This window comes from Rhamphochromis sp. 'chilingali', assembly GCF_963969265.1.
Source record: "Rhamphochromis sp. 'chilingali' genome assembly, chromosome: 5".
In the NCBI taxonomy this organism is placed as follows: domain Eukaryota; kingdom Metazoa; phylum Chordata; class Actinopteri; order Cichliformes; family Cichlidae; genus Rhamphochromis; species Rhamphochromis sp. 'chilingali'.
Genome location: NC_137932.1, coordinates 23924408 through 24181710, shown reverse-complemented (window position 1 = coordinate 24181710; position 257303 = coordinate 23924408). Strand labels below are relative to the sequence as shown.

General features: G+C 41.0%; 5 protein-coding genes across 9 annotated transcripts; 2 read left to right on the top strand and 3 right to left on the bottom strand.

Annotated features, from left to right (window-relative positions):
* Nucleotides 1–32854: 32854 nt before the first annotated feature.
* Nucleotides 32855–157037, bottom strand: hivep2a (HIVEP zinc finger 2a). Of its 4 annotated transcripts, XM_080883887.1 has the most exons (19): nt 156566–157037; nt 145300–145350; nt 127759–127878; nt 126398–126552; nt 98779–98848; nt 56137–56209; nt 54720–56026; nt 52535–54414; nt 52158–52418; nt 51565–51730; nt 51268–51361; nt 49106–50816; nt 48810–48967; nt 42709–42884; nt 41725–41826; nt 38682–39567; nt 38327–38435; nt 36795–36902; nt 32855–35953 (listed from the first exon to the last, which is right to left on the bottom strand). In XM_080883887.1, the coding sequence occupies exons 7-19, from the start codon at nt 55675–55677 to the stop codon at nt 35243–35245; spliced, it is 7320 nt and encodes a 2439-aa protein (XP_080740013.1). In that variant the 5' UTR covers nt 55678–56026; nt 56137–56209; nt 98779–98848; nt 126398–126552; nt 127759–127878; nt 145300–145350; nt 156566–157037; the 3' UTR covers nt 32855–35242. The 4 variants fall into 4 exon arrangements, with proteins under 4 accessions (XP_080740013.1, XP_080740012.1, XP_080740014.1 ...); XM_080883886.1 differs by lacking the exon at nt 126398–126552; XM_080883888.1 differs by lacking the exons at nt 126398–126552; nt 127759–127878.
* LOC308397117 (uncharacterized protein) lies at nt 81961–84572 on the bottom strand. The gene is made up of 2 exons (XM_080882846.1): nt 84493–84572; nt 81961–84430 (listed from the first exon to the last, which is right to left on the bottom strand). The coding sequence occupies exon 2, from the start codon at nt 83947–83949 to the stop codon at nt 82585–82587; it is 1365 nt and encodes a 454-aa protein (XP_080738972.1). The 5' UTR covers nt 83950–84430; nt 84493–84572; the 3' UTR covers nt 81961–82584.
* Nucleotides 157038–177633: 20596 nt separating the features above from the next.
* Nucleotides 177634–206532, top strand: aig1 (androgen-induced 1 (H. sapiens)). The gene is made up of 6 exons (XM_080882281.1): nt 177634–177944; nt 186596–186751; nt 190555–190656; nt 202636–202751; nt 203053–203219; nt 205927–206532. Exons 1-6 carry the CDS (start codon nt 177804–177806, stop codon nt 205944–205946), a joined length of 702 nt encoding a protein of 233 aa, XP_080738407.1. The 5' UTR covers nt 177634–177803; the 3' UTR covers nt 205947–206532.
* A 5778-nt stretch (nt 206533–212310) lies between these two features.
* Nucleotides 212311–215819, bottom strand: adat2 (adenosine deaminase tRNA specific 2). Of its 2 annotated transcripts, none has more exons than XM_080882541.1 (6): nt 215560–215819; nt 214197–214301; nt 213013–213163; nt 212826–212932; nt 212561–212633; nt 212311–212407 (listed from the first exon to the last, which is right to left on the bottom strand). In XM_080882541.1, the coding sequence occupies exons 1-6, from the start codon at nt 215653–215655 to the stop codon at nt 212379–212381; spliced, it is 561 nt and encodes a 186-aa protein (XP_080738667.1). In that variant the 5' UTR covers nt 215656–215819; the 3' UTR covers nt 212311–212378. The 2 variants fall into 2 exon arrangements, with proteins under 2 accessions (XP_080738667.1, XP_080738668.1); XM_080882542.1 differs by having other exon boundaries at nt 212561–212623.
* A 500-nt stretch (nt 215820–216319) lies between these two features.
* Nucleotides 216320–224993, top strand: pex3 (peroxisomal biogenesis factor 3). The gene is made up of 12 exons (XM_080882178.1): nt 216320–216527; nt 217905–218036; nt 218129–218210; nt 218433–218476; nt 218635–218756; nt 219670–219736; nt 219838–219892; nt 220085–220223; nt 220311–220381; nt 220475–220597; nt 221553–221649; nt 222279–224993. The coding sequence occupies exons 1-12, from the start codon at nt 216455–216457 to the stop codon at nt 222360–222362; spliced, it is 1089 nt and encodes a 362-aa protein (XP_080738304.1). The 5' UTR covers nt 216320–216454; the 3' UTR covers nt 222363–224993.
* Nucleotides 224994–257303: the final 32310 nt, after the last annotated feature.

The window sequence follows — 257303 nt, the reverse complement described above, 5'->3', positions numbered from 1 at the left end:
TATCTTCTTTAGGTCTTTAGACATTAGCGCCTTACAAGTTTCTAGTTGATTTAACAGACATCCAGTTCACCTTGTAGTCCTGTTTTGATTATGGATCAGTTCTGGGTCTGGTTGAATTGGGTTTTAGTCCCTGTGTCTTGATACAGCCTGATTTTGTTCTGCCTTGCTGCTTAATAAAAAAAAAAAAAGTTTACAATGTCCTGCATATGTGATATATATTTTTTATTATATTAAGTTATTCTTTTTCAAACAAAACTCAAAACACAGGCTAATAAATCTTCAACTTCACAGCATGTTTTTCACTCATTTCTAACGATACTGCTCAAGGGAAGCATGTATAATGTAAACAGTACATAATTAACCTCAGTGTATGAAGAATACTCTCAATTTCCATGAACAAATTGGAGTCTATTAAATAGATAGGATACCAACCACTGCACCGCAGTACCTGTAATACCTACAGCATGTTCTAATCGCTCTAATAGAATATTATGGTCAACAGTTTCGACGCTGCACTGAGGTCAAGCAGGACAAGCACAGAGATGAGTCCACTGTCAGAGGTCATAATAAGATCATTTGTAACCTTCATTAAAGCTGTTTCTGTGCTGTGATGAGCTCTGAAACCTGACTGAAACTCTTCAAATAAACCATTCCTCTGTTTACGTCCTATGTCTAATACTTAAAGTTATTTATTATAAAATCTTCCATCCAAACCCTGACAAAGACGAGCTGTAAGGGGCCAGCACAGAGCAGCAACCTGAAGATGAGGTGGGATTACGTATGTTTGCAGCTGCAGAAAACATGGCAGACCACTGTCCATCTGCCCCATCAGCACACTGCAATAAAAGAATGAGGAAGCTGGCCGAGAACTTCTACTCCTGATGCGCACTTTACATCCAGAGGACGACTAGAAGGAGGCCGAGTCATGTAGAATGTTTTAATCTAGATCACGTGGCTGTGTTTTGTAGCACTCCGAACTTTTGTCTGATTAGCCACAGCTATAATGTCTGAAGGCATTACTCATCTTAATGTGGAGATTCATTTGAATATGCACTTTCTGATGTGCATTAAATCATTTCACTGTTTGGCATTTCACTATTCAAAATGAAAATAATTCATTGTTATCTGAAAATAATATTGTTATGAAGGCTAGATGCATTTCCAGGAGTGGGAGCTTTTTTTTTTCTTTGTCAAGGTCTTTAATCTTGAAAACTGCATGGCACACAGACAGGCAGAAAAGACCATTCAATGAAAATATCAATTCTGGGGATCTGGAACACGGAAAGTAGAATATCTAAGCAAATGTAACCAGCTAACTTCAAACACCAGTCATACTTTGAGTGTCTCCGGTGTTTTTTCAGCACCGGTTTATACACACATACAGAAAGACATTACTATGACATCCACTTCAAATTGAACTACAGGGTGATGCTATGATACATGATATTGAGACACACAATTCTAATCTTATATGACATTCTTAGCAAATTTACAGCAAATAAAACAAAGCACAAATTCAAAGTTTTTTTATTTTAAATTTTTTATTTTATTTTGTTTTTCTTGGTTTGGCGCTGTTTCTGAACTCCAAATGTCCTGTTGTAATTGGACATTTTGATGTAAGAAACAGCAGCAAACCCCAACAACACTTCCCTCATGGTGCTTTATATTGTAAGGTCAAGACCCTACAATAATGCAGAAAAGCTCCAACCCCCTAGAGCACGCACTTTGGCGACAGTGGGAAGGAAAAACTCACTTTTAAAAGAGAGAAACCTCCGGCAGACCAAGGCTCTGGGATGGGGTGGCCATCTGCCTTGGCCAGTTGGTGATGAGGGAAGGAAGTTGGGAGAAGAGTTTCTTTTTAACCACTCTGGTTTGAAAAGTTCATTTAGATGCCCAATCTACATGAATATTTTAAGCCAATTTAAGAGTTCTGTCACATAATTACATGCACGTGTCAGTTCAATTTTAGCGTGCACACGAGAAAACCCTAAAGATGATGTTTGGTCTCCTCAGTTTGGCATGTTTTTTGAAGGTTGCCATGATTAGTTTGTCAACCAATGAGTTGCTTGACCTCAGTATTGAAGGAGGCCACGTTTCTTGGAGTTCAGTGTATATTGTCAGGCTGAGTTGTTCAATGTTCTCCAAGGACATTTTATAGTTTTTGGACACAATTTTGTTCCACATCTTACCGTTAAGCCTCTGTATAGTAAACTCAACTATATCTGGATCTGCTGACTTTTTTCTTTGGTTCATAGTGTGCATTACCACATCTTCAATGACAGTTTTCACCACTTCCTTGTACTCTTGCCTGTTTTTAGAGACACTGAGTACTCTTCTTGGTAATGCAAAGAGGTGTTTTGTGAAGGCTGGGACAGTAAAGTTATCGAGCTGTTCCCTCAAATTAAAAATCAAATACTTGTCCTTGCAGTTGTGTGCTATGCAAAGATCCTTGAGAATGGCCCTGTCAAGATTTTTCAGCCGTTTTGGGGACAGATCCAAATGTTTCATTGTTTCAATTTCAGGCCAGATTTTCTGAATGAGGCGATCGCTGATGCAGTTAGGAGTGAGGCGCTCTGTGAAGAGCTTGTAATTAGAGGAGACTTTTTCTATGGCCTGTGAAACCACCAACTGGATCAGTCTGTTCACACACAACTTATCCTCCATTTTCAGTGCTTTCTCCCATGGTGATATTTCAGCCTTTGTCTCCTGTATTTGGTTGAGCTCATCTGCGCTCAGATACGTCTGGAGGATGTATCTCTCTGGGGTTACCGTTTCTACTGTCTCTGTCTTTGCCTCCGCTAATTCTTTTGTCTGCTCATCCGTTTTTTTCTGCATTTCATTTGTGTCCGTCACCATTTTCTGCTCTTCCAGGACTTTCTTATTTTCTTCCTCCAGGACTTTCTTCTCCTGCTCCAGATTCTCTCTGTGTGTTTTCTCATTAGACAGAGTTTCTTCCAGAGAGGCCTCATATTTCTGAAGTTGTGCGAGCTCAGCAGACAGACTTTCCTTCTCCTGTTTGAGGATCAGGATTTTGCTGTCACTCTGCTGAAGCTGCTGTTTCAGATGGTTCATCTCAAGGTCAAAGGTGATGGTATTTTCCTGACCTGAGATGAAAACGCAACAAGTCTGATCCCCTTTTTCGTTGGTGGTGCTGCTCATTTTCACTTTGCATGACACTGATTCATCAGTGAGTTGTCCAGCTTGGATCTCATACTGGTCCTGAATAAGGTTGTCCAGTGCACCTTTTGGCACAGTGCACACAAATTCTGCTTTTGCTTTTTGGTTGCTCATTTCTGACATTTGAAACAAAGCTAACAAAGCTAAAAACAGATATTGAGATAAGACTGAGGGAAGCAGAACAAAAGTTCATCCAATGAGTCGCTCGTGACTGTAAGTAAGAAACGTGCTTGTCCAGTGTGCGGTTTCACCTGCTTTTAAGGAGTTGAGTTGACTGTGACGTCACAGCCGGATTCTCTTGCCTTTCATCTTTGAAACTAACCCCGCCCACAGAAACGCTCCCTATTGGCTGATTGAAAATAGGTAACGCCCACAAAGAACAGGCTGTCAGAATTTCTGACGTCATGGCCCGATTCTCTTGCCTTTCATGTTTCAAAACGGGCTTTAATTTGCTTAAGCATTTGGGTCACTTCATCGAAAACAAACAAAAAAACAGTGTGATAAATTTTACTTAGGTACTAGAAACTTAGTGTTCCCTTTTGAGAGTATCTTCTTTAGGTCTTTAGACATTAGCGCCTTACAAGTTTCTAGTTGATTTAACAGACATCCAGTTCACCTTGTAGTCCTGTTTTGATTATGGATCAGTTCTGGGTCTGGTTGAATTGGGTTTTAGTCCCTGTGTCTTGATACAGCCTGATTTTGTTCTGCCTTGCTGCTTAATAAAAAAAAAAAAGTTTACAATGTCCTGCATATGTGATATATATTTTTTCTTATATTAAGTTATTCTTTTTCAAACAAAACTCAAAACACAGGCTAATAAATCTTCAACTTCACAGCATGTTTTTCACTCATTTCTAACGATACTGCTCAAGGGAAGCATGTATAATGTAAACAGTACATAATTAACCTCAGTGTATGAAGAATACTCTCAATTTCCATGAACAAATTGGAGTCTATTAAATAGCTAGGATACCAACCACTGCACCGCAGTACCTGTAATACCTACAGCATGTTCTAATCGCTCTAATAGAATATTATGGTCAACAGTTTCGACGCTGCACTGAGGTCAAGCAGGACAAGCACAGAGATGAGTCCAGTGTCAGAGGTCATAATAAGATCATTTGTAACCTTCACTAAAGCTGTTTCTGTGCTGTGATGAGCTCTGAAACCTGACTGAAACTCTTCAAATAAACCATTCCTCTGTTTACGTCCTATGTCTAATACTTAAAGTTATTTATTATAAAATCTTCCATCCAAACCCTGACAAAGACGAGCTGTAAGGGGCCAGCACAGAGCAGCAACCTGAAGATGAGGTGGGATTACGTATGTTTGCAGCTGCAGAAAACATGGCAGACCACTGTCCATCTGCCCCATCAGCACACTGCAATAAAAGAATGAGGAAGCTGGCCGAGAACTTCTACTCCTGATGCGCACTTTACATCCAGAGGACGACTAGAAGGAGGCCGAGTCATGTAGAATGTTTTAATCTAGACCACGTGGCTGTGTTTTGTAGCACTCCGAACTTTTGTCTGATTAGCCACAGATATAATGTCTGAAGGCATTACTCATCTTAATGTGGAGATTCATTTGAATATGCACTTTCTGATGTGCATTAAATCATTTCACTGTTTGGCATTTCACTATTCAAAATGAAAATAATTCATTGTTATCTGAAAATAATATTGTTATGAAGGCTAGATGCATTTCCAGGAGTGGGAGCTTTTTTTTTTCTTTGTCAAGGTCTTTAATCTTGAAAACTGCATGGCACACAGACAGGCAGAAAAGACCATTCAATGAAAATATCAATTCTGGGGATCTGGAACACGGAAAGTAGAATATCTAAGCAAATGTAACCAGCTAACTTCAAACACCGGTCATACTTTGAGTGTCTCCGGTGTTTTTTCAGCACCGGTTTATACACGCATACAGAAAGACATTACTATGACATCCACTTCAAATTGAACTACAGGGTGATGCTATGATACATGATATTGAGACACACTCTCACTGATGAGAAAGTATTCTCATTATCTTCAGGCTAGGTGATTGTAACCTGTCAGAGAAAGGTTGTGAGCTCCCAGTCTTCTTTCCTCAGAGAGCTGGACCTGAATGATAATGATTTATAGGGGTCAGGAGTGCAGTAACAGTTGCAGTGTATGTGGACCTAAAGCTGGCATTAAATCCTTCTATATAGTCTCTCATACTAAATAGGTTTTACTCTTTACCTTCTTCTCATTGGCATCCCTGGAGCCCTCATTCCCTTATCACTTTATATATGTATATAACTCACCTGGTGTTGTAACTAAATTTCTGTTTGATTGCACAGCTCCAAGTCCTGCCTTATACAACGGGACACCCACATTTATTCATCCGATCTTCTTTCGTATGGTAAACCAATCTAGAGGAGAATGCACTGACTACTTATTGCAAAGAAATAAATTACAATACACAAAGTTGATCTGAATCCAAGCTCACATTTCTTTCATCCAGCAAATCTGTTTTTCACATCTGTTTAGATGTGAAATATCAGATATTAAGTGATGAATAAGTGGAAAAAAAGCTATGAATGCATATGATTCCAGTATTATAATATTGTTATTTTAAGCTATTCAAAAGGACTGAAAGAACGTCCACCACCAGGAAAGGAAAACTTGGCTTCCTTCTGGACCTACTGTGTTCAGAGTGTGCCATGTTTATGGAGAATTTGGTCCTAAAATGGAGACTCCAAGGCAGGTTTATATGAACAAAAATTAACCTTTATGTCCAGGTGGCTGAAGAAAACAGGGTTCAAAAGTTATCCAAAACAGAAAACACATGAGCCAAAAACCTGAACACAATGCACACAGGAGCAGAGGCTATCACAATAAGACAGGACACAAACACTGAGACGAAGACACAGACAAAAGGTAAACAACCACCAACTATACATGGGACACCTAACAGAAACGCAGAGTAGACACAGGGAGCATAGGACAGGAAAACCTTGAATGACTAAAAATGATAACTATGAATACAGAATATGAACAAACACATAATCTAAGCAAAACTCAAAACAGGTTCAAATCAAACACAGAATTTTGAAGAGAAATTTAAAGTCAAAAACTGGAAACACGGAAACACTGGCTCCGAAACCCAGAATGTGTTACGATTCTGTACAAGTGGCAGATAACGACACAGACTGATGCCAAAATAAAAGCTTCTGAGAAATGTATGTGCAGCATAAGATAATGCTTACACACAGCCAGTAATAAGGAATTTATTTATAGACTATTACATTTTACAGTAGAATTAGCTTTATTATTTATTATTATTTATACATTTTATGATGGAAAGCACAGACTAAAATCTGCTGTGAGAAAATGTGTTAAAATAAGCAGAGTATGTGGCTTGGCCTGATGGACCAATCTCCTAGCAGGCTTTACTCTGTACATTCAAGTCCATGTTCACCATGTCTCTGTGTAAGCTGTGAGCAAATCTAGTTTTTGATAAAATATGCAGCAGTTGTAAGATGATTGTTTGCCCTGAACACCGTCTGACTCAGTTATGATTTTGAATACCCTGAAAACTCGGCTTCAAATATGGACAGTTGCTCTGGAGTTAATGATACCAGCTCGTTTCTTTTTTTACAACCATCTGATCCCTTTACAACACCACCACCCAGTGGACAGACGTCATCACTGCATCATGATCAACAAAACCGTTCCGAGGTCAAATGTAAGCATGTAATAGCTTTTTATTTCATTTATTTTACCTGTATAAGATAAGATCCAGCATAAACTATTCGTTACGTAGGTATCATGTACATTGTATTATTTGCTTGTAATTATTAATAAACATGTAAATATTAATTAATGAAGACCAGAGTTCAGCAAAACTGTTGCAGCTGGAGATGGTTTGAATCACTTATAGACTGTCGGGTAGCTTCATCTATACAAATATAGAAGAAACACGTCTATTTTCTCAGTTTAGAATCACGAATTAACCCCACACGTCTTTGGACTGGACTGTGGGAGGAATGTGGAGGACAGGGAGAACATACAGGCACAGAACACAGGACCTTTTTACTGTAAGGCTGTGTGCTAACCACTGCACCACCATGCCACTGTGCTAACAAAGCCTAGCCTCTGTGACCCTGAATTGTTATGATCAGTGGTCCCCAAAAAAAAGTTAAGTTAAATTAGGATACAGCATTTTAGGAGCTTAGTGTAGACTAAAGATCCTACAGTTTTACAAGTTGCTGAAAGACCTTATTATATGACTAATGGGCTGAAGCCCTAAAACATCAGAGTATCAAGACTATTTTGTTTTTGGACTTTCAGCACTGACAGACTTTGTTCTGGGATCTTTCCAGTAAATCTTCTTTACTAACCAAACAGAAAGCACTCAGTGAATGGGTTAAAATAACACTATCAAGCATTGGACAATAACCAACAAAAATATTTTTCTCCCAATTATTATTATTTTTAGTCATTAAATATCCCCAGACTATATAAAAATGTACTTGTAGCAGTTACAGTGTCTTCTTTCTGTATTTGTGTTGGTGACACTGGGAGTTCCTGCAGCCATGCTTCCAAGCATCAGAGGACGCACTGAAAACATGTTGAGACACACTTGGCTCTGGGATTTCTGGCACTCAGTTCAGGGAAAATAGCCAATCTGCATGTAACATGGAGAGAGGTGGTTTCCTATTGGTTTTGGCATGACCAGTTTAACCTTTATGAGAGTTTGTTCTAGGACAAGGGAGGAGAGATGATATAACCAATGTTTTTTTTACACTAGTAACTTTTAAATGACTTTTTTCCTACTGTGCTGTTTTCCCCCTTTTTGAATGTAGTGTTATTATGTTATGTTGTGAATGTGTGAATAAGACTTTAGACTTGGCACAGAAGTTTGCTTGTTTAGTGCAAAAAAACCCAACAACAGCAAAATTATGACAAGCAAATGATAATAATGATGAGGAATAATGATAAATGAAAAGGGAATTCATTGGTTTCTATTCATTTGAAGTATTCAAATTCTCGTAAAAGATGCAAACAAATAGGAGTTTACATGAATACTGAAAATAATTTTGTGCCACTAAAAACTCTGAAAAGAGGTTATGACAGAAAACAATAAAAGGAATGCCAATCAAACTTAAATTGGTTAAAATATAATGTCTATGTATAAGATAGTGCAGCAGTCTCTGAGTATTGGATTCTATATAAAAATAAAAAAATTCTCTTTGGATTATCGTGTGTTAAATTGTAAAATAACTGGGTTTGTAGATAAAATAGGACCTGATGCTGCTGTTATCCCCCGTCAACCAAAACACTTCACTTGTACTTAACCCTTTAAGTATTTTTATTCATCTTTAGGCATTAAAATAATAAAAATACTAAATAAAAATTCTGATTGAGGTTGTCATAATTCATGCATGACAGGGTTAAATAACAATGATTACAATGAAGCACGTCATACAACTATAATAACATTAAATGACCAGTGGGTGGCAGGGTATGGAGTGACACATTAGTGTCCAATGTAGTGGTTTATGTGCAAGTATAGCATCAACACTGACACGTATACAAGAAAACAGCCTTTGAATAGCTGCCCATTGTAGTGACCACTATGTCTGAAAGGGTTAAACAAACAAAAACCATTAAACTCAATTTAACAGTTCAACATCTTAACATATGGTTTGAACAATCCTGGACGAGCCCCCAAACATAGCAAACAGGCTCAAGGTAAATAATATGTTGATATGTAAGAGTCCACACATGAGATCTACTAAGTAAACACAAAAGCAACAATGTTGTGTGCAAGTCAGTATAGAAATCATAAAGAAGGGGAGGTAAAACAGTTAACTGGGCTATATTTGTGTCACTGTATAGGTCTTTGACTATGCAGAGTGAAACATTAAGTGTATGCAACCAGTGTACATGTGCTTACATGCAAAAAACAATGGTGTTTAACAGGAATGCTTGGAAGCCATGCATGAATAGAAATTAATGGAAGTGACACTACAAAAGACAAATGAGACAAAAACATCATAACAATTGTATGAAAATGATAAAATTGCACGATTGTCCAAGTACTCACTGCAACTCTGTGGTGAGTTAGATCTCAGAGGATAGATGGGACAAGGGACTACAGCAAGCAAAACCCATTTGAGTGTTTCCCTGGGCACCTAGCTAAGGTTTCAAAGTCAGAGATTTGAAAGTCGGTAAGTTTGATGTTAAACAGAATAAAGCTAAGAGTGTCACGGCTGTGGCAGCAGCTGTGTGGTGTAGAGAAGAAGGACCCAAAATGCAGGCACCTGCTGTGATGCAAGGGAGCTTTATTGTAGAAGGTGAAAATAACAAAAGCAAGGACAGAACGAAACATATAACCCAAACTGGGGAAACTAATAACAAACAAAACCCGAAACCATAACTCACGGAATAACACTCAGGGAAAAACATATGGAGGTGACACAGGGGATGAAGAGCGGAGAATGGAGAGCAGAGAGACGCGGATATTCACCAAGTTACATAGCAGAGGCAGACACACAATATAAATACACACCAGGTAATCAGGAAATGATACACAGGGAAGGACACAGCTGAAACTAATGGGCATGACGAGACACAGACCTTCAAAGTAAAACAGGAAATTCACAGACTGTTTAACAACACAAACTCAGGGACATGAACAGAGCACAAGGGGAGAGCACAGGGAGGAATAGTAAAACACTAAACACAAGAACCAAAACCCTAGGAACTAAGAAAACAAAAATTAACCCGAAACATAAGATGCCACCAATATTAAACACAAAACGCTGCGTCTAACAACCCAGAACCATGACAAAGAGGTGATGGGAATATGAGAAACATATTTAAATATCTCAGGAGACTGCATGTTAAAAAAGTCATATCTAACCATATGGTTTTAGATTGTTATCTTAATTACCCCAACAGATTTGTATTGGTGGAAATATCAGGTTTGCAGAACAACACTTTTATTCACAAATTCAATTAGTTGTCTTCCACACACATATGGACAAACAAACAGTTTTCTATCTTTATAAGGAACCTCAGTGACACACGGACCTCACAAAGATAGGCTGACACATACACACTGGCTCAGCTCGGTGTGTATTTGGGTGAGAGCCATGACGCTTGCTGCTGGTTGACATGTTGCATCGCAGCGTGACTTTCTGAAGCAGCAGTGGGTTGTTCAGAGCTGATGACGCCAATCAGGACTATGAATAACACACACATGCACACACAGACACACACAAAGACAGAGGGAAAGGAGTACACCTTGTGCGTCACTCGGATTATAAATGCCACCAGCTTTCCTCCCAAACATTTGTCTTTCCTTTTTTCCAGTTCGGTTAGTGCTGCAAAATCATCATATTTTCCCATTTTGTAAAAAGATAATTATAAAAAAAACACACAAAATAAAACTACCAACCGGTTTCATTTTTAACTTTTGAAATGCCATCATCTTTAAGCTTAGATAACGTCCCAATCATCCCTCAAATTACTGTATGTGGAATAAAACATTTTATATTCATGTTTTTTTATGCTCAAGCCACAGTTTATTAAGTTCATGGTTTATTTTTTGTTCTCGAAACCCAACTCTGTGCGTGTGTTTGCTATGTTTTCCATTTTCCAAACACTACAAGCAGACAGCAAATAATTTGCCTGCTTCAAACGTCACTCTGTTTTCTCAATCCTTTTATTGGCGTAAGCTCTGAAACCAATTTCAGTAAAATGACAAATATATACCAGAGTGAAGAAGATCATGTAAAAACAACAGCATAAAATTCCCCAAAACAAACCCAAAAAATGTCACATATTATTAAATAACAGCGATGAACATTATTTTGCATAAAGATCTCATGGTGCAAACGATTGTTGGAATTTTAGAGAAGTTTATTTTCAATAAAACCATTTCTTAGCTACAATAACGCCTTCAGATTTTCTCAGTTACGGAACCGGCAAATATGTGAGCCAAATGTGGTCTTACAGTAAGAATGGTCTCTGCACACCTGACATCTGGGCCGTCTAAGTCATCAATGTAGTCAAGGCCAAATATGGCTCACAGAAAACTGCAGGGGTGGGCCACATATGGCCCAAATATTCATTCCAGTGTCAGTGCAATCATTAAAGCAAAACAATTCATTCTTTGATATCCGTGGGCTTCATCTCAAACGGACATATTTTCATTCAACATTGTTGTATTTTGTAGTAATAAACTTTTTGACTTCGCTGTCTGTTGACAATAAATCCAAAATGTAAATCACATGATCCAATTTTTCTGTCCTCGCTAAGGAAACACACCGGAAAAACTCACGGGACTCGTAGGAGACTCAAATGTACAACAAGAGGAAGAAAAAAATGACTGAAAAACAATTCACACACAAACAAGGAGCCAGGAAGAAAATGAAGGAAAAACAGGGCTGCACAACAAAGGAGCACAATTAAAGACCAAGGGGAACACAGGAGTACAAACACTGTGGACTGATTGGGGATAAGACACCAGTGCACACAGGAGAAGATAATCAGACAGGGAGGAAGCAAAAAGTAAAAGAAGAAGCATGAGAGAACCAACAATCAGAAAAGACACCAGAAAACTGAACATGATGCAGAGAAAAGGGAAAACTTAGAAATGAAAAAAAAACATCCCAAAAATCCAACACACACACACACACACACACACACACACACACACACACACACACACACACACACACACACACACACACACACAGAATCGGGTCTTGGCAGAGTTATCACTCCTGTCACAGTCTCTCTGGGAGCCTTGGCTCTCGGTATAACAGCGGACAGTTTCAAGGTAAAAACGTGCAGGTAAGTGTGTAGATGCAGGATGTTCCCGTACGTGTGTTGTTTTGTGCTCCATACTTGTGTGCGTGTGAATTTATTGGCTTTGTTCCTTCGTAATATTGATGAGTGCAATAACTCTTCTGCAGGGCACGCACACACAAACACACAAACACACAGAGGAGAACTATCAATTCAGCTGATGTCTCTAAGAAGGAAAAGGGTTTGTTGAATCATAAACAGGCTATTTTTATCACTTATGCGTACATGTGTAATTGAAATTGATGCCATCTTTCCCCTGAATCTCCGATAATAAATTTTTCAGATCTACCGCCCCACACACACAGACACACATACATGCACACACACACACAAACAGCTGTATTACAGCAGTTGAGGCTCTACCCACAAGTCAGCTGGAGCTGACACAGCCTGCAGTGTGGGTAATGTCACCTGAAGGTGCAGTCTGCACATGCTCTGCCTGTCTGGAACAGAGGAGGATCAGAGGGCTGTAGTTATAGTCGGGATAATAAATCACAGACATACATCCACTCTGGAAAACACATTCGGCTGAATTAAATATTCAGTTTTTGCTTTAAATTCCCTTTTCCTTATTGCACAATGCGTGACAGCAACTTATTTAAAGCCTAAAATGTAATCACAATTGATGATGCTGTTCTTACAGTAGCCATGACTGTAAGTTGTAAATAACTCTAACTTTATCAAGAATTGATAGATTAGTCCTACCTAAGGTTGATCAGCGGCGAACACATTTGTGCTACAGATGCAATTAGACATTTAATAAAGTTTGTCTATTAGGGCCAGGGGCTCTGTTAAAACGAAAAAGAAGAGCTGGGAGACAGTTGGGAGACCAAAACAATCCAACTTTGCAGGGGCTAATTTTACATCAGAAAGAGGAAGTTGACTGACAAGCAGAATGTTTCACTTGTAATTTGTTTGAGGAACTTGTTTGATCACGATATGCTCGGTAAACGTCTGAAAATCCCTTTGCCTGAAAGTCTGAATCAGAGTGGTGCTCCTGGTGTTTTCTTAATCTCTCAAGCTGAAAACAGGACAGCGTGCAAGATCTAAGACCCCCTTTCAAGAATCTGTTCTTATTTTTTTCACTCAACTTTTCCATCATCTTTTCTGTCCAAATATGTGGTGGACCTGAGAGGTCAAACTCAATGCAACTTAAGCAAACAAAAAAATGATGCAAAAGTAGAACCCGCCCTCAAATCTGTCCTGAGATGTCTCAGGGTCAACGCACAATAAAGTGGAGTGAAGCCTGTGTGAAAGTAAGCCCAGCCTCTCCTCATTCCCAGAGTGCTAATCACTGCCACTTTATGAAAGCCGGGGTGTTTGTGAGATCCTGCACATGCAAGGTGTACTAACTGTTGGTGTCTTATTTAAACTGGCTAACCATGAATGTAGTTTTTTACATGCAGAGTTATGAAAAAGTGCATCTTTAAACCCCAAATCATTTTTTTTACTAAGTATATCCAAGTAGTTTTCATATGTAAATGTAACAAATCAGCAAGTGACACAATAACACTGTAACCTTATATGTTATGTATACATAAATACAAGCTATTTTATGAAAAGAGACATTTATAAGACTATGCAGTAACAAAATGGAGTGATATGTCTGTATTTTCACTGCCGATGAAGAAAGAAAAAGCACAGGCAAAAATAGGAACGTCTGTTATATGATGATTAGATCAGAAGCCATATGCTACTTACAGCTTTAAATAAAGTAGGACCTTTGAGAGGATGAAGGGTGCATTTGGAAGAGACTTGGGACTGGAACCATCTACATCGGCTGTGAAGAACAGCCTGGATGTCTGAAAGCTGCCAACATGGGCACTTGGAGGACACCCAGATGGAGAGGATCCCAAGAGACTCACTGGATCAGAAAACAGACTTCGTCATTTGTCCCGTAAACAAAAAACTCAGATCCAGGTAATGTGTGTGACTGCTGTGCAGAGATATTTTGGTTCAATCACTTCAATGACTTCGAAGAGGTTTAAACCATTTCACGTGAAATCAACAAAACAATTTAAACTCACAAAGAATAAAAAAAAAACAAGGTTAAAAAAAATCTGAACATAAAGGGTGGAAAAACTCTAGAAAAGGAAGTCAATAGAAAATCATAATCACAATGAAACTGTTAATATATTTGTGAAAGTTCAAAATTCAGTGGCTGTAAAGAAAGCCGTTTATTTTAAATCCTATAAATAAACTGTTATCCTTATATTTTATTCCTGAGTGCTGAAACCTTTTTAGTGGCACCAAAAAAAGCTGAATTTCAACATCTGACATTTACAGTTTGGCTGCAAAGTAGTGCTAAATTTACAAGCTGCACTTTCAGCCAGTTTTACTCTGACTTTCTTTCTTCTTTCTTTTTCTTTTTCTATTTTAAAATGTTCATTTCTACAGGTCGTCACATTCAGTGCACCGGTGAGCCAAGTTGTCAAAATGATTTCACAGTATTAATTAACTTGATTATTTTATTCATTTTTTCACTTTGCCTGCTAAATATGAATTGAGGAGCTGAAGACATACTACTTTTTACCTAATCATGTTGTAGTATCGTTTCAACAATCAAATTATTACATTGCTTAAGTTTTTAGATTCCACTTACTGAAACTCACAACACAGACAGCTGGACCTTTATCTGGAATTTCACTTTGACTTTTTTGTGGTAACTACAAAAATCCCTAAAAGCAAACATTCAAGCGTTCCTGCACCATCTGCACAAACCTACACAAACCCCCGAGGTCTACATGATGAAGACTAATGAGACGTGCAGGTCTGCTGGTACCGTCTGTCAACCCTCCATCTTCAGGTCTCCTTCTCTGCCTTGGTTGACTTCAGCTCCTGATCCGTCCTGTTGCTGATGGAGATAAGATTTGTTTTTAAAATCTGTTTTGTGTATTTTCATTAATGTTGCAGATTAGACTAGAACACCTCACAGGTGAGATATTTCAGGTACATCTTACTGGGAGGAGGCCCAGGAGCAGACTCAGGGCATGCTGAGAGATTATGCCTCTCAGCTGGCCTGAGAAAACCTCGGTGTCCCTCCCTCGGGTTGAGCTGCAGGAGTTGATCTAGGTGCAGGAGGTCCGGGCATCTCTCCTTAGACTGTGATCTAAACCCAGATAAGCAACAATAAATGGATGGATGCTACTCAAGCTTAATGCTCTAAATTCTGGTATATATTTGTGGTTTTATGGTGGTCAAAATTGAAATAAAATTTAAAAAAAACAACAACAAAAAAAACAACCCAGACAAACAAGAAAAGTAAAGTTAAGGTAGTTTTTGTTTGACTAGATTTCCACTTTGATTAGCGATCTCGTCTTCCACGAAGATCACCAAATGTAGAGTGTAGGTTAACTGTTAAGACTATGTAAGCTGGACCCTGAGGTTTATTATAAACTGAGTTGCAGAGTTGCTTTCTACAAGGGGAATTTGTACAGTAGCTGGTGAGGAATGGAGGCTGGAGCTGGCACATGGCTCTGATGGTTGGGCTTTGGAGGGTTTAACAAGGTTGTGGGCACACTGATGAGGAGATGACTGCATGGTGGAGAATGGAGAGAAGAGTTGTGGTTTAAACGCTCCAAGCTTAGTGTGAAGATGAGCTTCAAGTGTGCCAGGTGATTTAGCATGATCTGCTATGCCCAGTGTAAACACCTACACCAGAGAGAGGGCTAAACAAACAGGAGACACGAGGAAGGAGAAAACCGAGGGAAACGAAGAGAAGAGGAAAAAAGGAAAGCGTTTTATTTCAAAGGCAATAATATGTCCGCATTTTTGTTCTTATTTATTTTCCTGGCAAAATTCTGAATTTCCTTTGCATTTATTTCGATTTTTTTTTACACCGTTTTACTTTCCAAGTGCAGCACTGAGCGTCAGTTTGTCATCGACTGCAACCTTATTTTGAGAATGGCCTGCAGTAATGTGGTATTGCCCTTCACGCTCCAGTGTGCAGTAACTATATCTTGCAGAATAGTTCAAAGCTGACAAGGTCCTTCGGTCAGAAAATTAAACCACATGCATAACTGCTGTTTAACCAAAGCGCTTTGGTCTCGTAAAAAGCAGTTTTTAATCAAAGAGACGCAGATAAGTAACAGGCATAATGTCCACAGAGGGGGTCGCTCTGCGGCTCTGCTCCGGCCTCTAACTTGCACCACAAACGAGAAGATGGTTCCAGTAAACAGCCAACAAACAACTTATCTGCATCCATATCTGGCACTGGTTAGATACTCACCCACAAATGGAACAGATTCACCGATTACAGATACGCTGATTCACTAACGGCACCTGTTTTTTATGTAATTCAACTCAGAGCTGGGAGGGAAAAACAAGACAGTCAGCAGTTTTTCAGGCAGGCAGATGCCAGCTGCTACCTGGAAGTCCTTGGCTCGGTTTGAAAGTGAGCAAGATTTGGTCCTTTTGATGGAATAATGTTACTCTCTCTCTCCCCCTTTTTTTTCATTAAATAAATCCCAGTATCCCTGTGACTCAGGGTGTTTTATGAGGTCTAGGTTTCTTGATTGACTTCCAGGAAACAGAAGAAAAACAACATTTGTCATTTCTTCCAAATGGCTAAATCTGTGCATGCAGTACCTCAGTGAGCCAAAAGGGGTCAGTGTGTAACTGTGGTTCTGCAAGCAACTCTTAATTTCCCTCCTTTCTTTCTCTTCTTGTCGCTTGTTTTTCTGTCCTGTTTTTGTTTTGTTTTATCTTTTTTCTTTTCTCTGCTTGCCTTCTCAGATATGAAGATGTTCCATCCTTCCTATCTCATATCGTCTTTCCTCTTTTCCGCCTCTTCTCCTCTTTATAGGAAATTTACTCCTCTGTCCCCTCATCTAAATCTTCCTTTGGCCCCCTCATGCATTTCTCTCTCTTCTTCTTTTGTTTTTTTTTTTCATCCATCTCAAACTCTCCCATCTGTTTAAATGTCTAGTTTTTCCCATCATCTTCTGGCATAGTTATCATTTCCTTCCCTCCCTTTTACTGCTTGTTCAGAATAACACTCTCCTCTCCCCTCTCGATCATTAGTGTCGACTCTCCTCCCTTTTATAACTTCAGTTATTAAAGTTTCAGTTGTATCATTTCTGCACATTTTATCTCTCACGTTTGTTTTCTTGTTGAAAGAGGGAGGATTTTCCACACCTTTCCTATCCTTCTTCTTCTCTCTGTGCCATTCTCCTCTTTCGTGTCTCCTTATGTATGTCTCCTCTACATTTTTGTCCTCTCTCCCGTCTCTGTTTCTCTCACCACATTAAAATCTTCCATTAACCTTTGTCTCGCTTCCCTTCTTCTTGCTATTTCTCCTTCTACTTCAGCTCGTCTAATCTTCTCATCTCTATATATTTTATCTTTTTTTAATTGCTTTTGGAGATCATGGGAGAAAGCTTTTTGTTGGGTTGCCCATTTTATCTCATCATTTTTCTCCTCTCATCTGACCATGTTTGCTATTTTCTTCTTCTTCTATTTTTTTTAAACAAATGTTTGTTTATAAGAGCAGTTGCCCTAATAAGTAAATTTGCATCTGTTTTTGTCCTCCTATCCACTCTCTCGTCTCCTTTGTCCAGTTTATTCAGGAAGCACAGCGAGGCTCCTCTCCCGTATTTCTCTGGGTTAATTTCACCTCCTCTTCTCTCCACTTAAAAGACAAAGGAATTAATTTTAGAATTCTTCATGCTGGCATCTCCCTTAGAGAAAAAAAGAGCTATCACTTCTTTCCATTTGGACACACACACACACACACACACACACACACACACACACACACACACACACACACACACACACACACACACACACACACACACACACACACACACACATAGTTGGGAAGGATTTTTTGCTAATTCCCTCTCTTTTTCCTGGCAGCTAAATATGGAAAGTTGTTTATTCCAATGAACAGATGCCTCTATGACACACAAACACACACACAGACCATCAAAGACACACATACACATATGCACACAGACCTGTAAAGTAGACATATCACATTCAAACACAGAGACCACCCGTGGCTCCGGGTGTGTGTGTGTGTGTGTGCGCGCGCGTGTGAGACACACACTGAGTTGTGTGTTTCCCACTAAACGAGGCAGTGATCAGCTGAAACATCACACTTTGCCGTTTGATGTGATGCTTCCTCCTCCCGCAGGGAATAAAACTCCAAATATTCTCATTCCTTCTTCTCCTGCGCAGAAGGAAAAATGTGATCTGAGCAGATTTTTTAGGCGGGTATGTTGGATCGCTCAGGCGAGGACAGGCTAAAACCACACTCGGGCCAGATTTACCCTTTGTCAAGTCTCGCCTCTCCTCCGCGCTCCTTGGTTACGGTTGCTCGGTAGAACAAACAATAACCAAAGAGAGTCTGTTTCCATTGAAAACACCTGTTGATTTAATTGACCCGTATTTCTATTCAGCCTCATTCAGCCAGTGTGGTTTCTATCAGAGTAGCAGACGATGAAATGACTGTTCATTATGAATAGCTATAAAACCCAATAAAATTCATTATCAGCGCCATCTAGGGTGCTGATAATGTTCAGAATTAGTTCACAAACATACAACCATAAGTAACCAAATTTCACTGTCATAGGTGGAGTTGTCCTGCAGGACATGATATTTTAGAGCAGTTTAGAACAGCAGGGTCAGCACTGCAAGTCTCCAAGTCTTTGCATAGTCCAAAAACATGCGCATTGGATGAACTGGTGATTGTAAATTGGGTGAGGTGTCAATGTATGTTCGTCTCCATGTGTTTGACCTGCAGCTTGGTGACCTTTTGCCCTATGACAGTTGATGGAGGAAGATGAATGGATAACATATGTCTATATTAAAATATCCAATTTAATGACATTAAAAAGCATGTCTGCAGTTTGTGACTCTATGGATAATTTCCATCAATTTGACTCCGATGCTTGATGGCAGCTGTTGTCAATCACTGTCCACCAATTAGAGTCACTGAACTTTACTTTTTTCAACTGTGTTTGTGTGGTTGGTGCCTCTCAGAGGATTTTTAATGAATTACCTGACCAGTAATACCTACTAGTATGTCTTGATGTGTGTTACAGACAATCCAAGAAGTTTGTGCTTTTGTTTAGGTGAGCGAAATTATTTTATTAATCTTTTACTCAGCAGTAATTTGCAGGTACATTACAGCCACATCTGTATCTGAAGCCACAAAACATCGTAATATAAACTTGTTTAGAAATTATTACCTCAGGATGGACTTGGTTGCAAAATAACCACTTTTTACACATATTTATATTGTATTTATAATTATGATAATAACTCTTTGGGTCAAACATAACACATGTTCATCCAAATGCCACACAGCAATCACAACAGTTGTCGGCACCTTCACACTCTTTATTCACTGTCAGCTTGGCCTTGTGTGGCTGCAGCTTCAGTGCCACTTCTCAGTCACTTGTCAATAAAGACAAATTAAACTTCCAATTCCATTTCCTCTCAGCACAAACACATTACAAAAAGAAAATGCCCGTCCTTCAGAGACTCTTGTCATATTACATCAGCGATGGCGAAGGCCAACCCGAGGATAAAGTCTGCTTAAAAGCTCAAACACCCAGAAGTACGACCTGTTAAAACTCAGAGATGAATTCATAAATCATTCACGTTGTGATTGGTATTATGCAGGAATAAACAGTGTAAATGTGAGTAATAGCAGATGTACGAGTCAGTAATCTGCTGACTTTATACTCAACAAAATCAAAATCGACCCTCACATGATGAAGTGTCAGTGTGATTTATTTAAATTGGAATTACTTGATAATCTCTCAGAGTCTGACGGTGAAAAAGCCAGGGGATTAAAAGGGGTATTATCACTCTTTAAAACTTTATAAGGGCAGGTTTTCACATGTGAAGTTGACCTGTAAGACCATATCAAGGTCTAAAACTATTTCCACCACCTTGGGAGCTGGATCATGTGGAGTTGTTTGTACTTAACAGGGACCATGAATGGTCCATAGTGATTTTTTTTAATGGTGATAAATAAGAGGGAGGATATGCGACGGTCAAAGCTAAGTTTTAACTCTGGGAAAAAATCTGTGTCCACTTCTTTGTGCATATACAAATAGGAATGTATTTACAATGCAGGAGCAGACACTAAAGGTTCATTCCAGGACACGTCACTCTGTTAACCCGAATTATTGTTACTAGTGTGACCTTATGGGTCATGCTAACTTTGTACATCTTGATGCATTCTCAATCATTCAGGAAAGTTAGTCTCCAAAAGTTGATTCTGTTCATCTGGACGTAGCATTTTTGTGGGAGAAACGTTTCGTCACTCATCCAAGTGACTTCTTCAGTCTCAGCTGACTGTTTCTCCAATCTTATAAACAGTACATTTGCATAATGACTGAAACCAGCCCACTGAAGGAACAATGGGCTGGGAGGTCAGTTCCTTAATCATAATTATGCAAATTCTCATGACCATTGATCAGCAACCACTGACCAAAACCCACTGATCAAAGACCACTGATCAATGGCCATGAGTACCATTCACAGAGAATTGGGGAATGGCTGCAATCACAGCATTGTAAGATGGCGAAAGATGTACCCTTTGGCCCGCTGGTGGGCAGCTCTGAACACCACATCCAGAACACCCTGGATTTTGTTGAGAAGGTGAGAGATGTCATTATGGAGGCAGATGAAACCATGGTCTTGTACGACGTTACATCTCTCTTCACTTGCATCCCGGTCACGGTAGCGTTGGAGGTAGTCCGTAAGAGATTACAGGATGACACCAACCTCAGCAACAGGACCACTCTCAGCATCGACCAAGTGTGTTTGCTTTTGGAACTGTGTCTTCATTCCACCTACTTCACATACAAGGGTCAGTTCTACAGGCAGAAACACGGGTGTGCCGTGGGCTCCGCAGTTTCACCCATCGTGGCCAATTTATACATGGAAGAAGTGGAAAAGAGGGCTTTGCTATCCTACCCTGGAACACCACCAAGCCATTGGTTCAGATATGTCGATGACACCTGGGTGAAAATCAAATCTGAGGATGTACTACACTTCATGGATCATATTAACTCGGTGGACCGACACATCAAATTCACCAGGGAGGTTATGAAAAGGAGCAGGTTAGCCTTCTTAGACTGTGAGATTTCCATCAGTAATGGGGGACATCTAAAAGCTGACGTGTACCATAAACCTACACATACGGATCAGTATCTAAGGTTTGACTCTCATCATCCACTGGAGCACAAACTGGGTGTCATCAGGACGCTACAACACAGAGCGAACACCATCCCCACAGACACAGCGGCCAGGAAAGCTGAAGAACAGCACATCAAGAAGGCCCTGAGTAAATGTGGTTATCCCAGCTGGACTTCTGTCAAAGCAGGAAAGGCACCTAAAGAAAGCTCCAGCCGATCCAGGAGAGAAGGATGACCGGTGCCCAGGCGAAAACCTATAATGATCCCATATGTGTCAGGAGTGTCAGAGCAGTTGAGACGGATTTTTTCTAAACACCAGGTCTCTGTGGCTTTTTAACCCCAGAACACGGTGCGCCAAAAATTGGTCCATCCCAAGGATCGGGTCCCCCGACACAAACACAGTAACATAGTGTACGCTGTTAAGTGCCAGGAGGATTGCCAGGATTTATACATCGGGGAAACCAAACAACCTCTGGCGAAGCGGACGGCACAACACAGAAGAGCTACCTCGTCAGGCCAGGACTCTGCGGTCTATTTACACCTACAGACCAGTGGACACTCTTTGAAGGATGAGGATGTACACATCCTGGACAGGGAGGAACGCTGGTTTGAGCGCGGAGTCAAGGAGGCCATTTACGTGAAAAGGGAAAGACCATCTCTGAATCAAGGAGGGGGCCTAAGGGTACATCTTTCGCCATCTTACAATGCAGTGATTGCAGCCATTCCCCAACTCTCTGTGAATGGTACTCATGGCCATTAATCAGTGGTCTTTGATCAGTGGGTTTTGGTCAGTGGTTATTGATCAACGGTCATGAGAATTTGTATAATTATGATTAAGGAACTGACCTCCCAGCCCATTGTTCCTTCAGTGGGCTGGTTTCAGTCATTATGCAAATGTACTGTTTATAAGATTGGGGAAACAGTCAGCTGAGACTGAAGAAGTCACTTCGATGAGTGACGAAACGTTTCTCCCACAAAAACGCTACGTCCAGATGAACAGAATCAACTTTTGGAGACTAACTTTGTACACTTTAACGGTTTTGTTGAGCTTCGGGGGAAAGTCACACAAAGTCACTGGTTTATCTGCACGATAGCACAAGATCTCTACACTCAGGTAGGTGATACAAAGATTATACACAGCTGTGGCACAAAAATGGGTGGGAAACAGAATAGAGGCAGGAAGTAGAATAACTTGGTTATGTCAAAAGTGTTTTCCAAATTAAACATGAAGTGACAAAACTGAAACCAAGCATACCTTACATAATAAAAGATACTTTATATCATTTTGTGTTAGTTTAAACTTCTTAGCTTTTTTCAGCTTAGGTACAAAAAAGATCTTTTGCTTACTAGAGTTACAGGTTCATGATTCCCTATAAACAAACACTTGGTGATGGTGGGGAGGAACAACTTTTTTTCTCAGGTCTCAGATGAGGGCACTCATTTCCTGCATCTGGTTTAGGGGGTGAGAAGAAAGTCAAGGTGGAAAACAAGAGTACTGAGTGACCATTAAAAACAAACAGGACAAAATGTGACTACGGGAAAGGGAAAGGTAATGGTGAGGGGAGAAGAAATTCTTAGTGCATCATGGAAAGTCCCCCAGCAGCCTGAGCCTACAGAGGCATAAGTAAATGATGGTTCAGGGTCACCTGATTCAGTCTTATCTATGAGATTTATGAAAAACGAAAGTTTGAAGGCTAACTGGGTTTGGGTTTTGAAATGTTTGCTCTCTGTTGGGGTAATATGATGCTACAAGGTCTTTAAGGTACGATTAGGCCTGATTGACTCGTTGAAATCTAACTGTATGGGGGAAGACGGATTTAAATTCAGTTCTGAATTCAACAAGCAGCTAATTAATAGAAGTCAGGTATGATCTCGCTCTTTGTTTAATGTCACTGGGGAATTCTGGTCACGGTCAATTGTTTTGTTTGTTTGTTTGTTTGCTTGTTAGCATTGACAGCAGAAATCAGGAGCATGGTTATCTGGGCCACAAATTCATGCTTCAAGCACTGGTCATTGTTTACAGTCAGATTATAAGTATATTTTTAAAAGATACAAAAAGACAAATAACTGATAATAGGTGATGGGCTGCAAACAGAAACCAGAAGGCTTCCGGCAACCTAATTACTCACGTAGTTTTGTTAGATGCTGAACAATTACAATAATCACCGCCCGGTGATTGACTGTAAGACTGGGACTGTAAGATGCCCAACTCAAACAACAGTTAAATATGGCTGGGCTGTGAAAACGGTGTTGATAAAAATAGCCACATATTCAGTTTTAAATACTATATGTGTTGCTTTATCCGTAAGCTGACATTTTCAGCATGAGCCAGAGAAATCTCCTAAAATTTGGCAGCGGGAGAAAACCCTACTTTATCTTTAGAGTTAATTACAGCTAGGAAAAATGCTGCAGCTAAACGTGGTATTCCCTTTCACAGACACACACACACACGCGGGCGTCCCACCACAGGCTGTCTGCTGCTAACCATTAAGGCATGTAAACAAGGCGATTTGGGTGACATACAACCAGAAATGAGAGCTTTCCCAGGGTGCGCTCACAGATCTATCCTGTGTTCGTTGGCTTGCGGCTCTGACAGAGCGGCGTCGATAGCGTGACTTTGCAAAATAACTCCCAGTTGGGAAATGACATGCTCAGCAACTTGTTTGGTGTAATTGGCTCTTAAGTACTTTCTGACAAATCATAATAGTCAGTGTTTGTGACAAGAAATGTGACTGCAGAGCCAGCAGAGGAGATATTTTTAAGATCGGGTGATCCCCTGAGCAGGAAAATGTTGGTTTTTCATTTTTATTTTTATTTTCTTCCTTGCTGCCAACAACAAGGAAGAAAAAAAATGTGAAACTGCAGCTTTGCTTTCATTATTTTAGATACACTGAATTATGACTGCACTTTGTTTAATGTTAATATGTTTGTCCACAAACATGACTGCAACTTTGGAGATGGGCGACCACCGTTTGGCCAGCCTTCAGGCCTGTCACAAGTGACTCTCTGAACTGGTGCCGGTTATCAGAGACAACCAAACATCCACAGGAATATGGTATCATTACTTCTAGGCAGGATTCGGACTTAGAGGTATTCAGAAATAATCCCATAGATGGTAGCTTAGCACCAATGGCTCCTCATGGAGTTCTGCGTACTGAGCAGAATTCCTATTGCAACAACAGATCATCAGCAGGGTAAAACTAACCTCTCTTATGGAGGTCTAAATCCAGCTCACTTCCTGTGAGAGGAAGAGCGACAGAGAAGCAACGCTGCTATGACTGCTTGTTCGCCACAAGTCAGTTATTCCTCTGGTAACTTTTCTGATATCTCCTGCCTAAAACACCGAAAGCCAGAAAAGTCATGAGACCTCACTTTTGGGTGTTGGTTAGCACTTTTGTTGTATTTAGTCCTCTTCTAGACAAAATAATGACAGCTTCGTGTCAGGGTTGAGCCAACTAATTGGAGTGATGTTGCATGTTGCATGCGGCACCACAGTCAGTCTGGAATTTTATAATATTGTTGTCCATGAGCATGCTTGCAAAGAGCTAAGAATCATTCACTCTTTTAGTGTCCACTTCATTTACATTCTCTGTCACTACTTTGATACACAGAGATGTTTTTTCTCATTCTGCCTCCTTGTGTACAAGTTTCTTTTTCCTATGTTCTGAGCATGCTTTACATTTAGCTGTGAAGCGATTGTTTCTGCCACATTTTTTGCATTTCTCACCATACACTGGACATCTGAGTTTGGTTTTTTCATGTGATTTCCCACAGTACCTGCAGTCCACTGTGCTGCTTTGTCTCTGGCTAGCTGTTCCTTGGATAGCAATGAACCTGTCCTGAGATGGCTTTGTTGATCTCCTGGGAGAACTCTGCTGCCCTGCAAAGCTGTATGCATGTGTCAAGTATCAAGCTTTTCTCCCGCAGTAGTCTCTCCGTCATGTTGGCATTATGAATCCCACATGTTGAGTGAGTCTCTCAATGTCCAGAAATTGCAAAATTTGTCAGCAACAGCTCAGTGACATAGGTGTTGGTAGGTGTCAATCATTAAAACAGATTATTATTGATTTTTAAAATCTTTTTTGAGTTTCAATAGTGGGAAATTAACAAGGCATATAATCCTCTCTTTTTGCCATGTTTTTCAAATAACCTGTATTTGACAACAGCATAATGAAACTAGTTTTGGTGTTGCGTCTTGACCGTCTCCAGTTAGTCCAGAATGCTGCTGCAAGGCTTTTAACTAAGACATGGAAAAGAGCGCACATTACACCAGTGTTACGTTCTGTCACTGGCTTCCAGTACATTTTAGAATTCATTTTAAAATCTTGGTACTGACTTTTAAAGCTTTTAATTGTGATGCCCCTGCCTACATTTCTGATCTTTTAGAACGCAGCCTGAGATCATCTAATCAAAGGCTGTTGGTAGTCCCACGAACTCGTTTTAAGACCAGAGGAGATAGATCTTTTAGAGCGGTGGAATGCTCACCCTCCATCATTACGTTGCCTTGATTGTATTTATTCTTTCAAAAAGCAGCTTAAGACTCATTTATTTAGATTGGCTTTTAATTAGATTTGTGCTGTGTTTGATTATTGATGTATTTTATGTATTTCTGTTTCTATATTACTGTGAAGAACTTTGTGGTTTTTATCCTGTAAAATGTGCTATATAAATAAATTGATTTGGTTTGATCCCTCTACATAGATTTTAACAAAGTCCACAACCGCTGCCACCATCTTGTTGACATTTTTTCACATAGAGGTGACAGATTCAAGTGCAGCACGATTCAAATATCAGTCTCCAAGCAAGACAATTATTGTCCCATTTTCAGATTCTGTGCGATCTTATATGACTCTGAACTCATACTGTACAAGCAACAAAGCCTACTGTCTGTCTGTGGTTTGTTAATTTACAGTTTCCATCTTAAGTTTGTTTATTTTGTGCCTTCATCCCTTCGTTGAGTCTTGGCCTGTCTCTTCCATCGTCAAACGCGAACACCAACACAACATATTCGTCTATATATATTTCCACAGAAGCAGAAGTGGACTGACACTTATAATGCACTGGTATTACTGACCACTTAAAGCACTTTAGACTACAAGCCACATTCACCCATGCATTCATGTCTTTGGACTGTGGGAGGAAACCCACACAGAAAGGCGCCGGCCTCCAAAGCCAAAGGCTTCATGCTGTGAGGCAACACCAGGGGGGCACGGAGCAAATGGCGTGGGGTGGATTTAAACTCGGGCCACCGCAGTAAGGATTTAATCGCACAGTACATGTGGAGCATGCTCAACCAGGAGAGCTGCTCCAGTGCTGCACCTTTGAAAGTCAAATGGTTCATTTTGGAGACCAATAACAAGAAATGCATTGTATCACGTGCCCACTCAGCAATTCACTGAAAGGTAACCACATCGGGTCAACAGTATCCACCCCCATTACATCACTTAAATGTAAGTGACTGCATATTCATCCTCCAGTGGGCAGAAACAGATTTTAGGATTTAATCAGAAAGCAGTGGAAACCAGTGAGATAAAAGTGTTTATCCAAAAGCAGTCTTGTTAAACATAAGGCCCAGGGGCCAGAATCGGCCTGGCAAAGACGCCACTCTGGCCCACTGGACGGCTTTGGAAAATGTAATGCAGAGTGTAAATTTTAGTGCAGGTTTTACAGCTTTATTGTCCCCCTGATCCATTCATACTTTGCCAAAGTAATTAAGCAGTGGCTAAATACTTAAATGACAGGAAGGTTCCTGCTTTTTCACTGTCTACAATAGAAATTTCAATTTTTAATAAGAGGATCAACAGTGGAAAAAAATTCTGCAATTAAAAAAAACTTTTTGTAATTTTGTTTTGCAATTACAAGTGAGTCTGGGCATTGAGCTACCAGAATGTATGTTTTCTGTAATTTTACACTTTGATTTCTTATAATTTAGGCCCAAAGAGTCTGACAGATTTCTTTCATTTACTATGACAGCATTTCTTTATCTTGTAGAAAAACTGAGATGTAGTGTAGAAACTATGCTTCTTTTTTTCTTCTATTAAGATATCCAAGGGATTAAGTATGTAGTTAAACTTCTTTACAATGGCAGAGAGGTGAGTTTAACTACTCCAGCCACTTCAAAGATCAAAGTGGGCTGTGATATGAAACGAGTTTGACATCCTTGTCCTAAAGCCTCAACTACAGCTGGGTAACTGCTGACTCAGTCATTGGCTAATTGGACTTAGCTTGCTCAAAATGTAAAGAAGTCTTCATGCTTTAACATTGTTATTCACACGCATGCAAACAACAAAACACATTCTTACAAACAGAGAAACAAAAGCAGTCACACACACACACACACAGATGCTATAAAGCAACGACGCGCTGAAGTCTCAGGGGAGATTTCCATATGCTCGCAGCGCTGAACCATGAAAACTACACTCGCGCTCACACCCTACAAACTAGTGATGAAAGTGATTCCTCCAAACGCTAATCATGACTAAAATAACTCGCTTGATCATCCTCTATCAAAGGCCACGGGACTCACCGACATGTGGACAGACTGACAGAATAAATGTAAATTGACACCAACCCAGTTGTGTCAACAAAAAAGAAAAAATACAAAAAAAGAGATGTAGACAGGTAGACATATGTGGGACATGGCTAACAACAGGGACTGTATTAAAATTAGAAAAATGAGTGAGACAGAAAAGAGGGTGAAGGCAGAATAAAGACATTAATACTGTTGGAGTCGCATGTGCCAAAGACTTATTAGCTGACCTTGTTCAAAGACTGTTTTCCAATAGTGTTCATGTTAGACAGTTTGAATTAGTGCTCCTGCTTCTGGTGACATTAAAATCGGACCTATTATTATTATTTATTCTTTGTCAGTACTGCTTTTGGCATTACTACAAGTATAATCTATTAATAAGCACTGGCGGAATGAATCCCTTCCACAGTGCTTAATAATCACCATCTTGTGTTCTTTTGTTTGCAACACATGGACAAGACGTTGAACGGGGTACTTCCTAGAAAGTGTCCCTTATTTATTTATTTTTTTGCATTCTTCAAATGTAATGGAAATGAGATGGAAATAAAGCACCGCTGGCTAAAACCGTCTTCAACAATAGTTTGTTTTCGAGGCTGAAAGACATCATCCTGACAACAGCTGGGCATGCTCTTTTGGTCTCTTATTTTTTTGCAGCACCAACACAACACAAGCATCCATCAAAAATTTAAACATTCATTGTTCTTGCATTCAAGTTTTTATTTGCTGCTGTTGGGCTCAAAAACAATTGAAACATGTCAGAAATAAATTTTCAGCTTCTAAGCTTTTGAGGGAAAAAGGCATTGGACGTGTTTGATTGACGGCTGAGTCAGAGGAGGCACAAAACTGAATGTGAACAAATTTTCAAAGACATGCCAAGCAGCCAAGCGTCAGCTCCGAAGTGTGAAAATGCACAAGACACTGTGGACAATGTGTGTCTTTTACTGTGTATTTTGCTGTGGGTTGTTTTTTGTTGTTTTTTAAATGTTTCTAGTTTTAGGATGACCACACGAGCACAGTGCAGTTCAATTTTATTTTTAAATCTTCATATTGTAAGGTAGGTGTTAGGTATTTTAGTACCATGGTAGCATTTACTGGATATTGTTTTATAGTGACATTATGCAGGAAAACTCTGTCATTCAATAAGGCCCCTTTGTTTTAGTTATTTTTCTCTTTGACCCAAGAATTGATGTGTGAGAATCACAGGCTGGTACAAGGTTGAAATACCACAGAGATCACTCCCTCAGCTACATTAGTTTCTTAATCTTTTAGACGCCTGTTGAAGGCCAAATGGTTTGTTTCAGATTTCACTAATGTAAGAACTCTTTTTGTGCCTTGAAAATATGTCGCTGAGATAATCACAATTGTAGCTGAACTGATACACTACACAAAGGATGCTTCTTCACCCAAGGGCAGGAAGACGCTCCCTTATCTTGGTCTGTACTGGTTTAAACTGATAAATCTGCTGTCTCATGAATTTTACCCTCTATATAAACTGTTGTACTTGTGAATAAAGTTGAGTCACTTTGGGAGGACAATCTAAAGCAGTCTCTGTTTTCTTGTTCTCCCAAGCTGCTCCCGAGCTGCTCGTACTAACACGCTGAATGGCATGCTTGAATATTACTTGAGAATATATTTGACTGTGTTACAGACTAAGGGACATTCTCTGCTGATAGGTGAAGGTACATTCTCTGCTGATAGACGTCCACGCCTCGGAGGAAGCCGATCCACGGAGTAGGCCCTGGAAACAGTTTCCTTCAGTAGGGACTCTAAAATAGCAGAGAGAAAACCCCAACAATCAGACAAGCCCCAATGATCAAGCACTTTGTGACAGTAGGAAAGAAAAACTTCCTTTCAACAGGAAGAAACATCCAGCCGAACCAGGCTCAGGGAGGGCCGGCCATCTGCCGCGACTGGTTGGGCGTGAAGAGAGGGAAACAAGACAAAAGACACACTGTGAGGATGATCGTTACTCCTCACCACGAGGCAACAGGAAAGAGGACCATACAGTTAGAAGTCCAACATATATGTGATGATGAAGGTTTAGGTAGAGGTTACAGGATAGCAAGAATATTCTAAATATGAATGATGAACCACATTTGTTGAATGAACGGGGAGAAAAAAAGGCCTGGTACATATATTGAGGAATACTGAGAGAATGGGAAGTAGGTTTGGTAAATCCAGACATCACTGCAGGGAAGGAAAGTGGGAAACTGGATGGGAAAGAAAGTCAGCAGGCATGTGGTAGATGGATGGAAAATGGCAGGGAGGAGTTAATGCGACTGACAGCTGACTCCCAGTCGGCATTGATGTGGGGAGGCTCTGACACATGTGGATTTACAAGCTGCTTCTCCCCACCTGCCGCTGAGGGGATTGTCAGCATGTTCATGCATTTCCCACACATCCACCCTTCGTGCTCTGCTGTCAGCCATTAGGAATCACCAGGGCAGCGACAAGGACATGATCCCTCACAGGCTCCCCACCTGCCAACACTGCCAACTGTGTTCGAGAGAGCGCAGAGCCAAGACAGAAGCACCACTGTTGGGAATTACATATGGGTCTCAGCAGTTGTGGGTAAGTGGTTTTCTCAAACAGTATGGCGCCCCTTGCTGGGTGCCTGAAAAGAACATGATGATTTTTCCATATGGCAGCTTGGTGAGCTTAGTGACAGATGTCCATATTTGTGTTTCATAATACTTCACCAAAGACATAAATATGTCAACAACTAAATGATAAGGAATCCTAATACAATCATAAACCAAAACTAGCTCAAATACAAAGTCAACAATCTCTTAAATGGTTGACAACAGATTATGTGATGTTATTATGTTGTAGGTTAAAAGCACGATGACACATGCCTGCGAGAAGGTCATTTTTCACATGTGCAGGTATTCACTGTTACACCAAATGACAACACTCTGGGCCTAAATTCAACTACTTCCCTCGTCAATCTACCTAGCACACAAAGCAGCAACCAGGCAGCTCACGCTCGTGCTGGAGGGGATTTACATTCTTGCAGGAAAATCTACTCAAGAGGCTGGATTCTCCTATCCGGTCGTTAAGTGATGACGTGATGAATCCTACTTCCGGGCCTAAAGTAGTCTGCGTTTAATATGGCTTTTGTGTTGTTAACATGTTTAATGTTATGTATTTTCTTCTATTTAATCTCAAAAAGCTCCTAAAATAGTCAGTGATCACTGTTGACCTCCCTCGGCTTTTATTACCGCTAATCATTTATTTAAGATCAGTTTTTAAAACCTTAGGATGTAACTACAGCCCAGCCCATGCAGCAGTATATGAATGACTAACCTCGTATTGTGGATGGATTATCTCAGTTGTTCTCCTGGCTGAAGTTTGGTTCTTTTACAGCATCCTGCCATGCGATTACATTTGTTCCTGACCACCGAGAACACTCACGTTAACTTTTATCGCTAGCGGTCACGTAGCAAATCATTATATACCAGCTAGCCAAACTTCAGTAACCCTACAAACGTCACTGCTGTTTAGTTTTCTGTCTTCATTTATGTTGGAAGTGATAACAGAGCTGTGCGTTTTAATTTGTTTCCAAAACCCCGCAGTCAGGACATGCTATCCGGTTGTTCAGTCTGACGTCACTAGCCGTGTCTGGGTCTAAACTCCGCTGCAGGTCCATATATCAAACGATCACTATGGCATTACTGAGAGTTGAAAAACTGTCTAAAGTCTTTCATCTTTAATAAAATGATCAGCGTTCTGCTCTACCAGGTGTAACAATTGAGTTTAACATCCAGGCATCCATGAAAACGGAATTTATGACATTTAACGGAGTTAGAAGTTAGCAGGGAGTTAGCTCGCTAGCTTCTATCTAAATACAATATAGCATGTCCTGACTGCAGGGTTTTGGAAACAAATTAAAACGTACAGCTCTGCTATCACTTCCAGCATAAATGAAGACAGAAAACTAAACAGCAGTGACGTTTGTAGGGTTACTGAAGTTGGGCTAGCTGGTATATAATGATTTGCTACGTGACCGCTAGCGACACAGCTATGTTAGCATAATCTAAACAAGCTAACTTTTTTTCCACTCGATAAAAGTTAACGTGAGTGTTCTCGGTGGTCAGGAACAAATGTAATCGCTATGGCAGGATGCTGTAAAAGGACCAAACTTCAGCCAGGAGAACAACGGAGATAATCCAGCCACAATACGAGGTTAGTCATTCATATACTGCTGCATGGGCTGGGCTGTAGTTACATCCTAAGGTTTTAAAAACTGAGCTTAAATAAATGATTAGCGGTAATAAAAGCCGAGGGAGGTCAACAGTGATCACTGACTGTTTTAGGAGCTTTTTGAGATCAAATAGAAGAAAATACATAACATTAAACATGTTAACAACACAAAAGCCATATTAAACGCAGACTACTTTAGACCCGGAAGTAGGATTCGTCGCGTCATCACTGAACAACCGGATATTGTGTTTCGATAGAAACTAGCGAGCTAACCTCCTGCTAACTTCTAACTCCGTTAAATGTCATAAATTCCGTTTTCATGGATGCCTGGATGTTAAACTTAATTGTTACACCTGGTAGAGCAAAACGCTGATCATTTTATTAAAGATGAAAGACTTTAGACAGTTTTTCAACTCTCAGTAATGCCATAGTGATCGTTTGATATATGGACCTGCAGCGGAGTTTAGACCCAGACACGGCTAGTGACGTCAGACTGAACAACATTTACAGTCGTTATCAGATAGCAACTTGGGGTGAAGGATCCAACTACCACCCTTCCGATTAGTGGGTGACCTGCTCTACCTCTTGAAATGACAGTTTCAAGACAACATGTTGTAAACTATTGTGGGTTGCAGCTTTACAACCCACTCTCATTAGCTTGTGTGCATATCTGATATCTGCTTTCTTTGGAGTTTTAGCTGCTCCTCTGCCTGCCCTTGGTTTTTCCATGTGTGCATATGGAAAGGCAAGTGGGTCCCAAACGAGCAAGTGAAAAAAACAGGCAAGAGAGGCAAAAGATGCCAAGAGGTCCAGCAATAATTACCTCCTATATTTTTCTATAAGCAACACTTCGCAAAGTAGACACATTTATAAATATTTTATTAAAATTTCTTGTTAAAGACAAACTGAACGCACACAAAAAAAATTATACTATTCATATTTATTTGAAAACAACAATCCATTTCTTCCACTTCTACTGCGATTCCTTGTTGCAACTGGGGTCATACATGATATTTGTATTAATTCCACAGAACACCATCACAAAAGTTACCCTTTTATATGTATGTTTACCTCTTTTTTTTGTCCTTTTTATGTATTGTTGTCATTTCTATACAATGACTTGTGCTTTGATATCTTCGAAAGAGAGAAAGAGTTTTTAAAGACATCATTGTCATCAGGATAAGTGTACATAACAGAGGATCGAAATAGAAAAAACATTGTAAGAAGAGGATATACTGGTCGAATACACACTGGTACAGAATACAGAGATACACACTCACATTGCAGCCTGCCCGACTCGGCCCGAAACTGTCAACAAGAGTAAAGAGTTGTTGTCCCAACCGCTCCCTTCTTCTCCTGATTTTAGGATTTTTAAGTATGCTGTTGTTGCCTTGCAACAAATACAATCCCTGCTGGTGAGCAGAGTTTTGGCTAAATATTGCTTAGCTACAAAAGGGATATCCAGGAGATGAAGAGGGACCACAGGCGGGCCAAAAAAGCAGTGCAGAAAGCCTTAAAATCACAACTGTTGTATGTATTCTTAATATTCTCAGACAGTTTAGGGTTAAGAGCGCAGAGCAGTTCTCCCCCTAACCACTTCTTTCAAAGTTCGCTGCAAAAGAAAAGGAAAGAAAAACCGATGAATCCCGGGACGTCCACAGAAGAAATATAAGGTGCATTTGTCAGAAAGTTTGATGCATGTGTTTGCATGTGTGTCCCCCTCGAAATAAATCCATTCAGTAAGAATTTCAGTGGGTTGATTGCCATTGCCCAAAAAATGTGCATCCATAACAAAAAATGTGTGTATGTGTGAGTTTAGGGGGAGATGACTGGGTATTTACATGGACTGGAATGTTTTTCCCGTTTACATATCTGGTATTCATTCAAGAATGTGGAGCTACCTTTGCCTCTGCCTGATGTTAATCTTGGTTGCAGATGGATGCATCGGTTGGGCGGGAGGAGTGCGGTGGTGTTTGGAGAGAGGCGGGGCAGAGTTAAAACCAACATTTAAGCACAAAAAAAGAAGAAGAAAAAAAAAGCCAAGGTGCAAGAAGGCATTCACTTAATGCTGAGCGCAAATCTGTGCCTTCTAAAAATCAAAAGAAAAACAAGACATAATACCACAAAAGTTAAGATAAAAAAGAGGAAACATCACAAGCAGGGGGCAGGCAAAGAGCAGCAGAGAAAATGTACAAGCAAACTACCATAACCTTAATGTGAATGTCATTCTACATGTTAAGTGCAGATAGATAGATAGATAGATAGATGATAGATAGATGATAGATAGATAGATAGATAGACAGACAGGTTGATAGATTCTATACACTGTATGTATTAATATGCTGGGTAAATATTCTGGTAAATCTTCTATGTGTATATACCTCCAAGTAGAGGGGGCTCACTTAGACGTATATAAATAGGTCTAACATAAAAAGCCATATTACAGTGTGCATATCCTCGCCCTAATGTAAGCGATAGCAAAAAACCCATGCTTTACATAGAAAAAGGCATCCACGACATTTAAGAAAAAATGTACAATTTATGAAACATGGTAACAATAATAATAAATAGTATTATAGGATTGCTGCTGTACACAAAAAAGCAATTTTTTTAAATTTCACTCATATAAAAATATGTTTTAGTGCAACCGTACGTAATAGTCATATCCATAACTTCACATCGTTTGTCGAGACTTTTAAGTTTAAGGTGTCCAAAAAAAAGAGAGAGAGAGAAAGAAAAAACAGGGATGAAAGGGGGAGGAGGATGAGGGAGGGGGCTGCATTTATTACAAAGCTGATACGTGATAGTATTGTACTTTATTTACATTTACTTTCCTGCTTTGTTTGCTTATAAGAACATAAGCAAAACAAAAAGAGAGAGAGATAGAAAGATTAAAGAAAAGGCACACACGTAGCTGTCCGATGGTTTTTTGTTTTTCTTCGTCGTACCGTTTAACTAGAGTCCTTTGTTTTGTTTTGTTTTTAGCAGATTTTGGTCGGGCTCACGTTGGTGGGAGTTACCGTACATGTGTATGCTCTTTAAAGTCTTTAAATAAGAAAGTCTCTGAGAGCAGGCCCCGTTTAAAACAGGCATGCTGTACACGAACATTAAGAGGTCCGTTTGAGTCTTTCATTTTTCTTTGTATGCATTGTTTTTATGTGTGTAAGAGAGAGAAAATGGGAGAAGAAATTGTGTGTAAAGTGTGCAAAAGTCAGTTTTTCTCTCTCCTGTTGCACTTCATCCCTTCCTATTATCCGAAAACAAACAAACAAAAAAAAGGAGACATCCATCGTTTCTCCTCCTCCCCTTGGTCCTCCTCTGCAGCACTACGACACGTCTTTGCTTCTCTTTGTGCTTTCTGCCTCTCTGTCTCTCTCCAGCTTGAGAAGTTTGGATGCCATTGGAGGCTGCAGGCTGTCAGATCCGGGGCTTGGAGGGTAAGGGGATGAGGAGGAAGAGGGCGAGTGAGGAGAGGCTGGGACTGATGAGTGGGGAGGCCTGAGTTCCAGGCTGCTAAAGTGCTGAATACCAGGACCTTGAGGAGGAGATGGTGATGGGTGGGGAGATGGCGAATGGTGTTGATGGGAGTCTGGGGACAAAGCTGAAGGAGAGGAAGAGGAGGAAGGCGCTCTGCTTCCGTCTTTCCCGTCATCCACTCTGCCTCCACCTCCTCCTCTCTCAGCAAACTCCTTGGAGTCAATGTAGAGGGAGGCGATGGCCTTTGTGCACGTCTGGATTCCCTCTTCCTGCTCCTGCTCCTGCCTCACGCCTCCTTCTCCTTCCTTCTCCTGTGAGGAGCGGAGAGGTGATACTGAATCCCTCACTGTTTCTCCCACTACTGCTCCATGCCCGCCCCTCTCTGAAAAGGAGGTGAAATGTGCCTCGCTGGTGATGGAGTCCTCCGATATGCTCTTCTGCAATGACATCCGAGCAGCTTGCAAAGCCCCCTGCTGGGCCAGAGGGGTGTTAACGGACGCAGGAACAGAGTGTACAATCTGGATTCCACCGATGGGGATCATTGGGTAAGGTGAGCGCACCTGAAAGAGAAACGTTTAATTCACTCACGTGTTAAATGTCTGATCCCATTTATACTGAACTAAATACTCCACTGGAGCACTTATGCCACTGAAAACAGTCCTTGTTTACTCTGAAGTGAGTAACATTTATGCTCTTTTGCAGTTTTGGAGAAAAAAATCTTTAAAAGAAGAAGAAAAGTTGTTTGTAAATGACAAAAACCTGTTTTCTTAGATAAGATCGATTGTTATCATCTTCTTTAACCTTTATTTATCACATAACAAAACTCTACTTAATTAGCAGAAGTAGCATTATTACATACACACTTTTTGTATAAAATGGCTTTATAATTATGGGAATAATAATTTAACAATAGAGCACTTTTACAACATATGCTTTTTTTTCTCAAATTAAGTCAAGTAATAAATGAAATATATAAAATATTACTTAACTAAGGACATGCAAAACATGAAAATGTCTTAAACTTTCATTCTTTCAAATCTCCAGCAGGGGGCGATTATTCTGGTTGCAAACAAGAAAAAATTACCATACATCTCACCGCAGGAAATACTTTCCTGGTGAGTTTATAGCCTCAGTAGCTAGTTTCATGTCTTTAATAGAACATGATGTTCATTTTGTAAGCGATCAAATGAACAATAAAGCATAGTACGATTAATGCGTGGCTACTTTGCTATCCACCTCTTGCTCGTGACAGCTGGCTTTGGAAAACCAAAAAATGCTAAAGGTTCAAGCTGAAGCTTTAAAACAGGACGGTGACATCATGGTGGTTAGGTCCATCTTTTACATACAGTTTTTGTGAAACAATCAAAATCTGTATTATAAGAAAAAAAATAGAAAAGATACCTGTAGTTGAGAATGTAGGGGAAGGTGACTGAAGAGGACTTGGTGGGGTGGACTAGACTGGTTACCACGGCTACCCTGATCCACTGATGACGGTGAACCTGGATGCTCCTGGAAGAGAAGATGAAGATGAAAACATGCTGCTGGATATAATCACAAACTGCTGAGTTTACTTGAAAATTTCTTCTACATTTTGACAGGCAGCAAATGCCCTCAACATAAACACACATGATTATTGGACAATTCTTCTTACAATAAACACACACAGGAGGTTTTTCAATGGAAATCCAAATCTTATGTAACAAAATAAACAAATGAACCCTGATGAAATGTGCGACGGTGCTGGACAACAGGTGTTGGTACGAGAACAAAGAAATCCAAAGAATGAAGGCTCGCTCAGATTTCTTGTGTATGAAAAATGGTTGTTAAAGCATTAATCAGTTATTTGAAGAGCAGTCAGTTATCCAAGCAGAGTCGCTCTCTGCTTCACGCTTTGTTTAAGTGGGACCAGCAGCAGGAGCTGGAGTTTGAAGTAGAGCTCTTAAGAAGAAAAACAGCCGCGCTATTAACCACACCAGCCAGCCAAGATCCCATTACCACCAAAACCCAGCAGCCCTATCTTCAATCATCCGTCTCTCCAACCCTCTCAGTCTATCTGACTCGCTCTTTATTCCCTCATCCTCTCTGAATGTTTCCTCTGTCTGCCAGACGGCTTCGTCTCTGTCAGGTTCTTTCTTTCTTGGCTCCCTCTTTCTGTCCTTTTCTTCTATATTCCTAAGTTGCGCTTCGGGTTTTTCACATCGAAACCACAGTCCGCATACTCAAAAGCTCTACCTCAACGGTAGACTTTAGAGAGGCAAATGTTTTTAACAAAACCACAAGCATGCATTTACTGAAAGTGAGGAGAAGTCCATTTCTGTGAACAAAACTGATCAAAATTTTCCTCCCAGACTAATAATTTTCATAAGCAAACTTACAGAGAAATCTGAGCCAAAGAACCTGTGAAACAAGCTAACCTTCTAGTTATGAACATTTATTGTTAAAAAGAGAGAGAAGATATCTTCTGACATGAGCAGCAACAAGAACAGTAGAGAACTACTGTTGACAACTGAGAGGAAAAGGAGGTGGATTTGGGTTGCAAATTGGCTTGCAGCAACATTTCAGAATTTCACATTCACATCAATGTTCATAACCTAGAGGTAATTTTTCATCAAAACTTACAGTATTACTCTCGAGATCTCGTTTGTTGTAATATAAATAAGTTAAATAAAGGATCCAGAATTTCAAAATATGTGCTAGAGATGCTCGTTCATGAATTCATCTGATATAATTGTTAACCCTGCTTCCAAAATATGCATTAGGTTCAAGCTCACAGTCTAACTATCAGACTGCTTATGTCCCTTTCCTGGCCAATTTCCCTCATGTGTCCATGTTATTCTTTAAAGTTAAACCATTGTCTGTCCCATGCACCAATCAGCGTCAGTGTGGAACTAAAATATTTAAACATTGAAGCATAATCATGAACAAAATCTTACCGTCTCCATTTCTGTGCTGGCTGTGTGACGTCCCAGAGCGCTGAACTCTCCCTGACCCAGCGCACCAGTCTGATGACTCAGCCTCAGGCCCCGCGCCCCGCTCTGCTGGCTGGTGGTCACAAATACGGACAAATATCACATTATACCTTAATCAAGTGTAAAATGTGCATCTGTTTATCTGTTAATGATACTGAGTAGTTTTAAGTTGAACTGAGGTTTGCTGTTAAGCTATTTAAGTGAATCAGTTAGGGGTACTGGATTAAATGGAAAAGGTTCTTCTTCGGACCTGGAACTTGCTAAAACCATTAACCATTAAGTAACAAAGTGGCTGAAATCATTCAGAATTTGAGCTTACCTTTGGTGGTGAAGGTGTTGGTGAAGTCCTCTGCGAGGAGACACAGGCCGGATCATCCCCCTGTGGCGGCCTCGTGGTGAAAGGTCTCGCTTGTAATCTCTTCCCGATGGTGACGTGGGCCGAGACAAGGGAGAAAGCAGTGACAGGTGTCCCCTTCTTGGTGAAAGGTCTCGCCTGTATCCCCCTGCTGCTCCCAGGTCTCTCTTAGGGGAGATGTGACGCAGAGGAGAAATGTCCCGCCGGGGTGACAGGTGTCCTGCGCGGGGTGAGAGGTCACGACGTGGGGAGAGGTAACGGCGGGCTGAGGGTGAGGAGGATGGGGAAATGGGGGATGGGCAGCCAGAGTTGTCCAAACCGGGTGAGGAAAGTCGTGATGAGGGGGAGGAGAGATCTGGGGAGGGGACGGGAAGGTCTTCATCCATGGAGGAGGAGGAGGAGGGTGGAACCAGCAACCTGCTACCCTGCGACCGCTGCTGGCCTCTCTGGTACTCTGACTGACTGTGCTCCCGCCTGGCCAGGTCGGTATGCGGAGCCTGCGGTGTGATCTGGATACTCGGCACGGTGGTGAAATAGCCAAACAGAGGCGGCCTGCTGGTGTTTCCCAGGAGGTCGGACGCTGAATGGTAAGAGAAGTGAGGAACAGGTTGGGAGGCGGCCACAGCTGTGACAGAAAGGGAGGGCAGGCCATAAGGCTGCGGGCTGGTCGAGCGAGAGCGAGTCTTTGGGGTGGAGTCACCATCATAGTCTTCTTCGTCGTCGTCTTCATCATCCACCTCATCACCATCTTCTTCACCACCCTCTGAGTCATCAGCATCTGAAAACTGGTGATCTGCCATCTCGCCTCTGGAATTCTTCTCTGAAGACCTCTGGCCTTCATCTCCGACATCTTGAAGAAGAGGAGAAAGCAGCAAGAGAGAGAAGGAAAAAGAGGAAGTGGAAGAAGATGTGAAAAAATATTATAAGCAGGAGATGAAGAGTGAAAAACAGGTATGAAAAAGAGATAAGGAAAAATAATTGAAGGTGAAGTAGTAAGGCAAGAAGAAGAAGAATGGAAGGAAAGATAAGAGACAGAATACAGACACAGGGATAAGGACGAAAGGACAGGAAGAGGAAGAAAAAAGGGGAAAATGGACGAGAAACAACAACGATAATGTATAAAGGAGATGAGGGAGAAAAAGCAGAAACAAAAAGAGTGGGAAGAAACATACAGAGGAGGCAGAGGAAGAAGAAAAGAAAGCAGAAGGAGTAGAAAGAAGGAAGGAGAGAAACAGGAAGAAGACAAAGAAAGGATAAAGTAAAAGGAACAGGAGGGGGAAACAATAAGGTAGAAGGAGACGAAAAGGACAATGAAGAACAGAAGAATGAGTGGAGAGAGAAATGGTTTGTATTAATAGGTGACAGAGTTTAGGTGTAAAACAAAACACCAAATAAAATCTCATTCCCACCAGCTCAAAACAATAAAACACAATAAAAAGAAAGTTATTTAAACCCTCAACACTTTGGTTTTTCCCACAGGATGGACTACAGCCAAATGTTGGCAGGGTCTTATTGTATAGTAGCAGCAAAGTTACTGCTGGCAGGTAACCAACGCTTTAAAATGCAGCCAGACGATTGGCTGAAAAACGTTAATTCTGGGAATTAAAAAGTTTGTTTGCTTTTTGTGACTTTCAAAAGAGTCCAAGTTGAAACAGAGGCATGTTTTTGTTGTTCAGAGCTTCTTATCTGTCCAGAGAGAGATCGAAAAATATGAAATTGATCTAAAAAAAAAAAAGAAAAAGAAAAAGAAAGAAATTCCATCAGCATTTTATTTTCCCCCCATATGCAGCACAAGGAAGAAGTAGTTAATAAATCGTATTTAAGCAACTATTTCAGCGGAAATCAGTTGCACTAACATTGGACTACTTTTCCAGTTAGTCTTATATACAACAGTTTCTCACAAACCACCAGTGTTTATGTCTCAGTGACTCACTCACTGGATTTCTGTAGTGCTCCCTTTCCCCAAAAACCCCCTGTGTATATGTGGGATCATATCCCAATTAAATGGCATGCCAAAACATAGTTACATTTAATTTGGTGGTCTACATGGTGGGGCGTTACCACCAGCTACCAGTCCCATTCTGGTTAAATATGATGGTAAGGGCTCAGTTCATCCGCTTTTACAAAAATTATGCAAAGAAAACCTACACTTTTTATTCGTAAAACATTTTTTCATAGAAATCTGAAGTGATTGGTTGAGAGATGCTCTCGCTGGTATGTCAGTCAGATATGACAATAAATGCTTTATACTTGATTTTTTATTTGTTGTTTATTTGGTTGCTTAAATAATTAGTTAACGGCTATAGAGAGGTATAGAGAATCAGTGGATCCATTACAAGAGCAAACTAGATACCAAGATGCTGTCCATTCAGATGTTTAAAGAACAAAGTGTAGCAAAGATCAGCTGAAAGTAATAACTGCGAATGGTGAAAACTCCATAGATTATAAAAATAATCCCACTAATTTCCAGCTTCATTATCAAGTCATCAGGAGATTAACGGGAAATCGAGACCACAGCCCCGAGAGACAGCTGATGAATATTTCATGGAAAATCATATTCATTCGTCAATATCAGCCCACGACAAGTTCGCCAGTAATAATTTTCAGATTATTTCCACATCAGCAGATTAATAGCACGGCGTATTCCTTGGCATATCCTCATGAACCTCGTCACCGAGGTTGACTGGCTAATATTTGTTTCTTTTTCTAAGCTGTAGCTTTAAATTGTTCCTGGAGTATTTTAAGGCCATAAGAGGTGTTTTTAAAATATTTTTTTTAGTCAGCTTGTGTGTCAGGTGTGGTTGTTTGACATGGATGCTGGCTGTCAGGATAAGCTCTGCTTTCCATTACACTAATTGTCTCTGCACAGCTACACCGAGCCAAGAGCTCTGCAGGCTGCACTCAATAAGACAGCAGGATGTAGTCCAGCTCAAGAAGTGTGTGTGTGTGTATGTGTGTGTGTGTTTGTGTGTGTATGTGTAAATGCATGAGTGTGTTTGTCTCCTACCTCCTTCGTCTGCCTCAGTGTCCTCAACGGAAGACATGGAGACTCCCAACTCCAGACACTTTTTCATATGAGCCTTAGACTTCATGTGCTTCGTCAGGTTTCCTGCAAAATGCGCACACACAAGCACAAACACCATTTAATGACCCTTCGACTAGTCTTACTGGAAACCACAGCTTGTTGGGCTGCATCAACACAAGACTGTAAAAGAAAGGATGAAATGGAAATAGAAGCGGATGAAAGAGTGAGACCGCAAGATTGCAATTTATAAATAATATATAATTTATAACAAATTTAATTTAATAACAAAATTACTCAACCTGTCTGGACTCTGCTTCAGTTGGCAGAATGTATAGAATCCAAAGATACGCATACTTTACATATGAATTTGAAAATCTATCCCGTGGATAATGGCTTTTTATTAAAGATCACATATCGGGTAGTCAGCATCTTTAACCTCTGATATGATGGAGGTTCCTGCTGACCACAGCTACAGAAAAACAGCCTTTCTGCATGTTTTATTCATTCATTTAACCACTTAGTGCTGCCCCTTAAGAGTTTTCCTACTAAAAGTCTGCCGTAAAAAGCTGCTAACACCTGGAAAAATGTTTACAAGGTTTACTGTGATGGTCAAGGAGAAAGTTTAGAAGATATTTATGGAGGTCTACAATATCCAGTGGTTACTGCAGTTATAAAATAAATCAAACCCCGGCCTTAATAAGTCACTGCATTACTTGCATACAGAGATAAACATAGTTCAGTCAGTAGCGCTGTAGTCAAAATAAGATTCATTTCCTCTCCACTAACTTATATTCGACACTATAAATGCAAAAGAAGCAAAACCCGATCAGAGCAGACATCAGCGACAACAGATACGAAAAAGCACCTAGGGCGGAGGCGGGTTGCAAGGACGGTTGCAGTTGCACAGTGACTGTAGCCAGGCTTGCTCATAGCATGCTGCAAAACACAATATAAAAGAAGCCCTACCTTTCGTCTTGAATGCAAAGTTGCAGAACTTGCAGACGTAGGGTCGGATGTCGGTGTGCGTTCGGATGTGTTTCTTCAGCATGCTGGGCTTCTTGCAGCGGATGCCACACTCTTCGCAGATGTATTTCCCTCGTCCACGACCACGGACGTAGACGTAGTCCTCATTGGATTTATAGCTGGAGGAAAGAAACAGTGCAGCGATTAGGTTTTTTACATTTTTGCAAAACAGGCACTTTGTTAACACAATAGCAGAAACAATTGTTAACAATGAAGCCATGAAAGTGAGTTTTACTTGTAATATCATAATTTTGTCCTGCCACAGTTGTTATTTATGCTTATGTATACAGTATAAAGATAAATAATGTACTGCTATAATATAACTGCCAGACAGCCCTCTACGGTTGGCTGTGATTCAGTTCACTTCATCACAATTTATTTTTCCCAGCGGGACAATTAAAGGCTGGTGAAACAGTAAACGGATACACACATACAGCACAATGCTAACACACACACAGAGGAAGACACCAATCCAGTTTTATATTAAAAAATATATGAAACATGTATTCCAATCTTCATTGGACACTCTATTCATGGTTATTGAAGATCTTTGTCCTTCACCACAAAGAGGTCAGAGGTCAAAGTCAGAGACACAGATGCTTGCTGACACAGAGGTTCTGGTTAAATAAGACTGAAATGAGGTTTCCTCTGCTCAGATGCATCATAGGGATCAGAGGCTGCAGTAACCATTCATTCATGTTTAAATCCCATCACCCCTGCTGGGATGGTTCATATAGTGCTATATTTTACACCTTGTCATATGTCACTCCGCGGAATTTTTAATTTCCATTTGCAGTCATTTCCAATTGCTTGCCTCAAAGCTGAGGTTAGTCCCATTCATTACCCAACCACTGCATGCCACCAATAACCCCTGGTGACACGATGGACACCAGAAGGACAATACACCCACACCCCTCAAAAAAATGCTCAGGAATGACTCAAGGCACTGATTTGGCCTGTACACTACCACAATCCCACAAGCTGAGCATTCGCTCGAATGATTCCAGTGAAAAATGCTCCTCCTTTAAACAGCTCCCCGGCTGCTCTGCTGGCTCTCGCACCATTCGCGCTGTCTTCTCTGCATCTTTCCCCTTTTCCTCTGGTAGAGTCGGACTCATCCAGAGGAAACATTCCTGTTTACCCTCAACTTTCTCAAGATGTTTGTCCACTGGAGTGAAAAACACAATCCAGTGACGTCTAACAGATCTGATGGGTCAGAGGTGTTCTGGCAGCTTAGGGGCACCAACATATTGTCAGGCATTATCAGTTTTACTCTGAGGAATACACCTGTACACATGTTCATCTGTCTTTTGCACAATCCCAAATCACACATTTGGCATAAACAAAGTCTTTTATTTTGAAAATAAATATCATTGCCACGCCTGTCTCTGCTCATCAGCTCTGCACATCTTGACGCAGCTTCTGTCAAAAATGGAGAGCGGAGAGCCGCTTCTGGGATGCTTTCGAAGCACGCTGTGAAGCAGCTGGTGGCGTATTCCACGGGGGTTATTGCCACAGCTGATCATCGTGTGTTTGTAGTAAGCTGCAACAGATTACTTTGTGTCTCACAATGATTACCATGATTAATGTAAGCAGAAAACAAGCCTGCTGTCTTTTATTATCCCTGTGAATTCTGTTGACCTGGTCGTAACCTCCATACAGATGCAACCTTTCTTTGTTTTAAGCTAAAACGGGAACCACTGGAGCGTTCCACTTCTGGCTTTGTTGTTCATCATCTTTTCTAAAAAAAAGATAACCACATTCCTTCAGCCAGTCCCACTTATTCTTTTACAAGATTTATTTTTTTTAAGCATCGCTGTCAGTCGTGATTTTCTATCCCACATGAGTGAAAGAGTGGACACTTGGCAGTGGGATCAGTGCATGTCTGCCTGAGTCTGTCAGTCATGGAGGGAAGTTACCACCAACCACCAGTCAAATTCTGGTAAATTCTGTCTGTTTTTGCTCTGCCGCAGAAGCATCGCATTTAGTTCAGTTTTTTTGTACTAAAGAAAAAAACGAATAAATCCTTGTGGAGGAGTAGCAAAAGCTGCTGGAGGATTGTATAGTTTCCTGTTGTGTCTGCAGTGGCTGGAGAAGTGGATAATGTGTAGTTCAGGGCCTCATGTGTTAAAGGAGGTCAAATATCAGGTACATCAAACAATCCATCTGCAGCAGCGAGGGGAAATTTGTCTTTCAACTGCACCGCGGACTGGGAAATACCTCTGAGTGCTCGTCTGAGCCGAGACGTTTGCACAGCTGTGTCCAGTTACCAAAAATGAATTATGATGATTATTTCGTTTTATTCTATTTTATTCAGGGCACACGGTAAGATCATAAAAGCAGATTCACTTTCAAAACTTCTGAAACGTTCGACTGACGGCGAAACGTAAAGCCAGTAAAAGATCTGGTTCTTCGGCCAAAATTTGCACTTAATGGATTTCTGTCATAGAGAAAGATTTCACCTCAGGTTTCTTTCTTTTTTTTAAGGTATAGTCTGTTTGTGTGCCTGTTTGTGTGAGTGTATGTGTGCATATGTTTGTCTTTCCTGTGCACTCTGTTTGTGTGCTTTCATCCACTTATTCCTCTTAAGTGTCCTTTGGGGACACCAGAGAATTACTTCACTGTCTGCTGCATTTAATAACTCCCCTCCCTGTATATATGTGTGTGTGTGTGTGTGTGTGTGTGTGTGTGTGTGTGTGTGTGTGTGTGTGTGTGTGTGTGTGTGTGTGTGTGTGTGTGTGTGAAAGCGAGAGAGAGAAGGGGTATATTTGAATGTTGTGTGTGTCTGCACCGTCTGTTCCATTCGGTAACCTTGGTCTTACTGGCTCTACTGTAGGCTATAAAACATTATGACACTGTGGGAATGTCTCTCTCTACAGGGGTTAGCTTTAACTCCCTCATACAGGCTTTATTTGACCATTGAATGTACACTTGAAAAAAAATCCCTTAGTTTTCTATGTGGAAAATAAGCCAGATGTGAGTTTAATGACAACACAATAATAAACAAAACATTTTCTCTGCTTCGTCGCTAGATTTGAGTAACTTTCAGGAATATAAATAGAACATATAAACTTTGACTGCTCAGCAAAAGATGCCAGCCTTCTCAAATAGACGCAGACATGCAAGCCAATTTATGATATAAAGCCAGAGTAGATTAAAGATTTCATGTTTCTTTGCATACTTTGTGCTATAGATACATTTTCTTTAACCAAAAAAGTTTCATGTGGCCATATTAACCTATTTAGGAGCCTCAAGGTGCTGTGGGCCCCTTTTCATCCTCTGTAAATATATTCTACCTCCATACCAGGTTCCTGTAAATAGTGAGAATATATCTGCTGTACTGAAACATTCTTAATATGTCTCTTTACTCAGCTTTATCGTGAATCTATCTGAAAATATTCCGCCAACATGAGAACAATATAAAATAAAACAATTAAAAACTTTATGCACCCGACAAGATGCAGTCCTCTCACAGTATCAGATGCTGGAGGTGTCTCACATACATGCACACACGCAAGCTAAGAATCCTTAATTGTTGGTGCAGCCATGGTGGTACTGGATGCTAAATGTCCATTTTTTATTCTTTTCCCCTTGGACGCCTGCTCAGGTTAACTCGTTCTTCCTTTCTGAACTGAGCGTTTACTCTTGTATTTCACGTCTGCTTCCTGCACCAAATGACAAGGTGTGCATCAGAAGTTAGTGAGGGTTAGCTTACCAGGGCTACCCTTGGAAAACCCCAGAGCCTATTATAATTCTTGTCAAATCGTGTGTTTATTGATATGTAGTGAGGTGTCAAAACATGTCATTAAGAGCACAGGGAGGGTCATCAGATGTCTTTCTGGGGGAAACAGCCCAAAGTTCTTACTAGAATAAAAGGAGCGTGACAGTCTTGAGCCAGAACACACACTCCCTTAAATGCGGTTCATCACGGCACAATTGCCAACGAGTATGTGTATCTTTGAGCCGCCACTTTGACTGAACAACAGTATCTGACACTCTGAGACTAAGAAGGAGACATATTTTATTCAATTTTTTAAAACACATTAGTTTGACATGGTTAGATTACCCCAGGCATAAACTTTAGTTAGTTTAGCTGGTGATAAATTTTGCACCTGCAACATCTGTTGTGCTGAAACAATACCTCATACGCTCATTTTTTGGGGAACTGATACATTTATTTGGGAAAATACTGAACACAAGGATGAAAAAGCTAAAGTACGGTTTTAACAACAGTTAAATATTTATGTTAAAAGGAGGGGCAACGTTTGCTGTAACAATGTGATTAAGCAGTTCATCTGCTTTGAGTCAAAACCAGAAGATAATTCTTAATGTTATGACTTCTGCCAAAGATTTTCTGCTTCTTTCTTTTTTGGCTTCTGCTTTTATTCATCAGCTGACTCGTGTTCACAAAGATGGATGCAAAGTCGCTTAAAAGAGCTTTCTTATCTCATGCAGAAAAAAAAAAACTTTCTAAAGCTCTGGTCAATCTGAACTTTCATTTCCAACGTGTCCTGCGTTTTGTCATCGCTGTATGGTGGAAATCTTTTCAGTTGTGTGGGAGTAAACGAACTTTATGCAGTTCTAAAATGCTGGAAATGTTCTCTAAAAACAGAAATTGGCAAAAAAAAATGCACCGCTTTCAAAAAGGTGCTGCACATTGCAGTAATTTATTAGAACTGCAATCGCACATGAAGTCACAGACAAACAATAAACTTTGAAAAAAAATCTATAAATAATTTGGAATAAAGGCAAAAAACTCGTAAAAATTTTAAAACTAAAATAAAACATTGCGCCGAATACATGAAGTAATCTAATAGGATTTTTAAAAAAGCATTTCTCCTCTCAGCAACTAACAAAAGAAATAAATACTGAAGTTGTTGGTGTCAGAAAAACTGCGTGAAAAAGGCTTTAAAACACAACTAACGAGGGACAAATCCCACTTCACACCAGTCTATAAAACTCAGAGCAAGAATTATGAAAGTTGATGTCCAATTACAGCAATGCAGCCTGAGTCATTAGCCCGTGATGGGTTTACCAGGCTCAGGCTCTTGGCCCGACTCTCGCAGGCACAAATTAAGCCCAAAGAATAGGCTGTAAAGGGATAAGTCTTCTTTTTTTAATACCTAAGAAGATTTTTCTGACTAATCATGATGAGGCAGATGTCTTTACAGTCCATACAGAGGTCACCAGTGCTCATTTTTATTGAATACTCAGCTGTTAGGATTAAGAAAAAGACAAAAGGCAGCTCAGTATTTTGAATCACGTACTTGTAACAAATCACTTTTCTGTATGCAAGTTTTATACCTTATTCCTGAGTTTCTAAGGGAAAAGCATTAATACAAATAATATCATAAAAGTGGTTATTAGTTAGTATATGCTTACATTTTAAGTAAAGCCTGACCTTTTCCTTTGACGATTTAATTTTGCATATCTTTAGGGTTTTATCTTTATCTGCTCTTTTCATTCACAGAAAAATAAACTGATTTTGACCATACAAGTTTTATCCCTGTAGTCTCTGAGGAAGTGCGAAACACGCTACAGAATGATCTCTTTATGTGATCTATGATGCCACAGCAGAAACAGCATTTAAATGCTTTTAAAGGAGCAGCTGATCCCAACATCAAATATTTAAATGTTTGCTACCCTGTACATGATTTCTGTTCATGTTGAAGTGAGAAGGTTCACCAAGGAATTATTTTATTTCTGTACCTCTAGCAACTACCACCAGACAAACATATTGCTGTGATAATGAGAGGCTCCTCCTAGTGTGACAGGATGTAAACATTCGAGCATCTTCCTGAGCTGAGCTCTAAACGTTAGTTAGCCGCATGCTTTTATCTGTTAGAAAGAGGACACTTCCTACATGAAGATTTGTCCTTTTCTAGTCCACAATTTCTCCCAACAAGCTGATGCTGCGTGAATGACATCAACTGGCATGGCTTCAAGTACACAAAAGAAAGAGAGAGTAGTTTTCTGGAGGTTTGACAAGTCATGTTTAGAGGCTGTCCCTGTCCCTTTTAATTGTGTATTTTTATTAGACATACCCGCCTTCGAAGATCTTGATGCGTGTCGGTTCAGCAGCAGGCTGTTTGACTGAGACCTCCTTCTCCACCTGCTCCTCCTTTGAACGATCCCATGAAACCACTCCTTTCATCTTCCTCCCAAAATGACTGACATCTACTGGCATCAGCTCTGGCTTCAGCTAAAGAAAAAAAAAAAGGTAACATAAAGGGCAGATTAAGATTCTTGCGGTTGTGTTTCTCTGTAGTTGTGTCCATGCGTGCATAATTCAATATTTCTCTTGGCAATCTTTTATCCTTCTGATGACTGCAGCACATACCTGATCAAACCGCAGCTTCCAGGCTACAGAAGAGACCAGTTTTCCGGAGCTGGGTGGAGACATGGCTGCCGTTGTGTACATCAAATCAGTGTTCCTCTTCTGTTTGGACCGCAGCAGAGCCAGTGAAGCCTTGGTACTCAGGTTCAGAGGATTGGGATTGTATGAGCTGACACACCATGAACTGTAGACGGAGCTACGCAAAGCTGCCTGGGTGCTGTTGGGTTTGGTGTAGTTCAGGAAACACCAGCTGACTCTGCTCATCGTGCGTAAGCTAGGGAACTGGAAAAGCTGCTGGACATCCGCCACATCTGTGAGCAGCAGAGTCTGACCCGCTGCTCCAGGTAATCCTGGGCTTTGGTTGGCATCGAGCTGAACCAGCATGCTGACAGGCATTTTATTTGAAGTAGGTTGCTTCGTGCTGTCAGCGTCTTCTGCGTCGTTAGAGGAAACCATGGACTCTGGGCTGGAGCTCGGCTCTTGGGCTGAATCGTCCACGTCAAGCTCCTCTGGGGAGTCGCAGCCACCTGAAGCTGGAGAACGGTCTGTGACAATCTGGAGCGGAGGGGTGAAGCTCTGAGGCCGAGGGACGTCAGAGAGATGGGGGGCAGAGGAACGGACAGGAATGGCAATCTTGGTAGCAACTGGGAAGTCACTTAATGGAGGAGAAGAGGACATCCTTTCAGAATCATCCATGGAGCCTTCGCTCTTCAGACCTCTTCCTTGTCCCTTGTCAGGCTTGCTGCCACCTTCAGTTCCACTTAGCTCCACAGCACTCATCTCCTTGACAATCTGTCCATACATCCTCTCCTCCTTTACTCTTTTCTGTTGCTTAGTCTCGATGAAGAGCTCAAGTGAGCTGGTAGGAGAGAGCATGCGCTTGCCCCCTCCGATAGCAGACCCTGATGCATCTGTGGTGGATATGGTGCCTGATGTTAGTGATAGGGGGATCCCTGTGTTTAGACGTTGCTCTGGTAGTGAATCTGGACCCTTCCAGAGTGGGTGCCGCAGCACTGCACCATCCGTCTGCCCTAGGAAATGTGCTAAGTTGAAACCTCCTCCAACTCCTCCATGTGGCTTTGTGACACTCACAACACCAACCGGGGGAGACATGTTGCTGTTGTCAGTACTGCCTGGCCTGGCTGAACCCAAACCTTGTGCTCCACTACCATGAGAAGCTATCAGCTGGCTAACACTGGTGTACATAACACTACCAAACGATGGCACATGGGTTTGGATCCGTACAGGAACCAGCAAACCAGGCAAAGAGGCCTGTGAGCCCAGGTTCTGGGTAGCAAATATGGGTTGGATCTGTTGCAGAAGCATGGAGGAGGTGGTGGACAGCGAGGCTGACAGAGGAGAGCTGCGATTTGAAAAAGAAGCAGAGTAAATCTGAGAGGTTGGATTTTCTGATTTTCCATCATATGGCTGTTGATCGTGGACTTGTTGCAGGGAGTGGAGTGGCTGCTGTTTGTGAAGTGGGAGACCGGGTGACCTGATGTGGAGTTTTTGGAGTTGCAGTTGGGCCTGCTGGGTCTGCTGCTGTCTTGGTGTCTGTTCAGGCTCCTGATTCCAGAAGAGGCCTGGTTGTGGGAAAGAAAGGAAAGGAGGGCCACTCTGGTACTGCTGCATCATATCTTTACTCATGACCTCATGACCTGGATGCTCTCCCTCTGATGACGAGCTTTGGGCCTGCAAGCGATGCTGCTGGGACCTATAGAGGACAAAAACATTATCAATTTTGTTGAAGGCTACAGCAATTTCTGACATAGTACTTGCAGTAATAAATGTGACCCTAAATACAACCATAAAAATGTAATGCAATGATTTTCAAATAATGTAAAGCCTCTTAAGAGAAGTTACAACCAAAATAATAACATTTCAAATATTTATTTTACAGAAATGTGAGAAAAAACATTTTGTGGTCTAAACAATCAAAATCTTAAATCTCTTTTAAGAATTCTTTGGTGTTCTGTATTCAGGCTTTCTTATCACCACAAATTTAAAGGCCAGCATCCATGATACTACTTTCAACTTTAAATTCTATGCAATTCACTACATTCTGTTCTCATTGCGTTATTTTACACAGTTTCCCAGATGTTTTTGAAGCAGGGCTGTACTATTATTATTTTAGGTTATTTCTCTGTAAGTATATTTTGTCTGACCTGCTATAGAGAGGTTCCTCTGGAAGGCTGTCTTCGCTGACACTCTGTTGGAGAATATGCTGGTGGTGCTGTTGATGTTGGTGAGGTCCTATATCTGTGCATAAAATGCATACATTTGAAAAGAATACTCATTTTACAAAAGTAAGCTATAATAGCAGAATGCAATCCATGCACGGAAGGATGTGGGTAGTTTATTGAGTCGAGAAATTTTTCAATAAAAGTTTGGGAAAGTATGATGGATAAAGTATAAGACAAAAAAATGTATAGATAACATACTAAGATGAATGTAAAGCTTACCAGCACCAGTCCCAGTTCTCTTGGTTCTGCTGACTGCTTCGCTGCTGCTGTGAGGGGATCCTGCTGGACCAGGCCATCCACCATGCTCCAAACTCTCCTGTTTGATTGACGTTTCTGCGCCCCCTGGCTCCTGGGTAACTGCCTCTGGATAAACACTCAGTGAAGCCTGCCAAATGCAGAGAAGTGTGGAGGGAAAGTGGTTTAGCTTTAATAAAATTATATTTGGTTAGCTTGACTAAGGATACCATATAAACCTTAATATAGTGCATGATAACATTGTGATTGCATTGTATTGAGATGATAATGTCGGTATAGCATGGCATCATTAGGATGTCTTTGAATGAAGCTGATGGGGGTGCTAAAATACTAAATTATTTTGTAGTGCCTTCATCCTTAATAAGCTCCTAGTCCTCTTCTTCCATCTAGCTCAGAGTTTTTAAATGTTCAGTTGAAGAAGTTGCAAGGTTGTTTACTTTACTCCAGCTCTTTTATTCCATGCATTGTCACTGACAACTTCTGTGTTCTCTTTCTGAGGAATACAAATGGCACACGGCCAAATTAATCTAAATATAAGTTAATCGTTTATACACTACCTGTCTAACAAGATATCCACGCCGACGTTCCTTCATTGCAGAAGCACTGGAGTACAGTTCTCCCTGTCTTGAGGTTGACAAGCTTCCATAGTCAAAGGATTTACTGCGCATTTCAGGCAACTCCATTGGCAGCGTGCATGGTGCCTGTTCTGATGAAGACCTCCTCATTTCCCTCTGCTGGTGGTGGCTAGAATAACCACTACCTGGCACAGTCAGGAACTCTGATTGCTTTGGCCCACCACCAGATACTGAAGAATCATCCTTTACAGAAACAAAGAGACAAAGTTTCCACTTTGTTCAGGATGCAAACCCCTCAGTGAAGACCTTACTATAAAAGAGACGTAAATGCACTTGAAATTACTAAAAAAATGGGGTACCTGTTTTGTTGGTGAGACAGACTTGAGACCTTCATCTCTGTCAAATGACATGGAAAGGGAAGAGGAGTGGGACAAGTTACTCTCTTGACTGGGGCTACGAGAAAGGCTGGTGCAGGTCGATTCAAAGCTTGATTCTCCAGATGAGTGTTCCATGTCTGCTAGGCGGAGCCTCTTCTTCTTGGGTGGGAGCTTTTCTGATGGCATTTGGGATAGTGTGTCGCTTCTCTGTGGCAATTGAAACTCCTCGACATGCTGCTGCTTCTCCAGCTCCTTGGTCATTGGAGCTTCTGTGTCCTTATCAGGCTTGTCTGGCTCCTCTGTCACCCTGATTTCAGGAACCTGGATGTTTGGTTGTCTGACTAGTTTGGGTGGGATATGATAAGGCTGTCCAGGTGAGGCTGCAGCTGATGATGATGAAAGGGAGGCCAAGTCACTGTCACTTTGTGGCTGCTGCTCCATGCTCTCTGTCCTCAGAAGGGTGGATTCAGGACCTAGAGCATCTTCAAAGATCTCTGTGTCAGACTGCTCAGAGTACTGAGTACATGGAGCTTTATCTGAAGGCTGATATGCTGGCTGTTCAAAAGACTCTGACTTGTCGAAGGAATTTGGACGGCTGAGAGAGTTGGTGTGCTGGATAACTGATATGACATTCCCAGCTGTTTTTCTGCCCTCAGAGTCAGTAAATAGTGCAATGTCCTCGGAGCACATGCTGGCACAGGTGTCAAAGCTGTCAGACTGACTGTGTGCACTATGAAGGGAACCTTTACCTGTTGGGGTGGCTCTGGACCCATCAAAACTACCTTGTTTAAAGTCATAGTCCCCTATCATTTCCACTGAACCACTACAGCTACTGTCGCAGTGTCCAGGGCTGTCCTCATCATCCCCAACACTCTTTTCTTTCCTCCTTTTTCTTGTGGCTATTTCTGACATACTAACTTTAGTACCATAACTAAAGGCAACATGTTCTGGAACTCCTGGGCCGCGTTCACCAATCTTCATACCCAGAGACGAAGTTAAATTCTTAGGTAAGTGTCCAAAGCCCTCGGCCTCTCCTACGTGGGCTTCATTGGTTGAATTTTCAAATGCACTCTGTCTTGTGAGCCTACGATGGCCTGGCGGGTAAAACACATCATCTGTCACAACATTGTCAAAGGATTGGCTACCCCGTATCCCTTGGGGAACACTGAGGTTAGGAGGGGTGGAAGTTGGCATGGAGTTACTCCTAATAAGATGCCCAGAATCTGATGGAGGCTCTAGAAGTCCTGTACTGCTTTGACATGGCCCAGTTGGATACTGCTTTGGATCTTCTGAGATTCCTACATCTTCTCTAAAAGAGATGTGATCCTCAGCTATCTTCCCTATTTCCAGAATTGCACCAGGTTGCTTCAAGGTAGTCAAGCTAGTGGGGTCTGCCCCTGCCATGCCTACTGTTATAGAGTGTCTTGACCTGGAGCTTGGTCGGTAGTACCAAGTTCGACCGAACATAATCTCCTCGTACGTCTTGACGTTGGTATTTGGAGGGCTGATCTGCTGCTCTGCGCTCTCAGAGCGTGAAAAGTAGCCAGAGTCTGTGCTGCCTTTGCTGTGAGGACTGAGGAGGTTAAGTGACTGGGACATGGCAAGGTCAGTGTCCTGTCCTTTTTTGTCACTTAGCCTCAGGGCCAAACGTTGCTTGATTGTTGGGGAGTCATCCAGGGAACGTGCTCTTCCACCAGCCTTTGATGCTAACATGTGGTGTGACACTTTTATGTCATGAAAGGGGGGGCACTCCATCCCTGTGGAGGGGACTCCCCCAGGCTTGGGAACGATAAGAATAGGCACTTTCATAGATCCAATGGGTAGCTCTTCAGGTGAATCTGCATATGCTGGTTCGGCACCACCTTTATAGTGGGAAAAATGAAGATGATACAGATTACAACCATTCACAGTAAACAAAATACATGCAGAGTTTATATCACTGTAGCTGAACTGTGTAACAGCATTAATGTAAACCAATACGTTTTTATTTTGGATCATTGTAAACATACCCATAACAAATAGTATTTTAAGCATCAAAAGATGTTCATAGATATAAAGAACTAGCTATGTGTTAAGAAGGGGTTTCTATGAACCAAAACTGTTTTGACTCTTTGGGAAAATTCTACTTAAAATTTTTTTTTTAAAGTGTCTTATAGAAGAAAATAACCTGTATTCTTGTCAGCTTCAAAGGAGATCTGCAGGGTTGGACTGTCTTTGTCTGTTAGCATGGTGGTGGGCTCCACGCCTTCCTCATCCGTATCGGTACTCTGCTCTCCATCTGAATGGACCTCAGCCTCACCCACTGGTGATGCCTGGTCCATGTCCCCACTACGGGCCACAGCTAGCTCTGAAAATGGTACGAGTCCAGCTTTGATGGCATGAGCATGGGACTTGCGATGCTTGTAAAGGTTGCTCTTGGTTTTGAAAGAAAAGCCACAGGGTACACAAGGGTATGGCCTCTCTCCAGTATGTGAGCGGATGTGCTTCTTCAAGACGCTGGGCTTGGCGCATGCTCGACCACAGTAGTGGCAGATGTACTTGCCAGGCTTTTTTGGCTTTTGCTCTTTTTTGCCATAGGCCTCCTCTCCGGGCTCCGGGCCTGACTGAGAATACTGTCCAAAGGAGCTGGGTAAACTAGGAGATTTGTGCCGAGGGAACCTTCCTGCACCAGCCCCATGTGGGTGAGTGTGTCCTGGGTGTCCTGGGAATAGGTCATCCGAGGGCAACTGGCCAGCAAATGGCCAGGCATGAGGCTCTAGGCCTGGCTGTGGTTTGGCTCCTGAGAGAAACCGTTCAGATTGAGGATGTTGAGGGTATGGCTGGCCAAGTTGGTAAGGATATCCCCTGTGGAACCCCTGAGCAAAGTGGCCTTGTGGGTCTTGAGATGGCGGGCCTCCTATGGCCCCAACTGCAGATGGTCCAGATAGCAGCTTTCCAGAATTCCCTGTGATTGGGTACTTCTGCTGGGGTGCTGATCCTCCAGGAGCCTCCAGGTCAGCAAAAGTGCTTCGTTTGGTGTTTGCAGAAGGCTCTGACGCCCATTTTCTTTGTAGAGGTACCTTCTCCCTTGCTAGTTCCTTGTTTGGACATTTCTGCCCTGTCGCAGGTGATTCACGAGCCTCCATTTTCTTGAAGCTCTCCGTGGTTTAGAAGAGGGAGAGAAGAGGGGATGCAGGGAATTTGGGAGGGTAGGTCTTTGAGGGTTACAAGGTCCCAAAACTACCAGGCATGATAGCGGAACCTTTGCTGGCTGCCAACAAGTTCACAGAAACATAAAATATCCATCCATTTCTCAGAAAGACTGATTATAGAGTCAAGCTGGAAACAGGAATTATCAAGTGGAGCAGAAAGGGGAGCTTCAGTGGATAACATCAGAGAGGTTTCTCTCCTTCTGCCATTTTGTAAAAACACGAACGCTGCTCTCTGTTGTTCTTCTGTCCAGTTCATCTAAGAGCAGAAGAAACCTTGAGTGACCTGCAGAGGGACAGAAAAAGAAAAGAAGAAGCACATGGAGAACATTTTAGGCAAATACTGTAGTCAACAATTGTAATAAACTGTGTTTAACAACATACTCAATTACTAACTTTTCTTGAGGGAAGGGTGCTTGTAGATCCTTTTTCTGTAGCTTCAAGTCCTTCAGTTTTCTCACCAAAAGACCTAAAGCAAAGCAAACGAGAGAAAAGGCTAATTAGTGTTGTGTACAAAAATCATCCAACAATACAGTAATCAGATACACAGATGGTAAATAACCTTTAGTCTGACATCACCCTTATAACATAAGTCGGACTGGTGTTGATGTGACATTTTTTACTGCTAAATTCAGCACGCTACCACATACTTTGTTGTGCAGAGACGACTCACTAAGTTGTCAAGTACATGCCTGATGTGCGAATATAAATGTCATTGATTGCTCAGTTAGTTTCTTCACACTGGATTCCATCTGTGCTTGTTGCCTTTTTTCACTCCTTTCTCCTCCCTCCCGCCCTCCCTCCTCCTTCCACTCAGTGAGTCACCGATGAAAAGCAAACCCACACTGTTCCTAAAGAGACACAAAGGCTTATAAATAGCGCTGTGGAAGTGACGTCGGAGTGTCATAATATGTGTAGGCGTCCAAAAAGGCCAAGTCGAAGAGCAGCAATCAGCACTAGCACTTTTTCTTCCTCTCTGGGTTACATCTAACTTGGTATGCAAAAGCGATCATGAGAATGCTCACAGATACGCAGAAACAAAAGAAGACACACACAGATGTAGACAGAGTGCTTGCAGGCACTGTAACTGCACTGCAAAACTGCAGTAGACAGTGTATATGTGTGTGTTTCCGTTGTTTAACGTTTCTTAACCACACCAACACCTGACAGCAGAAGGGGCACAGAGCCACAGAGCACATATAAACATGCATGCTGAAGTTGCATTTTTGCTTTGTATTTCCTCATCTCAGAGTTTAAACAACCTCCCTCACACTCTGATTGCGACAGAAACACACACACACACCCACACTGTGGCCTCAGTGCTGGTAAGCAGGGCTCAGTGACGTTTGTGTCTGGGGGCCCAACGTGAGACCTATAAATAGCACCGGAGGAAAACATGTTTTATTCTTAGCAGCAAGAAAGTTAAATTTAAGCTAACTTGTGTTTTTCACATGTACTCCCCAAACCCCTACGCCCACTCAGAAAGACAGACAAACAAATACCAGAAACATTATCTCAACCTTGGGTCATATCTTTGTGTTTTCCATGGTGTTAAGAGTGAAAGAATGTGGAAGAAAACTCCAGTTGGGCAACAATGGGGATTCAATTGAGTTTAGCTAGCATTATAATCCGGTGATGCTGATTGGTTAGCATTATGGTCAGCTGACACAAATGCAGCCAAAGGCAGACAATCTTGGTGATTACTACAGGGGAAGTATGGTACTAATAATAGTCAAGGCAAGGCACAGCTTTTTTTAAGACCTTTCACAGTGTGAATCCAGTAATGTGAATGGCATAATTCCCTTATGTTGAAACACTCCAGTATCAATGAGTCATGGCTCATGTGTCCTTTGACGCCTGTAGCACACATCGGATGTGCCAGTGTGCACAGCAGCAGAGGATGTGCCAAAGAGGAAAGTGGATTAACGTCAGTTCTGGGTTAAACACGAGTCCAGAGTGAGTGGAGATTAAAAGTTTGATTTAGCTGTCAAAACAGCTTGGTCACTGAACATACAGAATATAACTCTACACATGAGGATAATGGTCCGAGATCCTGTTCAAAGTAACCAGAAAACCTTTGATTACTTAAACATTCATAAAAGCTGACATGACAAGAAATTCCCGGACCAGCTTTTATTATTATATAGTTTGTAGGAGCTGGATTGGCTTGAGACTTCCTGTTCCATCCTGCGGTCATGTTTTATAAATGCACATACATTTTCAAGAGCAATACGAGGTAATTTCACCCTCAGACCATATCTGGTGATTTTGAGACAGCTTTTCAACAACTGTGATCTCTCTGTTTCTGGACCCATCCACACGTCTTTCCTTTTTGGTTAATCAATAGGACTTTAACTGAAAGCAGAACACTTTGCTTAACAAAAAAGTTGCCCTTGTCTACAGATTGTTTAATATTTATATGCAAATATGTGGTTTGTAATTATCAGAGGTGTTTCCTGCCTTAGGCTTTCCACGTATGAGCAAGGAAGGGCACGGAGGTCACAGAACAGAGCTGCACCATCATTAAATATTGGAGATAGACCATTTTTGACTGACGGGATTCTGTGTTCCCTCTTAAGCCCATTGGGAACCATATGTCCTTTATTATTCTTTTGACCTAGCAATATACCTTTGCACAATTTCTACTACTTGGTGTGGCTTTTTGAAGAGATCTTTTAAAAGCACCCAAGATGACTTCGACTCAGTAAATGTTTCACAATCCTATCCTAAAAAGCCGCATATGGCTTCCTTAAAAATCATCTCTAATAAAAAAAAGACAAAAAAAATCACTTGACTTCTACTGTACCTCTTGTTGCCATTTGGAGGTCTCATATGGATGAACCTGCCAGTTGCAGCTGTAGTAGCTGCTATCACGCACACGTCAACATCCATCAGAATTCAACTCACACCCCACAAATAAACCAGCGGTGAAACTGACCTTTCAGCTTACATGGTTAACTTGGCTTAACTTCCCTTCAACCTTATGCAAGGTGACTGGTTTTGTAATGAAAGTTTTGAATGGTCACAATCTGCTGTGTGAGTGGGAGCCTGTAGTGAATGGCTTACATAAAGCTTTATTCATACATTCACCGACACAACCTGCCCCAGTTCCTGTGCGTAGGAGAGACATAGCTACTGGCGCTGTTTGTGTGTGTATGAGCGTGGGAAGTATACGTGCCAGTTGTGCGTGCGTGTGTGTGTGTGTGTGTGTGTGTGTGTGTGTGTGTGGGCTGGCAAAGGGCATGACGAGACACCCAAGTTGTAGGTAGGTCAAAACTAAGTACATTCAGAGGCTACACTCAGAGGTAAAAATAGTAGAAGTGATACACACTCAAACACTTGTAAAAAGTGATCTATCAAAATGCCCCAAATAAACACAGTTACTTAACATAAAGGAGCAGAGATCAGCTCTGCTTTCATAGACATGGAAATAGATCTAGGCAGTGTTTTATACCCACGGCATGCTTTACTTGGAACAACACACTCGATCTAAGTTTTTACGTTTGTGTGTAGGCAAACTGAATGGTCCTCTTTTCAGTAAGCATGATAATGTGCCCTCAATCCTCCAACCAAAACACATGTCACACAACATTAAACACAACATTTAAAGACAGTTTTAAGCACACTACATGTGCTGTTTGTATGAATGCAGAAACCTCCACGAATTTACTGAAAACGTGTTCAGGTGTTTTCTCAATAATAAAGAATTTGGAGCTTTAAAATATCTATATGAAGGTTAACACATGTATTGATGAAACCTGTTATATTTTACTTGTGTTATATAAGATCTATACAACCCACCTGCTGTTCAAATCTTTTGTTTGTGAAATGCAGCCAATCAGAAGCTATAGTAAAAGGAGAGGAGCTAACATGATAGTGGATGAGCTGAAGGGCTGCACCCGAGGCCGGTCGGTATAAGGAATAAACAAGGATTAAGTGAACTGCGTCAAATGGCATAACGCTGTACAATGCCATGAATAAGTGCATCCAGCTAAAACAACATAGTCAGATCCTCAGAGACATTTTCAAAGAGCAACATGGAAACATGAAGGGGGAAGGTCATTATTAGGAGGTATGAGGGGGTGTTGTTGGCTAGAGTCAATTTCAGATCATGGTCCGTGTTCAGTTTGTCCTTGTCTCACTTTGCTTCTTACTTTTGCTCTTCTTGATTTAAGGTACCTGGTTAGCTTGTGGTTCTGGAATTAGATTAGTCTCCTTTCTCAGTGTCAGCTATACGTCCTGAAGAATTAGACTTAAAGGTACTCAGTGTGTTTAAAAGTGATGACAAGCAGTCTATAGAGTGTATGAGGAGCTGAAAGTGAAACTCCTCTCACCGTTGCCTTCACCCAGACCTTGTTTGAACTGGCAGTTTTACCTTGGACATGAAACTTGGCACCTTTTCAGCAGTTTGTTGAATCCATCCTCTAGCTTTGTCCTGCTGGGATCTTTCCAACACACCTGTCCTTTAAAACTGAGGAATTCAAAAGGATATTGCAACTACTTCTCAATATCCCAGTTTCCTTGTACGGGAATGCCCTCAGACCTCTTGACAGACTGCTTTACAAAATAGAAGTTCGATGGAAACTAATTAAATAAACATGTTGATATAAATTAAGCAACAAGAGATTCAAGAGAATTCATGTGCTTGCAGGTATGTACAAGTAGACTCATACGCACATATGCCCAAACCCTGGAGGTATGAACACTGTGTGGGCATTAACCATGCAGTAAGAACAAAAGGCTGTGTGTGTGTGTGTGTGTGCTGCTCTGTGAAGTGTGTGGGAGGCTGTTCAATCCTGAGGGCTGAAGGCACTCTCTCTCTCTCCCTTTCTCTTTCACTCGATTTCATCCGACTTATTGGGAAGACAGTTGGGAATAATGTTGCCAAAACGACAAGATAATAGATCAACATTTGTACAAATCCCTTCCCTCCTTGAATCATTATGAGAGTATGCATGCATCACTAACACACCCACATGCACGCTCACCAGTAATCCCTCTCCTACAGTGTCTTGTTCAGATATGCAGTAGATAAGCCTCTCATTTACTTTCAGTGAAAGAAACAGTTGAGGACAGAGCTCTGTGCGTGTGTGTCTGTGTGTTTGCGCGCGTGTACGTGTGGCTAGTTATTCTTAAATTGGCCCGCTAGGGTGCTGCATACCAACTCAAATGGTTGGAATTCCTGTGACAAAAAAACAGAGAGAAAGCATATTTGCAAGTGTTTGTCTTGCCCTGTCTGTCACTCATTGCATAATATATTTGTAAAAAAGACACAAGCAGAATACAAATTAGATCCCCGTTCCATATTTGATACTCTATGATTAAGACTAAAAGGATAAAGAGGGAGAACACATGACAAAGATGCAGGGAGGGTGCAAGGAAACAGAAAGGGAACAATCATACAGGACACAAATGAGGAAACAGGTATGGATTATAGGATAAAGAAGGAACAAAGCCACTGATGAGGACTCAGATAAGGGAACAATAATACATAAGGAAATAAGAAAGTAGGGATCCAGTTGGAGAAAGGATACTTATGGGTATTAACTTACAGGAGAGAGAACAGGAACACAAAAGATGGAACAATTAATGCTCGTTAAGAAAAGAAAGGGGAATTTATAAAGAAAAAAAAAGATAAAGACGTGAACAATCATAAGGGATCCAAGGTAGAGGTAGAGAGAGAAGGAACAAGGATGTAAAAGGCAGGTGGAGGATTTTGGGAAGAATACACAATGAACAGAAAGAGGACAAAGAAAAGGGAACACGCACCCAAGAATACAGATGGACGGAAAAAGCACATAATGTAGAGAGTAAACGAGGGAGAAAAACTGTTTGAGAAGAGGAAAAAAGACCAAAAGAGCAGGAGAAAGGGCACAAATTACAGGAAGGTTACACAAAGAGCGAGGACAAAGCTCAAGGACATCAAGGAGGGGGGAAAGCACTTGTCAAGAAAACCGAGACCTTGCTGAGATGTGGAAACCAAGAAAGGAGAAAAAGAACAAGGATGCAATGGGAACGGGACAAAGTGGAAAGACTAAGGACTCGCTTGCGGGAATAAAGATGAAGGAGAGGTGAGGAAACAAAAACGACAAGCACTCAGGTGAAGTTAAATACTAAGAGTGAAGAAGACTAAATGAGGAGTCTAAAGTAGAACAAAGGTGAGGAAACAAATCTAAAGAAAGGAGACAAGGCAAAACATCAGTAAAAGAGCACACAATGACAAGCCAAAAAAGGAGGATAGAGAAGGTATTTAAGGTTAAGGTTTAAATTGAAAGATTTAGGAGTTTGAGAATAAGTACTCACAAGAGTAATCAAGGAGAGTGCAACAGGACAGAGGTGAGGAAATAAACACTACAGAAAGGTAACAAGCATAGAAACTGGGGAACTAGGCCACAGCAGAGACAATTCAGGTGAGGTAATGGTATGTTTACAAATGGAACGTAGCTGGTGAGGAAGAGGGTCATGCAAGCTGGTGTCAGATGCCTTTACTCTACTAACACACACACACACACACACACACACACACACACACACACACACACACACACACACACACACACACACACACACACACACACACACACAGTTATATGTATACCAAATAGATGCATGCATGGACTGATCACACACAAAGCCTGGGTTCGAGTTTCTGAGCAGCAGCCGAAGTGTTCTGGTGCTTTGGGTGGTCAGAGGCTAAGTAAATTATTTAAACATGTTACTAATGGTTTCCATTCAGTGATTAACAACTTTATACAGCCAAAGAGAGAGAGAGGGGGGTGGGGTGGGGGTGGAGGGAGAAGGGCCGGTTGAGGGCAGCTGGCAGTGTGTTTGTTTTTTGGCTCTGCTCTGTTTGGCCCCAACTGGACTGAAACCACACACACCTCCAGTAAAACTCTACCTTTGTTTTACCTGGAGGGACACAGAAGTTACTGGAACAATAAGTTGGACTGCTGAGAGAGTGTGTGTACACCCATGCCTGTGTGTGTGTGTGTGCTGTTAGAGTGCACCAGGAGCTGGTTCATTTACTGGCATAATAACTAGGTGTTTCATCTGCCCTTCAACCATCTGTAGATGTAAATTGTGCCAATAAGGGCTGAAATATCCACAACATCTACTACTACTTAAATCCATTCTAAAGTAAGCTGAATGAATATGATTTGTGCAGTGTGCCTATCTAATCCTGGCCCAGTATCCTAAGACTGTCATTCTCATTGGAAGAAGAAAAAAGACACACTTCAAGCATGAATGACAACACAGGGCTCTACCCTCTCCAAGCCCAGTGAGCTGTAATATACCTCTCTTGGAATTAGATTCAGAGATAATGTGGTTGGATTCAGTCATCACTGTCATTGTGTTATAGTCATCAAGTAATAATTGAACCAGGCAGGAACAGGAAACGAACGCCTGCTGACCCATCCATCCACCCCAGTGACCACAGTGCCCAGGTCAGATTGGTGTAATCACCCACAACTCTCACCTGTCACCCGATTCCAATTCTCTCTTTTGGACTTTTAGGGTTTTTAGTTCCCTAAATGTATATCACCCTAAAAAAATGCCCCCCCAATATTTCCTTTTGCAAAGACATTTCCAAGAAAGCACAGTTTGATGCTAATTATGAGTCAAAAAAATGTGAAATTAAATTTGAAATCAATTTTTTATCAATTGAAGACAGCAGTGCAGTCCATAAAGATTAGTATAATCTGGACAAAATGTGAAGAAAGGGAGTTATGTCTGAGAGAAAACATCCTTTTATATTTCTGGGTGAAAACAAAAGTGGCGTATGTGTGAACCACAGCAGCACGCTGACTGCAGGTTGCTGCAAAGTTAAATTTAAAGCACTTTAAGACTTCTCTGTGCCAGGCCAAATAAAATCTGTGGCCAATTTCACCCCCTGCCAAAAGTTTTCTAAATAAAAAATTCACTTTCTCAGCAGTTATATTACAATACCTGCTTTCTTAAATTAGGCCAGGTAAAAGTTTTACACAACTCCGTGTCGAAAATTAAAAAGCCATGTGTGAATTATGATGGTTGCACAAGGCTTACGTCTTAATGGAAATTAGAAACATCACCTTCCTTCTACACACTTACTGTGCCCTTGAGCAGGGCTTTTGAGCTCAAGCTGGTCCAGTGAAGGCCAACAGCAGGAGTCTGTGGTTTCACCAGGATGTTCCCAGCATGAAATAAGTGAAATGAAGTTTAGCAGAACAGGAACACATGCAGCTCTACCTACTGACAGAAAAATCCAGGTCTTAGGAAGGGAACTGTAACACTTTCTCCATCCCAACTACCCTTCAAAATGTCTCCTTGACTTCTATTTCTGTTTTTCACTTTCTACATTTCCCAAAGAGCTTTGACAGCCTCAAAAGAGAGTGCCTGAGCTGGTGCTGTCACCTCTGGGTTATACGTGTAGGTGGTCAGAGAGCTTTTCCAGGTAAAATACACTCAGACTTTTTCATAACCCGTCCTGTCTTTTACTGCAGCTGCACCGAATTCTGGTCTATTTTCTGCTCTTGAGGGTGCAAAATTCAACCTTCCTGCCTCTTTAACAAAAATTTCTTCTTTTGAGAACGTTGAGTGGCACCACAAGAAGGTAACTCGAAAAAGAAGCCCTCGCTGTTCGATTCAGAGGGACTGACGCCAAAATGTGGGCAATAAGCTGCCAAAAGCAGGTCCTCATTCTCTAAAAGAAGGCAGATGGAATAATAAAAGAAGCAATAAAAAACAAGCATTTACATCGTCGCAAATAAAAATGTACAAGCGCATTGAGCGCGAAAAAAGTTATAAACAGCAATGAGATTCAGTTTATAAGATCAACCGCAGATATATAAACTGTATACGAAAGATATACACCACATAAACCTGCAATTCTTCTAATGGACAGCATTTGTTTGAAAAGTCAGACACTATAAAGGCCTATGAGAAAATGCCCATGACCCCAGTCCCTGGTTTCATGATGTTCATTTAAATTATAGTTACATTTTGAGTGAAATAAATTAGGTTGTGGCTATATTGTGATTTACAGATCACTATGGTAGTGACAATCACAAGGAAGCCGTACTCGAGAGAGCTGAAAGGTCATTTTCCAAAAGACTTCTGCATAGTAAGTCTTTGTGGCGCGGGTGTGGTCTCTGGCCCACTGCAGAGGAGGGGTGGCACGGTGAGCTCCTGGGGCGGCGCAGAGGCGTGGCTGAACAGGTGTTTGTTGTGACTCTTCTTATGTTTCAGTGACAGTCGAGGAAGGGAGGGGAGTGACTACTGAGCGGGAGTGTCTGTGTCCCGTGCGCTGAAGCCGAAACCACGGCTATAATAAAATAAGTGAGTGTCACTGTACCCACGGTGTGTGTGCGTGTGTTGGGGTCCGACGTCACAGTCTTCTTTTTGAAACCTTAGCCGTCACCCCCTGCTGGTCATTGAAGATTTAAGAGCATGTCTTTTGTCCTGTCTTCCTTCTCTACCCCCAACCAGTCAAGGGAGATGGCCGCCCCTCCCTGAGCTTGGTTTTGCCGGAAGTTTCTTCCTGTTAAAAGGGTTTTTTTACTTCCCACTGTTGCCAAAGTGCTTGCTCATAAGGGGTCATATGATTGTTGGGTTTTTCTCTGTATGCATTATTGTAGGGTCTACAATAATATAAAGTGCCTTGAGGCGACTGTTGTAGTAATTTGGCGCTGCATAAATAAATTGAATTAAGGCGCTTCTGCACTGACCTTACTTTTCAGTATGGACTGGCTGTGTTTAAATACCAAAAACTTGGCAGATACTTAATTTTTCGTAAAATCATTCAAGTTGCTTCATCCATACAGCAAATTACAACAGATACAACACATTTGGGAGCTTTGACAGGTGAAAAAATGCTGCAATTTTATCTAAATAAAGAATTGGCATGATAAACTCTTGTTCATGTTCACTGTTGTCCTATCATGTCACCTCATCAACGAACACAGTCACTGTACCAACAAGGTTTCTGTGTAATTTCATGTAAAGTGATACAAAACATAATTTCCTTTGTCATTTCCTGGTCTGAATTCGCACTTCCACCGAGATTTAGCATTACAAAGTAGATTTTTAGGGTTAAGACTGACTTGAAATGACTAAGAATGGGGTATTATGATTGGCCGCAGAGGCAAATGAAGACATAGATTCATTTTGGACACAAAAATAATAGCACCGAAAACTGATTATTTTATCTCCAGAGTGCAAAACTATCATCATTGTTTTGTCAGTCAAGCACTCATGTTGCCCACCGTTCATGTTGAGGCAGCCGTGTTTGGTTTTAATTTAGTGCTGTCAATCATCAGGTCGGCAGATGCACTGCTGGATTTGAAAGAGAAAAACAAAGAGAAGAGGCTCTCCAGAAATGACTGAAATTAAATCTAAAAGAGTGTGAGAGAGATGAATCAAATGAACTCAATTTGAACTGTGATGCACAACAAACACGCACGCATGCACATGCACACACACACACTTGAGCAGGCGGCTTGTAGACACTGATTTACAGCAGGTAGGAAGTCATTATGCTACTGAATATTTCTCTCAGAAAAAAAAATCTGAAAATATGTGTGTGTCTGTGTGTACAAGTGTGTGTGTGGGCCCAGAATAGAGTAAATGTGTGGGAGGTGGCAGCACAGGCAGGTTTGCAGAGACAGGATGAGGGTGTATGTGTGTGTGTGTGCGTGTGCGTGTGTGCGTGTGTGTGTGTGTGGGAGGAGGAAGTTTTTGGTGTGCCAAGGTTATAGTTTTGCTGCTGCTGAATTACAGTTATAAAAGCTTCAGTTACACAACGGAAAATACTCCAAACTTATCACTACTCTGTGACGGAGAAGAAATCTAACTTTATCTTTTAATGCTAGATATAGATATAGATATAGATATAGATATAGATATATAAGGACTGGAATGAACAAAATGATGCATAATTCTTTCTGTACCCACATGATCTCTAAGAACATTACAGAAAGTACAAAGGATTTTTCTCATCATTATTATTATTTATGTCAGAAATTAGGACAAATCCTCTGACAACTTGAATTCTCATTAAGTGAGAAAAACATCAACCTGTAACATCGGTAAAACGCTGCTGACATAATTGATGCATCATTACAGCCTTGATGCACATAATGATGCATCAAGGCTGAATCTGCGTGCTTTACTCTTTAGTCTTGATACCAGTAAGACTGAAGAATGCAAGACATTTACTCATAATGCAGTATTTTCTTACTTTGCTTTATGCTTCTTTAAGTAACAAGTCTACAGTACCAGCAGTGTAGAAATGCTGAATGACTCATGAATCTAAACTCAACCAACAAATGAGTTTAAAAAACAGACACGAGAAACACAAAATTTGGGCGACATGATAGGCGGAGCGGTTGGGGTCCCCTGAGCATCTGATCCCTGCTTCCAGGTGGCCGGACAGTATGCTGAATGTCATCGTCCTTTTCTCTAGCCTGCTTAACTGTCTTCATCGAATTGTTAAGGAACAGCTAAAAAGCCAGTGCAGTATAGAAATGCTGTTTAATTTACAAATTTAAGAAAATACAGAAAAATTAAATGATGAAGAAGGAAATATGTTTTTTTAAAGAAAATATTTCTGGCGCTCAAATGAAAAGAAAGCACCGCAAGCTCATAAAGTCCAAGGGGAAAACAATATGAGGGTATTTGTATGTTTTCCTACACACGGATTCTTCTTCCAGGCTTGCTGGTGGAGTAAATACATGTGAAAACTGTGTGTGAGCCTGCCAGTGTGAAACATGTGAATCAATGATTGCTTTATGGTGTTGTATATGTACACACGAAATTATATGTTTTCAGTCTGAAAGTCCTGAGCGGTGAGGTCACTCTCTGGTCTGCTGCAGCGCTGTCCAATGTCCACATGTGTGTATGTGGTTTCAGCTTTGAAAGACCACGACCATATTAGTCCTGGAAAAGAACCTTCAGTGTCAAATCAAATGACATCAAGTTTGGCTTTTCTCTCACAAATTACATTTTTTTACTACTGTATAACCAAAGGCCGATCTACTTGACTTCTCAAATTGTTTTCTAATTTAGTCCCATTTGTTTACCTCTGTTTGCTCTTAACATCAACCATCTGTTTCAAATTAAAATGTTTCTGGCTGCTTACTGGGGATACTCCCCACCCTTTGCTGGGAAGCTTTAATTGTGAAACCCTTAAGGAAGTGTTGGGTTTTATTAAGAAAGCATGCTCAAAAGCATGGCGAACACTAACAGAAAGACAGGAGGTGGAGCTGGAGGTGGCAGAGCTGAAGATGTTAAGATTTTAATTGGGAGTGACGAGGACCGACAAAATTAGAAATGAGTACATCAGAGGGACAGCTCAGATTGAGCAGTGTGTGACAAAGGTAGCGAGGCGAGGCTGAAATGATTTGGACATGTGGATAGGAGGAATTGTGGACAAAAGGTGTTGAATACAGAGCTACAACGCAGAAGGAAAAGAGGAAGACCACAGAGAAGATTAGTGGATGCGGTGAAGAAGAACATAAAGGGAATAATGCAAGGAATAGAGTGAGATGGAGGCAGATGATTTGCTTTGGTGACCACTAAAGGGAGAAGAAGCCTGAAAGCATCACCGATCAGACTTTATTAAAGTGCATTAATAAAGATGTGAGGACAGGCTTCTTGTTTAGAATTAAACACTGATTTGCAAGATGACTGTTTACACAGTGGGAGCTATGAAAATGTGTGTCATTGCGAAAACTGGGGTTTGGTAATTGGCAATTTTGGTTTTCCATATTTTTCCCCCAAAAGCTGAACCCATCTGTTAAAATCATAAATTTTAGTCGAAACAGACTGTATATAAAAGATGTTCCAAAAAATACCAGCACCACCACAAATACTGACTGATCCAGTTCTGTGACTTGAACTAGCAGAGTTGACCGATATGAGCTTGTGTCAGTCAAATCAGTTAATTCTGCCAAACTTTGAGCCCTAATGAAATTTAAAAAGGGGCCTTACATGCAGTTTAGCATGTTCAGTTATAACTGAAGGGGGAAATTAGCTATTGGGACCAAAACTGCATATCTGGATGCCAGGGTGTAAACTGTTAATTGCTGCCGTAAAGCAGAACATTTTAACATCGGGGTCTATGGGGACTGACTTGCTTTTGGAGCCAACCTCAAGAAACTTCTTTCTTGAATTGGCTTCATTTTTCAGGCCTGGAGGCTTTTTCTTGGGCGGAACTTTCTCTGTTAAATAATGTTCATTTCGAATTTGGAAACAGTGGGAGCCAAAACCACATGGCCCATTTAGTAACTGTCCTGGAGGTATCAGATGTATTAAGTTCGTTAGCGGATCAAGAATCTGCAGAGCTACATGAGAAGTACTCATGACAACTTGGCAAACTTCGTCTGTTAGGCTAGATTGTGTGATAAAATCAAAAGATCCCGAACAGCTACTAAGCAATGATTAAATTTTGTCAGCTCTTCAGTTTAGTATTTTTCTTTATTTATTCTGTTCTCATGCTGCTCAATATATTGCAGTGTACAATTACTGAGCCACAGTGATTCTGAAGAGGTAACAAGAGTTTACACACACACACACACACACACACACACACACACACACACACACACACACACACACACACACACACACACACACACACACACACACACACACACACCCTGGGAAAGATAATGTGACACAGCACCAATTCAGGCTGTTAAAGAATTCCGTGTTCCATGTTCAGGCTCCTGGCTCACGCTCAAACATACAGTATATGCACTGTACCTACAGAGTTTTCTTTTCCGACACAGCGGTTCTTCCACAGCTGTGGCTGTTTGACCAACATGTTTCCATTTAACAGAGAAAGCAAAAAAGAGAGATGGTGAAAAAGATGGAGGAGAGAGAGGAGGGGGGGGGGGGGGGCAAAAGAGACAGAGGGGAGGGGGGTGAAGAGGTGAGGAGGGGAAAAACAGGCGTCCTGTTGGTGTAAATTGCCAGTGGAAAAGAGAAGGCAGTCATATTTTCCACAGGGCTGCTGGGCCAGCCTTGAAACTATTACTGAGTTAGCCGCATGCATGTGTGTATGTGCGTGCACGTGTGCATGCATGTGTGTAGCTTCATTACATTTTCCACAACAGTTTGCAAAACGCACTAGGAAGCGAGATGGACAGAGGAAGAGGTAGTTAAGATTTTTTTCAGGGATGGACATCTTCTCATGGTCTGTTAAAGGTTCTTCTGTAACCCGGCAACAGCCAATAAGGAGCGTAAAGTTACACAGAGAAATTATACCGTGTTGGAGGTTGGTGGAAGCACTGCCATATTTCTTGAACATGACGGAAATCCAGGGTTGTCATCTGGCCCCTGAGTTACCGTCAGATGGGCAATGCTACCCGGTTTGTCTGAACCACTTTAAATCTCCTCCTGGAGAAATGCTTTAAGTGCACAGTCCACAGTCAAAAAGTTGTTGAGGATGACGGCACGTCTCTTCTTGCTCAACCACAAGTCCAGAAAGTGAGATTTTGGTGAGTCCAAGCTTGGCCAAAGCAGCATTAAAAATAGGTATGTCACATTAGCTTGATACTTGATTCTATTGTTTTGATGTTTAAATACAGCAAATCCTGTTTTCTCCTTTTGAACCAACGCCTCTGCTTGAAAGACAAAATTGCATGGTCATCAAGTGACAAAAGTCTGACTCAGTCAGGAGGCTCCATCTGGGGCTGAAAAATGAACCCAATGTGGAAGTGCCCCAAACTGCAGTTCCTCAAGTAGCTGACACTGGCCACAGAAACACTCCTGTGTTAAAATGCGTATCAAACATGTTAAGAAAAAAAAGTTCTGTTCTTGTTACAGCTTAAGGCTAGAGATGTGGCCACTTTGACTGACTAGCTGTGGCCGCTCGCTGTCTGCTATGCTAAAACCCTGTGAACTGGAGCTCTTGACAGTGACTGTGGTGTTGGTGCCATTTGGGGCAATGGAGGAAATTATTTGATGAATATCATTATTATAATAAGTAATACATCTATGCAGTTATTTATACTAACAGCCCATTCAGCGGGACGTTGCTCCACTTTTGGGGAATTTGGTTTAATTTAATACTTTATACTTATTCTATACTTTACTTTCTATATAAAAGGACACCATACCCAATTAAATGGGAGCACTGAGGCAATGCTTAACCCTGCTGTTGCAGCAGTACAAAAAAAACAAAAAACATAAGACTTCTGCACAGTCGCTATCGGTCTGAATCATGTGTGAGTTTGTGGCATGTTTCGAGGTTTAAGAGTCGCAGAATGCACAAAGAAGACACAAACTACAAACCACCAAAGCTACTGCAGGAGATGCAGGAAATGAAAATGTAACCCAAGTAACCAAAGAGCAAGAGCACTAGTGTATCTGAAGAAATGCAACCAGAGTTGAAATTAATGACTAATTGTTTAAAGTCTAAACAGTTCAAATGTTTAATGAGATGGATCATTCAAACAATTAGCTATGCTAAAGCCTGTTTTAACCAAAAGCTTGGCCTAAGTTCTTCTCCATGAGATGTAGTTTAATAGGATTTTTAAAACTATTTTCCAGTTTAACCAAATTTACTTTTGGCTCACTTCGGTAACGTAGGTACAAGTAGGGATGGGTTCAATTCACGGTTTTGAGTTCAAATTCCAGTTTCAGATTTGGGTCAGTGTTTTTGTTTACAGGTTTCAGTTTCACACCCTTGTAGACCTCTATTGGAGACCAGGGCAGCGTGTCAGAGTAGCTAACACTCTGATCTCCTTGATCTGGAATTTCATTTATACTTGAATCATCTCCGAGCTGACCTGAAGCCATACCAAAACAATCGCTCCTCTTTCCTGGTTGATGTATATTTAGCCGTGATGCCTGCAGCTGCGGCCGCAGAGACGTTGGTGACGCAAACTGCAGAACCTCCGCACACTAGCAGCTATTGTAGGAGCCCTTCTTCATGCATTCATGTTGAATTAGCAGCGTGCACAGTGGCAGCCGTTGTAGAAGTCGGTGTGTTTTATGTAACTTGCCTTTAGAGATCCGTGAGTCTTTGAATGAAAAGATGCATCGATGCTCTGCTGCTTCCAGAGTGGGAGCTTCCAGCCCACAACAACTCTGTAAATGTTTGACTCAAGACTATTCCTGGTGTGTGTTTGCGCATATGGGCATGATGCTCACACTTATGTAAGTGTCTTTCATCTGCATCCCTCTTCCCCACTCCACTCTCCTCCCCTTGTTGTTTTCAGTCCCCTCTTCTCTCCCAACTCAACGCTTCCTTCGATTTTCTGCTGCCTTGTTTACGCATCTCTCTCCTCTTTCAGCCTTCTTTTCCTTTCCATTCACCCCCCTCCTCTGCTCTCCTCTCGTTAAAAAAAGCCTGCAGGCAGGTTTTAGCAGCACCTATAATGCTGAGTTAGTTTTACTCTCAGGAACCAAGTGTCATCCTGGAGGCCATTTTTCACTGTGTTACATCAGAATCTGCAATCCAAAGCTTGCAACATCACCAATAATAGAACTCCTACTATGTAGGGCAGATAATTACCAAAACTTTCAGTCACACACTTCAGAAACCAAGCGAGATGCACTCGGGGCTTTTGTTACCCTCATTTATGTCAGGAAGGCAGACAAAGAGTATTCCAGCGCAACTACTTTTCTGGCTCCAGGCATTGGGAGTTGCCCATTGTGGTGGGCAATAAAATATGTATATTATGGAAACAACACCTTGTACTTGAATGAAGGAACATGCAGTCCTGTAAGAACTGTTGTACTCTACAAAAAGAAGACTAGTATTACTCAGAATTGCAGCCTAGACTTAGAGTAAGTGCTTTTTGATAATCACAGTCTTTTTCTCGGGCATTCACTGTAAATCTTAACCTTTTATGCATTCATCTCAGTGCCTCTGCGGCATCAAAAGCATCTTTGGACTATCTACTGGAGAATGTAATTTTTAAAAGAATGGGGTTAATTTCCTAAACTTGCGAGTTGCCAGTGATTTAGCAACAGATTATTTTAACAACCTCCAATTACAGGAGGTTCATCTTGTAGCTACAAAACAAGCACATTTTAACCTTTTACCACCCATCAGGGTCAACAGTGAACCACTTTGGGCTAAGGTTTGAGTTAGGCTGAATTTTTGATGAATGCTATAACAGACATACTTTCAGAAAGTTGAGGATGTCACCTTTCAAATTTGGACACAAAAGATCTTCTGTAGCTACTAAGATTCCTTTATGGGTATCCCAAAAACATGAAAATTCCATATGCTCCAGGCACAGATTTGAAGGTAACACTAACCTACCCGCTCTAATTGCAATACAGTAATGATAATAATATATATCAATATTAGCTTGGGGACACATCTCTAGGCTTGAGCAACACATTGGATGAGAGTGTCCAATGATAATGGCTGAAACTCAGAAAACTGATCTAATCTGCTAAACATCAAAGATACCAGTTGTTTCAACATTTCAGTATAAGCACATTTACACCATTTAACTTGCAATACAAACTTAAATACACTCCCTTGTTCTTCAAATGGCTTTTCCACTTTGCTTTGTGGTGATCTGAATGGTTAATCCTCAATCCTAACCACTTGGTTTTCTAACCCTAACTTCCTCTGCCATGCACTGCTTTTTGCATTTACACTTCAGCCTTCTGTCTACCATAACCCTAACCTCTCATCACCTCTGTGCCTAAGCATAATCTTGTGGATGTAGCTCATCTGCCTGATGTAGATCTTTAATCGAGTTATAGGTTTTGCTAAACACGACAAATACTCATCCACCTCAGAGGCCTTTGCTTGTGCAGCTACGGCACATTACTTCTGTCAAAAAAATGTTGGGTATGGAGCAAAACCCGCATCTTCAGTCCAACATTATATATTTACACGGTTCAGGTGTTTGTCACAAGGATCTCTGTATCCTCCAAAAACACTCAGGCGAAGTGAACCGTGAACACATCGAGCTGTGTTTGTTTGACTGCCAGAGCTGCTCAGCATCATCTGAATCATAGCTGGTGTTTCTGATACGAGCTTCCAGCACTTTCAGTAATGTGTCACAATGACATCATGGCATAAAATAAATCTTTTACACAGCTGCAGTATCAACATGAGAAATTCTCTCCGCTCCCAACGCTTTCTTTTCACCTTAAAGGTGAGAGAATCATCATGGCTTCGGGGCTCGATGTGAGTTTTTCGTTTCTTGTTGTGTTTCCATATGAAACTACTTTTAAACTACTGTTAAAAGGAAACCTATTAAAAGGCAGAGTTGGGGTACAAATCTGCAGCTTAAATCTGTAATTCCACTGTATGAACATGTCGGGATGGATCTGTGAAGACGTAAGTGCGACGAAAAGGGAGTAAAAGCTGCTTCTAACATGATAGGTATTCCAAGAAAGCAGCAGCCATCACTGTCGCTCAAGTGGCCAATTCCCCCCTCTGCCAGTAACTTGATGTTTACAGAAGAATACAACTCCAGAAGGACCAAATGATGGTTGGTTAGCTGCAAAATTGGCCGACAGAGTAGAAAAACCCAGACTCTGCCAGAATGTATCCCAACATTTGGATAGCTGCCGGCAATTTCTGAGTCTGTTTGTAGCATCTTATCCTGTCCTGGCTGGTTATTTATAAGCAGCAAAATGTATGTGCTGTGCATGCTGTAGGTGTGTGTGAGTGCACTGCAGTTTATTCTTGACACAATGGGGGCGGGTGGTTGAATGACTACTGTCCCCAACACCCGTTACTTGCACGCACGCACGCACGTACACACACACACACACACACACACACACACACACACACACACACACACACACACACACACACACACACACACACACACACTCTCTAGTGCTGACTGTCCACCCACGCACTAATCTCTGTCCCTTCACATCCGCAGAGCAGCAGGTAGGTAGGAGGTGTGTGGTCTGAGTGTGTGTGTGTGTGTGTGTGTGTCTGTTCACCAGTATGACTAACATCTTACAGAATTAAAAACCCTCAGTAGCACAGATGGCTCGGTGAGCAAACTAGACGGACAAGAGTTGGCTAATTTCAACTGATTAATGCATGAAATTCTTCCTAGATGTTACCGCATTTTCAGGCCAGAAGCAGACACATCCGTTTGTTTGCGTGCACGCCACACCTGCATGTAAAACTCTTCCTGTTACATTTGCTGCTGCAGTTTTTGCTGCTGATTTGCATCTCTCTTCCTTCTTGCCCTCACACTTTTCAGCATGTAAGACAGAGAATGGCCAGAACTATGCGGACACCTAAACATGACATTGTAATTCCCAAGAAGGTCAACACTGACATTACAGCATGACCTTTTCTGTATTCTCGCTCTTCTCTTTTTAAGTCTGCCTGATATTTTTCACATGGTGGTTGTTTAAGGGTTCCCTACATGTGATGAATTATCTTATTCTCTACATTGTGGACACAAAATGGTAATAAATTGTACTCCTATTGTGTTCATTCACCTCAACAATGGTCAAAAATTGAAATAATAAAATTGTTCAGAGTTTTAACATTTGCAGACTGAATGCTCTTGTAAGTAGGAAGTAGGTGATGCTGTGCCAGAACCCTATACATGTTGCTCTCTGACGCACCAGAAGGAAAATGTGTTGTAAGAGAACTTCCAGTTTAGAGTCAACATTGTTTTTGCACAATAGGATGAAAACATGTCTCTCACTTTAGGTGTCACTTTGTTCCATAAAAGACACCTTAACTTGTCGCTATAGTATGATAGTATGATGTCTTGAGCCAACCCCATTTCTTTATATTTTTCTGAAAAATGTTAAATAGGTGCAGTGATGTATTGAGACATCTGACAATATAAAATATACACATAAAAGGCAAAAAAAAGATTCTGTAAAAGTATGTGTGAGTGTTTGCATTTGGTATGACCACTCTTTGAAGGACATTTAAAACTTTTCTTTGGCTGCCTTTTCTCACACTGCCACAGTGATATTGAGGTCCAAGTTCTGGGGAGGCCAATCCATGATTAATAGTTAATAATACTATAATAATAGTAGTCTATTCAGGCATGCTATTACTGCACTGGCAGTGTGTCTGGCATCAGTGTCAGGCTAAAAAATGGTGTTGCCAATCAAATACTTTCCATATCCCAACACCACTGCCAGAAATGCAACCATGTTTTCCAGACAACTGTAGAAACCCACTGTTGAACCTCTCTCTTGACCCCCTCCATACATATTGACAAATATTTTAACCAAAAATATCTAAATTGCATTCATCACATCATCAGACCTGTTACCACTGATTGTCAGTCCAGTTCTTCTGTAGTTTGGCGTACCTCACCCTTTTCATCCTGCTTCCTTTCCTTATGAATGGCTTCCTGACAACCATCTACTGAGACTTCCTGATGAAGCTTCAGTGAACAGTAGGTGGATCAACAGGAGAGCCAAATGCATGGCTCAGGTCCTGTGTCCGGATACTGTTAAAAAATATTGTTTTATGCCTGTCAAACTGTGTTATCATTAAGATTTTTCATTGATTTTTCTTTTAACATTCAGTTCAGTGTTTTTGCAACAGACGGCTAGTAACAAAGTGTGAACATACAATTTAAAGTTGTCTGCTATGTGTAAACACAACACTGGATCAACCCTCGAGGTAGGTGTCTTTTCTATGGTTGAATGATTCATAGGTCAGTGGCTTAACAAACAAACAAAAAAACATTCCTTTGAAATGGTAAGGTACAAGGACTGGACTGAAAACGAGTGAAAAAGCAGGACTGGAGAACTGTTGCTCAACAAAACAAAGTCTGGCTCCTTGGAAGCAAAATACAAAGAAATAAGGAGCAGCTCAACAAATATGCAGGAGAAATATTGAGATGTTGGCATTTGGATTAATATTTTAATCCAATCATAAATTTTACCATTGTGACCCTATCACATGACTCCTACCATATGATTGATGATGGTGTTTTTTAATACGTGATTGTCTGCTGAGGAAGAGTAGTGCTCTAAACATCACTCTGTTTGAGATATTTCAGTACTGGCTTTTTAGGGTGTAGCAGCTGCCTGCTTTAGCGTGGATGTGCCTCTCTTCCTTTTAGTGTTGTATATACTTAATCATTACTTTCTACCTGAGCTTGAAACTCCATTGCTGGGATTTTCCTTTCATCGAGACACAACAAGACAGAACTTTGACATGCAGTCTGCTATGCTGACCGGGTCGTCTACATACCTTTGGTCACATCATATAAATCGACATCAAAGCATCAGTGAGAAACTTATCAGATTTTCTAGATCTACACGGCTGCATTAAACATGCCTGGGTGAGTATACTGTATGTGTACAGTGCTGGACTGTAGACAAATCCCCAAGTGTTGTAAAAATATCCCGCATGAAGGGCGCTGACATCCCGTCTCTGTGGAAACCAGATGGATGTTTACAGTCCAAACAGCACACCTGATAGAAGCACACTGGACCTTTCAGCTGTGGCTTTTTTGTTTTTTTTCCAGCAAGTGAATGAGAAAAAGAGACATCCAGAGGGACAGAAAGAGAAGCAGAGGGTTAAGTTAATTGGATGGAGGACAAGAAGCAGGGAGAGGAAATGTAGGAGAGAGATCGCATAAAGCCGGAACAAAAGGCTTTACAGCAGATGAAAAAGACACAGAGAGAGAATCATGTGCAGAGGTCAGGTGAATTTCAGCTTCCAGGAAACAGAAACTTCAGACTGATTAAAGATTCCTGCTTCCTGCTACTGTTCCTGCCTGCAAAGATAGAGGTTTCCATTCACTCAGAGTCCTTAGAGGCAGAGCTCAACACAGAGTAGCCATCTTGGTCACACCTCCACTCCAGTATGTCAGTGCAGGCTAACTAAACTAGTCCTGACCATCATGAAAAGTGCTGGTAAATTTTCTAAAGTGTTCCCAAAATATCCTTTTAAATCAGTTTCCTTCCCCACAGGACGATACAACCACCATGGTGGCGGTGCATTATTTTTCTGTAAATTTCTATTCAGATTTGTCTTTAATTTAACACCTCCAACTCATATAGTACACAGTATAAATATACTCTGATTTACAATTCACATTAAAAAATATTTTCTAAAAAATGAAATACAAAATGTGAAGAAGAAAATGTGTGCTACTGGAACAAACAGAAGTAGTAGTTCACTTTTAAATTAGCACAAACCTGCAGCGACTGATCGGTAAACATGGCTTCGTTTAACTAGGACTTAAACCCTTCCCTAAATTTAACCAAGTAGCTTCTGTGCCTAGACTCTACCACATCTTAACCACAGTGCTGAAGGATCATGAGACACGCATATGCTCATTTTTGGAACAATCACATGGATGAGTTTTGAGATGCTGATAAACAAGTAAGTGTGGGGAATTTAAAACAGATGCAGAGACAGACTCTGTCTCTTTACATGGTATTGATTATTAGTATTTGTGCTTAACTCTTAGCGAAATGTGCAATTCTTAGCTTTTTCCTGGGCTTTATCAGCAAAAAATATTACAAAAGTATCTGGTGAAGGCTCACTCACCTCAATAAAAACCAAATTAAGAATTAATTAAGGAGAAAAATGTAACAAATAAATCAGATGACTGTCACTAAGAAAGACTAGTGTAAGCACTTTATGTCCAAGGAAGTTCTACCTAATCAAATATTTCCAGAAGTCCATCCATCCATTTTCAGCAGCCCAAGCAGAGAAGCCCAGACCACCCTCTCCCCAGCCACCTCCTCCAGCTTATCCAGGGGAACATCAAGGCGTTCCCAGGCCAGCCGAGAGATATAATCTCTCCAGCATGTCCTGGGTCTGCTCCGGGGCCTCCTTCCAGTGGGACATGCCTGGAAAACCTCACCCAGGAGGCGCCCAGGAGGCATCCTTGTCAGATGCCTGAACCACCTCAACTGGCTCCTTTCGATGTGGAGGAGCAGCGGCTCTACTCTGAGCCCCTCCCGAATGGCCGAACTTCTCACTCTAAGGGAGAGGCCAGCCACCCTTCGGAGGAAGCACATTTCCGCCGCTTGTATTCATGATCTCGTTCTTTCGGTCACTACCCACAGCTCGTGACCATAGGTGAGGGTAGGGGCGTAGATCGACCGGTAAATTAGGAGCTTCGTTTTTAAGCTCAGCTCTCTCTTCACCACAACAGACCGGTACAGCGTCCGCATCACTGCAGCCGCTGCACCAATCCGTCCCTTCTCCCATCACTCGTGAACAAGACCCCGAGATACTTAAACTCCTCCACTTGGCACTCCACCCTTTTCTGGCTGAAAAGGGTGGAGTGCCTCATGGTGGAGTGCCTCTCATTTCCAGAAGTGAGAAACTATTTGGATTTTCTTTTGGCTTTTACCCTCACACTGAGGAGCTTATAAGGTCATTGTAGGCCACGCTGTGGGATATGGATCTCATAAACATTGACTGCACACTGAATTGGCAGCAACTTTTTATTTTGCATGTTTTACTTCTGTCTTTTCCTTTTTTTCTTTAAACAGTGACTGTGTCAACGATCCACTTTTTTTTTCCCATGTAAGACCATTACCCCATCTGACATCACGACTCACATTATCACTACGACTCTTTTATTTGAGTCTCCTGGGATTTTGGTTACCTCGAATAGCGTCATTGGTAAATGCCCATTTTATGCTACGTAAACACATGAAGGCAAAACCACATGCGTGATCAATACCAGCCACACATGGGCTTGACACAGTTCTTGTTTTCTCCTGCAGTCTTTACTACTGTCTTGTTTCACACATGCACACACAGAAGGTGAGGAAACCAAAGGAACAGATGAAGCTGCTGTCAGCAGCACCTGCTCCTCCTCCACAGCTCACAGTCCTCCCCTGATCCCTCTTGTTTCTCCCCCCTTTTTTCCTTCATATCTTTATCGCTGTTCTCCCTTCTCTGTTTTCGTTTGTAGTCTCCACTCAACTCTCTTTCCAACTTCCTCCTCACTTCACCCAACCACCTCCCTCAACAGTCTTATTTCTTTACCGCCGCAGCCTCTTTAACCTCAACGCGGGGTTACAAAACATTAACAAAATCACACGAGGTGAACCATATAATTTGCTGGAAAAAAAGATTGGGAAAAAAAGCTGTTTTCATTCTACAACTACTTTTGCTTTTCCTTGCAATAACTTTTATGTTCTCTTACAATACTTTTGGTTTACCTCGCAATAAACTTTGCACTGCCTTGCATAAAACTTTGCATTTCTTCCCTAAGCCATATGAACAGCTGATATGTCACTTTAGTCCAGTTCAACACACCACCAGTTCAGGGAATGGCATGACCGATGATGTGACGCGCTACATAAAGCATTTGCTGCTCATTACTCTGTTAAACATGTGGATCCCTGACGCTACGCAGCCACTGGCTGTGAGGACAGCTGCGCTGCTCAGCCTTATTTGCACTGCAGCCACAGCTTTGCATGGGGATGGATGGTTATACTGCTCACACTGCAAATGCGCTTGAATTATTATATTAATTAGACCATGGCAGCAAAGGATTTGAATCAGCAGTGCTTCAATTCACCAAAAACACTACAGTACTACAACCACACATACAACTCCTTTATGTAACTGGTGCCGATTCCATAAATTAATGTTTCGCAACCCTGCCATTACTTTATAACGCAGTATAGGAAACACATTAACATTTGACCTGTACACTTAGAGAGAGGGGTCAAGAGGCAACTGAAAATTATGTGAATTAACTACTAGAACATTTGCAGCCACCACACATCAGACTACTTGAACACCTCAGAAGATTTTAAATGCATTAGTACACTATTAGTGTACGTGTTGCAGCTTTAAGGCAGGGATGACTCCTGGAGTTGCTTTCTCACTGTATCTGCTTTATTTCACAATCCGATCATCACAAAAACATACAGCAGCTCCTCTCCGACTCCTAGCCCTTTGCTGCGGTGGAAAAAGAACCACTCCAAAAACCCCTTCAAGGAACATATGTACAAAAGAGTTTTCCTAACACACCAATGGGGCGTTCAATGCCATCTGGTTAATATGAGTACTCTGGCAGAATAACAGTTCAAATGAAAAATATACCAGAACAAACAAGCAACCAAAAAAGAAGTGTGGGGTACCTTTGAACCAATGAACAAAGTATAACCATTTATACTTTTTAACATAACCCGGCCCCGTCGACCTTTGAACCAATGAACAAAGTATAACCATTTATACTTTTTAACATAACCCGGCCCCGTCGATATGTGTATCTCTCACACTCTCCCCCACTCGAGAAATGTCGTCCCGACATAAATGTACCTTATAATCGACAATCCATAGAGAACAATAGAATGGCATGGACTATGTACCAGGTTACATTACACCCTTTTTTTTTTTTTTAAGTTACCCAAACTACCGTGCACTGTAGTTGTGTATACTCCTGATATAATCAGTTCAGCTTTTTTTTTTTTTTTTTTTTTTTTGTCCACAATTCAATCTATCAAATTACCATGCTATTTGTACTCTCCTGTAAAGGCATTAACTTTGTCCACATCTCATCTGAACACTAAGCATCTTCCCTTTACTCATACACATGTTCGGCCTGCAATCCATGTGTCACAATATTTCAATCAACATAGGTACATTTGTTACAATCTGAAATAGTGGTACCAAGTGTAAACATTATATCTTCCCCTTTTACCAAGGTCGCCAGTAACCTTGAATATTCACACATTTGGTGGCCACTATTCTTTCTTCAAGACTTGGTTGTCCAAGTTTACTATAGGTCAAAGTCTGTGGTCTCCTCCTTTCTCTCTTTGGGTATGGACTTGGCTGGTCTGTTTCCAAAGCCTTTTCGACATCAGAGCTGCTGTCCACCTCCCCTGCCCCCACAATAGCCACATCCTCTGGTTCCCTATTGTCCATTTTCTCCTCATCAGCTTGGCTGGGGTCCCCCTGGCCATCTCCTGACATGTGAGGAAGCTCATCTGGCTCACCCCCGTCCCTTAGTGGCATAAACTCTGCCGCTGTGGGGTCCAATGTAGGTGAACACTGAGGCTCAGGATAAGGCCAGGTGAAAACCGCATCAGAAAACTCATCTGTGTCCTCCTCCTCCTCACTCCCCACTTGTGTCGGAGTCATGCATGTTTGTTTCCGTTTGTTATAATGTCTTTTCCTTGTTTTAGTACTAGTTACAGTTGCCTCCTTATCTGCTGGGAGCGGAAGAAAATCGCAAGGCAACAACATATTCCTGTGCAAAATCCTTGTCCTGCCTTTACCATTCTCTGGCTCTAACTCAAACACAGGACTGTCCTCTCCCTTTTGTTTAAGTTGCTCGTTGATGATTTCTTCTATAACATTGTATCCAATAATGGGATCCTGAGCTACATTTGGGTCACTAGAGACCAATACGGGCACTAGGAGACTCGAGCTGGTCGTCTCCACCCCCGTCAGTCTAAACTCTACAGGGACCCACCCCATAAATGGTATCTCTGTCTGATTAGCTGCGAGCCCATTTAATGGTTCTGAACCTAAGAGTTCATCTATCCCCCTGATAGTGGTGTGAGGTAAGTGCTCGACTCTCCAGTTCTCATTTATTACGGTAGCCTGTGCACCCGTGTCCCACAATGCGGTGACTGGTACATTGTCAAAGGTGCATCTCACCATTTTTCGTCTACCAATCAGCTTCACTAATTTTTGTCCTTGCTTATCTGATAGAAGGTCAGAATATCCCATGTATGACAACCACCCCTTTTTCTCTCTTTCCCTCAAATGTTGTTCAACTAGCCTCACCGCTTTACATACATGTTTGTGATGGTGCCAGTGTTGTCCCTGACAGGCTTTAGAACAGTAACTGACAGATGAGCAGCCTGCACACCTCTGGAGTGGGGTGCTGACCGACTCTCTCTGGTGGCAGCAACCACAGTGGCGGGACTCCTGATGTGGCGGTGGGGTCACTGCTGGTCCCGTGGCAGTGGCCCTCTGGCGTTTCCCTGCAGCTGAAGTGGAGCTCGGCATCCTCTGGAGATGTGGCCAGGCTGGCCACACTTAAAGCAGTGGGTGCAGTTGTCTCCCTCTCCGTTGCTCTGGCAGGTCCTGCAGCCTTTCTTCCTCCAGGTACCCGCGGCAGCATCTGATGTCCTCTTTGTAGTCTGCAACTTGCCAGCGTTCAGGGAAGCAAGAACCATCTGCCTCACCTCTGCAACCTCGTTCCTCAGCTCTTTCACCAGGTCGTGCATTTCGGGTGGAGGATGATTTTTCTTGTCTTCCTTGGTGGCGGGGATCTGTGAGCTGCTGCGTGGTTCATCCCTAGTATGTAGCTCATTGATTCTTGGTGGTTTTGTATTGTTCCTCTTTAACTTGTTCAGTCTTTCTGTCTCGAGATTGGCAGCTTCATTTAGTTTCTCAATCAGCATTTCATCAGTCACATCTGGGTTGTCAAGAAGGGCTTTAATCTGGAACTTTATGTTGTCATTTTGCAGCCCAGTACCCACTGATCTCAAAAACTTCCTTTTTACCAGGTCCCGACTGTAGTGTTCTGCTTCTTTGTCCTTGGATGCGTACAGGAGGCGATCTTTAAGCTCAATGGCTCTGAATAAAAAGTCTTGAGCTGACTCTTTTGGATCTTGGGAAATATTTATCAGTTTTTGGTACAAATCAGATGTGTCATCTTCTCGGTAATGTCCTTTTAATATTGTCTTTAACTGTGTGAGTGTCAAATCAGTCTTTATTTCAAGCATATCACGCAGTTTGAGACCTGGATTGATGGCTCTTATCACTGCTTCAATAACTTCTGACTCACTGTGGCCTTTGCGGAGTCCATTTTCCATCTGATGCAGCAGGTTGGTATAGGACAGCCGATCGCGCTGCCCTCCCTCACCTATTTGGCCACAGATGCGAAACTCCCTGCGAATTGTCACCTCTGGTACTTTAGAAGACAGCAGGTTCGGGGCAGCGTCCGCCATCTTGAGTTTCTGCCCTATCGCTCTAATTTCTTCCTGCAGCTCGTCATACTTGTCTCTTGCGTCTGAAGGGCGGGAAAAATCACTCTCGGCCGTATTGTCTTTAGCTTTATATTCGCCCAAAAACGATAAAAGTTCTTTCACAAACTGTACAGCATCGTCTGGTGTATAACTGTTTTCCACCTCGTCCAGTTTATGTTCTATAACTTTCATCAGTTGGCGTCTGGAAGTGTCTTTTGTAGGCTCATTTAGCGGTGTAGCAAAGCCTTTCACCTTATAACCCACTTCTATGAGCTGATCACGACTTAGCTGGCAGAGTGTGGCGGTGATCTTATCTCGTCGGGCTTCTATCTCCATTGTGGGTACTCACAAGCTTGTCTTTAGTCCGTCAGATTTCAGGTCCGGTGCTTGGAGAAAGGTTTTTCTTCAGCCGTGCGGTAGCGCTAACGTTAGCCGCTAATGGCGCTAACCAGGCTTCTGCTTCACTCTCGTGCGGGAAGTTCTTCAAACCTTCCTCCTGGCTGGCTCGCCATGATATGTTGCAGCTTTAAGGCAGGGATGACTCCTGGAGTTGCTTTCTCACTGTATCTGCTTTATTTCACAATCCGATCATCACAAAAACATACAGCAGCTCCTCTCCGACTCCTAGCCCTTTGCTGCGGTGGAAAAAGAACCACTCCAAAAACCCCTTCAAGGAACATATGTACAAAAGAGTTTTCCTAACACACCAATGGGGCGTTCAATGCCATCTGGTTAATATGAGTACTCTGGCAGAATAACAGTTCAAATGAAAAATATACCAGAACAAACAAGCAACCAAAAAAGAAGTGTGGGGTACCTTTGAACCAATGAACAAAGTATAACCATTTATACTTTTTAACATAACCCGGCCCCGTCGACCTTTGAACCAATGAACAAAGTATAACCATTTATACTTTTTAACATAACCCGGCCCCGTCGATATGTGTATCTCTCACATACGCAACTCAGACTATGATTGGATGGGCTACTCAGGTGTATAAATAACAACTGAAATATTTTTTGATATACATTTCAAGATTTTCATCCACGTTATTTTGTGGTTCTTGATATGAACACCTGTCTCAATAAACACTGTGGAACAAACTCCAGCTCTACTATCTTGGATGGCAGATATTGAAAGAATTGCTCAGGTTGAGTCTTTTGGAGGCAAAGTTAGGGAGGCAAGAGTGAGATGGTTTGGACATGTGCAGAGGAAGGACAGTGGATATGTTGGATAAAGGAAGCTGAATATGGAGCAGCCAAGCAGGAGGAAAATAAGACGAAGGTGACAGAGGTATAGCGTGAGATGGAAGCACGCGATTTACTGTAAGCGGTGTAGCCCGAAGAATAAGGAGACTTGGAGAAGCAATGCCAAGAAGTACTGAAGCTGTTTAGTGTCCCATCACATTTCCCATGACAGGTGCTTCATGTTCTTTTGGCTCATTGGATTTGGCACTGATCTGAAGCTCTGTTCTTTATACATCTATTTGCACTGGCACAGACTTTCTGCTAAAGAGTGACACAGAAGAATGTTAAAAAAATAATACAATAATACAGTTTAGAGGAAGGATGGTGGAGATGGCTTGAATCAACTGGCCAACTGAGGTCTTTCTGTGTGGAGCGTGCATGTTCTTCCAATGCTAGGATGAAAAAAATCGATAGATATGATACGGTTTATTTTTCCTCCATGTGTGGAACTTAACTTAAAAAGAATTAAAACCACAAACAAATTAAGTTGAGTTGTTAGTCAATTTCTTGGTCATGAGGAATAAGAACAGGAAAACACAAAATAATCAGAGCGTTATTTTGAAAGGAGAAAGAAGTATTTCTTTCTTCTCTTCCAGCGTGCTAAACATTTTGATCCCTTAGCTCTCGAGGTCAAATTGTTCGACCTCAGATGTCCAGCGAGGGGAGCCGTCACACGACTCGTACTCGACTCGGCCAAACACAAAGAGGAGAGATTCAGGAATCTGCATTTGTGCGATTGTGTGTATTTATGAAAGAGAGAGAGAGGGAGTGAGAGCGTGAGAGGCTGTTGTATTAAGCCTTTGTTTTTCTCTCCACAGTCTTTCTTTGTTTTAATGTCTTGATGTCTTTTGACCTCCGCCACCCTCCCTCTTTCTCTCTTTTTCAACGACTTTCAGTCATTTCTGGTTGACAAAAGCAGGAACAGTTTCCATCTTTCCCTTTTGCGTCTCTCTCTCTATCTTTAAGTTGGAGAGAACCATGGGGAGAGACTTTCTCTCAGCTTTTCATCCTTCTCAATCCTTCACTTTCTCACTCCTCTGCTCTCTTTTAATCTTTCTTCATTTTTCCATTTTCACATCTTTCCTTTTCCCACTCTTTCAATTTCTTCCTCATACTCTATATCACTGTTTCATACTTCACTCCCTCCCTCTCCTCCATCATCTATCTCCTGTTTCTATTCATTCCTCTTCTTTTCCCCCTCCTTCCGTTGGTAGTAATCATCCCTCACCTTTTTCCCCATTTAAAGTTACACTTTCTGTCGTCTGTAGTTTTAATTAATCACACGACTCGTTAGCAAACTCTCCCCCTCGACTGTTAATTAATCAGGTTTCTGGCTTAATGAACAGTCTAAACTCGTTAAACCTGTTTCGCTCTTAATTAGACCGTTAGCTCGGGGGTCTAACACTCCGACAAGACTATTATCCACTACTACGCCTTAATGGCAGCCGCCGTGAGTGTGTGCGTGAGCGTGTGTGTTAAGATTACCTCACTCTCTAATGGGGCTACTCAAATATTTATAGGGCAGGAAGCTGAATGGGAAGAATGATAGCGCTCAGGGAGACAGCAGACACTGAGGGAGTACATGAGAAGACTGATGCTGCCTTCAAGTGCTCCACGTAAGTTCCAACTTCCGGCCTCGGAAGTTGTAAAGATATGAAAAGCCTGAAGGGTCACAACACACCTCTCCTCCTTCAAATGTAATGTGGACATCAGGTTGGATTGGTGAATGTTTCTAAATTAACGATGGCGGTTATTAGGACCAACATCACCCCACTGTTGGCTCACAGAAATATATTTGCATGGCCGTTATTTGCCCACATATATCAATAAAACATAGCAAACATGCGTGGCACAATTCTGCTACAGCAATAAAAAAAATCAACAAGGGTAATGCTTTACTCTGTTGGACTGATACTCGTGTTTACGAAGTTATCTGCTGACCACAAAGGTGTTAACATAGCTGTGTACTGTGTGAACAGAGTGTCCAGTTAGTTGTCCCATGATGTCTAATAGAAACTTATAAAGGCCTTTTGTATGTTATACCAAAGGGTAATCTGATAAATTAAGGTAGCAGGCAGTACTTACCTGCAAGGGAGATTACAATTAAGGAATTATCTTAATTATCTGAGGTTGCTGGAGCAGTTTATATGAGAAAGTGTATGGAAAAGATGGATAATGCGACACCACTCAGTAGTTTGTGAAGTCCCATCTTGAAGCCTCAAGCACACTCCCTTTAATTTTACACACACAAACTAAAATAAAGTATCAAAAAACATAAAACCCCATTTTGAAACCTCACGCGATGACAGAGCTGGAAGTTACCCCAAAGTCCATGAGAGAGTGGTGCGCTAGGTTAGCAGCTAATGCCAAATGTTAAACGCTGGCCTAGTTAGTAAGCTTCACTGACCAAAACTGGAACGCCGACTTATTTAATGGGCTTTTAGTCCAATTAAACATGCAGCAAGCCATATTATTGGTCAGATAATTGCATTGAAAATGCTCCAAAAGGTAGAAATAACCACAAGCAGTCACACTCCTAATAATACACAACTTTAAGTCTTAGTAATTGAGAACATGGTTTAAACTATAAGCCATAAAAAATACACCCCAGTAAACTCCCGAAGAGACTGAAAAACGTTTTTCATGCAAGCCTGTTAACATGTTTATCTCTGCTATAAATTTCAGCACTTTAACATCAGAGTCTGCGAGGGCTGACTCACTTTTGAAGCCAGCATCACATGCAATTAATAAGAACGCCCTAACACCCTCCGTCTATTTTAATAAAACCATTACCTGAAAACGCTTTAAATATAATAGTTTTCACCAGACTAGCATGCTTTAACTAGCAAGCTTGCCAAGGAGAGGATGTCATCCATGAGTTTTCTACTGGCGATGTTTGGATAGCAGATTCAGTCTCAGTCTGAGAACTAGTCTTAATTCTAAAAGTCTTTGTTTCAAGTTTACAATGGGAAAAATTGTTTTCAGGAGTCTGAGTGTAACAGAAGCATTTTGCTAACACACCTATCAGGACATTGTGTGCATGTAGCCTTAAGGTCTGAGCTGCTGAAAGGTCTCACATTCCCTCTGTAATTTTAGACAAACACAGTAATATAAAGTGTCAAAACTTGTAAAAGACAACAGAGTATGCTAAAGTATCACAGCAATAAGCACTGGAACAATCTGCTGAGGACCATTGGATGTTTTTCCGCTTGTTTGGCAGGGGAAAGGTTGGGAAATTTACAAAAACACAAATCTCAGTGATTTAGAGCTGCAATTTAGATCAGATCTGAGTCCTGAATGGTTGCTTCGTCCTTCGGGCGAATCAAAACAGCTCTGCCAAGGGAATGAGGTAATTCCACTTGTTTCCAATTCAGTTCACTTGTTTCAAGAATTTTCTGGCAGCAAGTGTAAGGATCTTAATAGAAGAGGAAAACAAAGGCAGATTGCTACATGTAATTAAAGAGCCGAAATGTGTGTAAACTGGCACGTGATTGAAAGTAGGTCATGACACAAGTGGCACAACATTGGAGTGACCTCACCCTCATTCAGAGATTTCCCCCTTCGTGTAGAACAAATGGGACTTTAAGACCCTTAATTATGTTAAATGACTGGTTGACGGTTATCTTTAGCGACACAGGAGGCAGAATGACAGGCAGCAAATGAGAGAGATGGGAGATGACGGCATCTCTGTGGTATCTGGCTGGGGAAAGTTGGAGCGATGACATCACACTGTCAAACACACACACACACAACACAAATCCACAACGGAGAAAAAGCATGAGGTCAAGGTGTTGTGTTACACTGATGAAGAGCAAGGGAAGACGAGGATAGGAAATGAGAGTTAGGGGAGAGAGAGAAATAACGTGAGGGATAGCCGGCGAGAGAGAGAGAGAGAGGAGGGAGAGAGAGAGAGAGAGAGAGAGAGGAGGGAGAGAGGAGGGAGAGATGTGCTCTGGCTGCTAAAGAAAGAACAAAACAATAAAACATGAGAAAGAAGAAAGATGAGGGAAAATAGGTCAGCATTAAGTCAGTGTTGAGGGACTGGGTGGAACCAGATGGGAAACACATGCTGTGAAGCACACACAGAATGAGTGTGGGTGGAGCCTAATGATGATGACCTATTGACACCAGATACATGAATGACACCCTTCCTCTTTACTTCCTCTCCTCCTGTCATTCGCTCTTGAAAAAATATCTATCTGAACTTTATCACTATCAAGCCTGTGGAATTCTGGGTATCTGAGTCCCTCAAGAATTTTGCAGCAAGCCCCTTTAATCAGTGCTGTAACTTCACAAGAATGCTGCATTCAAGTCACATGGGAGAGGGGGTAAATAAGAGCTACCTGTAAGAAAACAGTGATTGCCTAACTTTCAACCTGAGAATAAGATAAGGAAAGACTTCCCAGCCTATTTTCAAATTCTAAATTGCAATACTATTAAAATAATACCATAAAAACACATATTCCAACCAGAAATACTACTCAAATACATCTATATAACTGCTCTGAACTATAAATTGTAAAGAAAACACATAGTTTTAAGTCACGTGACTGGAGCTGAGGCCTGTCTGGAAGAAGTCACTGTTCAGAGCTGCTGGACACTTGTTACAAAGTGACAGTGTCAAAGTGCTTAGGTATTGAAAACAAAGCACTTGTATGAATGTGTGTGTGACTGAGTTGTAGTGAATAACAGTTACGTTCAATTTTTGTTTTTGTTTCAAGCTACGAATGTTTAAAACATAAACCAAAGGTAAAAATAAAATCAAACTGCACGTTGTGGTCACTGAATGGCACATGCTGCAGCAATTTCAATTACTAACATCAGCAAAATTCCTGCCAAAGCTTAATTTTAGCAATGTTGGAAAACCCTTTCCTTTGTTACTGCTGTCTAGATGATCACATACGAAAATAAAGAGCGTAATATATTTCAATCTGGAGTTGTAGATTGTTTTACTGTTTGGGGTTTGCAGGGTAAAAGGGCCAGGGGCTGCTGTGAAGAAGGACAAATCGGTATGATTTAGTGCTGATGTTTGCACTGCAGGTTAAAAGAAACGTTTTCACGTGCAGGGCTCTCTTTGTAACAGGTGTGAACTAAGTAAATGGCTACTTACTGCACCTGGTTGAAAAATTATTCAGCACTAGAAAAATAAACCCATGAGTAGAGGAAAGCTCATCCTTTCCTGAGCTTTCCTGTAATGATGTGATGTCACCTAAAACTCTACCTATCATGTCATTCCATGTTATGTTACTGGATAACAGAAACATTACATGACTTAGGACTCAGATCTTAATTTATTTCTATTATTAATTTAGACTGTTTATGTCAGTGTTGAATACCCAAAGGTAAAGAGATAACACTTCTATTTCCCCAGTTTATTACCGTCATATCAATAAACTACACAGTTAAAATTTTCAGCCTACTGGCTACAATAACTAGTATTAATTGTCAGTAATAGTTCATATGGCTGAAACCTGCTTATTTTTCAGTTCATTAAACATTGAAATGACACGATTTGGTTTACCATTATTAAAAATGTTTTATGAATTGAAACTTGAGAAACTCGGAGCTGCTGTTCTGGTCTCAGAGGTGAACTAACAAAGAAGAGGCCACAATAATAAACACTCTATTACAGTTAGAGAAATCTAAATGGCTATGTAGGCTGGTGTGGTCTAGCTTAAAGCCACATTAAAAATAAATTAAAAATGTCAATGCATTTACCAAATATCTGGAAAACTGTTTACATGACCTTAACATATAACCCTATTTCGTAAAGAGGGTACTCTGTGGAGATCGGATCAGTTCATTTCTGGATGTGCCAAAGACAAAACATCTGTAGAAAAGTTTTGCACGTCACAGTCAAAAGAAATTAACTCACACCTGCTATTGAATGAACACCTTGTGGAATTCAGGTGTCCTGTCAGTGTTGTTGCTCACACATGGGAATGTGTGCGTGGTTTGTCTTTGTGGAGCGCTACTGGGCGTATACATCTTTGCATGTTTGTTTTCTTAATCTTTGCATGTTGTTACCAGTGTGTGTAAGTGTTTCTGGGTGAGGATGAAACAGCATGACACCTACGTTTTATTGTCTTTCAGAGCCGCTGAAGCGTGAATACCTGATTGTCTCCATCGTGCAGAGAAGCCAGCCCTCGACAACTGTGGCCGTCACACTGCGGTGACGGTGCCAACGTGTGTGTACGCGCATTAAACAATACACACTCTCACACACCCACATAGGTAGTATGTAAAGATGGGCACACATCGCAATTAAGGTACAGTTCATTCACAGCCTGTGCAGTTAGTACTTTTTATAATAATATAATGTATTAGCATAAAATACCCAACCTTTGCAAGGGACTGCTGGGTTTACATGTCAAAGCCCGCAGCTTTTCACATTGATGACATATTGGTGCAAGATCCAAGAAATGAAACATATTACAGTACAAACTCCTGACCAACACTGAAACCAGTCTCACTAACAGTATGCACCAACTGTTCTTCATCCAGGTGGTGTTAACAGTAAAATAGGCAAAGAGTAAATTTATCGCTGCTCCTTGATTATTTTAAACTGCCTGCATCTTTTCTAGCCTAGCTGACCATTCAAAGTATTACCACAAGCAGATTAACAGAAGCATTAGTTTCAGTTAGTTTTCATTTTAGCTTACGTTAAGGTTCACATGGACATTAATTACAACTTAACCTGAAATATACACTTTACCCTGCATGACTTGGCAGGGTGACGTTTTGTCGTAGCTCACATAGCAGTGAAGAAAACAACAATAGCCCTACTGATTTATGCTCACATGGCAATGACAGGGCTGACACTACTAATGTATAAATACATTTACTCCTTTTTAGCAAGAAAGCAAAGTAAATCGATCTTACTGACAGCTCAGTTTGTACAGAGACACCTGATTTCCGTCAAAGACAGAAAGAGCACCGTTCTACTTGAAAAACCCTTCTCCTCACATATAAAGGCTTGAACAACCAGCCTTATCTTAAAGACCTCACATTACTGCATCACTCCATTAGAGCTCTTTGCTTTCAGACTGCAGGATTACTTGTGGTTTCTAGAGTATTTGTTGGAGGCAGAGCCTTCAGCTTTCAGGCCCCTCTTCTGTGGAACCAGCTTCGAGTTTGGATTTTCTACTTTTAATTAGGCATAAAACTTTCTTTTTGATGAAGCTTATAGTCAGGGATGGATCCTGAACCGTCTTTTAGTTACACTGTAAAAGACCTAGGTTTTGTTTATACACCACTCTACATTTAATCATTTGTTGTTATTAATCTCTCGCTTGCCTTTTGTCTTGACCTGGTGCTCTGACCTGAGCCTGGATCTCCCGGATGTTTTTTTGTACTTTATATACAAAAAATTGAATTGAAATAGAAGAAAGTACCAAATGAAGCAAAAATTAAAAATTAAACAAGCTTAAGTGTCCTCAGGTGATAGACAGTGATTTTTAAACTGCATTTTGAGCCTGCTCGAATACAAATCATATAAATATCACATCCTAATTTCGTAGTTTATCATATTTTCTTTCATGTGTAATGAAGTAGATTAGGATTCAGAAGTGGAAAACTGTACTTGTGTAAAACTTGAGTAATTGTGATTTTTGTGATGCAAACATCAGATTTCCAACCAGCTTTCCCATTTTTTCCTGTCACCACACATCACAGCGAGCTATCGCCTGCTACATCACAAATCTGGATCCTTGTAGACATGTTTCCTACAGCTTAAACGTGTTATCAGGTACCATAAAATAACACATTAATTCAAGTTCCGTCTGATTCTGCCGAATCACAAACTCATTAAAGTGCTTCAAGCGCTCTCTGCCACTGCTGTGATCCCTGCATCATCACATGTGAAGCTTTCCGTGTGGTATTTGCATGGGAATAATTTGGGATTTTCCACACGTGCCACTGATGTGGTCCCTCTGTAAACACACTGAAAGAACTAAGCAACAACCACTAATCATATCTGGTCGGAGAGACGTTGCCAGCTGCTTCCCTTGTCAGGTGTCGTCAAGGCCATTTGTACGTCATCACATGTATGCTCACCCCAGAGAACCTCTTTTAAATCTTCCACAAACATTTTGCATGTGGCAGGATTTTTTATTAAAATGAACTGCACAAAACAAAAAAAAAACTGCTAAAAAAACCAGCCGGTCCAGTTCTGCAGGATCCAAATACCTCCACAGGTGTGACCAGTCGTGATCATACCAAACATCATGCACATTTAGACAGAATAACAGACGTCTCCTCTGTAAGCTTTAAGTCAAACAGCTGACTCGAGGTTTACTTCAAATGAGTCAGTGGTGGATTCTGGGAAAGGGTTTGGTAAGGATGACCATGACTGATGGGAAATACATGTACACACACCCAACACACATACACACACACAGTCCCAGATTGTTATGTATTTTATTGCTTTGGCAACATAGTAGTGACAGCCGTGCCAATGATGGATGTTTGAATTTAACTGAACAGAGGGGGAGGAGAGGGGGAGAGACACACACACAGAAAGATTAAACAAAAAGTGAAACACAAACAGAATTATATTCAAAAAAATAACCAAAGGTACTGAATACTCAGAGACCTGTTTTTTTTTTTTATAGTTTCCCATTTCAAAATACAACCACACGAACTGGGCAACAGTGGAGAAGAGGAAACAGATGCAGCTTTCTTTTCAGACCCTGTCACATGTGTTCTTCTATACCCACGAGGACTCTCAGTGACATGCCCAAGCTTCACCGTCTGACCTCTAACCCTTAACCTTAAAACCAAATCAGGGTTTTAAATGAAGATGAAAGAAGTGCAAGAGCACATGCTCACATTGTTGCATGCAAACGAGAATAAATATCTTCTAGATTTACAAAATTATCCATTACCTCATGGAAAAAATGAAACACTTAAAAACTTAATTTTCTGCTGATGTGCAAACCCAAAGCTTAAGTGATTTTAGTGGCACTAAGCTATTATCATTACACGTTAACACAGAAACCAAACCAGCCTCTAGGCCCGCACCCAGTGCTGTGTTTCTGGGTCAGCTGCAAAATTATCAATTCCCTCTAAACCCTGGACCAGTCCCCAGTTGGTCAAAAGAAAACTCAAAGATGTATTTCTAACACATGTAGTTATTAGCAGCTTTTTCTGATCTTGAAGTTCTGATCGTTTTTAGAAAGTTCTGACCTGCAATGATAATCGCTCCTCGTGGAAACCACTTCAGTGTCGCCAGCATCCAGTTACATATCCAGCAACTTCTTCTTATCACAAATTTCTGGATTTCAGAAAACTCCCTCATCACCGCAGAATAAGGAAGTGGCTCAATGACATCATTTCTGATTGACCAATAACTGAAATGGTGCGATGTCATGTCTACTTTGCTGTAAACCAGCTGATTTTCATGAAATGTGGCTGTGCTGCTTGACTAGTTACACATTTTTATTCACCACATATGTGCCACCACCATTACTGTACCTTTCTGTTGTATGCTGATACAGTTTAATAGCGTACAACAAGGCTGCTGTACAGTACTGACCCTCGCCCATTATTCATCCTGTGCTACTGCGCGCTCAGCAAAATGCTGAAGGTTACAGCTGACTCAAGAAGGTGCTATAGTGGGAAATAGTCAAATTAAAGCATCCCACAGTTGTCTGCAGTGCACTCCGAGACTCAGTCTCTTGAGTCTCACTCAAAAAGGCACAAATATTTTATTTTTATTTTGTGCAATATAACAAATACGTGTGAAACAAAAGATTACCAAGTAATTACCCTGTTCAAATTCAAATTTTATCTGTGTACGTGACAAATAAAATTTGAATTTGAATTTACTGGTAACTGTAGCAGTGTACAATATTACAAGTACAATATTTTTCTTTGTATTAGAAGATGGTAGATATTAAAGTACATGGATTTTGTAAGCTAGCATGCCTGGAAAGTCTTGCATGGAAACAGAAAAATGGGCTGGAGCTTTAAAAATAATTCTCAGATAAGACTGGACTGTCCTTTAAAGCCCACAACAGGCTAACCAGTCAAATCAAGGAACAACGAGCCATAGCCAGCCGAAAAGGGTGAGAAAGGTGCAGTCTGAAAAGCTTTAAAACAGACAATTAGTGGCATCTTTGAAAGGAAAACGTTCCCTTCTTCCCAGAGACACATATGTAGATGGAAATATAGACACAATGTTATACAACCACAGCCAATCAGAGCAAAGTGAAATAAAACAACGTGTTTAGGACAGATAAAAATTGATTAATCAGATCTCGAGATAATGCAAAACTACTTTTGTAAATTTGTCCAACAATAAAAATATTCATCCCAGGACCACTTTAAATACTTTCCACCGCTGGTATCTGTGATAGGTGTTTGGAGATGTGCCGACAGTGATCATGACAAAGAGGATGACTCAGGTCTCCGAGGCCTAGGTCCTCATCAATAGTAGGAAGTAACTCGAACCCTATGGCCTCAAAAATCTTTCCAAGTAACACATGAGACACTATTTATATTTTTCCAAAGAAGTCGTTTTAATTTTTCTCACAAATATATGGACAGGAGTTTGGTTTAGAATTACTCTTCATGAGACCTCAAAGGAATAATCAGTCAATCAATCATCATTTTAATATACTGCCCTGCACGTTTTTTCCCCCTCGTCATTCTGGCTTGGCCAGAGTACATTTATAACCCTGCAGGGTTCCCAAGCAGGATCTAATTATCTAATTACGTCCGTTTTGACCTCGAGAGTGGCACGCATCTCCTCTGTCCTTGAAGTCACCGTGCCCGGTCTCTCAATTTGGCATTTAACCAGCTGATATTTACATCCCTTAAAAAGGCCTGGACCTTTCAAGGAAACAGGACGCATTGCTTGTTTTCCTTGCTCTCTGTAAACTCCTCTTCAGCATGTTCGGCTGAGTAGCCTTAAACATTGTTGTCATCACTGTCAAGTTTGCTCAGATCTTAATTGACAGCAGATGCTCGCTTGTTCTAAATCTACAACAATCTGCTGCTTTTTACGAGTTAATATTTTCAATACTCACAGCTAGTTTAAAGTCACTATCCCAGATGTCTGCCACCTGTTTGCTTCGCGTGCATTTCCCCTCTCTGTCCGCATGCAAACATATATTTCCATTTAGGTCGTTGCTGTGCATGGGGGCTGCGAAAACAAACTGGATTTATTCTGAAGTTGATATCAGCGCAGCGGGATGCCTGACTTGCCGTCTCTGGAGGTTGTCGGGGCAACTGCATCCTCACTCCCTGTCAATAAACCGAGCGTGGGTGAATTTACCCCTGAATTATTCTGCTGTTTAGTTCTATCTAAATACTGCGGTGACCCGTAATTTGAGCCAGTTCAAATTGTTTGTCATTGCCGTTTATTTTGCACTCTGGACCTCAAATTTGCAACAAAACTGCACCAAACAAACTCTCGCCTCACATTTTGCTGGTGAATCACTGTCTGTTGCGTCATTTGATCTCTTGTTTCTGTATGTTTGGATTATTGTGAGCGAGTACTGTGTTGATGAAAGCCATATTTCCCACTGGGGAGAGTAAAAAAAAAAATCCTCGAAGCCTCGACCCCGAACACCTCTTTTTGCTTTTGTTACAGTGCAAGCATTACCCAACTGGGGCAAAACAGCTGCAACAATATCAGAGCAGAGACAGAAAAGCGGGGAGGGAGTAAGGAGATAGAGGGACGGAGAGGGAGAGAAAGAGGAGGTCAGCGAGGTTCTATTTTTATCTTTCCAGAGTTGGGTCTCAGCTTGAATGGACGTAAAGAAGAATTGTGTTGAAAGGCGCGTGCATGCAAATTGTTTCATAACCTTGGCACGCAGCAGGCTGCTGAAAGCCTCTGAGTTTGTGTGTGTTTGTGTTTGAATTATCAGAAAACACTTCATCACATCTTCGCTGTGACATAACTATGGCACATCTTCTCATTGCAACATTTTCTGTGGTGCAACCAGGTCAGGAGGGTACAAAACCTGAGAAAGCTAACGCTACATTATGATCCATAAAGACATTCAAAGGTTATCAATAAGATAAGAGAAATAATGTGTAATCAGAAAGAAAATAAAGTGTAACAATCAGAAATAAAGTTTGAAAAGAAGACAAAAAATACTATAAATACCATAGAAACCAGTGTAACCAGAGCAACAAGAGCACAGAAACTCGAATAACTCGTTTTGCAATATTAACTGTAAAAACATGTTAATATTTTCACAGAGATCCATCAACAAGTTCAGCACCACCCTGCATTGCTGTTTAACTGAAGAATCACGGATCCCAAACTAATCGGCGCATCGGCATCGTGTCCACACAAGACGCAGGACGCTGGATCGTGAAGCAGTCAGACAGGATGTAACCACCTCCGCTGCACTCTGAAACACAGTATTTCCAGTGGCTTGCAATGAGCGGTGGTAGTCTGCTGCTGCGTCAAACACAGCCTGCAGCTTCAGAGATCTCATGTAAATTCTATTGAAAGTTGAAAGTTGATCGCTCTGTGACGAATGTTCGCTTGGCCAATAGAAACAAGGCAACTAGCCATCAACAGGCAGAGAAGGCAAACAGGAAGCTGATCTGAACTGACTGAATACAATTCTGCATTTTCACTGAGACCACAGGAAAGCAGAACTGTATCTATTAGTGTGTCGCAGCTTGGAAACCCAGGGTTGTAATCACAACATTTTAAGGCTTGCGGTTAGTTCTCACTGGCTAACTTATAGATTTGCATGTACTCCATGCTCAAGCCAGAGATGAGCCAGTCAGTATGAGATTCACAACAGTGTTGAGCTTCTACACTTGTGGTTGGATTTTTCAACACAGCAGTAAAACAATGATATTAACTCTTCCCCCCCTAAAGATGACATTTAACGACCTCACCAGTACCCTCAGTGACGAGATCTGACACCTCAGCATATATAGGTTGTGCAATTTTCCAAGAGTAGCGTTAGTAAAATGTATAGGCAGAGATCAACCTCTCTAACAATTCTGAAATATGAAAGAAACTGCTGAGTTCAGAAAAGAGAAACAAGGGTTAGCCCAAGTAGGCCTCCAAAGGGAAAGGGTTACATTTACAGATGAGGCATCCAAAGAGGAGGCTGATTGCCCACACAGCTTCTACTTAAGTTAGCTCCACGTGAAGGTCAAACCTCTGCATAAGCTGTAACAACAACTCAAAGCTCCAATATTCAGTCCCTTTCAGTCTTCTGGAGAATGACATGTGATTGGAAATGTTCTCAAAATAAGATCCTAAGTTTGAATTGTATGTATTTCTCTTCTAATTCGGGGAGATTTGAGGCTGAATGCAAACCTGAAAGTTCATCAGTTGTTCAGAAACTATTAATATTTTTTTTTCCCTGTACAATTCAGTGTCACGTTGCTCCAAAACATATGGTCATGGTTGGGTGAGGAATAGTTATCACCAACAATTACCTAGACCTCAGAGGGTTAAGCAGTCATCGTCACTTCAAATGCCAAAATAACAAAATAATGTTTTACAATGGAAAGTCTTTGCAATGTCCCTCCAGTCTGACTGTATACAGGTGTTTACAGTGAAACTGAAAATTCTTTCCTCAAAGAAATTTCCTTTAAAGCGGATTTATGTTCTTTCTAAATGCAGCATTAAATGTTAAACATGCTGCGTGGAAAATCCAAAGGTTAGAGACACAAACCTGAATTACCCTGACTATTCAAATGTGTTTGCGTACGAACGGTTTGATAAGTGGATGGAAACAAAGCCTTTAAGGAACATTTTTGGCCCAAACACACTGCTCTGATTCACACCGGTGTTTATTAAAAGAAAAACTCATCATCGCATCTACAAAGCCCACATTATGCAACACAAACCGCACAGTCCACTGTCCAGAAAAAAAACCTTGGAACGTCTAAAAGGCCGTCATGAAATCAGGATGAGATGCCGGCACGGCTTACCTTTCGGTCTGCGCTCTGTCAGACTGGTTTCAATGGGAGTCCCGACAGAAAGTGTCCTTATGTGGCCATCCTGTGAGAAAACACACATGACAGCGATCATTAGTGTGAGATCATTCATAAAACAAACAAACAAAAATAGCTGTGACAAGATAACAATATTTTTCCATGATGCATAGAACATGTTAGCCATGAAAATGTGTAATAAGTTTCAGTTATCAAATGCTGTACAAACATCCTGTAGCATCAGCAAAGGGCCCAAAAGGTCTGTCTGCCTTTTTTGCATTTCCAGGTGTGAAATCAAGGCTCTTTATACTGCTCATGGCTGCTGTGCCGTTTTTAAGTTTGTCTTTTTATAGAGTTTATTCTTGTAGATTCAATTAGAGGCTGCTGTGTGTGTGTGTGTGTGTGTGTGTGTGGGGGGGGGGGGGTCCTGTGTATTTTTCTGAGAGAGTCCAGTCACAGGAGTAACAGGAAATAAACAGGATGCGGTCGAGGAAGTGGTCACAGGAGGTGCGAAGAAAAGAAATCCTAACCCTTTTTAGTGTTGTAAACCCAGACAACAGGAAGACACACTAGAAAATAGAAGAGAGGAAGAAAAAATAGTGTTGGATGGACAGAGAGAGAAAGAGAGCCATGAAAGTCGGGGTGAGAGAGAGATTAAAAGTAAGAAGGTGACAAGATAAGATGGGGAGAGAGGAAGAAAAAAATGGAGAAAGGCAGAGGAGCTGGAGAACAAAGGAGGAGGAGAGGAGACAGGCGGGGAGAAACCTTAGAAAAAGAGGAAGAGTAGAGAGAAAGACAATAGTGAAAAAAAGAAATGTGGAGTGGGATAAGAAGGTGAAACAAAAGGAAAGACGTCGAGGTTGAGAAGATGAGGGGGAGAACAAGATTGAAAGAAAAGTACCAAAAATAATAAGAAGAGTAAGTACAACAACGACAGAGATGGATGGGCGGGGTTAGGCAAACAGAGTGAAAGAAAGCTGCACAGAGAGAGAGCACGAGAAAGGAGGAGAGGAAGAGCTGAAGAAGGAGAACGGGAGGAGGTGAAAGAGGTTGCTGCACAAACATGGAGGAGACAGGTGGCAAAGGGAGGGCCAGACAGAGGAAGCAAGAGAGAATACTGAGGGGAGACGGGAGGATGGTGTAAAGACAGAGGCGGCAGTGGGGGAGAAAGAAAAAGAGGGAGAAAGAGAAGAAAGAGGAGGGGACAGGCAGAGGAAAATAGAGATGTGTAAACAAGAAAGAAACAAGGGTGTAGAGGAAAGAAAAGAAGGGAGACGAGAGAAAGAATGAGACATGGTAAGAGGGGTAGTGGGGAGCAGGAAGTAGCGAACAGAAAGAGGAGGAAGGAGTGAGTAATAAGGGGGAAGAGAGGAGAGAAAGAAACCTCTCAGACAGGAAAGTTCCTTCTATTCATCTGATTTGTCGTCTCGGTGCCACATGGTTTCAAATATGGCTGAGAACGGAAACACACGCGCGCGCACGCAAACACACACCACATATACTATTTACACACAAACAAGAGCGGAAAAGACCAAAAGAAATCCAAACACATACCAACAACGTAATAGATGGAAAACAACAAAACACATACACTGAGAGAAAAGTGTACAGTCATATGTGTCACTCACACACACACACACACACACACACACACACACACACACACACACACACACACACACACACACACACACACACACACACACACTGTGTTTGGAGATCAGATTTTTCCAAGTCGTCCTCTTGCTCCAGTCTGCCAGGAGCGAGGCAGGGAAAAAATTACGACGACGTTTTTTCTGTTTCATGTCTGTCAAAACACACGTGCAAACACACACCGCACACACATGGCGAGGCTGACTCGTGTGTTTCCATCCGTGTGCATGCATCGAGGAAAACAAAGTCAACCAGCTGCGCCGGATCGAGTCTCTTTTATTGGACAATTCCTAACAAGATGATCACACTTAATCTACAACGCAGCCTCTCTGCATGTTTTAGCCATAATCCTGTTAGGCTGAGTCCAGTGAACGACTCCATGAGAGCCTAACATGAAACCGATCAGCTCCACTTATTGATTGTAAAACCATGCCTACTGCTACACCTGATGAGGAAATTCATTATGCTTCCAGACTCACAAAAATGCCAGAAAATAATATTTAAACCAGCTGCATCACTTCTAGAAATAATCATTTTGTGCCATTTTGCCCCCCAAAAATATTATTACAACTGGTTAATCTGCATTTAATGATCTTGCCTGATCAGTCGTATTCTGTTTAATTTCTCAAATCATAGCAATTGATAACTTAGATTTTATCCTCAATAAATGACAAACTAACATTCAAATAAGTGTCAATTAGTTTATCATTAATCAGCTATAAATGGGTTAAAAATAGATAAAGTTAAGCAGATTTTAAGCACCTTATCACATAAACACAGATGTATAAACAGGGTGAAGGAGGGGTGATATAAATTCCGTAGTCTTAATCAGGTTAACCTCATTAGTATGACTATAAACACACTTACGGGAGGCAAATGAAGCTGATGCAAGTTGTGTGACACTATAGGCTTTAAAGGGAAAGCCCATGAATTATTTCTCTAGAGTCAGCAAGAAAAATATAGTTCAAGTAGCATGCAAGATTTAATTTTTAAGTGATACAAAAACACAATGAAGCAAGCAAGGATTTGAAATGCGTTTGCCATATTTCTCAAATTTTTACAAAGATATGTATTTCTGAGACCTTACAAACCCAACAAATGTTCTTCAACAAACAAAGAGCCTCTTTTCTTAAGTGTGAAAGGTGGTCAGTGGGCATAGCGTTTAACACACATTAGCCATACAAAGGAGAACATTGGATTTGTTGAGGGGTTGCGTTTAGTTGTGGACTGACACCCAACTGGTTTCATGAACTTGATTGGAATGGCCATTGGATCAAAACAGTGACGCCAGTGCAGAAATGCCTTGCACACTCCATGTTCTCTAACAGCCAGCAGGGGGCGAGTTATTAGAAAAGCAAGTCAAAATAGTTTCACTCTACTTCTCACTCAATATACGAACTCGGTAAACACCTTCCTGGGGTGTTTATGGCCTTGGTTGCTAGCTTTAAGTGTTGTTTTCTACAACCCGATGGTCATTTTGTACATTTTGGTCCCATTCAGCTTAAAACTGATGATAAACTGGGTATGCTTACCACTCTGTCATCTGTGGTGTAATCTGTCTCTCAGTCAGAACCTCTTGTCTTGTTTCAAAACTAAGAGGTCAATGGTTGAATTGCTCGACTAAGGGATCAAAAAAGTACTTCACATACCAGCGAGTGATGTTAACTATCTTTTTTGGATAGAGTCCATGGATGCGCTGGTTCACATTTGAGGCAGTGGGATGTGGAAATCATAATACAAACATTGTGTGTGTGTGTGTTTACATTGTAATTAAGGATTATGTCACCCCGCACAACACTGTGACTCATTTCCTATTCATCAACTAACTTACAACGTGAAATTCTTCAAAAAAACAATCATATTTTTAAAGGGACGGTCCAAAATGATTATTGTTCTAAGGAAAGCCCGAAATACATGTTTCTTTAAAAATGTAATTAGTCATAGCCTTTAATAAGAACTCACGGAGAGAAATGCCAACACCAAAGCTGCTTTGGGACAGGTGTCTATTTCAAGGTCATCTCAATAAGAGTTACCTGGAAAGAAGCTCTTCCCTCACTACTGGTAGGTTTTTCCAGGAATACAAGGAGTGTGAACTAAAAACAATGCAGTTTAAGGTGAACAAACTTCTCTTTTTCGGTCATCCAAATACATTTTTTGTATTCCACAAACGAGATCATACTCAAATTGTTTCAATATTTTACTTACAGTACTGCTCGTTGAGTGTGGAAAGAATGAGGAAAGACTGGGAAAGGAAAAAATTCAGGAGAGAGCGCGAGAGAGGGGATGACATGAAACAAGGTCACAAGTTGGATTTAAATCCACAACATCTGGAATACATGACTGGAGGGTGGGAAACTACCACCAGCCACCAGCCAAACTCTGGCAACTTGTGCCTGTGTCTGGTAGGCTTGGCTTCTGAACCAGCCAGTTTTGGCAGGTAACCAACTCTCATCTGGAGTTTGATTCTGCTCTAAGTAGCACATTCAGCTGCCAAAATGAGGAAAGAAGCAAGTGAATTTTGGAATCTTTTAACCGCCCTAGGCTGGCAGATAAAGATCTTCAGCTTTCTTCCCATCATTCCCGATAGTCTGCTCAGTATGCTGCCCAATAAAACCAAGTTGATGTAAAAAACAATCCTTAAAGCCATGTGACTTTGTGAAAGCAAGAGATTAAATCCAGCTAATCACATCCTTCTCATTCAGCTTCTTTTCCTACCTTCCTTCCAAACTGGAAGATGGAAAGATCAAGGTGGAGAGGGCAAGGAGAAAAAAAGAGATGTGGAATATTCCTTTGTTGATTTTCCACTGAGTGCAGAATGGGAAGTTATAGGCCTGTGGGCTAGGAACAGTTTGGATTCTATTCTCATCTCTTCCCCATTCTCTTTATTCCTCTTCTCTGATATTATTCTAGTCTTTCCAGACGTGTCCTACTTTTATTATATTAATGTGACAAAACACCCATAAAAAACACCCACTAATCAATCCATCTCCCACAAATAAGGAATCTGAAACAGCCTGGCAGCAATAAGAAATTCATTAAGTTTGCTTCAAAACAAGTGTCCAGTCAGCTGGCTAAATGCCTTCTACATATCATTCAGTTTTTCGTATAATAATTAGAAGCTGTTAGAAACAACAACGAAAAGTTTGAATTTTTGTTTTTCCAGCCTATCAACCAATTAGCTCTTGGCCTCTCGTGTCTGCTTAAGCTGTCCCGTCTGACTATTTCACCAGATATTTTTATTTTCTGTTTTGTTTTTTTAAATTGTGCAAGTCGGCCACAGCTTCTCTCACTCGGTCAGAGTATTAATTAGCAGTAACATAAGATTATCTTAAAGTTGCTACATTGTTGGTAGTTGTATCCACTTTTCATATCAATGACACCACAAGTGATTTTGAAGTTAGATTTTTGGCACCAAGTAAACCAAACCACTGAACAGGTAACCAGGCCTCTGGTTTGATTTTCCCCATTAGTGACGTTATGGGACTTGAAGCACTCATTTTGCTGACTTTAGAATTCCAGGTGGATAAATGTGGAAACAATCATGTTATGCATACACGTGATGCTAATAGTGGTAGATACGCATTGGTATTCTACTTAGACTGATCCAATAACATTGATGATATTTTTTTACATTAAATTGGAAATAATATTTTATTTTATAGAGATTTTTTCCACACTCAGTTTTTTTCTATTCTGCTCCTATAGGGGCAGCACAGTGTTTTGGTAGTTAGCCTTACTGCAACTAGTCCTTGGTTTGAATTTGAGCCAGAGCCCTTCTGTGTTGAGTTTGCATGTGTCTCCTGGCAACTACTGTCACTGTGCCCTTGACCCGGGCATGAGCTTACAGGTGCAGACGCTGCATGATAGCTGCCCACTGCTCCCAACCTTTAGGATAGGTTAAATGCAATAAATCTCCTTACAGTGATCCCTTAAGCGATCACTGTAAGGAGATTTATTCCATAAACTTAAATATTCACATTCAATTTGATCTTTTAGAAGGTGTTACGTGTCTATCATAGCTTGTATTAACCTAGAGAACACATGTATTTTATGTACACTCAGACAAAGAGCCACTAATAAGATAAATACCTACTTGCCCAGCCAAAAACAGTCTAATCCTTCCAATTTAAACCGACTGAGCAGAAAATCAAAGTTTCCGAAAAATGTCTAAACATCTTAGCAAAGCAACAATTTTTTGGTTTCTAATTCCCACCAGATTAAGAACATGAAGTTTTGACCATCAAATTTTCCAATCAAGTATCCACAAATTCTGTACGAGCCCCTTTGAACCTGAATACTGATGTACTGTATGGCGCTGTATTTTAGGATTTTATGGTGGTCCTGCAGTACACAGAGAAGTATAGAGAGAAGCAAAATAACACTCTTTATTCCACTCTTAAGCTGCTCATTATAAAGGCAGACACTGCACACACACACACACACACACACACACTGATACACACATACAGTAACCTCCAATCTGACAAAAACACATAAACACACATATGCAACATGCAGCTCTGCTCCTTGAGATTTAACGCACACACACACACACACACACACACACACACACACACACACACACACACACACACACACACACACACACACACACACACACACACACACACACAGACCACAGAGGAATTTCCTAGTTTCATATAAAACTGATAATGGGATGTGTCCCAGCGGGAGTGGAAAATCAGAGGTGACTTACGAGCCTCCACATTCCAGCCGCACACACATACACAGCTCTTTTCCTTCATCACACACTCACACACAAACACACTTACTTTAACACCTTGGAAGAAAAGCAGAAAGAAAGAGGGAGAGGTAGAGAGGGGAAGTTTGGCAGGGAGAAAACAGTTAAGTTTCCACGTCCTCGCTGGGCCTCTTTATCGTTTTTCTTTCGTTTTGACGGAGAAGGAAGGGGAGGCAGAAACATAAGGCCATTCCTTGGAAGTCAGGAGGGCCTTTTCGAACATGTTGCTGCAATGTGCAGCACAGTTAGTGTAAAGAGGTGACAATGCAGAGTCCTGAAGAGATGCAATCTAGGCATGGGAAAGAAAAGGAACCGACAAAGGAAAGAGGGGGACAAAGCAAAAAATAAATGGAATGTAGATGAGGGAGAAACAAGAGAAGGAAGATCCAAAAGGAGAGAAAGATAAAGGAAAGAACATGAGTTCAAAGGAGAGATTAAGTAAGAAGAAAAGAGCAGGGGGAGGTGACAAGAACAGAGAGAAAACAAAAGGAGTATGGAGGAGTTGAGAATCAGAATCAGAATCAGAATCAGAATACTTTATTGATCCCTGGGGGAAATTATTTTTGAACATTGAAACGATAAGTTAGGCAACAGAAAACATTTGATGACAAAGCATCTCCATCATCAACCATTAGCTTTCGTTCTTTCAGTTATCATTTCTTCACTTAAGTGGACTTTTAACCCCCATCCTTCATTTCTCTGCCCTCTGCTCCACATCACTCTTTTCATCATGTTTCCTTTTCACTCCATCAACACCTTCTCCCACCTGCGTCTTATCCTCTGTCAGTTCTTCTTTAATACTACTTCATCTTCTCTTTCATCTCTCCTTTCCCCCATTAATCAATCACTCTTTCCATCATCTGCTAACTCTTCATCACCTTTTTTTTACCTCTGTTACACACTCCTCCACCTCATTCATTCCTCCATTCTGCTTCTATTCTTCCCTCATCTCTCTTTCAATGTTTCCATCTCTCCCTCCATCAAGCTGGAATCCCTCAGTAGTTATTTTCCTTCTTTTGTCACTCCACCAACATCCCTCCACCCCTCCCAGCCTCCATGTATTATTTCTGTTTCATCTGTCCTTCGCTCTAACCCTTTTTCCTCCCTCCATCTGTGCAACCATCTTTCCTGTCATCCCTCCATCATGACGCTCTGTTCGCCAGGCAACCAGAGGCTATGATATGCTGCCACTACCTGCTGCGGGTGCGTGTGTGTGTGTGTGTGTGTGTGTGTGTGTGTGTGTGTGTGTGTGTGTGTGTGTGTGTGTGTGTGTGTGTGTGTGGTCCTGGCAGTGTTTGGAGCACAGAAGGTATAAGGGGCTTATACCTGCAGAGAGAGAGCAAGAGAGAGAGAGATGACTGTAGAGTGAGGTGTAAAACTGGACGTCAAGGTGATACAGCCACCTGTCCTGCTATGTGTGTGTGTGTGAGAGAGTGAGTGTTAAGGATAATAGAAGGAAACATGAGTTTTGCAGTTGATTTGGGGTTGAAGGGGAAAGCACAGTTACAGGTCTGAGCAATGTGCTAACCTATTAAAAGTAGGGCCCCAATATTTATTAAAAGGCAGAATAATAAATGTAGTAACTCTTAATTAATCATGTGAAGCATTAACCATCAGATTTAGTAGCAAAGTTCATTATTATTTACCTCTGAAAGGCTTAATGCTTTTTGTCTTTATAGTCATTTAACTTATTTTGATAGCAAGTTTTCCTGAAATATAAATTATATATTTAACTTCACTGTACATATGAAGCTGAGATTATTCAAGCAAACCAATGACTGGCAAAGTAGGTCAGACCTCACGGGGTTAATTTGGTCTTATTGGCTGGAAATGCAGTTCCTTTAAACAAAACATTTAGTTACTCTGTTACATTTAGTTACTCTCAATGTTACTCTGAAAGAAAAATAAGATGTCAACTTTTCTTTTCTTGGGTTTTGAAATAAAACTATAATAAAAAATGAATGAATTTAAAAAATGCCACAAAGAGATGCTTTTTAACCACCTGAGCTCTCGTTTGGGATAAATTTTTAATTTCTCCAAGCTTAGTTGGACCTGATAATAATATATAAAAATGAAGGTACCTCTTCTAACATTTCATTGCATATGTTACATAAAAAAAAGTATGTCCTCGTGACGACAGTGGGTTTATTTCACGACATAACGCCACAAAGTTAATGCAGCTTAACAAAGTATAAAACACTGTTGAGCAGAATGGATTACAAAGTGCTATATGAAGACTCAAGGTCTCAGGACGATAAAACCAGGCACTGAGGGCCGACTATGAAACTTAACACAATGACATAGTGACTTAGCAGTCATGCCCTACATCAGGATGTCAAACTTGTCTTATATCTTGAGCCACATAAATGATATATTTTTGTTAATTCATAGAAAATGTTCTTTTTCTTCTGTGGACTCACAAAAAAACCCCAAAACAGACAGAAAATTTGTGAATTTTCTGTCATTTAATTTTTTTTATGTATTACTTAATTACTTTGGTTTAGTATGAATGGCAAATGAAGAGCATGTTAGATTTACTTGATTCAATAGTGGACATTGATTGCACACAGATGTTTTGCTTTGGCAGAAACTTAACTATGTTAAATCAACACAACTTATTCATATTAAATAAACTGGTGCATTTTGTGTTGATAAAACATGATTGAAACATGTTTAGATGAAGTAAGTTGAGCCCTTGGAATATTTTAATCCTTCACAATTTTGTCATTTTATTCCAACACTATTCAATAACCTTTAGCTCAATACTACTTGGTGACTTAAATACTACATGTTGTCTTTATATTAACATATTGTTCAACAAAGGAATGGATTTACAACAACTTCCTCCCTTTATCTGGGTTGCAGGGGCATAACCCCAAAGTGATAGGTTAAGAGGCAGGGTACACCCCAGACAGCTCACCAGTGTATCACATAGAGACAAACAACCATTTCCACCAATTAACCTTACTCTAATAACTGCATGGCTTTTCACTGTGGGAGAGAACACAGTGCAAACTAACCAGCTTGTGGCTTTGAACCCAGGAGCTTCTTGCTGTGGGGCAACAGCACTAACGACCACGCCACCAATCCAGGGTTAACATGGCTTATCAAGGCTTGATGCACAATTTTTACGTTTTTGTCCTTGACAGGTTCAACCACAAAAAATGGCGACAGCATACGCGTGGTGTGTGTAGTTGTCTGCCTCTTATAACTCCAGTGATTTCCCTACAGTTTGAAATCTCGTGTGATCTTGTGAATTTCAACTAACCACTCTTACTAGATTGTATCATGTCATCTCAATGAGATCAAATTAAGTTGTTGAATTTCATACATATACTACATGATTTAATTACGTTCACCATAGAAACATGAAATTATTTTGTTCAAATTACAAGTTAGACTTTTGTAAATGTAACAACCACCCATTTTCCTTTTTTTCGGTATTCTGAAAAAAAGTAGAGGCGGCTGCTCAACTTGAATGAGATGGATGCCTTCCTCAAACCATGATCCAAAGTGCGCGAGCCAAAATCACAAGCAGTGTCGCAGGATTTAACATTGCTATATTATTGACTTACTTCACTGAACATGACATGAACAGTTTAATATACCCTCTCTGCATATCATGTAGTTTCTACACTATATAGTTACACTTAACTTTAAAGCATGAGGCAATTGTGTTAAATACACACAAGATGCTTACATAACTCCAAGAAATGGGCAATCCCTTTTTTTCAGTGTGCAGGGCCTGGGAGTGCTCTATCAATAGGAAAGGCTGTAAATCTTATGAAAATATAGTATAAATAAAATTGAAATTTGAAATCTATTAACTTTGTCGCATTTTCCAAAGCCGTCCAGTAGGCTGGACTGCCTATGTTTAACACCACTGCCTTATATCATCCACATCAACTGCCTGACCTTCTGTATTACTGCAACTAGAAGTATTAGTTACCCAAAAAAAAGTGCTGTATGAAAAAAGACTCGAAATTAGGTATTCATCAGGAAAGTATTTACTGCGGTCACAGATCCAGTGAGTAGTACTGTAATCATCTCATAGACATCAGTATGAGTCGCCCCCGCTGGTCATTGGAAGATTGCAGCTTTACCCCCCCCCCCCCCTTTACACACACACACTTGCCTATACGTAAAGATCTGCTACCCCAATATTTAATCAAAAGTGTTTCAGAGTTGCTCACTAGCAGTTACTCTTCAGCTTTGTGCCACAATCAACAGCTGTAATGGTCAACAGTAGGAAGAGTGAACTCAAACTGTAATAAAATAAAAATATATTTTAGTTGTTGAGTATGAATGTTGTTTCTTGACCCTGGAAATTTGATTTATTTTACATTTTTTTCAGCTATTTGCCATTTCTTTAATTACCATTTCATAAGTTACTAAGGACATCTGTGTTGCAAACTGCTGTTTCCTAACTTTGCATGCTACCGATTCCATCACCGGCACTGTATGTGCATTCAAACTAGTCAAAGCCTAATTTCCTGTAGAGAAGAGAATCTTTTTCAGAATCTTTTTCAGAGAAGCAGTTCCGGTCCCAGACAGACTTTACCAAGCAACAGCCACACAACACGGCCAAAAATAAAAGCACAGTGTGTGAGGCTCGATATTCGCTCTGTGGACGAGCTGTTTCTGCGGGATGATTTTCATACCGTACGCAAATGAGTAGAGGCCTACCTGGAAGGAGAGCAAAAACATTCAGAATTTTTAAACACTGCACTATTCTCTGGGCAAATGTCAGCTCCAATATGAATTTGTGTTTTTAGTGGGAAATGAGTTTAAACAAATATGACTTTCCTCACTAACAGGCATTCATCATCAGTAATACGATGAATAAAAGTTTATAACCCCAGTGAGCTCTTCATGTGGGGAACAATGTGGTTAAAGTGAATAAACTGAGTTGTATAACGGCACATTTCTGGGAAGCAAGGTCTTAGAAAATTCTCCTCTTCAGAGTCACAACTCGCAACAAAATGCATTTAAATGAACAGTGTTATCAGTGCTGAAGAAAAGCAATTGAATGTGGCCTTCACCCACTCACCCGCCTCTGGAGCATCACACCGCTCATGCACGTAAACACACGCACACGTGAACTGCAAACACACACGTGCACATACCAGGGCAGAAGCAGCACACTTCACTGTCTGAGAATTTGTGAATGGAAAAATGGTTTAACACACTTGGCGGCAGAGCGGCAAGACTTCCTACGCTTTAGGACCGGAGGGACTGATCATCTCTTGGTCTGCCTGCCTGCTCTGTCTGTCACTCTGTCCATCAGTCAGTCCGACTGTCTGTCAAATACATATTTGTATAGGAGCCTTATCGCTTGTGCTAAACGGCTGTCTCAGAATTTGCCTGCACGTCTGAGTGTCTGGCTGTTTTTGGCTGAGTTAGCAAGACAGTTCTTTTTCAACCTCTTCTGCCAGGCGTTCTGTCTGTGTGTCCTTGTGTACATTTGTTTACCTGTCTGTCTGTCCGTCTGTCTTTTTCAATGTGTTTACTTGTCCGTCTGACTGCCAGCTCGTCTGACTGCCTCTGTTTTCGAGTGACTTCCTATCTGTCTGCCAGTCTCCTTTCTTAGTTCCCAATCTCTGTCTGTCTGACAGCCCGTCTCATGTTTATGTCTGTCTGTCACTTTATTTGTCTTTTCAGCTACAGTATTTACCGGGCTGTCTTTCTAGAAAAAAAAACAAAAAAGTTAGACACACAACTGCATCCTTTTAACTGTCTTTGTCTGTCACTAAATTCAGACTGTGTAGGATGTAAATGGTGTAATAGAAACCTATTTTTTAAAGCATAAATGGGAGCTGTTATGCTTATTTTCTTGTCTCTATACTTTACGTGACTCACACTTCAAAATAATCCGTATGTATCTGCAAGTCCTCGGTTCCACTGTCTTAAACAAAGGTGTTTTAGCATCTCTTCCTTTAAGCCTAAGTCTTCTTCTGACGGGCTGTCCCTCATAAATAGAACATAGAAATGACCATATTAGGGACCCCCCCCCCTCCCTCTCTCTATGATGTCATACACAGCGAAGAACAGAAAAAAACTATTTGAAACTGAGCATTGAGAGCAGTTTGAATACTGAGCTTTTGCCTCCCAGGGATTACTTGTGCACGTACTGACCTCATTTTTCAAAACTTTAACTTGGGCAGCCACCCTTTTAACACACCTATACACAAATATGGAAAAGAGGCATGCTAAATTGGACTAGGCATACTTTAATATATTTTCCAAAGTACAAAAATCAGATGATGAGAAGAAAGACAGGGCGACGATGTGAACCAGAGAAGAAGAAGGTCAAATAACATGTATGAAAATAAAACTCATTCTAAGGTTATACTGTGATGCCACTTGTAGTAGCAAAAGGGAAGAAGCAAAATAATAAGTAATGAGACAGTGAACACTGTCAAGAAGTATTAGTGGAAGAAAGAGGAAAATAAAAGAAAAAAAAATGGCATTAATAGAAAAGAACCAGAAGGAGAAAAAAAGCTCCAACAGGGGAGAGCAAGGTCACTGTAATCGCACCTCTTTGCTCTGACAGACAAATGGCAGTGTGTGTATACAAGTGTGTGTTTGTGCTGTGTGTACTAGAGTAACTTGTTATGCAAGGGACGTCCCAGCGGCAGCGAGGGAGACATGAAACATAAATACAAACACACACAGGCGCGCGCACGCACGCACGCACGCACGCACGCACACACACACACACACACACACACACACACACACACACACACACACACACACACACACACACAGAGTTCAGCCTGTTTTCTTGTAAATCACTGTGCTCAAGGCTCAAGAGGACAAGCACACTAGGTGTGTGTACGTGTGTGTTGTGGTGGCACCCCTCGGTTAATGGAGGGAACTGACACCGCTGTGTGAGACAGTCAGCTGTCTAGTTTATATGTGTGTGTGTCCATTAACAGCATCCTGGGAGGGAGAGGACGAGAGAGAGAGAGAGGGGGGGGGGGGGGGGGGGCAGATAGATAGATAGATATTTATGATGAACTACTTTATGTCATAGTCACCCTTCTTGCACACATATTACAACACACTGTCATTCACAGCCGCGGACGAGGACATCCCCCCTGCTTGGTTGCTGCACACAAACACAATCTCACACAAACACACACACACTCACAGGAAAGCACCCACTTGACTGAAAAAGAAAGCAAGGCAAAGCAGACGAGAGCAGGGAAAGGAAGAAGAAGCCTGGATATGGACAGACAGACTTTGAACCAACCTGGCCGGCTCTCCTTTTCTATCACCGAAAGCATTCCTCTGTTTTCGCTCTCCCTCCTTCCATCGCCACGGAAACAGACACACCGACCAACCGGCCGACCGTCTCCTTCTCTCTCTCACGCATACACACACTTTCTCTCACATGCACACACAAGTTCAAACCCCCAATATGAAGTCCAGTTTGTCAGCAGCCACCCATTCATCCATGCCTCCATCCGCTGCTCTGTCCGTCTGCCACTGTGTGTGTTTACATCTGAGTGCGCTCACTCGTTCACCAGGCAGGCATGTGAGCGTGTCTCAGTCGGGAGGTGTATGTGTATGTGAGTCTCTCTCTCTCTCTCTCTCTCTCTCTCTCTCTCTCTCGCTCGCTCGCTCGTTTTCTGTGTGTGTGTGTATATGTGTGTGTGTACAGCAGAGTGGGAGCCCTAGAGAAACACTCCTCTTGCCACAGGAGTAAAGCCCAGGCATGACGCAGAGCCAGAAATAGATGGAGGGCCCCAGCAGGGGGGGAGGAGGCGCCAGGCCAACGCATATGGCACTTTTGCAAGGACATGAAGAGTGTGTTGTAATATGTAATACACAGTATATGAAGGCAACTTAAATGCACGCTTATATTTAGACTTGAAAGGGGTGGCCAGCATATGCACTTTTAACAATGACAGCATTAGTGTGGAAAATCAATTTTATAGCAGTAGAATAACGTTTCTGAGCAAAGGAACTACAAAAAGTGCAACTGGCTGTAGTGCACGCAGAAGACCAGATGCATCAAATCTGACACCAAACAGCTCATCCAACTTCCTGTCCCTACATATAGAAGACTTATTTTGAGGATGCAAAATAAGGCACAAATGACCACTTTCTCATCATTGCCACATTTTAATTTCCAAAAAGCCAGACTTCGCAAAATCTCAGCGCAGACTGCGCTGTAAGCACAATGTATAAACGCAAAAATGTGAAACTGATCAGAAGAAAGAAAAAACTACCACTGCCGTCATTATAACTGCTTTACAAAAGTAACTCGTGCACTCTGTAGCATCATCGATCACACCTGACTTAGTGTCAAGAACTGTTATTCCACCCAACTATTCCCACTCAGGATTATGAGAGTACCAGAATCCAAAGTGATGTGCACCTCTGTGGTTTTTTAATCCAACCAACAGCCACTGAGTATTCCGTTGAAGCATGCATTTTCTTTTTCACCAAAACCAAGATGTTTAGACATTTACTCACACACTGTATCATGATATAACACACAATAAGACACACACAAACTTTTACAGCTTCCTTACTGAGCATTTCCTTATTTTCTGTTACACACATACAGTTACAACTTTAGATGTTCACATTAAACAAAGTTTCAAATAATGTGGGCTATGTACAAGTGATCCCTGTAAAGCATTAATGCACAGTTTCAAACTCTGTTTTCCTACTTTTGGCTCTGAATAAATCCACAAAGAGGTGATATTACAAATTTCAAGCACTGAGATCTGTGCTGTTCAAACCATCTGTTTATGAGAGGCAGCCAATCAGAAGAAAGACAGCTTTAAGGGATAAGAAAAAAGAGGCTTGTTTTAGTCAGAAAATAAACTACTTTGCTTTAAACAGTCAGCTTACAATGTTTTTTTTTTTTATTTCAGCATGGTTGATGTCAGCTAGAGGGAATTTCCTTATATGATCATCTCCAGTGCTGCCCGTGTTGCAGCTCAGAACACCGCAAACCAGTCAGTCTAACTCAGAAAGCAGCCATGGATGCTTCCTTTCAATGGAAAATACATTATTACACTTTTTAGTGTGTATAAAGGCTGTTTTTGAAACCTCCACAAAGGCAAGAGAAGGAAGCCCACAAGCATTGAGTTTGGTTTGTGGAAGAGACGTGAGGGGCAACCAATCAGAAAAAAAATGTGACTTTTAAGGAGAGAGAGGCTTTAAAGAGACAGGAGCTAAAACGGCAAAGATTCAGACAAAGAATTAACAGAGGGCCTGCATAAAAAACACAGTATAAAAGGTACTCCAGAGGAGTCCAAGAACAAAAATAGGGAGCTAGAAATTAGCACAAGTGGAGGTGTGAGAATATAAAGACGGGAAGCATAATAATCCACATAAAAGCAAAAGAACACATTACAAGTGAAAAGAGATTTTGAAAAACCCCACACAAACACATATGCAAATACTGGATACAAACACACAGGAACTGAAGAATCTACATGCACAAACGGGTAAATAGACAGAAAACATCTGACTGTACTCTATATGTGTGTCTCACTGGAACCACAATCCATGCTGGTGTGCACTGGGAATACTAAACTTCAATGCATTTGGTATTATTCAAGCACAATGGGCTAGCCTCCGCTCGCTGTATGTGTGTATGTGCCTCACGCAGTGCAGTATATTTGTAAATCCCAGCACTTTGCAGCCTGCGCCTGGTTTAACACTGATGTATACACTATGTATTATGTATTGCTACACACACATATATGCACACATAAAGATTTATGAATTATGCACATGTGCAGCCTGGCCTGCTCTCTATAAATAGTCCTTGTTCGGTTTAACTCAGCACAAGTCGCTGAGTGTTTTTCTTTTAATTAATACAGTTACATAGTCTGCTGGATTAGCAGTTACATTTCAATTAAGCGGCAAACAATTAGTGTTTTTTTTTTTTATATTTAAGGAACAGAAAGCGCAAAAATATGGCCACGCACACATACACACACACTTCCTCTAACGAGGCCAGATAGATGTCTGTTCTCTCCTAAGCATTAACTGCACATTTATAATTCAGTGCTTTATTGTTGACTATCAGCTATCACACCACACAGACTTGTTAACGTGCACACACATGCATACAGTAACACACAGAGACACACACACAGTGAGTAGCGACTGCTGGTTATGAAACAGCTGTTGAGTCGAGAGAGCTCTGTATGTATTTGAGCAGTGAGAGTGCAGCTTACATAAATACTTGATCATATCTGGATTGCTCTCAGTCTGAAAATGTATAATCCGCCTTGTTAGGATCACTCGCCAAGAAGATAGAGCAAGAGAAAAGGAGCAGAAAGGCAGGGGAAGAGTAGGAAAACAAAAAAGAAGCATCAACTGTCAGAGCGGGGTGGATACACAGCTCAAAGCGCATCACTTGAACATGTCATTCATCAAAAAACACCTTTTGCATTCAACAACTACAGTTCCCAGCAGGCTTTGACACCCCTCATTTTCCAGCATTGTCATGCCACATCATGTTCGCACTGTGGGAGTTTGGAACATTCATGCATTATTCCAGTATATAATCCCCCAAGAGCCACACCGCAGAAGTGCTGTCTAAGTTGTCCGTGTTTGTCTTGAAGTATATTTGGAGCAGCCCCGTAACAAGTTAAAACAAAAAGAATTAAAGTGGAGAGGTGAATCGTTTTAAATTAGATTCAACAGTCAAATTAGTGATAACATCAGATTTGGGCACATTTTTCATTTTCATGTGCCAACATTAAACTATTATCATTAAAATCACATGCACAATGTTTCATTTTCAGTATGCAGGGTTACTGTCATTAAAGGATGCAAAACACAAGCCACCCAAGCATATGTGGCCATTTGTTTTTATTTTTTCCAGACAGTAACTCGGATCATTTACTACCGGACAATCCCCTCAGTCTTATTTTATTCTGCTAACCAGCTAGGTCTGGTCCTTACTGTGTTTTCCTAGAGGTAGGGTGGTCAGGTGGGCAGCACTGTGGTGCAACAGTTTGCCCTTCTGCCTCACAGCAAGAAACTCACCAATTCAAACTTTCTGCTCAGCTGGGTCTTTCTTTGTGGAGTTTGGATGCTTTCCCTGCGCTCCTGTACCTGTGTGGGTTTCCTCTGGGTGCTTTGGTTTCCTCCCAGTCCAAAGACATGTTTGTTAGGTGATTCCAAGTTGGCTGTAGGTGTGGATGCTAGAGTGTTTGGTGGTCTGTCTCCCTGTGTTAGCCCTGTTAGGGACTGGTGACCAGTCCAGAATGTACTCCGCCTTTCGACTAGTGACAGCTAGGCTGAGCTGACATAGATCTCCTACAAGTCTTAGTTAAGATGTTAAGAAAATGAATGGATGGATGGATCTAATAGGGATTACCATCACCAGCTGAAATCTGTCTTCTGGAGAGCTAGTTGATTTATGCCTCTATACTAGTGAGGTGGCTGTGGCTTAAGAGGTAGAGTACTGGAAAGTCAGTAGTTCAATTCTCCCACGTCTTTGTGTCAAAATGGCATTAAAAGATAACAAATTAGCAAGTAAAAAAAGTGTAAAACACAAATCTCCCACATGAGTCATGAAAGAAACTCAGGATTTATGACAGGACTACCTCTGGGCACTTAGTTTTCCTGCATCAAGACACCAACATATATCTCTGTGACTCTGCTTCAGAATGCTTGTACTCCATGCTCTGGCATGGGAACCAGTTACTCATTCTTGACGTCACCCAAAAAGCACTGATTTATATTCTGTTTACTCAGTAGGTAGAAGCAGTCATCAAAGCGACACAGCCACACCTTTTTCTCTCATCAAAGATGTGAATGGTGATTCAGAGGTATGGAAACACGTTAAAAACGGCTGATACTGAAAACTAGACAGTCCGGTTAAAATGAAACACATGAAACAACAAAAACTTGCCCGGTGACAATACAGTACGTCCGTTCCTTTTTCTAACTTTCAGTAGCCGGCAGCTGAAGTGGACCATTTTCTACCCATTGGATACGTTTGACTTTACTGCCTAAGCCGTCCATCATCTTGAACTGTCACTGAAATCAGCGTCATTATCATTTGAACTGGTGTTTTTTAGAGTGAACTAAGGAAGAGAAACTGGGTCAGTAAGACAGTTAGATACCAGTAAGACCAGTACGTACGCAAACTTAAATTTAAGACCGTCCAGTCCACGTTTGACCGGCAGGTGGATCTTGGGAAGTTTGTTATGGAAACACGGCTACAATGTGCACTTAGCAGCAAGGGAAAAAACACTTTGAGGAAGTAATAGATTATTCATTTAAACAGCATAAAATAAAGAGTGAAGGGGAAGTGAGCATGATAAATGTGAGGTGGAACAGATGAGTGTTCAGATTATCATATAGGATGTAGACCGTGACCTGATTTGGATCCCATAATCAGGGAAAGTAAGAACAGAACGTAAACCTCTGGACAGAGGCCGTTTGTCTTTCGTGGCCATTACAAGCCGCTGCTCACTCTTCTTCTTTGTTAATGGGGAATATTAATTTCCTGTATTCCATCTTTACTGCATTAATATTTGATGATTAAATATGGCCGGGAGCGTCTCAGGCTCATTGCCAGCAAGGCTCTGTCTCAGTCTTGGTTTGCATTCAGTTTCCCAAAAAGTATTTAATTTGTCTGTTTTATTGTAGCATTTGTCTTTTGCTTTGTGTCTTCCTCTGTGTGTTTTCTTTGGTCAGTTAATCAAGATAAACCCTTGAAATGTCTTCTGTTCCAATCTCTCACTTGCTCCCTTGGAATTATTCTCTATCATGGGTTTCTTCCTCTCGGCTCCATCCGTCGGTCTTAAGCCTGTTTCAGGCTGACTGTTGCCAACAGGATCCCAGGGCTTTACTTCCTTTTCTTCCCATGAGTGACGAGGCATGATGTGGATCCAGCCAAAAACTCTAAAACTGGGAGTTGTCAACCCAGCAACAGTTGTTCAAACAAGTGATATCCCACAGCCAGTTGTGGGTGGATTTAGCCAAAGAGAGCTCAGCTCTGAAGTGGAATTATTCGTGTATGTTGCTATTCGTCTGTCCACAATAGTCACCATTTCCAAACAAGTTATTACTTTCTTTGATTTATAATGCTATCTTAGACCACATTTACAAACATATGTTGAATCCATACGCTATTAACACATATATTTTACATTCAATCACATATTTGTGTCTTTGTTTGTCTTTTCGCAAATTCGTGTTGGTTTTTCAGGTGCAGGAAAACCGGAAGCTGTATGGTAACTGTCAAAGACACCACAATGAAAAAGAGCAAAGCATGAGTGCAGACAGGCCACGAGGTCAAGCTAAGCCACAATCCTGCCAGATTAGTTCATCTCAGTGTCAGCCCTCATGCGCTGCTAGCTTAGCTCATGCCCTTCTATGTATCTGATTGGCTCACACAGAGTACTGCCTTCAGTTGTTGTGCCCCTGCAAGCCACTTTTCAACCCACCTCCTCTTACTGCTTTTCATTTCCTCCGTGTCTGACTAAGTCCCTGTCATGCCCGTTGTCCCTGATGCCTCCTCTGGAATGTGTGGGGGGCACGCTGCTGCTTTCTCTGCCCATCGTTCCATGTTTGAACACGACAAGGTGAGAAGGCCCGAAAACAGGGCCGTACTACTACAACTACTATTATGCAGACTACTTTAACAGTTTCACTACAAATATAATGTATTTGCTAGCTCACATTTATGAATTCCAATATTCCAATAAAGTTGCGCTCAGGGCGCTCTCTCGCTCGTATAGATTACTGCTGTTTCATGTCGTTTTCACACTTCCAATGAAGAATCAATGGCTACACGTCTTTTTCAGTGAAGCAGCTTGTCGATGAATGACGGGCATGACGCACTACAAATGGAATGTGAGCAGACCAATGATGCATTAAGTGACTTGTAGCTAGCATTGTAGCTTCTGATGTTTTTTTCCAACTTTGTGGCTCGTACGTGGATTACTCCATCCATCCATCATCCTCTGCTTATCCAATTCAATTTACTGGGTGAACTGAGAGGTGGGATAAACCCTGGACAGGCCACCTATTTGTCACAGGGCTAGAGAGACAAATAGGTTCATAGAGATGAACAACCAATCACTCACATTCACACTTATGACCAATGTAACACACTTGGCTTTGGATTGTGGAAGCAAGGAGAGAACCCAGGGTTGGTAGATTTGGATCTTAACAGTTACAGAGATTACTGCTGCATCGTTTCTGTAATTTTGTACTGGACATTGTGTGTGTTTGTGCCTTCTGGCTTTTGGAAGAATTAAAGGTGTCTTTTGAGTAATGTCTAAAAAGGTCAGGGCTGCAGTGCAAACAGCTCATAATATGTGTACGCAGCGCAAATTACTCACTTGGATCATTTACCACACCATCAGCTGTCTACTGTACGCACGCCCTCACCTCCTTCTCCACTTTCCACAGCTTTAAACATCGACCAAAACGAAAGATATCCTGAAGCAGCATTTAACACACATTAATGTGCACAGACACCCACACACACAAATACCGGCATGCAAACAATTAAGACTGCCTGCAAGTGCCCACATGCGGAGTACACACACACACATACATACGTGTATAGACAACAAAGAGCAGCCAGCATCTTAGGAAGTAGAGCAGAGAAAATGCAGGGCTGTTCTTTCCACAGCAGAGCTTCCCCACAGCAAAGCACCATGGGAAATATGGCATGGTCACAACAACAGGGTGCTTCCCTTCCCGACACTTGGAAGACCCGCATGAGCGAGCGTCTTCTCCATACTTTCTACCTTTAATTTGGATTCTTAAATGTTGCATTTGACATGTTCTTTCCACAAAGATTTTCCATATTTGAGAAATTATCAATATTGTTTTTCACTTTGATTTTGTTAATAATATTTTCTTTTATAAAAATGCCACACAGATAAAACCTCTCTTAGCTCAACACAGAGGAAGAGGGAGCGAGAGAGGCACCACTTTAGCCTCTAAGCCATGGGGGACCCAGTAGAGTGTTATGCAACTCAGCCATGCCAACACACACACACACACACACACACACACACACACACACACACACACACACACACACACACACACACATGCCAGCTGTCCCTGATTCCAGCAGTGAAAACTATCTCTATGTCTATTTGTCTATCTCTGCTTCCCTGTCTTTCCATCCCTTCCTCTCACTATCTTTCCATCCATCTCTCTCGGTCAATTTGTCAATCCCTTCTCTAATACACTGCCAAAAGTACGTGGACACCCCTTTCAAGCTTGGATCAAGTCTCTTAGTTTAGTAAACCTCAATGCCACGGCATACAGAGGTATTTTAGACTACTTGATTTGGTTGGTTGGATGTTTTTTCTCCTGCCCTGCCATAACATCAAAATTCCTGCAGCCAGGATTAAAAGGTGACGTCACAGTTCCTATGTCCATCTGTCATATACAGTCTATTTTCTTGACTGGAAAGCACTTTAGGTTAATTCCCATTGTGATTTAACTTGATATAGGATTAACATTTGTGTGTGTCCGCATACTTTTGGCTCTGACTCCCTTTGTCTAACCTTTCCATCTCCCTTCAGTACTTCTCTCATCTCTTTAGTCCCATTTCTTCCATCACTTCACACTGTCTCTCTTTCTCTCTCTCACCATGTCGGTCTGCAGAGTTTCATGTTGCCTGTGGCACCTGTCGCCCCGTGGGGGTGACACAATGTGCGCACACTCACACACACACACACACACACACACACACACACACACACACACACACACACACACACACACACACACACACACACACACACACACACACGGGGTTCGACTTACTCGAAAAGGTGGTATTCATTATTAGAAGTCTTGCAGTGTGTATAGGGGGCTTCCCAAGCATAACACACACACACACACGGACACACACAAGTACCCATTGCCAGCAACCTTCCCAGCAGGGCAAATGAAGACTAAGCACAACCCTTCGAGTTCACCCTCATTAAAGAGACTGTTGCCTGCGTCTCAAACACACACACACACAGCAGTGGCCGGCTGCACAGGTACAGCAGACAAAAGCGACTGACGTCAGCTCTTAAAGGTTACCATAAACCTCCCTTGGTGAAAAACACAGCAGATCCAGCCCGATTCCAAAAAAACACAGTGTTTACCCCAAACTTCTGTTCATTAAAGCCAAACCTCAAAACACAAAGGTTATCCCTGACTTTAATTACAGAAAATCAACACAAAACTCAAATCACCCCACATACCCGCATTTCAGAGGTCACACCTGTGACGCAGTGCCTTGATGGAAACAGTATGACAGATATAAAGATGAAAAGGAAGACTTCATCACTACGCAAGCAAATTTGTCCTTACAATGCAGTCAACAACCGGTTGTTGGAGAATAGTAAATTTGGTAAAACTACTTGATTTTCAGATAAAAGACCAGACCTTTCTTTAGCTCGTCCATTAGTTTCTGTAGCTCTAAAAAAATACCTGTCTTCTTAGAAAGAACATGGTTTCCTGTTCCCATCTAACAATAAATGTGATAGCTGAAATTCTTAACAGTTCTGCTGGCATTTAACATAATTTCCAACAAGCCCTCACCACTGCTATGTTTTAAGAGTCTCGTGGGAGCTGTACCTGGTTTATACAGTTATTCTTTAGGTAACAATTCAGGTTCTTGAAAAAATGTCTAATTGTATTCATTATTGTGAGAGTAATCGCTCAGTTATCTGCATTACTATGTAGAATAGAGAGGTAAGCAATACGATTTTAATAAGGAAAACTGGTCCCAGTGGTGAGCAAAGGAGGGACAGCATTCACAGAAATGCAATTTGGAAACCAGCAGCCATCATGTGATAGAGATTTATCTTCAGATTGAACAGAAAATCTTGCTCTGGCTACAAAAAAATAGCCATTGCTCCAACTCACTGAAAGGTCCCCAAATTGTAATAATAATGACATGTAAATCTGGACCATAAATCTGGTAACTGTAATAATCCAGGATTGGATAAAGTCTGCCCAGAATTATGTGTGAAGGTGCCAGTATAGTGTGCAGTATAGCATAGTATATGAAGGGATCACTGATATGCTGAAAGGCTACTGCGATGGCCTGGGTTTAAGTTTCCCCCGGGCCAGTTCCTGCTAGTAACCTTTGTGTATTTTTGACATATTTTGATAATGTGAATTGTAATTACACAAAAAAAAATCTACAATATGATTTAAGATTTTACATCTTAACGTCTGGGAACTTTAGTTCAATGAGCCAGAGTTTGCCCACTTGCAGAATAGCTTCCTGAATTGCAAATATGGTTTCTCACAAATGACCCCGAGTTAGCCTAAATGCTACTGGTATGAATCCCCTAACACACAGACAACCTGGCTTTCAACCAGTCAAAGGAGGCTAACATCTGAAACCTCTTTTTAAAATGCACCCAGAATATTCTGCACAATTTTGGCTGAACCTTAGTGACAGCCATCTGTCTGTCTGTTTGTATTTCTGTCTGTTCAGCTATTTGTCTCTCTGCATCATCCGGCCCAGGCTTGCCCCACGATGCTAAAATTATTCGGGCTGTCCCCGTGGACGCTCCAGATATGTGCTTGTTTCACAGAAGCCTCTTTGAGACATCAGGGGTATCCAGTTTAGTGTTACACAAGTAAACCATGCCAAAGCACACACATGCACAGTCACATAAAAAGTCTGTGATAAATAGCAGCATGACAGGACCAGGAGGGCAGAGCTGTCCATCACGGCTGACTGAGTCAGAATAACTGACAGGCTTCAATACGCAGGTCACTTTCACATGTAAAGACAAAAAAAAATCAGACCGCATGTGCCCTCGGATGTGGGGTCTTAAGAGGAATGTAATCAAGGTTTTAAATAAGGAGTCTTTCCAAGACAAGATGAATTTTAAAATGAGTTCCCCAATTCTTAGTTAATTTCAGTCCAATTTGAGTAAAGTCTTTTTCTGCATCGTGCCAATTCCCCGATGCCTTTTATAGCAATTATAAAACAGCTCTTGTCCTTTTCCAGATGGGTTTCATCTGTGTGTGTTTACCCATGAGTTTCATTGTGTACCTGTGAGTTGTCATGGAAATGTGGGGGGAACATTTTGTAATAAGATCCTGTGAGGTGGGACACACTTATCAGCAACAGTCCAAGCTAAAGAAGTGACATGTTCAGCTTGTTTATTTAGAGCCACACCACCTTCCTGACTTCCTGCATCACAAAACCAAAAAAAAAAAGCATAGTAATCAAAAACAACCAAAGGTAATGCTACCATGAAAGCATTAAGCTTGAATAAGGTATATTTCCAGCTCAGTTACTGGCATAGGAAGTGCTTTTCAGACTTAAATGACCCAATTTGGCTGCATTTTGGATCAATCGTTGTTAAATAATGAAACAGTATATGTGCTTTAATTCATTTAAGGTTATATTTAACAGATCTGCTAAGGACCAAATTATCTTTATTATGTCCTGATATGTAAAACCTTTGATTTTAAAGAGGGTGTACTTTCTTTTTACTATGATTGAACAATTAACATAATTAATATTATGTTTTTAATGTGTCTGCAGTATAAAGAATTGTGTTGTGGTCACTGTGATAAAGACACGTAACAGTGGACTAAAAAAAACTTCCATTAAAAACAAGTATTGAAAAGTCTTATGTGTGTATTATAAGTTAAGTGGAGACGATTCAGTTTGATATCTTCTAAAACATGAAAGTTATGGCACTTTCAGCTTTGAGGGTATTTAAATTTTTTACACTTCTACAGATTCAAATCTACTGAGAAGTAGTTTGTTAAGAGACTCTTACCTTCTCTTCCCCTGTGCTGACAAGAGGAGAAGCTGCCAGGCTGACTCTGTGTGTGCTTGTGTCACTCAGTCAGCCAGTGGTTCGTTAACTAATTAGTAAGCTCGTTTATCTCATTAGGCTCTGATTGATCTGCCAGCTGATGGACTGGCAACTGAGCGCCCCTGTGTGTGTCTGTTGTACGTCAGACGGAGCGTGCTAATCGATATTAACAACACTGTGAAGAGTTTAATTGTTACGCAACCTCATTATCTGGCAGCGACTGCACAGAGGGGAAGGATTCCTGTGTTACACCAATGTCAGCAGAAGGGCAGACTTCCTGTTACTGGCAGGAAATTAGGTCAGGTAGCACGACTAGCTGGCTGCCGGATGATATCTGAATGCCAGGATGCACACCAACACACATTTACATGGGCAGTTGGTATTAGTGTGTTCCACTGGAAGAGTGGCAATGTGTAGGACTTTTGCTTAGTATTAATCATTTAAAGAACAAGCTAGTCACCATGAAACTTTATCAAACAAAAACTGAACATCCTTTGAATCTCACTCCTCAAAAGTGGGTCCTTACCGTACAATATAGAGCACCCACAGGTGACTGTTGTTGCTTTTTGGTGCTATATATTAAAAATAATAATAATTAAACTCAAATTAATGCAATTGAATTATTGATGAGTAATTCCAGTCCCTTGAAAATGACAATAAAAAAGTAAATAGTTTCTCATGTACTTCAGTATCCCCGATTGCCAAAACCTGCGAGAACAAGGGCATCAAAGGTTAACTTTCATATTGTTGTTAAATTCGTAGCTAAAACAATACGTCTCGCGTCATTTTCACTTTACTATTACTCCTTTTTTTCTACCTTTTACACTTTCAAATGTGCGCACAACAACACAGCAATTTTCTTTTCTGCCTTTGTGACTTCCTTTGTACCTTTTCCGTCATGTATGTCGATTCTCCCAACACAACATTTCTGTCTCAGTTTTTTCTGAATTTATTTTTGGCTTTTGCCTTTTTTAAATAGCAACAATTATAGAGAAGACAGGAAGGTGGGGGGAGAGAGAGTGGGAGGCTGACATACAGGAAAGGGTTCAGCCTACAGGTCCTGCGCTACACCAAGTGAGCTATGTGGCACCTGGTTGTCTCAGAATTTGATAGATTTTCTTTGTGTAGAGATTAGATGTTATGAATGAGTTTGTTTTTCCATTTTAGCTGCTTCTGTTTGCCAGACTCACTATGACTTACTTCCTCCCAGAAGTGAAAGAATGGAAAGAAACAAATAAATGTGCAGCATAGCCAGCTGACGAGTCACCGGCTACTTCCCGACAAATACAAATTTAAGACAAGTTGTTTACCACCAAAGTACAGATTCTGGCAACCCAGAAAACTTAAAGCATGTCAGGAAAGCTTAATTAAGGTGGCGTGGAATGTTTTTATTTTGTTGTTTTTCCTATAAGAGGGAATGCCACACATTCCCACCTGGCAGCTGCCAGTATAACCACAGCTTTGCTCAACTGGTTGCTCTAGCGGGGCAGGCTTTTGACCTTAGAGTGTAAAGCTTGACTGGCTGCTGCTGCTGATCTTTACAGAACTGAAAATAGAGTCAAATGAAATAGCTAAGTGGCCTGATCTGTGGTATGTTAGCAGCAGTGCTGGGATCTTAATGGGAAAACATTGCTCTTTCTTAATAAATCAGTCTGCACCACATTTCCTGTTTAATGCCATTTCTTAACTCTGTACATGTCAACCACACGCGTTCACTACTTCCAAGAAAAATAAACCTACAACATTGGTTTTACGCTGATGCAATGTAGAGGAAAAGCAGTCATACTTTCATGCATTTGTCAACCTGACAGTTATTACAATGCTGCAGTCACAGAAAAAAAGCAGAGCTCTACATGAATATTACAGGCAAAAAAGGGAAATCAAAAGCCCTGAAAGTGAACTTACACCCATCCACCGAATCAACAATTATTAGTGACTTTCTTTCTTTTGCATTCTGTTTATTTTGTAGCCTTTTTTTAACTTGCTCGTGTGAACTCTGCTCCAAAGCATTAAAATTCCCACAAGACTTGAAGGCAGCATGAGGCAAGTGAGTTCATGCTTTTGAGGAAACAAATAAAAATGTGGTGAAAGGGGCAGTTTTAACATCAGATTCCATTTAATTGTCACAGACAGTAAACCTCAGTTCTGAACTGCATTATGGGAAATGTAGGACATTTCAGGACAAAATAAAAGGCCAGATATCTCAGACCCTTCTAGATTAAATTATGGCAGTTCCTTTCTTGATCTGTCCCTCATGAGTCAGTCAAGTTTTAGTTCTCAAGTTTCCCTTTCATGAGGATAATCTGAACAATAATCTTGAGCAACCGTTCAAGACAAATCTTTGGTAGTAAAGCACCTGAAGCAGTACAAGTCAGCAAAAAAAGCTGACCTTGTTTGACAGCGACATCTAATGAAATGTCTGCAGTCCTTCCCTCCGTTATTTTCTGTATCCTGAGTGTGCAGCCAGCAGGGGCATTCCTGATGAAGTGCATCGATGAGGTGAACCCAGGTAGAAAGCCATTAACCTTCATTGATCCTCTTAGTCTACTTAGATCAATAGCAGAGGAGGAAATGGAGAAGAGAGAGAAGTACAGGAGTCACAGGACCAGCTTTCAAACTCTACTCTGGTAAGATGACACTGATAAAAAAAAACAAAAACATATAAGCAGCTCAGTATCAAAACAGTCCTTTCATACTGAGCTGTAATATACTTTGGAGATTCACACACACACAGACTGACACACACACTCTTTTAGTTGTGACTGCCCGTTCACCTTTAGCTTTCCCTGTGACGTAACAACTCAGGGAGGGCAAGGGCAGGCCACATTGCACAAATCTGGCTTACCTTATGTACACACCCACTCACACATACACAGACACACAAAGACACACGCTCACACCTTTCTGCATTGCCATTGCACCATTCAGCATCAAATATGCATCAAATTATATAAGAGAGCCTCTTATGTAACAGACTCTATCCCCTTCTCTACCCCAGCATGTGTGTGTGTCTGTGTGTGTGTGTTTTCACGCTGAGGTCTATGGCTAATGAAGCCATCTTTGCAGGGGCAAAACACAGAAACGGAGGGCAGAAAGGAGGAGGAGGAGGAGGAGAGCAGAGCTAAATATAACTCTTCTGGCCCTGAGCAGCATCTGAGAAACAGGAAGAAAGGAGCAGAGGGAAGATGTAGAGACGAAAAATGATCGCAGTGGAGATAAGAGGCGAGAAAAGACAAATTCTACATAAAGTTGAAGATTTAAAGATACAGAACAAAATAACTGTTTTCCAACAATCTTTCAATATTGTTTTGTATACGTGCACCTGACTGCTTTCCAGTAATTCCCCAACCTACTGCTCTAGACCCAACCTGCTTCTCTAAACAAAACTCTCTCCAAACAAAGTCTATTCTTTCGTTGTGACCACATGTCATCAGAGGGGGTTATTTTGTACGTTTCCACTTTCCCTCAAGTGCAGGTCAGGACAAACCTTGAGACTCACTCAAAGTGGACAAACTACACGTAAACACTTGGTTGTTTTTGACTATCGGGCAAGAACAGGAACCGTGGAGTCATTAGACCAAAAATAACTTGTTGATATGTGTTGATATGCCCAAAGTCAACAGGGCAGGTGGGAAACCTTCAGTTTCTCTAGAATTCTTCAGCTCAGATCATCGAGCAGCCTTCCTTTCATCGCATACTCACACCGCCTAAGAAAAGCATCACCACACACACACAGACAGAAACACTTACAGCATCGCAGTCTCCCGCCACATACTGTAGCAGCCTCTCTGCCCGCCGCTGGAATCCACAGCTCTGACATTTCTGCCTGCCACAAGCTCAACTGGAAACCTTTAACAGCCTGAGGTCAGCCTGAGAGAGAGATGGAGATAAATTACAGTGTTTGGTTTGGTGAGGAGGCCAGAAACAGTGACTGGGTTCATGAGCAGCAACTTCGTCCCTGTATGTGCCTTTATATGTACATGTTCATGTGCAAATGCATGTCAGGGTGTATGCATGTATTTATGATGTGCTGATTTTATGTAATGTGCATGTTTTTTTCAGTTATTTCCCTAAATCCTCCACAAATAAAGCAGCCAAATAAAGACACACTCACAGGCAACTATGTTAGGTACATAGACTCCCCCATTTGTTAACGTAAATGTCTAACCTGCAATAAAATGGCAGCAGCTCAATACCTTTGGGCATGTAGACACGGTCAAGTTGAACTGCAGAAGTCCAAACTGAGCATCGGAATGAGGAAGAAACGGTGATTTAAGTGACTTTGGAAGTGGAATGGCTGTTGGTGGCAAACCTGCTGGTCTGTATTTCACAAACTGCTGAACTACTCAATTTCCCTGCACAACCTTCTCTAGTGTTCACAGAGAACGGCCCGAAAGAGTGAAAATAATCAGTGAGCTGCTTCGTGCTGACAGGAAGGCAAATCAATTTCTGCCACAATATTCGGATGGTAGGGTCAGAATTTGGTGTAAACAACATGAAAGCATCGATCCATCCTGTATTGTATCAACAAATCAGAGTGGTGGTGGTGGTGGTGGTGTAATGATGTGGAGAATATTTGGTTTGAATATAGTTGGGCGTCCTTTAAATGCCACAGCCTGAGTATTGTTCCCGACCATATCTGTCCATTTATAGCCACATCGTACCCGTCTTCTGATGCCACAAGGCTCAAATCATCTCAAACTGGTTTTTGAACATGAGAATGAGCTCGCTAGACTCAAACAGCCTCCGCAGTAACTAGATCTCAATCCAATAGAGCAACTTTGGGATGAGAACGAACGGGAAATCTGTGATGATATCACTTTGGACCAAATCCTTATTATTAAGTCATAAAGCATTAAGGTGGATCTGACGGCAAAAGGGGGTTCAACCAGGTGAGTATAGTAGTCCAGTATGTGAATTTACATTATGGCACCTTCCCACATTAATACATGACATCGGTTCCTTGTCTTGTGCTGCTAATTAACATGTTCTAAGTGAGCACCAGCCACACAAAAATGTACTGTGTATTGTGAATGTGGGCCTCCATTTAAATTAGATTCACTATTCTAGGATTTCAGATTATATTATTAGTCTTAGTTAATTATTCATGGCTTTGTGTGGTTTTTCCTCAACAGACTACCTCACTGTTGTTTGTCCAGCATACTGTTTAAGGCTCTAGAGTTACAGGATCAGCAGGATGTGCTGGTATCCATGACTTAAATGTTCACTCTTTGGTGAGGTTTATTCACATTTACTGCATTCTTTCATTTTTGATTTTAAGTGTGTCGCATTTTCTTGTTCTTACTTACATTTTTAACTAAGCTAACCAGGAGAAGTATTAAGATATCAAACTGACTTAATGGTCCTAAATGCAGATAAATCACCTCTCCGTCTTCACTGAATTAAAAATTGACACAGCTTAGCTTATACGCCTATATTCACGAATGTGAAACACCTGAAAATATCCCCTAACTCTAATACTTCCCCATAATGTGCTTTACGTTCATGCCAACAATCACACTTTCTGTAGGAACGTCACTATATTTACATTTTTTTTGAAAAACAGGACTTATCTGAACATATTTGCATAGATATTTCTGGCCCTCAGTTGAATGTCTCTGTGTTTAATATCCAGTGGGAATTAGAGAGATGAAGGACAAATTTTACTGATGACACTAAGGTAGTCCAACGCGAAATCGCACGCATGCACACACAAGATGCCTGACAGCTGCTTCTGATCATCCTATGTAGTTTAAGTTCAGAGAGAGGTCTAATATCACCCAGCTGTCAGACAAATCCTGTCACTGACACCGTTTGTGCGTCTGAGTGTGGAAAACACATTAGACACAGATACGTTCAAAACTAACAGTGGAGATATCTGAGCGTCTTTTAATTTCGCCTCGTGCCTCGTCACTTAAAAGCCTGAAACTGAAAAGAGAGCCTGGAGAGAGACCTTACCACTGACAGCCGAAAAGAAAAAGGAGGATCTGTTTTGGATTTTTGGGTTTCTGTTGGTGCATTAGGATGAAAGAGGAGCTGAGGGGAAAGAGGAAAAGAAAGGACAAGGGAGGAAAAGTTAGTCAGAGAATGAGGGAAAACAAGAGGAGAAGCGAGGGGAAAGAGAGCAGATTAAAGGGAAAGGAGCTGGAAGCAAGAAGTTGAAAAGAGAGAAGGGGGAAAACAGGAGATGGGGGAGAAAAGGAGAAAAAATAGAGGAGGAGGAAAGGAGGAAGAAAAGAGAGAGGAGCACATCACAGGGGAGACAAACAGGAGACCAACGAGTTGAGACAGGACAAGAACAGAGGAGAGGAGATGAGAAGAGAGTGGGGAGGAGAGGAGAGGGAGGAGAGGAAAGGGTGATGAAAGGGAGGAGAGGACTGCATCCAGAGACAGATAGACAGAGCTTTGAAGAGGCGGAGGAGGAGGTGGCAGAGGAGGAGGGGGGATAGACTGGGATCAGAGTGAGTGATGGATGAAACAGAAGGCAAAAGGACTGAGTGGTTGAAAGAAGGGAGACGCCTGGATGGAGGGATGGACGGGTTGTGGAAAAAACAGTGAGCGAACCACTCAGAGTGATGAAAGGAGAAAAGGAGCTGGACAACAAGAGGGGAGAAGCTGAAATGTGAAGGGAGAGAGAAAAGAAGTAGTTCTGTTTTTTCGAGAAGTCTGACACGTTTTAGTTACATTTTCTGTAAAAATGTGCACAAAACTTTAGTCGGAAAAGGGAAATTTGCAGTATAGTTTATAAAAGCAGGCGGACAAAAACACAGTCTGGGAGTTTGTGGTAAAGTGGAGGGCTCTGTACAGCATTGGCGGTAATAGGATGTGACAATTTTGCATAAACATATGCAAAATATTCCGACTTCTTTTAGAACTTAAACCTTAGTGAGGAAAAGTTAGACACAGACCATGTGGATTTATCGTCAAACAGTAATGAGTAGCGTGCACACAAGAGGGAACATTTAAATTTAGCTGTCGTGCCATGTCCATCTATCCATCCATTCCCATAACCGCTTATCTAACTTAAGGCGACCGACAGGGTGGATTTCTCCCAGCTGGACAGGTCACAAGTGCAACACTGGGCTCAGAAAAATGCCCGGTTACAACACAGCGTCTGCTTTGACATGATAAAAAAAATGTCGCACTTTGCTCTGAAATGAAACACAGCTGTTGTCAGAAATGCGTCTGAGAAAGTCATCGCCATACATGTGAGAAAGAGTTAATCAGTTATCCCTGAACATCATGGCAACAAACTCCACCTGTTTACTGACAACATTTTACTCTAATGCTGATGCTGTGGTGTGTTCAGGGTAAAGAGAGAGTGAGGGTGGAGAGTGCTGGGAGAGCAGCTGACATGGAGGTGAGTGACACATAAGAGCAAATATTGATAGTTAAAGGGGAAAAAACAGCAATATATTACAAAACACTATTAGAGATTATTGTCTTACACAGTATTTTGGAATTGGATTTCATATTTTGACTTATTACTGCACTCAGACCCAACGCAGTCTGATTAGTAAGATGTGTGTAAGTCACTAAATTCCATCTTGTATTATCTCAATAATCTACTGATTGTCTAAAACATAGCAACACACAGGAAGTGTTAGCTAGACTTGAGAAAATCTCCACATGGCAGTGTTAACTGTGACATTATGTTATAAATACTAATACTAATCTCAAAATGTATATATCTATTAAAACATGATCTAGAATCTATTAACATGTGTGGCTATTCTTCATGCACTCTATGCATGTGAATATAATCTGAATAAAGACCAATTCACACTTTTGCCTCCACAGTATTGTTTTAAACTCAACAGTAACTCATGAATTACTAATCAGTCAAGACCTCACATTATGTCAAACACTGATTGCTGGAATATTTCATCTTTAGTGGGAATAGTGTTGCCAATACGGATTATCATTTTACACATGTAAAGACATATAGATATCCACATATAGCTTTCATTTGTACGTGGAAATGATAAATAAATCCACCAGGATTAAGCTGTTTTCTTAACTCAGCAGTTTCTGTCATATTTCAGGCCTGTTTATAGAACAAAATGATTAGCTTTGGGTCTGATTTTAATGAGGGTGGTCTCTCCCTATGCAGCTACTCTCAAAAAAGCCAGAAATGGTTTTGAAGGTTGTCAAACTACATCTTTATTGATATATACCTAGTTCGTCATTAAGGGTAGAGGGGAGGTCGTCAGATGTTGTTTTCATGGGGGTAGATAAAGAAGGTAGTCAGAAATGCACAAAAGAAATGAACAGTATTAAACAGGCCAATATCAATAGTAGGTTCAATGTGTTACATTTCTAGGGAAGCAGACGCCAGGTTTCAGTGTATGATTTCAGAGAGGTTTGTGGTTATGACTTAGCTACGGCGTAACGTTCCTGCTGAATCATAAATCCCCTGTAAGCAGGCCATGTGTGGTAGCTCTGCTACTATTAGTGTGAATGTGCATGCAAATGCATTTTTGTTAACATTATATCTAGCCTGTTTAGTCTTTGCAAATAAATAGCCATGCTACATTTAAACTTGGTACCAGGAATATTGATAATATTCTATGGCACTGCAGGAAACCACAGTAACTGTTGCTATAAACTGCTGCTCAGCTTTAGTCTTGTATGAGTGACTTGTGTTGTTGTTGTTGGATAGTCTTTATATAACATCCAGAGAAAGTTTGAGTTTTTAAAATGCCTGGAGACTAATGTTCTTTATTTTAGTTTCACAATGATGGACGTTTATCCCATGAAGGTTTGAAAGGGTGTTAAGAGATAAAATAAAAAATAAAAAAAGGGGGTAGTTTTTTTGTGAACCTGAAGAGGAACATTTAATCTGTTTACTGGAATTAAATTGTGAAGAAAGAACTTATTTGAGCCTCTTCTTGGTTTGTTTTTTCTCTTTGTTATTACTTCAAGTGGTGCCTTGCTGATAGGCATTTTAAGATGTGAAAAGGGGACACTTGTTTTACCAAGACTTAACCAGTAATTATACATAGAAACATACATACCTCCATAGTTAAACACTTATGTCTGCTTTGAAGACATCAAAAACATTCAGCTGGAGCATATTTTCAGGTCGTGCCAGATTTACTTCGTCTTTGAAGCACTAATTCTTAGCCTGCCAGAGAGCTAACCATCGTTAGCATGTGCTAATCCCCCATCACTTGACATGCGAGAGGTGCGAGAGGTGCTAGCCAGCTGTGCTAGCTTTTAAGCTTTAATACTCTGAGAGTGAGTGAGTGAGCTAGCGTTGAGCTAATCGGTCTTAATGCCATGCATATGGAGATGGCTAGCTACTATAGCAGCAGCTAATCCTAGTGGCTACAGGAACAACCTCAATCCCTTCACTTTTAAAGAATATGTCAATTTTAGCAACTACGGCATAAGATTAAGATTAAAGCAGGGGAATAAAAATAGTGCAAAGGAAAGACAAGAGATGGTAGGAGAGAAGATTGGGCATGTTATTTTGAAAGCATGCACTTGCTCATGTTCATTTCTAAGGTTTATTTATAATAATTATGTCTGAACAAAAGTGCAGAGATAAATATTATTTTATACAAAGGAAGCTTAAAGACAAAAGATGGAGATGCAAAAGAAATAAGGACTCAAAAGGAAAACAAATGAGGAAGTGAGAGAGACGACCTATTCTAAGCTAATCTTTCTGGGTTAAAGAGCAGCTAAATTACCAGTTTGAGACAAACACCAGAGGGTCTTTAGTGTGCCGAGTTACAGTGTGAGGACAGGAAATGATGTCATGCTGGTGTGGGCACAGAAGTATCTCAGTAGCTCTTATCTTTAAGTGCATGTGTGCGCCTCTACAAGTGCTTCACACTGAAGCACCTGCTGCTCGCTTTCTCTCCCTCAGTCTCTGAAATCACAGCCTTCAGACGGACCCCTCCTCCTCCTCTTCCATTTCCTCCCGCTCCTCCTCCTTCCGTCCGTCACATGTTATAAGCCGGAGAGGCAGTGCACTGACATGGGCCACAATCTCTCTATTGCTCTCTGTGTTTCAGGCAGGAAGCCACCAAGTGGCACAGCAGAGGCGAGCCACCTGTTCCTCCCTGGCAGAGGAGATCATGGAGGGATGAAAAGATGAAGGAGGGGGTAGAGAAGCAAAAAGGAAGAGCGGAGGGATGGAGGAAAGGGGTGCAAGAGCAGAGGAAGATGGAAGGGAGGAGTAACAAATTACAGATCATTATAAACAATTTAGAATAAAGGAACAAAAAAGGAAAAAAGAAACCAGGCAGAGAGGTAAAGAAAGGCAAAGGTAGAGAAAATGTTAAGAAGATAGAAGGGCAGCATAGTGAGGAACTGAAGGAGAAGGGGCGAAAGGGGAAACTGAGGACAGAGCAAGGGAAAGATGGAGCCATCAGGATAAGAGAAACTGGATGGATAGTAGGAGAAAAAAGAAACTGGCTGAAGGTAAGAAAGCAGAGAGATTGATGGTAAGGCAAAGGGATGAAAGGAGTTAAAAGGGAAAATGAAAGATTACAAAAAATCAACTGGAAGCAGAGACGGAGCGCAAGGATGTTGGAAGTGACAGGAGGCGACTCGAGGTGGAGAAAGCAGGGGACGCCTAATTACAATCCCTCCTCCCTCTCTCTTGACCTTGTCCTCTCTCCATTCATCACTCCAGCTCTTCCTCCCACAAACATCCTGTTATTTTTTCTGAACACCTCTTGAGCGGAGCAGTCGCCACGTCACTCTGCAGGCCACGAGTGATGCTTCGACTCGATGGCAAAAGAAAAGGAATCGTCCCTGACAGGGTTTAAACTGCACTCTGAAGGTCACCTTTGTGAATGAACAAATGACTTGTGTTGTGTTTACAGGAAGTTTAAAGATGCTTTCAGATTATAAACATGGCCAGTGACTGTACATATGTATTAGCACATATTCATAACACGATTTGATTGGTTAGTGGCAGCACGGGTGCAATAAAGCAGAACTTTTTTCAATTCTTTAACGCATACAAAGTGGAGCAGCAGGCATCATCCCATTCAAAGGATGAGTGGCAAGAAGGCGAAAGCCTGAAACCAGCATCTCTGAATGAATATGAAGAAAAATGCAAAACCTGTGCAGTGCTGGCAACCGCCTGTCCAAACTGGCAACGGAGATGAAGTGAAGACTGAAAGAAGGTGAAATAGTGTAAAACCACATGGATAGATTAATATATGCAGATATGCATGAGCTAAATTTGATGGGTATAGTTTCTCTTTCTCTGACTCACACACGCACGCACGCACGCACGCACGCACGCACACACACACACACACACACACACACATATATAGAGCATGTACAGGAAATGTGCAGGCTGCAAGCGCAACAAAGCTGTCATTTGCATGAGGAACGATGCGGAAGCGAAACTGAGACTCTTTATTGTACCGCACTTTACTCAGACACACCACTATTACTCTCCCTGTCTCTATTTTTCTCTCTCTCTCTCCCCCACACATACACACACACACACACACACACACACACACACACACACACACACACACACACACACACACACACACACACACACACACACTGCTTTCCATGCCATTTGAATGCACAAACAAAGAAGCCAGTGGACTTCTGGTTACATGGAGGAAATGGGAACCAAACTAACTGCTGTTGTCTCGGCAATATTCATATCCCACTAATGCTATTCAAATTCATCACTCTGTTATCTCACTCATGCCCTGCACATACACACACATACACACACGCACATGGATGAATGCACACACACGCACATCAGGAGGGCAACCACTCACTCTGACATAGTACACACGATCGTCAGTCTGCCCTCGACAAGTGTGTGTGTGTATCAGACTCACTCTCCAATGTGATGCTGTCAAGGGCACAGCTTGCATCCGCTGTACCAAGCTGTGGTCACCATGGTTACAGAACATACACTTCTTCCTCTTCACCTCCTTTTTTTTTTTACAGTCTTTATGAGAGCACAGTATTTTGTCATAGTGGACGGGTGTGTTTCTCTCACTTCCTTGTCTGCTTTAACCAATGACTCAACAGATGTGAAGCTTTCACTGGTTTGCTGTTCATTACTGGTTTATCTGCTTACTTCCCAACTCACCGTTTAGCATGGTGTCCATTTGGTTCTCTTTTTTTTAAATTAAAATTTTCCTTTTATTATTTCACCTCACTTTTGTGGACTTTTTCTAACTTGTTTATGTGGTCTTGTCAGACTAGGTAAAAAAGTGTGGCTAATATTAGCAGCACTGGTATCGGCGACCTTCATTTTTCGCATTTTACCGTCCTCACATCTGTGCAGAAGTTCATTGATTCATTGTACAACATAAAATCTTTACTTTCTGAATGGCTTGTCTGCCACTTTCCACCACAGAGAAATGGAGCAGGTTGCAGCCTTCTGTCAGGCCTGGAGTCCAGGCTAGTGGTAAGTAGTATCATGAAATGTCAGGAACAAAAGTTTATTTGTGTTGTAGATTAATAAAGCTAGCAGGGAATCAACAGCGGTTTAATTTGAAAACTGCTGCTCCAGTTTTGAGTACATTACCATCAACTTGTGCCAAGCAAACAATGACCCACTTTTAGTAATACGTGCATAGAAATGTTCTCAACCTGCGCAAAACATGAATGTGTCATGATCCTGGGTCCTTTTGACCCAGCGTTTTGTGTTTTCTCTTCGCGATTTTGGTTCTGTTCTTCCTCTGGTTAGTGTTTACTCTGTTCTGCCCGTGTGTTCCTGTATCTAGTCCGCGTTTCTTAGTTTGTGTCCTTTCATGTGTAAGTTCCTGTTTTATTGTGAAGGTCTGTGTCTTATGTGAGTGTTTTCAGTTTGCCTCCCTAGTCTCGTCATGTTAATTACTCCCAGCTGTGTCCCCACCTGTATGTAATCCCCCTGTGTTCTCTGAGTGTATTTAAGTTGTGTCTTCTGTCATAGTAGTTGCTGGTTCGTCTGTGTTGTTTCCCCTCGGTCTCCCTGCGTCTCTTGCGTATTTCCCCGGACCTCCCAGTTTCTTGTTTTTCCACCAGTGCTGTTTTGTGCCCACCGTTGTAAATAAATATTCACCTGCACCAGAGCTGCCGCCTTTTGGGTCCTTTTCTACAACTCCACACGGCTTGCCCCGCAAACCGTGACAGAACGAACCAGCCACCATGGACCCAGCAGCAGTCAATCCGTCCGAGGAGCTCCAGGATGACATCGGCTACAATGTGGAGATCCTCCTCGGGCTGTGGCTGGAGAATCCTCCGTACGAGCTTCGCCGCGCCGTGGAAGGTCGGCTACAACGGCTCTTTTCCGGCCTGCCATGGCTACTAAATTCACTTCCTCCGACCATACAGGCTTTTCTCCGGCACACACCCCACCTTCTCTCAGCCACTCCTGCCTCGCTGCCCGACTCGCCGGATGCGATCTTGCCCGGCCCGTCGGAGCCGTCTGCGGGGAGGAAACGCCGATCGCGCCGCAAGCGCGCCACCCCACAGCTGGACGTTCGGACTTCTAATTCGCCGGCTGTGGTGAGTGAGGACTGTTTTCCATTTGCGGACTGTATGACTGTTCATTCAGGGGCGGTGTTCTGTGCGGCAGATGACTTTGTGAACAGCATATCACCTCCCCCGCAGCCACTCTCAGCTCAGTTAGCTCCCCCGCAGCCACTCTCAGCCCAGTTAGCTCCCGCGCAGCCACTCTCAGCCCAGTTAGCTCCCCCGCAGCCAGTGCCACCCTCAGCTCCGTCTCCAGTGCCACCCTCAGCTCCGTCTCCAGTGCCACCCTCAGCTCCGTCTCCAGTGCCACCCTCAGCTCCGTCTCCAGTGCCACCCTCAGCTCAGTCTCCAGTGCCGCCTGTAGCGCAGGCCCCAGTAGCTCCAGTGCCGCCTGTAACGCAGGCCCCAGTGGCTCCAGTGCCGCCTGTAACGCAGGCCCCAGTGGCTCCAGTGCCGCCTGTAGCGCAGGCCCCAGTGGCTGCAGGCCCCAGTGGCTCCAGTGCCGCCTGTAGCGCAGGCCCCAGTGGCTGCAGGCCCCAGTGGCTCCAGTGCCGCCTGTAGCGCAGGCCCCAGTGGCTCCAGTGCCGCCTGTAGCGCAGGCCCCAGTGGCTCCAGTGCCGCCTGTAGCGCAGGCCCCAGTGGCTCCAGTGCCGCCTGTAGCGCAGGCCCCAGTAGCTCCAGTGCCGCCTGTAGCGCAGGCCCCAGTAGCTCTGGCTCCAGCATTACCGGTTCCACTCGTTCACTCCGTGCAGGGAGAAAGCCTAAGTCCTACTCAAGGTGCTTTTCATGGTTCAGCCGCCATTGGCACTGTTTGCCGCTCCAGGGCTTCCCCAGAGGCTAGGTCCCAGTCCTCAGCTGATTCTGGACCCCTGGAGTTTAAGCAGCCACCTGGGAAGTGCCCCGTGTCAGTGCTGTCTGAGCAGGGCCAGTGCTCAGCACAGCACCCATTTCCTTCATGTCTGCCAGTGGACTCCATGCCTGCTGGCTTTGTGATGGCTTCTGCTGGAGGGTCCAAGGGGCCCGTCCAGCCTTCGTCTCGTATCTCCGCTGGAGGGTCCGAGGGACTGCTCCGGCCTTCGTCTCGTGTCTCCGCTGGAGGGTCCGACGGACCGCTCCGGCCTTTGTTTCCTGTTTCCGCTGGAGGGTCCGAGGGACCGCTCCGGCCTTTGTCTCCTGTTTCAGCTGGGGGGCCCGAGGAGCCCGTCCAGCAGCCTTCCTCGTCAGCTGGTGGTTCCGGAGAACCACACCAGCCTCACGCCGCGTCAGCTGGAGGGCCCGAGGAGCCTGTCCAGCCGCCACCTGCGGCCGCCTCGTCGTCGCCTGGTCCAGCTTCATCCGAGTCTTCGTCGTCGCCTGGTCCGGCTTCATCCGAGTCTTCGTCGTCGCCTGGTCCGGCTTCATTCGAGTCTTCGTCCTCGCCTGGTCCAGCTTCAGCCTGTGCTTCGCCTGGTCCGGCCTCATCAGAGTCTTCATCCTCGTCTGGTCCGGCCTCATCAGAGTCTTCATCCTCGTCTGGTCCGGCCTCATCAGAGTCTTCTGCTACGCCTGGTCCTGCGGCCTCTGCTTCTGCTACGCCTGGTCCTGCGGCCTCTGCTTCTGCCACGCCTGGTCCTGCGGCTGTTATGCCGCCGCCCAAGCCTCGTTCTGCACCTCGATATCGCCGGCCATTTTCCGGGCCACCTGCTGGACGTCACTGCCGTCGGGGTCGGCCCCCTGAACTGCTCCGTGGTCTCCTTCGTCGCCGCCGCTGCCTTCCGCACGGCCGGCCCCCGGACCGCCATCGCCTGAGTGGCCGCCGTTGCCTTCCGCACGGCCGGCCCCCGGACCGCCATCGCCTGAGTGGCCGCCGTTGCCGTCCGCACGGCCGGCCTCCCGAACTGTATCCACGTCGCCGCCGTTGCCGTCCGCACGGTCGGCCCCCCGAACTGTTTTGGACTCCTGTGCTGTCGGCCCCCTGGCCGGCCCCCCGAACTGTTTTGGACTCCTGTGCTGTCGGCCCCCTGGCCGGCCCCCCGAACTGTTTTGGACTCCTGTGCTGTTGGCCCCCTGGCCGGCCCCCTGAACTGTTTTGGACTCCTGTGCTGTCGGCCCCCTGGCCGGCCCCCTGAACTGTTTTGGACTCCTGTGCTGTCGGCCCCCTGAACTCTTCTGTTTTGGACTCTGTTTTTTCCTGTGTTCTGGTGTGCTTCGTTTCTTTTGGTTTTGGGCTCGTTTTTTGTTTTTGTCTTTTGGCCTTCTGGTGCTCCGGTTTTGTTTTGCTTCGAGCCCTCCTTCCTGGGCCCCCGCCGCCCGCCCTGGTCGGGTTGTTTTCTGTTTTTTCTGGCTGTTTTGTTTCTTGTTGGGCTGTCTGGAGCCAGCCTTTGAGGGGGGGGGGTACTGTCATGATCCTGGGTCCTTTTGACCCAGCGTTTTGTGTTTTCTCTTCGCGATTTTGGTTCTGTTCTTCCTCTGGTTAGTGTTTACTCTGTTCTGCCCGTGTGTTCCTGTATCTAGTCCGCGTTTCTTAGTTTGTGTCCTTTCATGTGTAAGTTCCTGTTTTATTGTGAAGGTCTGTGTCTTATGTGAGTGTTTTCAGTTTGCCTCCCTAGTCTCGCCATGTTAATTACTCCCAGCTGTGTCCCCACCTGTATGTAATCCCCCTGTGTTCTCTGAGTGTATTTAAGTTGTGTCTTCTGTCATAGTAGTTGCTGGTTCGTCTGTGTTGTTTCCCCTCGGTCTCCCTGCGTCTCTTGCGTATTTCCCCGGACCTCCCTGCATCCTCGTTTCTGGTTTGTGTTATTAGCTTACCCAGTTTAGGTTTCCGGTTTCTTGTTTTTCCACCAGTGCTGTTTTGTGCCCACCGTTGTAAATAAATATTCACCTGCACCAGAGCTGCCGCCTTTTGGGTCCTTTTCTACAACTCCACACGGCTTGCCCCGCAAACCGTGACAGAATGAGCACATAAAATCACCACCAGATTTATGACGTATACATACCAGCCGGTTTTGCTCTTGCCACTGTGTTTATGTTGATATATCGGAGTCATCCTAAATCAACGGGCTTGTGCTCACTGTCTGCAATCTGCAGGATAAACTCCAGCTGAAGAAAATTAAATAATAATGTCTGAGGTGCAAGGGGGAAAGGGGGCAGCTGTCCAAAGTGTTTCCATGGAAGTGATGACCTTTAAAAAACTAAAAACTGATTTCCTCATTCATTTGTTTTTCTTGTTTTTATCACCAAAAACGTGTATTTGTAAATGCTGGACATTAAAATAGGAAGAAAAAAACAAAGAAGGTAGAGACAACATAGATCCCACAGCCTAACATACAAAAAAGGCCATGTGTAAAAGCCATATAGCTACAAAATCGACACAATTTTAGGTTTGTGTAAACATTCACAGAAATGAAAAGCTAGCTTTATGCCAAATGAAGCTACTGCACAATGTGGAAGAAATCTAAAAAGAGAGAACTGCCCTCCAGTTCTCACAGTACCATCCCCCTTTTTCACCTCTTTATATCAACTAAGTCGCCAGTGACTCATAGAGGTGGGGAGAATTTTAGGGTTAAGCTACTGTCTCTTTTTTATGGAATTTTTACCTGTTTAGAAAACCTACACATAAAAGCTTTTAAAACTAAATCTGCCAAGCTAACATCATTCTACATTTTTCTTCTTCAACAAAACCCAACCGAGGAGAACCTTAGCTCAGGTGGCCTGGTGGATATTAAGAGGTTAAGTTGTTAATTGCATCAACATTACCCCTCCAAAATCTAAGAAATACTTTTTTGTGCTTTGTGCCACTTGCATTCAGTTTCTTTCACAGAAATTCGCGCACACAAGAAAACGGACATGCACGAAGACGCTGTCAGAACAGCTTGTAACTGTCTAGTGCAGCCGTTGACATTTGTCACCTTCGATATCCTCAAAAACCACCTGACACGCACAAGCACACGCAGACATCATATGCATTTTTGAGTGCACCCTGTGCAAGCACTGACGCACATCCTGTGCATGTCTTCTGCTCTGTGTTTGTTTGCATGAGTGTGTAACCTGGTGTGTGCAGAAATGACACAGTGTGAAGTTTAAAGGCCCACACGTTTATGCTTTGAGGTGCAGATAGTAATCTCTGCTTTACATGATCTATTTCTGTGCACGGTCCGCCTCAACCACACACACACACACACACACACACACACAGAAACAAAGACTCGTGGGTGACAACACATACAGTTATAGAAGAAAGCATGATGTGAGAGCCAGCGGGAGATAGAAAAGAGAAAGACGGAGGATTTTTGGATTACATAGTTCATCTCATCCTTGATACCAAGCCGCCTGTTTCACAGGAAGAGGAAGTGACACCGCTGACTCTCTCTCTCTCACACACACACACACACACACACACACACACACACACACAGTTTCTTCTGCTATCCATCATATTTGCAACCAACACACATTTGAAAAGCAAAGAACGCAAAAGCCCAGTCCCTAATCTTCAGCCACACACTTCTTCCATCCATCATTTTTAGTGTAATCTTCACCGCAGCAGTCACTTCACGAGTCCTCCTTCATGAATTATCCTCCATCTGTTTATAGTCACTGCTGCATCAGTATTTTTCTTCCAGCACAAGCACTATTCTTGCACAGCTCCTTTACTCTACTACTCCGCTGCTTTGAACTCAAATGCAAAACATTTGTCCTTGGTGATCATTGTCAGGGGATGCTAGTGCTTATGACTGTTTTCTGTGTCTTGACCATTAACCTTCCCATTATTACTGGAAAAGGGGCTTATATCAACTACATTAAAACATTAATGGCCCACAAAAAAAATCTTTTTCGACCTGACTTGCATATTAATTTTAATACAAAGCAGCAGTACAAGGTCGGGAATAAGATCTGCATTCAGTCTTTTGATGCTACAAAGCACATCATCTTTTTTTTTTCACACAGTAGTAGTGCGTTGAGGGAATGAACGCATTGTTCATCTGTGTTTTTCTAGTTTCTTGCACTATATGAGGCCGTGGAGGATGTTATTTAGAGGGTAAGCCAAGAATATCGCATAAAAAATTATGTCAAGATTTCTATTTGATTAAGAGAAAATCATAAGATTACACACTCGCTTTAAGATTTTTAAAAACTCAGCATCATGTTTCTTTGTGATCGTGGCATCAACTAGCAGAAAACTAATGTGTCATGTTCAGCATTGGGAAGTTATGTGTAGTACTTGTACTTTCCCTTCTTTAAAAAACCCCAACATGCTAAGTTTATGCTTCCTACGTCCCTACGTTCCTACCTATATATATATATATATATATATATATATATATATATATATATATATATATGATGTAAGTTTGTTTGTTTTTTTCTTTTTTTTTACATAAGCCTCATTTGTTTTTTTGGATTTTTTTTTTGTATATCAACAGAAAAAGCCACGCCTTCTGTCAGTTGATGTCTGTTAATGACAGTTCCAGTAAAATGCGATGAGGTGATGTCATCATGAACTCAGAAGCTCAAACAGAGACATGAAGATAAGCTGTAACTTGACTTGTTTGGTAAAGGTATAAAACCTCAGGGCAGTAATTCCAGTTTGAGATGACAAAATCTGAGAATCAGTGACATGCATATGATGTCTGGCAATTCTGCACTTCTTGCTATGATACAAACCACTGCTGCCAGCCTGGGGTATATGTTTGCTTTTATTACACCAAATATTATTTTATTTCATTTTTCAGGCAGATTGGCCATCATTGTGAAAGCAGAGTTAGAAGAGATGGGTATACATTTCCGTTGGATTTCCGTTGGATTTGGATCCTAACACAGCGTCTGCTTCTGCCTTTACTCACCATAATCAGCTCAGCTCGCAAAACTTTGGTCTTGGCAAACAAAAGCTCGACCTGATTATTGTGCGTGCGAGGAGGAAAATTAGATCATTTACCAAACAGTACAAAGCATGTTAATGAAAGAGAGTCACAGAAATGTGACTGCAGGCAGCGGGAACGTTAAAGTGAGCTCTATCATTTGCACTCCCAGCTGAGGTCGCACCTCCAATAACGAAGCTGGCCAGTTTCCCCGGCAACCAGCCGGGAGGAAACAGTTGAGAGTAATTCTGGTTAAATGAAAACAGCTCAAATGGCTCCTTGTCTTACCGTCTGTTTTTTCTTTATGAGCCTCCCTCTCTCGCTCATCACAGAAGAATCAGCCATTTTAAAAGACGGTTATTATTGCAGAGAAGCACGACTTCTTAAATGAAAACTCTACTCTTGCACAGATAGTTGAAATATTTTCAACTATTTTCAACATTTTTTCTACACAAACTGCATTTTTAAACAGTTTTCTTGACTTTTTTTTTTTTAATTAAAGTGACCTACTGTACTTTTCCTTATTATCTGCCATATAGAGTCTGTTAAAGTTGTGGATGCTCATATTAAACATGGCCAAAGTTTCAAATAATGAGGTCAGTGTAAGTTCAAATAATCCATGTGGCAGAAGTTTTGGCTTCAGACTGGTCGAAATGCTCCTTTTATGCTGAGTGATTTGACGACAAAGAGAGGATGTCCTTATATGGACATCTCTGACTATCTTCTTATTGGGGAGTTTTTCCTTTCCGCTGTTGCCACGTCTTTGCTCATAAGAGGTTGTGTAATTGTTGGGTTTTCTCTGTATTATTATAGGGTTCTTGCCGTAGAATATAAAGCATGCTGTGGTGACTGCTACTACTTTTGATATTGCAATAGGCAACCAGTCACTAGAAGCTGGCTTAAAGGGCAAAATGTCACCTGAGCTATAAATTTATTTATATTACTGAGTTTTAAATATCTTCATAGATAATCACTGACTTGTCAAAATTGACCTCTATTCATTGCACCCGAAATGTTTTACCTAAACTAGCTCATAAATTACTCTATTTTGTGCGCAATGACTGGATGTCATATATTATTTTACACTATCCGGTCGTTAAGTGATGACGTGACGAATCCTACTTCCGGGCCTAAAGTAGTCTGCGTTTAATATGGCTTTTGTGTTGTTAACATGTTTAATGTTTTGTATTTTCTTCTATTTAATCTCAAAAAGCTCCTAAAACAGTCAGTGATCACCGTTGACCTCCCTCGGCTTTTATTACCGCTAATCATTTATTTAAGCTCAGTTTTTAAAACCTTAGGATGTAACTACAGCCCAGCGCATGCAGCAGTATATGAATGACTAACCTCGTATTTTGGATGGATTATCTCAGTTGTTCTCCTGGCTGAAGTTTGGTCCTTTTACAGCATGCTGCCATGCGATTACATTTGTTCCTGACCACCGAGAACACTCACTTTAACTTTTATCGAGTGGAAAAAGGTTAGCTTGTTTATATTATGCTAACATAGCTGTGTCGCTAGCGGTCACGTAGCACATCATTATATACCAGCTAGCCAAACTCCAGTAACCCTACAAACGTCACTGCTGTTTAGTTTCCTGTCTTCATTTATGTTGGAAGTGAGAACAGAGCTGTGCGTTTTAATTTGTTTCCAAAACCCCGCAGTCAGGACATGCTATATTGTATTTCGATAGAAGCTAGCGAGCTAACTCCCTGCTAACTTCTAACTCCGTTAAATGTCATAAATTCCGTTTTCATGGATGCCTGGATGTTAAACTCAGTTGTTACACCTGGTAGAGCAGACACTGATCATTTTATTAAAGATGAAAGACTTTAGACAGTTTTTCAACTCTCAGTAATGCCATAGTGATCGTTTGATATATGGACCTGCAGCGGAGTTTAGGCCCAGACACGGCTAGTGACGTCAGACTTTGCGACCGGGTAGTCGCGATATACAAGTACACAGTGGTTATTAGGTTTGTGGATCCTACCTGGTGCAACCGTTTGCTTTCTGGTCCGTTTATCAAGTCCACAAATTGCCCCTAGAGGAGAAAGACAGATGACAGAATTAGAGCATGATGGCACTCTTATGCAAAACTGCCAGTTTTAAACACACTCTGTGTGCTACATGCATACAAATGGCTGCCTCCTGCACTGGAGTCATGCTGATTTCTGACATATTGCCAAATGCCCATGCAGTGTGTATCGCAGTACGGTTGTGAAAAAAGCCCCCCACTGGACCAACAATATGAACATGGCTGGGGGATGTTTAACCCACCCACTGCCCAAAGCCACATTATCACCAAGATGTGACCCGCAGTATTTGCATAGTTTTGGCTTAGTGCTGCTTGTCCTGTAGTTCAAAACAGGAGAATCTTCAAAAAGCATGCAAATTTCCTTTTTGGCAGAGAGTTAAACATGACAATCAATATTTTTGTTCATCTTTGTCGATTAGGCTACACCCAGCAAAACCAGACATGTTATAAATAATCAAAATCTATGGGGGGCCTTAGAAATACTAAAAACGGCATTTGTATCACACTTGTCCTAAAAGGCCGGTCATCTGCGTTTGAGCAGTTAAAGCAATATTACTCTCTTTTTTTTTCATTAGATTTGGCAATTTTATATATGCAGCTTTTCCTTTCTGAACGGCTTCTTGGTCCACAAAAAACTGCCCTGGGGTTTTTTCAAAGATGACTGCCAAGTGGTGAGAAAAAAAGAGTAGAAATAATAATATTTCCCTTACAGCTCACTAATCTACAGCTCACCAATTAAAGCAGTTACACTGAGTCTATTTCATGCCTTTTAAACTGATGTGTAAAAATGATAAATTACTGTTTTAATTGGAGTATTGCTGAAGAGTACTTGGTAACCTTCAGTTGGTCGCCTAACAAACATCCAATGAAAATTATTTCCCTACAGCAAATAAGATTTTTAGTTTAGATAGATTAACTTTGTGGCAACAGTTTGGGGAAGGCCCTTTTCTGTTTCAGCATTACAATGGCTCCAGACATGAAGCCAGGTTCAAGAGGAAATGGTTTTCAAGTTTGGTGTGAAAACACTTGGCTGACATCAAGGCCATAAAACACTTTTGGGATGAACTGGAATGCGTGTTGTCAACCAGGTCTTTCATCCAGCAGCAGCGTTGTACTGAACCAGATTAAATCCCCGACTGAGGTGGGGAGAAGTTTATCCCAGGAGACCGACACCACACCTACCGCCAATTTAGAAACACCAGTTAACCTAACAAGCATGTCTTTGGACTGTAACAGGAAACTGGAGCACCCAGAGGAAACCCAGGCAGGCACATGCAAACTCAAAACAGAAATTTCTCAGCCATCTAGAAGGACAATTAATCTTCAGAAACAGTGGCCCCACATGAATCACAAGCCCCACTCTCCTTGATGAAAGGTCAGTGTTGCAGGGAATTATTACTTTCTGGCCGTCTCACCCTCAAAACACTCGGCAGTCTTGCTTTGGTATAGGATCATAACCAAAATACAACTAGTTGGCAACCAACTGAGTCAAGTGTCCAATTCCAAAGAGAGCCATCACAGACCAGACTCATCGGCACAGACTGACTCAGTCTGACTCCAGCGTGTTAACAGTTCTTCTGCATTTAGAAACTAGACAGCAGTTATTTTCAAAAACTCTTGCCCACAAGACTGACTGCAGTCCATCTGAGTTACACAAGGCACCCTGTGCAACTGCCTTGCGATCTATATGCAATCCAAAGATTTAAGGGAATCGGCAATGACTGATTTTTTCCTAGTTCTAAGGAGGTTTCTGTCCTATATTTCTTAATATCACTGAGCAAAGAGAGCAAAGGGTCTGCGCACTTATAAATTAATAAAAATGAGAAATAAGTCATTAAATATACTAAGGTGTCGTTTACCATAATTGGCAAGCCTGCCAGGTGAGTGCGTGGGAAACAAAAGTGCATTTGTGTTATTTCAGCAGTTACTGACAATTGAAAACTGTTCAGGTTTGAGGACGTCTCACATTTTCAGTCGTTTTTGAAGGTGAGAAAGTTATAAGACACTCTCGGCGCATGAATATCAGCGTAGAATTGAAATGGGTGTCAGCTAAAAACACACAGCAGCAATGCTTCTGTAATATCTTCAGAACAGCAGAGGTGACATGCTGATCCTGTGGTTTGTAATCATAAATTCCTAAAAACACGTCTTCAGTAGCTGAAGTCTCTGCTGCCATCTTAGAGGATTGGGAACATTTGACACTGCCATATCAAACCCCACAATGAATCCAGCAATAAGCAAATAAAAACACACGACATTCTGTCTTAGAGCTTCAGATCACTCATGTCATCTGTTTGTCATCTTGATTTTCGCTTTTCTTTTGTCACTTTTTTCTTTGGATGTGATGTTTTTCCATTGTTTTATTTTTTTTAAGCCCACTGGGGTTTCTGTTTAGTCTCACCTGCTGAGATTGGATTTTTTTTTCATCCCCAGATATTTTCTGAAGTGTTTTTATCTTTTGTATGGATATGCAAATCACTCACCCTAAACCTACAGTAGCAGCTGTCTCTGTGTTTTCACTGTGATAATATCAGACTGGGCAAACAAAGCCTGGGAACGGCACACCGATACCAGCTAGAGTGTTTAACGAAGTTTGTTCTTACAGATTTGCATTAACTTTTGATGAAAAACACAGGTTAGATTAAGCTGTAAAAGTAAATATCAATGCATAGTTCAATTATTATGATTTTTAAAAACCCAGACATTTGTGGTAGATCTTTTGTAATGAGCTTTAAGGGGGAAAAACCCTCATATGGATTACACATAATCAGTTTGCAATGTTTTTCTCATTCGAGTAATCATTTTTTAATCATTTTCATCATAATTTACCATTTAAAGTTTATCTGCTTGCCCTAAATCTGTCCAACCTTCGTCACTTGGATTGACTACATTTCCCAAAATGCCTCTGGACACCCCCCAGAGAAAATGCCAGGGTTCAGCAGGGTTTTACCTACACTTGGACTCATCAGTGAAGTATGAAAGTGAGAGTTTCCCAGTGAGAGAAAGTGAGAAGTTTTTAATTGTGCAAACACTCATTGCAATGTATTCTGGTTCGGGTTTCGTTTCTGTGGGTGCAGATATTTAAATACTCCCGGTATGACTGCAGAGCGTCGGCACAAAATAGCGGCAGTAAATTCTGAGTGACTAACATCAGAAAGGGATGTATGTTGGTGTTTGAGATCACAGATTTTTAATCTTTTTAAATCATATTATCATACTTAGACATCTAAGATTAAAAAAAAAATCAATACAAGCGAGCGTCTGGGTGTTAATGAAAGCAGGAGTTTGACTGTGTCATCTTACTTGTGAAGTAAGAAATAATTCCTACTACACTCATGATATGAAAGACTTGTATTTACTATTTACTGTTCACTGACCACTTTATTAGGTACACGTTGCTAGTACTGGATTACACACCCCTCTTGCCCCCTCGTGCTTTTCCCTTTTTTGGTGAGCTGGTGTGAACTGTAACCTCAATTTCCTGTTCTTAGCTAACAAGAGTGGCAGACAGTGTGGTCTTCTGCTGCTGTAGCCCATCTACAGTACTTCAAGCTTCAATTTGTAATGCATTCAGAGATGCTCTTGGTTATAACAAGTGGTTATTGTGGCCTTCTTGTCTGACCTCTGACATCTACGAGGCATTTACGACTGCTGTTCACTGGAGATAGTTGTGTGGGAAAATCCCTGTAAATCTGCAGTTTGATAGTAACAAAAAGTCACTTAAATCACCTTTCTTCCTTATTCTGATGCTTAGATTGAACTTCAGCTTGCAGGTTGTCTGGACCATGTCTACATGCCTAAGTACATTGAAAAGGGAGATGGCCTCAGAAAGGAGCTGAAACTGGTTGGGATGAAGTACAGGGCTGCAGCAAGACTCGGTATAAACAGTCCAAGAATAAGAAGAAAGAGCAGCATATAGATCACCTTTAAATCTTTCCAAATGTCTCCAAAAACTGAGAAAATATGCCAGTAAAACTGCATATAAGTGTAAGGTGATCAAATTCTGTCTGATCACAAGTCCAAAGGCATCCAGTGTACAGTTATAGAAGACATGTTGGCAGAGAAGGTGTTGTATTTGATTTCAGGCCCTTATAGCATACAGTGTCATGACAGAAAACAGCAGCTTTTACAATGATATTCAAAATTATTCAACTATAGTTTAAGTTGTCAAATTGGCAGTGTAGAGTACAGTAAAGGAGAACAGGATGACGGTGGTGTCATCTGGGATTTCCTGATTACAAAACACTGATTTAGCTCCACTGTCTGATGCATAAATGCATGAAGTGAGACTAATTACAAGCTGCTGAGAAAGTAGGCCAGTTTGAGTAAAGGTCTCTCTTTCTCCTTCTCTCCATTTATTTCTGTAGCATCGCTATGTCCATTTGAAAAGCCGCAAACACACACACAAAAACACGCACAGCCCACAGCATGTTCAGCGCCTGACTTTGCGTAAAAAGAGATTAGATTTCAATATCAGCCTCTTTTCCCCCTCCCTCTACCTTTTTGTTTAAAAACCTGCAATATAACTGGCTGATATGGACCAATGGACAATAAAGAGTTCATCGCTGATTGGCTGAGGGACAACTAATGTCCCAGCACATGACATGCTCGCACACTGTTCTCCTTTTTCCCTTCTTTCTTCACCTCCTCCAGTCCTCCACTCCTCCACGTGTATAACGGTATGAAACTAAACCACTGTGGAACGATTTATCTGGTACACCCAGTCAACCACCTCATTAGGCTTTGTGTGTGCATATGTGTGGATGTGTCTTAATAATTCACCCGTCGCTGTCAGGACCTCGGTCACCAGAGCGCTCACAGGTTCCTTTACAGCTCTCAGGTGATCGCACACACTCACACACACACAGGGAAAAATTGTGCAATTGCATTCAAAAGCAGCACAATGCAATGAGATAAACTTTATACGAGTTCAGTGTGCCGTTCGCTGAGCGCAGTGTTAGCGTGCTGTGGGTGCATTATGTTGCAAAGCAAATTGTGCACTTCTTTGTTAGTAATAATCCACTCTGAGGTGTCTCATACAATGGTAGTACAACAACAGAGTGAGTGAGGCAAAGGACAACAATATACAGAGTGGAACAAAGTTCCTATTGTCAAATCTTTTCTCATGGAGTGAAATCCAGCAAGGTTAAATGATATAATCTGAATATCAGCGGCTATTTTTTCACTGAACTATGACATGTGGAATGTATTTTTTGGCAGTAAAATATGAAATATGAGAACGAACTACTAGATGTAACCCTATTTGGTTCTCTTTCAACTTTTCAAACTGTTTATCAGTCAAAAATACAATATTTACTCTTTATATTAGGGTCTATAGGTTCATGTGCACGTGCATGCTTTTACCAGCGAATCAGTTCCGAATGAACACCCTGCACACCAGTGAGTCCCAGCTACAATGAAAGCTGTGTGCAACTGTATGTGTGAAGGGGTTATGTCTTCACACCATGCCATACATCTGCAGTCATTTCAAATTCTCCAGCTATGATGTGTGCACTGTGATAATTGACAGCAAATGCTAACCTAACACGTCTGCAGCGAACCGGCTGCAGCACAGTCAGCGGTGAGACAGACGAAGAGACAGGAGGAGAGGCAGAGCGCTGCAATAAGAAGTATGTGAAAAGAAAAATGGAGGTTGTCAAACAGACATTTGGAATTTAATTCTCTGAATTCTTGTGTTGAATTCCAACTATTCAAAGTAATTTAAGCCTTGCTATTGTTTTTTGAGCCAAACCGGACACCGTGAGTCCAAAGTTCCTGCTGCATGCATAAGACTTTCTGGACAGTGGCATCTTGCAGATAAATGTAATGTAATCAGATGAGGATTCTGGTCACAGCATGAATATATGTGTGGCCACATGACAGATAAGAAATATTTATTACATCTATGGCAAATCCAACAAGGAGACATGTTTGAAAGCCTTGAAGAAAACTGGACATTGAGTTTTTCAATTTGAATTTTGAAATAATGGTTAAGAGATCCTTTATTATTTGGCATAATTCTCCCACTATTTAAATTTAAAGCTGTAAAGAAGCTGTTGTGTAAGATTAACAGTCTAAACGCTGTATTTTTAAACTCAGTATAAGCCCAAACTTTTGAGGTGTGGAGGTTTTTCAGAGGACTGTGACTTCTGTCTGCTAAACATTTGGTTTTCAGACTTTTTTGTTCTCCAGGCAGAACAAGAGAAAAGCCTATGTGAATAATAAAGTAGCCCCTCGCTTATCTGATCTGGTCTTCTTTGATTGTATTGTCATTCGCAGCCACTTTTGACAGCCCTTCAGTGGAATCTGGACCTATATCTTCTTATCAGACACTTCCACACATTGTTCTTCTGGTTCATATCCAGTGCTCTTTTGAAGCAGTTGAAGAGATGTTTAGTTTCACAAGTGCCTTTTGAGCTATATGCCATATGTTATCATTCAAGAGCCTCCACAATAGCTTTTGCAATACTGTCTATGGGTAATTTCTCCTTTAGGTGGTGGGTCACACTTGTGGTTAGTTGTAATTTGCCCCACAAAAGAAACAAGCTGTTTACCGTGTTTGCAAAGGCCTTTGATGAGCCATGCCATCACCTGGAAACTGCACAAGCAGCCTGGGTTTTTTCTGTGACAGAGGCTTTTTAGGGGAAATGAGTTAAAACAAAGGAGAGACGCAGTGAATTTGCAAGTCATTCATAATGTTTTTCGCAGTTATACTTCAACAATAATGTATGGATTTCACAAAATCCCACAACACCTCACAGAACACCAGTCATCCAGGAACCACGGCATGACGAAAAGTAGCACAATCAACTGCTTCACTGAGTCTGACTCAAATTCCCACATCAGGCACTGGTGACAACAGCCGAGCGGTTGAGCCCGTTCGGTGCAGCTCTACTCCGAGCTGCTTTCACAGCTCTTAACTCTTCTGTTCATTATCCAGTGAAAGTGTCGAGCGTGCACGATGCTGATTGTCAGCGTGTGAGGATGGCATGGGTAAATCTCCAGAGAATTCACAGTGAGCGCGTGTCATTTGTCCAACCTCCCGGACCTTCTAACCAGGCACCCCACTGCTGTAGTGAAAGAGTGTCTGAAGTGGACTACTTCCTGCTGTGTGCTGCACGTGAGAAACGGCATCTTTGATAGTAGTCCTGTGCTGATTCTAACAACAAACGGTCAGCAGTTTAAAGGCACTTCCCAGTCACACAGCAACAAGTTCCATTTGTGTCTTTTTGCTAGTTTGTGACTTAATTGTGATTTAACATCAAACAAGCAACAAGTGAAGAACGGTATCCACGGCGCTGTCTGCAACCTTTCCTCTCTCTTTCATTACTTGGTGGGAACATTTGATGGCACTTACACTACTGTTATCTTCACTTTACTTTCACTTGTCTGCTAAAATTAAAGGAGTGAAGAATAAATACATTACACAGTTTAAGTTTTCTTATCTTGTTTCTGTTACGTGTTATTTCATTAATAAATGTATTGATTTCTTCGTTACAATTCCTTCTCTGTTTTAGTCAAACTTTATGTTAAACAAGAAAAATATATATTTCCGTCCCTTTTTCTTGAAGTTAGAGTCAAAGAAGACTCAATATCAGTATCAGGCCTGAGAAGGTCAGAACAGTACATCACCAGACGTAATTTTAATGTCCTTGAATTTATACAGTGCTTTCCTAGTCTTACTGACCACTCAAAGCACTTTAAACAATTACATTTTTAGCCGTACATTCATACAGCACTTTATTCTACACACTTAAAGCACTTGATCTTATTCATCATCATCTTTGACCAACATCCGGGTCGCTTGTAACAACCTTGTTACAACTAAAGAAAGTTGCACTGAATTTTTTCGTTTTTGGTGACTGATTGTGAATCGCTCACGATCATAACAAACTGGTCGACCTGAAGTTGAACAAGCAACAACCTCAAACTCAAGTTGGGAGGCAACTTTCAATCTGAAGGCAATCGCGCAGGTCGCCTGGTGGAAAGCAACTTGTCGCCAAACATTCGCGGTCTGATTCAGACAGACTGTGATCACTCTTAGGCAGCTGGTTGTCACCACCATCCTGCAGCATTTGCATCACTATTTATGATATGATATGTTTTATAATCTCCTTTGGGAAATTCGCTGCGGACTTAACTGCTTCCCAGGAAACATCTTAGCAAAGAGTCAATAAACATTAAAATAAAATAAAAATAAATGAATCGACAAATAAAGGAAAGTAGTCTATTTATAATCACAAACACAAACCACTCAACTTAAAGGCAACGAACACATATTGCACAGATAACTTCAAAAACTGTTATTTAAAATCTTTATTGAAGCTAAATGATTTTTTTAAATTCTTGGGTTGTAATTCCAGGACTCTATTTTGGGATTTATGGAGGAATTTCATAGTTTCATTTTCTAATCTTTGAGATCCTGGAAGTAGTTATCGTCAATTTCTGTTCAATGTGTATTTCTGTGTATGTCAACACCAACAGTGAATTGCTGTATCAACACAACCAGACTGCATGTAATTGACAACTTGACCCCAGTCAATTGCAAACTGATAGCAGATGAACTCTGTCTTATTTCCATGTTAACACATTAAAATTGCGTTGAAGAAGGCAACTGACTACAAGTGGTCACATGCCCAGTCCCGTTCTTCAGAGCAACCGTTTCAAAGGCAATGAGATTACACGTTCATTGCACACAGTTGCCATAATTTTTGTTAGTGTCACCAACCACTGGTTGCCCTAGGGTGACTATAGCATAATGTACATCTCTTCAGGAAGGAACCAGAGTACCCAGAGGGAGCCCATGCAGTCACAGGGAGAATAACACTCTGAAGGCCCCACCCAGATGGAGTTCGAACTAGCAACTTTCTTGGAGTGAGGTGACTGTGCTACCCGCTGTTATTGTAGGTTGTTACATATGTAGCTTGTTGTTACATAAGCTCACACTGCTTCACCGACATAAATGACTTTCCAGACAGCTGCTGCTTAAATCTGGCATACTGATCCATGCAGGCAGCTGCCCTTGAGCCAACACCGCTGTTACGGCCAAGCCACCGGGCTATCCATAGGCTTAAGAATGGTGTGTCCCAAATGCTAACACAGCAACTTCTAAATTAAAATGCTCCTGAAACTGTGCCAGCCCTGGCACAAGCATGATATATGTCAAAAAAAATCTCCAAGACATTAAGCCAAGGACTGTTAGCACTTTATGAACCTTTTCAACTCCGCTGCGTGCTGCTTGTACAAGGGTAGCTTGCTGTATGTTGGGAAGACATAAGAGTTCCCACAAGGCCTAAGTAATAAATTAATTGAATGTTTAGTGCTGAAAGTCTTCTCACACCTCATGCATGTTCTCCATACGCCTGTCCTCCCTGGTAACAGTGTACTTGTGTGTGTGCGTGCCTGGATGCTTGCTCCTACGCAGTAGCTACACCGCGATGGCCATCTGAGGTGGCAGTAGGACAGATGGTACGTAGGTCGGCCTTCCCCCGTGCACGCTCTCAAACATCCATCCATCACTGACACGTGCACGCACAGAGTCAGCAGCATGTTCCCTGACAGCAGAATACATACTGTAATCATCTCTTCAGCTGCAGGCTACAAATGCCACCAACACCATGAGCACATTCAGGACTCACTTCTGTGGCTGCTTTTTCCTTCTGCAGCTTTGACTGGCGGAAAAGAGGCATTCATCTGCAGTTATTCTTGCCATATTTCTCATTATTTCACAGTCTCCAAAGCTTTTTACTGTTTCTATAAATAGCATGCGCATGGTGTCCATTGTAGTCTAAAATTAGCCACCATCCCTGAACAAAAAGATAATAAAAACACACAAATGCATTATTTATATAAAATTGTTATTGATTCCACTTTTGCAATTTGACTTTTACTTTTCATTAATTATGAATCTATAATTTCTTTCACTTTTGTTTTATACTTTTTTTTTAATCTTTCTTACAATTTATCATAAAATGTTACTTATTTGATAACTGCATGCTTTTGTAGAGAAGCTCTTTGTTTGAACTTTCTGTCACACATTAAACATCAAACAAATGCTCTGAGATCCACAAAGTCATATTGGCTGCAGCTTGGCTGCATGCTGCCCTTCAGCTGTTTCAAACCTGCACTTCAGACCTCACCCTGCCAATCATGTGCACTGCTGTGAGTGTCCTTGAGCAGGATCTTACCACCTGTTGCATGCAGTTGCGTTTGACCCTGATCTTTGACCTCTGACCTAATGGAACCCAGCCTGCAGAGATGACCACTACGAGATGATAATGTAAATCTTCTTTGGAAATGGAGACAGGCTAACATATTTTCCAGGAGAGTACAGAGGGAGAGGGAGAGAGGGAGTGAGAGCAGGAAGAGCGGCAGGGCCGAGCCGTTAGTCGCAGTCTCCCCGGCTGGGGCCCCTCTCTATACGGCAACACGTCATGGAACATTCCCGGAACCAGCCAGCGCACCACCCACCATCTCTCTCTCCCTCTCATACACAGACACATACACAGAGGAAACAAACGATGAGCATATGAGATAAAGTCACCCCCATCCGAAAAAGAAATGGCCAGTGTTCCCCTATTCGTTTTCGGCAAGCACAGTGTAAACCAACGCTTAGGTACTGTAGCAACAAGAGTCGTTTGTGACTCTCTGAGGAGTGTCACACTGATCATACTGTAGCAGCAACAAGGAAATACCAAAGAGTGCGCGGAGGTCACTGCTTCAACTCACTTTTGAACATTCCACGCGCGCTATAGAGTGATTAAAGAAGTCTCACATGAACGTCAGAGAGAACTGCAGGTGAAGGTCTATTAATCAAACCAACCTGCCGTGGGTTTGTGCTAAAAACAAATCAACCTTCGGACGCAAAAATCACACCAATCACACACCATCCGAGCTTCCACTTTCATCGCTTCCTATCCACCAACACGTACCCTCCCTCTCTTCCTCACTGTCTATCTCTTCCCCGGCCTTGCAACCAGCCTGGCCGGGCAGGCTACTGCAAATTCCTCAGGATATTACGCAACCTGGGTAATCTGCATGCAATGCAATGCGTGCCCGGGGTATTCCCCCAGCATAGCCTTGCCTTTATAAACTAAGCAAAAGCTCAAGTGCCTTGAAAAGATGCCATAAATGTCCACCATGGCGCATAAAATCCCACTGTCACTGTGATGTGTGTGAGAATATGATCCGTAAGCTTTCGTTTTCCCCTCTCCGCTCTTACCTTCTGTCTGCGCTCCGGCTGCGCGTCTCCGTGCGAAAATGACAACAAGCAGCCCGGTGACAGCAGATCCGATTCCGGGCGAGCTTCGCTCGTCGCTCCGCTACAAACAGCCAGGGGGTGGTTGTTAGAAATCCACAACAATCGAGGGGGGAGCGCTGGAAACGCCGCAGAGAAGAAGCCGGCGAGGAAAAGTTGCGCGTAAAATTGGAAGGAATCCTCTGCGAGCGGATTTCTGCTGCCAGAGCTCCACTCCTGCAGTCAGACAGACAGTAAATGTGTGCGTCTGACTGTGTTGTGAGTGTGTATGTGTGCGTGTGTCAGGGTGAAATCAGGAGACACATACACACGCACACACACACTCATACGCACACGGGGGTTATTCCAAGCGCCACTTCCCAGAATAGCAGCATAGAGGAGAGTGAGAGTGAGAGAGACGGAGCGGCAGAGAGCGAGGAGAGAGGGCGTGTGTGTGTGTGTGTGTGTGAGGGTGTGTGTGTGTCCGCTTGCAGGCGCGCGTCCGTGCAAATGTGTGTGCCGCTGTGACGTCGTCGGATCCCCCAACGCGCAACCAGGGCAGAGGGAGGGGAGGGGAGGAGGAGCAGTGGCCGAGGAGGAGGCTCTGTCTGCCGGCAGAGAGAGAGCAGGATTCCCCGGTCACCTCTGGAGCGACCTGTCTGTCTGACTGCCTGCCTGTCTCCGTGCCTTCTTTTTGCTTGCACATCCATAGATATATAGTAAAACGGAACACATTCAAAAGCATTATTTGCAAATTGTACTTCAAAATCTAGCACATGTCGTCGTATTAAAAAAAATCAAATATTTCTATTGTTTACAGATGGCACGACCTTATTGAATTATAGATGTCCACAGATATTATTAATATTATATATGTGTTTGTTTTATTTCATCTTCTTACCTTTTCTTATGGGTTTACTACACAGCTGGATGCAGGGAACATGTCTTAATTCCCCATGGCAGAAAATTAACCCGTTCACCTCATTTCCCTCTTTCTCTAATACAGTGTGTGCATGCAGTCACTGCTGGAATGTTTAGGCTCCCGCATGTGCAGTGTATTGATTTGATTAAACGGATTAATTGAGAATTATCGCTGGTAGCAGACACATATGGGCCTACCATGGGCTGTTTTTGACGCAGGGCATGGGATTAGCATGGACCAGATGTGGCCCAAATGTCTCACCTGACTTGACACTTGGCTGGACCCAGAACCAAGAGTATGAATGAGGGGCTGCATGTTTTGCCACTCCTCTACTTTCATTATTATGCATGTACCTTCTGGTTGAGGAACAGGATTGAAACCCTTAGTTTGAAGTTTTCACCTGCAGAACATGAAGCTTGTTTTCTCATTCAATCTCTTTTCCCACTACAGAAACATTTGGAGCTGCTAGATGCTGGCTCCACCACTAAATAGAGCATTGGAGAGATAAACAGAACATCTCATTATTGCTCAGCCTTGTTTGCTTTTGGTAGCATGAGCACAAAGCCTGAAAAATTATTTTCTTTCTGCTTAATGGCACAGATGCTACTGTTTTTTGTTATTTTAGCTGTTACTGGTTAGCATGGTTTATAAAGTGCATTCTTCTTCTTCTACAAGACCTACATCATGAGTAATTGATCCCTAAATCACACACTTTGACTGAGTATTGCCTTCACCACGTCTGCGAAATTAGAATGTTTGATTTTAAGACAGGGGACTTAAAATCTTAGTCTTTCAGAGAAAATAGTTTTTATCCAAGCAAAATAATGGTTACAATTGTAAAAAGCAATTGTAAAAGCAAGCTTCCACACAGGCTTCAGTATGAAAGCTAAAGGCAGACCGGGGCATGTGATTAAACAAAATATATGCTAATGTCAAAGTAATGATATTTTTTAAACATTTCTTGATGCACACATTTCTACAGGTCTCACAAAGCCTGTTCTAAAGCCACTGGTCAAGGCTATGTGAGACGTGTTAAAAAAATAACAGGAGAAACTCTTTGGTTGTGTGGTTTACATGAAGAAAAGTAGCCGTCTGCCATGGCATTGACTGCACAGAAAATAAACTTTATATCTGACTGGTCCATTTCCTGTGCTGCTGTGCTCCATCATTTTGAGATTTAGCTGGCAGGAACATATTTGGGTGTGGTCACGTGCTTCTTTCAGTAATTTTCTGTGGTCTCTGTTTGCTGTCGATGTCTCTTGTATCATCTTGAAGACAGATGGATGCACAGCCAACTCTTGGTAAAGAGGCTCTCAGTCCTGCACTCTTTTCACATCGTTTTCCTTCAGCATCGGCTTTCTCATCTGGGCATTTGGTGTTACCTTCATACTGACCATTAAGCTCTTAAACATTTGACTCAGGCATGCATCAGTGCTGACTATACAGCAAAAAACTAGGTGGGCCAGGAGTTATGCAGACTCTAAATTGCAACATGGGTTGAATTACAACGGAGTCTGTTTTGACCTACGTGACCTATTTTATGTACGCAGTGTTCTCTTTATCACTTTATACTCTAGCTTTAATTGTTCGTGAATGAGTGTTGTGTTTTTTTCATTCTTATGTGAGTTTGTATTGTTTTACTGTGCTTGTATTTGATTGAGGAAGCAGAGGGTGCGTGACCTTCCCACCTGTGTGGAAAAGAAAATCTTCATCAGAATTGTTCATGACTTTTAATTATGCTGCATCCGTTTTACCAAAATTATGTGCTCAGCGTATACATGTTAGCAGCAGTCCTTTCTGCTTCACAGTAGTCTCTACAGCAGGGCGTGGCAGTAAAAGAGTTAAGGAAGGAAAAATCTGAAGCTGCACCAGTCAAACTGGTAGCGCTAAAAAGTTAAGACTTCGGAGGGAAATCCACATTGGAAATCTGATGTAAGTGGAAACCCATTTTAAACCTATAGCATAACTAAGTTATTACATTTCTGGTGAGGTGCATGTGGAAGATTAAAAGGGGTTTCTGGTTCGATTTCCCACAGACGTCACAGAAGGCACAAGTCTAAACGTGACTGGCAGGAAGAAAACTTATTGTCTAAACAATAAAAATAAAAGATTTTTCCTCACTGTCATTTTTGACTACACTCTAACTCACTCTCTAGTGCCAGATCAGTATCTGGCACTATAAAATGCTTGTCTTATGGTGATAGTTCTGTCCGTTTGTGTAGGTTTGCTTACAGAGAGACTGCAGAAAGGAGTTTCAGCCGTAGCAGTAGGTTGAATCCTGATTGGTTGATGAGCTGACCAGAGCAGGGAAGGAAGTGACAGCAGAATTCACTGGGAATGGGAGAAGTGCAAAAAACGTTAGTTTAAGTTAAAAAAAAAAATACAGTGTGAGAAGTGGAGGCAGTGGCTGCAGTGGGCACTTTTCATTGTTTTAAATGCTCGGTTTCGATTCAGCTCTTTGTGTTTATAATGTCACTCTTCTCCACAGCTGACTGATGGACCAACAACAGTAGAAGCAAGAGTAACCCGTACTTACTTAGAGCTAGTGTCCTCAGTCGAGGCCAAATGTGGCCCACAAGAGAGCTGCATTCATTCCTATCTGGGATGTGCCATAATACAGTGAAATCTGTGTCTACACTATGGACAGGTCACAGGAGACAGTAGACAATAGCAGCAGCAAGTTTCCCAGCCACTTTAGCCTAGTGTAGCATGACAAAGGCATGGTTTAGGCTCATCTGATTCACTGCAGACTACATAAGGAAAAGGAAAAATTGAATTCTAACCTTAAAGATCAAGAGCGTGTGTCTCCTTAAGCCACACAAGGAGCTTGATGCTTCCACAGGAAAGGGACCAGAAGGCTGAAGACTCTGCCTCCCATTCTTCTTTTGGAAACTGCAGGAACCACAAGCAAGCCTGCAGTCTGAGAGCAAAGTGCTCTGATAGAATAATATGTCACTATGACGTGTTTAGGATTTTTGTGTGTGAACAGCAAAAGTGTTGGTTGTTTGACTTTATGTACTTCAGGACTGAGGGAAGCCAGCCAATCCTGCTGCACAATACTTATGCTCAGCTAAGCTGACTGGATCTTGGCTAAAGCGCCATATGAAGTGACATTAATCTTCACGTATTCCTAATAATGTTGAACTGTTTTAGGGTTTGACTATGTCAGTTGCTTTTGAAGTTCAGAGTTACATATTGCCAAGAGCCAACATCACATGAAACTAAAACTGTAGCTACTATATTCTAGTTTTAGTTCAGAACACTCTGCCGGTGTTGAACAGTTTGAAAAATAACCATAATGATGCCAGAAGATGACCGTGTGCTAATGGTTATAATCATGTTTCTTACCACTGAAAATCCAAGAAAGTGAGTGCAACAATTGTGCATCAATCTGGTGGGTTGCACTATATTTTTAGGTGGGCCCTTAGTATTCACACAATACCTACTCTGGCTCCTTTCATGTGTAAAACACATTTGGAAATACAGCAGAGCTCATTTAGGCAGCCCTCCTGCTAATGAATTAGGCTTGTTAAAGCCTCTTTTTTTGAATGTGGCTATCTCTTTGTGCTATTAAGTTACATTAGGCTGTGCAAGTGCCTTTCAGTAGCAGGTGGCAGATTTTATAAATGACTGGACCTTGTACCTGCAGCTTCACAGGTTTGATGCCTCTGACAGGTACAGCATTAGCCAAAGACACGGGCTCTGACGTAACCATTCACTCTGACAATAAACAGGTCAGGCCTTTTGCACAGCCCTCAGACATCTTCAAATGGCTCCCATTTTACCCGGGAACACATAATGACACATAATGGTCTGATAATTGTCTCGATGGCATCCGTCCTTTTAGAGAAGTTACCCAAGGTGAGAGTGAAAGAGAAAGAGGAAAAGATCTTGTTCGGCAAAGATGGAGCCATCAGTGAAGGGACTAGAAACACTGTGGGGGTTTTTTGTTTTTTTTCTGGTCAAGGCTTCGCTGGTGCCCACAGCCGATAACACCGTGAAAGTTTTATCTCAAAGGGTTGTATTTGTGGCATTATTATTTCAAGGCCTACAGTAAAGAAACCAACATATGACTGTCCTGAGTCACATTTCAAGCACTTTTCCTGTGGTAATAGAGCCACCAGAAGAAGCAAGTGATTTATTTCTAATTTGTTTTCCAGTGTTCCAGGACATAGTGTTTGTCTGGAGTGGTGTGAATTTTGCAGAGTGTGAATCCCACCTTCCGCTCACAGTTGTGATGCCAGTTGCTCCCCTGCAATTCCAGCTATTCAAAGAACACTTGAGTTCTAAACAAACAATCGGCAGTCTGAGATGCCGAGAAGTCATCAGAGACTGATTTGGTACTGACTAAAAAATCAGTTACTCAAATTTGGCTTGCTTTATCATCCACTTTGACGCTTATGGGGAATATAACGTAATACTGCATTCAGTAAGACTTGATATAAACACCTGAGACCTCATAAGGAATGTGTTTACAAAGGTCAGAAGTAAAAAGAGACAAGGATTGGTTTCTCATAGACTTTGCAAAGAAATCCTTTTGAAACTGGAAGAACTGGTTTGAGGAACTCCTGAATTGTCTTTGCTTTTTAGGCCCAGTAGCTATGATCATCTTTTATATAAAGTTAATAATATGACTGATCATTTATAAGCTAAAACTAGCAAAACGGTTTAGTAAATTGAACCCAAAGATGATTTAAAGGGAACATATTCCATTTATCTGCATCAGACTGGTGAGAAGTCCATGGTGTACCCCGCCTTTCTCCCTATGGCAGCTGGGATAGGCTCCTGGATGAATAGATATCCACAAATTTTTTAACTTCATATATTTTTTTCATGCGCTCTACTAAAACAGCTTTGCTTAATTCACTTCTGCTCCCTTTAAGGCCGCCTTCCTTTTAAGCTAACTCCCTTCTGATTGGCAGCCCCTCACAAGCAAAACATTTTGAGTAATGGGTGGGGCTTCTGTGCTCACCAGTAGAGCTGTGTTTCTATGACGACCATATGACAGAGCAATGAAACACCTGAGCTTTTAGTTTACATACGCTGACCTCATTTTAAAACTTGTTTAATGTCATCATTGACCTTTCCAACATATATTTAAAACAGAAAATAAGAAAAAGTATAGCAGAAGGTTCTGCTATCATGAATTATTCAATTTTTCATTTGATTTGTTTCATCATTTTTTTAGTCATGCTACTGGTGTAGAGACCTGGAAGGGGGAAAAACATTGCTACATAGGACAGTCGGTGGAGCTACTTCAAAAGCTGGTCGATTTTCCATCTGTATAAAACTATAAACATTTATGACACCTCTTCACAAAAGGAAAATATAAATAAATCAGATCTGAAAAAGCTTCAAGGTTTGGGCAGTTGCAAGCAATCGTGAAAAATCTGTTCTCTGATGAGGCTGCAAAAACCCCCAAAAAAAACAAACTACATTGATAAATATATAAATACTCGGGGTGCAACAATACTTTATCGATATTGAACCATTTGATACAGTGCTTTCGGTTCGGTACGCATATGTATCGAACAATGCAAAATTTTTCAACTTTTCTTCTGACGATGCTGTCTGTGTTGACAGCTCAGTGGATCTGCGTTCGACTACTCCGCTTAGGCTGTACTGTCGAGCGCAGATCCACTGAGCGCAGTGCAAGCTAGCAAGACAGAAGCTAAGTTCGTTGCAACATGGCAAATTGAACCTCCCCTACCCGCCTTCAGATCTGGCCTTTGGAACTATTTTGGTCTTCATGTGAAGTATGACCCTGAAGGTAAGCGCGTCATGGACAAAAGTAAAACAGTATGTTGGATGTGACACGCAATGCTCAATTACATGGGTGGGAACTACTGCGTTAGCGCAGTTTGCTCGTTAACGTGTTGACGCTGTCCAGCCCCACACACGGGGCGATCCGCGGTAGCTCGTTAACGGAGATTTGTCGTGTTTTAAAGCAAAGGTGAGCGCTTCAGTGTTTTGATTGTTAGTTTCAGTGGGTCCTGTGGTCAGTGCTCTAAGGCAGTATAGTGACAAGGCAGTAATATCATGATTAGGTGTCATGACATGCAGTGATGTGTAAATGTCCAGGCCTTTCTCGTCATTTTTTAGTGATTTGGAGGGCTAGTTCTCCAGGTTTTCTGATGGTATGATGAAGTTTTTCTTTGAACATTTTTCATCTATTTTCACTGACATTTCAATCATTCAAGCATTATAAAGGAGCCTAACACAGTATGTTTATCCTAACAAAGTACCAAAGAGCTATTAGCTGAAAACATATATATCTTGCAAAAGCTCTCGCATTGCGCCTGGAAAGAGTTATCCATGTTTTGGTCAATGCAGACCAGACAGGATTTATCCGAGGGCGGCTTGCATCTGATAACATAAGACGGCTGTTGCACATCATAGATGCCGCTAACAGCTATCAAAATCCATGTGCAGTATTTTCACTTGATGCAGAAAAAGCCTTTGATAGGCTAGAGTGGGACTATATGTGGATGGTATTAAAACACTTTGGGTTTAAGCAGAAATTTGTTGCTATGATTCAAACACTATATCACTCACCTCTTGCTAGTGTCTTAACAGGGGACCTGGTCTCTCCCCCTTTCACGCTGCAGCGTGGAACGAGGCAGGGTTGCCCTCTCTCTCCTCTCCTGTTCTGCCTCTCTCTAGAGCCCTTAGCACAAGCCATTAGACAGTCCACGATTTCTCCCATAAGAATTGGTGGTCATAATCATATCATATCTCTATATGCGGATGATATTATTCTGTTTTTGGACAACTATGAGACGTCCATCCATCCATTGATTAAAAACTTTGACCATTTCAGCTCTCTATCTGGCTACAAAATAAACTGGTCGAAATCTGCTTTGATGCCTTTGAACGATAAAGCTACGAAAGTTTCCTTACCCGGTTGTGTTCAGATCAAAAGCACTTTTACTTATCTGGGCATTTCAATTCATAATAGTATTCCAAAGATAATCAAGGAGAATTTTACTACTATGCTAAATAAGATCAAATCCGACTTTCAAAGGTGGGACAATTTAAAAACTTCGCTTCAGGGTAGAATCAACACAGTAAAGATGAACATACTGCCACGGCTTAATTTCCTTTTTTTTATGTTGCCACTCTCTCCTCCTCTAACTTATTTTAAAGACATACACTCTGCGGTGTCTAAATTTATTTGGAATGGCAAAAGGCCTAGGATACGTTTGTCAACATTGCAGCGGCCCAAATTGTTTGGTGGCCTGGCAGTACCAAACTTTGAGTTTTATTACTGGTCATTTCAAATCAGGGCGCTTAGTACGTGGGTCAACCCAGAGACTACTACTGCGTGGAAAATGATCGAATCCGCCAAGGCAGCACCGCATAGACTACAAGATCTTCTGTTTGCTAATGTTCCCGCCAATACGCTCTACAACAACAACGAATTTGGACCTATTATTGCCAACTCTATACAGGTATGGAGGAAGATAGAACGGCGGCTGGGTGCTCCAGTTAAATTTTGTAAAAGCTCACCACTCTGGCATAATTTAAAGTTACTATGTGGCAGCCGACCATTTGTTCAACCCTCTTGGTTCTCACTCGGGATAAACCTTTTTGATGATCTATTCAACGCCCAAGGCCTTTGCTCATTTCAGGACTTAAGGACACGTTTTTCTCTTCCTGCATCTTCTTACTTTGTATATCTGCAGCTCAGATCCGCTTTAAAAGCATACGGTGTCCCCTGGGACTCTCCTCTTCCCTCTCATCCCATGTTGGACTGGATCCTGCCTAAATCTGGCAGACCCTCTGTTTCCAAAATCTACAACAAATTAGCTGAACATGGTATGAAGTCCCTGCCCATTGAATCTATTTGGGTCAGGGAACTGGGAGAACTACAGGTTAATATAGACTGGGATACAGTGTGGTCTAATCTGAGTTTGACTTCTAAGAACCTGGCGCATCAATTAATTCATTTCAAAACCATACACAGAACATACATTACGCCCTATAGGAGGTTCCAGATGAAACTACAGGCTACATATTACTGTCACATCTGCAATGATTCATCACCTGGCACGTTTTTGCACATGTTTTGGGACTGTCCTGTGGTATCCGATTTTTGGGTCTTTGTGAACTCTGTGTTATCTGAGGTACTGGAAGTTTTTTATGTTCCCAATCCTGGTCTTTGTCTCCTTAATGATACCTCTGAAATCTCCTTAAAACAAATGCAATGCAAAATGTTGTTCGCTGGATTTACATCCGCAAAGAAGACTATTACAAAGCAATGGTTCTGTCCTGACATTTGTATGGAATCATTCTGGAGACGATGTCTTATCCGTGTTATTGGTTTTGAACATACCACAGCAAAATTAAATAAAGCTCGACCCACGACTGTTGACGCTTGGAAAATCTTCTCATCCAGAGTTATCTCCTGGAAGAGGCAATAATTGGTTTTTACTTTGTGTTTTTGTGTCTTTTCTTTGCTGTCCCTATGCCTTGTTTGCTAATGTTTGCTTTGCTACTGCAGTTTACAGTTGTGCTGTATATGTCTGTACCCCCCCCCCCCCCCCCCCCCCAACCCCGTTTTAAATCAATAAAATGTTGATCACAAAAAAAAAACATATATATCTCAGCATGGTGTGCAGTGTGGTCTTAAAGATTTTGAGAAAACTGGACAAGTGGAAGAGAAAAGTTGTAGGCCTACATATCCACAGCAGAGGAACAGTATCTGAAAGTCATACCATTATGAAACTGGGGGGAAAAAATCCACGAGCTGTACATGAGAGATGCATTTGGCTCTTCAGCTGATTCATCTAATGCTTCATCAAAAATGGTCTCAGTGAAAGGATGTCTGTCAAAAAGCCATTCTAATTGAAGGGGGGAAGGAAGAAGTGGCTGAGGTATGCTAAATTACTGGAAGGAAAATCAGCCCAGTTCTTGTAACTTGAAAATCAGGTCCAGTGGAGAGAATTAAACATTTTTGGTTCAAATTGTTGTCAGTATAGAGGACATCAGGAGAGACATACAAAAGTAAATGTCTACATCCATGTGTAAAACATGGTGGAGGCTCTGTCATGGTTTGGGACTGCATTTTACCCAGTGTTGTTGGACATTTTGTCAAAATTGATTACATTTGAACACATACAAAAGCACCATCAGAATAGCTTCACTTTTCAGCATGACAATGATCCCAAAAACACTCCCAATGCAGTAAAAACATACCCAGATTGAAGAAAACTGAAATTCAATTCATGGACTGGCCTCCCCACAGCCTAGAGTCTAACTTCATTGTAGCAGAGTGGGATCATCAAAAGGCAGAAACAGCCCAAAACAGCTTTGAATGTCCTTCAACAATCCTGGAGAACCGTTCCTGAAGACTACGTCAAGAAATTACAAGAAAGCTGCTAAAAGAGTTCTGGCTGTATTGAAGAAGGTGGTCAGACCGAATATTGTTGTTATTGCTTTATATACTAAATTTCCATATCTGTTTACACATGTTTCAAAAATTGCCGCATGTACTTCCCATTTTCCAAGCAACAATGTAAAGAAGCGATGGGTGGCTAAGCACTTTCACACAGTACCTCATCTGATCTGATCAACACTGACTTCCAATGTTAGATTCAATGACCCAGCATTGAAAAACCTGAGTAAAAGAAGGGATTTGGGCCGGGAGAAGTATGTTCATACGTGCTACACATGCTCTAAGCTACACTTCGCAAGGGTTACTCGTTATTGCGTCTGATTTAAGAACTATCCAGCATTTGGCTGAACATCATGTACCCTGTCATAATAGCTGGCTTGCCTCGTCTTGTTCTCCATGTGGGCGTTCCTAACGTGATAATGATGTGATGTCACAGGGGAACAATGAATTGTTTACTGCCACACTAGACAGACAGACAGACAGATTTCTCTCTTGGCCTGTATACATGCTTATTGTTGCTTTGTGTTCCTGTTCATGTGTATTTGTATCTGTGGGTGTGTTTGTGCCGGTTACAGATAAGTGGATTAATGTCTGCCATCTCCCATAAGAGGCTCATCGGGATATGACCTCATCACCACTGGCCCCGGAGTCCCCATGGCGACACCGTGGTAACACAGCACCATGGCGACAGGGAGCTGGAGCATTTTCTGATGTGACAATTTGCATCTGCTTTTCATACGAAGCCCAGCGGGAAGGTGAATGCAGTCTTGGAGACCATGCAGTGTTTTTCAATGTATACTGTACAAATATTGTATACGTACAGAAATGTTTGCAGGATTTCAGGCCCCAGTGCCATACATGAACAAAAACACGTGGAAAACACTTGAATGCCATTAGTCGATCTCTAGCAAATGCCTTCGTATGACTCACAGCTTTAATAATTTGTTTTTCTTTCAAGCCAGCTGCCGTTTTCATGTGGTGGATATGTCATTCTACTTTAATGAAACACATCAACATCTTTTGATTATACACTGTTCTTCTGCCATGCAGTACGCCTCTGCTTTGAAAGATAATTTAAAAATAAGAGGGGAAAAAACAGGCATCACCTGCGATATAAAAAGGAATAACATTTACCAACCCTAGAGCTTTTTAGACGTGGATTTTAGTATTATTATTATTATTAATTTATTTATTTTTTTGCTCTTTCAAAAATGTAAATTTAGGGTAATCGAATGGATTAAAATTGGAATGTCTCCATATACAATAATACAAAAGCATTTATCACACATGGCTCATACTTTTTTCTTAAATTATGTGAGATGTTAAAGAAAAAACTGCTTTTCATGTATGTTATTGGTGGAGCAGTCTGGGTCAGTATTATTTTTAATTATCATCATCATCATTTTAGCTTCAACTTGCTTCCACATCCTGCTGAATATAAAAATACTTACCAAAGAGTTAGAGTAACACAGAGTGAAATGTCTGTAGTACACAGTAGACGCTTCTTTTCTATCATGAAAATCATTTAAGTGTTTTATTAAAAAGTAACAAAAATCTTTCCACTAACATTTCACAGCAAACTGACACAGCTGACGTTTTATTATGAGATTCTGAGTACAGTCAACGGAGAAGTTCCAGTTTTACTTTATCTTTGTTTTGGTTTCCATCAGTTCCTGAGAAAAATATCATGTTTTTGTATTACCAGTTTTGCATTAGTGTACATTTGCGTAATCTAATTTCTGTTTCAAAACCAAAACAAAGACTGTAGCCCTCAAAGATTTGAGGAGAGGAAATAGAGCTGCGACTCATTCATCAGACAGAACGTTTTGTGATCCCGGTGACTAAACAAGTCTCAGAGGATTCTAGCAAAAGTCTTTCACAACAGCTACACATTATTTTAAATGACCTTCTGATGATTACAGGTTAACTTTTAGAGACTATTTAGTGTCAAGCATGACATCAGTTCAGGTACAAAAGCACAAAGTCAATTTCAGCCCACTGTTACTGTAAAGAAGTTGTGTTTGCTTGGCTCTGCAAGCCACTTTACAACCCACCTCATTTTTGGCTCCACCTTTCCATGGTGTATCTGACTTAATCTAAATGATATCTGTGGTCACTGAGAAGCTCAGAAGCTCTCCTCCAGCTCATCAAGGGGAACATGGAGTTGCCCCCAAGCCAGCAAAGATATACAATCTCTCAAGTATCTTCTGGGTTTCTGCCAGGGCTTCCTTCCAATAGGAAATGATAATTGGACTGATTCTTAAACAGCGCTTTATACAACATGACTCATTCACCCATTTACACCCATTCACACAAGCACTTATCGCTATGATTTGTCCCACTGAAGTGCCTTCTATCTAACATTCACACACATTCACATTCCAATGGATGCGTCAGAGAGCAACGTGGGGTTAGTCTCATACCCAAAGACATTTGGCATGCAGGCTGGAGCAGCCAGAGATCAAACCACTTTGGATTAGGAGATGACCGGCTCTAGCTCCTGAGCTACAGACACCACAAAGCACCTTACCTACGAGGCATTTAGGAGGTGTCCTGGTCAGATGTCAACTACTTTGCTTTCATGCTCAGCTCTCTCTTCACCACAATAGATCGACACTTGTCTGCCTGTCTATCTCCAGCTCCCCCCAATCTATCTTCCCCAATCACGAACAAGAATCTGAGATACTTGGGGCAGCAAGTCTTTCTAGACATGAACTGATCATTCCTCCTTTTTCCAAATGAGAACCAGTGCTTTGGAGGTGACAATTCTTATGCAGCTTCACACTCAGCCGCAAACCACCCCAGACCCAGGTGGAGACCACAGCCTGATGAAGCCCGAAGAACCAAATCATGCACAAAAAGACAATTTTACTCACTAAAACTCATGCACACACTTTTTGACAGCCTGTCTCACACAGTAAGCCATCTTCTTTGTCAGATAATTACATCAATATGCTGCAAAACACACCGAACGTCCAAACGTGTGTTGGCACTTACACACTGACTTTATTTTTCGGCCCCTGAAGTTGCTGCTTGGTCATAATTCTCTGTGGATTTCAAGATTCGCCTCACACACAGGTTATTTGGTTCTTCTGATTAAAGCTGATATAAGAAGTACTGAGTGGCAATTCATGAAAAATGAGATCATGGCACATGACTCAAATTAAATCAGCCATTTACAACTACTTAGCATTAGTATTCACAGAACCTTCTATGACACAGAGATGGTTTTGGTGCCAATTCTCTCATCACATTGAGTATCGGCTAAAATAATAAGCATGGCCACAATCCCATCAAGCGAGTCATTTATCAAGCTTTAATGTACTGGTTGTAGTCCCAGACTGGAACTCTTAATCCTCTCTATTCATGGTCTGTATGCTCTGCTCAGTGTAAAGAAAAACAACCGTGAACAAGGAACCTGCTGAGTATTTATGGGAAGTTGTGAATAATCCATTACATAAGAGAAGTGAATACACACACACACACACACACACACACACACACACACACACACACACACACACACACACACACACACACACACACACACACACACACACACATGCAGACAGTCAAGTAGATGCCTTCAGCTTTGTGCTTGAGTTGAACTGTAACGCTTTGCAAGACAAAGCACTTCTATGACAGCTGAGTGATTACTAATGCTTACTCATACAAGGATACGCATATTCAACACACACACACACACACACACACACACACACACAGAGCAAGACCGCTCCCCCTGTTCCTTGCTGGTGGACACAGACACTTGCACATGCTCACATTTTACTAAGGCGTGGCCTAAGGGTTACGTAAAAGCTTGGGAGGGCAAAGGTCAAACCACATGAAAATATCGTTCAAAGGGGCATCTTCATAGGTGGTGTGATACTTCCAACAGTAATAGCACCATACCAGAGATTTTAGGGCTAAACAGTGCCCCTTGCTGGTCTGTGATACACAGACACACTCAACCAGTGTCTTCATTGTGAACTTGGAAAAACAAGGAGTTAAAAATCAGTGTGATTATTAATAATTATGTTCATGATGTGGATAATGTTCTCAACTAGCATTCTGTTGACATCTATTTATATTCTTTACTGTTGCTGTCATTATAACATGACATTGTTCACCTATTGCTTCCACTTTTTAAGCCAATCAGAAAATGTCTAATCGTTCCCCACTTTATTTTTTTTCTATCCCAGAATTTTGTTTTCATTTACTCTCTTGTGGTGGATCATAACTACTATTTCAAAATAAAAGAAAGCAAGACAGAGAGTATCTGCGAAATCACCTGGACCTGTGTTTATTCTTCTGCAGATAGACCTTGTTTGGTCAAAATGCTATATACTTTGACTTGATTAATTGAATAATAATGTATTATTTAATTTACAAAATATTTGGAATTAAATAACTTTATTTTCTTTTTAATAACTCATCACACCTACTGGCTTCATCGAGCTTTAAAGATAACATAAAGTAAACAAACCTACATAAAATGACATTTTTAGGAAATAGCTAGGTGCTGCTGATCAAATGCACTTCCATAACTGATCACCAGTAAGTGTGAGCACCTATATAAAAAAAAAGGAGATTTTGTGCTGGTCCAGATGAACAAAATGTCAGAGGAAAGATATCAACTGTAAGCTTAGAGAAATTGCCTATCAAGATGGGAAGAGTTATAAGAGTTATTACAATTTCAAGTTCATCCTTCTACAATGAAAAGGTACAAGTGGAAACAGTCAAGACATTCACATATCTTCACATGAGTGGATGTCTCAGTTACTACTTCACCACAGACTGTGCAATTCTGAGAGAAACTTTAAAAAAAAAAACCCCAGGAGATACATCTCAGACCCTACAGGAATCAGGCGTCAGCATGTTAAAAGTTAAAGTTCATGGCTGTATAACCATAAAAAGACTTAACAAGTATGACTTATTTGAATGCATGACTTCTTAACAACAACAAAAACAACCTTCTGTAAGAATGTCCTTTGGACAGACAAAACCACAGCAGTGTGTCTGTGTTTGGTGAAAACCCAACACAGCATATCAGAACAAACACCTCATGCCAACTGTCAGCACGGTGATGTAGGGGTGATTATGTAGGCTTGTTCTGCAGCCACGGGACCTGGGCACCCTGCAGTCGATGAGTTGACCGTGAACTCCTCTGTATACCAAAGTATTCTGGAGTCAAATGTGAGGTCACCTGTGTGACATCTAAAGCTTAGCTCAGATTGGTTCATTCAAAAGGATAATAATGCCTAGCACACGAGCAAATAGAAAGAAGACAGAAGTCAAGGTGTTGCAATGGACCAACCAAAGTCCAGACCTGAACCTAACTGAAGTGCTGTAGCAGGACCTTAAGAGAGATGTGGGTAAATGAATCCCCTCAAACCTCAATGAACATAGAGAGGACCAATATTCCTCCACAACAATTTAAGTAAAGTAATCTTTTATATGTATAGCACCTTTCTAGATAGACATCACAAAGAGCCTCAGAGCAAAACACCAAAACAAATGCGAGCTGGATAAAGTCATTCAGATCTTACTGCTGTTCTACAAGTTATTTCAGGAAGTGTGGTTAGTTTTTAAACTCTGGAATATGTTGACTTGTTCTTACTTTCTCCCTCTTATTCCCCAACAGTCACAATAATGTTTCCACACTGGAATATTTTGGAGAGGAAAAGAGGAAGACAACAAGAACGAGAAAAGGGGAAAGAGGAAGCAAGTTTCTGCCAGCTCTATGCAGACCCTCCATAGAATTAAAAGTGTGTCTCCACAAGGCTGGAAACTGGCATCCTGGTACAACTGACTTATTTCCACAATGGGAAACTCACATGCCCCTAACACACTGACAGAAACAGAGCTATCTTTGTGAGGTCATATACTAACATAGTTTCCTAGAATCTTACTTTACCTTAATCAGTGCAACTAAATGCCACAGTCTACCCAAGCAGCTACCCCATTAATCTGACCTAAACTCAAACCTGAACCCTTCAACAGTGGGACCTATTATTCCAAAATGTTATACTTTTTTAGCTTTTTATGATTTGCTATTCAAAATAATCCTTACTTACCTTTTACTGGGCACAGATACAGCCCAGCAGTTCATTCACAAGCCTTATACACACAGCCACACACTGACACACATCCACACACACTCTCTCACACACTCAGAAGCACCAGCTTTTTCCAGGATTCTCAGGGATCTGTGAGGGTCAAAGTATTCCATCCAATCATTCTGGCATTTTCCACAAAACTCTTCCAAACCCCAAAACAAGCGGTATTAAGAGCTTTCTCCCATGGCAGCCATGGTTACTGCTTTGAGTTGCCAGTCGGAATAAGACACTGTTTTCAGTCACTCAGCAACGACGACTGAGGTGCCCTTTAGCAAGACACTCAATCTTTAAATATCTCGAGTGGAGTTGTTCTGTTAGCTCTGTTGTTGGGAATCTTTTGTGTTTACAAAAGATACTAGGAAAGCAACAATGGCAGTTGACAACAGATTTGTTCACACTTTGTTACTGAATCTCAAAGTTGCATTCACACATATTACTTGCATTTTAAATGGAACTGACTACTTGGATTTGGACACGTCTATCACTATGTTATGGTAATTTAACAGCGGAAATCCCAAATCTTCCCAAATCTGGATCATCACCAAAACATATTCAGTATTCCTTGTTCCAAGCCTTGGAGGCAGGCAGCTGGATGAAGTCATAATGTCTCTGGCACGACTAAATAAATGACTCAGTATTTTAAGAGGGGGCTTTACCAGTTTGACTTCAAGCTCAGACCCCTCCAATTTATAACAAGAAGCTTGCAACGTAAACTGGGGGTGCAGAGATCGACAGTTTTACCAAGTGTGAATGGTTTTACAGTATAAACTACTGTGTTGAGTCATACTTTTTTATGGAAAAGGAACTAATTGCTTTGGGCTCGACCTATAAGTATGGATGTATTGATTTTGACCTGTTTCTTATGAGTTCCCAAACTTGATAGATACACAAAATTAAATCACTCGTCACTACTCTTATAAACAAAGATGTCACAAATCAATTCATTACTCTTGCTGGTTCCACGGAAAGTATCTAGCAGCTAAAAGGGACTGGATTTTACAAAACCGTCAGTGCAGGCAGACAGTCCAAACAAGGTAAGAGGGGAAAGCTAACCATCATCTCAATGTCTATTCTGAACAAGGAGGAATGCTGAATGTTCTGGAACAGGAAGTGGACTTAGATCCACTTCCTGAGTTTTGGTGTTCCTTCATGGAAAACACAACCTCGTGGGTGGCTGTAGCTCTGGAGGTAGAGCAGATCATTTGCTAACTGGAAGGTTCATAGTTTAAACCCTGGCTGCTGCAGTCTGCCTGCCAAATATCCTTAGGCAAAAAACTAACCCCAAATTGCTCTCAGATCCACCCATCGAAGTTTAGATGTGTGTGAATGTTAACTAGAAAGCACTTAAGCATAGAATGAAGTGCTTGCATGAATGGGTGAATGAGGTAAAGTTGTACAAAGCGAGTTCTTTGAGTACTAAGGTAGAGTAGAAAAGTGCTTTACTGTATAAGAACCAGTCATTGACAGGTATTATTTCCATGTATAGCATCTACCCCTGTTTTTTTCCCCTCCTAACCACACTGTGGTGGAGAAGTACGTATTTCTGAAAAGGTGAAAACATTTGGTGACAAAATTGGGTTTCAGCTGAAGTTTTTATTAGGTGGACCAAACTGAGAACAAACCCCCATAACCTGTTTTTTTGTTTTTGGTCTTTTTCCTCATGCATTGGTACCAATCACGGCTGATGACCATCCTTCTATGAGCCTGTTTCTGAAAGGGAATTGGGGGAGTTCTTCCTTCCTACCATCACCAAGTGTTATTTAGATCACATGATCACTGAGGCTCTTGCTGTATTCTCTCTAGATCTTTACTCTTGAAGGTACTTTGTCACAAGTGCTGTTGTGAACTGGGGCTTTGCAAATAAAACTAAATAGAAAGTAACTCTAGGTCTATGACATGTAGCTTAGCCACTTAACCACCACAACCACTGGCTGTGTGGTGTAACCAGATGGGCAGCTATGGTGGGATAGATGTACAGTCACCTCTTGTGGTCACCCCTTGGCTAGTCAGGCTGACTGAAGTTTCCTATTCCATCATTAATTTATCTTCTTGCTGTGAGGTGTCAGTAATAACCTCTGTACTGTGCCTACTTATGTTATCCAAATGAATAGAAATTTTCAATATATGAAATATATGAGCTAAAATACTAGAATGGAGCTGCACATCCTGTTGACAAATCTCTGTAGGTTCATCATTAGCACTGAGTTCTTCACATTGTAATTAGACATGAAAAGTGGATCTTCATCCAAAGCATGTTATTTTTACTCAAAAGGATGACTATTAACACTAAAATTATAAAATGATGGACCCTTTGCAGATGTGTCACCAAGCCACTAAGTTCCTTTACAATTCAGTTTGGTAGTTTTTGTGTTGTCTTGCTGGCAGACAAAAAAATGAACAGATAAACAGATGGCTCTGTAAACAGAGCTTCACCACAACATTTGGCCTGGCAAAGGAACCCAAAAAGGGAGCCTTTTTAGGCACAAGTGTGTGGTCTTTACAGTATTTTGGCAGGTGGAACAGGCTGCTCAGTCACAGGCGTGACTTATGTTGCACTAAACACACTGAAACACATTACATGACAATCACAAGAGACTTGTGTAAGGTCTATCTGTTCGTGTGCCCATCCATCCATAAAGCTGTAAGTGCAGAGATGGCACAGCACTTCTGCCTGAGTAGCTGCTCAGCGTCACCATAGCAACAACATCACCTCTCTGCTCGCCTGCAGAGCTTCCTTAGATACTCTACATAGCTTAAATCAGTCGATTTTTATTTCAGCAACTGATTTATTAAAAACACACAGGTTTACCCTCCATCATAAAATTAGGTGACACACATTTACATTCATTATTTTCATTAAAGCTTAAGTATAGTTTAGAAGAAAAAAAACAATATTTGAAGTGCATGACAAACAAATGAACCAAGTCCACCATCAGGCTGGTGGAGACTCTTGAAAACCAGAAGGAGCTGTTACAGTGTAACTGGTAATGACTCTTTCACATCACTGTTGAAGATATTTGGTCCAATCTTAAGATTTGTATCACTGCCAAATTTAACTGCTGGCTTGACGTTCTTTGTATAAATAATTTTATGCCAGACGTAACAGGGACTCAAACCTTCTAAAAGGTCTCTCGTCAGTCCACAGAATATTTCCCCAAATGTCTTGAGAATCCTCAAAATGTTTTTTTTGGCAATTGTGAGACGAGCCTTTGTGTTCTTTTTGGTCAGCAGTGGTTTTCACCTGGGAACTCTCCCAAGGATGTCATTTTTGCCCAGTCGCTTTTATATTGTTGAATCGTGAACTCTGACATTAACTGAGAGAAGTGAGGCCTGTAGGTCTGTAGATGTTTTTCTGGTTTCTTTTGCGACCACCTGGATGAGTCACTGATGTGCTCTTGGAGTAATTTTTGGTAGGCTAGCCACTCCTGGGAAGGCACACCACTGTTCCAAGTTTTCTCTATTTATGGGTGGCGATTATGGATGGACATGGTGGTTTCACTGGAATCCAAAATCCTTAGAAATGGCTTTATAACCCTTTCCAGACTAACAGATGCTTCTCAGATGTTGTTGCTTCTTTAGATGATGTCAATGAAAAAGAATAATTCTAAATCAAACAGAAAATACTGTCTGACCATGAAGCCAGAAAAGGCCACACCTTTCAAAACTATTTCCTTGGCAGTGACAAAGTGCAAGGCGAAATTATGGGGATGCTGAACATAATTTCACCAGAGACACTTGGTATGGCTCAGGTTTTAAAAAAGAAAAAAGTATGTTAAACAATGCCATGCTTTTGTTAGCTGGCCCTTATAAAACCTAAAACCCCAGTCTAAGATAACGGCCATCACTACAGCAGCTATCAGCTTTTCACTTCAGCCTCTGTGTGATTTTTGTTTCACGTGTCGTATGATTTTTCATATGTGCATATAGAATCGATGGGTGCTGCCTGTTTCAATCAGCTGTTATTAGATGATAAAATTGCGATTAAAAAAACTATTAAAAAAAGCCCAAAATGTAACACCAACATACAATACTGTTGCAAATAAGAGACTAATGCTGCAGAAAGCCATAAATCTGATGATTTATTACACACAGTGGTGAAACAAACATTTTAATTTGTTTTTTATTAGTTATTTTATGAGTGCGCTCTCACTGCTGACACTTATTTTTAATATGTTGGCTGGTTGCACATTACAGCTCTGACACATCATAGGGCTACCATGACATAGTCCTGTGAAGGAGATGTGTCAGTTTGTTGGTATATCAAAGTGAAATTATTCATTCACTTATTGATTAAACAGGTATTCTTGGTATGCGTTTACTGTTCTACTGGCTTTATTCCCACTAGTTTCATCAACATTTTCTGCACCACCAGCTGAATGAATGCACAGTACCCGAACCTTTGGGTCATTTGTATCTCTAAGTGCAGATTGATTTTTATTTAATTACAATTTTATTTTGGATTTAAACTAAACTAAGCTTTGATGTGTTTTTTTTATTGTCCTAGTGTGCTTTATTCTAATATTCTTCAAGCTACGTGTTCCTTAAGAAAACAGCAACATACTGTAAGTCCCGCTATAACTGCACGGACTGTGGAGATTACACTCCTCCCCCTTTCATCATCACCATAACACGGAAGCAGTACACAGACAGTAGGGGGGCAGGAAAAGCACGGACAGGCAGGCAGGTTAAACCAAGTAAAAATACGGACACATAGAGACATTAGGGAGGTGAAAAAAAGCGCAGGCAGGTAGACGGACAAACAGATACAGGTGCAAAGCGAGCATCATGGCGCTGATCCCCTCGCAGGTTCTCCGGGTCGCCATCCTGCTGTCTTATTTCTCCATCCTGTGCCACTACAAAGCCTTAGACATGCCGGCACACCAGACCTACGGAGGCAGCTGGAAGTTTCTCACCTTCATCGACCTGGTGAGATTTCACGTCTAATCTGATCTCAACCCTAAACACCCCGGTGAAGTTACCGCGCAGCTCGAGGCGATGCACGCGCTGGAGAGAGTGCGCGCGTGGCGCTGCGATCACATTTAAATTCCGCCTCCTTGCGCTCTTTGTTTGACTCGATGATTCGTCGGCAGTGGCAGAGGGAGGGGTAAATTACACGGAGTTTCACTTGTCTGCAGTCGCGTTTGAAGCTCGCAACGTGGTTAGGTGCTGAGGTGCGTTGTGGGGCAGAAAGCTCTCCCGTCATAAAGGCTTCCCCTTTCGGGAGCGCGCCGCGGGTGCACCGAACCTTGTGAAAGCTTGCAGTTGGGAAGTGTCAGAAAAATGATGACGAAGGACTGAGAGGCTCAGAAATGACAGGGATGTGGGATTTTTAGTGCTCGCTGATTGTTGGACAAGAAAAAAAAAATCGGTAATAAACTGTCAATCAATTTCTCAGTTATTTCTTATGTGTTTTAAAGAAGTTTGAAACAAGCTGCAGCCCAGAACATATCTGTACTAAGAAAGTGGGATTTACACTCAAGTCCATTTTAGACCATAGACTATATATATAAAAGATGGACATAGCCACTGGGATGCTTGCACTGTTGGGCTAGATCAGACTCTAATCACCTTCTCAAGAACACGTTCTGGAAAATTCTCTTTTCTGACTTGCAGAATGAAATGATTTCTATAAAATAGACTTGATGTTTTATTCAGTGAAACTTGAAGCTATCTGCCAAAGTGCTTACCGAGGTCATGGAGCAAGGACACCGAGGGATGCTTTCGCATAGACTTCCCATAATCTCGGAGTTGTTTCGCACAGCACTAGGGTCAACTCCTGGTGGCCTTTATAAAGTGCCGGTTAAGGCATTTCGGGTTGATGATGTTGATCATCGTGCACACTCACGCTAATAGCAAAAGGGAATAAAAATATGATGGTGAAAATATGCATAAGTTATCTGTAGGTCCTGCTTGTGAACAAATTTTGCTTGTTTTAACTTATAAATTAGTTCTCCACTTTACAGACATCATACAAGACAGATGTAGTTTGGAGAAAGTGGCTTAAACCAGCAGAAGGTGTCTGTTGTTGTTGCACAAAGTCTTCTGGTTGCATAGAAGGCTACAGGAAAACATTTAGATTTCTGTGTGACCCCAGTAAACAGTAATGATATAACCTGGATTTAGGTAGTAATCGTTGTGACCGGACTCAAAAGCCACAACATAAAGACTGATACCTTTATCCACCCCTCATCAGGTGTAGATCATCACACAGGATCAGGCCCAGACAAAACACAAAAACTCCTGTACAGTGTCTGAATAGAAGATAAGTGCCTGCAATCACCTGCAAAGCTCAATGCACAGAATTTTTTCAGTGCTCAGTGTCCCTGTTTTCTCAGTGGCCAATCAAAATCAAGAAGAAGCTTGACCCAATGATATAAATTCTGTGTTAACAGCAAAGGAAATATGTTTAAGTGCTTAAGAGTGACCTCTCAGGGGCTAAAGACACATAATGTTAAAACTAGAGATGGTACGATACCACTTTTTTATGTCCGATACCGATATCATAAATTTGGATATCTGCCGATACCGATATGAATCCGATATAGTGTTTTTAATCACTGAAAATGTTTTTTAATATCTTGCTGCTTTTTGTATAAGTTCATACTCAAGTTACAAAAAACAAACAAATACTAAAGCCATTCTTTTATACCTGTATGCAAAAAATATACTGCACCCAAAATATTTCATAGTTCAGCAATACTGATCAATCTAATAAAGTTAAACTTACTCCATCCTTCCTATTCTGGTATTTTAAAGAGTAAACAACCTAACCAATAGGGTTCTAAAACTCCCAGCAAAAAAAAATAAAAATAGGGGAACCCCCCCACCCCCACCCCCCACCTCATGATGCTTAATCGACGTAATCAACTTTAATTTGATGCAGTGTGGAAACAAAATGCACAGAAATAAATTATTTTTCAAGAATAATTAAATAGATTCAACATCTTTCTTCAACAGAATTGCAGAATTCACAGATGGTACCTTCCCAAAGGAAAAAATACTATAGCTTACTAGGGTATATTAGACTTAACAGTTACTATATACAGTAATGGACTTCTATACATTTTTCATCAGATTAAAACTTTGGGTGTAAGATTCAGATAATTATTTATTAAAAGCTAGACATTTTAAATGAGAATAAGAAAGAAAAGTATGTCTTTGTGCCCCCTTTTCCCTGTTAATGCCTTATTGGCCCCCCTGGCTAAACTTTGCTAGATCCGCCCCTGCACAGTTACCAGCCATCAGCTGCGTAGGAAAAGATCCTGGTGTACAAAGTAATATTAAATAAATTCTAAAAACAGCTTATCAAGCTTAAACGTGCTGCTGTTGTTCAACCGCTGGTTTCCTCTTTCTGGTGCAAAGTGGGCCAAAAACAAACAAGAGAGACGGACTCGCTACAGAAAAGCCGATCAGCTGATCATTGATCAGTTTCATGATTGAAGTAGCAGCCCGTGTAGATTTTATTCTTGTACACTTACATGGTGTATCATAACGTCTCACTGTCCATTCAGTGCATGTGCTCTTTTTGCATCCATTTGTGCAGTTGTTGTCTTGTCACATTGCTAAACATATTTGTATTTTATTTGCTAAAAATGTGCAGAACACACATTAACAAACACAGAGATATAAACAAAAAAAGTAAGATCTAATTAAAACGTTTTTTTAGATGGTGCAATAATGTCATTGAAGTGAATTCTGTGGTTTATTCTTGCATTGAAAGCCTGATGTAATAACAGCCCTAATTCTTTTTTTTTTTTTTGCATTAAAATCTTTTGTTTTCTTCTCACTCACTTTAGTTTCCAAGTTTTTGTGATTCATCAACAAGGAAGCGCTCATGCTTCTTTTTGCTGCCTTTATGCTTTCTAAACGGGGCTGTACTGCGTTGCACATATACGATATGATATTTACCTGTGATTACCTTGTGCCTAAATATCTAGAAAGATATCTGATTAGTTTTATGATACAAAGCGCAGCATTGCGTTGGTAGCCAGACGTCATGAGAGTTGCCAGAGGTTAATCATCAGCCATTATTTACTTACAGTAGTGACTCTAATAAAATCAGTTCTCCTATAGAGATCAGTAAATCGTGTCAGCTGAGTTTTCATTTGTGTGGTGACTGCTGACAGAGCGATATTGTGTTTGTTTTCTTGTGCTTTAAAATGGTCTTTGTCTCTGTTAGATGAGTTTATTGTTATCAAACTTCTTATTCTGAATATATTGTTAATTACTGATAACATACTTTATATAGTTTATACTTTATATAGTTTATTATAGTTGCTGCCAGTCGAACAAAGCAATTGATTACTAAAACCTGAGGGCTGCAATGACGGAAGCTGAAGTTTTTGCACTGGTAATATTTACTTTGTGCTGCAACGCAAAATGAAGTGCTTGGGCTAAAGTACACCGCGTATTTCCTTCAATAGTTGCAGCACATGTGTCGCTGTGAGGCCATAAAATGTGCACAACGGGCATTTTGTCTCGGCGCTCTTTACTGTACTTGTAAAAGCTGCTTAACATATCAGCTGAGAGGCAGCAACAGGCCAAACATTAGTGTTCACAATCAGTTTTCTTGATTCTCAAGTGTTATTAAATTAAGGAAATTATGCTGCAACGAGAGGCACAAAACTGCAGACACACACAGCTCCCATTCATCCCGAACAATGCGCTCACACATGCACTCACAAAGAGGGACTTCTGTTAGAGGCCGGTTCTGTTAGGCAGTCATTCACAAGCACGCTTTAAAGTTGGTGTGAAGTCGCTATAAAAAGCTAACCAATTTTAGAGAAATATCCAGCCAGTGGTTGTCTTCTTTCTGCAATGTTTGTGTTTGTAGAGGAAGCTAGCTGACATTTCTTGTTTTGCGTGCACCGTTTGAGTTCTTGCTGTCGTTATCTAAATGTGGCTGGGATGTCGATGCGTTTGTTCATTCACTGGTTGACATCCATTGTTAAAGAAAAGTAAAACAACAACACATATCATATATAAAAATGCTCATGTTCCACTGATTGTGCTTCACAGTTTTTACAAATGTAATCGATTTTGGCCACTAGCCATATTCTTATCCCTGGCTGCGATGGCTCATTAATGTACAAGGTGAGGTGAAAAAAAGAAGCAAAGTGCAAAAGACAAAGGTGTGTCCTGGGTGATAACTCGGGGGGGGGGGGGAAAATGTCACCTCCACCCCTCCAACCTACTAATGCAGACTTTGGACGTTTCTAAAATAGGCACATTATCTCTCGAAAGCCAATATAAGGACACCTTGCAGGCTCTACAACATGTCAGGATTAGAATACATTAGACTTTACAATAATTGTTTTATATAAAACTTCTCTTTAAATAATCATTATAAAAAACATGTTGCAGTTATCAGCAGGTTAGGGGACCTTTTGTCGTTCTCATTCAAGGAAGTTTCCTAACAGAATATTCAACATTTCTTTAAATTAAATAATAGCTACAGTATATCCAAGTTGATGTGACATGTTAGACATGTTACGTGCCTACAGTGCTCTGCAGTTTAGCCTCTAAAATACTAGTCGGTGGTAAGGTTTCTGTAATGCATGGCGTCTCTTTCTGTACTTCAAATACAGGCACATGTTGGGGGGGGAGTTCAGAAGTGTACCTTCAAATTGCTGCAACACAATTTGCCCGAACCATCTGAGTGTACACGTGGATCAGCAGAGCTATAAAAACAAAAACAGCAGATGGCTGCGCTCGCTGATTACCAGTTAGTGCATTAGCATTACGAAGATGCCAGATGTAATCATGACCCGTTACATATCACATGTTGTTCCTCTGAAGAAATATCTTTGCACAAATCAGCACGCCACGTTTCTATAGCTACGTTTTTTGATAAGGTGCGCGTCAGGCAGCAGCACATGCTAATTAAATTTGCTCAGAACTGAATATGTCTGTGACTGATTGGCCTGTCACCAGTTATAGCCGCTCAGCTGAAACAGGTTTGTCTGGCCTATCGGTAAGTGGATTTCTAATTTTCTACTTGTAGTAGTAATAATAACAATAATAATAATCCTTATTTATACACATACCTACATATTTATAAATCTGTGGGATTGATCAATTTGGCATGAATAAACTTTAGTTTAGGCCCTTTTAAAGGCAAAATAATCTCTGAAGAGCATACCTGTGTCTTTGTGAGCATGGGAAATAGCTGTGTCATATTTTCCACATTAGCCCTCTTCCCCCAGTTAACTGTACCATTAAAGACCTGTACACACCAGCAGCCAGGAAACACACTGCACTGCAACATCTGGCTCCAGCGTTTGTGTGTATCAGTTTCTCACAAGGAACACAAAAGCCTCAAAATTGATGCAGTATTGATACGGAAACGAGGGCTTGAGTTTTAGGTCCATTTCAGAATTTCTTGTGTGCGTGCCTGTGAGTGTGCTGTTGCTGCTCATAGTTCTCATGGAAACCTATTATTTATGTAGCAGGCATGCTGCTTTAGACATGCTAGCTGTCTAAGATTTATATTTGCTGTCCACACATATTTCAGTGAGTAGACACACACATTTATTTAAGCTGCCCGCTGTAAAATGCCAGTATTCACCAGCAGAATCGTGTATATACCGAAGCACCCATAACTATGTTTTAAAGCCAAAATGCCTCTAATGACCAGCCATCATCACACCGGGCGATACCTAATAGTCTCAGAGGGAGGTTTGAGGAGAGGAGAGGTAGTCTGTGCCTCCTCTCCATCTTCCTCTGGAAGCGAAGGTCACATCCATCATTGCGAACATGTTGAAAGTGTTTCCTTACGCAAAGATGGGTAAAATATACAGAGCTGGTTTTCTCCTTCACCACAGCCCACTTAATGGAGATTCTATTGAAATCGAGCATTTGAAGTGTGAAGTATTTTTGGTGCATGTTGAAAGAAGCCACGTGTGGTTTTATTGAAATATTGTGCATCTCGTGAGGAATCGTTTTTGCACGCAGGTCACAGTGTTTCCTGCTGTTGGATGATTCTTTCATGTTGGACAAACACTCCAGAAGTCAGTTTGAGAGCTGTTAAGCTCAATTTTGCTCTCAGGGATTCATGCAGCAGTGCCCTTAGAGATTGTTCCAACTGTTTTCTATATGTTTTAGGTAATCAGCGACAATAATAGCCAGTTATAGCTGCTAGTTTCTTCACTGTACCTGCTTAAAGGAAAGCTCTTCGGGGTCTTTGCATCTTATTACGGCATGGCCTATTGTCATGTATATTTACCATTTTCTTTGCTCGATATACAGTAACTACACTATAATGCCTTTTAAGTAAGGTTCTGTTTAACACAGGAACTGTGCAGGATGTCTTTGGCATTTAAGTGTTTCAAGCCTGAGAGCACTGTTGCTAAGTGATGGGCATGAATTGGAAATATCCCTCCTCCCTTTTGCAGGCAGCAAATTATTTTTGTTCACTGGATTTCTGAATTAAGTTTAGAAAGAAAAGAGCAAAACCCACTGAAACTTTAAGTTATTTAAAGTGGACCTATAATGTTGGATTCCAGCTCCATGTTTTTATTCTTGGACACAAGAGTAGGTTTGATTAAAAATGACCCTTAGTTGTCCTAGCTGTTTTAGCTCCTCCCCCTTTGCCTGTTTCTCTGCAAACACTCTTGTGATAGGCTGTCCCTCACAAGTAGAAGGTTTGAGCAGCAGGTGGATGGAGCTTCCGTGCTCACAGCCAGAGCTGTGAACCTATGATAGAGACTGACCAATGTAGGCTTTTAAAAAACAACAATGATATTTAGTAATTAAAGTACTAATAAAAACCAATATCTTTCCTGACACTTTTTTTCTCAGACTCATATCGAAACATATTTTTTAACAGTTTTTTTTAATGTACTTCTATATCAGTCCTTGTTAGGATGATATCACAGTGCAGTTTTTTAAAAAGACTTCATTAATCTTAATAATCTTCACTTTCACAGCAAATCGCGGATTCTTCATTTGCGCTCAGCCCGACTCTATCAGCTGCTTGTTGTGTTTGTGGTTTTCCAAACACGAGTAACGCCAACAGTGAAGTTCCAGAGTGCCCTCTGAAGTTGTACTATGAAGCAAAATGAATGGCTTTGCGAGCATTGTTGAGCTTTAAGGCAGAGTTTCGTGTGTGTTTTTAACTGTGTAAATCACCATGGCGACCTCTGCTGAACAAACTGGTTAGGCTTGTTCTGAGTTTCACTTTAAAATCGTTCAGTTTTTAAGTACATTACAGTACGTTACAGATTCTGTGCTTTACACTTACAAGCTGTTAAACTGTGCCACACTGACTAAATGAAGCGCAAACTGTGTGTCACGTTGGTAGGGGAATGTGCATGTGTTCATTTAGCGATGCAGAAAATGTATATAAGGTATAACTAATTTTAATCAGCTGCTAAGTTGCTTTTACGCTGCTGGAAATGCAGCTACTAGAACACAGAATGTCTGTTCAGTCAATAAAATTTATTTCACTTTTTGATCTGCCAACAAACTCAAGGGATTTCCACATTTTTGGCAGATAAATGCTGCCCACTGTGGTGACCCCTTTTAAAGGAACTTCATACAAAGTTTTTCAACACGGTGCCAGTTTCTTTGAACTAGCTAATACCAACAGCTGCTCTTTACTAAACCCAATCCTAACTGCTAAGAGAATATTTGTGGGCTTTTGTTGGTTGCTGGAAGCAAACTTAAGCCAGAACTACTAAAATGATAGAGATATAGCACTCAAATAACTCTTAATAGAAGTCTATGGGAGAAACTGTTACACTTAACATGGTAGCTGTCGTAGCCCTTTTAGCTGAAGAGCTAATTGGCAGCTGAACTGGTAAACAAGCATTATGTGTTTATACGCCTCTCTGCATTTAATCATTCGTTATTATTCATCTCTGGCTCTCTTCCACAGCGTGTCTTTATCCTGTCTTCTTCCCCTAATCCACAATCAGTTGTGGCAGATGGCCAACCTTTCCTGAGCCTGGTTCTGGTGGAGGTTTCTTCCTGTTAAAAGGGAGTTTTTCTTTCCCACTGTTACCAAGTGCTTGCTCATAGGGGGTGATCTGATCTGTTGGAGTGTTCTCTGTATTATTGCAGGGTCTTTACCTTATAATGGAAAGTGCCTTGAAGCAACTGTTGTTGTGATTTGTATAAATAAAGTTGAATTAATTTGAAACATAAATGATAAGGACAAAAACACTGGCCCGCCCGCAGATTACCCCTACAGGCATAGAAACCAATGCCAAGAAGCTCCCAGCATACAGCGTTTGTACTGATGTTAATGCCAGAGGAGGTTTGAAACTCTGTAGTTATAGCAGATAACGATTGTGTTGTTGCTCTGGTTCATGACAGTTTCAGGTGAGTGGTTTGTAACTATGTGCCTGGGCACAGCCTGTTTTTTTTCTTTCAACCACTTTTATTGAATTTGACTGGAGAAGTGAGCAGTGAAAGAGTTAACGATTGTCTGCAGTCTGTTCTCTTTGGCTCTTCTTCTTTCTTCTAAAAAATCTACCGTCTAAGCTCTTTTTCTCCTCCTCTCTTCATCTCTTTGTTGTGAGAAAGTGTTTGTGCTGCCAAAGAGCTCGCTGAACTCCCCCTGTTCCTCTCTGCAGGTGATCCAGGCGGTGTTTTTCGGATTGTGTGTCCTGATCGATGTGTCCAGTCTGCTGACTAAGGGAGGCGACAGCAGGGAGCAGGAGCGGCAGCTGAGAAAGCTGATTGGCCTGCGAGACTGGATGATGGCCGTCCTGGCCTTCCCTGTCGGAGCGGTGAGAGGATTAATGCACATAGGCAAGCACGTACACAGGCAAACACACAATAGCCCGGGAATGGATGGGCTTGCCTTGCAGGAACTGAAGGCCGGAGTAATCCATTTTTAGTATAATCAACTCTCCGCCATGCTCCCCTTTTCTTAACGCCTCTCTTGCCCTTATTTTTCTTCCACTCCTGAGGGTGGTGGCAGTGTCCTACCAACCTGTAATCATGGAAATTGTTAATGTCAACCGCATAAAAATTGTCTGACATTTTCAGTCTCACCTCATGGGGTGATTAATGTCTGGGAATGATGCTTTAAATTGAGCTTTTTTTCTGATTTGGCGCATGGTTGGGTTAGCCCGAGAGCCTTTGACCTTGATAGTTCACATAACAACAACAATAAACTATTTAAAAACATCAGAACTATAAAATCTCATTACACCAGGTATCTGCAAACGATCACACTGCAAAGCACAAAGGTCTACAGTTTACAATGTGATATCTAAACACTGTCTGGTGCCAACAATTATTGTTTTTAACTTTTTTTATTTAATTTGTTTATTTGTAACAGGGACAATGTTCATTATTAAACATTGCTGTAAATGCCGTAGGCTAATTTTTCATCCATAATCCCTGGCTAGACCTTAAAAGCAACCTAAAAACAAAACAAAATATATAATATCGACATTCTAAAAAGAAATAAAAGGTAAAAAGAGAAAAAAAAGGCAAACGAGAATAAGCCATACTAAAAGGAAACAACTAGGAAATAGGAGAATAAAACCAATTTCCCCCTGAGTGATTTCTTAGTATTTTTAATATTTGTTTTTCATGTTTCAAATCATTAAAAAAATAAATACAAAATGCATTTTTTAAATGATGATTTTATTTATTAAGGGAAAAAAGCTGTGCAAACACACCTGATCCTGTGTAGAAAAAGTAATTACACCTGGGATAAAACTAACGCCGTATTTCACAGAAAAAATATCGTACTGATAGTCGGTGATTATAGTGTTGTGGTCTGAGGCTGCTTTGCTACCAGAAAAATCCTGAAGGAGAATGTCCAGCCATCAGTTCATGCCTGAGGCTCGAGCTCAGTTGGGTTGTGCAGCACAACAATGACCTGAAAAAACACCAGCACGTCCACTTGTGAATGGTTCGATAAAAGAAGGTTTTGGAGTGGCCTAGTTAAAGTATTAATTTAAGTTATCTTAAATGGCATGATTGAAAACCCCCCAATGTGGCTGAATTAAAAGAATTCTGCAAAGAACAGGGGGCTGATATCAGTCCACAGCAATGCGAAAGACTCATTTTCAGTTATCACAAATGCTTGATTGCGGTTCTTGCTACCAAAGCTGGCACGATCACTTATTAGGTTTAGATGGGAATTATTTTTTCACTCAGAGTCAGGCAGGTTTAGATGGCTTTTTTCTATTAATAAATAAAATCATCTCTTAAAAAGCTAATTTTTGCTCTGCCGCAACTATGGATGGTCAGCGTGTTAGTAGGGAAACATGAGATGAAAAGGGTCCCGGCTGGTTAGCAGCAACTTAAAAGTAAAAGTGAAAGAAGATCAACAGCTGCGATTGCTCACTCAGTTAGATGGAAAAAAATGCTGAAAAGAGTCACCAGATATACTTTGGCTACATTCACATACCTGGGTGAACTCCTTTTGTGAGAGTTTGTGTAAAGAGAAAGAACATAGATTAACTGGATGTGAAAATTTACTGAGGTTAAAAAAATGGGTGTAATGGTATGATGTGCTTCATCTTTTTCAATCCTGCTGTGAATGAACAGAACAGAGAAAGCACTGACGAATCATCCAGACAGCCAGACTTTGACCTCTGTCTAATCCATTTTTTTTGCAAGGCTGGCAGTCTTTTGCTTAACACACACACTTTTATTCAAGATTTTACTAGGCAACGTGCCCCACAGCTGGCATACTGGAGAATTTGTGTGGCTACCTGACTATTACTGTGTCCTGGCTGTTAGATCACTGGCACAAGATCATAAATATTCATGCTATAGACTACCAGACACTAGTGTCAAACACAGTTGATCTCTAAACCTAAATAACCCAATAGTTCCTGGCTCTATTGGCACACACACACACACACACACACACACACACACACACACACACACACACACACACACACACACACACACACACACACACACACACACCTGTAGAAGCTGTTAACTGGTGCGTGTGAATTGGCCTCACAGTTTAGGTTACATACAGCACAACAGGTGCAGCTACTACATTACCACAGGTAATGTCTCAAACTTTGCCCGTCTGGTAAAGGAAGTGTGTGCATTCCTGCATATGTTGCTATAGCTCTATTTGTGCATTGCATATATGCGTGAGTGTGGAGTGTGCATATATTGCAGGCATTTGCACGCGGTATGGTGTGGTGGAAAATTGTGGGTGCCCCACAGGGGACAAAGTGCACGCATTGTTTCCCGCCACCACTGGCCTGTTGAAACAGAGAACATGCCAGTCACGGTATAAAAAGAGGTTGGTTGGTTCAGATGCCTCGAACTGGAACGCAGATGCCTGTCAGGTAATTCCACCCTCGTCTTACAGAACCTGGACTGGCCTTGATCCAAACCGTGAAGATACATTAGACTGGAAGCTGGTCAGCTTATGGTGGGTTCAGGTCATGTGGGAAATCTGATTGCTGCAATAGCTGCATGTATCATTGGGAAGTTTTTGGTTTACAGAAGGCATGCAGAAGGTATCACAGATGACCCTCATGTGTCTCCCTCCAATGTCCTTCTTTACCCAATGGATAAATGAGGACAGTGTATATGTATCTCTAACAGTAGGTAAAAAGTAGAGTGTAGCCTAATGCATGTGCCAGGGGCCAGGTTTTCACTGCCTAAGAACTAAAAGATGTAAGTAGTCAACATGCATGCACATGTTAAATTATTACATCCACATGTTAAATTAAAAATTAGATAAACAACATACATATCTTAAGCATATTGTATTTTAACAGACTGTATCCAAAAGATGGATGCTGTCACCTATTGGTTCCCAGACTCAGTTCCAGACTCCCAGACTGCTGCCATTTTAGTTTTTGAAGCCAGAAAAGATCAAATTGTGTTGAGAGGGTTACAAGCTGAATCATAAACTGTTCAGGTGCAGTACACATATCTGCTAGTTAGTGCTAGCAAGTACTAAATTTTCACTCACCAAAAATACAGCACACAATCCTTCGATAGTCTGTACCTCACAACAAGCAATAATATTTGTTAAAATAATTTAATTAAAAAAAAAAACAACTGAAAAACTGTTATTTGAACCAAGAGGTTCATGGTCATTGACTTGCTGTTGCCTCAAGTGGCCATTAGAGGAACTGCATTTGCACATTGATTTCATTTGTTAGTGCTGGAGTTTGCCTCCTGAACGATTCTCTATTGTCTGTTTTTATTAAATTATACTGAGATTTCACTTTCTGCTGACTTTTTTACTCGTGTAGCATGTCACAAACATTGAATTGGCTGTCTCTGTAACGCTTAACTGCATTTTCCAAGGTAAATAGTCCCAGTGGGGTACCGTCAACATATTAAATAACCACTGATAGAGTGTAATGAAATGTAAGTGGTGGATATGAGGAATGTTTCTCATCACTGACCTGACAACAGAGCAGACGTTGTGTAGGCAGGACTAGTTCAGAAACGTTGTGCTGCATGCTAAAAGTCACTGTTTTTGTCCACTTATCTGGCACTGATGTCTTTTCCATAAAGTGTGTTGCACTTTAGTTGCTAACTTTTTGGGGTTTTTTCTGTGTGCGTGTCTCTCTCTCTCCAGTTTGTGGTGTTTACTTTCTGGAGCCTCTACCTGTATGACAGAGAACTGGTCTACCCCAAATTACTGGACAACTTCATTCCTCAGTGGCTCAACCACGGCATGGTGAGTTGGATTTTCTCTACAGATGTTGTGGTTCAACTGATCATACGACTTACTGAGATTACAACACATAAGGCAGAGCTGTAGAGGTAGATGGTGAAGGAAAGTGATGAGATGCAGTAAATGTATTTAAATTCATTGGATTAATATAAAGCAATCATCAAGGTCTGAAAGAAATGGAAAGAAGGAAATTTTCCTCTTCTTCTCAACTTTAGATAAATAATAATGAACACTGAATGATTAAAGAAACAAAGAATTGCTCAAATTAATAATTAAAAAAAGTCACTGAAGGCAGCTTTTAAATTCTGCTGCTATCTGCTGATATAAGTTAGTTTCACCAGTGTAATACAAGAAGCCATTCCTTTCATCCACACATGAATTAAAGGTAACGTATTTCCATATTTTTCCATGATAAGAATCATTCTCCTGGCCTGGAGTAGTCCAAATTAGAGTTGAGTGCTTCAAATTAACTGTAAAATTATTTGGACACATACCCATAGAAACACATTTTTTTTTCTTCGTAGCTTCTTCTGTATGAAGGGTATTTACTCAGTCTTGAGCACATCAACATGCAGTTAGCCAGAGCAGCTTTTCCTCACAAACTTTTTCAACATGAGTCTGGGATGTTGGGACCAATTATTCAGCTTTTCTGGGATTCAACCATTTGTATTGTAACGGCTTTATCTAACCTCATAATACATCAAAGAAGAACGCGAGGAACATGTAAGTTTAATCTTTCCTTTTTAGGCTTTCAGGTGTAGGATTTTCAGATGATAGTGGGAGTTTAGAGTTGGATGAAATAAAAGACCTCAAAATGTGCATTTTAGGAATGTGATTTATTTTGACACGGCGCACCGAGTGAAAGATAATTACCATTCAAAAAAAGGTTTCCTGTCTTCTTTACACTTTTGTCAGCACATATTTTGAAACCACCATCTGCCCGCCCTGCTCTGAAATAGGTGTTTTCCCTTGTGAGGGAGAAGTGAGAAATGAGAAGGGTATCCCCAATATGCTGATAGGCTTTATATAACTTTAATGGAAGGTTTGGTACTGATGCATACTCAGTATTCACCCAAGCTGGTGATACATCTGTTGAGCAGAAAAGATTGTGGAACATATCTGAGCAGACCAGTAAAACCATTTCATGTTTGGGAACTAGAGTCCTCCCCTTTTCTAGAGCTGAAATAATAGCCTAAAGCTTAGCCATTAGCATCCTGGAGCCAGAATTAACCATGAGCATCAGCGAGTGGTAGAAGCCTGATCAGCAAGCTGTGTGTATAAACTGTATGGATGCACTGTGTAGACTAACCGCAAACTGCACATCAAAGTTATAACTTCATGAAGGGGTCCAGTTGAGTTATTAGAAGTAGCTGATGCAGCTGGTGAACCACGTCGCTAATAATCCAAACGTTTTAAATGAGTGAGTTGGTGCAACATCTGACCAATCTCTAAAGACCAAAACCGTTAAACATGTTTATTTCTGCAGTTACATTAGCTTTTTTAACATGAGTGTCTGTGGGGATTGACATACATTTTTGAGCCAGCCTCTAGTGGTCATTAGAGGAACTGCAGCTTTTGGGACTTAATTTGAACCATTAAGATTTCTTTCAGTCTATGTCAGGGGTGCCCAATCTCGGTCCTCGAGAGCTACCGTCCTGCAGCTTTTAGATGCATCCTTGTTCCCACACACCCGAATCAAATGAATGGCTTGTTATCAGGCCTTTGCCAAACACGATGGCATGCTGAAGAGGTAATCAAACCATGTGATTCAGCTGTGTTGGAGTAGGGATGCATCTAAAAGCTGCAGGATAGTAGCTCTCGAGGACCGGGATTGGGCAGCCCTGGTCTATGTTGTTCATAGGGGTCACTGAAGCCTATGGCAGCTCTCATAGAGTGAAAGGTGGGGTGTACACGTGGTTTGGTGGTCACAGGGCTAACACAGAGAGACAGCTACATGCTTACATCCACACATGTGGCTGATTTACATTCACAAATTAACCTAACAAGCTTGTCTTGGGACTGTGGAAGCCTGAGAACCCACACAGACTTCAGGAAAGTGTGAAAACTCCACACCGACAGGCTGTGTCTCTGTCTAGTATTGTGCACTTTTACAAAAAGACATTACAAGTTCTAGACTCATCTGATTTGAAGCTGAGAGGGAGAATTTGTCCCCAAGTTAAGAAAATAAAATGGTTAAAAATGTGATCCCATTTGTCTCAAGTCAGGGCTAAAGAACTTTTAACTAAATTGAGGACCTCTGTGTAGAATAATAGATGTTCAAAGACGTAAAATGTAAAGCAGAGACAGGCAATGTCTAAAAGTTTTTATATTTTTTGCACAGTATCAGGCACTTTGGGTGAGCACATCAAGTGCAGGACTCATACATCTTTCCCCTGGCATGCATTTGCCTCAGGACTGTCATGGGAACCTGGAGGATGTTTGAGAAACCCTCTCCTCAGCCTGCTGTGGAAGAAGTGGCACTAAACAGTTGTATTGATTGATGAATCGCCATATTAGGTTTCTGTATGGCAGGACATGTAAAGCTGGTCCTCCTTGGGTTATTAGTCATGTCAGTGGATCATAACTCCATAAACCTTGATAAATCTTATCAGTGGAGAACACTGGTGCTGGTGAACCTCTAAATTTGAATAGAGCGAGCGGCGGGTCGCTTTGATTTGTCATCTAGAGGAAGCAGGTTTAATCTCATGTTTAGACAACGACCAGCACACCACACCTCCTGGCTGATAGTGCTGTCAGCTGTGTGTGTTGTGAGTGATAATCGGAAAATTTTCCAGAACTCTGTCTGTGATATGCAAAACCTCATGAAACTTCCTGCAGCCAGAAAGTGATCCACAGAGGCGTGTGAGGTGATCGTTCCCGTTAACGCCTGCTGAAATGAAAAAGACAAAGATGGTGTGTGTGTGTGTGTGTGTGTGTGTAGTTTGATGTATCATACTCCAGGAGTTGATGTAATAGAATTGTTGCTATGGTGCCATCGCCAAAGACCAAAACAACCAGAGCACTACCAAAGCCTTCGTGCATGCGTGTCCCTTAGACACAGAAAACGTGAGGAGTCTTTTGTATGTGTGTGTGTGTGAGTCCAAGTGTGGTTGTAAATATTTTGCGGTATTCCATGGTATCACTGTTGTTTGTTTATCTGGGCTACCACGGCAACCATATGGCCGTTCCCATTGGAGGAGGGAAGGGTTGAGTGATGTTGACCGAGGGAGAAAGAGGAGACATGATATTGTAATAATGTGTCTGACTCTCACAGCTAGAAGCTAATTGGAAGTTAACAAAAAGAAGATTGCCTGCAGGCTCGTAACTGAACTGTCGTGATTTATCCGCTGTTTGCTAATGCTCATTATGCAATGAGTTTATACACACAGATTGCAGATTGCTTTCTTTTGTCATTTGCAGGCTTGGGTTTGGGATTAAAGTTAAGTATGTTTCCCCTCAGTTGACTGCACAAGGGGGATGGGTGGGGTACAGAAATGAGTAAGAGACTTATTTTGCCCTGTTGTTTGATTCAGATTAACCGTGCTTGGGATGCTTTTGCTAAACTTGCAGTAATAGAATAACTAATGTTCTCTGCTATTTTAGCAGTGCTGTGCAAAGTGGGGTGGATAATTGGTGGCAGTATCAGGGACAGGTTTATCAGCCAGGAGACCACGGTTCATTTCCTGTTTCGAATGTGGTGCTCTTTGTTTCTTTAACTCGTAGATTCATTTTCTTTTCATCTTAGTTTTACTTGGTTCTCATCCCGTGACGGGGCCCTGAGACTGTGGTACGCCACCCTTTTGGACTTTGGTGTTTTGCAGCTTGTCCTCCTTTTTACTGTTGATTTCACTCGTTAATTTAGTTAAGGCGCAGTTTTTGCAACTTAAATTTTATTTTAATGTCAATCTTGACCCATTTATAAGTGCAGCTCAAACTCTCATTTTTCCATTTTTAAGATGCAAGAAAATAAAAGCAACTGCATGAGAGGAAATCAAAAAAGAAAGAAAAAAAAAAGCCCTCTTGCTTTTAAAAAAAGATTTATCAGCTGACTGATATTATCGCCTGATATTAGCTGTTTGTTGATCTGTCTGTTGATTTCTGTATTTTACACCCTTCGGCCATGCTTAGAGTGTTGACATTGCAACGTTGTATGAAAGTAAAAAAATATCACCCGATATATCAGAATCACTGAATATTAGCATCAGTATCAGTCTTAAGTATGCTACATTAGGTGGGCTCTAATAAATCAGTCCTTTTACTAAAGGGATGTTCATGTATTTTATGTAAAACCAGCATCTTAGATACATTTTTTAAGCCCTGGATGTGGACTGGCTTGGTTCTGCATTATGTGTAAGAGGAGGTAAGAATTAACTTCATATACCAGAGAAGCTGATGAACCATTAACTGCAAGAAAATTAATTTGTTTTATTGTTAATATTCAGTTTAATAAAAGAAAAATTCCTTCTTACTCACCATTTAAAAGAGAGGTTTGTTTCTTTATAATGTTGATAAAGTGAGAGGTATTATTAAAATTGCCTTTTTTTTCTCAAGACATTTCAGACATTTCTTTACACTGAAAGTAACAATTCAGAGGTCTTTTTTATAGGTTTTACAGCCTGCTTGACTGTGTCTAGTGTTTTTATTATTGTCTTACTGTGCATTTCTTAACAACAGAAGACAAAGTGAAACAAGCAAAACAACTTTGGAAACTAAATGAAAATAAAATAAGATAAAGATAATTAAGAACTCTTAAAAGATATAAAACTCTAATAAGAAGCGCACACTGTGAGACATGGTAGTCAAGAGTGAGAGAAAGGCTTCCAAAGAGCATGGCTGTAAATGACAGCGGCACACAGCAGAGGCTCGCACACCGAAGCTGAAAGAAATTCAGGAAATGTGGAGAATATAAGTACAAGGATGGGATCCTGTTCCATCATTGTGCTTAGTGTTGGTGTCTAGGAAAACTACACAAATAACAACAAAAACACTGACCATCATTTATTTATATTTATATCCTTGTATACTTAAAACAGAAGTGTCCCAGCCCCACAGAGGGTCAGGCTTCTCCATGGTGGCCAAAGCAGTGTGTTCATAAGTGTAGCAAAACCAGCAGATTGATAGTGTGTGTGTTTTCTTTTTCTGTTAATCTTGCAGTTTATAAAGGCAAACACACACACACACACCACAAGGTTTCTCCTAGCAACAGGGGATTATAGCCTCACACTGGGTCTGACACCATTGACTTATGGCACGTACACACGCACGCACACACACACACACAAACACACACACACAGTCATTGCTTTGTTATTAAAGCTCTTCTGGTTCTGGCTGTGGAGTTTCAGTACACACACACACAAACACACACATGCACAGAAGCCTCATTCAGCATCCACACTTAACCTTCATCTCTTGTCTGCTCAGCCTGCATCGTTATCACTCCGTGTGTGCTCGTCAGACTCATTCGCTGTGCCAATGTGAAAACCTATTTTTACCTTTTACATATCATGTGGAGCTGCAGTGATGTCAAATGAGAGGAAATTATCAGAAATTGCTTCTCCACAGTGAGAAGGTGAGCTGCTGCTGTTTTATTATCCAAGACTGACTAATTTCGGAGGCAAGAATTGTGGGTTGATTAAAACAAGCAAACTGAAAGCATCGTTTTTGATTTGGGGAAATTGAAAATGCTACTTAGGCTGCAGGTTTTTGCCAATTTTACTATTACAGTTATTTAAGGTGCAGTACTGTGCAAATGTCTTGAGATACTGTAATTTTTTAGGGCTTTCACTTCTTTTGTCTTACTTACCTTTAGTTGATGCAATAAAGCAAAGAGTTAAGTTTATCAAAACATTTTGGGCATTTGGCTTCATTAAAGATCAGTACTCTGGAGTAGGCTTCAGAAGTAGAAGATAGCTAAAAGAAACTTTAATATTGGTGTTAAATATGCAACTTATTCCAAGAAAAACATCATGCTAAATACTGGCAGTGTTGCCGCAGGATCATTCAAGTTCACACACGTTTTCAGTGAGTGATAGAAAGTGTAACTGGATTGTCCCTCTGTGACATGATAAGCTCCTTTAGTTGGAAAGCTGAGAAAAATGTCAACAGGAGACTTATCTTTTGATTTTCAGAGTTCAGCTTGAGTTCAGTTAAAACCCTTTATCAGTGCAGGGTTAAAAGACTAAGCAATGAGCTCTGCATCAGCTGCTTCCCTCTGACTGCTTAAACTCTAAAGCTGTAACTATAGGGAGGGAAATATTTCCCCCCAAACCCACTGAAGTTTATTTTGAATTCTCTTCAGGTTACAAAAGTTTGCAAAGATATGAAAAGTGTCAGTTTAACTTAATAAAAGAGTCAATTTGATGTTATTGTGGAGAGTTAAGAAGTTGTGTTGGTCTAGAATGGCACTCACTCAATATTTTATACACCAATCATATATTTCTCATACATTTAAATAAACACATGGGAAAATTAAACTGATTAAAGTGGACACGGCTAGTAAAACGAGCTGTAACCAGTTAATACTTTCATCATCAGTTACTCTGAAAGAATAATACCCACCACAGTATCCCTGGATACAATGAATGCAATCATGAATTTTATTTTTTCAAGGTTACCCAAACATATTCATTTCAGAATTCATCCGGCTCCTTCTGTCAGCAGTCACATCATCAATAAACCCTTAGTGGGTTTATCCTAAGATTTTTTTCTCTGTACTTTGCAGGCTCTTTAAGTGTTTTCTGGCAAAGTCTAATCTGACCTTGTTGTTTTGGGTGTAGCCAGTGGTTTGCACCTTGTTGTAAAACCTCTGTATTTCCATCCATGAAGGCATGTCTTGATTGTAGACTTGGAGAATGAAACCTCCAGTGAGGTAGGTGCACCATATTCTTGGATTGTTCAGCTGTTGGGAAGCGGGTTTTCCTTAACCATGGACAGAATTCTGCAATCATCCACATTTTCTAGGCATTTGCTGTTGCTTAGCTGACGTTCCTTCTTTGGATCTAATATTTCCAGTTCCTGTGAAATGCTTCCAAGTGCAAGTTTACCTCAAGATCTCTTGTCTGCTTAATTTGTCTTGGAATAACAAGGAAACAGGCCTCAACTGGTCATGATACTGGTTGTCAATCAATTGTTCAGTTACCTTTGAGCTTCTGAAAACAGAGGACTGCTCTGACTAAAAAAAAGGCTGTAATTTGTAATCAGTCAATGTAATACTTTTTTAAGTCTTTGAATTAAAACTGAAAGTCTGCACTTCAGTCACATCTTGATCGTTTAATTTAAAACCCACTGATGATTGCAGTGATGCAAAAATTACCAAAGTTGCCTACTTGTTATACTAACTACCACTTGAGTGTCATAATTTCAGCCGTAGCACCTTTCTCAAGAGCCAATCAATAGCATGGTTAGTGTTTCTCGAATAAAATGTTTTCTTTTGATTTTGGTGAATTTCGAACTTGCGAGTCAGATGGTTTCCTTTTAAATCCTTTCCCACAGTAAAGCTTTTTTTTCTGATGCGTCAGTTTCAGCGGTTCGTTGCCGCTGGAAGATGTTTGACCTCGCGAAGCTGCCCTCAGTCATGTGACCCCACCCGGCCCCCAGCTGTGTATTTCTGTGTGAGATGGTTTGTCCCATTTTTAGCCCCAGACCACAGGATCGCACCACTGCTGTTTGCCGGCGAGGGGGGATTTTCCACGGAGGCCGAAAGCTGGCTGCTGGAGTGTAACCGCAAACCTCCTGGGGGGAGATGGACATAGAGAGGGTGAGAGAGAGAACAACAAAGGAAGAGACACAGGAGCAAAAATAGAGAGCGAGAGGGACAGAGGGAATAAAGGGAGTATTATTTACGCGTCCTCTCAGCAGATACTAAACTTATACTTGACCGGGAGACTGGAATTCCTCTGAGGCGCACGGGGGAAAAATGCAGCGTCAGGACATTTGCTTGTGTGTCTGTGTGTACAGTACAATGAAGGAGGAGAAACCTAAAATTTAAGACCCTAGGAGACAGAGCTATATTGTTACTCAGTTTGTGCATTCTTGGCATCTCCACGCTGACCTTTCCGAGTGCTTCAAGGGAAGCCTGAAAAGGAGTCAAGGTCAGGCTTTGACACCGCGGTCAGTGTACAGATCAGTGCTGCGTTCACAAATAGACACTCAGAAATTTTTAATTTGCTGTGAAAACCACTTAGAATGTTTGAGAATTGCTAAACTGTAACTGAACGTCAAAACCTTCCGATTCCCTACAGACACAGAAACTAAAGCCATTTTAAGACATGCACAGCAGCCTTGAACTTTTCTGACCCTCTTTGAAAAAGGTGCATGTGTGATATTTGTGGATATATACAGTAGATAGATTGGGAATAATCTGTTGTTTTTGCCTGCTAATTCTCAAGCGCAAAGACTTTGTGATGTCCAACTGCACACATAAGAGAATGGTGCGGTCATTGTCCGGTGAATTCACAGCCAGTGAGTGGGCCTCATGCGTCCTGCTTAAATTCACTTTTAAACACGATATTTAGTAAATGAAAGAATCTGTCACATGGATTAAAATTTTAAATATTTTAATTTAATGGTAAGCTTGTGAAAACACGCAATGACATACTTAGGAGTTATTTTTCAATTTTCTTTTTATTATTTGCAAGCTTCCCTCGTTTCGCTCCACTTAATTTGCGACTTTGATTAGAAATGAATCCGGTTTCATTGTTCGTGCACCACATGTTAGCTAGCAAGAGACCTTGAAACTGCTTAATAGCACTGTGGCCAGACTGGACAATTTTCTCCAGTTTCATTCAGAAGCATTGACTGAGATAAACAAAGTCTACATGTTTGTATTGCACCGTAGTGTACATATATAATCATCGTGATCAGCTCATTAGTCCAAATGCACTTTGTGGTTCTTCAGAAGGCTGTAAGCTGCAGCGAGTATGGGTATGTCACTTGTTTGTAGCCTGTGTAGCTTTCAGGGACTTTAGAAATTATGCATATTGGCTGCATTATTATATAATCATTTGGTGTTATGCAAGCATCTGATTAAAGCCTGGCAAGCCACAAAAGTCATGCTACCATTGATGATTGAAGGAAAGATTACCACTTACTGATTTCCTTGCTGTTTTTTTCTTTTTAGATTCATTCGTTTATTTGTAAGGTGGTTGTTTTGAAATGTATTTATGAACTGTAAAAAAAATCCAGCACCAGCCATCACTTAGCTCTGTCTGCTCTTCAGTCTGGCTGTAAAGCCACAAGATCAGCTAATCAGGCTGGGAAAAACGAAAGTGATGCTAATCAGTGTGGGCCACTCCACTTATTGATCTGATAAAGATTGTTTTCTGTAAATGATGCAGTGTTGTTACTTACTGGCATGTATGCTACATACACATCCTGTCTCTCAGACAATGAGAAGTTTAATACTGAACACTTAACACTGAAATTCTGCTGTAATCTGAAGGTCACTTATTGTTTTCCTGTGTCGAAATGTATATACTGATTTATTTGAGACATTTACAGCTCACAAGGTAGAGCAGAGGGCTAAACTACAAAAAACTCAGCCGATCATTCTGTCTTAGCTGAAGCAACTTAAGCAACTTAAAGAAGTCCAGACGCTTTTCTTTGCAAGCTCCTTTGACTACGATGACCTGGATGACTGAGAACCTTCACAGACATGTCTGAAACCCATCTGAGATAATGGCAGAAGTTATCAACTTCCTCTGTTAAACCAATCTTTCCGCTTCAGGTTCTCACATAAAAATGGCATTTCATATGATTGTTTCTGCACAAAATGATCCCACCTACAAAGCCAAAGATGTTGTCGAATGTTGATGATAAAACGGTGAACGTGGTGCGCATTAGCATTCGTACCTTCTGGCCCTTGCGGCATGTGAATATAAAGAGGAAACCATAAATGGCAGAAATTATTTACATTTTAAGGCTACTTATTTTTAACCATATGGATCCTTCATAATTTACTGCTTACCTGAACTTTATGCATGAGTAACTAAGGTGGCACTTGAAAGCGTTCAGTTTCTGTCACTGCAGCGACTTTTCTCACACACCAGCAGAGATCATCTCCTACAGTGAACCTGCTGAGATACGCTGAGTCACTCGCACAGGAGCCGCTAATCTGTTACTTTGTTGAGTGAAGCGTGGATACTGTTGCATAATTGTGTAGCTAATTGATTGAATTACAGTTTTGTTGTCTTTTGCGCCTCTGTTACAGCTGTTTCTTCAGTTTGTGGCTGGGTACTCCATTTTTAGCTGTTCACATTGATGCAGGCATTTATTGTTTATGAATTTCCTTATAAAGAATTCTTATAGGAGAAATGCACCAGCGTGTACATCCACTGTAGCCCACAGCATCGTACAAACAGCATCACTCCCAGCTGTCCGTCTGGGAACATCATCCCATTGTAACATAACAAATCCGACAAGCTCAACTGCTGGAGACTAAAAGGCTCAACTGTTTGACACTTCTCAGGTTAGGCACGCACACACACACACACAAACACACACACACACCGATCGACAGCTGTGCTCCTCTGAGAGCAAGTGAAGTAAGAGGTTTAAACTCTACTGAGACAATTATGCTTGATTTTTGGTTTGTAGGCATGTGTGTGAGTGCCCCCTGCTGGATAGTAGTGCACACTAGTGGACTTTAATAGTGGGATGAAATGATTGAATTAGTGATGTTTGGTGGATTATGAATAAGACAGATGTTACAAGCATGCAGGAAGTGTGTGTTTGTGCGTGTGCAAACAGCTGTGAGTGTGTCACATTAATGACAATTCTCATGTGTTTTTGTGAGAAATGGCTTCAGAGAAAATAGCACCACATGTCGTGACCTCCATTAAATGGCACTTTTGTGTTTAGATGGATAACTCTGGTGCCTGAACACACACACACACACACACACACACACACACACACACACACACACACACACACACACACACACACACACTCTGTATTTAGAGATGAATGAATAATTAAAAACAGACCAAACCAGTGACAGTTGGGGTTACATGTAATGTAAAAAGAGTACAGGGATCTTATTTTATTTATTTTATTCCAGTTTTTCTGGACTTCTGGGACTGCAGAAATGAATCAATTAAAGAAAATTAAACGCTGGTGGATAGTGTGTTATTTCCTTGTTTGTTTTGCTGGTTGGATAAAGGAATACAGAGCAGAATAGAGTCATGGCTCTGTCTTCATAATCGAGATTTTTCCAATAATGGTGATGACAATAATAATAAAGTGTTAGCTGTTTATAGCTTGGCTGCTTTCATGTGCAGTACCACAAATGGCCATTAGGTGGTTGTTTCTAAATAAAGGAACTTAAGCTTCAATCAAAAAGCGTTTTAAAATCCTTTCGTTTTTTCTTATCCACGTCATTATGACTTCAACCTTATCAAGCTGGTAAAAAAATTAAATCACAGTACGAACAAAAAAAATATAATGAAGTCGTTTTCAATTAAATTAACTTGAAAATGAAACTTTTAGGATATCATCTCAGTCTTAAAAATCTTCAGTCTCTACTCCAGCCATGTTAATTATCATGCTAGTGTTTCCGTGGCCTTCAGCACCCCAAGGTTAAAACTAAGCCGTAACCTTCTTGTCCTGTAAGGATTGTAAGATTTGTGAACTTTTTTTCCCGATGTTTTGTGTAACTGTGACTTTTTGAAACTGGAAGCCTTTGGTTTAGTAATATAAAATAATCTTTGAAAAGGAAAGCACTTCTTTTTCAAAGATTTAACTAGCTTCAGCAGTCACTTTACCATCTTTCGATTTAAGTCTGCACTGAGCCTTGTCCATGATGTAGCTGCGATGAATATTGGGTACAATATGCCAAAAATGGCAATTAGTTCCCTAATTCCCATTTTTGCTTTTGTTGGTTTTGGGTAGTTCAAGAGAAACCTCTCAATGAATGCCAGAAAGATGTTTACTGTTTTGAAGCTATCCTTACCTTCATCTGTTCCCCTCTCTTTCGCTCAGCACACCACTGTCCTTCCCTTCATCATCATCGAGATGCGGACCACCCACCATCGGTATCCCAGCAGGTTGTGGGGTCTGGCGGCGGTGTGCTGCTTCGGTGTGGGATATATCCTCTGGTAATGAATGTTTACTCTTCTCAGCAGTCAATAAATGCCGCGTACACCACACGTCCTAAATAAGTAACAAGTGAAGTGCCTTGACATTTAGCAGTATGGGAGAATTAAAGGTGCAGTATGTAATCAAACAACAATTCCGTATGTTTAGCTTTGCGGTGAAATCTACTGGTTTTATTATGCCACAGAATACATTAATAGTCAGTGTAGCATCCAGTCTACCTCTAGTTCAACTTAAGCCAAAGGACTACAGTATAGTAACTGATGTGTAAAATAAAGCCCATCAATATTTCTGCTTGCTCAGGACATGTTGGGTGCACCAGGTGACGGGCGTGTGGGTGTACCCGGTGCTGGAGCGCATCGCACCCGTAGCTCGAGTCGCCTTCTTCAGTGCAATGATGGCAGTAATTGGTGTCTTCTATGTCCTCGGAGAAATCCTCAACAGCTACATCTGGGAGAAACCACACACAGGTATACACAGGCACACACACACACACACTGGGCATTTATATCTTGTGGGGACATCTGATTGACATAATGCTTTCCATAGCCACTTACCCTAACCCTAAGCATCAAAAATGAATGCCTAATGCTGACCCTAAACCTACCATAACCATAACCCAATTGTAACCCTGACACTAAAACCACATTTTGAGTCTCAAAAATCCCTTCAGCTGTCACACATCGAGGGCTAAATTCGTAAAACATCCTTTTGAAGTAATAAGAAATAATAAGAAATTATTTTGTTATTTTCAAGTTGAATAAAATGTGATTCAGAACCAATCGAACGTTGTAAAATAACGGTCACTAGATACAAGCTTCTCAGAGACGACAGAGTCAAAATCAGGCTCCAAGCAGAGATCTGAAAACACACAAGGACAGACGCTTAAGAGCGGAAACCTTTTTATTGTTGCCGTAAGACAGAACCTGCGACTCTGTAGCTGCACGCTGCTCTTTAGCAATAAAACAAGTGTCATTTTCACTCATCATTGCTGTAAGTGATTCTTTCCATTCTCTACAGTGCATCTGTAAGGATTCATCGCACTTCACTTGGTCCACATTTGACTGTGTTACAGCCCTAATCCAAAATGAGTTAAATTCATTTTTTACCTCAAAGTTCTACACACAGTACCCCATAATGACAAAATGTAAAGAGTTACCTTGAAATTCTTGCAAATTAATTTAAACACAAACAAAACTAGGCACCACTTATCACCTGGTGAAGCATGGTAGAGGCTCCATGATGCTGTGGGGAAGTTTGTCATCATGAAGAACTGGGAGGCTAGTTGGGGTCGAGGGACATGTGAGTAGAGCAAAAAGAAAGACATCCTTGATGGTAACCTGCTCCTGAGCACTCTGGACTTTGGACTGGGGCGAAAATTCATCTTCCAACAACAACTCTAAGCACACGACCAAAATAAGGAAGGAGTGGCTTCAGGATCCTCTCTGAGTGCCGTTGTGCGCCCCAGCCAGAGCCCAGACTTGAATCTACACACCCCATCCAACCTGGTGGAGCTTGTGAGGTTCTGCAAGGAAGTATGAGAGAAACATCCCATAAATATGTGTTCCAAGCTTTTAGCTTCGTACTTAAAAAGAGCATGCTTCAACAAAGTATTAAGCAAAGACTCTGAATACTTATGTGTATGTTACGTTTTTGTTTTTAATACATTTGCAAAAACTTCAAGCTACCTTTTTTCACTTTCAAATGATGGGGTGTTATGTGCATAATTTTAAAGTTGAATATAAAGGCTGTAACATAACAAAATATGGAACAAGTGAAGTGCTGTGAATACTTTCCAGATGCACTGAAAGTGCAAAAACTATGCAACAAATACACAGAATTTTACAAAAAAGTTCATGTTTTGACAACTAAAATGCGAGTCACAGTCTGTGTCTATGACCTGGTTCATTATCCTCTTAGTTTATCTGAAGCTCAGTTGTGGTGTTTAGTATTTAAAAGGTTAGTTTTGAGTCCCCCTAGCTTTGGACTCTAAATCCAAACAACAGTGGACAGATATCTTGCTTTCACCACCAACACTGCTGGCTTAGCGGCATGCCTGGTCTGTGGGTGGACCTGAGTCAAAATTATATTGAAAGTGTCCTGATAACTGACCCGAAGCAATTTCCTAGAAACCTGTGCAATTTTTTCTGTCAACGTCTCTGTTTCAATCAGTATATCAAAAGTCTTGTCCGGCCTCACTGTGCGCAGATTACAAATGCAAAGGTCAAACCAGTTCTTCCAAATAATGCAATCGAACATCTTATCCATATCCTCATTTCCTTCTGATTAGATTATTGCAACTCATTGTAAACATGCCTCAGTGATGCAGCAGTTTCCTGTCTACAGTTAGTAAAAAACACAGCAGAAATATCGCTCACAAGCACTCGACTCCAGCCCTCGCAGAATTACTCTGGCTTCCCATCCGCTACAGAATCCAATTTAAAATTTCACTGATTACTTTAAAATCACTACATGTCGACCCTGAGTCCCTCAGATCAGACAATCAATTCCTGTTATAGATTCCAGGTCTGGGCTGGAATCTGGCTGCTTTTTGCCGTTTTGGCCCAAACTGTGGAACAATTTTCCTCTTACGATCAGCACAATCAGTTCCCCTCAGTAAATAAACAAAACAAAATGTGGAGGCTGGCTTTTGTTTGATGTTTCATAATAATTTTGTTCAAGCCTCACGTTTACTCATTTTACGTACTTTGTAATGTTTTAACACTGCTATTTATTGTGGAGCACCTTGTGAGTGCTTTGCTATAGAAATGAAGCTTGTCACTGTTATTTTTGTAGTATTTTCAAAGCTATTCTATTTTATTTATTATTAAATTAGGTCACTTAGTTTGATTAATTTGCACAAAAACATGTATCTTTATAGTAACTGACTGTGTGTTCACAGCGTGCCTATACATGAGCATTTCTTCTTAAATGCAACAAAAACATAATATTATTTAAAATGCACAGTTAAAAGGACCAAATAATCATAAATGCGCTCTGAAGAGTAGCCGCACACCTGCTCATTAACCTGTGTCACCTACACTCTAAGGACCAAAGGTGGCTCTGTGCGGGCTCATGTTTTTGCTCAAAAAATGCTCAGATTTCTATTTTTTGTAACATAAAGGTCACCTGCCATCTTTTTCACTAAATCTGGCCCCTTTTGTCTCTGTCTCAAAGAAAAGGTCAAAGGTGAGTGATCTTCAGAATCGTTTCAGAGGACTGCTCCTGCCCCGCACTCACAGGACAGCACCAGAACACAAACAAGCGACATCTCTGGACGTGGAAAAGACACGTACTTTTTGAACTCTATCCATAACATTACGCAGTAAAAAGAAGAAGACAGATGCATCATCGATTAAATGTAAATAAGGAAGAAAAAAAGGTAATGAATGAGAGCTCATCTTTTTGTTTGCTTTCTTTCGTTTCCTCAGAAGCGAAAGCTAAGCATCCATCCTGCAGATCGAGGACAAAACATGGACGAAATATGCACATACATACATCTTCATAAAACATAGGACATCAACTCTGACATGCAGCAAACACGTGTATGTAACACATGTATGCAGGGAAAGGAAACACACATTAATGGGACTTGTTTTTGTGGAATGAGCACATTCAAGTGAACAAATTTCTTTATTAGCTTCTTCATAATGATTGAAAACCAGTGCTGTGTTGAAGATTATTATTATTATTATTATTAGTGCTATTCATCCTGCGCTCTCACTACATGTGTGAAAGAAACTAGAGGTCGGTAAATTATCAATAAAGTCTGATTTAAAAATACTTTCTTTCTTCATGTGAATCCAGAGTTGCACTCGATGCTGCAAAAAACCAAAGAAACTTACGAGAACAGGTTCGTCTTGGCTGCGAGTTACAACCGCAGCAGCTCTGTGCAGAGGCTGACTGTCGATTTAACAAACTGTTCAAAGTTCAAAACATATTAATAGCAAGTCACAAGACAGGAAATACAGCCACACTTTACATGATGACCTGCCTGATTGATGCTGTTGGAGGCCACTGATAATAATCAGGACAGCTGTAATATGGCGTTTACAGGTATGTCAAATGGTGACAAAGGGGGCAACAGAAAGTAGCTTTTTCCTGGCAGTTATATTGAAGTAGTGGATCTAACAGAGTAGTTAGTGCTCTCTGCTCAGCTGTGATGCTTGGACTCGTTTACCATACTCTGTCCTTTTTAGTGTGCCAATCAGATTTATGTCAGTACTACCGAATACTATAGACCAGAGTCCATCTGATTTGAAGAAATACAGCAAGACCATGTCACGGGAGACGAGGCTTCCTGCAACAACATCAGCAAAGCTGGCGACACATCTAATCAAAGAAACACCTGGAAAAAAAAAAGGTGTCTGAAAGCTGAATATTGTACTTGAGACTGAAAGACAGATTCATCAAAGGTCCTCCAATGTGTGTACTTCACTACATCTGTCGCCAACAGAGATGGGCAGTAATCCAATTACCTTTTTTAAGTAACGAGTAAAGTAAGGGATTACTATTGCAAAAAAGGTAATTATATTACTGTTACTTTCCCATAAGCACGCTGCGTTACGAAACCGTGATTTCGTTTGCGAGAGTGTTTTATGACAATGACATAAACAAGTGCGACGTTCGTGACAACAGCTGTGTGCAGATCAAAAATGGATGATATATCGAGTGCGGGAGAGAGGATGAGCGTGCAGCGTTTGAAGCGTGGAAGTACTGACCTTACTTTGAGATTGATTCTGTAAAAGTGACAAAAACATTAGCGTCCGCTGTTCACTGCGTGGGAAGAAAACTTCTTTTTACAGCGAAAAAACCCCGAAACACAAAAAACGATTTTATTTTATGTGCTGGAATGTGCAGAAAATAGGTTTAAATGATAAACTAATTTCTTCCAGTCAGAGAATGTTGCATATAATTTAATGTTTGCTTCATGCATAAAGTTAAAAGATTAAAACTAATAAAACAAGTTTTAAAAAGAGACTTTTCCATTTGATTACATTTTATATGATGGATTATGCAGAAAAAGTAGAACTGGGCTGAAAGATCCATCGCTTTATCACTTATTCAGATTGTGTATCATGTTTTTAAAAAGTAACTAAGTAACTAATTACTTTTGAAAATAAGTAATCAGTAATTAGTTACTGATTACTTTTTTCAAGTAACTCGACCAACACTGATATAAGAAGTTGAACCCATGGATGATGGTGAGATTCATCGACATCTTCTTCAACAAATAAGGTAGTTTGATAGGAAATAAGGTTTATTTTGAATTTGATATCTGCAACATATCAGATTCATTGTCATTTAAGATTCAAGCCACACCCCCTTTTTCACTTTATGTGCCTTTTCTGCAAAAATGAATGATACATTTCTCCTACTGTGTCACTTAACACTTTTTTTTTTGATTGAGTCACAAGGTTTTGGTCGAACTGACCTCCAATTGGTACAAAGTGTTCGTATAATCACTCACACACCAGGTAGAATTCAGTCATCCAATTAGAGAATAATAATCAGATAATCAGACTAATAAAAACATCGGTTTAGTCATAAAACCTTCATAAGGCCTCTAAAACCAAGAATAGAAATATAAATTCATCCCTAATTACACCCACACACATTACAAGATGCTAACAGTCTACACACTACTTTGATTTATAAAGTCTGTAATATTTGGCCTCGGTGTCCATGCTGGTCGCACACACAAGCAGAGATGGGTTAAAGCAGTGAGCAAAGAGAGAAAGAATTCACCGCGCCCGAGTTTTCCAGCTCTCTGTCACAATGGAAACTTCAAGCAACAATAAGACACGATGTGAATGACACTCATGACACCCCGTTAGCTGTAAATTGCCAAGGCCTCTGCTGAATAAACCAGAACAAAATAAATCGAGATCTGTCGCCCAGATGTGCGAGGCTGAAAGCAAATATGTCAAGAATGAAAGAAAAAAAAAAAAAAAAAAAAGAATGAAAGAAGGAACCGAAGCAGTTGGACCCACAATGAAAGAGGAACTAATTAAATAAGGAGACGAAAATAAAACTGATGTGTGCAGAAAATTACCAAAGCAGAAAAAAATAATAAAGCGGGAACAAACAGAAAATAAGTAATGCGGTGGGTTTCTCAATGTTGGACAGATGTGACAAAGAAAACAGACACGCAGGAAGGATGAAAGAGAAGTTAGGACCATAAAGTAAATATATGCAGACTGATTGAAACATATTTGACTTAAAAGAATTTGCAAAACAAAGCAGAGGCAGAAGCTAAGATGCCTCCCCCTCTGTGCTGAGCAGAAAGGTGGAGCACGACCCTTTTAGTTCGATTTCTTTAGACTGCAAAGGTTAAAATTGTGAACCCACAAAAAACACATCAATGCAACACTTCCTGTCAGCAGCTAAGCTCCCCCCGCATCTGCTTCCTCCTTGAACACAAACACACCTCTTCTCTTGTGACAGTAATATAATAAAAACACCTTTACACAACGTGACATCTCGTATTACACAGCTTTTTCCTTTTTTTGGTGTTCTCCATTGTGTGTGTGTGTGTGTGTGTGTGTGTGTGTGTGTGTGTGTGTGTGTGTGTGTGTGTGTGTGTAGAAGTGTGGTTGTGTGAGACTCCTCTCGCTGTCGTTTTGGAAAGGAGAGTTTGACACAACACACTCTGTTCATTAGCGCCTCGCAGCCAACCCTGCACTGCTCTGTGTGTGTGTGTGTGCGCGCTGTCTCTTCATTAACACATCAACTCCTCCACTCTGAGGTGACACATTAAAACATTCTCGAATATTCTGCTCTGCATGTATTAGCATATATTTACATGCTAACGAGAAGAGAGGAGCTGGACTGAGGCACGTGTTTCACGTGAATACAAAGAACTGTGTATCTGATATATCTGATGTATCTGTGAGCTCACTGTCCTCAGGAAAACGGGTTCATGAGAAAACCTACGCGGCTTTAAATTCTCAGCTGCTTCTTGTGATGATTTTAGTAAACAAAAAATATTGTGGGAACGTGTGCATGTATTTTACAAGTTTGTAATAAAAGGAACGAAAAAGTGGAAGTGGGAAAATAAAAAAAACCCCTGTATGATAGAAGAGATAGTAAGGGGGAATGAAGGGGAAAGTGAACAAGGTCATAAAAGGAAGTGGAAAAACGCTGAAGTAAATTAACTGGTGAGGAACTGCTAACACAAGAAAGAAAAAGGAAGAAGGCAGTTTAAAACATCACACCATCTAAGATCACAGACTGTAAATGAAAGACAACACGTGAACGTGCCAGAAACCTGTACTCTTTCTAACGACCAGCAGGAGGCGACACCAACATTTGCACAAAATTAGATTCTATAGAACAGCCATTTGGAATTTAACAAACTTTAGTTGTGACTCTTGATGAAAACTTCATTCGCCATTAACTGCTTTAATTTTCAAGTTAAGTTCAATTCCAACTAATGACAAGCTCAGCAATAAAAACAGGTGAGAAGAGGAATGATAATGGCACATAAGTATTTTCAAATCCCACTGCCGTGTTTGATTAGTTCAATTTCCTTCTAAAAGTGTAATATTTAAGTCAATTTTAAGCTGAAATACAGAAAGTATTGGGATTAGTTCCCATATCAGTATCCCAACTGATATGGGAACTAATCCTAATGGATTTGATCCTGTAGAAGACTGAAAGCATTTTATTCACCCTATAAAAGGCATCTTATCACAGAAGTGTATCCTACAGGATTCATTTGTAGGTCAGCAGCAAAGCTTTCATAGGTGTAACTTTCATATAAATATATATAAATATGAATACAGTTTTTTTGTGCAGCGTAGCCTACCTGGATTATGTGTAGGAGGGAAAAATGAAGCCAATGTGGAAGTGTGGCGATAGCTGTGAATGCAAAAAATAAAAACAAAACAAAACTTCCAGGCCTGTAAGAGTCTGTGGAAAAACAGCTTTCTGACTTCACCCCCGTAAATACTTTCCTGCTGAGTTTATTGGCTCAGTCACTCATTTTTAGTCATATAGACTAAAAAAGTTAAAGCTGTTTAGAAAATGATTCTTGTGTTTTAAAATGAAGGATTGGCGGTAGTATCAAAATGATATACTCATTGGCTAATGAGATGTCAGTAATTAGACAATTAGCGTCCAGTTTAACAATTAGGGCCTCCTTCGTCACGTCTAAGAAATCTTAAAGTTTCAAAACAGCACATCAGAAAGCCATGTGTAGTATATGGGGGAAAAACAAACTAACTAACATTATGGAATATTAGACTATTGATGTGCGATAGCCGTCTGCTAAGCATCACTGCTAAAGCTTATAACTCTTATTATCTAAAGAGAGTCGCTGATCTGAACGTCACATTTATGCTTTTGGTGCATTTTTAATGGAATTACTATGTAACAAATAACATGAACTGCTTTGAGCTTCAATAAGTTTGTGCTTCAGTTTTGGTGATTAAAATGTAGCACTTAGTCTATTACATAGTGCTAATTAGCAGGTGTATTATATGCAGCTTGATCGTGTTAGCACAATGTTATTCTGTTTCATCATTATTATTATTTTATTATGCAGTGACATAAAAGAACTTTCTACTTTAAGATAGCAAAAAATGAGAATGGCAAATTAAAAAAGTAAAAAGCAGAAAAAGGACGGAAAGCAGAAGAAAGTTAAGACAAAAAACTACTTTTCCAAAATTATGGAAAAGAAGGGGAGTGGGAAATTAACAAATAAAAGGACGGAAATGGAGAAGGAAGGAAGGAAGTTATCAGCCACAAAAAGGAAGGAAGGAGACAGGAAGGAAGTGGTGACAACCTTGAAAAGACAAAGAGCAAAAGAAAGTGCAAAAAAGTTTAAATTCCATCAATCCCTTTTTTGAGCCAGGGGGAGGAATAAAAACAGCAGGACACATGAAACAGACACACATACCCAGCAACGCACACACAGACACTGTCAATACAACCTAACTGCTAATGCTACCAACTGACACACCACAGAGTGTGTGTGTGTCTGAGAGGAAGTGAAACGAGCTGAATTGTGTCAGCATGTGTGTTTCTCTTATACGAGCAGCTGTGAAGGTCACTCCCGTTGAGAAGCGCTCTCAGGCACACTTCCTTAGTTTCTCACACTGCCTGACTCGTTCTCGGAAAAATATCACAGGAAGTGGTATGCATCACATTTAGAGCTGAAGCAGGCCAAGAGTGTGCTTCTGAACGATACAAATCAATACGCAAGACGGAGAAAAGAGCGTGTAAAGTTCACCCACACAACATCCAGTGAAGATTTGCCTCCTCTTTCCTAAAAATTATTTCTTATTGACATTCTTGAGCCTTTACTTTTGGAAAATATCATAAATTTCTTTTAAATATAGTATTTATTAGTCCAAAGACTATAGTTTTATTTCTTCTATGTGGAGGTTCAGTGACAGGAAGACCGCTGGTCTATAGCGCCCTCTGGTGGCAGTCTGCATGAACAGAAACACTAATGCTAAATTCTAACTGTAAATAAGATGTCCTTTATTAAGGTCATATTAATAGGTAAAGAAAAGGTTAGACAAATAGTAAAAAAAAAAAAGCAATAGACAAAAATGTATGTAAAATATAATTTAATTAATAATATTATAAAAAAATCCTTGTAATAGGATGTTTCTTGGAGATCACTCCTTCCTTGTTTTGGGTTTGGGGGCTGAAACAGACAGAAAGTTTAACACTGTGAGAAAAGAAGAGAAGGAATAATAGTGTAAAAAAAGCAACAGTAAAGTATGAAAATATAAAACATTTTGATAATGGAGCATGAGGAGGAGAAAAAAAAGACATGCAGAGTGGTTTTGTTTTTCACCATTTGGATTCTGCTGTTTGTAGAAAGTCTTCAGCATGTCTACGGCTTCCTCTGCTCTGTGACCTGAAATACACTGAACACACACACACATATAATACACACTGCACCACACAAGGACTTTACATTCATGTAACTCTTGAACATCCCATTCAGAAAAGGAGCTGATCTGCTTGCCTAAAGATTTCTGAACTCAGCTGCAGGAAGCACAAACTACTCCACAAACATGCAGGCGGAATCCAGAAAGACATCAGGAGCAAACACTGACCTTGAACTGGGTCCCAGTGTGAGGCAGGTCTGCAGAGGAGACATCCAGGACTGAGCCGCAGCCTCCGAAACGCTCGTTCCTGCAGCCATACACGACCACGGGGATGTCTGACAGCTGGTAAAGGAACAACAACTGAATCCCAACACACACACACACACACACTAGCAGAGAGGTGAGGCGAGGATACTGAGGAGGCGCAGCGCTGCAGCACACATTATGCATGGCTCCACGGTGACGTACAGCGTTATCCGCTCGCACACGCTCTTCACGTCCAAGCTGCTTTGCCAACACCAGTCCAGGACCTGATCCAGAGCGACCATCTCAGCGTGCCGAGTGGCCTGAAAAAAACCACCACGCACAAAGAAACGTATGCAAACCTCAGGTATCGTGTTGACGCTCAGGTATTTGTTCCTCTACTTCATTAAACAGCTGATTGAAACTCTGATATATCCCATCATACTGATGCTCAAAAGCCAATGGCGAGTGTGACCCTTAGAGTGGCTTTAAATTGATTTGGTTGCAGTTTTTAAACAGAGGTTCAGCCCTGAAACTTTCAAAACTTACAAAAGACTCTTGGGCTGGGCTGAAATCATTAAACAAAAAAGCACAGCTGATTCTGTGGAGGTCAGGTGGGAACTTTTTGCACTTCGGTCCAGATAAGGTGACGCTTTAACTCTGAATTTCTTCAGCAGTAAAAACACTTTTTGATACCATCTCTCTTTGCACTCAAATGTAAAGCTGAAAGGATTTCCTGTACCTGTATGGACTTTAAAAATAATGCTATTCAGACTTTAAGACAAAAGTGACCCAAGCAACCAAATAAAAGGAGCAAAGTGTTTTCACTTTTGCTCATCTTTCATCAGACATGATGCAGGGACAGCGGGGACTTTTCCTTAGTTTGAGCCACATTTACTTGGAAGGAAAACTGTTCACACCATGAAAGGATTTTCTCAGTTATGGGCTCTCACTCCACACGCCGCAGAGGACTCACTATTGCAGAGTCACCGGCTTACTTAAGGACAAATATTGATCAGTGATTGATCTGACACTCGCAGATTACAGAAACTAATTAGGTCGGTCAAAGCAAACTACACAGTGGGGGATTACTGTACAGAGACCATCAACCCAGACCCTCTGGGACCTGTTTGTTCAATAGTTTGAACAGATAATTGTTCAAACTATTGAACTTGTTACATTTTAATATACCAATATATTATTTCTTCTTCTCCTCACCAATAGTTAATGTATCAGTTCTATAATTTATTCATTTTGCTTTGTCTTAGTTGTTGACTTATGAGTTTTGAAAGAAGACCACTCATACATACATCTCCATTTGCAGAGACAAATAACTGTGCTGTACACTTTGCCTACATTTTTAGTCTCATTGACTTCATTCCTTCCCTTCCCCACAACTTCGTCTTTGTAGACCATGAGACATCCGACAGGCACCTCTCCATTCTCCAGAGCTTCTTTCGCCTGCAGCAACACATTTAAAAAGGCAGTTAACAGGAAGCAACTAAAGATGGAAAATTGGTTAGTGTTAAGAAGAACTTCAGAAGAGAAAAATCCCCAATACACCTGTGCACAGATCTCTGGCTGCAGCTCACAGCTTTGAGAGCGTGGTGTCTTTAGGGTTCTCTAGATTAAACTTTTAGACATTTCTTAATATCATAAAGGAGGCACATGAAATTATTTTTAACATTATACACTAATTATTAAGGATTTAGGGATTATAATAGTGGATCATCTGCCTCCTGCCATCTCTATCATCCTCCTCTGCCATACTAACCCTTCTTTCACTACATCCATGAACCTCCTCTGTGGCCTTGCCTGGCAACTCTGCATTCAACACCCTTTATCCAGTAAATGTTCTGCACATGTCCAAACCAACTCAGCCTTGCCTCTTTATCTCCAAATACTTAAGCTTTCCCTCTGATTTCTAATCTTGTGCATCCTGCTCACTGCAACTGAAAATCTGAGCATCTTCAGCTCGGCCTCCTGTATTTTTCTCAGTGCCACATCTCCAAACCATCACAGCAGGTCTCACTACCATCACCTTCACTTTTACTCTTGCTGCTGACCTTCTGTCAACAATCACCCCTGACACTCGTCTCCACCTGCTCCATCCTGGCTGTACTCTCTTCTTCATCTCTCTTGTGTACTGTCTGTTGCTTGGGATGGTTGACCTCAGGTATTTATACTCGTCTACCTTGACTATTACACCTATCTCGTTCTCATTCACACACAGATTTTCTCTGATTTTCATTACACTCTCTTCCACCTGTTTACTACAGATCACAGTGCTATCTACAAACATCCACGAGGTTCACGGAGACACCTGTGTGACCACATCTGACAAATGTTTACATTATTTATTATTTACTATTATAAAGAAACTTTTTTCCAGCTGTATATAATATCACTACTTAATCCCTAAACATGATCAGAGCCTGGATAAACAGCAGAAAAAGGGCATCAGAGGGCTATAACAGAAAAACTGAAATACAAATAAAGACATCTAAGTAGCATTACTATATAAAATTATCTAGAAAAATAACCAATACCTCAATCAATACAATAAGGCAAATAAAAAAATAGAAACTTCGTAGTTCACATACCGAGTAGTTTAAATGAAAATTAAATAATTACTTTAAAACTGCAAATTTTACAAAACAAACAAAGTCGCCGTGACTCGGCTGAAGAGTTAACGGAGTGATTAAAAACACGAGCTCACCATGTCAAAAGCTCTGGCCATCCACCTCTCAATTTCCTCTTCACTCGGACAGAACAGCTCCACAGACTCTTCTTTACTACCCTCCTCTGTTCCCATTTCAACTGCTGTGACCAAAACTCAATATAAAAAAGCTGCATATAATACACCTGCTAATTTTTAATTCCTGTTTTACCCGTAGCCACGCCGATGTAACGAACTCACACCGGTGGGGGGAAGATAATATTGGACGGACCACTCACTGCACCTGCGCTCCACGCTCGTTCTGGTCTAATGACGTCAAGTTGATGACTATTGTGGAGGGATCTAAACCGGATGTTATCGATTTTACCCCCAAAAATAAAAGAACAAAATTTTTTTAGTTTTTACAGGGAGAAACTAAATTTTTAGGGCTCGATACGATTCGCTTATAAGATTAAAAAAAATCTATTGTGTTTTACTTCAGAGACCAGTCTGACGATGGTGACAAACTAGTGTCCCAAAACTATCTATATATTAGATATTCATTTTTTGTTTTCGTCAAATTTTGAAATATTTTATTTTAAAATTTGTGTATCAGTTTTGCAAAGCTTGTATGTGCATTGGTATATTGCATTGTATTGTATATTTTAAAAGCATTTAAAAATATTAAGTGTTTTTTCCTTGCCTAAATAAATAAGAATGTTTCCAGGAGCCTTGTTGCAGACACAAAGTCACTTTATGACTACTGTAGTTCGACTTGTGGTTTTATTTTGACATAAATAACCGGAAGTCATTACAATAGTTACCATGACCAAAGTACTTTGGCACTTTTGAGAGTTAGCAAGCTGCTATCCGAAACATGTCCGTAAAATAGTAAGAAAGAATTTAGAAATAGAGTTTTTGTTGTTTTAGTTGGTGGCCCTCTCTCTGTCCGAGGATGTTTTCGTCTGCGTGGAATTTTATAAAACGCCATAAAAAGAAATTTATTTTCACCGGAGCTCTAATTGGAGGTAAGTCATGTTCCTGTTAGCCGCCGTGCTAATGCAAGACTGCAGCAACACGCCAGACTCCGCAGAACAGCCTTTAGACTGGGCTTTTTATCCCCCTGTAAAATAAAGACGGAAGAAATGCACGCTAACCCATATTTCAAAAGCATAAAGAAAGAATGGTATTTGGTTTATTCGGAATTTGTTTTCTCCATCGTGCCGCAGAATATTTAGTGAAACTACCCTGTTTTTTTTTAACAACCCACAAGGTGTGTTTGCATTGAAAAGACCTTTTTAGGAAACCAGTTAGTTTCACCGAAATTAACACTGCTTTATGTGGTAGTTGATTACTAAGTTAAATACTATTCATTGGAGTTCTTACTGTGTATTTTATTTGGGGCTCTTTAAATAGCCAACAAATGAATGAAGTTTGGTGTAGCTGTTCATTATTCGTGTTTAAAATTAAGTAAGTGTACGCTGACCTCCACATAACTGCTGGCCTTTTATCTCACGTGGCATTATGGAAAATTCAGTGTCACTTACCATATTAATTGATAAGCTATAGCATCTGCAGCAAGTCGTAACATATGCACACATTTGTAAGTGGGATCCGGTGGCTATTTGACTTTACTGGTTTAAAACTGAGTGGTAAATATGGGGGTGGGGGGGATCTTGGGCCCAACAACTTTTAACTTTGGAAAGAGGGTCAGCTAACTGATCTTGCAGTAAATGGTACATCTTAGAGGTAATACCTTTACCAAAGGGTGATCTTGAAAGCAGTGCTTCCACAGGGCTGCCTGCAGGACAACTCATGGGGCTTTCCAGCCATTTTGATAAAGAACTGCGCATTTGGACATATCTCCAGAATTGATTGCACTGCAAATTATATAGCTTAACAATCTGATCGAAGCTCAGGAAATGTTTGGTTCTGCGATCAAATAAATGTGATACATAGAGGATGCCTGCCTTACGCCACTGTAGCCAGTCAACCTGTGACCCACCAATTAAAATTCTTTCCCCATAAAGGTGCTAAAGGTGATTTAATGAAGTCCCAATGGCTCGTCCTATGTAATTTGCACCATAATGTTTTCACAGTTACAATTATTGGATGGTTAGGTTTAGGGAATATACTTTTGAAAAACAGTGTTTATCCTTGCACTGGAGAAACTTGGAGAATCCATTTCAAGTCTCATTTCAGCTGTTACATTTTACACAGTGATTCAACACCTTTAATTTGTCACAAGTCTGTAAATCTGCTACTTAAAGTACAGCCCTCTGGTATTATTCCATGTCATAAATATCTGCAGGGCAAATCCTGGTTAGCTTTTGCATCGTACCAAAGCCAAGGATAGTTTTCTGCATTTGATGTGACCTCATTGTGCTCTCTGCGTCCCTCCTCAGGCGTATACCTTCTAGGTAAATATGCCCAGAAGAAGTTCAGTGAGATCCAAGAGAGGGAGGCTACAGAGTACATTGCTCAGGCCAGAAGACAGTTCCACTTCGAGAGCAACCAGAGGACCTGCAACATGACTGGTAATTATTTTACACTTGACCTGGTTATGACTAACAGTTGACAGAAAAAGGTGAGGACCAACACTACAGTGAAAGTTTTAAATGTGTTGCAGTGCTGTCCATGCTCCCAGCGCTCAAAGAAGCCATCGTCACGCAACTCAACTCAGAAAGTCTCACAACACTACTCAAGTCCAAGTGAGGAAAAAGCTTCTTTAACTTGGTCAAACAGTAGTAGTACACAAGTTTATTGTTTAAGGCTACATTTTTCTTTTGTTTGTTATTTTATGCTGATTATTGCAGTTGTTGATTTTATTCTTGAGGAAAACATTAAATTTTGAAATTAGCACAAGTTCATGTAGTGAAATAAATGTGTACAGTGGCTGACAACCATTTCCCTCATTCACATCTACTTTACAGACCGGCTAATAAACTGGAGATCTGGGAAGATTTAAAGATCATCAGTAAGTGTTTTTCAGTTCAGATGTCCCTGAGTGTATCTGAGTAAAATCTAAATGCCTCTAAATAATCTAATAATAATAAATAATAATTGACTTATTGGATTTAAAAACAAACACAAGAAAACTTAAAATATGATAACAGAACTTGTCGTTCCGTTCAGGTTTTACACGCACAGTTGTGGCGGTGTACAGCACCTGTATGCTGGTGGTTTTACTGAGAGTCCAGCTGAACATCATTGGAGGATACCTGTACCTGGATAACTCAGTGGGAAAGAGCACAACGGTGAGGAGCACAGTGACTCCTAGAACTGATTGACTGTGTGTAAAATGATCAGCTGCAGCTCACTGTGTCAGGAGTTTTGGAAACTGTTTGGAAAGAGAGATACATATTAGACAGGTTAAATATCGGTCTGATAATATTTATCCATGATCATAAAAAATACACCTTTTAAACATTACCTGGTTTCCCCAAAAAAGCCCTGACCTGTTGTGAACCTCTCGGGCTGTCCTGCAGTTTCTGCCACACTGAGGTGATGAATTGTGGGGTGGTTTGTCTGTTGGAGAGTTTGGAGCCCAGGGCAAAGCCTTGGGTTCTTTGTCATGCTCCATACATGTCCACTGGCAGGGTGGACATTGTTTGGGTGGGTGGTACATGTCAGAAAATATTTCCCACATCTGTCAGTGATATGAGAATGTGAGAATGCCCATTTCTGACCTGCTAGTTCCCAGTTTGTGTCCAGTTATGCTGATTTGTGTCAGTCTGAGAGTAAGACGGGTAATATTTTGGTGTACCCACAGCTAGGAAATACTCATCCTGTGTACTGACTCCTGCACCAGAAACCTGTTTCCTGTTGTAAAATGAAAGATTATCTAAGGTTTGTGTGAAAATGTTTGAATCGATATCCACATATGCCAGGACCCAAGGTTTCCCTGACGAACATGTTAACAGGTTAATTTGATTCCCCAGTAAAACTGGTGAAGCTTTTCGGTGCAGTGTAACACATGGCTGTGATTAAAGAGAGCAGCACAGCAGTGCTTTTTGCCTGAACTGAATAACATAGAAGAGAATACGTTAAAGATTTAATTAATGACCTGTTGATTAAAATAAGCTTAGATTGGCTCAAAAAATCTCTGCCTGTTTAAAGCTGAGGTGAATATTATTCAGGAGTGTGTCTGTGTTGTGTGTCTGCTTGCAGACCCCTCTTGCCCCCCCAGACGTCCAGCAGCAGTACTTGTCAAGTATCCAGCACCTACTGGGAGACGGTATAGCACTGACACAAAAGCATAAACCTGTAAAATCCTTGTTTCCATCTGTCAGTGCAGGACTCTTGTAGTAACAGACTTCTGTCTCTGTCTCACACTAGGTTTGGCAGAGCTGATAACGGTAGTGAAGAAGGCGGTACAGAGCTCACTGGGAAGGTGATCTGCAACAATTATTCTCTTCATTATCCATCAGTGATCTATAAAGCAACAGAACAAGTTATTAACAACGTAGCTTAGGCTGGTAAAAACAATGTGGAACAAATTCTTTGTATTGATCTTTGTTGTGCATCTTTTAAATTAAAAAAATCAATCATCAAAACATCAACGTGGTTTATTTCTCATCTCCAGCGTGTCTCTGAAGGAGACCTGGTCTCTGCTGGAGCTGGAGCAGCAGCTGAACTGGATCAGAGCGGAGGTGGAGGCCAGCTCGAGGCGGTCTCTGTCCTGGTACCTGCTTGCAGATGACGAGAACGTGCTGGCCGATCAGGTGACTGCTCAAAGCAGATTTACACTGCCATTCACGGGAAAACCCCATTACAGAGTCTTACAGATCTCTTTTCTTCTGCTCCTGTAGGCGTGCGGGCTCACAGAGAATGACATTATGACCATAAAGCTGCTTAACGAGACTAGAGACATGCTGGATAGGTAAATGACACACCTGTCTGTAGGTATGCTTTAACAAGATTGTGTTTGTGCTCCTGTGAAAGGTGAATTTCTGCTTTTTGTGTCTGACTTCAGTCCAGACTTCACCACTGTCCTCAAAGTCTGTCTGAACCGAGGTTTCTCCCGTCTCTGTGACAACCTGGCCGAGTTCTTCCGCCCGCCTCCAAGTGACTCTGCCCCCAGCTGTGCACCTGATAGGTAAGCCATAGACACCTGTTTTATTTATTTGTTTTACTGCTATCATTTGCATTTGAAACATGGAGAAATCTTATTAAATCCCTACATATGTGATAGCAGCTGGAGATATTATTATTCTGTCACTGGAGTTTGGTGACCTGAGGGTTACACTATGAACAAATTTCAATAACGCCGGGCTTTCTTTGGCTTCGTTGGCTTGACAACTGCTTCATTCTGCTCACATAAAACGGGGCACTTCATATTCTTCCACACAAAATAATCCCTATGTGTCCTGCATTCGAGCAGCTGCAGTTCCAGCAGTGTTAAACAGACCAAGCAGCAGATTACCATCAAATATTAAGACATTTATACAATTTCATTCCTGTGAATGTCCCTCCAGCAGAGAATCGATATTGCATTTAAAATGTGCTGCGAGTATAAGAATAAGAAAATGTGGGCCCTCCTGGCGATTTTAAACTAAACCTCTGAGCATAACCTGCTCCTCACCAGGGCATATATTAAGTATGGGTTGACGCAGTGATTTAGACAGGTAACCAGAGAGCCAGTTTCACAAGCTGAAACTGAAAATGCACAAATGATTTAGAAGATTTTAACATTCAAGTCAGGTCTCAGACGTGTACTTCGGTAGTTCTTTTTAAGCTTTTCCTTTTGGAATTCCAAAATGGACATTAATATAGTCCTACCTGTTCAGGAGGACTACATTAACATCTAATGTGCTTCGGTTGTTTGGGGTTGTTAGATATGATTCTGTTTAGGTCGTGATCACTCCTCGGTTTTGTCTGAACATAAATACCGGCCATGTGTAATGTAATGTAAAACACACTCCTTATACACATATTAAGTGTTATGAGGTGGGTGGGGTTTTTTTTTTTGTCCTTGTTATTTCCCAGCAAACATTAGCATGAAGTGGGCATTACCTTAACTTTGCTGTCTTTTTCTGTGTTTGTGTGTTCAGTCTGTCTGCAGTCAGTCTGCCGCTGGCAAAGATCATCCCCATCATCAACGGTCAGATCAACACCATCTGCAGTGAGACCCCCAGTCACTTTGTTCAGGTAACATCGAACACCAGACGGTGGAGTGAACTATCAGAGTGATGTGCAGTATGGCAAACAGCCAGATTCAGGGTGAAACAGTTGGAACAGGCAGCTGCTGTGGCTGTTAGTTATCTGTCAATCGGTCATTGTCCACACCGTTTGCTTTTTGATTTTCTTTACTGTTGGGAGCGTAATGTTCAAACATGTTCCAATCTGCTGACAGGTGCAGCTCTCATTTCAGAATACACATGTTAATGAGTTCTAGAGAATCACTGTCAGATTGGTTATGAAATCTTTAATCTTGCACGATCCGTTTCACTTTCTTTAATGTGTTTCAAACAGTCTTAGATTATTTTATTCTTATTCATCTGCACGTTTGGGCTCTTTATCAAACCTTTATTTTGATTGAAATTATTTAAGAGGATTGTCTGAGTGTATATATAAATTTTTTTTATTTCCAAAAAAGTTAGGATTTGTGTAACATGTAAATAAAACCAAATCATTTATATCCTTTACTTAATAAAAAATTGTACAAAGACAACATATCGCATTGTTTAACTGAGAGATTTGTTTATTTTCACTTTTATTTTCTTACAAACTTGGTTGTATGTTAATCAAACATGTTTAAATCTGTGCGATCTCTGCAGGAGCTGCTGATGAACGACCAGGTGAAGGAGTTTGCAGCCAATGTCTACGAGACCTTCAGCACGCCGCAGGAGCTGCAGAAGTAATTGTCTGGATTGGACGAGATGAGGAGGAGAAGCAGAGGGAGGATTCGAGAGGAAGAAGAGTGGAGATTATTAAAGTCCTGGATTGTCAGCTCCTCCTGAGACACTTTTCCTCCTCAGCATCTCGCAAACTTCTCACTCCGTGATTTGTGGCCACGGCAGGACAGCAGGGGTGTTCAAGCTCAGCGCCGTGATGAATTACCAAACGGGAGGAGGAAGATGAGACCTCCACTGAGTCTTTAGTCAGAGCAGAGCCTGCAGTCAACTTTAGGACCATTGCTGCTTGGGAACTGGAGTCCCATTTAACCCAGTAAGGTGGCTTTTGTTTGCTCTGCACCTCAGCTGTGTGTTTGAAGATCAGAAGAGTTTACAGTGTGTTTCTCTTTTTCTGTTCAAACTTCTGTAGTGGCCTGTTTGTAAGATAGGTCAGGTGTGGACACATTTCTGTTATTAATCAGTATTTTTTATTGTGGGGTTGCTGAAGCAGATGGTGTTTTCAGAATATTTCAACTTAAACTTGGATGAAGAAGCTAATGAAAATGTCATGGATAGTTAAATCTGTATGTTTGTTTTCATTCTGGGAGTGTCACATGGTGATGGAATGAGAGTAAATGACCCATTTTTAGAGCTCTACAAACATTGGGAGGTTTGAAGGGTGCTGATGGCGTGAGGTCTCTGGTCACAGGTTGATCAGTCAGTGCACAGTGGTTTGTGTCACCTTTGGACCTTTTTTCACATGTTTTCACTCCTATTTACTGGTTGAGTTTGGGCACTAAAATTCATTCGGCTGGTCTTAGGAAAAGACGTGGTGGTTTGGGTTGAAATGGGGCGCTCCACAACAGGATATGTGTGAAGCATGACAGGCTGGGAGTGACAGTCGTATGTCACCAATGCTGTAATCCAGTGTATATAGCTACGGAAAGAGACAGTGTGCATAGCTGAGACATGCCAATGGCGTTGTCTTTCATCCTGGAAACACCCAGTGTAGTTAACTGTTTTTTTTTTTTATTATTTGTTTTTATATGGAGCTATAAATTACATAAAGACTTCATTGAATTTTAATCTGTTTTCATGCTACAGATCTGTTTTGGAGGCTCTTTTAACTCTAACTTCTGCAGTTCCTTTGTTGTCCAGAAGGTGTCACACTTCTTCAACTGTTTATATGCTTATTTCCAACCTTTAGCTTCACATGAAGTTGCTTCCCCTGTTTTGAAGTTATTGGTATAATATTCTGGTCTTTGTGAAAATGCAGCATCATTTTATTTAAATGGCACAGATATTTTTCTCATTAATTTCAAGTTAATGTTATTTTTGGTGCAAAATCTTTCTAATCTTTCCCATTTTTCTTATGCTCATGTATTTGACCACTTGGCTTTAGACTCATCTGTATAGACACAACAGGACTGTTATTCAAAGCCCAATCTTTCTCCTGTCGTCCTGCTGTGCTACATATTTTCACTCTCTGCCTACACATGCTACATCAGGCCCTTTTCTGAGACATGGGCGCATATCACTACTTTATTTGTGCATACCTCTCACGGTGATGGAAAGAGCAGCAGTGTGTGCATTTGCAACAAGGGCAGACAAACCTTTGCACTCTTTGTGTGTTGTTTGCATTGTTTCTAGAAAAGTGTAACCCAACCTTTGAATGTTGGATGGTGTACCTACCCCTGGGCTGTCCTCTGAGAAAGAAATGTCTTTTGTATTTTTGAAACAGTAAAAATTCATCCGGTAAATCAGAAACTGAGTTTGTGAGATGAATTGTTTTATGAAATCGAACTCACAAGCAACTCACAAGGATGCACACTTGTATATGCCTTTCCGTTAGTATGGCAGCGTGTATGCAGTCTTGTTAAAATGAATACTAGTTAGGCGCTGGTATGATTGCAGTTTTACAAAGGAGCAGCCACTGTTTGCTTTTAGATGTGAAGCTGACACTGAGATGCCATCGGGTTGTGGGGAGGAAGAAGTGCATGTGCAAAAGAGTTTAAAAGAAATAGTCACACCTGATCAGCTGATCGCGTAGGTAGAACTGTGATAAATACTGCACTTTGAGCCCCTATGAGTCACTGAGAGGAATGAGATCGCAGAGAAGTCAGTGCCAGATTTCAGTTTTGAATTCTGTCTCCATCACAGTTTTCATATGATGTGTGATATGTTATGTCTCATCTGGCTTTGATTGCAAGAATTTACAACATCCAGCCAGGTGTATTCACTCTCATATCTGCTGCATAAAAATCTCTCCTCCTAAAAGTCTTAATTTAAGCAAAGTTGGGGATCACTTTTGATGACCTGAAATGCTCCTGCAGCTGTAATGGAGAAAAACTTAGTCGAGTCAGACTAAGTTTTCTAAGTCATCCCTTATAGTCGAGTCTGACTTTCCACTAATTGTTTGTCAAGGCAGATTTTTCACTTAGTTTCCTTCTCAGAAGATGAGGAAACATCAGGTGACAGTCCGACTAACTTAGTTCCTGGTTCCCGAGTTGCGTAATAAACGCAGCAGGGTGAGAATGTAAAACTCTGTATTTAATCACAGATGTTATGCCTTTTTGAAGCATAATGTCCTGAATGACAGCTGAAATGTATGTTTGTATCAATTTATTAAAGAGATAATACATATGACACGTGATTTCATATACTGTCTTTCTTTTGTGTATTTTTAAAGGTTCAAACTGGAAATTGTCATGGAGTTTTTGTGCCACTAGGGGGCACTCTACTGTGGGCTCTTATCATCCTCAGATAAGATCCCACATGTTGGAAAATGCTGGTATTGGAAAATGATCATTGTGGCTGTTAAAAATTGTGTCACTCTTGTGACGTATGAAAGGAATAAATAATCTTTTAATTACTTACTTTAGTGGAAAGATTTTCCTAAAATAGAAATAAAACATTTTGTAATCACAGTCACATTATTTTGTTTCCACTGTAGTCTTATGGATAGATTGAGACAGCCTCTTCGTGTGTGCTATTAAACGCCCAGCTCATTGCTTTCTTGCATTGCAAACCACGATAAGGCTGGCTGAACTTGCATTATGATGTGAAAAAAGTTGGTCACACTGAAAATTAAGACAAAAAGAGAAAGCAGATTAAATATTGTCATTATTATTATTCAGATGTAGTTTGTGGATTAACTTTTTCATCAGAGTTTAAATTTTTCTATTTGCCGACTTGATGTAATGTTGTCTGTATTTAGTTTGATAGAAGTGTAAGTTTACTCGCAGATCTGATGCAGTTTATTATGACCTGAAGGTTAAATCTGATCAGAGAAAGTTGAAGAGATTACAGCTCACATGCCCTCGAACATATCAAACCCATCATAAACGCTCCAGTTAAGCTTTAGAGTTTTGGAAAATCACAGTGTGGTTATAATGTGCAACTATTCCAACCAAAACGGAAAACACAAGACTAAAACCCTTTTCCACTAGTGCTCAATTTAGAACCAGTGCCATCGACTTCATCGACCACATTTTGTAGCACTGATTTGGTCTTACCGACCACTCAAAGTGACTTTATGGTTAGAATTCGATTTTTAATCTAGAGTCACACAGCATGTTATCTACTCCATAGTCAATTTAGAATAATTGGTTAACTTAACATGGACATGTTTGGCGTAAATCTATTCGGGTACAAGGGCAACATGCAAACTCCACATAGAAAGCAGAAAGGAACATCACTAACTAGTGTCTAATAAGAAGTGTTGCCACCTTGATCACCCAGTGATTTTTGCCGTTCCTCTAGCTGACCACTTTTTGTTCCCATATTGGAGTTTTGCACAGACAGCATAAAAGATTGACACAGCCAGGCCTATGCTCCAGCACACTGCCAAGTCTTTTGTTTTGGGTGGAAGCCAACAATATTTAGACAAGGGTACAAGAGGCTTCCCATCAAAGCAAGCAGTGCTTATCTAGTGAGAAGTAAAAATCAACATCAATTAAAATAAAACGATCTCTCTCGTTTCATCTCAAGCATCATCGCAAAGCTTCGCTATTGCATATTTACCACCTTTTTCATTACTGCCATCTTGTGGCCACAGTCGGCCATTGTCTCTGCAAGCAAAATTATTTCCGCTTGATTACAGAGGTGGGCGTTCCCATGGGCATGTCTGTATCCCATTAAAAATAAATGAAGCTTCTGAAGTTGAGAGGCAGTCTTCTTTTTCTGGTTGTTTGTCCATGTGCATGTGTGGATAAGCCTCTGGTGTTTGACAGGAAACTGATAGGAGACTATCGTGCTAGGCAAGCTGCTGCTGTCTCTGCTTTCACAGTTCTGAGATCAGTTACTATGTAGACTTTGTGTGGAAACAACTAGCATTACCAAGTAGATCAGCACTCGCATTCAGTTATAACAGATACCTTTGTCTAGCTAATCACGTCGGCCAACATGTAAGACACATGAAAGTTTCAGTAACTCATTTTAATAATTCATCACTAATGAAAGCGTTGATGATTGAGAGGGGACCTCCTGCCACGTCCAGTTTAATAAAACTGTAATGCTGAATAGATGCATGTTCCATCAGCACCAGATTAGTATCTCTGAGAAATCACTTGATTGATTAAATCTACAAAGTTTAACCATCTGTCTTGCTAATGTCCCACCTTTATTTTTCATTAATATTTGATCCGCCTGTAGATATTGATAAATACCCACGTCACACTCTACTCAAGCTTTTCAAGCTGTTTGTTTGAAATAAATATACTTATTAAATTCTTATTATAATCAAGTGGCATGCCTGTTTCTGAGCAGATTTTTAGAATATGGTGGATTGCTGTGTAGCTTATTTACAGGAAATTCAACCTTAAACATGTGAATAATCTTCAGCAGTAATAACACTGATGGGAACATTTTGCTAGAGAATAAGTACTTTTACTTTTGTTATTATTAAGGATCTGTCTTTGTCTGTGAATCATTAGTGCCAAAGGAAAATGCTGGGCTTGCATCTCAAAAGGCAACAAACCTTTAAGCTTTTTGTTCTGGCTGGCTCCACTTTACAAAGAAAATTCAAACAGCTTGTGGGTGGGGCTTCCACATTCACAGCCGGAGCTGACCTTATTAGGGATATATCCTCTAACTCTGACATGACAGAGCACAAAGAGTAGAAAAAAATGGCTGAAACTGGGCATTTACAGCAGCCTGAAGCCCGTGCATTTTGCTCACAGCGATTACTTGTTCACCTTAGGGCTGCCACGATTAGTCGACTAGTCACGATTATGTCGACTATTAAAATCGTCGACGACTAATTTAATAGTCGACGCATCGTTTGAAGCTTTGTAAGATCACAAAGGACGCAGGAATGAGTAGTAGGATTTAAGAGTGTAATAACGGACTGAAACAGAAGATGGCAGCACTGCATGTACAAGGATGCCAGCTGCCGTTAAACCCCGAAGAAGAAGAAGCTGTGTCCCAGAATTCATAGCGCAGCCCAGCGCAGTTGTCAACAATGGCGGCAGCTAGTTAGTTTTAACTTTACTCTTATTATTCTTTCTTGGTCACAAAATAAACGTTTAACATATTTTCAGGCGAGAATGTAGCTGTGTAAACCTCAAATATCTGCTCAGTTTATCAAGACACCACATATTTTCAAAAGCGCTCCGACGTTTTCGGAGACGTCTGTTACCCGCTAGCTCGTTAGCTAGGCGGGGGCAAGGCTAACTAGAGCCGTGAGAACACCGGACTCCCGGCAAATCGTTTTCAAACCCACCGCCGTCTTTCGCTAGTCAGGTTAAACATATATATAAGTCACTTAGATAACTTAAAAATGTTATTGTTTGGCTTTCTTTAGTATTTTATTTGTTCCTGAGTAAATCGGTTTGGCTGAGATTAAAGTTATAGTTTTTGCACAGCTAAAACTGTCAAGCAGACAGCTGATTATCAGAAGTGTGAGACGCTGGAGAATATACTCCGGTGTCCTGTTATATTTTAGAAAGCAAGGAGTTTATTAAACTTCACCGAAACAATCTGCAAATTTCATTAAAAATTAATAAACTACCATCTTGTCTTTATTTTTAGTTAGCACAAACACTTCAAGCTGTAAGCTAATGATAGTTATATAAGACCAGATGCTGCTGGTGCAATAAGCTGTACGTCCAATGGATGGTGATCTGATTAGTCGACTAATCGCAAAAATAATCGGTGACTAGTCGACTATCAAAATAATCGTTTGTGGCAGCCCTAGTTCACCTCATTATTTGAAACTTTTCCATGATCAGGAAGAGCATCCATCTTTTTAACAGTATGGCAGAAAATACAGAAAATGTCCCATTTTAGTGCCATTTTCAGCTTTTTCAGAAAACTTCATAGCCAGTCTATTTAGTCAGAATGCTGTTGTTGGACTGTCTCATTGAAAACGCCATAGTATTTGCAATGACACCAGTCATAGCACGATGACGATGATGCTTGTTTAAAGAGATTCATTTAAAGAAAGTGAAAGGTTAGCTCTCAAAATGTGGATTCACTTAGAAGCGTATACTAAAGGTTGTGAGGCAAGTTAATGTAATTACAGTACAAACATTATGTAGACATATTTCCCCGATACTCATTTCCGCTTATGCATCATGTTTTGAATTTAAATGTCAAACTACAGACAGAAAAGATTACTCTTAAACTAAGCCAGACACTAACAGAAAACTTCCTGCTAAGAAACTCAGTAACCTCTAGGCTGTCTCCTTTCTGGGTGGAGGAAGTGTTTCGATCTGTAGGTCAACCGAGGGACAGATCTTAACTGATTGACATGTTTCCCAAGTTTGAGCTTTTAAATTAAAGTTTCACATATCTAACCTCAGTCTCTGTTCCAGACTTGACAGACAACCGGAGAGAAAAGCTCCGGAGTCAGCTAAATTCGTAAATGTTTACCTGCCTCTGTGTCACCACAGTTCCAGATAACCCAAGGTCCAGGTGGGGGGGTTATTTTTGTATACAGTCTATCAAAATAATCGATGAATCAGCTGTTGCACAAGTGTTGAGCAGAAGCTGGTAGAAGATTTGAATAATGTTGTGAGCACTCTTCTTATCTAAATAAAAGTGCAAGAAGTGCAAACAGTGGAAAAAAAACAGACTAAACATCAGCAGCAGGGAAGACAAAAGAGGCACGGCTGCACACAAGTACAAGGGTCAGCTGTGAGGAAGCAGGAACAATCAAAACACCAATCAATCATCAACCTCACTCAGATTGATTTTTAATATTCCAGTGCCGTGGTGTCCTTTTGGGATTTTAATCGAAAATCTGTTTAAAGTCGTGTGTGTGTGTGTGTGTGTGTGTGTAACTGACACACATAATGACATTCATTTTCTTCCTGGTGGAGTGTGAGTCAACATGACTTCATCTTCTCTGACCTGAACATTTCCCTTATATGGAGGAGAGAATATGAGCCCTTTTTCTCCTTTGGGTGTGGGTGGATTAAATGGTTAAAATAATAAAATGATACATTACAACAAACCGAGCAACTCAGTTAATTTACAGTAAATGGAAACAAAGGAATTAGGCTAAGTAGGAGTAACCACTGGACCTCGTAACTGTACTCTTTTAGGGATCTAATGTATGAATAAATGCATAAAATTAGATTGAATTAATCTAAATATGAAAAAACTTTTACTGTTTCACTGATTGTTTAAGTTAAATTATTCAGAACATAGATTAGTACTGTTCCCCCACAGAGGGAGGTGAGGGAACAGTGTTTTTGTTCGGGGGTTTTACACATTGGGGTAACTGCTCACACTTTGGAGGCCACATTCAAAAACGAAAATATAAATAAATGAATGGGCACCCCAATTTTCAAAAGATGTACTTTGAAATATCAAATTAGGATAAAAAAAAAATGTCGGAAGAGTTTTTTTTGTAAGGTAGAGATAAAGACTTTTAGAGATAATTTTATCTAGCATTTGAAGTCAGACAACTGCACAGACTGAAGCAATTTCCTCTCTTCCTCGATTTAAGTGTGGCAGAATTTCCACATAACCTTGCAGCATGTATTTTCAGAGGAACTACCTGTTCCTCTGTTGCAATGAGGGTTGAGAGTTCAGGCGTGACTATCATCATGCAGAAACATGAACCGGGTCAGACTTTAACTCAACAACAAGGGGATTTCCATTTCTGTACCACAAACAGGACAAAGACAGTCACAGTGTGGAGCAGGAACAAACAGCGCCGCTGCAAGAGTTCAAACTGTTACAAACAGTCATGTGGTGAGCGGCCATATTGAGCTGAATCTGTTTTGCTGTGTTGAACGTGCCTCTGCCCAGCAGTGCTTTCATGGAAAAGTGCCTCACCACACACAGTTACTCAGCATATAAAGGCCTTTTATCATAAAACAAAGCCTTCATTCTCTTGCGCTGCATGATTCTGCTTGTTTATGTTGAGCTCGGTCATTATTTCAGCACGCAGCAAATTACGTCAGCGCAACTGGCCGACTGGCACAATTAATATGTCCATTCTTCAGAGGAGTGTTGCCAGTTTTGTATCTGTTGTCCAGAGTAGATCACAAGACATGACACTGTGTTGAAAGTCTGAAAACCACTGGGGGTCAAACTCATCCCTTATAGTCACAGTGTGTCAAAGCACATGGCATTTCTTCTCATGTGGCTGTTTCTTCACCATCAGCCCCACAAACTGTACACGTACAAGTGTGTGTGCAGAGAGAAAAACAGCATTTTGCTGATTGTTACACATTGTTGGGCAACTAATATTAACTCAAAGTTAAAATGCTATTTTCCCTCCTCAATAACTGGTGAAGGTGAGGAAAACAGTTTTTTCCCAAATGTGTTAAAGAGAGTAATATCTCTTGTTCAGCCACTAAATTTAGGACTTTGCAGAAGTTCCTTTGAATGTCATTGCAGGTTTATCTGTATAAAAACCTTCAAACTGGATGGGAAGTGTGCACAGATGTTCAGTGGACCAGGCATTGGCTGGTCAGAAACTTGTCCAGCATTGTTTTGGATATATAATTTGGTTCTCTGTCACTGTAAATCACACCTCTTACTCTGTAACAGGTTTTCTCTGAGGACCTTTGCATTTTCCCTTCACTGATGAGTCTTTCTATCTTTCTTGGGTATGGGCAACACTATAGCATTATAGTACCACTACCATGCTTCACTGCAGGATTTGTTTTAGCAAGTGTTGAGCACCATTTGGAGTTTGCTAAACATGGTGTTTAGCGATGTGCCAAGTGGCATCATTCTATATATAAAATCCTGATGGATGGCCGAGGTGGTCTGCGAGCTCTTAACCAAGAACTCGCAGAGGCTTAAAAGTCTTCATCATAGATGCAAGAATTATCCAAAGGACAAACATGCAAAGTCATGCAAAGTTGCAAATACAGACAAACCCAGTGTGATTAATAGTTCTTGTACTTCCCCAGTTTTTCCTATGTTAATGAATGCACAATGCATACTCAGAAAAAGGTACATGAACTCTTACATTGCAAAACTGGTAGAGGGTAGTAGTAACAACGTGCTCGAAACATTTCTTGTAGTTACTTTTGAGATTTGCGCAACAATGAGCGGGAACCTAAACCATTCCCCATACCAAACGGTTTTCGTTAGCTTAGCATTAGCCTGCTACTTTTTTTCACTTTTTTCAGGATTGGACATTCTCCAGTTGTTATGACTCTTCGTTGTGTCCAATTAATGTTTAGCCAGAGTGCAGTTCTCTATAATTGTGAGTTACATAACATTCATAGATACTTAGACAATGATTACTTTTCTGTATAGTGTTCTATTTTTTACACATAAACAAAAAAACACTGTCATGATAGCTGTTGTGTGCAGCCAGGAAAAGGACCCAAAATGCAGACTTCACGGAGGTGAAAAAATGAATTTGAAAAGCAGCTTTATTGCTGCCACAAGGGAAATGTTACAAAACTAAAATAAGACGAATAAGAAGAAAAAAGAATGAGGGAGATCACGACAATGAGCACAGGAAGACACGGACACTAAACACACGAGGGATAACAAGGGAAGTGAGGACACACGTGGAACACAGATGACACAAATTACCTAGACGCCACAGGGGAAGCACAACATGGAAGCACGACCTTCACAATAAAACAGGAAATGGGAATGTAGGAGTGGCAGACTAGAGGGAGAGAGAGTGCAAACGTGACGGACTGGGGAAACATAGATAAACATGACGGAGTGAAACACAAGGAGGGGAAACGAGGCACAAGAACACACCTAAGTACAAAACAGACACACCGAGGGAGACATAGAGGGCAAAGACATGAGGGGAAATCCAATAAACCAAAACTAAACATAACCTAGGGACAATACAATAAACTTTGGAAAAACGAGATGGACAGGGATAGCTCAGTAGGTAAAGTGGTCGCCCCATAATCGGAAGGTCGGGGTTTCGAATCACCTGAATGACTACTACCTCCACACTGCTCCCCGGGCGCTGGATTGGCTGCCTACTGCTTCACTGAGAGAATGGGTTAAATGCAGAGAGTAATTTCCCTGCATGGGATTAATAAAGTATACATTGTTACATTAAACGTGCTCAATAAATGTGTAGTGATTATTCACACAGTAATGAATGAATTCCTTGTTTTGCTTTCAAAATGCATAAAAGGTAATAATAAGTAAAAAAAAAAAAAACATGACTGGCTTTACAATCTGAAATCACCACTATTTTACTCAACTGTGAGTCTTTCAGAGCTCAGCGTCACTGAAACTGGGCCTTTATATGGAGCACAATAGCAATAGTATCTACAGTTTCTGTTTGACTCTTTCTGACAACAAACCTTTTTTTTTATCTCTACCTTCTCACATATTCAGCAACTCAGTGATGGGAAACTGTGCTTCAAGTGGGCGTTAAAATGCAACAAGCCAGACATTCTGAGAACAAGATGGCAAACAAAGAGTTTGGAAAGATTTGGCTTTGCACAAGGAGTGGTGGCTTTACAAGTCACATGGGCAGGCGAGAGGGGCATTCCCATGGTCTTAAATCAACTAAAGATTTGGCTTCAGCTTTTAAGCCGAAGCCAAGACCCAGTTTGAATGGTTTACTTGCATCTTTTTGAAAGAGTGAGTGTAAACACAAAGAATTGTTTTATTATTATATGCTGGAATATATGGCGAAAACAGGTTTAAATGTTAAACAAATTTCTTCAAGTCAAAAAATGTTGCATATAATTTAATTTTTGCTTGATGCAATGTGCATACAATTAAAAGAATAAAACTCATAAAACAAGTTTTAAAAAGAGAAATTTTAATTTGATTCAATTTAACATGATGGATTATGCAGAAAAAAGAGAATTGAAAAGTCTATTGTTTTATTACATATTCATGTTGTGTATCATGTTTTTGAAAAGTAGCTAAGTAATAAACTAATTACTTTTTAAAATAAGTAATCAGTAAAGTAATGGGATTGCTTTCTTGGAGAAGTCATCAGTAATTAGTAACTAATTCTTTTTTTTTAACTAACTTAACCAACACTGGTTATTATTCATCTTTGGCTCTCTTCCAGAGCATATCCTTTGTCCCGTCTGCCTCCCCTCACCTCCAGCTGGTCGTGGGAGATGGCCGCCCCTCCCTGAGGCTCATTCTGCTGGAAGTTTCTTCCTATTAAAAGGGATTTTTTTCTTCCCACTGCAAGTACTTGCTCATAGGTTGTCATCTGATTATTGGGTTTTTCCTCCCCATTAGTGTTGTTATCTTTTAGTATAAAAACAACTGGAGGTGATTTGAGGCTGTTTAAATACAACCTCATTAGATTGAACTAAATCACTTAATTATCAGTGTTCATTCTGAAACAATGGCTGTCTAAGTGCTGTATATTGATAATGTATCATGACCCAAAATATGAGCACATCAAATGTTGGCGTAAAGCTGTAAGTTACAGACTTACATCACACCTGATAGCAGTAAAAAACATCATTACGCAGGTGTGTCCCTGAAATGAGCAGAGCAACAAGCAAAGAACAAAATGTTCACACTTTACAAAGAGGTCATTCAGACCAGCTGTAGTGCTACGTGTGATTACAACATCAAAGCTGAAACAAAATGAACTTAGTGTGGTGTGTTGCACTGATAGTGTGTTACTGTCTAGTTGTTCATAGCAATATGTACAAGTACGCATTATGTATTTGTATTGTTGATATCACTTCACGTACATCCACATCATTCATGCTTAGCAGTATGTGAACAGCATTAAGTTAAGGGATTAGGTGCTCTCTCATTGGTAGGGACAAGAAAATGGAAAATAACTACACCCACTGGAATCCAACTGGAGATCTGGATCACTGTATCCTCAATGAGTCTTGATGTTGTGAAACTGTGTTTGTGGTAGAAATATATCATGTGGAGGACAAGCTCTTTAAAGCCTTTTTTAGGGGAAATATTTAGATTTAGTGATAAGTGTGGCTTTTATGACATAGTGACCACTGAATTTATTATTCTTTCCTATTGCTTTTAGAAATAACTACCCAGAGTCATTGGCTTGATCATTTTGCCTTGAATGGACAGAGCGTCTATCCAGAAGTTTTTCTATTTTCTATTCCAAACCACAACAAGACACTTCATATTCCTAAATGAACATCTTCATTTGGTAATGAAGATGCACATAGAGTATTTATTTCACTCCCAACTGGTCACGGCAGCCTGGTTCTGCCAGAGCTTTCTTCCTGCTAAAAGGGAGTTTTTCCTTCATGCTGTTGCTAAAGCACTTGCTCACAGGAGGTTTTCCTTACCTTACAACATAAAGTGCACTGCCTCAGTAAAATCCCAGACAGTTGCCTCAACTGTCTGGGATTTTACTCTATATAAGTGAAATTGGATTGAATTGAAATTAATTGAATTAAAAAAGGCAAAATGTTATGTGCACTAAAGTTGACATTACTTTGCATTTCTGTTAGTTATTTATTTTATTGGGTTACCTTGAACACTAAAATCATGATTACTTGATTTCATACCTGATTTCAGGATTACTGAGCACTATTAAGCCTTTAAGACATTGTGAGATAGAACTTATCTTGTTTTAACAATCTTTGGGTGGCAAAATGTTACCTGAAGCAAGAAACCAACACCTTACACCAGTACCAACTTTTATCTTCAAATCCATCCTAGAATCACATTACTTTTCATGGTCAAATCGACACTCCAATCTCTTCCAAGCAAATCATATCAAACACGTGTAGAGACATCTCCCTTATTTTGACTACAAATGCCAAATAATCACTTGCCAGTGCAGCTTTGGCTAAAAAAGGAGATTGTCAGTCATGCATTTGGAAAGTACAAGCTCAAACTATTTCCTTAGCAGAACGTCAAATAACCGTTCATGACAAACTGCCAGTATCAACCCTTATGACACTTGTCCCGTGACACAATAATTAATTTAATCATCTCTTCTGTTGTGTCACCTACAGAAGAAGTCAGTAATTTAAATCCCGCAGTCACTGGAACATTTCCTTTTGAGAGTTCAGGTTCACTGCCGATCATATCAGATGAGTGCGGGCGTTGTTCAGAAAAAAATTCCCATCATGTTTGGACTACGTGGGTTTAAATTCAAGTTTGTTCAAGTCCACGTTACAATTCATTTGAAGTTTGAAGCTCGTGCACAAATGAATTCAGCTTCACTCCAGCCAGGTTTAAGGGTACTTTCAGAAGTTATACTTCCCTCCTGAAGTATTAAAGTTTCTGCTACTCTTCCTGTTTCTGCTAAAGATTACCAGCTTTTATCAAACTGCTACTGCTTATTTTGTAACTCAGATGAAATACTGAGGTCTGTAATGTGGCCCAGAGGCTCAGGCTTTACACTGCTATAAATGCTCTTGTTCAGACCTTTTTTTCCTGTGCTTGGCCCTACTTTTGTTGGGTTTGTGTGGGAAAGTCAACAGTTTCACAGTATTCATTTAACTCCTATCTCCAAAATGTTCAGTCAAACAATTCAAATGGTGTTGCTGGCAGCATGCCTACTATCAGCAACCAACACTGGAATCATTAAACAACCAACCTGCCCTATGGTCTGTTGGACAGACGGCATATTCTTGGCTTCCTGTGGGGAATAAGCCTCCATTCCTTACCATAAGTGTGTGAAGAGGTGTTAAAACCTAGTGTATAGCACTATATCCTTCTTTTCAGTTGCTGATTGTCTTTTTTTAACTTTGTTTTGGCCATCTTTGCATTTAATATTTCATGGCAATTACTGTCCTTCAACACGATTGGCAAGATATCAGAATTACAGGTTTTATGAGATAAAAGTAAGATTTCTCATTCACTGTCAATTCTTTATGTACATTGAGGTGTTACATGAGATTTTGGGCTGGTGCCCAAACGTATCAAAACAAACAAACAAACAAACTGTCTTGAATTTATCTTTTGCCCATATTCTACATCTAGTTTTGGCTGTATAATTGCTGTATTATTACTGCAGTATTACTGCAACTATTTCTCTCTGCAAAAACTAAATCAAGTTCTGTTTAGTCTGATGGTTCTCCAAGTTAGGACATATCTGGTGAAGTATGTAGAAAATCGAGTAGGGGGAAAAAAGGAAAATACGACGCTGAAGGAATCAGTTTCCTCTGTGGAGCATCAGCAATGAGTGGCAGGTGAACAATAGCTGAGTATTAATCTCACTTAATCCCAATGGTTTTAAATTGCTGCTGCAGGGGTGACTCAGCTACTGCCAATGAATCATATGCAATAGACTGAGATCATCTTGTTGTCTTTGATTTCTCGCTCTGCTCTCACTTTTCTCCTCTTTACTTCTGTCTTTCCTCCCCTGTGCAAGTCAGTCTGTCCCTCCCTTTCTCTGTAGTACAGTATCTGCCCTCAGCATCGTCATTTAACGTAACACAGGCAGGCGCAGGGCAACTGTGTGTGAGTGAGTGTGTTTCTACATTATTGATTCCCTCTGAGTACCGGGCAGTAATCTCTGTATTCAACTCTGATTGGCTGTGTGCCGTCATGCCTCATTACCTGATAATCCAGACTACAGCTGATTGGATGCTGAAAGACCAGTCATTAGAAATTCATGATGATCTAAGCTGAAGTCACACTACTGATTGGAGGGGTGATGTCATCTCACCTGAGCTCTCTGATAGGCCCACAGTGACAGACAGATAGATAGATAGATAGATAGATAGATAGATAGATAGATAGATAGATAGATAGATAGATAGATAGATAGATAGATAGATAGATAGATAGATAGATAGATAGATAGATAGATAGTGGATTTGTGGTCATTTCATGTCCTTCTAGACATTTTTCTCTCTTTGTTTTTTTTTTGTTTTGTTAATCTATCTTTATAATCAGTTTGTGTCTTGTTTTAGTCATTTCATGGCTTATAGTCTGTGATAGACTGGAGCCCTCCCCGAGGCATAATCAAAACCAGCTGAGGCTTTTGCCCCCATCTAAGGCCATCTTTGAGAAACTGGATGTATGTATGTATGTATGGATGCATGAATGGATCAAAAGAGCACAGAGAAAAAAATCAAAAGGATTACTCTTAGGATACAGTCTCCACCACACATTTATACTTCTTTGTATTTTTTGAGTGAGATCATGCCTCAAAACTGAATGACATCACTCTAGTGTCATGACAGAACAAGGGTGGGACTGAACAGACACACTCAGCACACATGGGGGCTTTGAAATATTTAAAACTGTTGTCTGAGAGTTGGGAGGGAAGTGAGACTGGCTGGATTAATGTAGAGCTCCTTGAAAATGCACGTTAGTCGGAAACCAGAATCACTAAATACTCAGACTGATGAAGAGACTGGGAACAGAAGGTGGACCCAGAGGAACATTTCCCAACAACTCTACCTGCACAGAAAATAAAGCTGAAAAACCATTGAGAGAGAAAAGAAACTGGTCCCTAAGCCTACTGTGGACCGTGACATCTAGAGTCCAATAAACATTAGGCTTCCTTAAAACTGTCCTCAACCTTGCTAGTTTCCACTGATGCACTGACTGTCATAGCAATGACAGTTTGCCAAAGAAACTGAGAACTGAGAAAAGGTCTCAGTGGAAGGATAGCCGTTAAGAAGCCATCCTTAAGGAAGGGAAACATGAAAAAAGGCTGAGCTATGCCAATTAGACAAGAACTAGACTGAAAATAAGTGTCAACGGGTCATAGGGAGTGATGAATCCAAATGTTACATTTTTGGTTCAAATTATTGTCAATATGTACACAGGAGGTCAGCAGAGAGGTACAACAGTGAGCGTCAGCCATCTCTAAAACTCAGTGAAGGCTCTGTCATGATTTGGGCTGCATTTCAGTCATGGTGTTGGAGATCCTGTCAGAACTGGTGGAATTATGAATCAGGAAAGCACAGCAAGATTTTGGCACATCTAGAAAACATCACACTGGCATTCGCTTCATTTTCGGTATGACAATGATCCCAAACACACTAACGATGCTGTAAAAACCTGGATACCTGGAAAGAAAAACACAATGGACAGAAAAAAGGCAGAAGAGCTTTAAATATCTTCAAGAAGCCTTGAAGATTATTCCTGAAGTCCACTGGGGGAGTAATTACAAGATAAGCTGCTTCAGATAGTTTGAGTTATATTGAAGAATAAAGGTGATCATACCAAATATTTACTTTGAAACTGGTTAGAACTGGACAGACTTTATTTTCACCTTGTATACTGTAATTCCTCCCTGAGCCTGGTCTTGCCAGAGCTTCTTCTCACTTCTGATTTTTGGGTTTTTCTCTGTGGTGCTATAGTGAAGAAAATACAACTGAGTTGAACTGAATGACTAATATCTCACTGCAGCAGCTCAGTTTGCCAAGCCAGATGTGATTATATGTGAAGGCTCACAGCCACTCGGTTCTGGATTTTAACCCCCTGACTGAATGAGATGCTTCTGCCTGTGCCTGTGTAAAGCTTCGGGACCGAAACTAATGAAAGGGATTCACTGTAAAAAGTGTCCACAGAGCTTGTCCGGTGTTTGACGAGCATGAGAAACTTTCTTCACCACGTCTCAGATGTGACACTGAAAGCTCACATACATGTCGGTCAGCTGTGTGGAAACGAAAGGAGCTTTGGTTTCACTTCAATGCTTATTGTGGCACTTCTTATGTGTAAAGTAGTATTACACAATGAATATCATCTAGAAATGTGTGCTGTGACCCCAATTTAAAATCATATTCTGTGTTATGATCTCTGTAAGGACTGACTTTTCTCTCTATGAGTAAATACTATAGCTCACTTACTTAGGTACATTTAATCTGCTCTTTGTTATCATTACATAACATATTTACTGTAGCTACTAAATACATCTTTCACAAACCCACAAGGCTTTTATTAATTATGATTCTGAAAAAAAACCCAAGAATAAATATTTGTATATACGACATATTATTACATGTGTATTGCATACACAATATGTGTGTACATACTCACCATGGGTTGTGTCTTTAACCCTTTAAAGACAGAGTCATAAAATAATTGCCATAATTTTTTTTTTACTTTTCAAGTATTGAACCTTATAACACATTCGAGGTTTATTGTGTGATTTATTTAGTTCTTTCAGAAAAAAACCTAATAAAAACACACATATGATACACTTGGCATCAAAGCCTGAACTAAACTGAACTACTATTAAAAAAATGGACCCTCAAGTAATAATTCTTGCACTGACTAAGTGATCTTACATGAGGTTTCACAATGAGGCAGTAAATACAGGTGAAACATCATGACTTTTCAAAAACGAGCTGGGATTCAAAGAAATGACTCACGCTTACATGAGAGCCGATTATATGATGAAACCGAGTCAGACACGATGTAAACCAGGTCACATGCTACCTTGCTCTGCAGGCTGAGATCTGCTGTGTCATGCAGCCTGACAGAGAAGCAGGAAACTGGAAACTAAAAAAAAAAAAGACTGATAGGGAAAAAAATCCACAGAACAAACACACTGAGTCATGATCATTGGAGTGAAACAACTGCAACTCCTGTGTGTTTGTGTTTGGTGTGTGTGCGCATTGGAAGGATCTGGTAAAAGAGGAATCAGGAAGCAGTTTGACTTCAGTGGAGTTAAACTTTTACTTTAACGATGGAACAGCGGCGTCACACAAAAGAAAGGGGATTCCTATTTGAGTTTATTTTTAGAACCGCCTCCATTTCACATCCCTAGGGTATGTGAACTGACTACACGCTTTCAAGGCTAACAATCTAAATATCAACTTTATTATAACTACTATTCTTCTGTGATTCTGGATTAAAGGAAAACGTTTAAATATTAAAAATACAGATGGCACAAGTGCAGAAATGTCTTCAGAGCCCAGGAGTCACATAGCAATAGTAACATAGTAACATATCTCCGTCTTTAATACTGAAACAGTGACGTGATCTCTTTTTAAATCACCGCTTTACACTGTGTCGTGTGAGACAAATAAAGATCTGTAGTGTCTTGACGTCACTCTGGCTTAAATCGGGATGTGTCTGAGTATTGTATGTTTGTGAGTTGCAGCTGCCAAGGCCTTTTACACTTGATCTTAAAATAGCAACACTGAGCCATCGAGGAGGCGGTGTCACCACAAGCTGAAAGAGATGAAGGACGATGACTTGGGAATCCTGAGATACCCGTACCGTTCCAAAACAGTTTCCAAAACAGTGCTCGCCTCTGTGTGTCTTTGTTTGTGCTTTCTTTCTGGTCTTTGTAGGTCAGCAGTTTAATAAAAAGAAAGAAAGAAACTTCATTCACACCTGAAAAGAGTTATTTTTCATTGTTATCATCATAACAACCTCATAATGCGAATGTTTTTCTGCAGCTGTCAACCACACTGGATTTTCTCAGAGGATGGAAAAAATTAAAATGTTATTTTGTCAGTTTCCTGTTGTCAACATTTTGTGTTACAGTTACCCCCTTTTAAGGTTTTTTAAACACAAACATTAAACAAGGACTTGGAAATCGATCAGTTGTGTGACATTAGATGTGATTCATATAAAAATACAGTATAATAAATGTTCATGCCTTTGCAGAAAAAAAATTGAGAACTCTGTAAATAAATAATACATCTAAATAAACACCAGAAGGAAAAATGAAAATAAAAACCTTTTAAAAAATTGACATTAATGAATCTCATTTATTATTTTCAAGAACCAAAACAGAGCTTTAGATCTAGAAACTAAATATCATGATTGAAAACTGTGACAGTTTTTGTCACTATGCAAAATAAAAACTAAACAAAGGTGTGAATTTTACAGGATGTATCGAGACTCTGACAGAGGATTCCCTTCTCTCTCTCTCTCTCGCTCTCTCTCCGTCACTGCCTTTGTGCGACTACCTCACTTGATCGCCTGTGTTTGTGAGCCAAGGTTGTGTTGTCTCCATGGTGGCAGCCATGTAAACATAAACAGAGGGGTTAGTAGAGCAGCCTGAAGCCTCAGTCAGGGATCCACTTACAGAGCGTACAGCGAATAATGATTGGGGTCGTCAGGCAGCAGATTTACTGGGAAATGAGTGAGAAAACAGTTTCTCCTTGTGTTATTTATAAACCCTGTCCTTCCTTTACAAGGATTTGTAACGTGTCTAGGTTGAACTCAGTGCAGGATTTAAAAAAAAAATTATGTTCTGTTCTTATACTTTTTGCTCTTTGTGAGGATATTTACTGACATTCATGTATTTCCTGTGCCAGGTTTACCTTAACCAAACTTTAACCCTAGAACTAAATCTCTTAAACAGGGATGTACAAAAAATGAGACCCAGCCAAAGAGTTCAAAAGAGTACAAAATTTCATCACTAATAGTCTAAAACTTGCCTCACATCTGGGCAAGTACACACAACATTTTTCTAATTATAAATTAATATATTTGAATCCTTCTTGGATTCCTGACAAATGATTAAGGTGTGGTTCTCAAGAAAGCCGAAACCCGCAGTCTGCTCAGACAAGTTTTGAACAAACACCATTTAATGCATGCACACACACACACACACACACACACACACACACACACACACACACACACACACACACACACACACACACACACACACACACACACACACTCAGTGAGTGTATCCTTATATGTTCCCACTCCAAAACACTTCAGTAATTGCCTGCAGGGGAGCATCTGTAAATTATAGTCTCACCATAAAAAGTAACCTGGGTTACGCTCTCCCCAAACAGGCTCTCATTATTTTTGTGTTATTGAGAAACACAAAGCTGATTTTTGGCAACCGAGGAAGAGTTTTCAGTTTCTGTATACAGAGAAAGAAATTTGATTTACAAGATTATAATTTGAGATTTGTGCAGCAGTCAGCACTGTCGCCTCCCAGCAAGAAGATTCTGGCTGAGGTGCTCCAGCTACTCCAACTTCCTCCCACAGTCCAAAGACTTGCATTGGTGATTATATGAGCTGTAGGTGTTTGTTGTGACAGAGTGAATGGTTAGCTGTCTCTCTGTTAGACTGGTGACCTATCAAGGGAGCACTCTGACTCTTGCATCATGAAGCTTGAACAGGCTCCTCCTACCTGCAACAGTAAGTTGGTTACAAAATGGATACATTTTATTCATCTAAAAGTTTGTTCCTCTTTTATTTTATTAGTCTACTCAGCTCCAACAACTCCAAAAGTCCCTGAAAAAATTAAGGGGGACAAAATTTCATCCATCACTGGTTAATGAACTATCTGAATAAAAGTAGTAGATACCGTCATGATCTGGCTCCAAGACTGCAACAGCTAATGAAGAGCTACAAACTGTGATCAGAGTTGGTTATGCTTACTATCCACTAGACCATTTTAAAATAAAGACAAATATCTAAAGTGTGTCTTCCTCTGAAGTAAGTCATAAACTCATCTAAACCGTCTCCCGAATCATGTTTGTTTGGGAGCCAGACAACCTCTCTACTTTTAAGATTAAGTTTAATACTTTCATTTTTGCTAAAGCATAGAGTTAGGGCTGAATGAGGTGAGTCTGAATCCTCCCTTAGTCAAGCTGCAATAGGTGTAGGCTCCTGCAGGCTTCCCTTGATGGATTGAGTATTTTTCTCCTTTCCTCACTGTCTGTTTATACACCACCCAGCACTTAATCATGAGTTACTATTAACCTGTGGCTCTCTTCCAGAGTGTGTCTTTTGTCTTTCTCCTCTCACTCCCAGCCAGTCGTGGCAGATGGCTGACCCTCCCTGAGCCTGGTTCTGCTGGAGGTTTCTTCAGGGAGTTTTTGCTTCCCACTGCCAATAAGTGCTTGATTGTTGGGGTTTTCTCTGTATCATTTTTCAGGACCTTTGCCTTACAATATAAAAAATGTTGAAGTGACTGTTATAATTTGGTAATGTATTCACTAGCTGGGACCACATCCTCTGAACGATGAGCGGAGAGGGATGAGGGAGTATGAACTGGTGCTGCGGTTTGGGGAATGCCTCGAAGGGGACTGGCGACGGCTCCCGGGCCGGGCAGAACCCCATGTACTAACGAGAGGTGAATGAAAGAAGGGAGGAGGAGAAAGAGGAGAAGAGAGGGAAAAAGGGGGGGCATGGAAATGAGAACAGCGGGTATTGGAGAAAGGGGCATTTATAGTCTGAGGTCGGAAGGGGCGTGAAGGAGGAGTGGTCCCGCTCCTGAAATTCAGATGATATCTCCACTAAGTAAAATTGAATTGAACTGATCCACACTGGGGATCTCACAGGTTCACTATTTACAAGACTACAAGTAGATTTATTTTGGAATTATTTCCCATGATCTTGCATGTGGAAATTTCCAAAAAGCAAAAAAGTTGGATTCTATTGGCACGTCAAGATAAGACAAAGACTTGTGACCACCTTACACCAAATAACTGAGATAGCAGAAGTTCACTATAGTTTTATCAAAGCTGTTTTACTCTGACATTTTTCTGCGTCACTGAAAAAGTTTGAAAAGTTGTTGTGTTCAGGGCCTGCATGGTGGTGTAGATGTGGTTGGATGACCAGAGTGAGGTGCAAAGTGTTGTAAAGTGCTACACTGGGCTGTTATTTTCAAGGTCACTGGTTACAGGTTCATCAAATCTAGGTAAATACCGAGTCTGTTTTCCTCTGCTGCTTTCAAGGACATGTTGGAAACTACAAGGCCTTTCATATCTCTCTCTTTTGTGCTTCCACACCATCTCTGTCTTCCTTGGCTTAATCCGAGCACCTTACTGTGGTGGTGTATGATCTTTTCCTTTATATTCATAAAATGCTGGAGTCATTTAAGATGATAACTGTGTGAACATAGTGGTATTCCTCCGCTGCCCTCTTGGCCAAGTCTCTCTTGGAAAAGAAAATTTCATCTCAGTGAGAGTTTCACCTGGATAAATAAAAGAACTTTAATGACTGTCAGCATACAAATCAAATGTGTCACAACCACTGCTCGTGTGACCTCTGAGATCATAAGTACACTAAACAAAATAATAGACAGACAATGGAGCTGTGATATTTTTAAGTGACACATTAAATAATTTTCTTATTTTCCTAAATGCTTGTTTCCTTGACTCCTCTCTTTTTGTGTCTCTTCCTTGGTTCCTGTCCTGAACTAACACATTTGGTAAAGGGATGAGGAAAAGAAACAAGAATGTACAAATGCACAAGGAAAGGAAAGAAGGAGTAAAGAGGCAAATTAGGAACAAGCAGTGGAAGTGCATTGCCACTCCATGGGCAGCTCTGGACTGCCCGTGTACCTGCAGAGATCATTTTCTGTCACATGAGGGTGTTGTCAAAAATATGTGGTACAACCGGTCTGTGGGCCACTCTTGCTTGCGCTGTTGTTTTTCCATCAGCCAGCTGTGGAGAAGAGCAAATGCACAAAGAGCTGAAGTAAAATGGAGTGTTAAAAACAATGAACAAGTATCCACTGCAGCCACTGTCTGCACTTTGCAAACTGTTTTTTTTTTAAATCTTTTTAATCTTTCTAATGTTTTTTTGTACTTCTTTCATTCCTAATACGCCCCACTGGTGCTCCCTTACCGATTCCGGTCCACTTTATGAGCAGTCAGCAGTGAACACATCGACCAATGTGCAGTTGGGATTTTGGAGGAGTGCACGGGAGCAGCTTGGTTTAAAAAAACCCTTTCTAAAGCAGTACAGTGCAAATAGACACAATCACAGCATCATAAATTAACCATATCTTGAACTCACATTAACAATAAGACATCAATACAAGATAGACAAAGCCAAACTCATTCATCAGTCAAGTGTTTCCATCATGAAGAACTGTTAAAAAATGTGCCGTGCCAGGAAATTGCCTTGAAACAAAAATCATTTTTATGAGTTTTGACAAAGATTTCAAAGGCATCAATGCTTTTCTCAGCTCATGACGGGTCTTTTTTTTAAACTCACAAACACCTTTTGTTTTGCTCAAGTTAAGTGCCGACAAAAGAAGCAGCTTGCAAAGCATTCGTGGAATGGATACCTGCCATGTTTCATTCTCACGTTAGCGTCAAGGTGACAAAAGTTGCACCGTCAGAGCAAACTCAGAGGGAACTTCCATTTTTTCACAGCAAGTCTTTGAAATTTAAATATTTACGTAGATCACCTAACTTTCACTTTGCATGCCTATATAAGGAAAGGAAACAAAATCAAGTCTGTGGACTTTTCATGTAATTTCCATAATGGCTTCCGGCAGAGAAGGGAGCCGGAGAGAGAAGGGAGCCGGAGATCGACAGACGGATTGGGGCTGCAGCTGCAGTAATGCGGACGCTGCACCGGTCCGTCGTGGTGAAGAGGGAGCTGAGTGTAAAAGCGAAGCTCTCAATTTACCGGTCGATCTACATCCCTACCCTCACCTATGGCCACGAGCTGTGGGTAGTGACCGAAAGAACGAGATCGCGGATACAAGCGGCAGAAATGAGCTTCCTCCGAAGGGTGGCTGGCCTCTCCCTTAGAGATAGGGTGAGAAGTTCGGCCATCCGGGAGGGGCTCAGAGTAGAGTAGCTGCTGCTCCACATCGAAAGGAGCCAGCTGAGGTGGTTCGGGCATCTGACAAGGATGCCCCCTGGGCGCCTCCTGGGTGAGGTGTTCCAGGCATGTCCCACCGGGAGGAGGCCCCGGGGCAGACCCAGGACACACTGGAGAGATTATATCTCTCGGCTGGCCTGGGAACGCCTTGGTATTCCCCCGGATAAGCTGGAGGAGGTGGCTGGGGAGAGGGAGGTCTGGGCCTCTTTGCTTAGGCTGCTGCCCCCGCGACCCGGCCCCGGATAAAGCGGATGAAGATGGATGGGATGGATGGGCTTCCGGCTGTACTGCGTAAACCAGCAAGCATGCAGGTTCAGGACATGCTGTTAAAACAACAGTGGGTCATATGACTCCTTGTATTATGTAATCTTCTAAAAAAGGAGTAAAGTTCAATCAGGTGTCTTGGAGAATCTTTTACCTTCACCTACATCAGCAGGGTGGAGTTTATAAAATAAAATAAAAATAACGAAATAGTTAAAAATAAAAATCCTAGATTTACTTTTATATATTATACATTCCTATCATTGGAGCAGATCACCACTGCTGGGAAGAAAAAAAGAGGAAAATTTAGGAGTACAAAGGAAAAACATGAAGAAGAAATGAAAGGGAATAAAAGGAGGAATCACACACTGGGAAGGAAGAAAGGGAAGTACTGTTAAAGTACTCTAAACCTTTCTGTGTGGCACTGACATGAAGTCAGCTCGCCAAGTTTAGAGTCTCAAAACCACAAAGTCACCGACAGCATTACCAACAAACTATACTTACATCGTTGTGCCAGTGTTTGTGTTTTCATATACGAAGACACAAAGACAGAGTGCAAATGTCACAATTATCCGACTGAGCTCAAAAACACACATAATGACGGCAACATGTGCAAGAAATGACTTTCATGCAAAAATAAGCAAACATAAAGAAGCCAGAAGGACACAGCAGTCACTTGTTTTTGGTTTACTGCTGAACTTTCTCACTGAATTAGTACGCTGATTATTACAGAAATTTAAAAAAAGATGTCCCTAATAGGAGAAAAGAATGTTTTTACTCCATGTTTATCAGCTTTTACTTGGTTTTGATTAAAATTATTATTTTTTCAGCAGTTCAACAGCTAAAACACTTTCAGATTATACAGTTTAAAGCTTTGTTAATGATTACGCTTTCTTTAAAGACTAGGGGAGAGAGGGCTTTTGCTGTGGCTGCACCCAGACTGTGGAACAGTTTACCTCCTCACATCAGATTCTCCACAAGCCTAGAAACTTTTAAAACTGCTCTTAAAACTCACCTCTTCTCATTGGCTTTTAGCAAGGTTTAACTTACTGTATTAACTTATTGTTTTATCAGTGAGGTGTTTTATGTACTTGTGTTTTATTGTATTTTATATTTGTATTTTATTGTACAGCACTTTGGTCAGCCTCGGTTGTTTTTAAATGTGCTTTATAAATAAATTTGACTTGACTTTAAGGTCCAGCGTTTCAGATTTAGACTGCCTTTGAAAGAACTGATTGGAATGACAAAGTATAACCTGTCTGACTGCTGATCAGTGAGTGCTGTTAAATACATTTAAAATAATGAAAATAAAAGGTGGTGATTACACAATAGGAAGATATGTCCGTGAAGGTTCTCAGTCATCCAGGTCATCGTAGTCAAAGGAGCTTGCAAGGAAAAGCGTCTGGACTTCTTTAAGTTACTTGAAGACGTTTCACCTCTCATCCGAGAAGCTTCTTCAGTTCTAAGGTCAAATGGTGGAGAGTCCCAGATATAAACCTAGTGGGAGTGTCCCCCCACAGAGGGACAAAAGGACCCCCTGATGATCCTCTAATCGCCTGAGCCAAGGTGTGAAACTGGGTGTGGGTCCCAATCAGCCAGAGTTTCGGGTGTGTTCATTGTGAAACCTGGCCCCACCTTATCATGCGAATTCCTGAGATCAGATGGCCCAGGATGTGAGTGGGCGTTAAGGCGTCTGGGAAGGGATCTCAAAACTGCATTATAGATGGCAGAGAGTTGGTGTCGTAAACCCCCGCCTCTGTTCAAAGATGGTCGCTCACAGTGGACATAGATGGCTTCTTTCACTCCTCTTTCAAACCATCTGTCCTCTCTGTCCAAAATGTGAACATTGGCATCCTCGAAAGAGTGACCTTTATCCTTAAGATGCAGATGGACTGCTGAGTCTTGTCCTGTGGAGGTGGCTCTTCTGTGTTGTGCCATGCACTTGTGAAGTGGCTGTTTAGTCTCTCCAATGTAGAGGTCTGGGCATTCCTCGCTGCACTGTACAGCATACACCACATTGTTAAGTTTGTGTTTTGGCGTTTTGTCTTTCAGGTGAACCAGTTTTTGTCTGAGCGTGTTGCTGGGTCTGAAATACACCGGGATGTCATGCTTGGAGAAAACCCTCCTGAGTTTTTCTGATACACCGGCTACATAGGGGATGACAATGTTGTTGCGTCTGTCCTTCTTATCCTCCCTCGCTGGTGTCTGATCTTCTTTTCTGTGCCTCTTTGCTGACTTTAAGAACGCCCATTTAGGATAGCCGCACGTTTTGAGTGCTTCCTTTACATGTGTGTGTTCCTTCTTTTTTCCTTCAGGCTTAGAGGGAACATGTTCTGCCCGGTGGTGTAGGGTCCTGATTACTCCAAGTTTGTGTTCCAGAGGGTGATGGGTCACCTGGGTTCAAAATCAAGACACAAGAAGTGGAATCCTTCACTGCGCACATTAACGCTGTGGATAAAAACATCAAGTTCACCAGGGAAGACACAAAGGACAACTGTTTGCCTTTCCTGGACTGCGCTGTGCACATTGAAGAGAACGGCAACCTCAACATCGAAGTTTACCGGAAGCCCACACACACGGACCAGTACCTCCTGTTTGACTCCCATCACCCTCTGGAAGCACTCAAAATGTGCGGCTATCCTAAATGGGCGTTCTTAAAGTCAGCAAAGAGGCACAGAAAAGAAGACCAGTCACCAGCGAGGGAGGATAAGAAGGACAGACGCAACAACATTGTCATCCCCTATGTAGCCGGTGTATCAGAAAAACTCAGGAGAGTTTTCTCCAAGCATGACATCCCGGTGTATTTCAGACCCAGCAACACGCTCAGACAAAAACTGGTTCACCTGAAAGACAAAACGCCAAAACACAGACTTAACAATGTGGTGTATGCTGTACAGTGCAGCGAGGAATGCCCAGACCTCTACATCGGAGAGACCAAACAACCACTTCACAAGCGCATGGCACAACACAGAAGAGCCACCTCCACAGGACAAGACTCAGCAGTCCATCTGCATCTTAAGGATAAAGGACACTCTTTCGAGGATGCCAATGTTCACATTTTGGACAGAGAGGACAGATGGTTTGAAAGAGGAGTGAAAGAAGCCATCTATGTCCACTGTGAGCGACCATCTTTGAACAGAGGCGGGGGTTTACGACACCAACTCTCTGCCATCTATAATGCAGTTTTGAGATCCCTTCCCAGACGCCTTAACGCCCACTCACATCCTGGGCCATCTGACCTCAGGAATTCGCATGATAAGGTGGGGCCAGGTTTCATAATGAACTCACCCGAAACTCTGGCTGATTGGGACCCCACACCCAGTTTCACACCTTGGCTCAGGCGATTAGAGGATCATCAGGGGTCCTTTTGTCCCTCTGTGGGGGGATACTCCCACTAGGTTTATATCTGGGACTCTCCACCATTTGACCTTAGAACTGAAGAAGCTTCTCGGATGAGAGGTGAAACGTCTTCAAGTAACTTAAAGAAGTCCAGACACTTTTCCTTGCAAGCTCCTTTGACTACACAATAGGAAGTGTTAATATGGTGAGGAAACAAAACAATTGCAGAAAAATGTGGTTATTTATGAATAGTTTAATATTTCCTTGGTAATGATAAATTAAATGAACCCTACTATTACAATATAAATACTTTTTCCCCATCTTTAATAGTCGGGGGGGGGGGGGGGGGGGGCAATCTCCTTCCCCTGTGAAAATATACCACTAAACGCCTCCCATCTTTTATAACACACCATACAGCATATCTGAGAGACCCTGTCCTCTGTTCCCCGTCATCATGTTTTACCATTACTTCTTAAAATATGTAATTTCTTCATTTCATGTTCTGATACTTGCGCCAGTTAAGTAAATAAGTGAATAAAGCCAGAGAGACAAATCTAGCTTTAACAACTTGCTGGTGAACAGTTAACACGTGGATAAATTATGACTTTGCAGTTCCTGCTAGGAATCTTGCATACTTTGCATGGACAGTCAGTAAATGTCACTGCCACATCTTGCTCTTCTTCTGTGGCTTCATACTGTCACGATAGCAGAAAACATTGAGCCAAAATGGAGAGAATGATCCAGGTATTTCCTGCCCTCAGGATGTTTATGCATAACTGAAGATGTATGCTTGTGGCTTTGTCTATATGTGTGTGTCTGTGTTTTTTTTTTTTTTTTAACCAAGTTATTTCTGACTCCTCAGCTGTTTTTAATTAACCTATTAACCTACCAAATTAAGTCAATCACAGCTTCACTGCTGTAAGGTCAGCCTCTGTGGAAAAGAGAGACTTGGCTCAAACCACACAAGCCTAGAGATCATCCTTCAGACTCCTTAGCAACCACAAAAAATAGTGTAAGAATAGTTGCCTGCAGACAAGTTTGTGAGTTCCATGCAATCTACTGCTGACAGCTGCAAGCTGCTAGCAATCAAAGAAATCACTAGAAGACTTTCAGTGCATTAGCACAACTGCTTTGGGACTGATTACAACCAGGCGATTGTGGCTCAAGAGTTGGGAGTTCGCCTTGTAATCGGAAGGTTGCCGGTTCGAGCCCCGGCTTGGACAGTCTCGGTCGTTGTGTCCTTGGGCAAGACACTTCACCTGTTGCCTACTGGTGGTGGTCAGAGGGCCCGGTGGCGCCAGTGTCCGGCAGCCTCGCCTCTGTCAGTGCGCCCCAGGGTGGCTGTGGCTACAATGTAGCTTGCTATCGCCAGTGTGTGAATGTGTGTGTGAATGGGTGGATGACTGGATATGTAAAGCGCTTTGGGGTCCTTAGGGACTAGTAAAGCGCTATATAAATACAGGCCATTTACCATTTACCAATGACAGCCTTCAGCAACCATTCACTGACTGGTTGGGGACTACACAGATTTCCAGAGCAACTAGGGATTGTCAGTGGAGTCAGTGGCCAGTCTCTAGGCCTTTGCAAATCGGTTCTTATCCATCCATCTCAACTGGAGGGAGCCTTTCGCCAGCTGAGAAATATAATAATTCCAGCGAGTTCTGAGTCTTCCTTGGGACCTCCTCCCAGTAGAGCATACTCAGAATACCTCACACAGGAGGCATCCCAGTCAGATGCCCAAACCACCTCAACTGGCTCTATTTGATGTGGAGGAGCAGCGGCTCTACTCCAAGTCCTTCTTGAGCTCTTTATGTACGGACAATGTTTTCATTTTGCTTGTTGGGAGTGTGATTTGAAAAACTTCACTTTCACTTTAATTAAAATAAACAATAATAATAATAAAAAAATTATCTGTGACCCTTTATAAAATGCTTTAGATTTATCTCATCTAGAACTGATGAAACACAAATGACCCACACAGTAGTAGCAGGTTTCCTCTTCAGCAAATATCCCTTCAAAAATGGCATCAGATGGATTTAAAAAACAAAACAAAACAAAAAACAAAACAAACGGACACAAATGAGGATCTAAGGAAAAAAGTTTTTAAAAATCTAATATTTCCTTGTCTTTCCCTTTGGATTTTTTTTAATTTTAAAAAGCAGTGAAACATCAAATAACTTTAGTTATGCTGCATAACTCACGAAACTGATGTAACTGACATAAACCACATAATGATCATAAAAAGATTCATGCCCATGCAATGCTGGTTCCTGTCTCTGCCGCTGCTGCCCACAAACACACAAGCTTACACACAGAGACATACATGATTTTACTGTGTTACGCAATCGACATAATTACATGTCTGTAAGCACGGAGTTTTCACTGTTGAGGAATTAGGCCAGATGAGTTCAATTCTGATTACAAGTCAGCACTTGTCACTTGAAATATTTTACTGCCAGCTTCCACTCCAACTCAGTTCAGTTGTATTTATATAGATCCAGTTCATAACAACAGCCACCTTGTCACACTGTGAGGCAAAGACTCTACAATAACAGAAAGAAACCATAGCAAATCACATCAAAGGTCATTTGCATTTTATATTGACTCAGAGAGTATTCAGTCCATTAATCAACTTGTATATTCAATTCTAAATGGATGAAGTTGTTTTTTGTCAATCAGTACACGTTAACACATAATAATATGTAAGGATGCAAGTGTACGCATGATTGTAGACATTTATGCATACCTTGAAGTTGAAGGTAAAAAAATATTGATTTGATAAAGATCTTATATATCTTTTGTATGCTGTTAACAGGTAAATATAAGTCATGTAAGTCATTATTTTAACTTGATATGTATGTATAACCAAAAACAAAACTTTATTAGCAAATTCCTTAAGTTATTCTGCTTAACAGCTATACTGCATGTTATGTCATGTATTCATTAACCTCAAAGTTCAAGGTTCCTTAACATTGCTCAACATGAAATGTCAAAACTTGGCATAACCTTCCACTGAAATAAAAGCAAGGAAAACACAATTAACAGTGACTGGCATCAGTTAAAACATCGCAGGTGAGTTCACCTACGCTCTGTCATAAATCACTGAATCCACTTGTTGGTTTAATAAAAAATAAGCAGATGCAGGAACAAGTCTAACGAGAAGTTTCGGGCCCAGAGGCGATCGCAGCAAAAGTGTCTCCAGCAGGAAGGTGGTGTTTCCGTTTAATCAACTGACATGAAATATGAACATCAGGAACTTCCTGTTTGGAATTTTATTTTATTTTTTGCCTGATTGGTAATGCATGGAGAGAGAGGGGATGAGAAGAGTGAGAGATGAAACATACATGAAACTTTAATCAGCCCTCAGGGGAAACGGTGTCACTATTGCAGAATGCACCTCAAAGAAAGAGAGGTCTTTCACATTCAAGCTGCAGAAACTGGTTTGGTTTTCACTTCCTCTCTGGGACATTGAAGAGACAAATTACTTCTAAACAAATCATGTAGGACACGTCTCTGATAGAATAGAGATCCATGTTGTTCTTGAAGACTGAATACTAAAAGGAAAAAATATGCAATAAAATATAAATAAAATGGGCAAAAACACTACAGCTCAACCTGGGAACACTGATTTAGTCATTTGCACGTCAGTAAAAGTCTAAAAGAGCAGCTTTTTTATTGATTGTATAGAATTCAAGAGCACCACTTCACTGTGAAGCAGATTCTGCCAACACTTTGTATTAAAGTAATTAAAAACAAGTTGATTTACTGGATTAAGATCTGATGACTCTGGAGGCCATTTGAGTACAGTGAACTCACTGTCATATTCAAGAAACCACTTTGAGATGATTTGAGTTTTGTGACATGGCCTGCTAGCCTGTTGGAAGCATCCATCGGAAAATGGGCGCACTGTGGTCATAAAGGGATGGACACGGTCTGCAACAATACTGTGGTGGACTGCAAGGTGGTTAAATGATGCTCAATTCGTACTAAGGGGCCCAAAGTGTGCCAAGAAAAATTAAGACGTCATTACACCACCAAGTGTTATTACAAGGTCGGATGGATTCATGCCTTCGTGGTGTTTACATCAAATGCCGACCTTACATTCAAACTTAAGACTCATCAGAGCACGGCTGACCTTTGCTGACGCCCAACTCACAGTCACGTTACCTTAACATCCACGGTCAGCTCTGTCACAGAAACACAGTGTTTTCACCATAATGAAAAAGGCAGAAAATGAGGAACAACAAAGAGATGTAGGAGGAAAGACTGGCAAGGAGAAGGAAACAATGATGAAAACCAAGAACAAAGGTTAAGACTAAGAGAGAGAAGGTCATAAAAGGATTTCATAATGGAAAGTTTGAGGAGTAATGTTCAGTAATGTTGTATTTATAAGTATAGGTAATAGGTAATAGGTAATATCCACTTCAAGTGCAGTTGCAGCTTTACATCGTACAAACTGCAATGAGCAAATGTCAAACTTTAATTCATATAATGCCAAATCACAACAACAGTTGCCTCAAAATGTATTATATTTTAAGGCAAATACCCTAAAATAACACAAGAAAAGTGAGAAAACACCAACAACAGTGAAAACCCCCTATGAGCAAGCACTTTGGCGACCGTGGGAAGGAAAAACTCTCTTTTAAGAGGAAGAAACCTTTAGCAGAACCAGGCTCAGGTAGGGGCAGTCATCTGCCGCGACCGGTAGGGGGTGACAGGATGTAAATAGTACATAAAACAGTACATAAATGTCAAACTCAACAGGTCAGTTTCGGAGCATGACTGCAGTGCATGTCATTTTTTTTTATTTTTTCACATTTACCAGCATGCTCACAATGAATTTATCATCACCTCAGGGTCAGAATACCCTGATGTGTCTGAAAGGGGACATTCACACTTGAAAACTAGTTCATTGGCCATGCTAACACAACCTTTGCTCTCTACCAGACTTACTTATTTGTGACTTTGTCCTCTACCCCGAAATGAAACTAAAGGTTTGCTATTTTGAACCATAGATGTAGTAATGCTTCAATACTTGAAGTGTTACTGTGCTGCCACAATAGTACCTATAGGAAGAAACTGGACAAGTGTTCATGATTTGCAGTGAGAATGTCTGAAGAGGCCAAAATGAATAGTTTCCTTTTGTTTGATGTTTGTGTTCGGCATGAAGGAAACAAGCTGAAAGGCTCTCTTGTAATTTTCATGACCTTGAATCCAGATAAAGACCACACAGTAGTATTTGGCAGCTTCATATCAGGCCAGATTTTTTGTCTGAAAAGCAGCCTTCCAGACAAAACTTGTTAGTCTATCAAAAAAAGTTGCTCTATGTACTACAAGTGGAGTATATAGAACGGATGTAGCGGGTGTTTCGGCCTCTTGAGACTTTGTGCAAATTTAAATCAGTTAAGATTTTAGATTTTTTTAATGGGTGGAATCATTAAATTTGCATTGAAATCATATAAGCCACAAACAAAGTCTTAAAATAACTTTTATAGAGCCTGAGTCTGAGTAGATTTGGGAAATTGGATATAACATGGAGTAATTATGCTTCACAGAAACAACACAAATGACTCCTGACTTTTAACTTGCAAAACATTTAGATTTCCTTTGCGTTGGCCTCTATGGACTTCTATGTGCTGAATTTTTATTAGTTACAGGCATGAGTCCAAGTCAGCAAGGGCATTACAGTAAACATGAATTGCGCACAAGCTTCCTGAGTGTGATAAATCACTTTTCTTATCTTTGCTGCCGAATGGAAAGATTAAACTACGGCACACGGCAGCACAGCGACGTTGTTGTTTTTGTTTCAGTGAACTTTTGAAGAGGTGTTAGAAACACTGGGAGAAGACCAGGAACACACCTCACACGACCTGTTCAGGTGTGGTTTGATAAAGAGAAACTCAAACAGTTGAACCCGTCTGGGCAGTGAACTGAACTGGGATAAATGCACAAACAATGAATCACACTGCTTGTCCTCCATGACCTTAAGCTTACATTAGTCTGTGCAATGTGGTTGCTCTATAATGATAACAGACTGTACCTTTGACCCATTCAACTCCATTCATCCCACAAACGACGCCTTCGCAACCATAACCACCCACGGCTTCAAGTTCAGGAGCAGGACAACAACCTCTAAAGGAAAACCTTTACTTCTGATCTAATGTTTTCGGGCAACTGGGGTTTGTTTACTGCATGAAAGAATGCCTCAAGGTAGCAAAAAGTATTTATAAAATAGAAAACAATAATAATTAATTGGATAGATCAAACACATGCTGTAAGCAGGGAAGTAAAGAACTAGTACAAGGACAGTTCGTTAGAGTGCGTTGGCTCGGGATTGCACAGTTACCTCTGGAATCTGAACAAGCAACGCTGCCGCCCTTGATAATGTCAAAATTATAAATATGTCCAATCGTCCATCCAGCTTCTTAAACATCTTTTTAACTAAGGCTCCACAGGGGCTAAAACCTCAGCTGGCTTTGATTAAACCCCGGACATGTCTCCAGCCTGTCACAGACTGAGAGACATAAAATAACTTAAACAAGACGCAGGCTGATCACAAAAAGTGATAAATGATCATACAGACTTAAAAAAAATGTCTGGAAGGAGATGAAGGGCTCAAAAAGACTTAAAAAAATGGTCACATATAAAATTACCACAAAGAGACAAATGACACACAATTTTAGAAAAGTGATGACAGAGACTCTAAATGACCACAAAAAACTGAGAGTGACTTCAAAGAGACAGAAAAAATCCCACATAGGCGCAAAATTTAAATAAAAGACAAAAAAAAAAACATCCACAGACTAATTGACCGAGCAAAACAAAGCATGAAATTACCAGAAAGAGACTGAAAATGACCACAAGGCAAAAATGACCATGTAGAATAAAACAATGGCTACAAAGACTGGACAAATGACTAAAAAGAGAACAAAGACCATGCAGAAAAATGGCCACAGAGAGTCAGAGCATGACCATAAAGAGCTAAAAGAAAATGCCAACAACAAAGAAACACAAAGAATCCCCAATCAGATTGTGTGACTGCTCACATGGACCTAGTCCTAAACATCATACAGTCAATTTGTGATTACATCAGGAGACAGAAGAGAGTCAAGCTGAATAAATCCACAGAACGGTTGTGACATGTTCTAAAAGAATGCCAAACATGCAACACCTACAAAGTCCTTTTGAAGAAAGTGCTACAAATAAGTCAGACATCAAGGTTAAAGTTCACAAAACACTGCTTGTCATCTCTTGTCACGTGAAACTGCTCACGTTAGCACCATAAAAACTGAATCATCAGCCTGCTTTTTGCCTTAATGCAAACCACAATACAGTTTCACATAGGGCCTGATCTTTGTCTCTGCTTTCTGTGGTGAATGTCACCGTTCACCACAGAAAGAAATCTCCACAGATATCAGTTCAAAACCTGAACGACAGAATGATCATTGAATCTCAACAGAAAGATAGTTTAAGAACAACCGAGAGTAAAATTCA

Excerpts from the sequence above, each read along its gene's own strand:
- hivep2a (XM_080883887.1), bottom strand. The coding sequence starts at position 55,677 with ATGGAGGCTCGTGAATCACCTGCGACAGGGCAGAAATGTCCAAACAAG. Across the intron at positions 48,968-49,105 it reads GGAAGCTGCGGTTTGATCAG|CTGAAGCCAGAGCTGATGCC; the intron begins GTATGTGCTGCA and ends TTTTTTCTTTAG. Across the intron at positions 41,827-42,708 it reads CTTTGCATTCAAGACGAAAG|GAAACCTGACGAAGCACATG; the intron begins GTAGGGCTTCTT and ends CGCATTTTGCAG.
- LOC308397117 (XM_080882846.1), bottom strand. The coding sequence starts at position 83,949 with ATGGAGATAGAAGCCCGACGAGATAAGATCACCGCCACACTCTGCCAG.
- aig1 (XM_080882281.1), top strand. The coding sequence starts at position 177,804 with ATGGCGCTGATCCCCTCGCAGGTTCTCCGGGTCGCCATCCTGCTGTCT. Across the intron at positions 177,945-186,595 it reads TTCTCACCTTCATCGACCTG|GTGATCCAGGCGGTGTTTTT; the intron begins GTGAGATTTCAC and ends TCCTCTCTGCAG. Across the intron at positions 186,752-190,554 it reads TGGCCTTCCCTGTCGGAGCG|TTTGTGGTGTTTACTTTCTG; the intron begins GTGAGAGGATTA and ends CTCTCTCTCCAG.
- adat2 (XM_080882541.1), bottom strand. The coding sequence starts at position 215,655 with ATGGGAACAGAGGAGGGTAGTAAAGAAGAGTCTGTGGAGCTGTTCTGT. Across the intron at positions 214,302-215,559 it reads TGGCCAGAGCTTTTGACATG|GCGAAAGAAGCTCTGGAGAA; the intron begins GTGAGCTCGTGT and ends GTGTTGCTGCAG. Across the intron at positions 213,164-214,196 it reads AAGTCAATGAGACTAAAAAT|GCCACTCGGCACGCTGAGAT; the intron begins GTAGGCAAAGTG and ends GGTTTTTTTCAG.
- pex3 (XM_080882178.1), top strand. The coding sequence starts at position 216,455 with ATGTTTTCGTCTGCGTGGAATTTTATAAAACGCCATAAAAAGAAATTT. Across the intron at positions 220,598-221,552 it reads CCCAGCTGTGCACCTGATAG|TCTGTCTGCAGTCAGTCTGC; the intron begins GTAAGCCATAGA and ends TTGTGTGTTCAG. Across the intron at positions 221,650-222,278 it reads CCCCCAGTCACTTTGTTCAG|GAGCTGCTGATGAACGACCA; the intron begins GTAACATCGAAC and ends CGATCTCTGCAG.